The sequence below is a fragment of the Dipteris shenzhenensis genome, chromosome 28 (assembly GCF_047967505.1).
Source record: "Dipteris shenzhenensis isolate YYH24624 ecotype China chromosome 28, Dip_SZ_1.0, whole genome shotgun sequence".
NCBI classification, from domain to species: domain Eukaryota; kingdom Viridiplantae; phylum Streptophyta; class Polypodiopsida; order Gleicheniales; family Dipteridaceae; genus Dipteris; species Dipteris shenzhenensis.
Window position 1 is genome coordinate 5,271,839 of NC_141623.1, and position 288,358 is coordinate 5,560,196.

The following is a 288,358-nucleotide window of genomic DNA, read 5'->3' on the forward strand; positions in this document are numbered from 1 at the left end:
CCTTAACCCCAACTTGAGACCAATAGAAAAAGCCTCACACATTGGCACAAAGACCAGACTTAATCATAACTGTGATAACAGACGTAACACATAACTTAAGCCAATAAAACTGCTAACCCTTATGCATAAACATGGCCCACACATGTCAGATCCCCCCACCCCAACATACACACACATTGCAAGAGGCAAACATCGCATAGGTGGTGGGAAGGAACCCAACAAAGGCAAAGAAAAAACAAATGAGAAAGGGGGCTTTGCAGAGGATCAACTGCACTTACTGACCAGCCTCCACTCAAAAACGGTATAGGCAACAAAAGACACTAGAGGTTCAATAGGGGGAGCCAAAACATGAGGCACAAGGAGTGGAAGAAAGGGGCCATCCCAACAATAACAAGGGCAAGCAGAGAAGAAGGGGAGCATAGCAGCAGAGAGGAGGAAGAGGAGGTTGAGACATGAGAACTAAGTGGGGAGAGGGAAGGGGGTTTGGGGGGCCCCGGGGGGAAGCAAAAGAAGAAGAGAGGTGGTAGTTGAGCAAGGAAGACGTGAAGGGAGAGGAAGAGAAGGGGGTGGGAGCCAAAGAGAGAGGTTGGAGAACGAGGAAGAGGGGGTTGGAGAACTAGGAAGAGGGGGTTGCAAGAAGTCTCTCTAAGAGGAGAAGATGAGAGAGAGGAGGGGGACTTTAAAGAGGAAGGGGGAGGGTTTTTTCCCTCTCCTCTCCTCAAATCCTATGCATTCTTTCCACCAACTTCCTCTCTCTATTAATTTTTGCCATCCCTCACTCTCTCACATTTATTAATACCAATGGAATCTCCTCTCTTTAAGAATTTCGATTCTTGAAGAGACTTTCTAGTATGTCCCCATACCATTGAGAGACTTTCTAGTATGTGTTGAGAGTATGTCCCCATAATTTCTAGAAAGAGAAGCGAGTTGTCTAAAATTAAAAACGAAAACCTCGCCGTTACGATTACACCACTTAATCAAAGTCATTTACTAAAATGAGTTTTGATTTTTCCAAACAATGCAAGAAGTTAGAACAACCGTCAAGTTGGAACAACAACTCCAAACTCTAACTTTGCGACAACACAAAAGGCATGCTGCCATCATCCATATGTCTTGTTAATGCCATCGCCATCTAATTCTTGGAGGCTTATCATCAGCATCTGATTCTTGTGCTCACACCTCTCTCGTGAAACATTACGTTGGTGATTGGAGTATTCATGCACACTTCCATTGGAGTAACCTTCTCTTTCCCCTCGACTCCCGCCCTCAAACTACTATATAATCCTCAAGCTTTGTAGTTGTTTTCCCAGCAGCCTTGATCTTTGCCTTCTTCAGTTTCCTCTCCTTGGGAGTCCTTGCCTTTCCCAGTACACCCTTTCGCTTTTCATGTAAAAGACGTCTATTCGTAAGCTATCATATGATTGCAGCTCCCCTGGCGTTCCTACTTCCCCCGCCGGATAATACCTTGATCTTGTCGTTGACACATTTCTACTTTTGGATGCATGATACTTGCACCTCTTTTCTCACGTTGTTTGTATCAGTATCTTCATGTTTATCATATGACGCATTTCTGCATAGCTCTGAACTGGAGGCCTTGTTTGAAGTAGCAGATCCAACACCGCCGCCGAGGTACGTCTCCGCCTACAAGTATGACTTCGACAGTATGCTACCCAATGCCCCCCGAAGATTCTCTTCCCGTTGACGAGGACGAGAAAAGACTAAATGAGCTTGGCTACCGCCAAGAGTACCACAGAGTTATGAGCCCATTCGAGCAGTGGGCTTACACTTTCGACTATACTGCACCGCTGGGATTCATCACAGGCTACTATGGCTACATGTACACGTACGGAGGACCTGTGATGATCTTCTGGGGCATGCTAGCCACCAGTGTCGGAACTCTATGTATGGCTTTCGCCATGGGTGAGGTGGCCTCTGCTTTCCCAACGCTGGGGAGCGTGTACTACTGGGTCGCTCAGCTGGTTCCAAAGAAGCACGTACCCTGGTCGTCCTGGTTCATAGGGTGGATCTATCTTATTGGGTCATTCGCCGGAACAGCACTGAATGAATATCTTCTGGCGCAGCTAATTGCTACAATGATCCTGATCGGCACTGGTGGTGCTCAAAACGGAGGGACTGCTCTCAAAACGTATCAGGCGAGAACGTGCCTCATTTGCTACTACTTTGCGGGCTCCATCTTTCCTTCGCTGTTCGAAATAGTTTGTTTAATACAGTTTTAATTCTTACTTACTGTCTGATGATCCTATCGCTCGGCAGGTGGTGCTGCTTACTGGCGCTGTGTTCGTGCTGCATTTCTTCGTTTCTATCGTTAACACCAATTGGCTGGGGCGCCTCAGCTCGATTGGTGCCTACCTTCAAATCGGTTCCATTGTAGTCGTGGTCATCTCATTAATAGCTGTTTCGCCAAAGTATCAGTCAGCCGAGTTTGTTTTCACTCGGTTTGTGAAGGCCCCCGATCAAGGTGTCTCTAGCGCAGCAATGGTTATTCTTCTAGGGCTACCTTATGCCCAGTCCATCCTCACAGGCTTCGAGGTGGGTTCTCACGTCGTTGAGGAAGTGAAAACAGCAGCGACGTCAGCACCACGCGCTATGGTTCGTAGTGTGTACACCACTGGGACCCTGGAGATCATCCTTTTGACTGTGGTTGCATTTTGCATTCAAAATCCAGAAAATGTGCTCTCGTCGAACACAGCAACAGGTAAACCTCAAAGTATATCTTTAAGGCAACCTCTGCAGGTCTTCAATATGGCTCATCCCATGGCGCCGTTTCTAGACCCATGCTAAGTGCATATGTTTCAGGAGGAGGAAATGCATCTGCAGCAACCCAAATCTTTTACGACGCCTTCTACGCAAAGTACAAAAGTAACTCTGCAGCAGCAGCAGGGTCAATCGTGCTTACAAGCTTAGCCGTGCTGTCGCTTTTCTCTGGAAATATAACCAATGTGACGCTAACAGCAAGAATGGTAAAGTCACTTTGACAGGCTGCCTTTTCTAATGTATTGACTAGCTAAGTCCTTGCTATGAATCTTGTGACCTTCGAGCGTTTAAATAAAATTTTTTTTTTTCAAAGAAGTTTAAATAATTCTTAAGCACGTCGAACTGCAATTTGTTCAGTCCGCCCAAAATGGGAAATTCAAGGCGAAGACAGCACAACAATAAAAGTTTCAAAAGTTCCGGTAGTTTTACAAGGTATATCTGACGCAGCTATGCATGTTCGACTTCAGGCTTATGCAATGGCACGAGACCACGGGTTTCCCTTTCACGAATTCCTTATGAAGCTTTCACCAAAGGAGCGTATCCCCGTGAACGCTACAATCGTGACGGTGATCGGCTCTTTTGTTTGCGTCCTCCCGTCACTCGGTAGTACCGTGGCATTCACGGCTATCACCGCAGTGTCCACTATCACCGCTTATGTGCCTTACACTGTGGTTCTGATGTGCCGCTATGCATTCAAAAACAATTTTGTTCCTGGTCCATTCTCACTAGGACGTGCAGGCGCACTCGTAGCAGCTTGGGGATCCTTCTGGGGAGCTTCAATGAGTTTACTCTTCTGCTTTCCTCCCAACTATCCGATAAACGGATCGAACTTTAACTACGCAGGTCCTTCATTAGTGGTATGCATTGCCGGAGGCTACATATACTGGATCCTGCGAGGAAAAACGAGCTTTCACGGACCCAAACGGACCATCGATGATATCATATAAGGATTACACATTCCAACAATCAGATAACCTTGTAAATTCATTCTCTCGTGCAAGCTTGCCATCTAGATTAAACCCAGTCTTGTCTATCTGATCTGTTGTTCCAATAAATAAAAAGTGAACTTTGAAGGATTTACAGCCCTCATTCCTATGTACAAGAAGTCATTGTACTCGTGAGGTTATTGTTTTTGTATTTGCAAGAGATTAATATCGTTTTCATGCTGACCGTGCGAGTCTTCCCATGTATTATACTTTGAACCTGTTCTGATTTTTTGTATTCAGGTACTGAGTGTGAGAAAGAAGGGGAGAGAGAAAGCGACTGTCCCCTAAAAAACAATGCCAAAATGTTTACAATAAGAACATCAACAAACGTATTGTGACTTTTGGAAGTCACAATGAGGTCTCCTCAGTCGATGAAATGCTAAAAGAGAAAATTCATTGTTACTACTCTCAAATATAGTCTAAGCTTACGCATCTGACATGATAGAAAAGTAAAGAAATGAAGTTGCTTGTTGGTCTCACACATGCCAAAATACTCTCATCATGTAGTAAAGACCAAGATTAGTGTACTATTTAACAATGGTTCATAATGGCGTGAATGCTTCCAACATTATATATAGTTTATCACCCATGTGTCAAAAATAGATATGTACTTCATCATGATTAAAAAGTGACACTCAAACCAATATAATCAAAAGGGAGATCAAATTTAATAGACAAAAACCTTTGGTCAACTTCAATATTGCATCTCTTTTATAATACCATGATGTCATTTCGTGTTGTCTTTTCATCGGGCAAGGCTCTTGAGCAATTTATTGCTTGCTTGTTTTTTAATAAAGTTGCCTAAAATGGTCATTAAAATATATAAAAGTAACATCAACATGGAACTTTTGAGCTTGAGGAAGGGGGAAGACGGGCGAAATTGAAGATAATGCGAACCTAGAACATGCATTCCATAAGAGGGGTTTAATCTAATGCCATTTTTTACAAAAATTATACGTACGAAAGGGCTTTGTTTGTTCATTTTGGAAAGAGATTCAACCCTTTCAATGTGAAAATATTTCAAAAACCAAATGTAAGTAGTTGGACTTTTCACAATACTTTGCACAAATGGTATGTAATTCCTTAACAAGTTAAAGGGAACCTAGAAACATACTAAACCCATGCAAAACTTTAGAAATTCCTTATGCAATATTGATGTCATCATAAAAGGCACCTCTAAACACCTACATGGGACATCAGATATACCATTTTAGAATTAAAATTATATTTCACCCAGGACTTCAAATATCTTGTAAAACTTTAGAAATTTCTTGTAGGGCATTTATCGAGTCCCACAAGGGACCCCAAACACCTATGTTGGACTTCCAATATTCCATTTTAAAATTCAAATATTACATGAGGGATGTTGATTCAAATTCAATTTGGACTCCCAAAGCTATACCTAACCTTGCAAATGTCATGTTTAGGAGTTCTCATATTCAATATGCGATATGGTTTCAATATCATAGGTAGACTATTGACAGAATATTTGATTTAGTTAAGCAAGTATTCCCCACTTCAATATAGGAATTTATGCAAAAGCAAAAAATCCCATGAGGGATCTTTAAAATTCCATATGGAAGGAGAATTCTTTATGGGGCAAATATTGAAAAGTTAAAATTTTAAAACTCTTTTGTTTTGATTGATCTTATATATATATATATATATATATATGTATATATATCTTTATCTATATCTATATCTATGTATGTACATATGTATGTAGTATGTATCACTACAAGGTATAGTCCGTTTTCTGACACAAATACCAATCTTTGTTACACTTTTTTTTCATTAAAGTGTAAAAAGGTCGGTAATTACATCAGGATTAGTGTCAAAAAATGTGTCGGTATATACTGACGCTGGTAGTGTCGATAAAGGTCGGTATATAACAACTTTGTATCAAATAACCATTGGTATATTCCGACCTTTAATAGAACACAACATTAATGCACAATAATATCCATGACTTGTGTAAGGATCTGGGCATCAAAGTGGCAGAAGTAGGTTAGCCAGATCAAGAGGTGTCGCACCAATTTTGAGACACTGGGTCTATTTGAAGACCCAATAGCCGAAGCCTGGATGTTAGACTAGCTAATTGATCCCAAGCAACTCCCTATTGATATCAATAATACATATCCTTGGCCACCAAGGGGGCATCATTTTGATGTAGATCCACCATGATATCCTCCTGGCCCTTCAATTATAGATGAAGTTAGACCATCATGACAGTCCATTCATCCTCGACCTCCCATCCATCAAAGGCATCGACGACCACGAGGCTTCAACCCTTGAGCCTCTGCATTTGAATAGTGGTTAGTCCCTACTAGTCCCGAGTTAGGCTAACAATTATGCATGGTCACCCAACGTCGGCCTTGGTTAGGAGCAAGAAGTTATGGAGGCGATCAAGCACCCATTTTGTGGCAGAGGTGTAGTTGATCACAGTGATACAGCCAAATATAGGTGAATGGAGGTTGGTGCACCAAGCGCACACCCTTTTAGAAGATGGTTCTTTTAGGGAGTTATTTGATTGTAATAGGTAGAGAAGAGAACAAGAGAGGAATGTGCCAAGTTCTCTTCCTCTTACTTGAATTTCTTGAAGGAACATAGTGGTAGGGAGAGAAGCAAGATAACACTAGGAATGAATAGGAAAGATAGCAAACATAACGAAATGGAAATAAATGGAAAGGAAATGAAAGCAATGAATAAGTACTCACATGTAGACCAAAGTAGCTTGTACTTGAATGAGTTGAGTGATTTGGCAAGTGACAAGTACAATGCCTTTATAGGATAAGCACACACATACTAAGTACCAAATGTGTATGGGATAGCTCCCAATATAACACATGGCACTCCTAGACACCTAGGCCTATAAAACTCACACTAGGACTCACTAGAACACACTAAAACTGACTTAACTTGGCTCAATTTCCTAAGTACACCCCCCATGGAGGAAAGGTGAGGAACTATTGGAATGGAACCCATAACAAGATCTATGATGCTCATCGAGCTGTGCAATGTCAGAACTAGCCGTGGCTCCCATGCAATCTCAGAGGCTAAAGTTTGAGCATGGTTCAAAGGTTGGATTGAGCACTCTCATGGCTTTATGTCCCCTACATGACTTAGAGGCTCATGTCTTAGCATGGATACATAACCAACTCAGAGGTTTAGGAAACTAGAGCACCAACATCCTAGAACTCAAATGCTAGGCCTGATAGATAGACCCATCTAAGATCAATACAGAGTAGGTTCCCTCAATACATCCCCCCTTGGCTCCAAGGACTAATGAGGGACATGGAGCCACACACAAGAAAATAAACAAATGAATACATCATTTTAGGAGGACTATCCAAGTCAGAGAACCTTTATTGACTCAAGAAAACCACGAGAAAACCACAATGGCATTCATTTTGGGGAACTACCCAAGGCAGAATACCCTTGACTCAAACATATAAAAATTTGGAAATGTCATTCATTTTATGCATAGCAAGGGCAGAGAACCCATAAAACATCTCCAAGTAGTTGCCTGCACTAATGTGCACATCTCGAGTTGATGAAGTATGTTGATGAAGATCATGGTGAGAGTGCCCCAAATGATATGTCGATGTTGGCCATGGGAGCAACTACAAGGAGCAATCACATGCTGACTCTCAAAATGTCGTGATGTGAGTCACCAAGATCAGAGTAGAGCCTCAAATTTGAGCAATTATGCCCAAAGGAGGAAAAATGCCCAAATGAATGTACAAAATAGAAAAGACCTAATTCTAGAAATTAGGGTTTTTGCAAAAATTAAGGTTTCTATCACAAGTTAGGGTTTGGCAAAAAACTAGTTGAAATGTGTAAAGTGTAACCCCAAGTGCAGCAAAGGCCAAAAATCCCAAAATCCCTAGAAAAATTCTAAGAAATTGGAAATATATTGGAAAATGCAAAATTAGGATAATTTGGGTAGGCAGATCTTCAAATACCCATATCATTCCGTAGAGATGTCGAATTGACAAGCTATAAAAAGGGAAAATATAGCTCTCAATGAGATGTACATTTTACTCTTCAAAATTGACTTAAAATTTGATGTCGTTTGGCCTGTAAAGACATAGAAAATGTTGCAACCCTTCTTTTTTTTTATGGATGTTGGCGCACACAGCTTCAATAGTGATGAGGAGACTAATGGCGGAAATGGTGGGTTGGAAAACCACTCTCTTCTAGCCACTACAGCAAGAAACAACTCACAAGTAGCTCACAAGCAAGACTAAGGAGTAGAAGTAGTGGAGCTCAAGAGAGAAGAGGGCCTTCCAACGAGGAAGAGGCTCGGGTAGCTTCATTGGCATCCCTCACTTCAACCTCTTAGAAAGGGAAGGAGAGACAAGGCTAGGAACGTGGCTCTGATACCACATGAAGGAACATAGTGGTAGGAAGAGAAGCAAGCTAACACTAGGAACACAAAGGAAAGATAGCAAATGAAATGAAATGGAAATGAAATGAAAGCAATGAACCAGTACTCACATGTAGACCAAAGTAACTTGTACTTGAATGAGTTGAGTAATTTGACAAGTGATAAGTACAATGCCTTTATAGGATAGGCACACACACACTAAGTAACAAATGTATATGGGATAACTCCCAATATGACATGTGGCACTCACATTAGCTAAAACACACTAATATTGACTCAACTTGACTCTATTGCTAGGTTAGGGAGTGTTCATTGTAAGCCGAGGTGGCTTGGTTGTATCAAGTTAGTTTGATTCAATGAAAATGAACAAGAAATTGATTGTCTATTTTGAGCAATTCTGATGTATTGCCTCCATTGTCTAAATGTTAAGTGTGTTCATAACTCAGTGTTCTCCCATCATCATATGGTTCTCCCTCGTTAGCTAACCCCGACCTCTAAGTGTTTTATATGTTGGCACATGTTCTACACCCGAGCACACTTTTCTTCTTAGGATTGCAAAAGCGAGCATCTTCATCGAGCACAACACAATGGCTTGTGTAGCAAACCAAACATTTCTGAGTTAGCCGGGTGAGGCATAAGAACCGTCATTAGGGGTTGCTAGCCAAGTGAATATGCACTAAGATTTCTTGCAATTGGTCAGCTATTGTGCCTTACTGTGCATTCCAATTTACAAGTTGTCAGTTGAGGGGCACTGTAACAAGCAAGAACTAAGAGTTGTCCTTGTGTGCCAAAGGATTGATGCCATAATAACATCTTGGTGAGGTTGAGATTGTTGGATGATTTCTACTGTGGGAGCTAGGGCAGCTCGCCAGATGGGTTATGCCTTGGGATTGGATGCCTGTGAAGCCATGATTGGCTTGGATTACTGAGAGAAGAGGTTATGGTGTAAACTAGATGCCCACTGGAAGGGACGGCTTGTCACTTCCATTACAAACTTCACTGTTTTGGACTTGTGGGATGGAAACTGAGGTGTGTTGCCTTCATCGTCAAAATTTGATTGAAGATCTCTCATGACACTTTTAACCACCTCCTGATACCTTAAGGCATAGGACAAGAGGGTCCCCCAAAAAGCTATGTACAATCATCTTGGTAGTGGTCGTACTGTCCACATCTTTGCACCTCCACATTCACCTCAAAAACCACCCCGTCAACCATGTTGATATGAGGGTCCTAACATAGGTGGTTGGTACGATGCATAGTAAGGCTGAGGATAGAAATATGGGACACCAACTGGATTGGGTGTAGGAGCTTAGAGCAAAGGGGGAGTCAGAAGTAATGGGGTGGAATGATAGGAGGAGAAGGTGGCTCAGATGCTTTTCCAAGAGGAGGTATTGATGCTAGGCTAGAAGTTATCGGTGTGGCTCTGTTGACTGCAGCAACAACTAGAGTTTCCCCCTCGAAGAATACTCTAGAAGAAGCTTCCTTAATTCTTTGAGGTACCTACACTCAGAGGCATCATGTCCATGGATCTCACAAAATGTGCAAAATTAGGTAGAAGTAGGTACCTTATGCTTGGAGGGACACTCCCACAGTGACCATGGCTAAAACCCTTGCATTCTGTGCATCAAAGACCACTTCTAATCTGGGCCTCAAAGGACATATGACCATCCACCTTTGTTCTGTCCTTTAGACCTTCTTTGGTTTCTTCTAACTCCTTATTGAGTTGCTACCATGCGAATGAGTCCTCCTCTCTAAGGAGCTAGGTGGTCGTAGTTAATGATGAGGCAAAACTTAACTGTGATCATTCCATCTTGACTGCTTCCTTTAGGAAGTCTTGGAGTGAGGCATGTTCAGGGAGTTTTTCAAATGGCCTTATAGCAATGGTAGGTGGTAATGCTTTCAAAAACCACCCCTTCATGATAGCATCATTAGGTGACACAGACATCTTCACCGCCAAGACCCTCATCCTTGTGTACATCTCAAAAATGCTTTTCCCAGGCTTCATGGTGTCAATGGACACAATCCTATATTCAAACGTTTCCAATTTGAAAGTCCGTAAAAACTCCTCCCTTAGAGCTGTCCAAGTTTGAAAATGCTCAAGGGGAAATTGGCTATACCATACATGCGTCCTCCAATGAGGGAAAGATGTCTAGAAAGACATGCTTATTCTCCACACCTTTGGCTTTGTATGCCATAAGAAATATCCTCACATGATCTTCTGCATCCTCATGTAGGTGACCTTTGAACTTCTGAGTCTTCACATGGACCTTGTCCAGTAACTCAAGAAGTCTGGCTTTTTTTCTAGGACTGAGAACCTCCATACCCACCCTAGAAGCTGAAGCGGTTGGAAGAGTTGAAGGGCCTCTGGAAGGAGAAGTACTCAATGTGGGTGCCATGGAGACATATGGTGGAGCAACTAATAATACAACACCCCATGCAGGAGACCATATTGGTGAAGGTACTACCGATGTAGCCATAGTGGAGATAGATGGTACTACCGATGTAGCCATAGTGGAGATAGATGGTACTACATATGCTGCAGTAGGCACTATCGTTGTGAAAGTAGATGGTGAGGACATAGGGAACATGGGGGTCAAATAGGATGTAGAGGTAGTTGGGAAGGAGAAGGAAGGGGTCCGAAGCCATTTATGATGGATAGCTAGTAGTAGGAAAGGCTAGAGATAATGGAAAGGGTAGCATAGAGGGTAGGGATAACTAGCAGTAGGAAAGGGTAGAGATAATGGAAATGGTAGCACAAAGGGTAGGGAGATGACCGGAGTGAAAGGTGAACCCATGGGTGTCACGGATGTAGAAACTAGACTCAAAGGACTGGGGTTATGCATAGCATACAAAATAGTTGCTTGACCACTAGAGGTCAAGTCTGGCGCTGAAGTAGGCACTACTTCCATTGAAGTGCTTAAAGTGGTTGTTGATGAAGACATCATTGCAACATGAGAAGAGGGGCTATCTTTACCTTGATGCACTTCTAAGGAGCCCTTGTCCTTAGTACTTTCCTATTTCACCCATTCTCTGCTTTATACTTCTTCTTCTCCAGAGTCTTGATCGGACCACCAAGGATCCTATTGGTCCAGATTGATGAGAGTTTTGATGAAGTTACTTGCTCTAGCTACTACTCCAATAGGTTCACTTTATGCTCACCCTGAAGACCTCACGAACTTTCATCTTCTGTGATGCCTTTTGTATCGAGTTTGGTTGGACAGAAGTCTCCTTTCCACTCTCTCTGCCAAAATAAGAAGGTCACAGCTATCTTGGATGGGAGAGCGGGTGTCAATGTTAACATCCACAGAGTACAATCACCAAATGTAGGGTAATCAATGAGTAAAGGTGACCAAGCCAGATGATCTACTTCAACAGGACAAGCTCAAGGGAGTTTGATACCCAAATACACCAAGGTCAATGATTACAAGCAATGTGCACACGGAAGAAGTATAGCTCAAATTTAGAGAGTTTGATCCCCAAATACCCTAAGCCTACCCAAAAGTCCAAAGTTTCCAGGCAACGTGCACAGGCTGTATGCTCCAGTTGCCCCCGCCTGAAACAAGGAGATGCAGGAACAAGGAGATGCAAACTTCTAGACCATCAAGAGTGCACAGCTCCACATCCACAAGAAATAGTGACACTAATGAAAATAGCCCTGGAAGAAATACAACTCAAACTCAGGGAGTTTGTTCCCCAAATATTCCGAAGAAAAGGCTTCCTAGGCTCTAGCAATATTCTGGATTACCTTTGAGTGTCTCACGAAAGCCTAGCCTCATCACTCCAGGTTTTGAGCCGCATTCATGAGTTTTGAACACCAAACAGGTGAAGGTGTGAGGGCCGTTAGGGAGTTTGAGCCCCAAATCACCCGAGCCTAACACAAGCACTACTTGGGAACTGGTTAGGACCACCTCCTAATACTAGGTTTGTCCCAAGCGCTTTAATATGGTTAATACAAGCGCTATTTCTGCTAGTAGGGAGAGCCGATAAGAATAGCAATATGCCTTGGTGCCCTACGAGCCCAAGAGCCCATGGTTATAAACTTGTGAGGGAGAGTGCTAAAAAGGAAAAGGGTTGGCCCTCCCTTCAAAAGGTGACTTGTATAAAAGGACAAAAGTTTCACTTTGGTCTCAATTGTTGTTTGCACAAGTTTGAATACAATCTATCCCCCTTCACTCCCTTCTCCTTCTTCCCTTCCTCCTCCTCCCTTCTCCCTCCTCTTCCTCTCCCCTCCCCTCTTCCCCTTCCCTCTTTCTCGCATGAAACCACATTGCAACAATCCGGGGGCCGCTTGAGTGACACTTGCGAATGGCTCATGCTATGCATTGCTCCCACAAGGAGTAGCTGGGAGTGGAAGCTCCATCGGCATATCTTCAACTACCCCATGACATGTGAGTCACCACTAAGACCCACCACATTTTTGGCACCGCTGTCGAGGAGAAAAGGTATGCTTTTGCATTTGCACTTGTCTCCCTTCGTTATATTCCCATTGCACAAGTTTTCAAGCTTAACTTGAGCTTGTTAGTGGAGTTGTAGGAGAGAAGAGAGGTGGAAAGAGAGAGAGAGAGGACGGAAATCTATTTTTTCATGTAGGAATGCCATTTGTGAGTAGCCTTGGGAAGCTTGTTTTGGTTGCTTTTTGGTGTTTCAACTTGATATGAACTTAGTAGGCTTGATTGCTAAGGTGTGTGTAGAGTCTAATCACCTCAAAAAATAACAAAACTAAGATTTTTGTCAAGTTTTGAAGTAGTTTCATGTTCTAGAACTTCCCTTTTCTGAGTTTTTGCATTTTGACTTTCAAAAAGTGTTTGTTTTCAAGTTTTTTTTCATTGAGAAGGTAGATTAGGTAGTGTAGCACCCCCCCATCACCAAAAATCATGAATAGAAACTGTAAAGTCCTCAGAAATCACCCAATCTCAGTCGGCACAACTGTGTCTAACTATCCTATTGAGTTGGCACTGTAGCGTATCGCATCGACCAGATTCCCCCCGATCGACGCGTCACTCAAATCCCGTCAATCAAATGTCATTGACCCGCTGCTGTAACACTTTTTTGTTGACCTAACCCTTGACCATGGTTCACCCCGCCACCTGGAGTTAATGCTTGCTAGAGTTACTTCCGCACCAATCTGACAAGTCATTGATCGGTGCTGTAGTGGTGCCCCACCGACCGTTGCTATTTACTATCCTGCCACCGACGCAGTGAAAATACCCCTCCGTCCATAGTCGTACTCGTTCCCCCTTGCCGTTGCGATACTCCATTGCACCGCCCATCGGTGTGAAATCCTACCATTCGGTGTTGTTTGTGTACTATGCCATCGTCGCTATACTATCTTGCTGAGTCATTATTCTGCCGACCAGTGTCATACTGTATCCCTATGCCCAAGGGGATACCCCGTCCTTTCGATCGTGCCAACCACATGGAAACTGTTTTCCCACCAATCGTCGCCATATATCCATCACATCAACCAATGGTATATACCTATTCCACCAATTGTCGCTGAAAGGTTACACCGCTACCTGTCACCAAAACCATACTACACCACCCATTGCTATACCCATAGCCCACCGACTGGTGCGGTAGTGTTACCCCACCGATCGGTGCTATACCTCTGGGGTAGCTAAAGAATTAGTAGAAAATTCTAGAACCTCAGTTCAGCTTGGGTGTCCCCAACCAGAGGCACCCCACATGCACCTGAGGTCCAGAAGGATTTTGCCAAAGGGTCCAGTGTCAGAGGAAAGCGCTTCGAGCTATGCTCAACCCACCCTCCATCCTAGTTGGGAGTACAAAAGCTCAATTCTGAGCCTCCACTCATTCGTAGGACCCCATCCAAAAACTCCATTTAGTCCAGATGACACATAGAGTCTTGAAGGAGTGATGCAAGACCCACAGGTCCAAGGGCATCAGAAGCCCCCTTCACGAGTGTAGCCTCTCCCAACTCTCCTGCACCTTCGGTTGTGTCCAAGGCTTAGAGGTACGTTCTCTAATATGTTTGGCTGCTTAGGATGAACAGAGTCAGCAGACATGGGGAACCCCTTTGCCAGCATGTCCCCAGGAAGAGATGGCTAGCAACATACAGTTCTTGAGCCACAGACCGAGATAGAAACTACTTTTGCCAATCCAGGTTCCTCCGCCTACGCCAGAAACCCCCGTGGGAGAACATGGATGATGAAGATCCATAGACGAGGGAACTCTGTAGACAAGACCCGAGTTGAGGGGATACTAGGAACTTCCAAGGTGGAGCGGTCCCACCAACCTTCATCAACTTTGGGGCATCGGAGTTCCCACCCTACCGCTTGTAGCATCGGACCAATGCTACCATGCCCCGAGACCCACCACCTCCGGAAGTCTGTTCCTTTCCATCTATACTAGTTGCGCCAATGAACACAGGCATGGGTACTTCTGTCCCAATGCCGACACCAACAACTACATGGACACCACCACACTTGGGCAAGGCCTAAGGCCAGCCCTATGACCCGTTAAGCCCACAGCAACACCACCTCCACTAGTTGCTCAAAAGATTGTGACTAACGAGGCTATGCATATTTTGGTGAATGCCCTAGGAAGGGGGGCAACACCACTGCCACCCGCCCCAGTGTTCCTTGCAGGGATGGCAAATCCCTCGAGGAGCCGTCCCATAGCGATTTCCAAGTTGATGACCAAGTTCCTTGGAGAAGGAGACCCGACCTCACGTGGAAAGGTTCGAGTAGATTTGTGAAGCCTTTTGTGCACTAGGCGACCTTGAAATGGCCAATGCATTCGGCCTTAGCCTGGACGGCAAGGCAGGTCAATGATATAGAGCTCTCACCCCAGAGGAAAAGATCAACTAGGAGACATTGAGAAAGGCTTTTATTGTGGGATTCGCTCCCAACGGCCATAAATGGAGCCCAATCAACTAGTTGTATGGGGTGAAACAAAACGACAAAGAATCCCTTAGGGATTACATTGCAAGGATTAAGCACCTCAATGCCTACCGTTTGTGCACCAAGCGACCTTGAAATGGCCAATGCATTCGGCCTTAGCCTAGATGGCAAGGCAGGTCAATGGTATAGAGCTCTCACCCCAGAGGAAAAGATCAACTAGGAGACATTGAGAAAGGCTTTTATTGTGGGATTCACTCCCATACAAGGATTAAGCACCTCAATGCTTGCCATTGTGAACCTTATGAGTGGATGAGTGACAAACGACTGTTGCCATGCTTCCTCATCGGGTTAGCAGACCTAAAGGTGCACGACCATCTCATGGTGATGAATCCCACCTCCTTTGATCTATGCAGTAAAGTGGCCATCCGTATGTGACAATATGACGGACAAAGTGGATTCGGACAAGGCGTTGGCCCCCTCCGAAGTAGCCCCATTAGCTAGGTCCTCGAGTGTAGAGTCAAGTAAAAAGGAGGCTAACGATCCTAAAAGCTTGGATGTGAGTGAGCTAGCCTCCAATTTGTTAGAGCAGCTAGGTCAGCAATGGAGAGCAAGAACCTCGAAAGAAGTGCAGAGCAACCCCACGTTTGCTCCTCATGCCGTAAGTAAATATTATCATTACGCTAGTCATGCATGAGTTCCTCATGAGTTTGGACATTCGTAAGAAGGGTATGCCTAGGATAGCTTCATATCCAGGATGTTGTGTGAAGTCCATGACCATGAACCTAACAGGGTACGTGAATCCAAACACCTTAATGTTTGTGCCAGTTAGTACTCCCAGAGGTTTAGTGGTTCCTCCATTGGCTAGCTTTACTACCAGATGGGTCTACTCGAGTGTGGGTTTTCCCCATTTTTCCCAGCATTCCTTGGTGCAGACACTTAGTCCTGCTCCCCCATCTAGTATGGCATTTACCTTCTAGTTCTAGTAGACTATGGGGATTGACCCATTGTGTCATCACCCTCAAAATACTAGCCTAGCTTGTTGATGGGAATCTTAGGTAGGTTCGGCCCCTTATCTAGCGTTGATTGGTTGGCAGGGGCTAGAGGTAGGAATGGTCTATTCATCCAATTGGACAGATTATGCCATAGGATGGGATTTCCTCTTAGTAGAGACATGATGGGCATTTTCACTTCTATAGATAGGAAGGTAGCCAACCCGGCACTGTCATCACAGGGTTCTAGTGAAGCTTCTTCCTCCATGGACAACATGTCATCGAAGCCATACAGGTCTCCTTCATCTTGGAGGTTCTGTAGCACTGGGTCTTCTTGGAACATCTTCTGCATCAAATCTAGGGCTTTCGACTGCTCCAAGCTAAGGTGCTCTTCTTCCTCCACTCTTTCAGGACCTTGAGAGATTTTGCTCGTCGATGCCCCATCAGGTGGGTTGGATGGATAGTATCTGATCCCCTACTAGCCTTTAGTTGATGCTCGAACTTATCCTGGCACTCATGCACCAAGTCCTGGGTATCCTTTACGTATTGCTTTTCTAAGACTGAGTCAGGGTAGGTATCTTTATAGGTGGGAGCTGGTGCCAGGTCCTGAGCCTGCATTGGTGTGTTTACTTCTAGAGTCGGAGGTACCTCAAGGTCACCCTGGATGGAAGACTATTCGAATGCAAAGCAGGTGGCAAGGGTAGGTGTCTCCTCGTCTTGGATGAACACTGATACCTCACCCTTCTTGGTGAGATTCTTCAGGGCCTTGCCTAGTGCCGTGGCTTGCATCCTTGTAATGACTTGTAGTGGCACTGTGGCCAAGAGTGGACCTGCATTCCTACAAGGCCCACCCATTCTCAAGACACCTCTTTGCTATGGAGTCCGATACCACCACCCAAACCACCTCCATGAAGCTATTCCAACCTTGTGACAAGGGAGAGGATGAGAGTTTGACGAATTCTGGTACGCACTTCTCCCCAAGCCAGAATTCTCGCAGAACTGGATGCACATCTTAGCCAACATAGATGTCCCAAAAAGAGTAGGGTTTCAGATCATCACCCCAGATCTCGAGGGTCTAACCTCGGTGGTTCCCTAAGGATGTTCAATATGCTCAAACCACGAGAGGTAAGCAAGTGAACAATAAGGGTAAAATCATATCTTCAATGGCTGACCTACGTAGGTGCCACGACTGCCCACCATGAGTTCTCATCTAATTGGGGAAATAGGGTAAGTAAGGTAACCACCCTTGTCGGCTCTATAAGTACAAGGGAAGAGTCCCCTTTAAGTCCCAAATCATCTGCATCCAAAGGCAAGGCAAAGGCCAAAAATTCCACTGCCCTAGTAGAAAATGAGAAGGAGATTGAGGATAAAGAAGACCTGCAGTAGGTGCGAGCCCACTACAAGGCCTATACTATTCAGGATCGCAAGATCTTATACCAACAGGAAATGGATGGCTACCTAAACGGAAGTAAATTGAAAAGATACTACAGACCACTCACTATCCCTACGCTTCAAGCCATGCACAGAGAAAAAGAACTCAAGGTAGAGGTGGCCAGGATGAAGCGCCAGGCCATCGAGGAAGCTAGAATCCGTAATGCTAAGATCCAATAGTGTAGACAAATGACCCTTTTTAAGGCAACGACTGAACAGATTCAACTAATGGATGAGCTAACAATAGAGCCAGCCAGGTTGCTTATTCAGCTACAAGTACCACATATGCGTATCAAAGCACTTGTGGACGCAGGAGTGAGCCACAATTTCATCTCTCGAGAGGCATGGGAAAAGCTACAGGTATCCTAACCCTCACTATTGCCTCAATAAGAGCTATAGACGGCCAACTTCTGCAAACCTTGGGTTATGTAAATCTAAGTCTAATGGTTGTTCGCCAAGCTATGGATACCCGCTTTTATGTTCTCCCTACAGAATCCACCAAAGAATAAATTAATCTAGGAAGAACCTGGTGCTACACCATCAAGTGCCAAGTTGACTGGCGTGCCTGAACTGCTTCGCTTACCAATGGTGGTCAAATAGCGATAGTCCTGCTGAAGCCCCCCTCTTTGGCCCTTACCTCGCTAATTCATGAGACAATGAAGCGATGCAACAAAGACGACCAGGCGACCCAACTTGCACTAGCACACCGCCCCAAGGCCCAACTCGAAAGGAGCACAAAGCTTGCCGCAGTGATAAACTAATGCCATTGCGTGCTCAACCCACACCACTATCCTCTGCTCAAGAAATTTGGGAGCTGCAAATACAAGATGCTATCCTCACCACCCAACATCACTTCAATCGAAACCGATGCTCAGAGAATGGCAACGCAGCAATAGCAACTCTAGCCACCTCGAGATCACTTCCCCCACACACATGCACTACCCGAAGGAAGCCACATTTAATGCTCATGCCTCATCCACCGCCACGCATCACCAACAGCTCGAGCAACACCGCTCGCTCAGGCGGCAAGGTAACAAAGTCGCCTGGATCCAGAAGAACACATTGTAAACCCCGAAGGCAATGAAGGTAGCACCACAAGAACATGTGTCCTCCCAAGATACAGCACCACAAGAACCTACCAATGATCCGGACACAACAAGCCAGCCTCAAGGTACCAAATATGCAATGGTGCCACAGGCGGGGTCTAACTCAACACAAGCATCACCACCACTAGTCGAGAGACCCCATAGGAACCAAATCCCACCCCACAAAGAGTTACACAAGAACCTCACCTTGGGGACAAACAACCGTCGTCGAAGCATTTGAGAGTGCTCTCAACGGAAGCAAGAACGGAAGAGGGAGAGAGAGAAACAGAGAGCCACGTAAGTTTTGGTGGGTGCAGAACACCCTAATCTTCTTTTTCATTCATTTATATATGTGTTTGAGTATTGTACCTAGCCGGGGTAAAGGCACAGTGACTTTAACCCCCACAACCTCCCACTTAAAGGACAATGTGCCTTTAAGGGAGAACAACCAGTGAGAATCCCCAAATCTCCCACTAGCCGATCAAGCCATATAGCCTCCTTGCAACCCTCTATGGCTATGACATACTCGGCCTCTGTGGTAGACAAAGCAATGCACTTCTGTGCGTGAGACATCCACGACACTGCACCATGTGTAAAGGTGAACACATAACCAGAAGTGGATCTCCTACTATCCACATGCCCTGCATAGTCTGAATCTATGTAGCCAAGTATATGCATGTCTCCTCTACCAAAGCAGATGCACATCTCCTTGATACCCTTCATGTACCTCATGATGCACTTAACTACCTCCCAATGCCTCTTTCTTGGATTAGCCATATACCGGCTAACAACTCCCACTATAAATGCAATGTCTGGTCTAGTAGCTATCATAGCATATACAAGACTCCCAACTGCTGATGCATAAGGAACCTTGGCCATCATTGCCCTTTCCTCATCTGATTTGAGACTATCTGGATGACTCAGTTTCACATATGGAGGCAATGGAGTACTCATTGCCTTCCCCCTCTCCATATTGAAACGCTGCAATACTTTTGTAACATACTCTTTTTGTGAAAGCCAAAGGAGTTTCCTACTCCGATCATGCATGATGCGCATACCAAGAATATGACCTGCAAGTCCCAAATCCTTCATATCAAAGGCCTCATGCAACTTGGCCTTTAATGCATCTAGCTCATAAGTATTCTTGCTAGCCAATAGCATATCATCCACATATAGTGCCAAGATTATCAGGCTATTATCCTTAGCCCTTTTAGTGTAGAGGCAGTGATCAATTTCACTCCTTCTAAAACCCTGGGACCGAATGAAAGCATCCAACTTGTGATACCATTCTCTAGGCGCTTGCTTAAGACCATAGAGACTCTTCTTCAGCTTGCAAAATAAATGCTCTTTGCCCTTTTCTTCAAAGCCTTCCGACTGCACCATGTAAATTTCCTCATGCAAATCCCCATGCAAGAAAGCTGTCTTAACATCCATCTGCATAAGCTCCATATCCTCTGATGCCACTAGTCCAAGCATGCATCTAAGTGTGGTCATCCTCACAACCGGAGAGAATATCTCATCAAAGTCCACACCCTTCTCTTGCTTGAATCCTTTAGCGACCAAACGGGCCTTGTACTTAGGCACATCATCACCTGTGACCTTCATTTTGTAAACCCATTTACATGGCAATGCTTTCTTTCCATGTGGCAAAGAAACCAAGTCCCAAGTCTTATTCTTCATAAGTGAACTCATCTCTGATTGCATAGCATACTCCCACTTGCATTGATCCTCGCGCATCATAGCCTCTCTGTAGCAAGAAGGCTCCCTGCAATCAGTAAGCATCACATAGTCTACCCCTGGAACAAACCTATCAGATGGTCTAGACACTCTAGATGATCTTCTCAAGGGCATTTCAGCTTGCTGTCCCACCTGCATAATCAGCCATATTTGGCTCATCATTTCCACCAATAGATGATCCATCATCTACCCTTGATTGTATACCTGTGGGAGTACTTGGTGGTACCATTTCTTGCACATTTGGTGCATGGACAGCTTGCTGTCTATCAACATATGCAGGTGGATTCACATCCTGGAAAGTGATTCTCCTCATTTCCACATCCCTCATGGGTGCCTTATGCATCTTCTTCTCATTGAAGACTACATCATGGCTGCATATGATCTTCTTTGCTTCTGGATCCCAGAGATGATAGCCCATCATTCCACTTTCACCATAACCCAGAAAGATGCATTTCCTAGACTTAGGATCTAGCTTCGAAGCTCTTTTGGCACATGTGCATATGCCTCACACCCAAATATATGCAAATGAGAGTAAGAGGGCTTCTTGCCACTCCATGCCTCTTCAGGAATACCACCATCCAAACTCTTACTAGGTGATCTATTGATCACATGCACTGCAGTCTTCATTGCCTCAGCCCAAAAACCACCAGAAAGACTTGCATTGGAAAGCATGCATTGCAACATTTCTTGAATGGTACGGTTCATCTTTTCTGCAACTGGATTTTGCTCTGGAGTACGAGGGGATGTGAGCTCCCTCTTAATCCCACGTGTATCATAGAAATGTTGAAAGTCGTGAGAGAGATACTCTCCACCATTGTCAGTCCGTAGGCATTTAAGTGTTCTACCTGACTGATTCTCAACCAAGGCCAGCCATTTCTGAAATACTTGGAACACATCACTCTTCCGAGCTATAGCATAAGCCCACACTTTCCTAGTTGCATCATCAATGAATGTCACATAGTATTCAGCCCCGCCTAATGACCGTGTAGGCATGGGACCACATATGTCTGAATGCACCAAATCAAGCTTTTCAAGCTCTTTCTTTCCCTTCTTTTATGGGCTGATTTAGTGTGCTTCCCATAGAGACAGTGCTCACAAAATTCAAAATCAGAGAAACTCAAATGCGGTACATAACCCAAACGGCATAAGAGTTTCATTCCATTCTGGCTCATGTGTCCCAACCTGCAATGCCACAAAGAAGTGCTTGGCTGCTCGGTTATTGCAACAACATGATCAAATACCCCTGATACATGTAAGCAATACAAAGTCCCACACATGGTACCCCTGGCCAAAAGCATTGAGCCCTTCTGAATTTTTCTGAAAGCCAAAAGTGGTGTGAAAACGAGCATCATCTAGCTGACCCACTAAAATAAGACTCTTGGTCAACTTAGGCACATGTCTCACATGTTTCAAAATAAATGCAGACCCATTTGCAAAAGAAAACTTTATGTCACCTACTCCCACTATGTCACATGCATAGTCATTTCCAATATGCACACAATCTGTCTTTCCACTGTTATAAATGGAGAACCATTCATCCAATCCTGGGAATATGCATCGTCTCAAGTGGTAACAACTCTACAAATAAACTAGACATGAAGAGAACGTCATTGTCACTATCATGTGTGACTACATTGATCTCTTCGATCTTCACTTTTCCTTTGTCCTCCCTTGGACTCTCTTCCTTTTGATTTGCACCCCAATATGCATTCTTTTTCTTATCCTTTTGCTCTCTTTTCATCTTGTAGCAATCCTTTTTCATATGGCCCTTCTTGCCACAGTGGTAACACTCAATGTTTTGTGCCCTGGATTTGCTACGAGACTTCTCTCTTTCTTGGGACTTCCCCCTGAACTGTGATCTGCCCCTTTGCACATTTAAGGCTGCATCCTGCTTGTTGCCGTCCATAGACTTCCGTCTAATTTCCTCGGCCAACAAGCTACCCACAACATCATCAAATTCCAGTACTCCACCAGGTGCAGAGTTACTGACAGCTATATGGAAGGTATCCCATGAGGATGGCAATGATCATAAGAGAAATATTGCCTTAGTCTCCGCATCAAAATTCATCTTCTGAGCCTGAAGCTGGCTGAAAATAATATTGAATTCATTCAAGTGAGAAGCAATGGAGACCCCTTCCTTCATCTGCAGCTCAAACAACCTCTTCATGAGATAAACTTTATTAGAGGCAGTTTCCTTTTCATAAGTGGCACATAGTTTCTTCCACAAATCTTTCGTAGTCTGCTCATTTACTACTGTGAAATAAACTAACTCTGCAAGATGAAGTCTAATAGTAGATTTTGCTAATGCATTCAACTCATTCCAATATCCTCAGACATATTTGCAGGCTTAGCTTCAATCCCTGCCAAGGGATTAATCTGCTTCTTTTGAATAGGCACATCCCTTATTTATTCTTTTCACAAAGAAAAGTTTGTCCCATCAAACTTTTTAATGCTAAAAAACTCCTTTTCAGACATGGAAGAGGATGCCATGATGGAAATGAAGCAAAAATCCCAAATGCTAGTGCCTACAAGAGAGAATCACGCCAAATACCAAGTGCACCCAAATGTGTATGCCACAATAGAGTGAAATATCACCAAAACTCATGTCTCAAAGCATCTGACTCATGTGCATATACTATGCATCCATATGAGCAAATCTGGCCCAAAAGAAAATGCCAACTGCAATGGCAATCCAAAATGCCAATAAGTGCCAAATGACTCAAGCATAAACGTCATCCATTGGCATATGCATTAATAATATCTCATCCAAGAGAGCATAGCACTATCAGTGCATCACCTGTAATGTGTCAAAGCTATCCCTGAGCATAAAATAGCATCCATGTTCAAAGCGTCCATAAAAAAGAGCATCCCACAAGGCAATTTGGGCCTATCATCGCATCCAATAAGGACCGCAATGCATCCAAATGGCCTATAAATCATCCACTACAACCCAATGCATACCACGAATGAGCGCACACTGCTCAAACTACAACCAGAGTGATCTGCATAAGGTATGCTCAAGAAATCATAGTCCCACGGTAATGACCGCTACTGAAAATAGAACTTGAGATGCCTCAAAACATGGGCGCCATTGCATAATCGAACTCAACAAGAAAATCTGCAAATATCTCTCTTCTGCCGGAACTCCAAAATCCCAACCGATGAGTGAGAAATGGGAGTCAACACTTATCCACTACCATGTGGCATAAATCTAAGGTTTCAAAACCTTAGAATGAAAAATGCATAACAGAGAGACGAAATCGAATACAAGAGATCTATAACTCTAAAAATCCTCCACCGAATCACGTAAGAACTGACAGGTAGGGATTTTTGGGCGTCCGGAATACAATGAGACAGACGGTTTTGGAAACCGTGGTCTCAATCACTAGGTCCAACACACGGACTGAAAAACGTTTTTGGAAACAGAGCTGTTTATAAACTCCATCGGAGTGCAAATCATGAGCAACATAGAAGTTTTAGGACCTTTTGAGTCAGACTAACAGATCTGCAAATGGTTGCTCCAAACTTGAGTCCCAACACCCGGGCAAAAAAACGCAGAAACTGACACAGTGAGTCAAAAATCCAATGAAATGATCCCAGATTTAAGAATGAAGGTGTTTCCAAGCTCCTGAAGTGAAGTGGATACTAAAAGCAAGCAATAGTTGCCTCTACAAGTTAATACGGAGTCTCTGTCATCGAACGAAATAGGAAAAAGCTCAAAAAATGACTTTTTCTTTGAAAACACTTAACAGGCTCTCAAAATCACTTCGTAAAACCAAAGTGACTTTTCCAAAGGTTCCTCCAAGGTCTCTACACACTCGGATGCAAGTAAAGTCACCCCAAAGCTTCCCATAGAGCTGCTGAGCTTCAAGCATTCACACATGCTCAGCTAGATCACCCGGGCTTTGATACCAGTTGAGAGTGCTCTCAACGGAAGCAAGAACACAAGAGGGAGAGAGAGAAACAGAGAGCCACACAAGTTTTGGTAGGTGCAGAACACCCTAATCTTCTTTTTCATTCATTTATATATGTGTTTGAGTATTGTACATAACCGGGGTAAAGGCACAGTGACCTTTAACCCCACAGCATTCACCACTGATTGTTGCTAAAGCATTCACCACCGACTGTTATCGAAAGGTTCGTTGTCGATCGTCGTGATCACGATTCTCACCGGGTCATCGCCATCCAACATAGCATTGCCCTGTCGCCATTTGGGTACCACATCGGCCGCGGCCTAAGATACTTCACACCAACCGTCGCCATCAAAGTTCGCCACTGATCGTCGCCATTGAAGTTTACCACCGACCATCGCCATACCAGTATCCCACCGATCGGGGGGATAGAAATCTATCAAAGCAGGCCTACCCTGTCGAGTCATCGCCATAGCTATTGTAGCCAAACTCTGTCAAAATTTATCCATAAATCTGACAGTTTCCTGCTCACTTCTTCTCCATCCCCACTAGAAAATTGATGTCCTCCCATTCCTCCTCATCCACCGATTCCCTCGTCATGCAACTTCTACTTCCGTTTGCCATGGGGCCTGAACACGACTCTTAAAATTTTGAGACTCACCTAGATCTCCACCCTTACCCTATTTCAGAGGCCATTGACCCATTAGATTCTCAGAGCATTCCTTCGGCCACAATTCGAATGTCGAACCAAATACCCTCGGAGGACTTACAACACGAAGAAACCTCCACCAGACAGGCTACTCAAGAAGAGCCAGCCATAGCAGGCACAACCCCCACAAAAACACAAAAGTGCACCCCAACGCCAACCACTGGCGAATACAAGATCATGCATTCATAAGTGCACTCGCCATTGGGAGAAGCATGGATCCAAGAGCTAGATGCTTGCATGATCCTTCGCCTTCGAGGGTTGGGACTACACCCTCCACTACCACACCGCAGCAGCATATGCCGCTCTCTAGGACCCGACAGTTGTGGAAGCCCTTAACTTTTCAGGCTTGGGATGAGTAGCAACCCGTTTCCCATGCCACCTAGACATGAAGCTACTGGCGGAGTTCCTCATGATATATGATAGCAATACTAACATTGGTGTCTTGCATGATGTAGCCGGCAACCCCCACCACAACTAGATCAATCAGAACATGGTGCGGGTAGTATTCAACCTGCTAGTGGTGGCAGAGAAATATTCCAAGCAAAAGAAGAACCTCAACTCCCTAAAGACAGTTTATCCCTATGACTGCCACAAGTGTAGAGGCCACATCCAGTTCACCACCATCTACAAGCCCGAGGTAGAGCGCCCAACAAGAGCCCCGCAATGGCTCACTCAACTGAAGCACACGGATCATCATCAATCCATTGTGTGCAATATCTTGCTGAGGATGGTGAACCTTCAGGTGACAAATTGGGCTGACTACTACTGCAGCCAGATGAGAGATGATCTCAGCACCCATGGGGATGTCATCGCAATCCCATGTTGTACATGTCGGTCCTCTATTACCTAAAAAGTCAGCATCCGCACATCAGCTTCGGACTCGTCAAGAAATCCGCCATCGTTTTCATACAAACCAAGTAGGAGAGATAGAAACCAGGCCCAAGAGAGCGAGGACAATGCCAACTACCACTCCAGTCACCCAGGTGCATCGGAACCAAGTCAACCACTCAACCAATATGAGGAAAGCGCCTATTCTCATTGAAGACCTCCAGGGTGATGACACCATCGAAATCGGCCTCCATATAAGAGCCGAAACTATGCCGACAACCCCCACTGCACCCTTTGTCCTAGTCTCCACCACCCCTCAAGAGACAACATCCTTCGCCATAGGCACCTCTTCCACGCCATGGGTAGGCCTAGCAGAGGCCATACAATTTTGCAACATGCCCCAATACAAGGCAACGAGGGGTTATAGTCATATGACAGTAGAGTTGTCACGTGTCGATGTCATGGAGATGAACCTCTTTGAAGTCATGGCACAACTGCTGAAAGTCACTTGCACAATCTTACAAAAGATGCAGGAGCAAGCCTCACAACTCTCCTCCAACCTCATCCAAGCCCAGCTCTCGACACAGGAAAGCCAGTCGACAAGGTCGCAATGCAAGCAATGGGCCATGCTGCACTACATCGAGCTGAAGAATATTGGGCTAAGGTGGAAGAGCTTAAGCTCACTCTGACAAAAGTCAAAGATGACCTCGCCACCAACGAATCCCTAGTCCAAACATTTATGGAACAAGCAAAAAAGGCAAAATCAGCCCTGCACATGACGCTGGAGCAGCAAGCATAGGCAGAGCAGTGGTACGCCCGCACCCAAGAGATGCATGACCAACAGATCCACTCCCTACAGGATCTCCTGGCACAAGAGAGAAGCCTCACGGTCTCCCTCCAAGAAGAGATAGAAAGACAGCGTGCCATAGGCCACACAAAGGAGTCAGGGTTGGAAGACCACGAGCAAGAAGAGTTCACGATGTACCGAGAGGTGTCTACACAATTAGCCATGTATACACTTGCACCACGCACCATCACTCAAACCCTCCAAATGCACTTCGATGCACTCTGCGCACAAAACCTTACCTTCCACCTAGACCTCACTACTCCACTACCACCCAACACCCTTCAAACTATTTTCCATCATAATCTAGACCACTGCCATCCCATCTTAGCCATGTCTTATTTTTCTCTTGACCTTCATCCTACCTCCCCTCTTCTTTGCCCCTCCAATCTCCAAACCCTATATGCCCATCCCATTCTTCTCAACTTTCAAGGCTGGTACCGCATCATCACTGAGTCCCTTAATTATCCTACGGACGATGAGGATTTGCAACTCGCAAAGCCCCGAGAACTCACGCCATGGATTTGCACTCCTGCAAGTCCATGCAAACATAACTTGGATGCAGACCTACAGCCGAGTCTCAACAGTCCAAGCTCAAGGACACCTTGCGGCCTACTAGACCACACCTACCAACCCCTCGGAATAATAATACTCTTTAATCGGGTGCTACAAGCCTCCAAGACACTTGAGTCCTTGGTGAGCAATTTTGAAACAATTCACGTAGCATACCCTGAAGAAATAACCGAGGACGAAGAACAAAATGTAATCACCCTCTTTCATACCACCACCCCCTGCAGATATTCCATTACCGCCTCCACTAGATCCTGCCCAACCCAACCAACAAGCTACTCAACCTCCTCTCCCTCGGATAACACTGCCCGAGTACTTATCCAAATGCCTCCAACACCACCACCGATTCCCTCATCATGCAACTTGCACTTCCATTTGCCATGGTGCCTGAACACGACTCTTAAAATTTTGAGACTCACCTAGATCTCCACCCTTGCCCTATTTCAGAGGCCATTGACCCATCAGATTCTCAGAGCATTCCTTCGGCCACAATTTGAATGTCGGACCAAATACCCTTGGAGGACTTACAACACGAAGAAACCTCCACCAGACAGGCTACTCACGAAGAGCCAGCCACAGCAGGCACAATCCCCACGAAAACACAAAAGTGCACCCCAACGCCAACCACTGGTGAATACAAGATCGTGCATTCACAAGCGCACTCGCCATTGGGAGAAGCATGGATCCAAGAGCTAGATGCTTGCATAATCCACTCGCACTTCGCCTTCGAGGGTTGGGACTACACCCTCCACTACCACACCGCAGCAGCATATGCCGCTCTCCAGGACCCGACAGTTGTGGAAGCCCTTAACTTTTCAGGCTTGGGATGAGTAGCAACCCGTTTCCCATGCCACCTGGACATGAAGCTACTAGCGGAGTTCCTCATGATATATGATAGCAATACTAACATTGGTGTCTTGCATGATGTAGCCAGCAACCCCCACCACAACTAGATCAATCAGAACATGGTGCGGGTAGTATTCAACCTGCTAGTGGTGGCAGAGAAATATTCCAAGCAAAAGAACCTCAACTCCCTAAAGACAGTCTATCCCTATGACTGCCACAAGTGTAGAGGCCACATCCAGTTCACCACCATCTACAAGCCCGAGGTAGAGCACCCAACAAGAGCCCCGCAATGGCTCACTCAACTGAAGCACACGGATCATCATCAATCCATTGTGTGCAATATCTTGTTGAGGATGGTGAACCTTCAGGTGACAAATTGGGCTGACTACTACTGCAGCCAGATGAGAGATGATCTCAGCACCCATGGGGATGTCATCGCAATCCCATGTTGTACATGTCAGTCCTCTATTACCTAAAAAGTCAGCATCCGCCCATCAGCTTTAAACTCGTCAAGAAATCCGCCATCGTTTTCGTACAAACCAAGTAGGAGAGATAGAAACCAGGCCCAAGAGAGCGAGGACAATGCCAACTACCACTCCAGTCACCCAGGTGCATCGGAACCAAGTCAGCCACTCAACCAATATGAGGAAAGCGCCTATTCTCATTGAAGACCTCCAGGGCGATGACACCATTGAAATCGGCCTCCATATAAGAGCCGAAACTATGCCGACAACCCCCACTGCACCCTTTGTCCTAGTCTCCACCACCCCTCAAGAGATAACATCCTTCGCCACATGCACCTCTTCCACGCCATGGGCAGGCCTAGCAGAGGCCATACAATTTTGCAACGTGCCCCAATACAAGGCAACGAGGGGTTATAGTCATATGACAGTAGAACAGTTGTCACGTGTCGATGTCATGGAGATGAACCTCTTTATAGCCATGGCACAACTGCTGAAAGTCGCTCGCACAATCTTACAAAAGATGCAGGAGCAAGCCTCACAACTCTCCTCCAACCTCGTCCAGCTCTCGACATAGGAAAGCCAGTCGACAAGGTCGCAACGCAAGCAATGGGCCATGCCGCACTACATCGAGCTGAAGAATATTGGGCTAAGGTGGAAGAGCTCAAGCTCACTCTGACAAAAGTCAAAGATGACCTCGCCACCAACGAATCCCTGGTCCAAACATTTATGGAACAGGCAAAAAAGGCAAAATCAGCCCTGCACATGACGCTGGAGCAGCAAGCATAGGCAGAGCAGTGGTACGCCCGCACCCAAGAGATGCATTACCAACAGATCCGCTCCCTACAGGATCTCCTGGCACAAGAGAGAAGCCTCACGGTCTCCCTCCAAGAAGAGATAGAAAGACAGCGCACCATAGGCCACACAAAGGAGTCAGGGTTAGAAGACCACGAGCAACAAGAGTTCACGATGTACCGAGAGGTGTCTGCACAATTAGCCATGTCTACACTTGCACCACGCACCATCACTCAAACCCTCCAAATGCACTTCGATGCACTCTGCGCACAAAACCTTACCTTCCACCTAGACCTCACTACTCCACTACCACCCAACACCCTTCAAACTATTCTCCATCATAATCTAGACCACTGCCATCCCATCTTAGCCATGTCTTATTTTTCTCTTGAACTTCATCCTACCTCCCCTCTTCTTTGCCCCTCCAATCTCCAAACCCTATATGCCCATCCCATTCTTCTCAACTTTCAAGGCTGGTACCGCATCATCACTGAGTCCCTTAATTATCCTATGGACGATGAGGATTTGCAACTCGCAAAGCCCCAAGAACTCACGCCATGAAGGTGTGAGGGCACTTAGGGAGTTTGAGCCCCAAATCACCCGAGCCTAGGAGTGGCGAGGCTAACACAAGAACTATTTGGGAACTAGTTAGGACCACCTCCTAATACTAGGTTTGTCCCAAGTGCTTTAATATGGTTAACACAAGTTCTTAGCTTCTCTGTATATGTGGCCTATTGGCCAGTTTTCCTTTATTCTGCCTAACATTCTGCTTACCATTTGCTTCTCTGATCTACTAAGATTAAATTGCTCAGCCACCTGTTGTGGTGTCATCCATTTGGCTCCTCCTGGTGGGTCCCAGACGTGCCTGAAGGTTCTCATTCCTTTTGTCTATAGTTGAGCTGCCATTCTTGGGTGAGTCCTTATTATCTCAAGTCCCTACTCAAAGGCCCACTTTGTTATCCACAGTGATCTACCGAGGGAAGCATCACCATATAAATTTCTTAGTCCAGCCCATTTACTTCCTTGTATCCGCTCCTTCCAACTGCTTACCAATTTGTTGAGTATTTCTGATTGGGGTATTCTAATCTGGTCCTCCATTATTAGTACGTCTTGCCAAGGGTCTGCAATTCCTTTTGGGGCATTCCTACTTATGAGCTCATGGGCTATGATAGCCCAAGGCTGATTGCTTCCGAGTTGGAGCAAGCTTTTGAAGCATAGAGTTTGATTCTTGGCTTTTATTGTGGTCAGTCCTATTCCCCCATCGTCTTTAGGGGTGAATAGCAAATCTGCTGTGAAGGAGTGCCATTTTCCTTCCCACACAAAGTCCGTAATTACTTTGTTCACTTTCTTGAGGAAAGCGTTTGAGAAAGGAAGTAAATATAGCACGTATACTAGTAGAGACTCTACTACATGTTTTGTTATCATGATCTTCTCCATTAGAGGTAGAGGCTTTCCACTCCACTTGTCTACACCGAGATCACTATAAAACTTATGTATTGAAATGTACCTTCCACTGCTAGGAATTCTCCTAGCGGGTCCTTTGTGATGACTCCTAATGTGAAGGATGAGCTCACTAAGAGGGTTGTTCCCCCTTTACTGTTAGTCGGGTAATTGCTTATAAGGGCATAGTTGGTAGCTCTAAGGCTATCCACTCTTCGAGAGCTAGCTTTAGCTCTTATAAGGCTAGTACATCCGGTCTCCTTATCTTTGTCAGCTTCCTGATCGCATCTTCTTTCCATTGTGTGCATGCACCTCTAACATTCCACGACATGAAGGCTAGTGGGGGCCTCTGTCTGCTTTTCTCATGCGCTCTCATTATCTCAATCCTGGTCCATGCCTTCTGCCAAAGGTGCATAGAGATTGACAAATGACAGACCTTTTCGAGCCTTACCTTTAGTTGCTCGATCGTAGCGAATCTGCTTTTCTCGATGTTGCGGTGAATTCTGAGTCCGTGGTGTCGTTGCTTTCGGCTTGCCTCTCTTGTCCATACTTGGACTCTCCTTGTTCTTAGCAGGAGGTGTTCCGAGGCCATCCTCATTCTTGTTCTCTACTTGCTCTTCTCGCTCGAAGGTCATGGCCTCCACAAGCATCGATTGCTCTACATGCCTCTGTGTGTCTTCCTTCCATGGCAAGGGGAGGAAGACGTCTGCCTTTTTCCCCTCGTGCATGGTGTTTCTTCATTTTGATGCTTTCTCCAAGTCCTCTTCTCTTGCTGTGTTGGGTTCTATCATGTCGGTACCATTTTTGTCTGGGCACTCCCTTGCAAGGCCGCTACGTTTGCAAAAGTAGCATGCATCCGGGGAATATCCCAAATCAGACTTCCGCGAAAACCATCCACCCATTTGGCAGCACTAGTTCCAGTGCTTCTGGTGTGTCTTTCCTTTTGTCCCATAGAATACATACTTTCGGTGAGGTGCATTTTGGCTGGATGGGCGGAAGGTAGAGTACCTTGCCGAGAACTAAGGCGATGGTGTTGAGTTTTGGTAGCAAGATCTCATTGAGGCCGGGAAAGTGAATCCAAATGGGGCACTCGTGATGTAGGACTTCTTCCATAGTGAATGTTGCACTCCACGGGAGACCGTACACCAAGTTTCCTCTATATCCCAGCATACTCGACACGAGCCACTCTTTTTCTCCTGCATTAAGCACCATTTCCTAGTAGAACCCTTTCCCCAGGAAGCGGAAGTCGACGAGCATCGCTTTGCCCTGGTATGCTGTATGGAACCACTTGGGGAACTCCTCTTCTGTTGGCACCCTTCCCAAGAAGAGCATGAAGATTTTGCAATCGAGGAGGCAACTGTATTCCCTGCAAAGCATCTCTGGTTGGATGTCAACTTGAAGGCGTAACACTTTGCGCGAGGACCCCTCTCCTCCTTGAAACAGTTCCTTCTTCCTAAGGTCAATCCTCTATAGATCGGCATGCAAGCTCCACTGCTTGCATGTCATCAAAGCCATTCTTTAGTGTTTGTGCAAAGGATATATGTCCTCCTATCAGAGACTCATTGTCATCGTCAATTCTCTACACCTTCCGGGCCGAGATTTTCGTCGAGGATTGTGTGTTCTTGTCATCCTACTAGTGGCACTTGTCCGTGGGCATCTCTGGTTGGAGCTCGGTCTCCAACCCTAACCCTCAGCTGGCGGTGCTCATTGCTCCTATTGCATGGTTAGATATAGCACAAAAAATCCATTTTTTCTTTTTATAGCTCCTCAATCAGAGCTATGATTTGAGAGTTATGACCATTTTTTCACCATCGTCACGTCTCCATGGACACTTTTGCTGGTGAAAGGGTCTTAGAAGGATGAAAAATATTACTTTTAATTGCATGGTTAGATGGAGCACAAAAATTACATCACTTTTTCTTTTTACAGCTCAGCAATCCGAGCTACGGTTTGAGAGTTATGACCCATTTTTTACATTCATCACATCTCTATCGACACTTTCAGCAGCAAAAGGGTCCTAGAAGGATGCAAAAACTTACTTTTGATTGCACGGATAGATAGATAAAAAAATCTAAATCACTTTTCCTTTTTATATCTCATTTTTCCGAGCTATGGTTTCAAAGTTATGACCATTTTCTCATCGCCATCACGTCTCCATGGACCCTTTTGTTGGTGGTCTCAAAGAAATATTATATTTGGTTGCATTGTAAGATGGATCACAAAAATTACATCACTTTTTATTTTTATATATCATCAAATCTGAGCTATAATTTGAGGCTCGTCACATATCCATGGACCCTTTCATTGGCAAAAGGGTCCTAGAAGGATGCAGAATACTTCTTTTGACTACACCTTGGCTAAGGAAAAATATCTCCTCGGATCCTTTCAACAAAATTTGTTGCCCAAAGAGTGAATAAACCAAAATTTCATAAGTCTTTTAGGCTCTTTATTAAAAAATAAGCTCATGGGACTCTTTTGCTAGCAAAAGGATAATTTGAGCTTTTTTTTTTATGCATTCAAATTGAAAATAAGTAAATGAAGTTCGGTCTTTAAAAAGCCCATGAGATTGGATGAAAGGGTCCTATGAGCATTTTTTTGTTGCCTTCAAATTAAAAATAAGTCAATAAATTTAGTTCTTAAAATGGTCCAAGTGAACCTTTAGCCAGTGGAAGGGTCCTATGAGCAATAATTTGAGGCATAATGCAACAAAAAAGGAGAAAAAAAGGACAAAGGATCCTTTTGCCGACCAAATGGTCCTATGGTATTTTTTCAAACCAAACTTGATTTGATTTCTTGAGGTTCAATACAAAGAAGAAAAAGTCTAGGAGACCCTTTGGCCAACAAAAGGGTCCTATGGGTATTTTTAAGATCTTAATTTAAGATCAACTCTCTATGTATTACTAGCCCTTCTCCATTGCAACTTGCATCGCTTCTCTTTTGGAGCATCCACTTTTCACCCCCTTTTGACCTTCACCTCATCATCTCCCCTCCATTAAGGGGAGGTATGATAAATGGAGGTTATCTTTCAAAAACCATGGAAAGTTATCATGATGATGGTTAACAAAAGTGCTCTCTAACCATAGCTTGGATTGATGAGATGTAAAAATAAAATCTCATGTACCTTTTGTGTTGTATTTTACTGTGTACTTAAAAATAAAATTTGGCATCTTTGTAGGACCCTTTCACTAGCAAAAATGTTCATGGAGATGTGATGATGGTCATAACTCTCAAACTATAGATCAGATTGATGAACTATAAAATGACAAATGATGTATTTATAAAACTCTATCCGTCAAATGATCAATATAATTTTATACAAAATTTGGTCCTCCCAACATTATGAGAGAGAGAGAGAGAGAGAGAGAGAGAGAGAACTACCATGCCAAACATGAGTATATACATGATGGAGTGCACCAAAAGAGACTCTTCCTCTAGAGGAATAGGAATAGGAAGAGGAAATACTATATTTTGTAATAAGAGTGGAGGCAAGAGGACTTCAACTAGCCAAGATGTTGGAGTCGAGAGATTTAGTGGGACACATGAAGAGCTTCTCCATGATATTGAGGGAGAAGACCAACATCATGATGAGAAGGAGAGAGCAAGCCTCAAGTATGTAGATGATAGTGAGAGAGGTAGGGATCACAAAGGTTTGGACACCAATGATACCAACTTTGAATTGGCAAGTGGGGGAGATATCATTAGCAAATGGAGGGTTTTCAGTTCAAATTAATATCCTTGAATACCCTTACGCACACCAATCATTGTCCTTAAGGTGGTATGTAGTAGTGCTTAAGGTGTGTGGGGACTCCATACCCTAGGGTACATCTCTAATGTTATCATTTTATGCTATTTTCAATTTACCAATGTAGTGGTTAGATTGCATGTTGTCGGAAACACTTTGAATATGATATGTTTGCTTGTTTTTGAAGCATGGATATGATTGTTTAAAAATGCAACAAATAAACTATCCCAAAATTCAATCCCAAAGAACCACCGGGCTAGTTTAGGCAGCCATTGACCTACATTATATAAGCATATGTATGATGTGCTCGTCAAATATCTTCCATCTTGTCCTCTTTCTACAAATGTCCTTATTATTTGGAGAAACTCTCATATTTTCATGCCAAAACATTATCACTCTAGCAATGACTTCCACACTTAGGCTATCTCTCCTTTTCTTGTATTCTATTGAAGCCCACAGACTTCTCAGATTGGGATGATCATTCATTGCTTCAGCTCTGAATTCAACCACTGGAGCCACCCTAGTCCTTCTGATTGTCAACATCTTTGACATTGTGTGCCCACCAAGCCATTTCTCCTTTGTTTTAGCAGACACCAACATAGCTAATGTCACCCTCTTTGCAACTAGTTGATCTAAGTCATTCACCCCTTTCACTTTCTGTAGGCCATTTCTCAGGTTAGAGAGCATCGCCTCTTGGGCATGCATCTCCCAAGGTGTTGGTAGGGTTGTCACTCTACAAACTTTAGGGTGCAAGCTAAAGCTTGTGAAGACTCGAGATTGGTATTCACTTGAATGGCCTGAAGTTGATGCCTGGAATGTTCCCGCCAATTATGACACCATAGATCATGTTCTTTGCTCCAATGGCAATGATTAAATGCATGCATCTGCAATTGCTTCCCGGATCATGTTATTTGCTCCAATGACAATGATCAAATGCATGCATCTGCAACTGCTTTCCACCGGTGCTCTGCAAGGAGTCTTCTTTCTTCTCATTGTTTCTCCCTTCGCAAATGTTGCAAAAGTGTCTTCCATTTCTGTTTTGATACTGTGTCATTGCTTTCCTTGACCCGCAATCTATTCCTTGTGCCTTAACCAAGGTTTTTAGCTTTCTTGTCTCACAACCTTTGTCTACTTCTCTTGCAAGCCATGGTGAGCTGCATGTTGTCATTGATGCCATGGTGACAATTAGTGAACCGCTAGAATAAACCCTCTAGAATAGATAGAAGCTAGCTTGTGAAGTTAGCAAAGAATACAAGACAACTTATCTGAAAGACAAAAATGCCAACCAAAAGTCTATGCAAGGTCATGTTGAGGTGCATGCGGGGGCAGGTTGTAGGTACTTAATATTCCAAGATTTAACGGGTGGGAGGTGTGAAAATTCAAAATTCATGGGGGTAGCAAAATTTTCAGCTATCTGGTTTCCCCCCTCTAACAATACACGTCAACAAAATTGGATATCCTAAACAAGTGCAATGTGGTCTAAAATGCTTCAAAACACAAATAGGCCAAAGTGCACACTATCGGATTTGATGCTGTGTATTATGAAATACAATGACCTTTGGCATACTTATGAGCTATATAGCAAGCACATGCATGGAAAAAGAAACAATTCAAAATTGTAAATAGTATTGGCTTTATTAAAAGATCTTTGCACATGCACAAATTGCACATTTTTAAATTCTTCCATTTTAGGGTGAATCTAGATACCAATATCAACAACTATCAATGTTTTAAGACCCATGCAGTAGTCTCACTAGTTTGGATTCCAAATTTTCAATCCGTTTTGGTTTTGAACAAACCAAAAAAAGGTTATGAGCATGCCCTCAAATGGGTATGCATAATTTTAGCATAACATTGGAGGCTCATTAGCCCATAGCTAATGTTCTTTAGATGTGTCCTTGGGTTGAGGAGAAGCTCACATAGTGCACTTTTGAACGATTACTTGGTTACATGTATGTACATAATAAAATTTAAGTTTGATGTTTTTGAATAAAGTGCTATATCCTATACTCTTTAGGATGCATGCTTCACATGCAACATAGCGCTTGTAATGCTTTAATAGTCTTGTTCTAGATAGTTATTCCATAATTTTTTGGTCTCATGTTCAAGTTTGGAATGTGTACTACAAATTGAAGACAAAGTTTGCTGAATTCCATTGAGCAATGCATAAGTTTTGGGTAATGCAAGATACCTATACACATAAAATTCCCTGAACCTCACCAAAAATGGCTACACCCAAGCAAACAATGACCCTTTATGTAAAACTAAGGCTCTGGGAGATGTTGATCAATATATTCCTACAACAAAATAAATGGTCCATGTAGGAAACTGATATTGGCACATTGCATGTTCCCATTGTGCAGATACATGGAAGGAGGACATAGAAGTAAACGATGGGCAGGTAATAGCTTATCAATCTTTGTGCCTGAGCTTGTAACTTTATGACTTTTTTGTATATTCTCATGCAAGCATTCTAAGAGACGTTGTAAAATGAAAGAGATCAAGAACTTGGAAGACGAAATTTGGGTGCCCTAGTAAGTTTTGGTTGGAGACTATTGGGAAGTTTTCTTAAGGTTAGAATGCCCATGTGTTCACATAAAAATTGTTCTTAGTCAAAAGTTATGGGATCCATAATTTTTGGTGACCAAGATAAGCCCCTCCTTGAGCTGGCAGCTGATACACCTTGTGAAGAATCTTTATGAAAGGATATACTTTTCAAATTTTGGAAATGACCTCTCATATAGACCGATGGTATAGATCCCAACCTGCCCTTGTGATCCATTCTCCCTTAGTATATGTGTTGGTATTGTGATATACCTTAGAGGTTCTTTGGATCATAGGCCTATTTATGGGATTTCATATGATTCCACTTTTATGGGATTTCTTATGGGATTTCATATGATTCCCTTTCTTGATTTGGGAGTGTTATGGCATTACTTTAGGATTAACATGATGTCAAGTAATATGCCCTTGAAATTTTATTTTATAGATGGCATTTACTATTAGAGAAAAAGTGTCTACTCTACGGCTATTTGTAAATTGTAAGCAGTGTTATTTAATGCATTGGAGGTGCCTATTATGGAACTCCCATGCTTATCAGGGATTCTTAATAGGGATGTTTCATGTTTATTATGTTAACTTGAAATTTTTATCATAATGTTTTGAAAGAAGAGTCTACATTACTCTCTTGGGAAGAAGTTGAAGAAGACTATAAGGATCTTATTTATGGTTCCTTGATAGCATATAATGGTTAGATAAGGAACAAGTATGCCCACCTAGGGGTTGACACAAATAATGATTGAGACACATGGTTAGGAATTGTCATGGATATGAGCTAAGTCAAGACCAATTTTACCCATTGATCTATATGCAAATTTTTATGCATCAAAGTTTTTGGTTCTTGCTTGCAAGCCTAACATGAGGCAACATCATGACTAGCTGATTGATGATAAAAGGATAATAAGGCCTTTGATTAGTCTATATTCTCCATTGGCAATCGCTCTAATATTTTATAAGCATTTTAATAAACTATCTAAATGCCAACCTCTAATTATTTTTTAATATTGGAATGCCAAGATTTGATTATGCTAGTCTATATAAAGTGACATGGATAACAACTGTATGCCGGTATTGAAGCCTGGCTACCATTTGGTTGTTCTAACTTTCATTTGGTTGTGATGTGCCAGGTGAGTTGGCATACCTCTCCATTGGCTTTGCATTGAAAAATATTAGGCATGACTTCAAAGAAGGAGGATATGGTGGCAACTTTGAGGAGTATTCTATGGTAGATTATCTCCAACAATAAAAAATAAGGCTGAAATATTTTTCATGAGGATTGTTGTACTTTTTACGAGATATGAATGTAAGCATGTATATTGATTCCCACTTTGAAACTTTGTCAAAGGAAGCAAAATAAGAATGGATTACTTTCACTTGTGCAATGTTAAGGGCAATGGTATATGGTTGTATTTGGTTTCCTTATGCATTGATAATTGATCTTGTAGTGTAGCAAGGTAGATTGTTTGACCTGACACCCACACCCACACCCACACCCACCCATACCCACACACACACACACATTTTTCTCAAAAAAAAATTTACATGCACATGCACATATCTCCCTGGCTCTTACCCCAAAACCACACTTTGTTGTAAGTTGGATAGATTCTGGAAATCACCATAAAGGGATTTGATTCATACACACACACACACACACACACACACACACACACACACATTTCTCTTACATGCACTCATGATGTGTGCACACACTTCCTCACCTTTACTTAAAACCCCCCCCTCTTTTATGTCTTTACCTTAGGCCTTCAATCTTCTTTAATTGAGCAATGTTGTACCTTTTTCTCTAATTTAATTGATATGACTAAATACCCACACTTTAAGCTTATTTTTTAATTGTATTTTATGAGCCTACCCCCTTCTCCCCTTAGGTAATTTTGTCCCCCTTGGACTATTTTATATCTTAATAAAAGGTCCTATTGTTTGGAAAAAATTATTGGCTTTCCCCTCCTTTTTTCTTGCACACACCAACCTTTAATTTTTTCTTGTACACTGATGTAATGCCCCTTGATGAAGTAAATTACTAATACTCTCTTTATACTCTATGGTAAGATAGAAAAATAATTTAACCTTTTTTACCCTTGAGCTTGTAAGTATTTACCTTTTTACCCCACAATCTTATTTCCTTCCATTTTAAATAATAATAATTACTTACACTATCCTTCCCCCCAGATCCTCGTCTTTAAAACTCATATATATATATATATATTTGCTCGTGCATTCCGCATTTTTTGCCACTAAGATTAGTCAAATTTCTCACTCTGGGTAAGGGGAGAGTTTGTGCTAGTCCTTCTTCTATGAGCTTGTATATACACAACCAAGATTTCTCTCTCTCTCTCTCTCTCTCTCTCTCTCTCTCTCTCTCTCTCTCTCTCTCTCTCTCTCTCTCTCTCTCTCTCTCTCTCTCTCTCTCTCTCTCTCTGTGTCTATCTATCTATTTATATATATATATATATAGCCCCCCAACCATTTTTTGGTGTGTATTGAAACTATACACTACACCCATATATGTATGTTGATATTATATTTTTATGGTCCCCTACTCACATTAATTTTACAATATCATTGGTGGTTACTATGTTATAGTATAGTTGTTTATATATATATATATATAAAGCTATATATTTGTAGATAGAGTTGTAGTTATATCATATTCCTTTATGCTCTATAATCTACACTTTAGGCCAATAAACCCCCAAATAAACACCGATTACTTTGATTGGGCCATATTAGGGTTTAGAAAATTAACACTTTGATTAACCTAAACAATTAAACCCTCTAAAAAATCCACTAACCTACGATATTTTCTTCAATCCTTGCATAGTATGGTGCATTCTTGTAACGCCTTGTTCTTTACCGTTTTCTCCTTGAGATTGTAATAGTGGCTCTGGTCATATATCTCGCTTTGGCTCTTCATTCCGATGCCTCTCCTCTACGGGTTGCCTTCTCAACTTTAGCCTTCTCCATTATGCAACGGCTTGGTACGACTCCCTTCTTAAGCGCACAGTTCCTCCTTTTGGTCACCTTTTGACTCTCGATCAATCGTAGCTCATGGTTTTTTTGCTCAAGTCTTCCGAGGTACTCGTTGTGCCACAGACATAGTATGTTGTGAATTACCTACATACTCTACTTTACACATGAAGCTATTGCGGTGGTTGCTGGTTTGATATTGATCACTTGGCAATTTTTGTGATTTCAAACTCTAGAGCTGGCAACTACTTTTCTGTATCGCATTGCTTGGTTCACTTGTATGGCTTATGTTCACTTTGGGTTGGTCGTCGCCACTGCTTGTGTCAAAGGGGGCAGAATAAGAATGGATTAGTTTCACTTGTGCGATGTTAAGGGCAATGGTATATGGTTGCATTTGGTTTACTTATCCATTGATAATTGAGCTTGTAGTGTAGCAAGGTAGATTGTTTGATTTGACAAACACACCCGCACGCACACGCACACCCACACACACACACACACCCACACCCACACCCACACACACACACACACACACACCCGCACACACATAGCTCCATCAAGTCAGCTCACCATTGGCTTTCTCCCTCCTGCACTTAGCTACCGGGCGGCATGATGCTCTCACAAATACCTTGATGCTTAGTCCTCGACGATTTTTACCGCCTCATGCTGGGGCCTTGTAGTGACCATCTATATGCTTCCATGCCATCGTTTTCTCTAATCTATGAGTTATCGCCCTCTCATTCCAACTCCCTATGTATACCCATTGGCCTTTTTCTTGGTCAAACCTCTATACAGCTCTACCCGTACTCCTAGATTACAGGTGACTTGCTAGCCTAAGCTGGTGTTACGATGCTGCTATCTCCCTTCTTGCTCAATTGCACTCGTGGTTGAGTCCATTATACTATTAATCGGAATCCATTGCGCGTCGTCAGAATTCAAGGTGGCATTTTTTAAATGCCTTATATTGCATGCAACTTTCATTGTACAAGGTTATTATATTGGCTAGTTACAATCTCTATAATTCCCAATAGTCGAGGTCCCTACAGGTTGCATCTAGCACCTTGCTAGCCAATGGCCTCTCTACCTTCCTACTCAACACAACTATATGCTCACTCAACATCTAGCCTGCCCGTGAGCTTGTTGCAGAACCTTCATCTCCCATCTCTACCTTCACACATCGATAGCTACTTTGTAGCTTCTCCCCTGCTCACTACTTATATAGACTTATAATTATTCAATCTTTTATACATATAAGTGTTTTGGGATCCACAAGTATTTTGGATCTTATTAGTATGTTTGACTTACAGGTATTTTAGCTTCTTCTAGCCATCCTTATAAATTCTTTTGGATCTTTATATATATATATAGTACGCTTCTCAAGCCATTAATACTTTACTCTATGACTTTCTTGTGATAATGTTTTGTCTTATAACTTAGTTTCCTATAGTTGGATATAGATTATCTTCTTTTAAATTATTATTCTTGTAACCTTGGTTTTATATGGTTATTGACAGACAAAGTTGGGACCAAACATCCCTACATATAAAAGGACCATAAGAATGTCGATTATCCTGGACCCTATCAAAATATCCCTCATCAACCCAAAGATGGAGAATGCCTGAAAAGAATATGAGAAAATTAGAGAAACTATTAGGACTAGACCTTACCTCCCTAGAAATGCCAAGACACATTTGAAATAATGGTGGATGTGCAATTATAAACTCTTCTCTATGGAATTTTTTTCACAATTGTATACTGGTTTATAGTGACATCAATAAGAAGTAGTGGGCAATGCTTGGATACCTGTCACCCATTCAATGAAGTTCTAACTTTGATTATTGTCTTGTTTCATACACACACACACACACACAATTTAATCGAAGTTTTTCCAAAAAATTGCGTATTTTTCTTTTATTAACTTGCCTGCAGACAATATCACACATACACATTATATTTTACATATATATTAATCTACTAACCCCCTTTTTTTTTTTTTTCCTTTTTTGACCCCCTCCCTTAACCTCACTTGATATGACACACTGATATGAGAAACCTCCTATTTAATATTCCCTAACTATATATACCCCTTTATCTTATTAACATCTAATGCTACTTCATTTAAGTGTTAATTCTTTTTGCCCCCGATACAAAAGATTAGTTATCTATTTTTGTAACTTTCAAAATTTTATCGTGCCTCCTTAATGGAAGGGTAGTAAATTCATTTCTCTAACTTTTTTTCTAACAATTATTGTGCTTCCTCTATGGAAGGCTTGATAATTGCATTATTTCTCTAAAACTTCAATGCCTCCATGGTAGACTAGGAAATTATTTCACTAACCTATATTTTATTGTGCCTCCTATATGGTAGGCTTTTTTTTTTTTTTTCTTGCTTTTAGCATGCCTCCTTTATGGAATGTTAGGAAATTAATTTACTTCTCTAAATAATTCGATTCCTTTTTGTACCTAATAGGTTTTAACTCTTTCTAACTTGTATATGACATTTATTAGCCTGGGTACTTGTATGCTTGATGTGTATTATTCGTGACAGCAATGACAAGCGAGGAAATAATGCTTGGATACCTGTCACCCATTCAATAATCAGTAAAGTTCTAACTTTGGTTATTGTCTGGTTGGTTGGCAGGTATAGTTCCTTCCTCCTCGAATAATTGACATCAAGGACACAATTACTGTTGCTACAACATGACTATGCATATGTTACTCCATGTGTTATTTTTTTCATCAAATAAATAATTGAAACTATATCTTTTAAATATAATTACTATCCCTTTTTCCTTTTGACCATACTAATTATTTCTCTCTTCTCTCCCACTCTTTTCACATGGTATCAGAGCTCAGTTTGTGGCAAGGAGATCAAGAAAGCAAACCAAGTTCGCGGTGTCCTAGTAAGAGGATCAGTGTTGCTTTCCTTTTTTTTTCGAGTTTGGGAGCAAATCTCTGCAGGTAGCACAGCCGAAAAGTGCAACAGTGCACTGTCTCAAATTGGGACGCCCTTCGCGGTGTGGCGAGAGGGCAGTATCTTTGATTCGAGGCCATTTTGGGACCCATTTTGGTGGCAGAAGTTTTTCGCAGGCACTTAGGAAAGTGCCCTGTTTTTGCTATGCGACCACTGTTCTGCAGGTCGGTGAAAAGTTATCGTAAAAATTACATCATATGCCTGTGCACAGAGATATTGGGAGTGATAAAATCATTCTAATTGCCTGATGATGCATAATCGTCACTAGGAAGTGACTGTGTGGTCAAATACCACTCTCGTCAATTTTGCAGATTTGCCCTTGTGAGGCAGAAGTTTTGTTTTTTTATAGTGACAGAATATTTTGTAGTGTTCTGTAATGGCGTCTGATGCTCTTTCACAAATTGTCACTAAAAATCTTGATAAGAACAACTTCCAAGCATGGAAGATTAGAATGACGAATTTCCTTAAGGGAAAAGGCTATTGGAAGTTCATTACTAGAGCTGAACAAGAACCAGTTATTCCCAATGTTCCCAATCAATAGGAGTTGCAGGCATTTAAAGGCTGGCATGAGAGAGTCAGAAAAGTTATGTACTAGCTGTCTATTAGTATTTCAGATTCTATGATTGTGCATATTCAAGATGCAAGCACGCCGAAGGAGGCGTGGGATACTTTAACAAAAATGTATAGCACAAATACGCAAGCTAGGACAATGCAGCTCAAGCAGGAGTTGCATAATGTGTAGAGAGAAAATATGAGCATCAATGACTACCACATGAAAGTGAAATGCACAATTCTGAACATCCATTGCCGTCCGTGAGAATTTTTTGATTTTGAGGAGTTGATTGCTCTTCTAATTTCTAAAGAGTAGAGAAATGGTGGTGCATCTTCTTCAGGAGGAACTTCAAAAGAAGCTGTCTTCTACTCAAATGCTGGAAGAGGTAGAGCAGGCCGATTTGGAGGCCATGGTAGAAATCAGAATATGCAGCAAATTCAATAAAACCAGTCCTATGGAGGAGGACGTGGTAACTTTAGAGGCAAGGGGAGCCAAAGAGGTCGTGGTGAATGGTAGAGAGGCCAAAATGCAAATAGCAATGTTGAATGCTACTACCATGGTAAAATGGGTCATATGGTTAAAAACTACTATAAAAAGCAGAATGACATCATGACTAGAAAATTGCAGTAAGGCAATTATGCATCCTCTAGTAGACACGGTGATGACAAAAATGAGCATCTGTTTATGGTGTAACACATGACCAATTCTATGACAAGTGCAAAAGAAAGCAATGATGTGTGGTATGTTGACTCAGGTGCATCAAACCACATGACAGGTCATGTAGAATGGATGCAGGATGCAAGGAAAATGGAAAGACCAGGATTTGTGGAGACTGGTAATGATACTACACATCCTATTGTGCAGATAGGTAAAATTCATTTGTCTATGTAGGATGGAAAAAAGAAATACGTGTTTGATGTATTTCATGTCCCGAATATCACCAAGAACCTGGCTTCTATTGGTCAAATGGTTGAGCAGGGCTTGCAGTTCAGATTTAATCCTCATGGATGCTTTGTTGAGGATATGAAAAATAAAAGGTCGCTTGATAGCAAAAGGGAAGAAGAAGGGCAGGATGTTTACATTGGATGCGGACATGCCTGAATTGAGTGTAGCAATGTTTGCACATGGGACCAGCGTAGTTGCAGATATTGATATCTAGCATAAACGCATTGGTCATGTTAATGTACAGTGACTTAAATTAATGCAAGCCCAAAATATTGTTGTTGGATTGCCTAAGTTCAAGGTTGCAGAAATGCATAAGGTATGTGCCTGTCAATTTGGAAAACAGGCAAGGAAACCATTTCCTAGACATGTTCAAGAGAGTAAGAGGCCATTGGAATTAATCCACTCTGATGTGTGGACTACTAAAGCTGCATCTATTGGAGGCTGTCATTATTTGTCACTTTTATTGATGACTACAGTAGAAAAGTTTGGGTGTATTTTATGAAAAAGAAAAGTGAAGTGTTTAGGCATTTCAAAGCTTTTAAAGCTATGGTTGAAAAAGAAATAGCTTGCAAATAAAATGCTTAAGGTCAAATGGAGGGGGAGAGTACCTCTCAAATGAGTTTGCAAGTTTCCTACAGGAGCATGGCATAAAGCAGCAATATTCATGCAGTCATACCCCACAGCAAAATGGACTTGCAGAAAGGAAAAATAGGCATATACTGGAGAGGTATCGCGTGCCATGCTCAACAAAAAAGACCTGCCAGATTATTATTGGACTGAAGCAGTTGCTACAGCAGTCTACATAATGAACAGGACTCCCACTACAGCAAAGATTGAGATCAGGAGGATCTCCTCAAAGTAATGCAGATAGCGATATGCAAGTATCACGAAAAGGAAAAGAGAAAGTAGATCAGCCCATGGTTGATGTGAATGCAGGTCACTCTTATGTGGATGGTGAATCCAGTGGCTTAGAACAGAGCCTTGATGATGAGTTGGGTATTCCTTCCATTGTTACACCTAGAGTAAGGAAGACGAGGGATCTTTTGAGAGCACCTGGTAGTGAACCTATTTTGCACAAGTCTACAGAGCTAGGTATCCTTTGGATAGGATGAAATATGATAGATTTACAGCCATTCACTATGCCTATATGGTCAAAGTGATACATGAACTAGAACCCACTTCTTTTGAGCAAGCCATGGAAAAAGAAAAATGGGAGAAAGCCATGGATGAAGAAATGGATGCCTTGGAAGCAAATGCTACATGGGAATAGGTGCCTTTGCCTAAAGACAAGAATGCAATTGGCTACAAGTGGGTTTATAAGGTGAAGCACAATGCAGATGGTTCTGTGAACAGATACAAGGCAAGATTAGTTGTCAAGGGGTATGCACAAACATATGGCATTGATTATGAAGAAACATTCAGTCCGGTTGCAAGGATGGCAACCGTAAGAGCAGTCATTGCTATGGCTACATCAAAGGGATGGTCTTTACATCAGATGGATGTAAAGAATGCTTTCTTGCATGGTGATTTGCAAGACGAGGTCTATATGGAGTAGCCACCAGGTTATGTTCATGTTGTTCATCCTGAGTTTGTCTGCAGGTTGAAGAAAGCCTTGTATGGTTTGAAGAAAGCACCCAAAGCATGGTCTGACAAGCTAGGACTGTATCTTGTCACTATTGGCTTTCAGATTTCCAAGGCAGATTTCTCACTTTATTTGAGAAAAACAAAGAAAGGCATTATGCTGCTTGTCATTTATGTTGATGATTTGATCATCACAGGTGATAGTGATGAAGATATCCTTCATGTGAAAATGCTATTGAAGCAGAAAATTGAGATGAAGGATTTGGGAGAGCTGTGTTACTTCTTGGGCATTGAGGTGATTAGATCCGCAAGTGGGATATGGCTCTTGCAGAGGTAGTATGGATTGTGCAAGAAAATAATACAACGTCTATGCTCAACAAATAACAGGATCTCGTACGCAAGAGAGAAAACAAGATAGTATGGAGAATCAAAAATTTGATTACTATAGAACTGATAGAATAGATGGTGCTGCCTCCCAACCATGTGCTCCTGTGAAAGAAGCTTCGATGGTGTGCTGGAAATAGTAGAAGACGGAGGCTGGATGCTAAGGAATCAGGGTTGCTATAGCCAGTGATGAAATGGGCTTCACGGGCTTGCTCTTATATAGCCACCAATCGTAGTCGGTTGGGCTCAATTGGGTGATCGACCCAGTCCGCCCAAAACAGTCGACTGGGGGTCGGCGGCGGTCCCGAAATAGGCCACCGACCACACGATAGAACCGGTGCGCAAAAAAATAGAGCAACTGACCTACGATCATCGTTCGGCCCACAGCCATGCGGGATCATCTGGGACTCCAAACGGGCCCTGCAACCCGAGAGTGGGCTGCCCTGGGAAATGCTCCGTCTACCCTCAATGCGATCACTCATGGGATGCCTTCCCGCACTTGCATGTAGCCTAGTTGGCAGTGTGCCAACTCCGTCCAGCCATCAGGCCACACATGGCTCCCATTTGGTGTCCAAACCAGGACCTACCGGATAACCGAGCTACTCAAATGCCTTCTCCTCATATGGGGGGCTTACAAGTAGAGTTAGCTGGTTCCCGCATAGTTACATGAGAGTGGAGCATTGATATCTAGCAGATTGGACATGCTGTCCAAATATGGGATGACAGGCTATAAGCCTATTTCAGTTCCTTTGGAGTAGAATGTGAAGTTGAGCGCAGATGCAGGTGAGCTTCTGGAAGACCCTACTATGTACAAACGCATAGTAGGAAGTTCGATTTATATGACTATTACCAGGCTAGATTTGAGCTATGCTGTTGGGTTGGTAAGTCAGTTTATGCAGGCTCCAAGGAAACCGCATTTGGATGCAGCTGGACGCATACTGAGGTATGTGAAGTCCACATTACAGTATGGACTATTTTATGAGACTGGGGTTCAAATAAAGTTTTATGGATACACTGATGCTGATTGGGCTGATAGTATTTCTGATAGACGATCTACCAGTGGATATGTGTTCTCTTTTGGGAGTGCTGCAGTCACTTGGAGTAGCAAGAAACAACCTACAGTTGCCTTGTTGAGCACAAAGGCTGAGTATAGGGGTGCAGCAATGGCTGCATGTGAGGCATCTTGGTTGCATAAGCTACTTTATGATATGCATCAGGGCCAATTGTCGTTTATTGTGACAACATGAGCAGTATACACTTGGCAAATAACCCAGTCTATCATGCTAGAACAAAGCACATTGAGGTGCACTATCACTATCTGCGGGAGAAGATTCTAGTAGGTTTTATTGATCTATTTTATGTCAGCACAGAGGATCAGGTAGCTGACATATTCATGAAGGCATCGGGTGTAGAGAAGCGCTACGCAACTTCAGAGACCTACTTGGTGTGCAGGAATTGGGATTGAGCTCGAGGGGGAGTGTTGAAATATCGGGCTCCACTCGTGATATGCCAGGGTGACCATTGTGCATTTATGTCACCGACTTGTTAGCTGCAAATGCGGTTGGTACACCACCCATGAATAATAGCTGGATGACAGCTATCTTTATGTACTCTAGTTAGTGGCTCAGTTAGTATGCCACCTTAGTTAGCTGAGTTTGGTTTGAGATCCACGTATAGGGTTCACCTATTCTTTTGTACTTAGAGTTCTTTTGGCTTTCACAACTAAGAAGAGGAAAACTGTTTTCAGCCTCCACCTTTGTGTATATTCCCCCATTGTGTATGTGAGAAAGCTGCAAGTGAGACTCACTCCTTCTCTCCCACTCTCTTCACACAAGAGGCCATGGAGTCCACAAGAATAGAGGATGTCTATGACGATGAAGGAGAGGGACAATGGAAGCCATAGTCGACATGAGGGTCTAAGGAGGCAGGCAACATGAGAAGTGACAAAGAAGAAGTTGTACAAGGGCCATAAGGATCAATGAAAAACTGAGATGCCTCAAGCAACGAATGAGCTATAGAGGTCTGGGTAACCAAAGGAGCTATACAGAGGGGCTGAGCACTCGAACAAACAGTTGGAGATGATGAAGCAACATCATCCTCCATCACAAATCCTCCACACACACACCCCCCCCCCACACACACACACACACACATGTGCGTGTGCATATGCATGTGTACGCATGTACAAAATACACATAGCTCTTGTGTTGCTTGCATTATCTTAATGGAAAAGTAATTCTATGTACTACAAGCATCATGTGAAGGAAAAATAGTAAATATTAACAAATCACTTTCGTTGTTTGATTGAAAAGCCACAATATAAGACTTATTTATAATGGGGAAAATTTTAACAACTATTGGTAAAAGATTGAAGAGTTTTTCCTTTAACTCTTCAGATCATCATCAAACATTTCAATGTAGCATCCCAATGTGATAATTTCAAGAGCATTTCAATGTAGCATTTTAATGTATCATTCCAATGTGATTAAGGGGGACCATAAAAACCCTTGAATAAGTTATTACGTATGGGATCAAGATTGGATGGAACAAAAAAAGTGTAAAATTTGTCTTTAAATGAACAATGACCAAGAAAGGCAAAAAAGATATTTTGTGGTACATGCCTTGCATGTAGCTACCATGTGTTTAGCATACACCAATGACTTTTTATTAGAGGTTTTCAATTATAAATAGGACATAGATGTACTTAACTCTTATATGATTGGCCTCAAGTATTTGTTTATTCCATAGGAATGGTGATGTGGTGTTTGCAAATGATAAAAAATAATCAATGGATGGCTTAATATTTGGCCAAAGTAAAGGTCTCAATTCTCTATTTGATTCGTTCCTCATAAAAGAAGCTACAATTCCTAACTTTTTCTATGCTTCTTGGAAATAATATCATGTCTCATGGACTACCCCTTTACTCATTTCCTATTGGATATTGTCATCTGCGTGTATTCCATCCTTTGACAATTTCAAATACATTGAGAGATGATTAGGATTTTCAAGAAGATTACATATTTTATGTGGCATAACTATTTTGATACCATTGTGGTGCAATTTGAATTGATCATCTACAAGAAAGTGTATTACTATCAAGAAACATTTACTGTTAAATAATTCAATAAATGCAAAATATCAATATTGTCACAAGCCATTATATCACTTGAAAGCCCTTCAAAGCCACATTATAAATAGATAATCGTACACAATTCAAGAGAGAATTTTTGTTTGACATACTACATCCATACGTCGATGATAATATTGTTGCAAAATATTAGTTATTGAAGCACCACAATTGGTTGTCATGGATCTACCTAGACTACCTGCTAGAAAATAAGGTCATTAAAAATACTTTAAATTATATTTAAAAACAATGCACATGAGATTGGGGGGGAAAGTTGGAGCATCACTCAACATCAAGACCCTCACTTTGTTTTACTGAGTTTTGTCCAAAAACTTCTCAGACTATGACTTATTATTATTTTCAAAATCAATACAGATGGAATAGCATTGTAACTACCCATGAGTACATTTAGTTTGAATTCATTAAATGTAGTTACTCCCCAAAATTCTAACTAAGATATATTACATGCAGCTTTGTTTTAATTAGATTACATCACCCTTCACATTAAACAAATTGAGTTAAAAATAGTTAAGCAAATTATAGGCTAAGCTAGCCTAATGTATACCGTGCTGATTTTATATTCTTTCTAATTGAAAAAGGTATAATTTTCTTTATAATTAAGATACAATTATTGATACTAAAATAAAAATAAACACACTTTCAACATTTTCATAGGGTAAACTAGCCTAGTATGTAGAATGTAGAAAATAATTTCTTTCTAATTAATAAAAGATATAATTTGAAAACTAAAATAATTTTCTTTCTATCTGACAAAAGGTACAATTTTCTTTATAATTAAGATACAATTATGGATACTAAATTAGAAACAAGCACATATGCTTATACTCTCCATGTTGAAAGAATAGTTAGCCTATGGTGGTTTGTATTGGACCTTGGAGTCATCTTGAACTGTTCAAACTCTTTACATAGGATAACCATTTTGTATGTTCAAGATACTACCTCATGTGAGAGTATTTATAAAATGGTTGAAAATGTTCTTTTGCTCAAGAGCCTAATACTAGCTTGCCTTGAAGGTTCTCATGGTGATGAAAATTATTGTGTAAAACTTCAATTTATAATAAAGTGATTGTAACTACATTTCTTTACTTGTGGTTTAGAGGCTAGAATGATATGTTTATTCATTTTAGAAGAAACATCAAGACTAGACCATGTGAAACATCTAAGATGACACAAAATCTCAGGCCTAGAATGATATTTCTTCACTTTGGAAGCAACATCAAGACTAGTCCATGTAATCTAAAGGCTAGAATGATATGTTTATTAATTTTGGAAGAAACATCAAGACTAGACCATGTTTAAACATCTAAGACAACGCAAAATCCCAGACATGAATGATATTTCTTCACTTTGGAAGCAACATTAAGACTAGCCATGTGTAAACATGCATGCAAACCAATATAATGATTAAATATAAGATTTAAAACATGATATTTATGAGTTCTAAGACATAAAATTGTATACCAATTCTCACCTATATGAGTGGTGAATATGATGTCCTAAATATCTATCTAGTCATCAAATATTGTTGCATCTAGAAAGGAGCTAGTAGTAAAAACCAAATCATTTTTTTCTTATTTGCATATCAAGAAATACTTCGAAAGCTTTCCCACTGAAGGGGCATTAAAGATGTTTCTTATGATTTAAAAATGTTTAAAAAAATATCCAAAGGCTTACATAAATGGCCAACACTAAAGGTACCTTACAACTAATGTGTGATGTGATGTTAATATGAGACAAAAGTAGATCAATCGAGTGTGATATATTAGCAGACAAAAGAAAGAGGTCATGAAATATATTATTAAGGACGATGGGAAGTTTCAACAAGATACATAGATAAAATAAAATTTAAGGAATTAAGCCATTGTTATATGCCCATTTTCTTGATGTGGAAAGGAGATTCATGAGCATGTTCCATGGTTATCATTCATGATTCAAATAAGTAACTAACAAAAGTGGTTTCCTCATGGTACTTGCATCTTTCATCAAACATATTATGTTAGTGGCTCTTTCTAATTCATGTTTTTCTTACCTTACCTATTTATTAGTCATGAGACTCTACTCATGAACCCAGAAAATCTTATTTAGCTAGTCTTTTAGTTTATAATATGAGCAAAATGTACTTCTATTTGTTTCCATTGATACTTAGGTAAAAAATATGAAATCTTAGTGAAAACCTAAAGTTTTTAGAATTAAGTTTTGAATTTGATGAAAGTTTTACTTTTATTGGGGCATGTACCTTCTATTTAAGTTTTCCTTCTAATGAAACAAATATTAATGACTTATCCATGGCCTCATAAAACTAGCGTGAGGTTGAATTGTTCCCCTTATTTTTAAGAAAAATGTGAAAATTAGCAACATGCACAAAGGCAAGCTCAGGGATTGAAATCCCCTAACGTCCATGTGTATCCACTATCTGTACATCCATAGGTTACCAAGCTAGATCACTTTTAGGGGTCATCACCTTCCCTTTATTGGATCCACTGATTAACATGCTGTGAACTTGAAATTTTGTGTAACTTTGACATTGAAAATCACAATGATTTCAAATAGGTACACAGAAAGGAAAAAACTTATAAAAATCAAGTGAAAATGTGCATTGCAAAATTGTTCAATGTCTCATACATAGGGGATCTTGTAAGGTTTTTGAAAATTTTATTGGTAGCTAAAAATGATTATTGTCAAAAATCTATTATTGAATAGTAAAATATTGACTTTTGTAAGAAGAAGAAAGAGCTCAAGCATAGACTTAATATGAAGGAGAACACATTTAAATGCTTGGTTTGACTTTTATTTTAAAATGTGAAGTAAATTTATATAAAAAGGAAGAAATGATTGGTTTAAAAGTATGGAAATTAAACTACTAGAAAATCAACCCATTGGGCCCTTTTATCTTGGAATCCCTATAAATTCACCTCTTATTAGTGAATTGTTGTTTTTTTTGTAACATTTGCCAGCCATATTAGTGTCTTCACAATGCAACAGGGTATGTGGCACGGCCTCATTGGAGGAGCAAGCCTCTTGTGCATGTTGTTGTTGTGTACATTATAAGGATGTCAAATACATGAGTAATGCTAGAAAACCCCAATTAGAAGCAACAAATTTACATTGTGTAGAGTGTATTAGGAAAGCAAGTAAAAGGCGATGTCCGTTACCAAGAGACTTTTATTGGAAATCGAGACGAAAGGTCTTTTACTGCTGTCATTGTCTAGCATTTTGGTTGATGTTACATATTTTTTGAATTTTGTATACAACCCGTTTAGGATGTGGCATGCAATGATAAAAATTGACTAAGATATAATGAGGATATAATTGTCATTGGGTGTTTTCTTTTTCATTTACTAACGCTCCCGAAAAAAATTTGTGAAATGAAAAAAGGAAATGGGGAAATTTTTTGTCATTACACATGAATTTTGGGGCAATGACAAGCCTAGGATACCAAACCCTTATTTGTTCTTTTCACAAAGAAAAGTTTGTCCCATCAAACTTTTAAATGCTGAAAAACTCCTTTTCAGACATGGAAGAGGATGCCATGATACAAATGAAACAAAATCCCAAATGCTACAATACTGATTTTCTTTAGAAAAGGGAGGGCGGTGCTGAATTTTTGTCCGTGGCTCAGCCTCTGGGTTACTCTTTTAGTTCAACCAATGTTCACCCCGTTCAAAACCTCATCCGGTCAATATCTAAATGAACATTATGAAACGAGAACACCATACATTGCAAAAGGACAAAGTGGAGATCGTAACTCGAATCCGCTTTCATACAACATGCGCAAATTGGCAAGCAGCTCGTGGCACGTCGAAGAAAAGTTTGTGAGGGTGACTGCAGATTCGTTTTGTGTATAGGCTAATAGATAATCAGTCGTAAAAGAGAAAAAGCAGAGGAGCATCGACTTCTGACTGGAGCAACGAAGTGAGGAATCCCTAAACGTACCAAGGAATCCCTAGAAAGTATTGTAATGGAAGTGGGGCAAAAGATTCCTCAGTCCGTGTGCTGCGACATACAGGTCGTAAGAAACATTGATAGGAGAATCAAAACATCTCCATCGCCGGCTAGTCGCTGATGTAATTGTTACGACCGCTGATTCTTTAGTTCTGTGTTGCAGTCACGTCGAAAATAATGCATCCACTCAACAACTTTCATATTTTAGCAGTGCTCTCATAATACAAAATTGTAGTTTGACGTGTAGAAAAATGCCTTATTTAATCCTCTCATTACAATTTGTCTTCACAAAACGATCGAGTCAACGGTGTGAGAAAACAGACTTTTATATAGACAATGCACGCGTGGGGAATTAGTTTTTCCATAAATTCATTTTCTCACCATGTCATTATGGATTTGGAGATGCATTTTCTCTTTTACCATTGATTATTACTCTTAAATGGTTCTTCTTTTTTCCCCTTCCCCAAATGGGTAGGCCTTAGTAATCGTTTGCCTTTAAAGAGAAAAATCACTTATTTACTTACTTCTATGTCCACTTTTTTTTGGCATCTATTAATTGAGTAGCATGTGAGTATTCTAATTCTATCCCATGAAATTCTCTCTCTCTCTCTCATTCCATAAGAGCAAGCATTTCAAGTCCTAGCGAGGTGCAACACAATGACCTTGTATGAGAAAGCAGACAAGATTGGGATCACATTGTATTCAAGGGGGGTAGTAGTGTTGGCATGGTGAAAAGAGTGGGTGACAAAGGAGCGGATGAGCATGGGAGCTGATGAGAGCTGGAGGAGGGAGCGTGGAGCAAGGTAGCCGAGAAAAGGTGGATGAGAGTTGGATGAGGGAGCGTGGAGAAAAGTAGCAGAGCAGGGGATCCGAGACATACAAAGTAGCCAAATGATGTTTGGTGACACAGTTAACTACACTCTAATATTAATGAGCTGCCGTACATTAATCAAAATTTGAGTCACCGTCAATGATTGGAGGCCCAATGGTGCCATCTAAATAATAATGATCCATCTTAATACGCTACCTTAAATTAATCAAAATTCGATCCAATGCGATGATTGGAAGCCTGATGGCACCATCCAAATAATCTTGAGTCATCTTCAATTAATCAAAATTTGAGCTGCCAATTAATTGCATGCCGGGCTGCCCAGGCAGTGCTGTGTTTTGTAGAAATTATTTGCCATGCAAAGAAGGCCTTAAAAAATAGTAAAATTTAGCCTTCTCATGAAAGGTGAGGTCACCATGGTGACTTAAACTAGATTGCTTATTTTGCTCCAAAAATAATCGCTGACATGCAAGCCTTTCCAATTATAGAATCTTGAGCCGCTATTTTATATGATGCCACTGTGGTGACTGCACCAAAAATAATCAAGAATTGTTTTGCTCCAAAAATAATCACATGCAAGCTCAAAAATCACATGCATGCAATCGCATGACAGGTAATTAACTACACTAAATGTAATCAAGACGTCCAGATAATTATGAAGGAGCCATCATATTGGTGACTGGTAATTAAGTGGTAATTCAATCACATGCAAGCCCATTCAAAATTTGAGCCACCAATTATTCTCCTACCGCCCGTCTAAATTCTTGAAATTGTGACATACGAGAGCTGCTCACATAGTCTTCAAAAGCCCAATTTGGATTCTCTCTGCAAATTCATCAAGTTGATAGATGACATGAACATGAAGGATGGATACCTCTTCTATCAAAGTTAGAAGATTAACATCAGTAAAAGCATGATTGAAAAGGAACTAGGAATTCCTAGAGGCGATTTGAAAGCACAATTCATGGAGAAGTTGTGGAAGAGATAAGATATTTTAGATTTATGCCCAAATGCTCAGACTAGTACAAATAGTGGAGTCAAGATTTTGACGTTTCCAATCGATGTTTAGGATCTATTGAAACAGACAAGGCAATACTTTCCTAATACGAGAGGAATCATGAAGTTTTGGTCTGTTCAAGTAGCAGTAGAGCAATTGAATGGACGTGCGGTCTCTTTCTCAAAGGCAAATTCTAAGAGCATGATGCCTAACTTGAAGAATTGCAAGGATGGAAAATGCAACTTGTCATCTTAGTCAATTGGAGTTGCTATGCACCTGATGGAACCTTCCCTCAAATCAGTGTTTGAGCAATATGATAGGAACATGAATTTCTACATATGAAATCCACTGATGCAGTAAAGACAATGCAATGTGAGAGAATGCTCAAGAAGGGTGTAGAAGCCAAGGTAGAGGAGGCACAAGTATTATGACTAGAAGTAATAAAATAAGTTTGATAGTGAAAACAATAATTAGGAAAGGGTTTAATGAGTTAATGAGCATATTTGTAGAGGAAGAATTTGGTTAGATAAGGGGAGAAAAAATAAAGAGAGAGAAAGAAGGGGATATAGTTATATATGGAGAAGGATACGGGGAAAAGGAAGGTTTTTAAAAGAGCAAGAATAAGGGAAGCAAGTATTTTTTTTTAAGTAAAGGAAAAAAAAAAAAGGGGACGAAAATAACCTCTATGCGAGCGTGAAAATCAAGCATTTAGAAGGAGTAATGAAAGGCAAAGTAATACTAAGTGCAAGATTACGTTAAAAACAAATTAAAAAGTAAATAGAAGTTAGAGTTATAGTAAAATTAACAGGTGGGAGGGGTACATTAATAAAGGAAATACCGTAAGGGGACTAAGCAGGAGGGGAGGGGATTTAGAATATAAGTAAGGGAGTTTAAAAAGGGAAAAAGGGAAAAGGGGGACCGGGGGGGGGGTTGTATATAAAAATTAAGGCAAGGGGGTTGTATATAGTAATAAAGGCAAGGCACTATACATCCAATGTGCACAGTGGAGAAGGAGAAGACATGGCAAGAGGCGATCAAACAAAAAAAACCGAGAAGAGTGTGTGGCGGGTCGCAGAGAGTGGAGGAGGAGAGGAGTGAAGATGCATGGACGTGAGAGCAAAGTCAAGGGGACGTGTTGGGACACGTAGAAATTAAGGTAAGGTGAAAGACACACGTGCGAGTCCATGATGGAGAGTGTGACAATTGGAGAGCAGGCATCCGAAAAAGGTTGTTGGAGGGTGCAGGGTATGAGGTTAGGCGTAGGCAGGCGATGCAGCACTGCAACAACAGCTTCAAAACCTCCGAGGGGTAAGGAGCGCATGGGTGGGGGAGTAAAGGCTGCATGGGTCAAGGGCAGTGAGGACTGTGTAGCGGGAGAGCTTGGAGTAAGTGAGGGGTGGTACTTGGTAGAGGGGGTTTAAATAGGGAGAGGTGAGAGAAGTCGGGAGAGTCGGGTAGGAAAGGAGGTCAAGACCCAAGAAATTCGGGGCGACAGACAGCTACAATGATGGAGGGCATGCAAAAATCCAGAAGTCAGGCATGGGGGGCAGGGGGGGTTGGGTGGGTTGCAATAGTGAATTAATTCAGTAGGGAAATAGCACTATTTAGTAAGGAAAGTTTAGAAAAAGTAGAAAAAATAAGGAAAAGTTTAGGAAATCAAGGATAGATTTTGAAAAACATAGGAGTGAAAGAGTAAATACGGAAATTAATATAGGAAAGAATAGGGGAATAAACATTTAAAAGAAAATTGTAAAATATAATAGGTTTTGAAGATAGAAAAAACAAGAAAATTAAAAGAGATAAAATATAAGAAAGGGGGAGTTTGGAAAAAAGACAGTAGGAAAAAGGGGAAAATAAAAATAAATAAAAAGGGAGAATTTGGGAAAAAGGTTTTTAATAGGAAGGTAAAATTATTTTAAAATGGAATAGTAATAAGAAGGAAAAAATAAGGGATAAGGAAAAAAATTAATTGCTAAAAAAGGAAAATAAGGGGGTTTAAAGGATAGCAAGAATAAAAAATTAAATTGACTAGGAAGTAAAAATTAAATTGACTTATAAAAGACTAGGAAGTAAAAATGAAGTTAAAAGGTTAAATTAGGAGAGCTAAATAAGGAATGGGGGGGGTAATTTAGAGGGGGGGGTTGTAAGGTGGGAAGACAAGTGAGCCAGGGTTTAAACAAAGGGGAGGAAGGGGTAGGAAGTGTGTGTGTGTGTGTGTACGTGTCTGTATATGTGTGTGTGTGTGTGTGTACACACACACACACACACACACACACACACACATCCATCCATCCATACATACATACATACATACATACATACATGCATGCATGCATACATCCATACATACATACATAAATACATACATACATACATACACACATACATACATAAATACGTACACACATACACACACACATATACATACATACATACATACATACATATATATACATATATATATATATATATATATATATATATATATGTACACATACATTTAGTGGTGATGGCTATTGCGGGTTAAAGTACCATTGGGAGCTAAGGATGATTCCACTATGTGTGGATGCATGAACTGTGTGTGGCATGCAAGTTGATCCCACTATGTGGGGATGCATGAACTTATCAAATGATCCCACCTTTTGGAGCCTGTATGAATGTTTTATTTGCATTGGGTCTTAGAATGGTGCACACCCGGGCTTTGCACATCTCCGAGATGTAATGCCATCGATCTTTTATCCTTACACAGATGCCACCCTCACGGGCAGCTATGTCCACTTATTTCTTCTTCTCGATCAATACTAAGACATCACAAAGTCACCAGTTCATGCGCGGCTGAGTCACTTTTGCATTCACTGATGGGAAGCTTTGCCCAGAGTCATTAGAAGATATTACTATGGGGTTGGGTGTGCCACCCAAGGACGGAAGGGGACGAGAAGGAGTGCCACCCAAAGCCACTGATAGACATACAGGTTGAGGAATAGGTGTCATGCCAAAGGCTTATGAGGGACCAGCATGAGGGTGAGAAGAGGATCCAAGGGAGGGAGGCAAGTGTGATGGAGAAGGGGAGAGCAAAGGAGCTGCGAGAGGAGTGGAAGGGAAGAGAGGGGGGGCTATTGTCTGCATCCTAGTTCATAGCAGAAAGAGGAGGAGGCAAAGGAGGTCGGGAAAAGGAGGGGGAGGCTGCAAGGACTTCCATAGATGGAATGCCACTAACACCTCCATGGAGGGAGCTTGCTACATTGACATGAACAGGTTGAGAGGATTCCTCTGGGGAAGACATTTCAATGTTAGTGTCACCCTTTGTGCTTGGGAAAAACCCCATCTTTCCCCTCACAAGACCCATACTCTTCGTTAAGGTCTTGGAAGGATGGGTAGGAAGAGGTGGTCCAAGAGCTCCTCATAGCCTTGTATGCAAAAGAGCGTTCATGGTATGTCAAGCCAGACTCAAGAGCCACGTGCACATGCAAAACTTGCAAAACACTCTGAAATAGCAACCACATGCTAAAACAAGCTCCCTTGAGAAGCCTTTAACGTGAGAAAAGCATGGCGAGAAGGAGAAATCAAGGATTTAGCATGTCCTTTGTCCAAATGTGAGGGAGAGCCCCTTTTAACATTGAGAGGAAGCTGCACGTTGGACTTCCTATTCATGTTGGAGTTGTTGTTCACATTGTGGAGAGTTGCAGAGCAATTGATTTGGATAGCTTCCCACCATGTTTGTGCAGCTTTCAAGATGACAAACAATGGGAAGACCTCACCTTCAAAACTTTCACAACGTCTTGGGATAGGGGGTAACCCGCTGTGGAGGGGAAGGCAACTAGAAGAAGGCGTTGAGAGAAAGGCATGGGGAAGAGCTTCACCAAGCATAACACAGACTGGTAGGACATCGTTTGTGAAGGTAGAGAAGGGTGACAGGAGATTGATGGATGAGCCAAGAGCAAGGGTGGAAGAAGGGAATGAGTTTGCAGAGCCATAGAGGGTTTGTGGCTAGGGCGTTGCGTGCAACTACAGGCACATGGCGGCCGCTGTCATTCTCTGGAGTCAAGCTAGAGAAACCTCCACATGGCGGTAGCTAGATAGGCATGTCAGTTATTATCTTTGGTTGGAGGTGTGGGGGCTACCCCTCCCAGACCCTCCTCTCTAGCAAGCGCTATGGGAAAGGAAAGGGAATCATTGTAGAGTGCAACCAAGCATGTTCACAAAAACTCTCCAATGATAGTGTAGATAATGGAAGAAGACATAGATGAGTTAATACATTGCCACGATGAGCTGAAAACTTAGAGGAAGAACATCATCAATGCTAGAAGATCTAGAGCATGCAAGGGAGAAGGAGCATAGATGCTATCAAGTCTATGTGGAGAGGGTTTCAATTGAGATCACATGCACAAGCATTAGAGGAGAATGACAGCTGGCCTATTAACCCCTTCCCCAACAAGATCACCAAACTATCCTAGGCCCTAGGGTAAAGTTACCCTCATAAAAGACAAAGTCATGTACATCCTTATGGTCTTCTCCTTTAAATTTAGGGACTATACTTTTAGTTTGTTTGCTTTTATGATGCTGTGTTGGCTATGCATGCAAATACGTATTTTGCATTTTTCCCTTGTAAAATCTTGTTTGGTGGTTTCTTCAAACCATATTTTGATGGAGATTCTCTTTTGTTGTTTGTTTTTTATTGTTATGAAGTTTCTTGATGCATGCTACAATATTATCCCATCCCATCATCCTGCATGAAAGTTTTTTATTGCATGTATTTTCTTAAAGAATGCCATGGAACATGAATCCGTTTAGTGTCTTTTTATAAACAAATATTTTGTCTTTTATTTTTAGTCATTGGATTGTACCTTTCTTAATTTTTAATCTATGTGGTTGTTTTTAAACTTCTTTGGCATCATTAAATTGAATCAAATTGACGCACACATCCTTTTGCCCCTTTTAATGCTATTTTTGAAGCCTTTCAAATTAGCATTAGAAGGAAAAATTGCGAGCTTAAATGTTTTTCTAGCAATCTCGGGTCATTGGATTGTACCTTTGCTAATTTTTAATCTATGTGGTTGTTTTTAAACTTCTTTGGCATCATTAAATTGAATCAAATTGACGCACATCCTTTTGCTCCTTCTAATGCTATTTTTGAAGCCTTTCAAAAATAGCATTAGAAGGAAAATATGTGAGCTTAAATGTTTTTCTAGCAATCTCGAATGTATGCATGAGAGTTTAATAGTATGTGAGGATTTGCTTTGCTTTTGGTGCCATTGTGAGGCCCAATGATCTAAGACTAGAGTGAGCAATAGTCTTTTACAGAGAGAGAGAGAGAGAGAGAGAGAGCATTCTTCACCAAAAACTGAGGTTTAATGTCAGGCGAATTGTTGAATCAAGAAAAGCCCTTGAAATTTTGGGAGAGAAGGTATTTTAGTTTGAAATTTTAAGGCCATTTTAGTGGAAAAGCCTACAAATCTTGAAAAAAATGTTGTAAATTATGAAGTTGAATCTTTTTTGTCTTGGCACCAATGGTGAAAAGTGGAGAGAGAGAGAATTCAGTCAAGGGTTTTGACTTAGTTTCGGGTTTGATTTGTGCATGGAAGACTGTCATAAGTGTTGTGCGTGGAAAGGGGCTGGAGGCGTGAGGGGAGATGCCAGTTTAGGGAAATCAATTTGGAGTAATGCTATTAATGTACATGGACAATCTGTAACTCTTTCCAACCTTTCATTGGCTAGGATTATCTACACAAAAGGTATTGAAATACTGCTTTCAAATTAGGGATGCTAATAAGAGTGCTTGGTGGCCCATTAGCGATATTTGCTGCTCTTTCTCTTTAAGAGTGCAAGAGGTGGCCTTTCTTCACTAGATTCTATGTGGCTTATCAGTAAATTGACCAATAACACATGTGTTGCTACAAGGATGTGATTGAAGCAATGGTTTATAGGCAAAACACCACCATCTAAGATTTCGACAAGATGCATATATAGAAGTCTGCATTTGAGAAGGGTGAGCTCCCTGGAGTTGAATAAAAGATGGGGACTCTACCGTTCTGCTGGTTTATGGAGATGCAAATTCAAGGAAATTTATTATGAGTGTAAGGTGGGGAAAATCACTTCCTTCTCTAGAACATAGCCTAGCAATGGTTGCCTTTAGGGCTAAGTTAGCAAAGCATCTTCAAGTTAATCCTAGTTTTGTATGTTCTCTGAAAATCCAAGGAAAATATGCTGCATCTATTATGGCGTTGTCCTGCCACCTGAGGGATCTGGTTCGAAATAGAGAAAGCTATGCACAAGTTAGGCTTGATGGCACGTTTTACAATTGGTGGGAATTGGAAGTTACTCTTGCTGGGTGATACGTTTGGTCTCCCTTCTACTACATCAAAGGAGCACTTTGCTTATCAATTTGGAATGTCAGAACCAAATAGTATTTAGAGATCATGGGCGACTGGTTCCATATAGTGAGTCACTAATTCCGAGTTCCGAAAAGGGTTCCTTAGCGAATTTGTGGGTGGAATCTCGATGTCTTGAGGAGGTGCCTCCATGCTGGTATGAGTACTTGTGACCAAGTGTTTCTCTTCTACCAAGGCCTTGGGTTTTTTTCCTCACGTTTTTTTGTGGTAATAAAATTCGGCGCGTTAAAAAAAGGAAAAAAGAAAATTGCACGTATAGAAATGCCCATGCATGCAAGGAAAGGAGCGGGATGGAGTGAAGCTGAGGCACCAGCCAGCTTCTTCTCTACTCAAGGTGTCTCTACTCGATCTAAAATGCCTCCTTCAATCTGCTTGAACCGCATGCGACGCTCTCAAGGACCGTTTCCTCACAACTCGCGCCTCGCCGTTCCGCCGTCGCTTGAGCTATGGATCCTGCATCACATGCATCGCAGCCTGGAGCTCTCAGTGGAGCACCGCAACCACCTCAGGTATCTGTCCATGCACTTCTTTTCTGTTTTTTGCAAATGCTTTGAGAGTACGTGTCAAGAGAGTTACGAACGAAATGGGTCTCTGGTCGCCTGGAACGAGCTGGCCATCTGGTTAGGCACAGAAGTGCAGTCATCTTTTGCTGGTCCGTCCACACTCCGTGCTTCGACCTCGTAGTTTTCCAAGTACATCTGGGCGAACAACACAATGTAAAGCTCATAATTTCTGCCCGCCAAGCAGGCTTCATATGATAATCCATCGAAATCTAAATTGAAATTAAAGAGCATCGTCTAAAATAACTTTTTCGAAGATAACTTGTAAAGGCATTCATAAAGAATACCTGCGCTCGACGTAACGCATTCCTTCCCTGTTTCCAAGGACAGCGTAATTTACAAGGAAGGAAAACTCTGCGCTCATTCGTGCTGGTCTAATCTTTGATGTACTGTTTCTCTAGTGCGAGAAAGCACTTTATATCATGTTCATTTTGGGTGCCAGTATTTCCTTAATCTTAAAAAAAACGATCCATCTGTGCTTGGTTTGATATGCTGTTTCTAATATAGCGCTGAAATTTGTGTTGTAAAATGTTCGTTAAGGCTGCCCATATTTTTGCAAAAAATGCTATGGATCCTTCTTAGTTTGCCTTCGTTCAGAAACCTTCTCGGTGACTTCATGTATCACGAGAATTGTAAATTCGCTCAAGCTCATTCCCACAGATTACTGTAGGTCGCCCCTTGGGTGCAAGTGTCGAGGGTGAATCAGTTTGATGCTGCTAAAATGGACGAGAGCACAACGTCTATGCTGAAGGATCAGCTCAAGAAGGTTTTTACCATGAAGGTATGTGTAAGGGTTTGGATTGCAGCATTACAAACATCATTTCCTTATTTCACTGTCATGACGGTTACCTTATCATTATGCTCCCTTTTATTGATGCTCAAAATCTTTGTGCAGCCAGAATTTATTTCTCAGTATGAACCTGAGTTGACTGCATTCCTTCAACTTTGTATTTGGAGGTTCTCCATATGGGTGGACAAGCCAACACCTGGAAATGCTAGTATGAATCTGAGATACAGAGATGAAAGGGCATTTGAAGCACTGGTGTCTTCTGGAGAAGGTTCAGTTTCAAACCCAAAATTGGCTTTTGAAAGTATGAGACAGCTAGCTAATGAGTAGTTATACTTTAATACAAGTCCGTTTAATATGTTTAATATGCCTACACAGACAAACAATTGTGACTAGGAGAAATGGAAGAAAAATTGATCCTATATGATCCGACATTTGAGCTGACTCCTTACCTAGTTTTAGTTTATGAATTTACACCGAGCATGTCATCACTTTCTGCCTGTATGCATTTCATCATTTGATGGATGTCAGGAAAATGTCACGATAGTAGAATTCATTTTTACTTACCAGAAGCATTAATATTTATGGCTTTCAGTCAGGACAGGGCTTGAGGGGCCTGGGCTAACACGGTTTCAAAAGATTGGCTACCTTATCACCATGGTTGGTGTCCCATATGGATGGGCTCGTTTGCAAAATGTTCCTGCGTTTCAACATTCTGGTGACATTCAACAGGTTTATTTTCATGCAAAGCAGCCTATCTTCTGATCGTGTTGCATTGAAGGCTCCATTTGTGTTTAAAAGCAAAGGTTGTTGTGTGCATACTATGACTAGAGTTGAGCTTAACATGAATCCCATAGGAAAAGGAGGGAATGGCTTGACGGCAGATACACGTATATGAATCATAGATGTTTGTTCCCTGTATTTTAGAGGGGCTCATTGTAACAGGTTTTGCAACAAGTCTCAACATTGTACTTTTTCTTCTGCAACAGTCCACATTTGCAATACTCCCATAAAGCCGCAATCTCCATGCACCCAGGGTGATAAGACACGGGTGAGGGTCTATGTACCACTCTGAATCTGAACCATGACCACAAGACCAACAACCCTAACAGGCTGAAATGCAATCTCTAATAAAACAACGGCCTTTTTAGTTGCCATCTAGCAGGATATTATCTACACTCTAAGAGCTATTCGGAAGCGCGGGACTCCGGGTTCTAGAGCAACCGTTGAAAGGTGCGAGTGGTTTTGCAAGGCGAGGCCTGCAGGCACCTTTTATGTTCTCACAGAGAGAGGTATTCACTTGTTGTATAGCCTGCCAATGTGTTATTAGCCCCTATTTAGAGACGCCCTAGGTAGTATGCTGGGATCTCAGGAAACAGGTTGGCCCTTTCAAGCGGCAATCAGTTTTCTTTTCTATTTCCCATGATCAGCCCTTTTTTTTGTTTTTGCTGAATTGTATCGTGGTTTATTTCAAGCATTAATAGAAGTTCCTTTTCTCTATTAAAAAAAGACTCGAGAAATTGGGACATCCAAGCCATGAGCTAAGCTACTGGCACATCTCTCAACTAGATCCCAACCAGCTTGGCGTCCCATACCACCAATTGGTGCCCCCAAGGGCAGCTACAGGGTGTTGGGCTATGCTAGGAAGCAGGTGTGGGTCCGCAATGCGATCTAGGATCCAGACCAACAAGGAGGAACTAAACATGCTCTAACTTGCACATTGAAAAGTGAACCCCTGGCCTCCTTATATAGGCTTGAGCCTAGTGTGCTTATAGGAACAAGAATGGAGAAGAGTTGTGAACACAAGAGAACAAGAAGTGAACACAAGTGGACTTCAACTGAAATGTTCAACTAAAATGAAGTACAAGTACTTGGTATATATAGTCCAAGTACTAGAACACACTAAAACTCCAAAATAGACTAAGTCCTAGTTAATCCTATACCACCATATCATTGTATATATCTCTACAAATCCCCCCTCAATGATATGGCTGAAGTACTCTAGAATGATCTCAAAAGTACTTGAAGTACCTAAAGTACCATGGTTGCACAAATTCAGCACATGTAGATATAGCAACCTATGGGAGTACAAAAGAGAACAATGTCATTTTGACATTGTTTGAATGTCTCATATCCCCAAGCCATGTTGATGTCGTGTGAATAGAGGTGTTGACAGGCTTTTGGTGAAGATATCGGCCACATTGTCCTCAGCAGAACAATAGATAAGGTCACTGAAGCCATCTATGATACAATCCCATACATAATGATAGTGATTTTTGATGTGCTTCATGCGAGCATTAAAGACATGATTGTTTCCAATCGCAATGCAACTCTGGCTGTCACAAAAGATTGGACCATACTGAGTATAATGCAAATCATGCATGAGCTTCCTCAACCACATACATTCCATGGTGGCTGTGTTTGTTGCTTTGTATTCAGCTTCACTTGAGGAGAGTGAGACCCTGGCTTGCTTCTTACTGAGCCGTGAAATGCATGCGCTGCCCAATGAGAAGCAATAGTTGGAATTGGACTTGTAGTCATCAATGTCTCCTGACCAATCTGAGTCTGCGAAGCCACTCAGACTGATGTCACCATTTGATGCATAATGCGGCCCATAAGTGTGCCATGCACATAACGGAGGACCCTTTTGGCCGTGTGCCAATGCCTAACAGTGGGACAGTGCATGAACTGAGAAAGTAACCCTGTGGCATAGGCAACGTCTAGCCTAGTGGAGCATAAATAAATGAAGCTGCCCACAAGCTGTCTGTACAGTGTACCATCAAATGGCTCAGCCTTGTCATGCTTTGAAAGCTTGACTTCCTTTTCCAATGGACTGGCCACTAGCTTACAATTCTCCATGTGAAATTTCTGCAAGATACCCTTGGCATACTTTGTCTGTGACATGCATATACCCTCCTGTGGATCTGCCAAAACTCAATGCCCATACAATAATGCAACAAACCCAGATTTGTCATATCAAATGACTGACACAACATGGACTGCACTGCTGCAATTTTGCTGTGTATTACTCCTAGTGAGTATTATGTCATCCACATAAGAACAAGAATGATCAAATCTGAGTTCTCTTGAAAAACATATAGATTAGGCTCTGTATGAGTGTTCATAGAGCCTTGGGACAACAAAAACTTATGTATCTTGTGATACCATGCACAAGGTGTTTGTTTCAGCCCATATAAAGCTTTCCTCAGCTTGCACACCTTGTGCTCTTGTCATTTTGGCTACGGGAGCAAAGGTCTCCTTATAGTCTATCCCCTCCTCCTAAGCGTACCCCTTGGCAACCAAATGAGCTTTGTACTTCTCAATAGTGCCATCTGCGTGGTACTTGACTTTGTAGATCCATTTCCAATTGGAGGATCAACCAAATCCTATGTGTGGTTCTTCTCAATGGATCTAATTTCTGACTCCATGACTTTCTACCATGCAGGATGTCCTTGAGCTGTTAGGAAATGTAGTCAAGTTGAGTAAGTTTTGGTGTGTTCTAGTGAGTCCTAGTGTGAGTTTTATAGTACTAGGTGTCTAGGAGTGCCACGTGTCATATTGGGAGTTATCTCATATACATTTGGTACTTAGTGTGTGTGTGCCTATCCTATGAAGGCATTGTACTTGTCACTTGTCAAATCACTCAACTCATTCAAGTACAAGCTACTTTGGTCTACAGGTAAGTACTTGTTCATTGCTTTCATTTCCTTTCCATTTTATTTCCATTTAATTATGTGTGCTATCTTTCCTTTTCATTCCTAGTGTTAGCTTGCTTCTCTCCCTACCACTATGTTCCTTCATGAGCATCCTCAAACCTCTAAGCTTCTGTAAAGGCAACATCCTTGCTAATAATGATCTTCCTGGTGGCAAAGTCGTAGAGTCTGAATCCTATGCTCTCAGAAAATATGCATTTGACACTCTCGTCATCTAGCTTTGATAGATTTGGGGCTAGAATCGAAGCATATGCAACCGACCCAAAAACTCTGAAGTGATGTACCCATAGATTGCCTCAAATGGAGTCTTTTTGACCAATGCATCTGTTCTGAATGTAAGTGGTTGTAACAATGGCTTCACCCCAAAATGCTTTGGAGATCCTCTTAAATTTCAGCATACAAATCATCATTTCCATGAAGGTTCTATTCTTCCTCTCTGCAATGGGATTATGCTGAGGTGTGTATGGCACTATCAAGTGATGAATTATCCCATTTTCCTTCAAGTAACCTTCAAATGCATGAGATTTATACTCTCCCCCATTATCTGAACAAAGTGTCTATATTCTGCAATTGGTTTGGTTCTCAGCCAAAGCCTTGAACTCTTTAAACCAATAAAATACTTCTGATTTGTTTTTCATAAGAAAGAGCCAAGTAAACCTGGAATAATCATCAATGAAGGTCGCAAAGTATTTGGCCCCCCTGTGAGTTCTGAGGACCACAGACATCTGAATGCACTATCTGCAACACTCGGGTAGATTTCACAGAAGCCAAAGTCCAAGAGTAGAATGGCCAATCTCTGGCGGCTCTGCATGGCCCATTCTGAGGCCTCCCAAAATGAGAAAATATTATCAAAAATACTTCTGCCATGCACAAACCCTGTCTGCGTGTTATGAATCAAATCTGGAAGAAAAACCTGTAGCCGCAGACTGATGGCTTTCGCCATAATCTTGTAAAAAGTGCCCAAAAGAGTGATGGGTCTCCATTGAGACACAAGATTCCTATTACCCCCCTTTGGGATGAGATGAATGAGACCATCTGTGAGTGAGTCCGGCATCTCACCAGAGTCCCACACGCCCTGCAGGGCTGATGTAATGTGATCACTAATCTGCTCCCAAAAAGTAGTAAAAAAGGAGGGGGTAAGTCCATCTGAACCTGGGCACTTGCCCTTGTGAAGGGCAAGTAATGCAGTCTTGAATTCTGCATTGGTGAAAGGTGCATCCAGAGAAACATACATCTCATCCTTCACCACAGTTGACATGCAAGTCAGGATCCATCCAGTGTCCCGAGCTCACACATGGCTTCTCCTCATATGGGGGCCTTACAACTTGAGCACCTTGCATCAGTGGTGGTTACCAGGAGGATGGGGCATTGAGCATATCTAACAATAAATGTCCCACATTTGTTTCCATCTCTCAGCATGGCACTACTGTCAATGTGATAGAGAATGGCACCAATGCCCTTCTGATAGAAAGTGCCATCCTGATAGAGAGTGCCAATGTCTCAAAAATGTTATGCATAAATGTTCCCACATCTCTTTCCATCTTCCGCGTTAGCATGGCACTGCTGCCAATCTACTTGACACTAACATAGACAGAATGAGAGTGGCACCAGTGCCATTCTGATAGAGAATGACACCAGTACCATTCTGATAGAGAGTACCATCCTGATAGAGAGTGCCAATGTCTCAAAAATGTTATGCATAAATGTTCCCACATCTATTTCCATCCTCCCGGTTAGCATGGCACTGCTGCCAATCTACTTGACACTGACATAGACATAGAATGATAGTGGCAAACTAATTGAGATTATAGAGATTGGCACCAGTTCCATTCTCCACAAACTCTCATGGATTAGGGTGGCTCCTAGGGTCCAAGATAAACTAATTCCCATGCATCACATTACCAAAGCTCAAGGTCTAGTAGTCATGTCCTAAAACAAAGGACTGGACTAGTGACAAAATAAGAAGGAGGTACATGAATTGTAAGAGAATGGCACAAATGCCATTCTGTACAAACTCACATGGATAATTCTCTACAATCTAACTTTCCTGGGCACTGATCTGATTCTCTGTGTGACTAACACAAATGAGATTGGCCAGATCCCAAGCCAGAGACTGGATGCTTGCGGCTCTCCCCCCAGACCTCACTCAACGATTGTTAGATGTTCGTCTTCTGGGACGAGGTTTTTTCCAGGTTGTTTTTGACACTCCAGAGGCTGCGAGCACTGTGCTCAAGGCTGAGTTTTTACACCTGGGACACAGGAAGATCTTCTTTGAAGCCTTTTATATTGGTTTCGACCCAATGGAGGCAGATAAGGAAATCTTTTCGCTCTTCATCAGATTCCCCGGGCTTCCCCAGGTTTACCATCGACTTCTTTCTGTTATTGGGGAGCATTTTGGCGCAGTTGCTGAGATCCCACCCCTCCCTGGGTTGCCATTGACTGCAGCAGAGGCAACCAAGGCTGATGGGGTACCTAGAGTTAGGGTCCTTTGTAAGGATCCTAACCTCAAGATGGATCATGTTATGATCCAGCGCCCGGATGGTTCCTTTTTTCGCCAAAGAGTAGAGATTTCAGGAAGACAGGACCAGTGCAGGATATGCAGGACCATTGGACACTTTGCCAGGGATTGCCCCAGGAAGAAGAAAAGGCCCAAGAAGCCCTTTGGTATAGCTACCGCCCCATGGCCTCGAAAGGGGGGACAGGGGGGTGGTATAGGTCCAGCACTTGCTCCTCGGCCCTGACAGAGGGGTGGTACAGGTCCAGCACCTGCTCCTCGACCTTCGCATGGCGGTCCTCCTCAGGATGGTGGTGGTGCAGGTCCAGCACCTGCTCCTCGGCCTCGACAGGGGGGTGGTATAGGTCCATCACCTGCTCCTCGACCCCCACCTACCTCAGGGGCACGCGACGCTCTCCAGTGGGTTCCGGCACGTGTGCAGATCCCTCCTTCAGTTCACGAGGGTACATTAGTGGACTCTGCTTCACCTCGAGCTGTCCCTCCAGTCTCACCTTGCACAGTCCGAGACACTGAAGCTTCGACCTCCTCCCCAGTTGCAGCTTCTTCCCTAGATCCAGCAGTGCCAGATGCTCTTCTTGAGGCAGTAGAGGTCTCCGCAGCTGGGCAGAGACAGGATAGAGAGCAGTCCTCACTTCCTCCCTTGGATAGGGGGAAGGGGATGGTTTACACTATTGATCCTCTTCCCTCAGAAGGGATCCTTCGCACTCCACCAGTGTCTGGCTTGCTTCACAGGAACTCGTTTTCAGCCCTGGCAGATGGTTCAAATTTCCCAGAGGAGTTTGTGCCTGCTACTTTTGGGGAGCCAGTGATTGGGTTTCCTATTGACAGGGCTTCTTCTTCATGTGGCAGGGTTCTTTCCCCTGTTGATTTTTCGCAACTTGGTTCCATCCCTCCCTCCTCGAGCAGGAGGTCTTCCCTTGTTGAGGGGTTTGTTTCCGCCACTAGGTCGGGTAAGGTGTTCCACTCTACATCCTCCCATCGATGAGGATTATAAGTTAGAACATACAGGGCCTAGGTGGCGTCGCACATCGCCGCCGTAGACAGTTGATCCGGGATCAGCTTCATCCAGGTGTTACTGGGGGTTCCATTGATATCTTATTTATTCAAGAGCACAAGCTGGATTCTACAGATTGTGCCAAGTCAAGCAAGTTGCTTTCTGGCCATACTTTTTGGTCGCCTGTCTTGGGCACCAGGGGGGGCACTTCTATTTCAATTTTGCAGTCGGTTCTCCCCTTAGTTGTTGGACACGGAGTCATTATTCCCTCTAGAGCTCAGTGGATTATTCTTTTGATTGGAGGGCGTAAGGTTGGTTTCCTTAACCTGTATGCCTCCAACATTAGAGGGGAACGTGTTCTTATGTGGAAGACTTTGCTCTCCTGGGCCCCCATTGTGGATTCATGGGTGATTGGAGGTGACTTTAACATGGTCGAGTTACCGTCAGACAAAAAAGGGGTAGAGAAGGCGGACTTCACCCTTTGGAGAGAGCAGCTTGGGATGCCTTCCTTTTTCATTTCTGTGGCAGAGATACTTGGTGTGATGATGCCTTTCTTATTCAGCCACAGTCCCTCCTGTTCTCTTGGTCGAACAGGAGGCAGCAGATGCCTATTCATGCACGCATTGACAGATTCTATGTAGATGACTGGGCACTAGACAGAGATGGATTGGTATGCATTGCTACTAGGGTTTCCACTTCAGACCACTTTCTTGTTGTGCTGGCTATCTCAGAGCCTCACTTGAGAGGCCGGTCTGCCAGCATCAGGATTCCAAATGCCTTTTACACAGAGGAGGACCTTACAGAGGCAGCCCTGCAGATATGGGTTTCTCATGTCCAGGGTGGGCAGCCATATCCATCACATGTAGCCGCTGCCCTTTCTGGTATTAGCAACTTCTACCGCTCAGTTGCTTGTACCAGGAGACGAGATATTCTCAGATGTGAGATTGGTGTTCGCCAGCAGTTGGCAGCTTTGCAGAGGGAAGAGCAGAAACGGCCTTCAGATGCTTGGATTCAGGAGCGCCTTGCTGTAGCAAGGGCTCATCAGCAGTTATTGCTTGATCAGAGAGCAGAGTATGCCTTTCATGCACGGGAGTCCTTCTGGATTCAGATGGGTGGTAGAGTCAATAAACACTTTTTCTCTACTCTTGGCCCTAGACATAGTAGAGAGAGTGTATCCCAGCTTATTGACTCACATGGGGTTTTACAGACAGAGCCTGATGATGTCTTACGCATAGCTTCAGATTTCTATGCCACCCTTCTTACTGCTGATCCTGAGACATATGATAGAGAGGATGCTAGGCAGGCTATTTGGCAGAGCATCCGTGTGTTGGTGAATCCAGGTATGCATGTTCTACTCGATGCACCTTTCACCAACATAGAGTTCAGGACTGCACTTTCAGCCCTTCACAAGGGCAAGTGCCCAGGTTCGGATGGCCTCACCCCGTCTTTTTTCATTGCATTTTGGGATATGATTGGAGACTATAGTACTTCAGCCCTGCAGGACATTTGGGACTCTGGTGAGATGCCTGGGTCGCTTACAGAGGGTCTAATCCACGTTATCCCAAAAGGAGGTTGCAGAAATTTAGTGTCCCAGTGGAGGCCTATCACACTTCTGGGGACTTGTTACAAGATTCTGGCCAAGGCTATCAGCCTCCGATTGCAGCCACTTCTCCCTGATCTTATTCATGACACTCAGACGGGATTTGTGCATGGCAGAAGCATTTTTTATAGCATTTTTTCTTTTTGGGAAGCTTCAGAGTGGGCCATGCAGAGTGGCCAGAATCTTGCCATTCTACTTTTGGATTTCGAGAAAGCTTATGACAGAGTAGATTGGGGCTTTTTGGAGGGCACCCTTCTACGCTTTGGCTTTACTGATGCTTGGATCAGAGGTGTTTCCTCTTTGTACAGATCAGCCCACAGCCAGGTACTTATTGGTGGGGTAAGGGGTGAGAGATTTCAGATTTCGAGATCAGTCCGTCGGGGATGCCCCCTTGCTCCTTTCCTTTTTTTGTTCGTGGCCGAAGCTATGAGTATCTATGTTAGATCTCAAGCTGACATCTTTGGGCTGAGACTTCCCATCAGAAGGGAAGAGGAGCTACTTGACAGTGAGTTGGCAGATGACACAGCAGTTTACTTGGATGCCACTCCACAGACGCTCACTTCTTTTAGGACAGCATTGGATTTATTTTGCTTGGCGGCAGGGGCGCAGATAAATTGGCATAAATCCAATGGCTTTTGGATCAGTGATGAGGACACTCCAGTTTGGGGGTTTGACATAGGATTCACTTGGGTTCAGAGAGGTGAGCCTATCAGGTATTTGGGCTGCCAGGTCGGCTTGGATATTTCTACCACGCAGCAGTTTGCTCCCGTTTTGGAGAGCATCAGAAGGAAGCTTCTTTTTTGGATCTCAGCCAAGCTGGATCTTGCCTCTAGAGTTGTGGTGGTCAACCAGGTCCTCTTGGCCACGGCCTGGTTTGTTTGTTCATGCTGGTGCCATTCTAGGGACTGCATCATTCAGTTCAGAAGACCAATCAGAAACTTTCTCTGGAGTGGGCTTGATGGCACAACAGATGCCTTAGCCAGGGTGGCTTGGGAGACCCTCATCCTCCCTACACAGGAAGGGGGTCTCAATATTATTGATCCACATTTACAGTGCAGAGCTTTACTTTGCAAGATGGTGGTGCGGGGACTTATGCCAGGGCAGGAACCGTGGAAGGACTTTCTTATCAGCAGCATACAAAGGTGCACACCTTCTTCAGGAGGAGACTGGATGAGCAGTGTTAGGTGGATCTTCACCACAGCACACCTGAGATCACCTTCGTCCCCTCTCATGGTTGCCATTCTGAAAGCTTGGGCCAGTTTCAGAAGCACTCTTCGGAGGATTCCTCCTTCCTCTCGGGAAGAGATTGATAGGCAACCCATCATGTGGAATGACAGTATTTTAGATGATCATGGCAGACCACTGGGTGCCTCACTCTACATGCAGTGGTCCAGGTGGGAGAGGGGACCTGCATCTTCTATGGGGCCTTGGAAAGCTTTCCGTAGGCTTCCAGAGGAGACCAAATCAAGGTTGACAGGACATCTCAGAGGGAGTGCAGGGAGGATCTTGCAGATTGAGGCAGCCCTTCCAGAGGTTTGGGTAGACACAGATGATATGCCACTCACTTCCTCCACTTGGGCAGGTACTTTTTCAAGAGGCAGTGTTCGGCTTCAGGTTTTGGCCTTTCGAGATGCATAGGAGGATGCTTTGGTTTTTAGTGTCCAGGATGGTGGCAGATTGCTCAGGTCCACCTTGGACATCTTGCTTGAGTCTGCTTTTCAGCCTATCAGGGTTGTAGGTCTTTTGGTACAGGGATCAGATTCAGAGTGGTTCCTAGACCCAGACCCCCGGCTACTCCACCGGGTCTTGGAGGCTCTGGCTCTAGGGGGGAGTTCCCATCAGGTATTTGCAGTGGGACCCCGGAGAGTGGGAGTGGATTGACACAGGGCATCGAGAGAAGAGCATCCCCTTCTTTCGTTACACGGTCAGTAATGCCAGGAGATATTAGCTCAGTAGTAGAGATTGGAGACCTTTCAGAGTTCCTCATTGGGAGACTTTTGATATCACTGCGGATTTGCAGAGATGCTTCTAGAGGAGACTCGGGAAATCCCACAGGAATAGAAAGATCACTATCTTCTTTTGGCTTTCTATCCATGGTGGGATTGCAGTGAACCTTTGGAGGTCTAGGTTCAGAGCCGACCCTACTTGCCCTCGATGCCTTTCTGCTTCGGAGACTATTCAGCATTGCTTATGGGATTGCAGACAGGCGAGGATGATTTGGATGGGGGTAGCCAGGATTTTCAGTCACTTTGCCCACTCCCCATTTTTTATGACATGAGGCTCAGTGGCTTGGCTTTCTCTTACAGGACCTCAGGTTTTCTATGAGAGAGCTGACTCCTCTCGGGCCATTTCGGTTCGACGTCATTGGACTGAGTCCTGTTCGTTGGATGTGGTACCAAACCTTCCTTTTGCAGCTGTACATGCCTCTGTGGATACTTCTTGGGAGATTCTAGCGAGCATAGCATCCTGGCATATCCGGAGAGCCAGATGCACAGAGGCTTTGGAGGGTACTCAGGTTCATCCCTCGCACACATTGGCTAGTATTTGGATAGACACCGTACATACTTTGATGGCCGTATGGACGGGTATGCAGGGAGACTCCCGTGCAGCCTCAGCTAGGAGGGCTTCTTTCTTCAGGGAATGGAAGGATTCTCCTTTCTTCTCTGAGACTACTACAGGGTTGAGATGGCACTTTCAGCCTCAGCCTTGGTTGTTTTCCACCTCACTCTGAGGGGGTTTTTTATTTATCCTTATGATTTCATGATGTATTCCGCTTTGAGCTTGCTCTCGCGGGTTTTTTCTCTTACTTAATAGAAGTCTTTTTCTTGGAAAAAAAAAAAAGCTCAAGGTCTAAAAAGAACAGCAACTGAGCTACTGCTCCTCCCCGTGAGCTACTGCCCTCCCCTCTCCCTCTCCCTCTCCCTCTCTCAGCCAGCCCCCTCTCCCTCTCCCTCTCCCTCGCCGCCCCCCCCTCTCCCCCCCTCGCTGCTCCTCCTCTCCCTCCCCTCTCGCCAGCCCCCTCTCCCTCCTCCTCTCCCTCCCCTCTCGCCAGCCCCCTCTCCCTGTCCCCTTCCTCCTCTCCGCCCTCCCTCTCCCCTCCCCCGCTACCCCCTACCTCTCCCTCCCTGCCCAACCTCTCCCCCACCCGTCAGCCCACCCGCCCCCCTTCTCCTCCCCTGTCCCCTCCCCCGTCATCCCTCTCCCTCGCCAGCCCCCCCCCCACTGCCCCCCTCCCCGCTGCCCCGTTCTCCTCTCCCCTCCCCCGCTGCCCCCCTCCCTCCTGCCCCCTTCTTCTCTGCCCTCCCTCTCCCCCGCCAGCCCCCCCGTCCCCTTCTCCTCCCCCCCCCCTCGCCCTCCCTCTCCCCCCCTGCTGCTCTCCCCCTCCCCGCTGCCCCCTTCTCTCCGCCCTCCCTCTCCCTCGCCAACCCCCCTGCCCCCTTCTCCTCCCCCGCCCCCCTCCCTCCCCCACACTCTCCCCCCCCCCCCCCCGCTGCTCTCCCCCCCAAGGTGACCCCCGCCCCCCCCCCCCCGAAGGGGGGGGAAAGAAAAAAAAAAAAAAAGAGTTTTAAAATTTAAAAAAAAACCCTCCTCCCTCTCCCTCCCTGCCCCCTTCCTCCCTTTCTTAGCTCCCCACGCCTCCCCCTCAGCCTACCTCCATCTCCCCTCTCTTTCTCCTTCTTCCTACCCCTCTTTCCCTTCCCTTCCCCTCTCTCCTACCCTCTCTTTCTCCTTCTTCCTACCCCTCTTTCCCTTCCCTTCCCCTCTCTCCTACCCTCTCTTTCTCCTTCTTCCTGCGCCCGCGTTCAGGGCGTCCTGGGCAGTAGTTTCACGAACGGAGCTTTTTCAGTGTTGGAATCGGCCTTTTCACATTGATTGGCGAATGGATCCCCATTCAGCCAATCTCCGTCCACCTCCACCGGCCGCGAGAACCGTCATTTTTTCAGAAGACGAGCTGCAGCAGCTCAAGAAAGATGTGGAATTAGAGGGCTCCACATCACTTTTCGCCCACATCTTTGGGTCACACCCTTCCAGATCACAGGCTAGAGACTGGATGTTGGCGGCGTTACCAGGAGACCTCGCCCCTCACCTCAAGGATATTCGAACTTTGGGACGTGGATTCTTCCAAGTGGTTTTCGACTCCCACGAGTCCACAGCCCTTGTTCTCAAAGCTAATCCCCTGGCTTTGGGTTCGAGGAGGATCTTTCTTTTGCCCTACACCTTGGGCTTCGATTCGGTCGAGGAGGACAGGCGGGTCACATCACTGTTTCTAGCTCAGCTCTAGGGGTTGGAAGCCTACCAGAGCTCCTCATTGGGAGAACTTTCAGATTTCTGCTGACTTGCAGAGAATTTTTTGGCAGAGGCTCTGGAAATCCCACCGGAATAGAAAAATCACTCACTTCATTTGGCTTTTTATTCATGGTGGGATAGTAGAGAACCATTGGAGATCCAAGTTCGGAGCTGACCCTTCTTGCCCTCGCTGCCTTTCTGCTTTGGAGACATTACAACACTGCCTATGGGATCGCAGACAGGCGAGAAACATATGGAAGGGGATTGTAAGACTTTTCAGCACTTTTGTTCGCCTACCTTTCTATATGACCTAGGGATCAGTGGCTTGGCTTACTCTTTCAGGGCCCCAGGTGTTTTTGAGAGACTTGAATCCTCTTGGGCTCTTCACATCCGACGACACCTTGTGGAGTCACGCTCTCTAGAGGATGTTCCGGCCACTTTTTTCAGGGCTGCTCACTCCTCGGTCGACTCTCCATGGGAGATCCTAGCTAGCATTGCAGCATGGCACATTTGGAGAGCCAGATGCACTGAGGCTTTGGAGGGTTCTCAGGTTCACCCTTCTCAGATCTTGGCCAGTACTTGGACAGATACGATACACACTCTGATGGCCATTTGGGCGACCATGCAAGGATCATCTCGAGCAGCCTCCTCCAAGAGAGTTACTTTTCTCAGAGATTGGAGAGACTCTCCCTTCTTTGCTGAGACTTCTACAGGGTTGAGATTGCATTTTCAGCCTCAGCCTTGGTTTCTTTCTACCTCATTCCTCTGAGGTGTTTTTATAACATGCTTAGCATGGTGTATTTCTGCACAGAGCTTGCTCTAGCGGGTTTCTTTCTTACTTAATAGAAGTCTCTTTTTTGGGAAAAAAAATGTCCCATCACACAACACCTACTCTGGTGGGTAGGATTTCTGTATTAGAAGATGCTTTACAACAGATCATGAACCAGCAGCTTCAAGTGAACGCTGATCAAAATGAAATTAGGAAAATGGTGCAAGCCTTGTCGGCTAGACCATCTAGAAATGAAAAGGGCAAAGCTCCAGTAGAGCCAGAGCCCAGTATACACTCATCAGAACATGCGAACGTCAAGGTACCTACTATTGCCAACTATAGACCGGAGAAGTATGTTGGTCGGATGATCGAGCGTAGTTCTGATGTGATCGAGGTTTGGTTACACAAATGGGAAGAAGCCTTCGCCATTTGTGAAATCAGATCTGATCTAAAGAAAATCCGCAAGACCACTCACCTGTTTATTGAGGCAGCGGATAGATGGTGAATAAAGCAACAGAAGGATCAAGTTGCCCCTACCACGTGGGAAGGGTTTAAGGCTGAATTTAAGAAACACTTTCTTCCACCTGACGAAGAGTCCCGAGCTTGGGATGCTTACAGAAACCTTCGCCAGAGGAATTTGTCGGTGGCAGAGTACACTGACAAGTTCAGGAAATGTGTTATGAAAATAAGAGATGCTCTCCCTATGTCGGTTCAGTTGAAACACTATATCTATGGACTGAACGACAAGATTAAAATGGAAGTTAGGGCTAAATATGTGACTACATTAGATGAATCTATTGCAGTAGCCCTGAACTATGAGGATGCCAAAGGCAGGCCTAGTGGGTTTGTGCAGGCAGGGACTCAGCATGAGTACCCGAGAAAAGGGGGATTTCAGAGGAAATGGACTTCAAAGACAAGTGTCTCGCAGCCAAGTGGCCAAACCAAGCAGGTGAAGCCAGTTGAGGGACCAACAAAGACAAGTACCACCGTTGGGGTGAAAAGGAAAGTAACTCCAATGGCAGCCCAGGCTTGGTCAAAGTCCTCGTTGACCCCTGAGCAAAAAGAGAAAGCTAGAAAAGAAGGATTGTGCTTCGGCTGCCTTCAGCGACATCAGTGGAAAGATTGTCCACTAAATAAAGACCGTTGCACGGCCAACATGATAATATCTGAATGCAACGCAAAAATGCAGGAGAGTCCCAATGCGGAACATATGCAGATGCAATTGGCGGGACCTTCTCAGAGGTTAGTACCTGTGTTGTTAAGTGTGTCTGTTACTAAGTTAGTAAGCGGTGCACCTGATAACATCCTTTCAAAGCCCACAGCAACGGGGTATACGGTTTTCGATGAGCCCGAGTTGATTAAAATGAAAGGGCAAGTAGCCAATCATGATGTGATTTTGTTGTTCGACTCAGCGTCAACACACAATGTAATTAACTCAAAGCTTATTAAGAGGCTCAAGTTGAAAACTAGTCCGTCTGACTATGCTTATATGGTCAGGAAGGCGGACGGAAGTTCAACTGAAGTATGGGACAAAAGGGTTACCCAGTTGGAACTTCGAATACATGACTATGTTGAGAAGCTGGACTTTGAGTTGACCAGGCTTGCTCACGCATATATAGCCCTAGGCATGGCTTGGCATTTTTGGAAAAATCCAGCCATTGATTGGAAAAAGCATATTTACCAGTTCAAGATGAACGGGGTAGAATATGTTTTGCGAGGTGAAAAGGATTTACCTCGAGGACCGTTGATTTCAGCCCTGGAAATTCGGAAGACTCCGAAAGAGTTTCTGTGTCTGTATATAGCATCGGTAGAGTCGATTGATAATGCATCGGCTAGCACTGAGGCTACCCAAGATGGGGAAATGGCCGAGTTGGCTAAAGAGATATCGGAGAAGTTCTCTGATTGTTTTAGGGATGAGTTACCTTATGGGTTACCTCCAGAGCGGAATGTTCAACATAAAATAGAGCTTATCCCGGGGGCAGAACCTGTAAATAGACCTCTCTATAGATTAAGCTTTACAGAAGAAGCTGAGGTGCGAAGACAACTGGAAGAATACCTCAAGCTGGGGCAGATTCAACCCAGTTTTTCACCTTTTGCTTCCCCAGTGATATTAAAGAGAAAGAAAGATGATACTTTTCGCCTCTATATAGATTACACAGCATTGAATAATATCACTATTAAGCACAGGTATCCGATGGCTCAGATCGATGATTTGCTAGATGCATTACATGGAGCCGTAATTTTCAGTAAGATAGATCTTAAGTGTGGCTACCATCAGATCCGTATTAGAGCCGAGGATGTGCATAAAACCGCTTTTAGAAGCAGGTTTGGTCATTATGAGTTTTTGGTAATGCCCTTTGGACTTACCAATGCTCCAGCTACATTCGTCATGCTTATGAATGGTTTACTACGTCCGTATATCGGAAAGTTTGTAGTACATTTTATTGACGATATTCTGGTATTCAGTAAAAGTATTACTGAGCATCGCGAACACTTAAGAATAGTGTTCAGTACTTTGAGAAAAGCCAGTCTTTATGTAAATAAGAAGAAAACTATATTGTGTATGGTTAAACTTGAATACTTAGGATTCATAATTACTCCAGAGGGGGTAGAAATGGATCCAAAGAAAGTGGCTGCGATACTGACTTGGCCAATCCCTCAGAGTTTGACCGCTTTGCGATCATTCTTGGGATTTGTCCAATTTTATCGAATGCATATCAAAGGATATTCTAAAATAGTATCGCCATTGACTGATCTGACCTCAGATAAAGTACCTTTTATATGGGGACAGAATCAACAAGAAAGTTTTAACACCATAAAACAGGCTGTGGTCACAGGACCGGTGTTAAAAATAGTTGATCCCCAGAAACCGTTGTTCCTGGAAACCGATGCAAGTGCCATTGCGGTAGGAGCAGTTCTCCTCCAAGAGGGAAGGCCAGTAGCCTTTGAAAGCAAGAAGCTTTCTCCCTCTCAAAGAAATTGGCCAACTCATGAATTAGAGTTGTATGTTGTTGTCCATGCTTTGAAAACATGGCAACATTATTTGTATGGATCAGAGTTTTATGTGGATGTTGATCATGATAATTTGACGATTCGGTACCGAAGAGGAAAAGATAATAAAGTTGCTGATGCGTTGTCACGCATTACGCATAACATGAGTTTCACAGTGTTAGAGAGTGCTCTAATGGCTGAGATTAGAGAAACTCAAAAGGTGGACGAGTTTGTCCAGAGTCTATGGCCTAAGGCTCATATGTTAAAACCTGGGGAAAACGAAAAGGATGACTTGGTATCCAGAAAAGGCCAAACTTATGCAAGATATACCATAAGGGATGGTATGCTAAAAAGAAATGGCAAGGTAGTAGTACCTAATCAGAATGATCTCAGGCAGAGAGTCATTCGACAGTGCCATGATAGCCCATGTGCGGGACATCCAGGAGTCGAGAAGACATATGATCTCGTGAAGCGAGATTTCTTTTGGCCAAAGATGAAAAAGCATATTCATGAATATGTGACACGTTGTTTTTCGTGTCAGGTAAGGAAGGCAGAACGGGTGAAGCCACCTGGCCTTTTACAGCCCTTGGAGATACCACTAAGTGGGAGAGCATTTCCATGGACTTTATAGTAGGGCTGCCTACAACACAAGGTGGATATGATTCTATCCTTGTGGTGGTTGATCGTCTTACCAAGATGGCTCACTTCACTCCAACTAGAGAGTCTGTTAGTGCCCCGCAAGTAGCGGATTTGTTTATTAGACATATATTTCGTTTGCATGGATTACCCAGATCCATAGTGTTAGACAGAGATGTCAAATTTACTGGTCATTTTTGGACTGCGGTATTTGAGACACTAAGGACTGAGTTGGGAATGAGTAGTGGGGATCATCCAGAGACGGATGGTCAGACAGAAAGAATCAACCAGATTTTAGAGGATATGCTTAGAGCATATGTGTCATTGAGGCAACATACATGGGACAAGTGATTGCCATTGTTGGAGTTTGCCTACAATGATAGAAAACATTCCTCTACAGGGTTCAGTCCGTTTGAGCTGAACTATGGTTATAGGCCTGCGAATCCAACTATAGTTGGAATACCTCAGAAAGTGCCTAGTGCCGCGAACTTTGTGGTTCAGATGCGGGAGATGCTAGCGCTTGCGAGAGCTAACATCCGCCGAGCTATGGATAGAGCTAAGGTGTATGCGGATGAGAACCAATCCACTAGAGAATTTAAGGAAGGAGAAAAAGTTTTTCTCAGAGTTCCTTTGCACTCTTAAGTCTTTGCCTGCAGGAGAGTGTGCTAAGCTATCACCTCGATATTGTGGGCCATGGTCAATTCTCAAAAGAATAGGCAAGGTAGCCTATAAATTAGAATTACCACCGGGGTCTAAGGTGCACCCATTGTTTCATGTTTCTCGTTTAAAGAAATTTTTGCATACTGGTGACTCACTAATCGAAGGTGTGGTTTTGTTTCAGGAGATAGAGGATAATGCAAGACGCAAACCAACAAGAATCCTGGACCGAGGAACAATGCAAGTGTGTAGTCGAAAGATACCCACGGTGTTGGTTGCATGGCATGGTCTACCTCTATCGAAAGCTACCTGGGAATCCATATACCAGTTACGGAGAGTGTTCCCAGATTTCATCATCGAGGACGCTGATGCTTGAAGAGGGAAGGAATGTTATACTCTAGCCGAGATAGCATGACCTCGGAAAGATCGGTGGGCATTTTCTATTAGATGACCGACTTTTGTAATATTTTATGTGCGTAAATAAAATGGTCAAGGGAAGTAACTGCCAAGGTCCTAGGTGAGGGTGTATTGGCATCGACTAGGTGGTTCTGAGTGCTAAGGCCTAGGTACACCTAAATGTGTAAAAATGCCAAGGGGCAAATGTTTTAATTGTGCCCCAAGAGAGGGGTAAATGGTGTACCGAGCTAAAGGTCTAGAATGATGACATGTGGCAGAAGGAACCATCTAGGGAACTGAGGGCTTGTGGATATGCATGAAAAGAAATTGAATTACGTATCTTTTGTACATGGGATCCACGAGATAGGCTGGGAGGATATTCGGGATGCCAATGCCTATGATTTGTCTTACCCTCGATTGACGAAACGAAAAGAGAGACATGTGACTTTGTATTGTCCCGTAATTCGACGTAACAATGAAAGAAAAAAAAAGGAGTTTAACATTTGGTATCAATTTGCCTTGCCTGTGATTCGACAAGAAACAAGATAGATTAGAAAAAGGTCATTTCAGAATGGGCTTTAGAGACGGAAGCGCTCTAATACCAAATGTAGGAACAAAGTGGAGACAGGTTGTGAACACAAGTGAGCAAGAGTACACACACAAGAAAGCTCCAATAGAAATGTTCAAATGAAAGAATACAAGTACTTGGTATATATAGTACCCAAGTACTACTGGTCAACCATAGGGTTGACTTTATGCCTACAACATCATATCTTTGTAATCTCTTACACTCTGCTGGTGCAACAAAATTGCTACTGGACTGATTTGCCTTTTCCTTTTATTTGCAATGCGGCAATGAAATTTCCTGGCTGCTTGCAATCATTGCATCGCCCCTTTTTCTTACCGGCACCTAAAGATAAGCCTATGCTTGCATTCACCTCTTGCTTGGGCTGATAGGCATGTTGCTTTTTCTGAAAATTCCCCCCTTTGGGCTGAAACTTGCCTTTCCCATGAGTGGCAAGTGCTTGCTCACTCTTCCGAGATGATTTGGAAAAGTTGGAGGTCCTCTCCTCTTCCTGCAACAAAAGCCCAACCAGCTCATCAAAAGAAAGAGGGGCTGCCCTTAGCATGATACTCAATGAAGTGACAAATGCACCCCATGATGGTGCCATGCTATTGAGATTGATTGAGACTAACTTCTTGGCCTCAATCTCCTCACCAATACTTGCGAGTTGATCACGTAAATCTGTAATTTTTGCGATGTGATCTGTGATGGTTTGCCCTTCCTACATCTCTAATTCTTTGAGCTGTTTGTTAAAGCAATCACCCTTGCCTCATTTTTGACATGATACATATTGGCCAGCTTATCCCATGCATCCTTTGCTATCTTGCATGACTTAATGGTCGTCGCGATGTGTCTCTTCACTGAGAGGCAATGTAAAACATAGCCTAGGCATGCCTTCTATCAAAGCTCCTTTGCTCCTCCCAAATTGTTTGCGATGGAGTGGCATTAGGAGTTGAAGTCTGAGTGGTGGTCAAAGATGAGCTAGTAGTGGCAGGACAACCTGGCCTAGTCTCATCGCCACTCACAATATCCCATAGGCCCTTATCGACCAAAATATTTTTCAGTATAAAGGACCATAAAGCATAGTTGGGTCCATCCAACTTATCCCCTTCTGTCATCATGCCAAAATTGTCTGACTGAGACATCTTTGCTGCAAGCTCAAGAAAAAATACAAATTCACCTACACAAAGAAAATGGCAAAATCAGTTGGAAAGGTCACCTCCCCATCTGTAAGCCCCCATATGAGGAGAGCATGGGGGAGGGAGACCTAGGGAAAGATGTGCCCAAGAGAAAAGAAAGAGAGGGGGCTGCCACATGGGCAGCACCTCACATCAAAGAAGAGAAAGCCATGGAACCCAGGAGGCAAGGACTGTGGGCAGATGTGTGCATACAGTAGGTGGCAGGGCAGCACAAGAGCCTGGCAGAGGTGCAAAACATGGCGGCTGTCTACAGGAAGGGGCATAGGCAATACAACAACATGGCGGATCCATGGGCAGGGATACGACCTACAAGAAGGTCGTGAAGGTGGCCTGGCAGCAGCATAGGAGTTGCAGGGAAGGGAGGGGCTGCAGTGGGCAGCACTCTGCCCTTATATAGGGCTAGGAAACTGGTGGGCCACATAGGCCAGCCCACAACCCCATGCATAGAGGGGAGTGGGAGGGGGCTGGCACACAAAGCAAGGGGGGCTGGGTCCCCATTTCAAGGCAGGGAGCACACAGCCCTAGAGATGTACTAACGGCCTAATAAATAGGGCCTGTGGGGTTGGTTTTATGGCAGACTGGTCGGCCATATTAGGGTAGGGTAGTCAGTCACTTCAAGGGGGCCTTTGGGCCTATAAAAGGAGGCATCAAGTCTCATTCTTCACATCCAACAGATCAACCATCATAGGAGCAGCACAAACAGCTATACTTCCCATAATCCCTCGCATCCAACATATGTTCAAGTGCAAATCCATTGCAGAGCTCATGTCATGGCATTCCTCCTATCGATCAACTGATGGCAAGTGGAGAACTCCTGCAAACACTCCTGCATGGAAGCATATTGAAGACACATGGCCAAGCTTCAAGGAAAAACCTAGGAGCTTGAGACTTGGATTGGGTATGGACGGTGTGAACCCATTTGGTCTCAAAAGCACCTCTTACAATGTATTGCCGGTGATATTGGTGAATTATAATCTTCCACCCTTTATGGCGATTAAGAAAGGACATATTATGTTATCCCTTCTAGATTCAGGCAAACATGAAGTCAAAAATCTTGATGTAAAAACATTCCTTGCCTAAGCTCGAGCTGCTGCTCCTCCCCGCTCCCTTGTTGCACCCTCTCCCTCAGCCCGTCCCTCCCTCTCTCCCTTGCCCTCAGCCCCTCCCTCTCCCTCAGCCCCTCCCTCCCTTCTCCTCCTCCCCTTCAGCCCGCCTTCCAGCCCCGCCGCTCCCTCTCCTCCCCCTTTCAGCCTGCTCCTCCTCCCCCTCCCTGCCTGCTCCTCCGCCCCCTCCCTGCCTCTCAGCCTGCCCCCTCCTCTCCCTCTCCTCCCCCATCCCTTCAGCCCCCACTCCCTCTCCTCCCCCTCTCAGCCTGCTCCTCCGCCCCCTCCCTGCCTCTCAGCCCGCCCCTTCCTCTCCCTCTCCTCTCCCTCTCAGCCTGCACCACCCCCTCCCTGCCCCTCCCTCTCCTCTCCCTCTCAGCCTGCCGCAGCCCCCTTCCTCCTTCTCCTCTCCCTCCTTTCCTCTCCTCTCAGCCCGCCCCCTCCCTGCCCCTCAGCCCGCCCCCTTCCTGCCTCTCCTTCCTCTCCCTCTCCTCTCCCTAGCCTGCCCCCTCCCTCCCTCTCAGCCTGCCCCCTCCCCTTCAGCCTCCCCCTTCCCCCGCTCCCTCCTCACCTCCTTTCCCTGTTTTCTACCCCCTATCTCCCGCAGCTTTTTTTTTTTTTTTTTCCATGAAAAAGACTTCTATTAAGTAAGAACAAAAACCCGCGAGAGCAAGCTCAAAGCGGAATACATCATGAAATCATGAGGATAATAAAAAACCCCCTCAGAGTGAGGTGCAAAGAAACCAAGGCTGAGGCTGAAAGTGCCATCTCAACCCTGTAGTAGATTCAGAGAAGAAAGGAGAATCCTTCCATTCCCTGAAGAAAGAAACCCTCCTAGCTGAGGCTGCACGGGAGTCCCCCTGCATACCCGTCCATACGGCCATCAGAGTGTGTACAATGTCTGTCCAGATACTAGCCAATGTGTGCGAGGGATGAACCTGAGTACCCTCCATAGCCTTTGTGCATCTGGATCTCCATATATGCCAGGCTGCTATGCTCGCTATAATCTCCCAAGAAGTATCCACAGAGGCATGTACAGCTGTAAAAGGACGGTGTGGAACCACATCCAACGAGCAGAGCTCAACCCGATGACGTCGAACCGAAATGGCCCGGGAGGAGTGAAGTCCCTCATAGAAAACCTGAGGTCCTGTAAGAGAAAGCCAAGCCACCGAGCCCCAAGTCATAAAGAGTGGGGAATGGGCAAAGTGACTGAAGATCCTGGCTATCCCCATCCAAATCAATCTCGCCTGTCTGCAATCCCATAAGCAATGCTGAATAGACTCCGAAGCAGAAAGGCAACGAGGGCAAGTAGGGTCGGCTCCGAATCTGGACCTCCAAAGGTTCACTGCAATCCCTCCATGAATAGAAAGCCAAAAGAAGATAGTGATCTTTCTATTCCTGTGGGATTTCCATAGCCTCCTCCAAAAGTACCTCTGCTGATCCGCAGTAATACCAAAAGTCTCCCAATGAGGAACTCTGGAGGGTCTCCAGCCTCTACTACTGAGCTGAAATCTCCTGGCATTACTGACCGTGTAACGAAAGAAGGGGATGGTCTTCTCTCGATGCCCCGCGTCAATCCACTCCCACTCTCCGGGGTCCCACTGTAAATACCTGATGGGAACTCCTCCATAGAGCCAAAGTCTCCAAGACCCGGTGGAGAGTAACTGGGGGTCAGGGTCTAAGAACCACTCTGAATCTGATCCCTACATCAAAAGGCCTACGACCCTGATAGGCTGAAAAGCAGACTCAAGCAATATATCATCTGTAGATCTGAGCAATCTGCCACCATCCTGGACACTGAAAACCAAAGCATCCTCCTGTGCATCTCGGAAGGCTAAGACCTGAAGTGGAACCCCGCCTCTCGAGAAAGTACCTGCCCAAGTGGAGGTAGTGAGAGGCAAATCATCTGTGTCTATCCAAGCCTCTGGAAGGGCTGTCTCAATCTGCAAGATCCTCCCTGCACTCCCTCTGAGATGTCCTGTCAACCTTGACTTGGTTTCCTCTGGAAGCCTACGGAAGGCTTTCCAAGATCCTAAAGAAGAAGCAGGTCCCCTCTCCCACTTGGCCCACTGCATGTAGGGTGAGGCACCCAGTGGTCTGCCACGATCATCTAAAATACTGTCGTTCCACATGATGGGCTGCCTATCAATCTCTTCCCGGGAGGAAGGAGGAATCCTCCGAAGAGAGCTTCTGAAACTAGCCCAAGCTTTCAGAATGGCAACCATGAGAGGGGATGAAGGTGATCTGAGGTGTGCTGAGGTGAAGATCCATCTAACACTGCTCATCCAGTCTCCTCCTGAGGAAGGTGTGCACCTCCGTATGCTGCTGATAAGAAAGTCCTTCCACGGTTCCTGTCCTGGCATAAGTCCTCGCACCACTATCTTGCAAAGTAAGGCTCTGCACTGTAAATCTGGATCAATAATGTTGAGACCCCCATCCTGTGTAGGGAGGATGAGGGTCTCCCAAGCCACTCTGGCTAAGGCATCTGCTGTGCCATCAAGCCCACTCCAGAGAAAGTTCCTGATCGGTCTTATGAGCTGAATGATGCAGTCCCTAGAACGGCACCAATATGAACAAATAAACCAGGCCGTGGCCAAGAGGACCTGGTTGACCACCACAACTCTAGAGGCAAGATCCAGCTTGGCTGAGCTCCAAAAGAGAAGCTTCCTTCTGATGCTCTCCAACACGGGAGCAAACTGCTGCGTGGTAGAAATACCCAAGCCGACCTGGCAGCCCAAATACCTAATAGGCACACCCCTCTGAACCCAAGTGAACCCTATGTCAAGTCCCCAAACTGGAGTGTCCTCATCACTGATCCAAAAGCCATTGGATTTATGCCAATTTATCTGCGCCCCTGCCGCCAAGCAAAATAAATCCAATGCTGTCCTGAAAGAAATCAATGTCTGTGGAGAGGCATTCAAATAAATCGCTGTGTCATCAGCCAACTCACTGTCAAGCAGCTCCTCTTCTCTTCTGATAGGAAGTCTCAGCCCAAAGATGTCAGCTTGAGATCTAACATAGATGCTCATAGCTTCAGCCACGAATAAAAAAAGGAAAGGAGCAAGGGGGCATCCCTGACGGACTGATCTCGAAATCTGAAATCTCTCACCCCTTACCCCACCAATAAGTACCTGGCTATGGGCTGATCTGTACAAAGAGGAAACACCTCTGATCCAAACATCAGTGAATCCAAAGCGTAGAAGGGTGCCCTCCAAAAAACTCCAATCTACTCTGTCATAAGCTTTTTCAAAATCCAACAGTAGAATGGCAAGATTCTGGCCACTCTGCATGGCCCACTCTGAAGCTTCCCAGAAAGAAAAAATGTTATCAAAGATACTTCTGCCATGCACAAATCCCGTCTGAGTGTCGTGGATAAGATCAGGGAGAAGTGGCTGCAATCGGAGGCTGATAGCCTTGGCCAGAATCTTGTAACAAGTCCCCAGAAGTGTGATAGGCCTCCACTGGGACAATAAATTTCTGCTACCTCCTTTTGGGATAAGGTGGATGAGGCCCTCTGTAAGCGATTCAGGCATCTCGCCAGAGTCCCAAATGGCCTGCATGGCTGAAGTAATATAGTCTCCAATCATATCCCAAAATGCAATGAAAAAAGACGGGGTGAGGCCATCTAAACCTGGGCACTTGCCCTTGTGAAGGGCTGAAAGTGCAGTCCTGAACTCTGTGTTGGTGAAAGGTGCGTCAAGTAGAACCTGCATATCTGGATTCACCAACACTGGGATACTCTGCCAAATAGCCTGTCTAGCATCCTCTATATCGTGTGTCTCAGGATCAGCAGTAAGGAGGGTGGCATAGAAATCTGAAGCTATGCGTAAGACGTCATCTGGCTCTGTCTGTAAAACCCCATGTGAGTCAATAAGCTGAGATACACTCTCTCTACTATGTCTAGGGCCAAGAGTAGAGAAAAAGTGTTTATTGACTCTACCACCCATCTGAATCCAGAAGGACTCCCGTGCATGAAAGGCATACTCTGCTCTCTGATCAAGCAATAACTGCAGATGAGCCCTCGCTGCAGCAAGGCGCTCCTGAATCCAAGCATCTGAAGGCCGTTTCTGCTCTTCCCTCTGCAAAGCTGCTAACTGCTGGCGAACACCAATCTCACGTCTGAGAATATCTCGTCTTCTGGTAGAAGCAACTGAGCAGTAAAAGTCGCTAATACCAGAGAGGGCAGCGGCTAAATGTGAAGGATGTGGCTGCCCTCCCTGGACATGAGCAAACCATATCCGTAGGGCTGCCTCTGTAAGGTCCTCCTCTGTGTAAAAGGCATCTGGAATCCTGATGCTGGCAGATCGGCCTCTCAAGTGAGGCTCTGAGATAGCCAGAACAACAGGGAAATGGTCTGAGGTGGAAACCCCCGCAGCAATGCATACCGATCCACCTCTGTCTAGTGCCCAGTCATCTACATAAAATCTGTCAATGCGTGCATGAATAGGCATCAGTTGCCTCCTGTTCGACCAAGAGAACAGGAGGGATTGTGGCTGAATAAGAAAGGCATCATCACACCAAGTATCTCTGCCACAGAAATGGAAAAGGAAGGCATCCCAAGCTGCTCTCTCCAAAGAGTGAAGTCCGCCTTCTCTACCCCCTTTTTTGTCTGAAGGTAACTCGACCATGTTAAAGTCACCTCCAATCACCCAAGAATCCACAATGGGGGCCCAGGAGAGCAAAGTCTTCCACATAAGGACACGTTCCCCTCTAATGTTGGAGGCATATAGGTTGAGGAAGCCAACCTTACGCCCTCCAATCAAAAGAATAATCCACTGAGCTCTAGAGGGGATAATGACTCCGTGCCCAACAACTAAGGGGAGAACCGAATGCGAAACTGAAATAGAAGTGCCACCCCTAGTGCCCAATGCAGGCGACCAAAAAGTATGTCCTGAAAGCAACTTGCCTGACTTGGCACAATCTCTATAATCCAGCTTGTGCTCTTGAATAAATAATATATCAATGGGACCCCCAGTAACACCTGGATGTAGCTGATCCCGGATCAGCTGTCTACGGCGGCGATGTGGGACGCCACCTAGGCCCTGTATGTTCCAACTGATAATCCTCATCGACGGGAGGATGTAGAGTGGAACACCTTACCCGACCTAGTGGCGGAAACAAACCCCTCAACAGGGGAAGACCTCCTGCTCGAGGAAGGAGGGAAGGAACCCAGTGGAGGAAAGTCAATAGGGGAAAGAATCCTGGCACCTGAAGAAGAAGCCCTGTCAATAGGAAATCCAACCACTGGTTCCCCAAAAGTAGCGGGCACAAACTCCTCCTCTGGGAAATCTGAACTCTCTGCCAAGGCTGAAAACGAGTTCCTGTGGAGCAATCCAGACACCGGAGTACGAAGGATCCCTTGTGAGGGAAGAGGATCAACAGTGTAAGCTATCCCCTTCCCCCTGTCCAAGGGAGGGAGTGAGGAAGGCTCTCTACCCGGAGTCTGCCCAGTCGCGGAAATCTCTCCGTCCTCAAGAGGAACATCTGGCAGTGCTGGATCTAAGGAAGAAGCTGCAACTGGGGAGGAGGTCGAAGCTTCAGCGTCTCGGACTGTGCAAGGTGAGACAGGAAGGACAGCTCGAGGTGAAGCAGAGTCTACTAAGGTACCCTCGTGAACTGAAGGAGGGACCTGCACACGTACTGGAACCCACTGTAAAGCGTCGCGTGTGCCTGAGGGAGGTGGGGGTCGAAGAGCAGGTGAAGGACCTGTACCACCCCCCTGACGAGGCCGAGGAATAGGTATTGGACCTGTACCACCACCTGACTGAGCAGGACCGCCACGTGAAGAACGAGGAGCAGGAGCTGGACCTGTACCACCCCTCTGTCGAGGTCGAGGGGCAAGTGCCTGGTCTAATCCCCCCCCCTGTCCCCCCTGTCGATGCCCTGAGGCGGTAGCTGTACCAGAGGGCTTCTTAGGCCTTTTCTTCTTCCTGGGACAATCCCTGGCAAAGTGTCCCGAGGTCCTGCAAATCCTGCACTGGTCCTGCCTGCCTGAAATCTCCACTCTCTGGCAAAAAAAGGAGCCATCCGGGCACTGTATCATGACGTGGTCCATCTCGAGGTTAGGATCCTTGCAAAGGACCCTAACTCTAGGAACCCCATCAGCCTTGGTTGCCTCTGCTGCAGTCAAAGGCAACCCAGGGAGGGGTGGGATCTCAGCAACTGCGCCAAAATGCTCCCCAATAACAGAAAGAAGTCGATGGTAAACCTGGGGAAGCCCGGGGAACCTGATGAAGAGCGAGAAGAACTTCTTATCTGCCTCTACTGGGTCGAAACCAAGGTGAAAGGCTTCAAAGAAGATCTTTCTGTGTCCCAGGTGTAAAAACTCGGCCTTGAGCACAGTGCTCGCAGCCTCTGGAGTGTCAAAAACAACCTGGAAAAAACCTCGTCCCAGAAGGCGAACATCTACCAATCGAGGAGCGAGGTCTGGGGGGAGAGCCACAAGCATCCAGTCTCTGGCTTGGGATCTGGAAGGGTGAGACCCGAAGATGCGTGCTAGCAAAGTGGTAGAGCACTCAATCTCTACATCCTTCTTGAGCTGCTGCAACTCGTCTTTCGAGAAAGTGATAGTTTTCGCGGCCGGTGGAGATGGAGTAGGATTGGCTGACGGGGAATCCATTGCCAATCAAGGTGAGGAGGCCGACTCGAACAGAAAAAAAAAAAAAACTCCTTCCGTTCCAAAAAAGCTGCGAGGGGCAAGGGAGGGGAAAGGAGGCTAAGAGGAAGCAGGGGGGAAGGGGAGGGAAGGAGGAGAGGGGCTGGGGCTGAGAGGGGAGAGGGGCAAGCTGAGAGGGAGGGAGGGGAAAGGAGAGGAGAAGAAAGGGAGGAGTGAGAGGAAGAGAGGGGGCGGGAGAGCAACCAGGGAGGGGGCGGGACAGCAGGGGAGGGGGCGGGACAGCAAGGGGGAGGGGGCGGAGGCAGGGAGAGGGAGCGGAGCAGCAGGGGGGAAGGGGCGGAGGCAGGGGGGAGAGGGGGAGCAGCAGGGGGGAGGGGGCGGAGGCAGGGAGAGGGGGCGGAGCAGCAGGGGGGAGGGGGCGGAGGCAGGGAGAGGGGGCGGGACAGCAGGGGGCAGGGTGGAGCAGCAGGGGGGAGGGGGCGGAGGCAGGAAGAGGGGGCGGAGCAGCAGGGGGGAGGGGACGGAGGCAGGGAGAGGGGGCGGGACAGCAGGGAGAGGGGGCGGGACAGCAGAGGGAGGGAGCGAGGGACAGGCAGGGGGGGAGGGGGCGGAGCAGCAGGGGGGGAGGGGGGGGAGCAGCAGGGAGGGGCTAGGGACAGGCTGAGGGGGGAGAGAGACGGGCTGAGGGAGGGGGAGCAGCAGGGGAACGGGGAGGAGCAGCAGCTCAGTCTGCAATTTCGTCAAGTGCGATGTTCGAGACTCGGCTTTTCAGAGTGCAGCAGCTTTTTTTGGAGCGGAAGGAGCCTCCAAATTGTCAGAGTCGGCCTCCTCACCTCGATTGTCGATGGATACTCCGTCAGCCAATCCTACTCCACCTCCACCGGCCGCGAAAACTATTACCTTTTCTAAAGACGAGTTGCAGCAGCTCAAGAAGGATGTAGAGATTGAATGCTCTACCACGTTGCTAGCACGCATCTTCGGGTCTCACCCCTCCAGATCCCAATGCTTGTGGCTCTCCCCCCATACCTCACTCCACGATTGTTAGATGTTTGTCTTCTTGGACGAGGTTTTTTCCAAGTTGTTTTTGACACTCCAGAGGCTGCGACCACTGTGCTCAAAGCTGAGTTTTTACACTTGGGACACAGGAAGATCTTCTTTGAAGCCTTTCATATTGGTTTCGACCCACTGGAGGCATATAAGGAAATCTTTTCGCTCTTCATCAGATTTCCCGGGCTTCCCCAGGTTTACCATCGACTTCTTTCTGTTATTGGGGAGCATTTTGGCACAGTTGCTGAGATCCCACCCCTCCCTAGGTTGCCATTGACTGCAACAGAGGCAACCAAGGCTGATGGGGTACCTAGAGTTAGGGTCCTCTGTAAGGATCCTAATCTCAAGATGGATCATGTTATGATCCAGCGCCCAGATGGTTCCTTTTTTCGCCAGAGAGTAGAGATTTTAGGCAGACAGGACCAGTGCAGGATATGCAGGACCATGGGACACTTTGCCAGGGATTGCCCCAGGAAGAAGAAAAGGCCCAAGAAGCCCTCTGGTACAGCTACCGCCCCATGGCCTCGACAGGGGGGACAGGGGGGTGGTACGGGTCCAGCACTTGCTCCTCGGCCTCGACAAAGGGGTGATACAGGTCCAGCACCTACTCCTCGACCTTCGCATGGCGGTCCTCCTCAGGATGGTGGTGGTACAGGTCCAGCACCTGCTCCTCGGCCTCGACAGGGGGGTGGTACAGGTCCATCATCTACTCCTCGACCCCCACCTACCTTAGGGGCACACGACGCTCTCCAGTGGGTTCCGGCACGTGTGCAGATCCCTCCTTCAGTTCGCGAGGGTACATTAGTGGACTCTGCTTCACCTCGAGCTGTCCCTCCAGTCTCACCTCGCACAGAGTCCGAGACACTGAAGCTTTGACGTCCTCCCCGGTTGCAGCTTCTTCCCTAGATCCAGCGGTGCTCAACGCTCTTCTTGAGGCAGTAGAGGTCTCCACAGCTAGGCAGACATAGGATAGAGAGCAGTCCTCACTTCCTCCCTTGGATAAGGGGGAAGGGGATGGTTTACACTATTGATCCTCTTCCCTCAGAAGGGATCCTTCGCACTCCGATGTCTGGCTTGCTTCACAGGAACTCGTTTTCAGCCCTCGCAGATGGTTCAAATTTCCCAGAGGAGGAGTTTGTGCCCGCTACTTCTGGGGAGCCAGTGATTGGGTTTCCTGTTGACACGGCTTCTTCTTCAGGTGGCAGGGTTCTTTCCCCTGTTGATTTTCTACCACTTGGTTCCATTCCTTCCTCCTCAAGCAGGAGGTCTTCCCCTGTTGGGGGGTTTGTTTCCGCCAATAGGTCGGGCAAGGTGTTCCACTCTACATCCTCCCATCGATGAGGATTATAAGTTGGAACGCACAGGGCCTAGGTGGCATCCCACATCGCCATCGTAGACAGCTGATCTGGGATCAGCTTCATCCAGGTGTTACTGGGGGTTCCATTGATATCTTATTTATTCAAGGGCACAAATTGGATTCTAGAGATTGTGCCAAGTCAGGCAAGTTGCTTTCTGGCCATACTTTTTGGTCGCCTGCCTTGGGCACCAGGGGGGCACTTTTATTTCAGTTTCACAGTCGGTTCTCCCCTTAGTTGTTGGACATGGAGTCATTATTCCCTCTAGAGCTCAGTGGATTACTCTTTTGATTGGAGGGCGTAAGGTTGGTTTCCTTAACCTGTATGCCTCCAACATTAGAGGGGAATGTGTCCTTATGTGGAAGAATTTGCTCTCCTAGGCCCCCCTTACAGAGGCAGCCCTGCAGATATGGGTTTCTCATGTCCAGGGTGGGCAGCCATATCCATCACATGTAGCCGCTACCCTTTCTGGTATTAGCGACTTCTACCGCTCAGTTGCTTGTACCAAGAGACGAGATATTCTCAGACGTGAGATTGGTGTTCGCCAGCAGTTGGCAGCTTTGCAGAGGGAAGAGCAGAAACGGCCTTCAGATGCTTGGATTCAGGAGCGCCTTGCTGCAGCAAGGGCTCATCAGCAGTTATTGCTTGATCAGAATCAGAGAGCAGAGTATGCCTTTCATGCACGGGAGTCCTTCTCGATTCAGATGGGTGGTAGAGTCAAAAAACACTTTTTCTCTGCTCTTGGCCCTAGACAGTGAGTTGGCAGATGACACAGCAATTTAGTTGGATGCCACTCCACAGACGCTCACTTCTTTCAGGACAGCATTGGATTTATTTTGCTTGGCGGCAGGCGCGTAGATAAATTGGCATAAATCCAATGGCTTTTGGATCAGTGATGAGGACACTCCAGTTTATGGGCTTGACATAGGATTCACTTGGGTTCAGAGGGGTGAGCCTATCAGGTATTTGGGCTGCCAGGTCGGCTTGGATATTTCTACCACGCAGCAGTTTGCTCCCGTTTTGGAGAGCATCAGAAGGAAGCTTCTTTTTTGGAGCTCAGCCAAGCTAGATTTTGTCTCTAGAGTTGTGGTGGTTAACCAGGTCCTCTTGGCCACGGCCTGGTTTGTTTGTTCATGCTAGTGCCGTTCTAGGGACTACATCATTCAGCTCAGAAGACCGATCAGAAACTTTCTTTGGATTGGGCTTGATGGCGCAGCAGATGCCTTAGCCAGGGTGGCTTGGGAGACCCTCATCCTCCCTACACAGGAAGGGGGTCTCAATATTATTGATCCACATTTACAGTGCAGAGCTTTACTTTGCAAATGGTGGTGCGGGGACTTATGCCAGGGTAGGAACCGTGGAAGGACTTTCTTATTAGCAGCATACAGAGGTGCACACCTTCTTCAGGAGGAGACTAGATGAGTAGTGTTAGGTGGATCTTCACCACAGCACACCTCAGATCACCTTCGTCCCCTCTCATGGTTGCCATTCTGAAAGCTTGGGCCAGTTTCAGAAGCACTCTTCGGAGGATTCCTCCTTCCTCTCAGGAAGAGATTGATAGGCAACCCATCGTGTGGAATGATAGTATTTTAGATGATCATGGCAGACCACTGGGTGCCTCACTCTACATGCAGTGGTCCAGGTGGGAGAGGGGACCTGCATCATCTATGGGGTCTTGGAAAGCTTTCCGCAGGCTTCCAGAGGAGACCAAATCAAGGTTGACAGGACATCTCAGAGGGAGTGCAGGGAGGATCTTGCAGATTGAGGCAGCGCTTCCAGAGGTTTGGGTAGACACAGATGATATGCCACTCACTTCCTCCACTTGGGAAGGTACTTTTACGAGAGGTGGTGTTCCGCTTCAAGTTTTGGCCTTTCGAGATGCACAGGAGGATGCTTTAGTTTTTAGTGTCCAGGATGGTGGCAGATTGCTCAGGTCCACAGAGGACATCTTGCTTGAGTCTGCTTTTCAGCCTATCAGGGTTGTAGGTCTTTTGGTGCAGGGATCAGATTCAGAGTGGTTCCTAGACCCAGACCCCCGGCTACTCTCCACCGGGTCTTGGAGGCTCTGGCTCTAGGGGGGAGTTCCCATCAGGTATTTGCAGTGGGACCCCGGAGAGTGGGAGTGGATTGACGCAGGGCATCAAGAGAAGAGCATCCCCCTCTTTCGTTACAGGGTCAATAATGCCAGGAGATTGCAGTAGTAGAGGTTGGAGACCTTCCAGAGTTCCTCATTGGGAGACGTTTGATATCACTGCGGATCTGCAGAGGTGCTTCTGGAGGAGACTCTGGAAATCCCACAGGAATAGAAAGATCACTATCTTCTTTTGGCTTTCTATCCATGGTGGGATTGCAGTGAACCTTTGGAGGTCCAGGTTCGTAGTTGATCCTACTTGCCCTCGATGCCTCTCTGCTTCGGAGACTATTTAGCATTGCTTATGGGATTGCACACAGGCGAGGATGATTTGGATGGGGGTAGCCAGGATTTTCAGTCACTTTGCCCACTCCCCATTTTTTATGACATGGGGCTCCATGGCTTGGCTTTCTCTTATAGGGCCTCAGGTATTCTATGAGAGATTTGACTCCTCTCGAGCCATTTCGGTTCGACGTCATCGGACTGAGTCTTGTTCGTTGGATGTGGTACCACACCTTCCTTTTACAGCTGTACATGCCTTTGTGGATACTTCTTGGGAGATTCTAGCGAGCATAGCATCCTGGCATATCTGGAAAGCCAAATGCACAGAGGCTTTTAAGGATACTCAGGTTCATCCCTGGCGCACATTGGCTAGTATCTGGACAGACACGGTACATACTTTGATGGCCGTATCGACGGGTATGCAGGGAGACTCCCGTGCAGCCTCAGCTAGGAGGGCTTCTTTCTTCAGGGAATGGAAGGATTCTCCTTTCTTCTCTGAGACTACTACAGGGTTAAGGTGGCACTTTCAGCCTCAGCCTTGGTTGTTTTCTACCTCACTCTGAGGGGGTTTTTTATTTATTCTCATGATTTCATGATGTATTCCGCTTTGAGCTTGCTCTCACGGGTTTTTTCTCTTACTTAATAGAAGTCTCTTTCTTGAGAAATAAATAATAAAAAATCTTGATGTTTATTTGGAGCCTTTTTGCGGAAATACACCATGCTAAGCATGTAATAAAAAACACTTCAGAGGAATGAGGTAGAAAGAAACCAAGGCTGAGGCTGAAAATGCCATCTCAACCCTGTAGAAGTCTCAGCAAAGAAGGGAGAGTCTCTCCAATCTCTGGGAAAAGTAACTCTCCTGGGGGAGGCTGCTCGAGATGATCCCTGCATTGTCGCCCAAATGGCCATCAGAGTGTGTATCGTATCTGTCCAAGTACTGGCCAAGATCTGAGAAGGGTGAACCTGAGAACCCTCCAAAGCCTCAATGCATCTGGCTCTCCAAATGTGCCATGCTGCAATGCTAGCTAGGATCTCCCATGGAGAGTTGACCGAGGAGTGAGCAGCCCTGAAAAGAGTGGCTGGAACATCCTCTAGAGAGCACGACTCCACAAGGTGTTGTCGGATGTGAAGAGCCCAAGAGGAATCAAGTCTCTCAAAAAATACCTGGGGCCCTGAAAGAGTAAGCCAAGCCACTGATCCCCAGGTCATATAGAAAGGTAGGCAAATAAAAGTGCTGAAAAGTCTTGCAATCCCCTTCCATATGATTCTCGCATGTCTGCAATCCCATAGGTAGTGCTGTATTGTCTCCAAAGCAGAAAGGCAGCGAGGGCAAGAAGGGTCAGCTCCGAACTTGGACCTCCAATGGTTTACTGCTATCCCACCATGAATAGAAAGCCAAAAGAAGAGAGTGATTTTTCTATTCCGGTGGGATTTCCAAAGTCTTTGCCAAAAAAATTTCTGCAAGTCAGCAGGAATCTGAAAGTTCTCCCAATGATGAGCTCTGGTGGGCCTCCAACCCCTACAGCTGAGCTGGAATTTCCTGGCATTACTGACCATGTAACGAAAGAAGGGGATGCCCTTCTCTCGGTGCCCTTCATCTATCCAAATTTGGAGCCTTTGATTGATGAGCTAGAGATACTTTGGAGAGGTATCGAGATGCATGATATGAGCCCCTCAGGCCTACATCTAGGAGGCAGAGGAGACTAGGAGTTGTTGCTACAGACAGAGTTCAACCTTGGCTGTCTTCTAGGGCAACAAGGTGTTTGGAATAGAAAGTCTACAGAAGCTCGAGGTGGTGCACGCAGGCTCGAGTCTAGAGATAGCAGGTAGATAGGAGAAGTACCTTGTGGTAAGATCACACCATTGGTTGGACTCTGGATCTATCTCTTTTGTATTGTGTCCATAGCTTTGGACGGAAATATATTATTTTGGTGGTTTCTATATCTGGCTGGTTCATTGTCTATTGATGAGTCTGCACATCTATGTGATGCACATTAAGTTAAGAAGTCTGTGATTCCACATCCCACTGTAAGAGATTATAGAGATATGGTGTTGTAGGCATAAAGTCAACCCTAAGGTTGACCAGTAGTACTTGGGTACTATATATACCAAGTACTCGTATTGTTTCATTTGAACATTTCTATTGGAGCTTTCTTGTGTGTGCACTCTTGCTCACTTGTGTTCACAACCTGTCTCCACTTTGTTCCTACATTTGGTATCAGAGCGCTTCTGTCTCTAGATTCCATTCCTGCGCTTGCTTCTAGACTCCCACAAGCTTGGTGCTCCAGTGCGCGTTCCTGGTTCTCATATTCAGCTTTCTAGCTTTTGTTTGAGGTAGCTCCAACAGTCAAGTGGCAGTTTTTTGACCTTTTGAGGTCTGATTTCGACGTTTTTCAAAATTTTTGAGCTGCCCACATACAAACAAGCCTGTCTTGTACCATTTCAGGTGGGAAAAAAAAATTTGTCCATACAGATCAGTCCGTACAGTTGCGGGACAGTGCCACGAGTCTGTACGACTTGTCGGAACCTAATTTTGAGTCCGTATGACTTGTTAGAAGGTGATTCAAGAAGTTTTCGGCTGTTTTTTGGCGTTTTTACTCAAATTTGAACTCTTTTCAGCTCCATCCTTGCCAGGGTGTGTTCCAACAGCTCCAGGCATCTCCATACTTCTCCAAGCTCTTCTCTACACGTGTAATGTGTTCAGAAGTACTCTCGACAGCTTCATTCAGCTCCAAACAGCTCACTTCAGCTCCTTTGTCATCTCCAGCTTGCCCACACAGTCAGTGGACTGTTTTGCAGGTGTTTCGGGCCAAGGTGCACTTTCAGTAAGTGTTTTGAGCTGTGTATTTCACTTCGGGACTGTTTTTGCAGCCCATACTCTTGCACTCTCAAGTGCATTTCCAGATACTCTGCATTGTTGGGTGCATTTGCAATTACTTTACAGTTGTGGATTCGTTTGAGCTCCATTGGATGCATTTGAGCACTCGTGGGTGCGCTATTTCAGATTGGGGTTGTGCATTTTCAGTTTGGGATTGCACTTCAGATTGCAGCAGAGTGCAGTGATTGGTTGATGCCATTTTTGGAGTGATTGCATTGTGCAGTAAGCGGCATTTCAGAGTAGCCAGTTGTACTTTGCATTTGCAGCAAGTATTAGTTTGGGATTTGCAGGCACATTTGCAGCCAGTTGCACTTTTCGGACTTGCAGTTCTTTTTGCAGGTACATTTGCAGCTTGTGGGTATCCCATTTTGCATCATGTCGACTCTTTCATATAGTTTTGGCAATTTGTCCGAGGGTGACAAGTTGGATGGACCAAACTATGCCTTGTGGTCATTCATGCTTAAGAACATCTTGGTTGGTAAGGGCTTGTGGGATATTGTTAGTGGGGATGAGGTGAGGCTAGCAGGCTCATCTACATCCAGCACAGCTTCTTCGGGTCCGACTACAGCCCCTCTTGCTAGTCCCATAGCATCGACGGAGGAGCAGAAGAAGTTTGACTGCCGCAGTGCCCAAGCAATGCTTCTGATTGTCACAAATGTGAAGAGGCACATTATGACGACTATCAAGTCATGCAATGATGCAAAGGCAGCATGGGAAAGATTGGCAAACATGTATCATGTTAAGAATGAGACAAGGGCCATTGCCTTGACAAATCAGCTCAAGGATCTCGAGATGAAGGAAGGCCAGGCCATCACTGATCATATTGCCAGGATCACTGATCTACGTGATCGGTATTGATGAGCAAATAGAAGACAAGAATCTCGTCTCTATTACTCTGAATAGCTTAGCGCCCTCATATGGCACATTCTCACTTCATTGACCATTGTTCTGACGGCAGTCCCACTCTCATTCGATGAGTTAGTTGGGCTTTTGTTGCAAGAAGAGGAGAGGTGCTCAAATTTTGCCAAATCCTCTTGTTAGGATGAGCAAGCGCTTGCCATGGGTGGAAAGGGTAAATTTTGAGCCAAAACACAACCATACAACTCAGCCCAAGGAGGGGAATGCAAGTAGTTCAGGCAAAAATCAGAAAAAGGGCAAATGCAATTATTGCAAGAAGCCAGGGCATTACATCACAGAGTGTCAGAAAAGGATTGCCAATGAAAAGAAGAGGCAAAGGGACAGCTCTAGCAGTAATTTTGTTGCCCCCAATGAAACTCATTGGGCAAGGTTGACCATTCAAGATGCTAAGGATCAGCCTACTTTGGGGAAAACCAGGGCCAGCACTTAGTATAATCAGAAAAAGGTCAATTTTGCTTTGATGACCTCAGTGATGGAAGCTGAAAATGAGCCTCAAAGCTTCAAGGATGCTCAGCATAATCCGGCATGGCAGAAAGCTATGGAAGCTGAGATTTAAATCCATTGAGAAGAATGCCACATGGGACTTGGTTGATGCGCCCATTGGGGAAAATGTGGTTGGAACGAAATGGATTTATAAGGTGAAATACCATTCAGATGGCACATTTAAAAAATACAAAGCTCATTTGCTTGCCAAGGGGTATGCACAAGAGGAGGGGATGGATTATGAGGAGACTTTTGCGACTTTTGCTCCACTAGCCAAGATGACCACCATTCATTCTGTCATCTCTCTTGCTGCGTTTTATGGTTGGTAAGTGTACCAAATGGATGTCAAGATCGCATTCCTCAATGGAGATCTTAAAGAAGAGATCTATGTACATCAGCCCCAAGGTTTTGAGGTGAAGGGACAAGAGCACAAGGTATACAAGCTCAGGAAGGCTCTATATGGGCTGAAGCAAGCACCTCGTGCGTGGTATTAGAAGATACATCAGTTTTTGCTGTCCCAGGGCTTCTTAAACACTCATACAGAGCCAAATCTGTATGTTATGCAGAAAAAATCAGAATTGGTCATGTTGGTACTATATGTGGATGACATCATACTCACTGGCAGTGATTTGCAACAAATTACAGTAATGCAGTCCACTTTATGTCATGACAGATTTGGGCCTATTGCATTATTGTCTTGGCATTGAGTTTTGGCAGAACCATGATGGGATTTCTATGTCACAGACAAAGTATTCGAAGGGGTTGTTGCAGAAATTGAAAATGGAGAACTGTAAGCCTGTGGCTACTCCATTGGAAAAGGGACTCAAGCTGAGTAAGCATGGTACTGCTGAAAGGTTTGATGGCACTTTGTACAGGCAGTTGATTGGCAATTTGATATATCTATGCTCCATATGGCCTGATATTTCCTACACCACAGGGCTTTTGAGCCAGTTCATGCATTGTCGCACGATCACACATTGGAATGCAGCAAAGAGGGTTCTCAGATATGTCCATGGCACTCTCTCTCTTGGCTTGCATTATGCTTCAGATTGTGATCTAAAGCTTAGTGGTTTCACCGACTCAGATTGGTCAGGGGATATTGACGACAGACGGTCCACTACTAGCTATTGCTTCTCATTGGGTTCAGCCTGTATCTCATGGCTTAGTAAGAAGCAAGTGCGAGTCTCTCTTTCCTCCAGTGAAGCAGAGTACAAAGCTGCAAATTCAGCCACTACGCAGTTAATGTGGTCAAGGAAGCTTTTGCATGACTTGCATCATGCACAGGATGGCGAAGCAAACTCTATCTTCTGTGACAGCCAGATTTGCATTGCCATAGCCAAAATCTTGTCTTTCATGCTTGCATGAAACACATTGAAAATCATTATCATTATGTACGGGATTGTATTTCTGATGGCTTCATTGATCTCATCTATTGTCCATCTGAGGACAATGTGGCGGATATCTTCACCAAAGCCCTGTCAACAGATCTTTTCTTACGACATCGACATGGCTTGGGGATCAGAGATGTTCTCACAATGTCAAGGGGGGTTGTGAAGTGATTCACAATGACATGGTTTTCATGTACTTCCATAGGTTGCATATCCATCTGGATGAATTTGTGCAACCATGGTACTTTAGGTACTGCAGGATACATTTGACACGTTTTCAGGGTACTTTCAGCCATATCTTTGAGGGGGGATTTATAAGAGATTACAAAGATATGGTGTTGTAGGCATAAAGTCAACCCTAAGGTTGACCAGTAGTACTTGGGTACTATATATACCAAGGACTTGTATTGTTTCATTTGAACATTTCTATTGGAGCTTTCTTGTGTGTGCACTCTTGCTCACTTGTGTTCACAACATGTCGCCACTTTGTTCCTACACCCACACCACACTGTGTGAGCTCTTGGGCTATTCTATCAGTCTTCCGCTGTGCGTACCCTCTGTTTGGTCGATTTCTAACTTGGTATCAGAGCCCAAGTAGGAGGCTCACAAGTGTGGGAGCCTGAAGTCATGGACCTTGCTAAAGGACGACCCTGATTCAGAAGCTCTTGGGAATCGACTTCCACGACTGGAGGACATTGCCCTTGTAAGAAAAAGGGTGACTCAAGTTCAGTCAGGTGCGTTCAGAGTTGTAGTCTATTGAAGGTTGAGTTTGTTCGACTTTCCTATGTGGTTTAGCAATAGAGATGTCGATCTCTTCATCCTCTTCAGCCCCTGCTCTCCCTTCCTCCTCCCCTAGATTTCTTTCTTTCACCATCCCTAACTTTGAAGAGTCTGGGAAACTGGATGGGTCAAATTACCCGACCTGGAAGGTGAAGATCTGGAGTCATTTAGTGGCTCGGAAGCTGTGAAAATTGACAATGGGAGTGGAGGTGAAGCCGGAGAATATGATGAACAAGGAGGGGTAGATACTTATGGCAATACATGGAGAGAAGCTCGAAGCTTGGGAAGACAAAGATGCCCATGCCCTGGCATTGATCATAGGGACTACAGCGGACTCTGCGCTTCCTCACACCCAGATGGTCGAGACGTCAGTAGAGGTGTGGGTCATTGCGAAGGATCTGTACGAGATAGACAACACATCCCGGATCTTGCTTCTTCAGCATCAGCTCTACAACCTTGATATGGATGAGGGAGATTCGGTACATGACCACTTGACGAAGGTCAAGGTGGTGAGGGATCAACTGGCATCAGTTGGTCAGAAGGTGGACTCGTGCCATTTGGCCTTTTTTGTACTAAGGAGACTACCTTGAAAGCTTTGTTACGACTGTGACAGCAGGATAGAGGACCAAACCTCTAACTTTTGAGGAGTTGGGTCCATTACTGCTACAGGAGGAAGCTAGGAAAAAGCTCTACAAGACAAAGACAACAAGGCATTGCTAGCAAAGGATTATGCTGGCAAAGGGAAGGGCCAGCCTAAAGGTGGCAAGTCCAAGAAGGATGACTCTGATGACGAGGACACTTCCAAGAGGAAGCAAAAGAAGAAGTGCTTCTATTGTAACACACCAGCTCATTTTGCGAAGGACTGCAGAAAGAAGAAGGCGGATGGCTGTTGCTCCTCCCCGACTCCCTAGTTGCTGCGTCTCCTCCCCTCCCTGCCTCCCCTCTCCATCCTCCCTCAACCTCTCCTTGCCTCCCTCCCTCAATCCCCTTCCCCCGCTCCCTCAGGCCTCTCTCCCACCCTCTACACCCGCCCCTTCTCCCTCAGCTCAGCCCCCCTCCCCCACCTTCTACACCCGCCTCTCTCCCCCACTCTCTCAGCCCTCTCCCCCGCGCTTTCCCCCCACTAGTGCCCTTAGCCCTCTCCCCAGCCTTCTTCCCCCGCCCTTTCCCCCCCACCACCCCAACCCCTACCCTTACTCCTTCTCTCCACCACCCCACCCCCTACCTCCTTCTCCTAACTCCGCCCCTACAGCCCCTACCTCCTCCCCCCTCCCCTGCCCCCCCCCCTCCCTCCCTCCTCTCCTCTCCCACACCTTCAGCCCCTTTGCCTCTGGCCTCCCCTCCTCCTGCATTCCCTCTCCTCCATTCCTTCTCCCTCCCCCCCCTAAACCTCTTCTTTTCAACCTTCCCCACCCCCCCACCCCCTGCCTTCTTTCTCTTTGCCGTCTTGCCCTCATCCTCTTCTTTATCCTAAGCATTTTTTTCAGTCTCATTAGTGTTCGAGTCAGTCTTTCCACCCCGATTGACGATGGCTCTGCCTCCAACCAATCCCCGCCCGCTTCCACCGGCCGCAAAAACCATCACCTTTTCAAAAAACGAGTTGCAGTAGCTCAAAAAAGATACAGAGCAGGAGAGCTCGACATCGCTCTTTGCTTGCATCCATGGGTCCCACCCTTCCAGGTTTGGATGCTCACCGCTCTACCTGGAGACCTCGCAGGGCACCTCACAAATGTTCGTCTGCTTGGGCGAGGTTTCTTCTAGATTGTTTTTGACTCCTCAGAGGTAGCAGGTATAGTGCTTCAGGCTAGCCCATTAGCATTGAGCTCTAGGAGGATTTTTTTTACCCCTTTTTCATTGGGGTTTGATTCTGTCGAGAAGGACAGTCAGACAACGTCACTCTTCATCAAATTTCCCGGCCTTCCTCAGGTGTACCATCGACTTCTACATTCCATTGGAGCCGCCTTTGGGGTGGTTACTAAGATCCCCCCTCTTCCTGAGATGCCTTCTTCAACAGCAGAGGCAGTCAAGTCCAATGGGGTACCGCGTGTTAGGGTCATTGTCTCTGACCCTAACATCTTGGATGACCACATTATGCTTCAGCGTCCAGATGGATCCTTCTTCAGACAGAGAGTCGAGATGGTAGGGAAACATGACCAGTGTAGGATTTGCAGGACTCTTGGGCACTTTGCCAGATTACGCACTGGTAGACCTTCGACCTCACAGCTAGGACCATCAGCCTCTGGTCCTGGTACTTCTATAGCATGGACATGACAATCAGCACGTCCTGTTTCGGTCGTCCCCTGTTGGGTGCCTGTCAGAGTTGGGGAGCCAGTTCCACCTCAGGTTAACACTGATGGGGCCGCGGAGCAGTAGACATTCATGTCCTGGTTCCATGTGCATATGAGACTGCTCCTGCTCCTTCACGTGTTCATGTGCAAAAGCGTTCATCTAGGGAGAACCTTTCGCTAGAGTCCCGTGCCTTACTTGAGAAAATGCCAAAGTCGTGGTGGTTGAGGTCATGCATATTCATGCCGAGGTCATGCAGCGCCATGCCGAGTTATTGCAGCAACCCCCTCCTTCTCTTGCACGGCTGTCTACACCTGACAGAGGTAAGGGGGTTATTGGTTCCACCCCTCCTTTCACAGGGCTCCTTTGCACTCCTCCGCCAGAGCTACTTCGCGGGAATTCATTTTCAGTTCTGGCAGACTTGGCGGAGTTTGAGGCAGAGGAGGAGTTTGTACCCTCTACACTCTAGATAGAGTTTCCCTTTCAATAAGTGTGGGTGTGCTATCCCCAGTCGACTTCCCTCCTCTTGATAGGAGGAAATTTTCACAGGAGAGGGATTTCTCCACTACTAAGTCAGGTAGGATCTTCCATCCAACCTCCTCCTCTCGTAGTAGATGAGGATTGCCAATTGGAACGTTCAGGGCCTTGGGGGTGTACCTCACTGCCGCCGTAGGTAGCTGATTCGTAACCAACTTCATCCAGGTGGGTCCCATGGATATTGGAATCAGATTGGGGATTACATCACCTCAGCCCTGCAAGGCGTTTGGACTCAAGTGAGATGGCGGACTCACTCTCAGAGGGTATCATTCATCTTATCCCAAAAGGAGGTTGTAGAAATTTAGTGTCTCAGTGGAGACCGATCACCAAACTAGGCACTTTGTATAAGATCTTGGCAAAAGCCATCAACCTGCGATTGCAGCCCATCCTACCAGATCTTATACATGACATACATATAGGCTTTGTCCATAGCAAAAGCATTTTTGATAACATATTCTCATTTTGGGAGGCTTCTGAGTGGGCTATGCATGAGGGCCACAGACTGGCAATTCTACTCCTAGATTTCGAAAAAGCATATGACAGGGTAGATTGGGGTTTTTTAGAGGGAACCCTTCTTCACTTTGGATTTTCAGATTTGTGGATTCGAGGGGTTTCTGCTCTTTACAGGTCAGCCCGTACTCATTGGTGGAGTCAGGGGAGACAGGTTTCAGATATCCAGATCAGTCCGACAGGGATGCCCTCTAGCCCCCTTTCTATTCTTATTTGTGGCTGAAGCTATGAGCCTCTATATTAGAGCTCAAGCTGATATTTTTGGGCTGAGACTTTTGTTGACAGGAAGAGGAGTTGCTGGACAGTGAGCTGGCAGATGACATGGCTATTTTTTGGGATGCCACTCCACAGACACTCAACTCTTTCAGGACAGCCTTGGATTTATTTTGCATTGCAGCAGGGGCTCACATTAATTGGAACAAATCCAATGGTTTCTGGATTAGTGATGAGGACACTCCAGATTGGGGTGCTGATATTGGCTCATTGGGAGACATTTGATATCACTGCGGATTTGCAGAGGTGCTTCTGGAAGAGACTCTGGAAATCCTATAGGAATAGAAACATCACTCTTTTCTTTTGGCTTTCTATCCATGGTGGGATTGCAGTGAACCTTTGGAGATCCAGCGACCCTACTTGCCCTCGTTGCCTCTCTGCTTTGCAGACAATTCAACATTGCTTATGGGATTGCAGACACGCGAGGATGATTTGGATGGGGGTAGCCAGGATTTTCAGTCACTTTGCCCACTCCCCATTCTTTATGACATGGGGCTTAGTGGCTTGGCTTTCTCTTACAGGGCCTCAGGTATTCTATGAGAGACTTGACTCCTCTGGGGCCATTTCGATTCGACATCATTAGGTTGAGTCCTGTTCTTTGGATGTGATACCACACCTTCCTTGCTGTACATGCCTCTGTGGATACCTCTTGGGAGATTCTAGCGAGCATAGCAGCTTGGCATATCTGGAGAGCCAAATGCACAGAGGCATTGTAGGGAACTCAGGTTCATCCCTCGCACACATTGGCTAGTATCTGGACAGACACCATACATACCTTGATGGCCGTATGGACGAGTATGCAGGGAGACTCCCGTGCAGCCTCAACTAGGAGGGCTTCTTTCTTCAGGGAATGGAAGGATTCTCCTTTCTTCTCTGAGACTCCTACAGGGTTGAGGTGGCACTTTCAACCTCAGCCTTGGTTGTGTTCCCCCTCATTTTGTGGGGGTTTATTTATCCTCATGATTTCATGATGTATTCCGCTTTGAGCTTGCTCTCGCAGGTTTTTCCTCTTACTTAATAGAAGTTTCTTTCTTGAAAAAAAAAAAAAAACTGCTATATGAGTTGTTGCTGCTCCCCGCCTTTGGTACTGCCCTCTGCCTCCCTTCCCCGCCCCTCTCTCCTCCCTGCCCTCATCCCCCTCCCTACCCTCGCTTCCCTGCCCTCTTTCCCCGCGTCCTCCCCTACCTTTCCCCACCCCTATCCCCACCCCTTCTCTCGCCCCCCCGCCCCTTCCTCTGCCCCTACCCCCGCCTCTGCTCCACCCTCCCAGCCCCCCCTACCCCTTCCCCTTCCCCTACCCCTTCCCCTACCCCGCCCCTTACCCCCGCCTATACCCTCAGCCCCTACCCCCGCCCTTACCCCGCCTCCGTCCTCTACAACCCCCTCAACCCACCTCTACTCCGCCCTCTACAGCCCCCTCTCTCAGCCCTTACCCTCTCTTGTACCCTCAGCCCCTTCTCCTCTCCTCTACCCCTGCCCCCTTCAGCCCCTCTTCCACCTCCTTTCCCCTGCCCCTATCCTCCCCCCCCCTACCCTCTTTCAGCCCTTCTCCTCCCCTCAGCTTCTCCCTGCCTACCTCAGCTCTCTCCCCTTCCTGTCTCCTCCCTGCAGCCTCTTCCTTCTCCTTCCTTGCAGCATTTTAGTCTTATGGAGTTCAACTATGTTCGCATCGGCCTTTCCACCCCGATTGACGATGGCTCAGCCTTCAGCCAATTCTCACCCGCTTCCACCGACCACAAAAACCATCATTTTCTCAAAAGACGAGTTGGAGCAGCTCAGAAAAGATATAGAGTAGGAGAGCTCGACTTTGCTCTTTGCACGCATCCATGGGTCCCACCCTTCCAGGTTACAGGCCAGGGACTGGATGCTCACCTTTCTACCTCGAGACCTCACAGGACACTTCTCAGATGTTCATCTGCTTGGGCGAGGTTTCTTTAAGATTGTTTTTACTCCTTGGAAGTAGCACATACAGTGCTTCAAGCTAGTCCGTTAGCACTAGACTCTGTAAGAGATTACAAAGATATGGTGTTGTAGGCATAAATTCAACCCTATGGTTGACCAATAGTACTTGGGTACTATATATACCAAGTACTTGTATTGTTTCATTTGAACATTTCTATTGGAGCTTTCTTGTGTGTGCACTCTTGCTCACTTGTGTTCACAACCGGTCTCCACTTTGCTCCTACATTTGGAAGCAGAGCGCTTCCGTCTCTAGAGCCCATTCTTGTGCTTGCTTCTAGACTCCTGCAAGCTTGGTGCACCAATGCGCATTCCTGGTTCTCACATTCAGCTCTCTAGCTTTTGTTTGAGGAGCTCAAACAGTCCAGCTGCTGTTTTTTGACCTTTTGAAGTCCAATTTCGACGTTTTTTGAAATTTCTTAGCTGCCTACATACAAACAAGCCTATCCTTCAGTCACTTTGCCCATTCCCCACTCTTTATGACTTGGGGCTCGGTGGCTTGGCTTTCTCTTACAGGACCTCAGGTTTTCTATGAGGGACTTGACTCCTCCCGGGCCATTTCAGTTCGACATCATCGGGTTGAGCTCTGCTCGTTGGATGTGGTTACACACCGTCCTTTTACAGCTGTACATGCCTCTGTGGATACTTCTTGGGAGATTATAGCGAGCATAGCAGCCTGGCATATCTGGAGATCCAGATGCACAGAGGCTATGGAGGGTACTCAGGTTCATCCCTCGCACACATTGGCTAGTATCTGGACAGACATCGTACACACTCTGATGGCCGTATGGACGGGTATGCAGGGGGACTCCCGTGCAGCCTCAGCTAGGAGGGCTTCTTTCTTCAGGGAATGGAAGGATTCTCCTTTCTTCTCTGAATCTACTACAGGGTTGAGATGGCACTTTCAGCCTCAGCCTTGGTTTCTTTCCACCTCACTCTGAGGGGGTTTTTTATTATCCTCATGATTTCATGATGTATTCCGCTTTGAGCTTGCTCTCGCGGGTTTTTGTTCTTACTTAATAGAAGTCTTTTTCATGGAAAAAAAAAAAAAAACAAGCCTATCCTGCACCATTTCAGGTAGGGAAAAAAAATCCCATATTTTTTGTCTGTATAGTTGTACAGACGTACGTACAGTCCGTACGGATAGGTTGCGCGACATTGCCAGGAGTCCGTATGACTTGTCGGAACCTGATTTTGAGTCCGTACGACTTGTTAGAAGGTGATTCGAGCAGTTTTTGGCTGTTTTTTGGCGTTTTTGCTTTCTCTCTCTACATGGGTCCTCCTCTTTGCGCTTTCTCTCTCTACATGGGTCATCTTTTCATTGGGGTGAAAAGATGACCCATGTAGAGAGAGAAAGTGGCACCGGGGTGAAAAGAGGAGGACCCAAGTAGAGAGAGAAAGTGGTAATCAGAAAGAGAAGGTGTCACCAGGAAAGGAGAAGGCAAGAGTGTATATACAAGGACTGGGAGGGGTGTTTCCTCATTGAACATGGTACCTCTTGATGCGTGACCCATTCACTGGTGCAGGTAGGAGTCTGCCTTCCAAAGTGGCCAAGTAGACTCCTCCACTTGGGATAAGCTTGGCAATGAAAAATGGGTTACTCTGCGTTGATCAGCCATGAGTACTTGAAAGTGCACATGACTTGTCAACTTCAACCCCAGTTTTTGGAGTGTACCTTTCGGCATAATGTTCACGGCCGCCCCACCATCAAGGAAGACATCCTTCAGTTCTACTCCATGAATCTCCACGGTGAGCTCAAGACTTTGTTCACAAGTGAGGGCAGCGTAGGTGGAGGCGGTTGAGAAATGTAATGGTCCAATTCTTGATTTGGGGGGACAACAGACAAAGTTGTCGTAGAGTGATGTTGGGTTTGAAACTCATAAGATCTTCAAACAAGGAGTAGTGCTAGACACTAGTATTAGCCTTGTGCGACTCCTAGCCTTTGGCCGAGGGTTGAAGCTTACGCGAGGATGCGGATGTACGTTTGAACTATGAGTCATTGTCTCCTATGGTGTCTCTTCCATCACCCCTTTCCCCTTTGCCTGGGCAGGACTAGGTCTTACCCCCATCGCCCTTTCTTTTTTGAGTGCGGTTGGGAAAATATGGAAGGACCTACTTGTGCCTCATTCTCCCTGTGATGCCCGAGGGTTGTCACTTCTGTTGCAAACCTCACAGTTCTAGACTTGCGGGACGGAAACTGGGGTATGCTACCTTCATCTTCAGAACTTATTTGAAGATCTCTCGTGACACTCTTTACCACTTCCTGATACCTCAAAGGCATAGAGTGATCACCCGAGGACGAGGCACTTCTGGAGTTAGTCGTTGACCTTAATGGCTGTGTGCCGTTCGAGTTTGTTTCTAAATCACTATCAAGAGCAAGCAAGGGTGGTCTATTCCTGGGCGTACTGTGTACCTTGGAGGGGAGAATGATCTTGGTGGGGGAACACTTGTCGAACTAATTGGTGCTGAGGTCTCCGGTCCTAGCTCTGAGTCGTCCTTACATATGTCACCTTTTGTTTGTGACCGTGTCATAGCACCCAACACTGCGCCAGTCAAATGGGGGTTGTTGCCCTCCTCTGCCACTACTACATGAACCATATTCACTTGGGATGCGAGTTCCACTCTTCCATTGGGACAATCTCTGGTGTAGTGGTCGTTTGTGTTGCACTATGTACAAGAGGGTCCCTCGAACGGCTATGTACAATCATCTTGGTAGTGGCCATACTCGCCACATCTGTAACACATGATGGGTCTTCTAAAGTTGTACCTCTTCCTGCACCTCCACCTCCACCTCAGAAATTGACGCAGGGCATCGGGAGGAGAGAACTTCTGGAGGAGACTCTAGAAATCCCACAGGAATAGAAAGATCACTCTCTTCTTTTGGCTTTCTATCCATGGTGGGATTGCAGTGAACCTTTGGAGATCCAAGTTCGGAGCCGACCCTACTTGCCCTCGTTGCCTCTTTGCTTTTGAGACTATTCAGCATTGTTTATGGGATTGCAGACAGGCGAGGATGATTTTTTTTTTTCCCATGAAAAAGACTTCTATTAAGTAAGAACAAAAACCCGCGAGAGCAAGCTCAAAGCGGAATACATCATGAAATCATGAGATAATAAAAAACCCCCTCAGAGTGAGGTGGAAAGAAACCAAGGCTGAGGCTGAAAGTGCCATCTCAACCCTGTAGTAGATTCAGAGAAGAAAGGAGAATCCTTCCATTCCCTGAAGAAAGAAGCCCTCCTAGCTGAGGCTGCACGGGAGTCCCCCTGCATACCCGTCCATACGGCCATCAGAGTGTGTACGATGTCTGTCCAGATTGTCTGTCCAGATACTAGCCAATGTGTGCGAGGGATGAACCTGAGTACCCTCCATAGCCTCTGTGCATCTGGATCTCCAGATATGCCAGGCTGCTATGCTCGCTATAATCTCCCAAGAAGTATCCACAGAGGCATGTACAGCTGTAAAAGGATGGTGTGTAACCACATCCAACGAGCAGAGCTCAACCCGATGATGTCGAACTGAAATGGCCCGGGAGGAGTCAAGTCCCTCATAGAAAACCTGAGGTCCTGTAAGAGAAAGCCAAGCCACCGAGCCCCAAGTCATAAAGAGTGGGGAATGGGCAAAGTGACTGAAGATCCTGGCTATCCCCATCCAAATCAATCTCGCCTGTCTGCAATCCCATAAGCAATGCTGAATAGACTCCGAAGCAGAAAGGCAACGAGGGCAAGTAGGGTCGGCTCTGAATCTGGACCTCCAAAGGTTCACTGCAATCCCTCCATGAATAGAAAGCCAAAAGAAGATAGTGATCTTTCTATTCCTGTGGGATTTCCAGAGCCTCCTCCAGAAGTACCTCTGCTGATCCGCAGTAATACCAAAAGTCTCCCAATGAGGAACTCTGGAGGGTCTCCAACCTCTACTACTGAGCTGAAATCTCCTGGCATTACTGACCGTGTAACGAAAGAAGGGGATGGTCTTCTCTCGATGCCCCGCGTCAATCCACTCCCACTCTCCGGGGTCCCACTGTAAATACCTGATGGGAACTCCTCCATAGAGCCAAAGTCTCCAAGACCCGGTGGAGAGTAACTGGGGATCAGGGTCTAAGAACCACTCTGAATCTGATCCCTGCATCAAAAGGCCTACGACCCTGATAGGCTGAAAAGCAGACTCAAGCAATATATCATCTGTAGATCTGAGCAATCTGCCACCATCCTGGACACTGAAAACCAAAGCATCCTCCTGTGCACCTCGGAAGGCTAAGACCTGAAGTGGAACCCCGCCTCTCGAGAAAGTACCTGCCCAAGTGGAGGTAGTGAGAGGCATATCATCTGTGTCTATCCAAGCCTCTGGAAGGGCTGACTCAATCTGCAAGATCCTCCCTGCACTCCCTCTGAGATGTCCTATCAACCCTGACTTGGTTTCCTCTGGAAGCCTACGGAAGGCTTTCCAAGATCCCAAAGAAGAAGCAGGTCCCCTCTCCCACCTGGCCCACTGCATGTAGAGTGAGGCACCCAGTGGTCTGCCACGATCATCTAAAATACTGTCGTTCCACATGATGGGCTGCCTATCAATCTCTTCCCGGGAGGAAGGAGGAATCCTCCGAAGAGAGCTTCTGAAACTAGCCCAAGCTTTCAGAATGGCAACCATGAGAGGGGATGAAGGTGATCTGAGGTGTGCTGAGGTGAAAATCCATCTAACACTGCTCATCCAGTCTCCTCCTGAGGAAGGTGTGCACCTCTGTATGCTGCTGATAAGAAAGTCCTTCCACGGTTCCTGTCCTGGCATAAGTCCTCGCACCACTATCTTGCAAAGTAAGGCTCTGCACTGTAAATCTGGATCAATAATATTGAGACCCCCATCCTGTGTAGGGAGGATGAGGGTCTCCCAAGCCACCCTGGCTAAGGCATCTGCTGTGCCATCAAGCCCACTCCAGAGAAAGTTCCTGATCGGTCTTCTGAGCTGAATGATGCAGTCCCTAGAACGGCACCAACATGAACAAATAAACCAGGCCGTGGCCAAAAGGACCTGATTGACCACCACAACTCTAGAGGCAAGATCCAGCTTGGCTGAGCTCCAAAAGAGAAGCTTCCTTCTGATGCTCTCCAACACGGGAGCAAACTGCTGCGTGGTAGAAATACCCAAGCCGACCTGGCAGCCCAAATACCTGATAGGCACACCCCTCTGAACCCAAGTGAACCCTATGTCAAGTCCCCAAATTGGAGTGTCCTCATCACTGATCCAAAAGCCATTGGATTTATGCCAATTTATCTACGCCCCTGCCGCCAAGCAAAATAAATCCAATGCTGTCCTGAAAGAAGTCAATGTCTGTGTAGAGGCATCCAAATAAATCGCTGTGTCATCAGCCAACTCACTGTCAAGTAGCTCCTCTTCTCTTCTGATAGGAAGTCTCAGCCCAAAGATGTCAGCTTGAGATCTAACATAGATGCTCATAGCTTCGGCCACGAATAAAAAAAGGAAAGGAGCAAGGGGGCATCCCTGACGGACTGATCTCGAAATCTGAAATCTCTCACCCCTTACCCCACCAATAAGTACCTGGCTATGGGCTGATCTGTACAAAGAGGAAACACCTCTGATCCAAACATCAGTGAATCCAAAGCGTAGTAGGGTGCCCTCCAAAAAACTCCAATCTACTCTGTCATAAGCTTTTTCAAAATCCAACAGTAGAATGGCAAGATTCTGGCCACTCTACACGGCCCACTTTGAAGCTTCCCAGAAAGAAAAAATGTTATCAAAAATACTTCTGCCATGCACAAATCCCGTCTGAGTGTCGTGGATAAGATCAGGGAGAAGTGGCTGCAATCGGAGGCTGATAGCCTTGGCCAGAATCTTGTAACAAGTCCCCAGAAGTGTGATAGGCCTCCACTGGGACAATAAATTTCTGCTACCTCCTTTTGGGATAAGGTGGATGAGGCCCTCTGTAAGCGATTCAGGCATCTCGCCAGAGTCCCAAATGGCCTGCATGGCTGAAGTAATATAGTCTCCAATCATATCCCAAAATGCAATGAAAAAAGACGGAGTGAGGCCATCTAAACCTGGGCACTTGCCCTTGTGAAGGGCTGAAAGTGCAGTCCTGAACTCTGTGTTGGTGAAAGGTGCGTCAAGTAGAACATGCAAATCCGGATTCACCAACACTGGGATACTCTGCCAAATAGCCTGTCTAGCATCCTCTATATCGTGTGTCTCAGGATCAGCAGTAAGGAGGGTGGCATAGAAATCTGAAGCTATGCGTAAGACGTCATCTGGCTCTGTCTGTAAAACCCCATGTGAGTCAATAAGCTGAGATACACTCTCTCTACTATGTCTAGGGCCAAGAGTAGAGAAGAAGTGTTTATTGACTCTACCACCCATCTGAATCCAGAAGGACTCCCGTGCATGAAAGGCATACTCTGCTCTCTGATCAAGCAATAACTGGAAGTGAGCCCTCGCTGCAGCAAGGCGCTCCTGAATCCAAGCATCTGAAGGCCGTTTCTGCTCTTCCCTCTGCAAAGCTGCTAACTGCTGGCGAACACCAATCTCACGTCTGAGAATATCTCGTCTCCTGGTAGAAGCAACTGAGCAGTAAAAGTCACTAATACCAGAGAGGGCAGCGGCTAAATGTGAAGGATGTGGCTGCCCTCCCTGGACATGAGCAAACCATACCCGTAGGGCTGCCTCTGTAAGGTCCTCCTCTGTGTAAAAGGCATCTGGGATCCTGATGCTGGCTGATTGGCCTCTCAAGTGAGGCTCTGAGATAGCCAAAACAACACGGAAATGGTCTGAGGTGGAAACCCCTGCAGCAATGCATACCGATCCCCCTCTGTCAAGTGCCCAGTCATCTACATAAAATCTGTCAATGCGTGCATGAATAGGCATCTGTTGCCTCCTGTTCGACCAAGAGAACAGGAGGGACTGTGGCTGAATAAGAAAGGCATCATCACACCAAGTATCTCTGCCACAGAAATGGAAAAGGAAGGCATCCCAAGCTGCTCTCTCCAAAGAGTGAAGTCCGCCTTCTCTACCCCCTTTTTTGTCTGAAGGTAACTCGACCATGTTAAAGTCACCTCCAATCACCCAAGAATCCACAATGGGGGCCCAGGAGAGCAAAGTCTTCCACATAAGGACACGTTCCCCTCTAATGTTGGAGGCATATAGGTTGAGGAAGCCAACCTTACGCCCTCCAATCAAGAGAATAATCCACTGAGCTCTAGAGGGGATAATGACTCCGTGCCCAACAACTAAGGGGAGAACCGACTGCGAAACTGAAATAGAAGTGCCTCCCCTAGTGCCCAAAGTATGTCCTGAGAGCAACTTGCCTGACTTGGCACAATCTCTATAATCCAGCTTGTGCTCTTGAATAAATAATATATCAATGGGACCACCAGTAACACCTGGATGAAGCTGATCCCGGATCAGCTGTCTGCGGCGGCGATGTGGGACGCCACCTAGGCCCTGTATGTTCCAACTGATAATCCTCATCGACGGGAGGATGTAGAGTGGAACACCTTACCCGACCTAGTGGCGGAAACAAACCCCTCAACAGGGGAAGACCTCCTGGATGGAGGGAAGGAACCCAGTGGAGGAAAGTCAATAGGGGAAAGAATCCTGGCACCTGAAGAAGAAGCCCTGTCAATAGGAAATCCAACCACTGGCTCCCCAAAAGTAGCGGGAACAAACTCCTCCTCTGGGAAATCTGAACTCTCTGCCAAGGCTGAAAATGAGTTCCTGTGGAGCAATCCAGACACCGGAGTACGAAGGATCCCTTGTGAGGGAAGAGGATCAACAGTGTAAGCTATCCCCTTCCCCCTGTCCAAGGGAGGGAGTGAGGAAGGCTCTCTACCCGGTGTCTGCCCAGCCGCGGAAATCTCTCCGTCCTCAAGAGGAACATCTGGCAGTGCTGGATCTAAGGAAGAAGCTGCAACTGGGGAGGAGGTCGAAGCTTCAGCGTCTCGGACTGTGCAAGGTGAGACAGGAAGGACAGCTCGAGGTGAAGCAGAATCTACTAAGGTACCCTCGTGAACTGAAGGAGGGACCTGCACACGTACTGGAACCCACTGTAAAGCGTCACGTGTGCCTGAGGGAGGTGGGGGTCGAGGAGCAGGACCTGTACCACCCCCCTGGTGAGGCCGAGGAATAGGTACTGGACCTGTACCACCACCTGACTGAGCAGGACCGCCACGTGAAGAATGAGGAGCAGGAGCTGGACCTGTACCACCCCTCTGTCGAGGTCGAGGGGCAAGTGCCGGGTCTAATCTCCCCCCCTGTCCCCCCTGTCGATGCCCTGAGGCGGTAGCTGTACCAAAGGTCTTCTTAGGCCTTTTCTTCTTTCTGGGACAATCCCTGGCAAAGTGTCCCGAGGTCCTGCAAATCCTGCACTGGTCCTGCCTGCCTGAAATCTCCACTCTCTGGCGAAAAAAGGAACCATCCGGGCGCTGTATCATGACGTGGTCCATCTCGAGGTTAGGATCCTTGCAAAGGACCCTAACTCTAGGAACCCCATCAGCCTTGGTTGCCTCTGCTGCAGTCAATGGCAACCCAGGGAGGGGTGGGATCTCAGCAACTACGCCAAAATGCTCCCCAATAACAGAAAGAAGTCGATAGTAGACCTGGGGAAGCCCGGGGAACCTGATGAAGAGCGAAAAGAATTTCTTATCTGCCTCAACTGGGTCGAAACCAAGGTGAAAGGCTTCAAAGAAGATCTTCCTGTGTCCCAGGTGTAAAAGCTCGGCCTTGAGCACAGTGCTCGCAGCCTCTGGAGTGTCAAAAAGGCGAGGATGATTTGGATCGGGGTAGCCAAGATTTTCAGTCACTTTGCCCACTCCCCATTCTTTATGACATGGGGCTCAGTGGCTTGGCTTTCTCTTATAGGGCCTCAGGTATTCTATGAGAGACTTGACTCCTCTCGGGCCATTTTGGTTCAACGTCATCAAATTGAGTCCTGTTTGTTGGATGTGGTACCACACCTTCCTTTTACAGATGTACATGCCTCTGTGGATACTTCTTGGGAGATTTTAGCCAGCATAACATCATGGCATATTTGGAGAGTTAGATGCACAGAGGCTATGGAGGGTACTCAGGTTCATCCCTCGCACACTTTGGCTAGTATCTGGACAGACACCGTACATACTTTAATGGCCGTATGGATGAGTATACAGGGAGACTCCCGTGCAGCCTCAGCTAGGAGGGCTTCTTTCTTCACGGAATGGAAGGATTCTCCTTTCTTCTTTGAGACTCCTACAGGGTTGAGGTGGCACTTTCAGCCTCAGCCTTGGTTGTTTTCCACCTCACTTTGAGGGGGTTTTATTTATCCTCATGATTTCATGATGTTGTATTTCCGCTCTGAGCTTGCTCTAGCGAGTTTCTTTCTTAGTCTCTTTTTTGCAAAGAAATTGTTGGAATATGAAGTCAAAGTGAGTCAAAAATGAGTGTTCTAAGTGTCTAAGGTGTGTTTAATAGTCTAGTGAGTCCTAGACATGCCACGTGTCATATTGGGAGTTATCCCATATACACTATGGCTTTCTAGAGTCTAGTGTCACACTATATAGTGTTGTACTTGTCTTGATTCTTTTCATATCAGTCAACATCAAGCTCTTTGGTATCATGTGAGTACTTGTCCATTGCCTTCATTTTCTTTCCATTTCATTTCCATTATGTTTGTTATCTTTCTTCCATTCCTAGTGTTAGCTTGCTTCTCTCCCTACCACTATGATCTTTCATGTGGTATCAGAGCCATGTTCCTAGCCCTGCTCTCTCTTTCCCTTTCCTTCCAAGAGGTTGAGGTGAGGGAGGCCAATGAAGCTACTCTACCTCATCCTCCTCGGAAGGCTGCCCTCTTCTCTCCTTCCTTGAGCTCTCTTCTCCTCATACCCAAGCAATGGGAGCTGACTTGGAGCTGATTTACCTCGCCATCAACTAGCCTTTTTTCAGCCCGAAATGCCTCGCCAACAGCGGCTTCTTTTGCCTCGCCATCAGCCGCCTTGGTAGCCTCGCCTCCAACTGCTCCAGCCTGCTACAAACAGGCCATACGGAACAGTACGGACTGATCCGTGAAGCACCAAGGCCGTACAAAGCCTGTACCAGCCCTCGGGACTGCCATCAACTGCTGCTGCTTCTGCCATTGCGCACAACAGATCCGTACCAGCCCTCCGTACTAATGTGACATGCCCGCCATTTGCTCCTTTTGCCTGACATTCTCTAAGTTGGTGCCCGTATTCTACCTGTCATTCTCTTGGACCTGCTGTCCTTCTACTTCTGTCTGCCATGAAGAAGTCCCAAACCTGTTCCAGCTCATGAAGAACTTACCAAGGTGATCTTTCCATAGTTACAGTTGCATTTCTACTCTTTTTTTTTTTTTTTTTCCATGAAAAAGACTTCTATTAAGTAAGAACAAAAACCCGCGAGAGCAAGCTCAAAGCGGAATACATCATGAAATCATGAGGATAATAAAAAACCCTCTCAGAGTGAGGTGGAAAGAAACCAAGGCTGAGGCTGAAAGTGCCATCTCAACCCTGTAGTAGATTCAGAGAAGAAAGGAGAATCCTTCCATTCCCTGAAGAAAGAAACCCTCCTAGCTGAGGCTGCACGGGAGTCCCCCTGCATACCCATCCATACGGCCATCAGAGTGTGTACGATGTCTGTCCAGATACTAGCCAATGTGTGCGAGGGATGAACCTGAGTACCCTCCATAGCCTCTGTGCATCTGGATCTCCAGATATGCCAGGCTGCTATGCTCGCTATAATCTCCCAAGAAGTATCCACAGAGGCATGTACAGCTGTAAAAGGACGGTGTGGAACCACATCCAACGAGCAGAGCTCAACCCGATGACGTCGAACAGAAATGGCCCCGGAGGAGTCAAGTCCCTCATAGAAAACCTGAGGTCCTGTAAGAGAAAGCCAAGCCACCGAGCCCCAAGTCATAAAGAGTGGGGAATGGGCAAAGTGACTAAAGATCCTGGCTATCCCCATCCAAATCAATCTCGCCTGTCTGCAATCCCATAAGCAATGCTGAATAGACTCAGAAGCAGAAAGGCATCGAGGGCAAGTAGGGTCGGCTCCGAATCTGGACCTCCAAAGGTTCACTGCAATCCCTCCATGAATAGAAAGCCAAAAGAAGATAGTGATCTTTCTATTCCTGTGGGATTTCGAGAGCCTCCTCCAGAAGTACCTCTGCTGATCCGCAGTAATACCAAAAGTCTCCCAATGAGGAACTCTGGAGGGTCTCCAGCCTCTACTACTGAGCTGAAATCTCCTGGCATTACTGACCGTGTAACGAAAGAAGGGGATGGTCTTCTCTTGATGCCCCACGTCAATCCACTCCCACTCTCCGAGGTCCCACTGTAAATACCTGATGGGAACTCCTCCATAGAGCCAAAGTCTCCAAGACCCGGTGGAGAGTAACTGGGGGTCAGGGTCTAAGAACCACTCTGAATCTGATCCCTGCATCAAAAGGCCTACGACCCTGATAGGCTGAAAAGCAGACTCAAGCAATATATCATCTGTAGATCTGAGCAATCTGCCACCATCCTGGACACTGAAAACCAAAGCATCCTCCTGTGCATCTCGGAAGGCTAAGACCTGAAGTGGAACCCCGCCTCTCAAGAAAGTACCTGCCCAAGTGGAGGTAGTGAGAGGCATATCATCTGTGTCTATCCAAGCCTCTGGAAGGGCTGTCTCAATCTGCAAGATCCTCCCTGCACTCCCTCTGAGATGTCCTGTCAACCTTGACTTGGTTTCCTCTGGAAGCCTACGGAAGGCTTTCCAAGATCCTAAAGAAGAAGCAGGTCCCCTCTCCCACCTGGCCCACTGCATGTAGGGTGAGGCACCTAGTGGTCTGCCACGATCATCTAAAATACTGTCGTTCCACATGATGGGCTGCCTATCAATCTCTTCCCGGGAGGAAGGAGGAATCCTCCGAAGAGAGCTTCTGAAACTAGCCCAAGCTTTCAGAATGGCAACCATGAGAGGGGATGAAGGTGATCTGACGTGTGCTGAGGTAAAGATCCATCTAACACTGCTCATCCAGTCTCCTCCTGAGGAAGGTGTGCACCTCTGTATGCTGCTGATAAGAAAGTCCTTCCACGGTTCCTGTCCTGGCATAAGTCCTCGCACCACTATCTTGCAAAGTAAGGCTCTGCACTGTAAATCTGGATCAATAATATTGAGACCCCCATCCTGTGTAGGGAGGATGAGGGTCTCCCAACCCACTCTGGCTAAGGCATCTGCTGTGCCATCAAGCCCACTCCAGAGAAAGTTCCTGATCGGTCTTCTGAGCTGAATGATGCAGTCCCTAGAACGGCACCAACATGAACAAATAAACCAGGCCGTGGCCAAGAGGACCTGATTGACCACCACAACTCTAGAGGCAAGATCCAGCTTGGCTGAGCTCGAAAAGAGAAGCTTCCTTCTGATGCTCTCCAACACGGGAGCAAACTGCTGCGTGGTAGAAATACCCAAGCCGACCTGGCAGCCCAAATACCTGATAGGCACACCCCTCTGAACCCAAGTGAACCCTATGTCAAGTCCCCAAACTGGAGTGTCCTCATCACTGATCCAAAAGCCATTGGATTTATGCCAATTTATCTGCGCCCCTGCCGCCAAGCAAAATAAATCCAATGCTGTCCTGAAAGAAGTCAATGTCTGTGGAGAGGCATCCAAATAAATCGCTGTGTCATCAGCCAACTCACTGTCAAGCAGCTCCTCTTCTCTTCTGATAGGAAGTCTCAGCCCAAAGATGTCAGCTTGAGATCTAACATAGATGCTCATAGCTTTGGCCACGAATAAAAAAAGGAAAGGAGCAAGGGGGCATCCCTGACGGACTGATCTCGAAATCTGAAATCTCTCACCCCTTACCCCACCAATAAGTACCTGGCTATGGGCAGTCTGTACCAAGAGGAAACACCTCTGATCCAAACATCAGTGAATCCAAAGCGTAGAAGGGTGCCCTCCAAAAAACTCCAATCTACTCTGTCATAAGCTTTTTCAAAATCCAACAGTAGAATGGCAAGATTCTGGCCACTCTGCATGGCCCACTCTGAAGCTTCCCAGAAAGAAAAAATGTTATCAAAAATACTTCTGCCATGCACAAATCCCGTCTGAGTGTCGTGGATAATATCAGGGAGAAGTGGCTGCAATCGGAGGCTGATAGCCTTGGCCAGAATCTTGTAACAAGTCCCCAGAAGTGTGATAGGCCTCCACTGGGACAATAAATTTCTGCTACCTCCTTTTGGGATAAGGTGGATGAGGCCCTCTGTAAGCGATTCAGGCATCTCGCCAGAGTCCCAAATGGCCTGCATGGCTGAAGTAATATAGTCTCCAATCATATCCCAAAATGCAATGAAAAAAGACGGGGTGAGGCCATCTAAACTTGGGCACTTGCCCTTGTAAAGGGCTGAAAGTGCAGTCCTGAACTCTGTGTTGGTGAAAGGTGCGTCAAGTAGAACCTGCATATCTGGATTCACCAACACTGGGATACTCTGCCAAATAGCCTGTCTAGCATCCTCTATATCGTGTGTCTCACGATCAGCAGTAAGGAGGGTGGCATAGAAATCTGAAGCTATGCGTAAGACGTCATCTGGCTCTGTCTGTAAAACCCCATGTGAGTCAATAAGCTGAGATACACTCTCTCTACTATGTCTAGGGCCAAGAGTAGAGAAAAAGTGTTTATTGACTCTACCACCCATCTGAATCCAGAAGGACTCCCGTGCATGAAAGGCATACTCTGCTCTCTGATCAAGCAATAACTGCAGATGAGCCCTCGCTGCAGCAAGGCGCTCCTGAATCCAAGCATCTGAAGGCCGTTTCTGCTCTTCCCTCTGCAAAGCTGCTAACTGCTGGCGAACACCAATCTCACGTCTGAGAATATCTCGTCTTCTGGTAGAAGCAACTGAGCAGTAAAAGTCGCTAATACCAGAGAGGGCAGCGGCTAAATGTGAAGGATGTGGCTGCCCTCCCTGGACATGAGCAAACCATATCCGTAGGGCTGCCTCTGTAAGGTCCTCCTCTGTGTAAAAGGCATCTGGAATCCTGATGCTGGCAGATCGGCCTCTCAAGTGAGGCTCTGAGATAGCCAGAACAACAGGGAAATGGTCTGAGGTGGAAACCCCCGCAGCAATGCATACCGATCCCCCTCTGTCTAGTGCCCAGTCATCTACATAAAATCTGTCAATGCGTGCATGAATAGGCATCTGTTGCCTCCTGTTCGACCAAGAGAACAGGAGGGACTGTGGCTGAATAAGAAAGGCATCATCACACCAAGTATCTCTGCCACAGAAATGGAAAAGGAAGGCATCCCAAGCTGCTCTCTCCAAAGAGTGAAGTCCGCCTTCTCTACCCCCTTTTTTGTCTGAAGGTAACTCGACCATGTTAAAGTCACCTCCAATCACCCAAGAATCCACAATGGGGGCCCAGGAGAGCAAAGTCTTCCACATAAGGACACGTTCCCCTCTAATGTTGGAGGCATATAGGTTGAGGAAGCCAACCTTACGCCCTCCAATCAAAAGAATAATCCACTGAGCTCTAGAGGGGATAATGACTCCGTGCCCAACAACTAAGGGGAGAACCGAATGCGAAACTGAAATAGAAGTGCCACCCCTAGTGCCCAATGCAGGCGACCAAAAAGTATGTCCTGAAAGCAACTTGCCTGACTTGGCACAATCTCTATAATCCAGCTTGTGCTCTTGAATAAACAATATATCAATGGGACCCCCAGTAACACCTGGATGAAGCTGATCCCGGATCAGCTGTCTACGGCGGCGATGTGGGACGCCACCTAGGCCCTGTATGTTCCAACTGATAATCCTCATCGACGGGAGGATGTAGAGTGGAACACCTTACCCGACCTAGTGGCGGAAACAAACCCCTCAACAGGGGAAGACCTCCTGCTCAAGGAAGGAGGGAAGGAACCCAGTGGAGGAAAGTCAATAGGGGAAAGAATCCTGGCACCTGAAGAAGAAGCCCTGTCAATAGGAAATCCAACCACTAGTTCCCCAAAAGTAGCGGGCACAAACTCCTCCTCTGGGAAATCTGAACTCTCTGCCAAGGCTGAAAACGAGTTCCTGTGGAGCAATCCAGACACCGGAGTACGAAGGATCCCTTGTGAGGGAAGAGGATCAGCAGTGTAAGCTATCCCCTTCCCCCTGTCCAAGGGAGGGAGTGAAGAAGGCTCTCTACCCGGTGTCTGCCCAGTCGCGGAAATCTCTCCGTCCTCAAGAGGAACATCTGGCAGTGCTGGATCTACGGAAGAAGCTGCAACTGGGGAGGAGGTCGAAGCTTCAGCGTCTCGGACTGTGCAAGGTGAGACAGGAAGGAGAGCTCGAGGTGAAGCAGAGTCTACTAAGGTACCCTCGTGAACTGAAGGAGGGACCTGCACACGTACTGGAACCCACTGTAAAGCGTCGCGTGTGCCTGAGGGAGGTGGGGGTCGAGGAGCAGGTGAAGGACCTGTACCACCCCCCTGACGAGGCCGAGGAATAGGTACTGGACCTGTACCACCACCTGACTAAGCACCTGACTGAGCAGGACCGCCACGTGAAGAACGAGGAGCAGGAGCTGGACCTGTACCACCCCTCTGTCGAGGTCGAGGGGCAAGTGCCGGGTCTAATCCCCCCCCCTGTCCCCCCTGTCGATGCCCCGAGGCGGTAGCTGTACCAGAGGGCTTCTTAGGCCTTTTCTTCTTCCTGGGACAATCCCTGGCAAAGTGTCCCGAGGTCCTGCAAATCCTGCACTGGTCCTGCCTGCCTGAAATCTCCACTCTCTGGCGAAAAAAGGAACCATCCGGGCGCTGTATCATGACGTGGTCCATCTCGAGGTTAGGATCCTTGCAAAGGACCCTAACTCTAGGAACCCCATCAGCCTTGGTTGTCTCTGCTGCAGTCAATGGCAACCCAGGGAGGGGTGGGATCTCAGCAACTGCGCCAAAATGCTCCCCAATAACAGAAAGAAGTCGATGGTAAACCTGGGGAAGCCCGGGGAACCTGATGAAGAGCGAGAAGAACTTCTTATCTGCCTCTACTGGGTCGAAACCAAGGTGAAAGGCTTCAAAGAAGATCTTTCTGTGTCCCAGGTGTAAAAACTCGGCCTTGAGCACAGTGCTCGCAGCCTCTGGAGTGTCAAAAACAACCTGGAAAAAACCTCGTCCCAGAAGGCGAACATCTACCAATCGAGGAGCGAGGTCTGGGGGGAGAGCCGCAAGCATCCAGTCTCTGGCTTGGGATCTGGAAGGGTGAGACCCAAAGATGCGTGCTAACAAAGTGGTAGAGCACTCAATCTCTACATCCTTCTTGAGCTGCTGCAACTCGTCTTTCGAGAAAGTGATAGTTTTCGCGGCCGGTGGAGATGGAGTAGGATTGGCTGACGGGGAATCCATCGCCAATCAAGGTGAGGAGGCCGACTCGAACAGAAAAAAAAAAGCTCCTTCCGTTCCAAAAAAGCTGCGAGGGGCAAGGGAGGGGAAAGGAGGCTAAGAGGAAGCACGGGGGAAGGGGAGGGAAGGAGAAGAGGGGCTGGGGTTGAGAGGGGAGAGGGGCAAGCTGAGAGGGAGGGAGGGGAAAGGAGAGGAGAAGAAAGGGAGGAGTGAGAGGAAGAGAGGGGGCGGGAGAGCAAGCAGGGAGGGGGCGGGACAGCAGGGGAGGGGGCGGGACAGCAAGGGGGAGGGGGCGGAGGCAGGGAGAGGGAGCGGAGCAGCAGGGGGGAAGGGGCGGAGGCAGGGGGGAGAGGGGGAGCAGTAGGGGGGAGGGGGCGGAGGCAGGGAGAGGGGGCGGGATAGCAGGGGGCAGGGGGGAGCAGCAGGGGGGAGGGGGCAAAGGCAGGGAGAGGGGGCAGAGCAGCAGGGGGGAGGGGACGGAGGCAGGGAGAGGGGGCGGGACAGCAGGGAGAGGGAGCGGGACAGCAGAGGGAGGGAGCGAGGGACAGGCAGGGGGAGGGGGCGGAGCAGCAGGGGGGGAGGGGGGGGAGCAGCAGGGAGGGGCTAGGGACAGGCTGAGGGGGGAGAGAGACGGGCTGAGGGAGGGGGAGCAGCAGGGGAACGAGGAGGAGCAGCAGCTCGATCAATGTGCCTTGACCTCCTCTTTGAGATCCCCACTCCATTTCTACTCTTTTCCAGCCATGGAGTCTTCCAAATCAACTACCAGAAGACATCCAAAAGATGTACTTCAGTACAACCAAACTCTTTCAAGACACAACGAGCTGCTGCTCCTCCCCGTTCCCCTGCTGCTCCCCCTCCCTCAGCCCGTCTCTCTCCCCCCTCAGCTTGTCCCTAGCCCCTCCCTGCTGCTCCCCCCCTCCCCCTTGCTGCTCCGCCCCCTCCCCCTGCCTGTCCCTCGCTCCCTCCCTCTGCTCCCTGCTTCCGCCCCCTCCCCCCTGCTGTCCCGCCCCCTCTCCCTGCCTCCGTCCCCTCCCCCCTGCTGCTCCGCCCCCTCTCCCTGCCTCCGCCCCCTCCCCCCTGCTGCTCCCCCCTGCCCCCTGCTGTCCCGCCCCCTCTCCCTGCCTCCGTCTCCTCCCCCCTACTGCTCCGCCCCCTCCCCCTGCCTCCGCCCCCCCCCCTGCTGCTCCCCCTCTCCCCCCTGCCTCCGCCCCTTCCCCCCTGCTGCTCCGCTCCCTCTCCCTGCCTCCGCCCCCTCCCCCTTGCTGTCCCGCCCCCTCCCCTGCTGTCCCGCCCCCTCCCTGCTTGCTCTCCCGCCCCCTCTCTTCCTCTCCCTCCTCCCTTTCTTCTCCTCTCCTTTCCCCTCCCTCCCTTTCAGCTTGCCCCTCTCCCCTCTCAGCCCCAGCCCCTCTCCTCCTTCCCTCCCCTTCCCCCCTACTTCCTCTTAGCCTCCTTTCCCCTCCCTTGCCCCTCGCAGCTTTTTTGGAACGGAAGGAGCTTTTTTTTCTGTTCGAGTCGGCCTCCTCACCTTGATTGGCGATGGATTCCCCGTCAGCCAATCCTACTCCATCTCCACCGGCCGCGAAAACTATCACTTTCTCTAAAGACGAGTTGTAGCAGCTCAAGAAGGATGTAGAGATTGAGTGCTCTACCACTTTGCTAGCACGCATCTTCGGGTCTCACCCTTCCAGATCCCAAGCCAGAGACTGGATGCTTGCGGCTCTCCCCCCAGACCTCGCTCCTCGATTGGTAGATGTTCGCCTTCTGGGACGAGGTTTTTTCCAGGTTGTTTTTGACACTCCAGAGGCTGCGAGCACTGTGCTCAAGGCCGATTTTTTACATCTGGGACACAGGAAGATTTTCTTTGAAGCCTTTCACCTTGGTTTCGACCCAGTGGAGGCAGATAAGAAATTCTTCTCGCTCTTCATCAGGTTCCCCGGGCTTCCCCAGGTTTACCATTGACTTCTTTCTGTTATTGGGGAGCATTTTGGCGCAGTTGCTGAGATCCCACCCCTCCCTGGGTTGCCATTGACTGCAGCAGAGGCAACCAAGGCTGATGGGGTTCCTAGAGTTAGGGTCCTTTGCAAGGATCCTAACCTCGAGATGGACCACGTCATGATACAGTGCCCGGATGGTTCCTTTTTTCACCAGAGAGTGGAGATTTCAGGCAGGCAGGACCAGTGCAGGATTTGCAGGACCTCGGGACACTTTGCCAGGGATTGTCCCAGGAAGAAGAAAAGGCCTAAGAAGCCCTTTGGTACAGCTACCGCCTCCGGGCATCGACAGGGGGGACAGGGGGGGGGATTAGACCCGGCACTTGCCCCTCGACCTCGACAGAGGGGTGGTACAGGTCCAGCTCCTGCTCCTCGCTCTTCACGTGGCGGTCCTGCTCAGTCCGGTGGTGGTACAGGTCCAGTACCTATTCCTCGGCCTCGTCAGGGGGGTGGTACAGGTCCTTCACCTGCTCCTCGACCCCCACCTCCCTCAGGCACACGCGACGCTTTACAGTGGGTTCCAGTACGTGTGCAGGTCCCTCCTTCAGTTCACGAGGGTACCTTAGTAGACTCTGCTTCACCTCGAGCTGTCCTTCCTGTCTCACCTTGCACAGTCCGAGACGCTGAAGCTTCGACCTCCTCCCCAGTTGCAGCTTCTTCCTTAGATCCAGCACTGCCAGATGTTCCTCTTGAGGACGGAGAGATTTCCGCGGCTGGGCAGACACCGGGTAGAGAGCCTTCCTCACTCCCTCCCTTGGACAGGGGGAAGGGGATAGCTTACACTGTTGATCCTCTTCCCTCACAAGGGATCCTTCGTACTCCGGTGTCTGGATTGCTCCACAGGAACTCGTTTTCAGCCTTGGCAGAGAGTTCAGATTTCCCAGAGGAGGAGTTTGTGCCCGCTACTTTTGGGGAGCCAGTGGTTGGATTTCCTATTGACAGGGCTTCTTCTTCAGGTGCCAGGATTCTTTCCCCTATTGACTTTCCTCCACTAGGTTCCTTCCCTCCTTCCTCGAGCAGGAGGTCTTCCCCTGTTGAGGGGTTTGTTTCCGCCACTAGGTCGGGTAAGGTGTTCCACTCTACATCCTCCCGTCGATGAGGATTATCAGTTGGAACATACAGGGCCTAGGTGGCGTCCCACATCGCCGCCGTAGACAGCTGATCCGGGATCAGCTTCATCCAGGTGTTACTGGGGGTCCCATTGATATATTATTTATTCAAGAGCACAAGCTGGATTATAGAGATTGTGCCAAGTCAGGCAAGTTGCTTTCAGGACATACTTTTTGGTCGCCTGCATTGGGCACTAGGGGTGGCACTTCTATTTCAGTTTCGCAGTCGGTTCTCCCCTTAGTTGTTGGGCACGGAGTCATTATCCCCTCTAGAGCTCAGTGGATTATTCTTTTGATTGGAGGGCGTAAGGTTGGCTTCCTCAACCTATATGCCTCCAACATTAGAGGGGAACGTGTCCTTATGTGGAAGACTTTGCTCTCCTGGGCCCCCATTGTGGATTCTTGGGTGATTGGAGGTGACTTTAACATGGTCGAGTTACCTTCATACAAAAAAGGGGGTAGAGAAGGCGGACTGCACTCTTTGGAGAGAGCAGCTTGGGATGCCTTCCTTTTCCATTTCTGTGGCAGAGATACTTGGTGTGATGATGCCTTTCTTATTCAGCCACAGTCCCTCCTGTTCTCTTGGTCGAACAGGAGGCAACAGATGCCTATTCATGCACGCATTGACAGATTTTATGTAGATGACTGGGCACTAGACAGAGGGGGATCGGTATGCATTGCTGCGGGGGTTTCCACCTCAGACCATTTCCCTGTTGTTCTGGCTATCTCAGAGCCTCACTTGAGAGGCCGATCTGCCAGCATCAGGATTCCAGATGCCTTTTACACAGAGGAGGACCTTACAGAGGCAGCCCTACGGATATGGTTTGCTCATGTCCAGGGAGGGCAGCCACATCCTTCACATTTAGCCGCTGCCCTCTCTGGTATTAGCGACTTTTACTGCTCAGTTGCTTCTACCAGGAGACGAGATATTCTCAGACGTGAGATTGGTGTTTGCCAGCAGTTAGCAGCTTTGCAGAGGGAAGAGCAGAAACGGCCTTCAGATGCTTGGATTTAGGAGCGCCTTGCTGCAGCGAGGGCTCATTTGCAGTTATTGCTTGATCAGAGAGCAGAGTATGCCTTTCATGCACGGGAGTCCTTCTGGATTCAGATGGGTGGTAGAGTCAATAAACACTTTTTCTCTACTCTTGGCCCTAGACATAGTAGAGAGAGTGTATCTCAGCTTATTGACTCTCAGGGGGTTTTACAGACAGAGCCAGATGACATCTTACGCATAGCTTCAGATTTCTATGCCACCCTCCTTACTGCTGATCCTGAGACACACGATATAGAGGATGCTAGACAGGCTATTTGGCAGAGTATCCCAGTGTTGGTGAATCCGGATATGCATGTTCTACTTGACGCACCTTTCACCAACACAGAGCTCAGGACTGCACTTTCAGCCCTTCACAAGGGCAAGTGCCCAGGTTTAGATGGCCTCACCCCGTCTTTTTTCATTGCATTTTGGGATATGATTGGAGACTATATTACTTCAGCCATGCAGGCCATTTGGGACTCTGGCGAGATGCCTGAATCGCTTACAGAGGGCCTCATCCACCTTATCCCAAAAGGAGGTAGCAGAAATTTATTGTCCCAGTGGAGGCCTATCACACTTCTGGGGACCTGTTACAAGATTCTGGCCAAGGCTATCAGCCTCCGATTGCAGCCACTTCTCCCTGATCTTATCCACAACAACTCAGACGGGATTTGTGCATGGCAGAAGTATTTTTGATAACATTTTTTCTTTCTGGGAAGCTTCAGAGTGGGCCATGCAGAGTAGCCAGAATCTTGCCATTCTACTGTTGGATTTTGAAAAAGCTTATGACAGAGTAGATTGGAGTTTTTTGGAGGGCACCCTTCTACGCTTTGGATTCACTGATGTTTGGATCAGAGGTGTTTCCTCTTTGTACAGATCAGCCCATAGCCAGGTACTTATTGGTGGGGTAAGGGGTGAGAGATTTCAGATTTCGAGATCAGTCCGTCAGGGATGCCCCCTTGCTCCTTCCCTTTTTTTATTCGTGGCCGAAGCTATGAGCATCTATGTTAGATCTCAAGCTGACATCTTTGGGTTGAGACTTCCTATCAGAAGAGAAGAGGAGCTGCTTGACAGTGAGTTGGCTGATGACACAGCAATTTATTTGGATGCCTCTCCACAGACACTGACTTCTTTCAGGACAGCATTGGATTTATTTTGCTTGGCGGCAGGGGCACAGATAAATTGGCATAAATCCAATGGCTTTTGGATCAGTGATGAGGACACTCCAGTTTGGGGACTTGACATAGGGTTCACTTGGGTCCAGAGGGGTGTGCCTATCAGGTATTTGGGCTGCCAGGTCGGCTTGGGTATTTCTACCACGCAGCAGTTTGCTCCCGTGTTGGAGAGCATCAGAAGGAAGCTTCTCTTTTGGAGCTCAGCCAAGCTGGATCTTGCCTCTAGAGTTGTGGTGGTCAACCAGGTCCTCTTGGCCACGGCCTGGTTTATTTGTTCATGTTGGTGCCGTTCTAGGGACTGCATCATTCAGCTCAAAAGACCGATCAGGAACTTTCTCTGGAGTGGGCTTGATGGCACAGCAGATGCCTTAGCCAGAGTGGCTTGGGAGACCCTCATCCTCCCTACACAGGATGGGGGTCTCAATATTATTGATCCAGATTTACAGTGCAGAGCCTTACTTTGCAAGATAGTGGTGCGAGGACTTATGCCAGGATAGGAACCGTGGAAGGACTTTATTATCAGCAGCATACAGAGGTGCACACCTTCCTCAGGAGGAGACTGGATGAGCAGTGTTAGATGGACCTTCACCTCAGCACACCTCAGATCACCTTCTTCCCCTCTCATGGTTGCCATTCTGAAAGCTTGGGCTAGTTTCAGAAGCTCTCTTCGGAGGATTCCTCCTTCCTCCCGGGAAGAGATTGATAGGCAGCCCATCATGTGGAACGACAGTATTTTAGATGATCGTGGCAGACCACTGGGTGCCTCACTCTACATGCAGTGGGCCAGGTGGGAGAGGGGACCTGCTTCTTCTTTAGGATCTTGGAAAGCCTTCCGTAGGCTTCCAGAGGAAACCAAGTCAAGGTTGACAGGACATCTCAGAGGGAGTGCAGGGAGGATCTTGCAGATTGAGACAGCCCTTCCAGAGGCTTGGATAGACACAGATGATATGCCTCTCACTACCTCCACTTGGGCAGGTACTTTCTCGAGAGGCGGGGTTCCACTTCAGGTCTTAGCCTTCCGAGATGCACAGGAGGATGCTTTGGTTTTCAGTGTCCAGGATGGTGGCAGATTGCTCAGATCTTCAGATGATATATTGCTTGAGTCTGCTTTTCAGCCTATCAGGGTCGTAGGCCTTTTGATGCAGGGATCAGATTCAGAGTGGTTCTTAGACCCTGACCCCCAGTTACTCTCCACCGGGTCTTGGAGACTTTGGCTCTATGGAGGAGTTCAGGTATTTACAGTGGGACCCCGGAGAGTGGGAGTGGATTGACGCGGGGCATCAAGAGAAGACCATCCCCTTCTTTCGTTACACGGTTAGTAATGCCAGGAGATTTCAGCTCAGTAGTAGAGGCTGGAGACCCTCCAGAGTTCCTCATTGGGAGACTTTTGGTATTACTGCGGATCAGCAGAGGTACTTCTGGAGGAGGCTCTGGAAATCCCACAGGAATAGAAAGATCACTATCTTCTTTTGGCTTTCTATTCATGGAGGGATTGCAGTGAACCTTTGGAGGTCCAGCAGATTCGGAGCCGACCCTACTTGCCCTCGTTGCCTTTCTGCTTCGGAGTCTATTCAGCATTGCTTATGGGATTGCAGACAGGCGAGATTGATTTGGATGGGGATAGCCAGGATCTTCAGTCACTTTGCCCATTCCCCACTCTTTATGACTTGGGGCTCGGTGGCTTGGCTTTCTCTTACAGGACCTCAGGTTTTCTATGAGGGACTTGACTCCTCCCGGGCCATTTCGGTTCGACGTCATCGGGTTGAGCTCTGCTCGTTGGATGTGGTTCCACACCGTCCTTTTACAGCTGTACATGCTTCTATGGATACTTCTTGGGAGATTATAGCGAGCATAGCAGCCTGGCATATCTGGAGATCCAGATGCACAGAGGCTATGGAGGGTACTCAGGTTCATCCCTCGCACACATTGGCTAGTATCTGGACAGACATTGTACACACTCTGATGGCCGTATGGACGGGTATGCAGGGGGACTCCCGTGCAGCCTCAGCTAGGAGGGCTTCTTTCTTCAGGGAATGGAAGGATTCTCCTTTCTTCTCTGAATCTACTACAGGGTTGAGATGGCACTTTCAGCCTCAGCCTTGGTTTCTTTCCACCTCACTCTGAGGGGGTTTTTTATTATCCTCATGATTTCATGATGTATTCCGCTTTGAGCTTGCTCTCGCGGATTTTTGTTCTTACTTAATAGAAGTCTTTTTCATGGAAAAAAAAAAAAATCAACTACCATTTCATTCGAGAAGTTTACTAATAAGAACTTCCCTACATGGCAAACAAAGATGCATCTTGTTCTTATGAAAGATGGAGTGTGGAATGTTGTGCATGGCAAGGAGAAAAATTCCACAATCAGATGAAAATAAAATTGCACACTAGGAGAATCTGAATGGCAAAGCTCTTTCTCTCATTGATTTGGGGTTGGGTGATGACGTTATTCATCATTTTGATTTTGACTCTACTGCTCACGACTTATGGGCTAAGTTTGAAGAATTGTTCGGCAACGAATTCTTCAAGCTACAAATGAAGCATGAAGACTCTATTCTTGCTCACTTGAATCATATGGAATCCCTTTGTCACTCAGCTTGCTAGTCTGAAGGCCCCTACAGGGGAAGATGATCAAGTTGTTGTGCTCCTCTCAAGCATTGAGAAAAATTCTAAGTACCGCGAGATCATACCAGCATTGTGTGTGACACAAATGGGTTATCATGATATGGTTTCTATGCTCATTGATCATGAAAGACAGTATGCAGACACTCTGGACTCCACTGTACTGTACTCCAAGGGCAAAGGCAAAGGCAAATTCAAGCCTTTCAAATGCAATCACTGTGGGAAGCTTGGTCACACCGAGGATCGTTGCTTCTAGAAGCTTGCCAAGCAACAACACAAGGATCATGTCAACTTGGTTGGGGCTGCAACAAGTGAAGACGAAGAAGAAGATGATGCTTCGACACCGACTCATGCTCTTACCGCTGACATCAGAGATCTCTCTCTCTATTCATAGGTCTATGTATCTGATAATCAAGACTTTTGTTTTTTATCTATTTTATGTGTGCTTGGGTACTCTGCCCTGGGTAGTCCCCCAAAAATGCTTGTAATATTCAGTCTTGTGTCCTTCAGTCAATAAAGGTTCTCAGCCTTGGATAGTCCTCCTCAAATGATGTGTTATTTCCTTTATGAGTGTGTGGCTTCCTACCAGGTCCTGTTATGAAGCCAGGAGGGGATGTATTGTGGGAGCCTTTCTATTGGCTTTGATGGGTCTCTCTATCAGGCCTGGGCCGAGTTCCAGGATGTTGGTGCATTTCCCAAGACTGATTTGTTGGGTCAAGTAGCCATGCTTCATTTGAGCCTCTAACCTACTTGGGGTGCACAGAGCAATAGACTCCATCATTGTCATGTTCTATTCTTGGTTCCATTCCAGTAGTCTCTCACCTTGCCTTCATGGGAGGGTGTTGGAATATGAAGCCAAAGTGAGTCAAAAATGAGTGTTCTAGGTGTCTAGGGAGTGTTTTATAGTCTAGTGAGTCCTAGACATGCCAGTGTCATATTGGGAGTTATTCCATATACACTATGGCTTTCTAGAGTCTAGTGTCACACTATATAGTGTTGTACTTATCGAGACTTTTCATATCAATCAACATCAAGCTCTTTGGTACCATGTGAGTACTTGTCCATTGCTTTCATTTTCTTTCCATTTCTTTTCTTTTTTTGGTGCAAAAAAGAGACTTCTATTAAGTAAGAAAGAAACTCGCTAGAGCAAGCTCTGTGTGGAAATACAACATGCTAAGCATGTAATAAAAAACACCTCAGAAGAATGAGGTAGAAAGAAACCAAGGCTGAGGCTGAAAATGCCAACTCAACCCTGTAGAAGTCTCAGCAAGGAAGGGAGAGTCTCTCCAATCCCTGAGAAAAGTAACTCTCCTGGAGGAGGCTGCTCGAGAGGATCCCTGCATGGTCGCCCATATGGCCATCAGAGCGTGTACCGTATCTGTCCAAGTACTGGCCAAGGTCTGAGAAGGGTGAACCTGAGAACCCTCCATAGCCTCAGTGCATCTGGCTCTCCAAATGTGCCATGCTGCAATGCTAGCTAAAACCTCCCATGGAGAGTCAACCGAGGAATGAGCAGCCTTGAAGAGAGTGGTCGGAACATCGTCTAAAGAGCACGACAAGGTGTCGTCGGATGTGAAGAGCCCAAGACGAGTCATGTCTCTCAAAGAAAACCTGGGGCCCTGAAAGAGTGAGCCAAGCCACTGATCCCCAGGTCATATAGAAGGGGAGGCGAACAAAAGTGCTGAAAAGTCTTGCAATCCTCTTCCATATGATTCTCTGCAATCCCAAAGGCAGTGCTGTACTGTCTCCGAAGCAGAAAGGCAACGAGGGCAAGTAGGGTCAGCCCCGAACCTAGATCTCCAATGGTTCACTGCTATCCCACCATGAATAGAAAGCCCAAAGAAGAGAGTGATTTTTCTATTCCGGTGGGATTTCCAAAGCCTCTGCCAAAAAATTTTCTGCAAGTCTGCAGAAATCTGAAAATTCTCCCAATGAGGAGCTTTGGTGGGCCTCCGACCCCTACAGCTGAGCTGGAATTTCTTGGCATTATTGGGGATGCCCTTCCCTCGGTGCCCTTCATCTATCCACTCCCATTCCCAAGGGTCCCACTGCAAAAATTTAATTGGGACGCCTCCATAGAGCCACAGCCTCCATGAGCCCATGGCAATGAGTAGCGGGTCAGGATCCAAGTACCACTATGACAGAGAGCCATGCTCCATGAAGCCCACTATACTGACTGGCTGAAACGGTACCTCCAACAAAATATCGTCTGTGGACCTGGACAGCCTGCCTCCCGAAGAAACATCAAAGACTAGGGCATCCTCGTGTGTGTTACGTAAAGCAATCACCTACAAAGGAATGCCCAATCTGGAAAATGCCCCCATCCAGGTGGAACAAGTAATAGGCATGTCATCTGTGTCCACCCAATCCAAGGGAAGGGCTGCATCAATCTGTTGAACTCTCCTTGCACTCCCTCTGAGATTATGAACCACCTGGGCCTGTCGGTCTGCAGGAACGGTCTACAGGAAGCCTCCTAAAGGCTTTCCATGCTCCCATCTGGGCCACTCTATGTAAAGAGAAACTCCAAGCGGTCTGCCATGCTCATCCAAAATACTATCAATCCACATGATAGGCTGCCTTTCAATCTCTTCACGGGTGGACAGGGGAATCCTGCGAAGAGTACTCCTGAAGCTGGCCCATGCTTTCAGGATAGCAACCATAAGAGGGGAAGAAGTGGGCTGTGGTGAAAACCCATCTGGTACTGTGTATCCAATCATCTCCTGAAGTGGGCGTGCGAGACTGTATGCATTTGATTAAAAAATCCTTCCAAGGCTCTTGCCCTGGCATAAGTCCTCTCACAACGACCTTGCAGAGTAAGGCTCTGCACTGTAGATCCGGGTCGATGATATTCAAACCCCCTTCTGTAGGAAGAATCAAGGTCTTTGAGCATTTCTAACTGTGTAGCGAAAGAAGGGAAAGCTCTTCTCTTGATGCCCCTCATCAATCCATTCCCACTCCCCTGGGTCCCACTGCAAGAACCTAATAGGGGAACCACCATATAGCCAAAGTCTCCAAGACCCCAGCGCTAGGAGAATAGGATCAGGGTCAAGATACCACTGTGAATCCCTACCCCACTCCATGAATCCTGCAATCTTGACAGGCTGAAATGCAACCTCCAAAAGAATATCATCAGAAGATCTGATAAGTTAGCCTCTCAAGTGAACATCAAAGACAAGGGTATCCTCATGTGCGTCCTGCAATGCAATGATCTGTAACGGAATGCCCGTCCTTGAGAATGCTCCCCACCAAGTGGACTCTGTAAGCGGCATGTCATCTGTGTCAACAATCCACTCTGGCGGAATGGCTGCTTATATCTGCTGTATCCTAAGTGCACTCCCTCTGAGGTGGCTAGCTGCTAAAAGTCTCTGAGCTGTCCAAGTTTGAAAATGATCATCTGAAAATTGGCTATACCATACATCGTATTCATCCTCCAATGACGAAGGAAAGATGTGTAGAAAGGCATGCTCATTCTCCACACCCTTGGCTTTACATGCTGTGACAAACTTCCTCACATGAGCTTCCACATCCTCATGTAGGTGACCTTTGAACTTTTGAGTCTTCACATGAACTTTGTTGAGTAACTCAAGAAGTCTTGCTTTTTCTCCAGGATTGAGAACCACCGCACTCACCTCGGAAGCTGAGGCGGAAGGAAGAGAAGAAGGGCCTCCCGATGGATCAGTACTCAATGTGGGTACTAAGGAGACATATGGTGGAGTAAATGATGAGACAACACCCCGTGCAGAAGACTACATTGGTACAGTTACTACTTATGTAGCCATAGTGGAGATAGACGGTACTGCAAATGCTACGGGCACTACCGTTACGGAAGTAGATGGTGCAGACATGGGGAACGTGGGGGTCAATAGGGATGCAGAGGTAGTTGGGAAGGAGTGTCTGGGGAACGTGGGGGTCAATAGGGATGCGGAGGTAGTTGGGAAGGAGAAGGAAGGGGTCGAAGCCATGTAGGATGGATAAGGAGGAGGGAGGGGTAGAGATAATGGCAACAATAGGGACATGACCGGAGCAAAAGGTGAACCCACGGGTGTCCCGAATGTAGAAATTAGACTCGAAGGACCAAGGTTATGCATGGCAGACAAAATGGCAGTTGGATGTCAAGTCCGGCGCTGAAGTGGGTACTACTCCCGTCATTGAAGTGGCTACAGTGTGGCTGCTACTGATGAAGACATCGTTGCAACCGGAGCTGCGGGCTGTCTTGACCTTGATGTGTGTGTGAGGAGCCCTCATCCTTAATACTTTCCTCTTTCACCCGTTCCCCGCTTTGTACTTCTTCTTCGGAGTCAGGATCTGACCACCACCGATCTTGTTGGTCAAAATCGATGAGAGTCTCGATGAAGTCACTTGCTCTGGCTACAGCTCCAATAGGTTCACTTTGTGCTCTTCCTGAGGACTTTGTGAACTTCCGTCTCACGTAATGCTTTTTGTATCGAGTTTGGTCAGCTGGAAGTCTCCTCTCCACTCTCCTTAAGTACCTCCTAGTTCTCTCACTTGCTCTTCAAGGGTATCATAACTACTCGACATAAGAACTCTCTCCTCTAGGACCCTAAAACTTCGCTTCCCTCTTGCTACTCAACACCAGCAGTGTCCCACCGTGATCACCATAAACTGTCTGAGGGGAGGGGTTCCTATCCTTCCGGAGGTGTTACCGGAGGCCAAAGGCCATTGGCATGAGAAGCATGAGTGTTGCAATACTCTAATGCAATGGATCGCACAGAGTGCACCATGCAGTGGTGTGCAGATATCGTTGATTGTACTGCAATGAAAGCTGTTGGGGAGTGGGAGAGAAGATGGACATCATGGCAAAATGTCCCATTGTGTTGAGAGGAAGTCTTCTCTTTTATAGAATGGGAGAGAGGGTGGCCTAAATCAATGGCACCTCTCCTACATCAAAGGAGGTAACTCCTAAATCATTCCATAATCATAGGCACCACCCCATGTGGGGGCCTTTGCATTACATCATCACCTGTATCATGGCCTATGGCACTAAGTGTGCCTCTCCTACACACACACACAACCATATGACTGCTAGTGGATGCACACATGCACCTAGTAAGCCCTTGATCACACATATCCCAATATAACCCCCCTAAAGGGTTTGCCTCTTGCTATGTCAAGGATACGTCTAGTCACATAGTTTCACAAGCCATCTCATGGTGGTCAAGGATAAATCTATGGCTAGGATCTCATGCTAGCAAAGGTGCCTAAGGGTCAAGGTTTTAAAAAATGGGATAGATCCCCCTGAATGGTTATCTCCCTTGCATGTACAAGGATTAATCTTAGGCCTTTGTGTGGACCTAGTTTCTCATGTCTGCAAGAGGTACCATGGGAGCAAACACATATCACATGGCCACATCATATGGTGATCGGAGGTGATTTACAAAAGACAAAACACATAACATTTTTTTGGAGTACTATTCCAGGCAGAGAACCTCAAAATTTGACCAAGTGATGATAAATAAAATTCAATACGAACGCTAAATTCTCAATGCTGAATCTCCCCTCTCCACCTTCTCCTTCATCCTCATCTCCTTGCCTTGGAGGGTCCCTTCTTCGCTAAGAATCTCGCCCCTTTCTCCCGATTGGTCTATCTCCTTAGCTGTTCAGGATAGCCGTTGCGCCGCTGGCTCTCTTGATGGATCCGGTGACTTCCTGACTCCCTGACTCGCCAGCCTCTTCTAGTTAGGGTGGTGTAAATACTCCATGTGCAGGTGAGTTGGATCACCGTCTCACTGAACCGCTGTGCAAGTGTAAATACTCATGATTGCTCCATGTGCACAACTCTCGATGAGATCGCCTTGTGCATGGTACTCCTAGTTGACCTATGGTTGACATCTGTCAACATGTGGTTGACATGGGTCGACGCATGGTCGCCTCGGATAGTACTCCTGGATGAACCCATGTGGTCAACCCCTCATGTCGTGTGGCTGACCTGTGTTGACACTATGTGGTCAATGCATGTCGACATGTGATCAATGCCTGAAGATAGCAACTGTGTGGGGTGTATCTATTGTAACATGAGGCTCCATCGGGGCTCCGATGCCAATAAAGATGGAGTTGTTGTAGCCAACAATCCTGCAATGGAAGCATATGCCCAAGAATCACACAACGTGTAAACCAAATCTCAGTCCATCTTGAACAGACAAGTATTAGTAAAGTCGACACGTGCATCTAGGTGAATAGACTGCCCCGTAGATGACCGATAGAATATTTATTATGCTTTCAAAGAGAGCTCAAAGCATACCACATGGACAGCTTGCTGCTATGGCTTCACCTGCTGTCCTACTGCTGTTCACTTTCCTTCGGATGCATGGCTCAACAATGGCCTTCAGTGTCCTCCAAAAGGATCTTCATTGCATTCTATTTGTGTGTGCACTCGTTCTTGCTCTTCTCCAAGCTGTTCTTGACATTCCTGCCATAAACACATATGTTATAGGCCTCATGCTAAAATATCCTGCGTGCTTCATGTTACCATGTCTCTACTAGGAACATTATATCACACTTTCCTGACGACGGGTGCTAGCCCGGCATCTAGTATTGATTCATTCTATGTAAGTTAAGCACCCTATATTTATTGATACCCTGGTGTAACATTATGAGTTATCGTGGTTAATCTGAGATGAATAATCACCACATAAAAAAAGGAAAGGCTCAGCTATATGTCCTCTGGTGACTAGGAGAACTTGCATTTATGCTTTCTCTTGACTTCTATCTCTAAAAAGGCTTTTTACTCAAGGACTAAAATGTTTTTGTCGAACCATGCACCTGTTGACATGTCAGAACTCTTGGGCGTGGTGGCTGTTGAACAAATCTGAAGTATTGTACAAAACTGCACGTCTCATCAATTTTCTCGGCTTCATTAATACAGGACGGTAAGATATGTGGCTGTTTTGTGGTATGCTAAGTATATCTGGGTTGTTTAGGAGATGTAAACTTTTCTAGACAATTTATAAATTTTCAGCTATAAAAAATTTATCATATCAATGTATGATAAAATGCATTTGTATCCATTATCCTTTCTATGTAGATATTGGAGCATTGCTGATCGGATGTTAAGGGCAAGAGTTGTCCATCAGAGCCCAAATATCGTTCGAACAGTGACCTCTGAGTTAATGAATCGGCAGCTAGTATGGAATGAGTTATCGGTATCTGTGCTTCCCACATCTCTTTCTTTCTAATGAAACACTTGCATTGGACATGAATAAAAAACTATCTGTGTGCACAGTGTGAGGTGGGTAAGGAGAGAGAGGGAGTGGAGTATGTGTTGAAATATGAAACCAAAGTGAGTCTGAAATGAGTGTTGTAGGAACAAAGTGGAGACAGGTTGTGAACACAAGTGAGCAAGAGTGCACACACAAGAAAGCTCCAATAGAAATGTTCAAATGAAACAATACAAGTACTTGGTATATATAGTACCCAAGTACTACTGGTCAACCATAGGGTTGACTTTATGCCTACAACACCATATCTTTGTAATCTCTTACAAATCCCCCCTCAAAGATATGGCTGAAAGTACCCTGGAAACATCTCAGGTGTACCCTGCAGTACCTAAAGTACCATGGTTGCACAAATTCATCCAGATGGATATGCAACCTATGGGAGTACATGAAAACAATGTCATTGTCAATCACTTCACAACCCCCCTTGACATTGTGAGAATGTCTCTGATCCCCAAGCCATGTCGATGTCGTAAGAAAAGATCTATGAAGCCATCGTAAGAAAAGATCAATGAAGCCATCATAAATACAATCCCGTACATAATGATAATGATTTTCAATGTGTTTCATGCGAGCATGAAAGACAGGAATGTTGGCTATGGCAATGCAACTCTGGCTGTCACAAAAGATAGAGTTTGCTTCGCCATCCTGTGTGATGCAAGTCATGCAAAAGCTTCCTTAACCACATTAACTCCTTAGTGGCTGAATTTGCAAGTTTGTACTCTGCTTCATTGGAGGAAAGAGAGACTCGCTCTTGCTTCTTACTAAGCCATGAGATACAAGCTCCTCTCCAAACTCTTAAAAAAGTATCTCTCCTAGCTGTAGCTGCTCTAGAGGATCCTTGCATGCTCGCCCAGATGGCCATCAGTGTGTGTATAGTATCATTCCATATACTGGCCATAGACTGAAAAGGGTAAACTTGGGAACCCTCCATCGCCTCCGTATATCTGGCCCTACAAATATGCCAAGTTACCATGCTAGCTAGAATCTCCCATGATGTGTCTACCAAGGCATGAGCAGCTCTGAAAGGAGTGAAGGGAACATCCTGAGAGAATAGGACTCCACAGAGTGTCATCGTATACTGAGTTTGAGTCATGTCTCTCGAAAAACACCTGAGGGCCAGTAAGAGATAACCATGCCACGGATCCCCAAATCATGAAGAAGGGTGCTCTGTGAAATAATGAGAATGAAAGAAAATGGAAATGAGCTATAGACCAAAATAAAAAGACTCACATTTTTCATCCTTCCTCCTTCCTTTCTTTCTTCCTCCATCCTTCCTTCTACTAGTCCTTTCCCTCTTGCTCCTTGCTCTTTCATAGGATTGAGGTGAGGAGGCTAAGAAAGAGGAGCACTCTCCCTCTTTTCCCTCGGAAGGCAGAAATTTTTCCTTCCTCTTAGCCTCTCCATGAGCTGCAGATTTTGCTGGACATTAGAGCTGATTCGTGGAGTTGGAGCTGCTGCGAACTTTGCTTCGCCATCAGCTTGAGTTTGCTGCGGATTTGTGCTTATATTTGTAGAAACTTGGTCATCATTCTTGTGGGCATTAGTGGGCGTCTCCTAGAGGAAAAGACACCTTATTTTTTGCTCAAAAGCAGCCCGTTTTTTGCTCAAAGACAGCTCGTTTTTGTTTTTTTAGGGGTGTTTTTATGAAGGAAATAGTTTCTTACTGTTGTGGAGACGTTTCAACTTTCTACCAATGGTTGCCTTAAAAACAACCTCATTTGGAGCCCATCTTTGAAAAACCGACCTACTTGAAGAGTGCTGCTGTTGCTGCTATTCACGCCTCAAGAATGCCGCCATCTGCCCCGACTGCAACATGAGCTATTGCCTATGCTATTCCAGCTGGTCCGATGCCTTTTCTTGGCCGTTTTCTACCCCAACAACAAGCTCTTTTGTTCTTGGCTCCATTCCAGTAGTCTCTCACCTTGCCTTCATGGGGGGGTGTTGGAATATGAAGGCAAAGTGAATCTAAAATGAGTGTTCTAGGTGGTCTAGGTGTGGTTTTATAGTCTAGTGAGTCCTAGACGGGCCACATGTCATATTGAAAGATATCCCATAGACATTGTGACTTTCTAGAGTCTAGTGGCACACTATATATTGTTGTACTTGTCTTTTGTCTAATATATCACTCAACATCAAGCTTTATACTATGTGAGTATTTTGGTTATCATTGTCTAGCACTTGTTCTTTCATTTTCCTTTCCATTTTGCCTTTCATTATGCTTTCCCTATTGTTTGAGGGGAGGGATTCCTATCCTTCCGGAGGTGTTATCGGAGGCCAAAGGCCACTGGCGTGAGAAGCATGAGTTTTGCAATGCTCTAATGCAATGGATCGCGCAGAGCGCACCGTGCAATAGTGTGCGAGTGCCGTATGCTATACTGTAGTGAACGATGACGTACGAGTGCACTATGCTAAATGACAATCACCGGCAAACTCCACAACATAAGCAGAATAAGAAAATCCTACACTGGTGAACAATCCCCATATCGGGAAGAGACAAGAGAGATGAGAAAGTGACCAAGTTGGCCAAAGTACATATCACTGGACTAGTGTCCCCAGGTCACAAGTCGCAAGTCACAAGAATACACAGGTCTATCCCCATAGTAGACAGAGGGTACACACAAGCCTCTCCACACTCTCTCCTTGGCGAGCTCGTAGATCTAGCCTCTATCTCTCCTCACTCTCCTCTCTTTTGCTCCAGTGCCGAATGCTGAATGAATTTTCCTCTCTCCCCCTTCTCCTTCATCCTCATCCCCGCCTTGGAGGGTCCCTTCTTCACTGAGAATCCCCCTCTTTCTTCCCATTGGTCATCCTCTTATCTCCTTAGCTGTTGAGGATAGCCGTTGCGCCGCTGGCTCTCTTGATGGCTACGGCGACTTCCTGACTTCCTGACTCGCCAGCCTGACGGTGTAAATTCTCCATGTGCAGATGAGCTGGATCACCGCACCACTGCACCACTGTATCACTGAACCACTGTGTAAATGTAAATACTCCTGACTACTCCATGTGCTAAGCTCACTCTCCATGTGTGCAGCTCTTGATGAGATCACTTTGGACATGATACTCCTGGTTGACCTGTGGTTGACATGTGTCGACCTGTGGTTGACATGTGTCGTTACATGATTGCCTTGGATAGTACTCCTGGATGATGAACCCGTGTGACCGCGTGGCTAACTTGTGTTAACACATGGTCAACATGTGGTCAACAGATGTCGTCATGTGGTCAACGCCTATCGACAGGTGGTCGTCGTGTGATAAGGTAACAGTTTCCCCTGCCACGATCATTCACCGTCCCGGTGAATAGAAATGGAGGACGAATCCGTCAAAGAAAAAAATAAAAATGAACTTACAAACCATTGATATGGTGATGGAGTAGGAAAAGGAAATGGTACAGACCATGTGGTTGGCCGTGGGAGTAATCCAAGATTTGTATTAAGTTGAAACATGAAAAATAAACTGCTGCGTGATAAGGGACAGCATGGAAAATTGCAAAAAAAACTGAGTACATCTTGAGGTAAAGCACTGATATTTACAGTGAGGGCCAAGTAGCTTGGCAAAATCTAACAGTGCAAAAAAAAAAAAAAACCCAAACACCCATGTATCAACCCTTGTATGAGATTACTGAGGGCTGTAATCAGCAGCCTGTTCCTCTGCCTTCTCCTCTTCCGCCTTCGTATTGGGCTCTGTGGCCTTTTGCTCATCCCTTTGCTCTGGCTCAGTCATATGTATCTGTGGATGGGGTGCTTCCTCCTCACACTCAAGCATGTCCATCACATTTCTCAGATTTTCATACTTGGCTTTATATCGGTGGTATCGCCGGTAGTAATGATCCTTTTGCCCTTGCAAGGTGGACTGGGAAGTCTGGAGGGTGGCCAACTACGTCCAAAGATCTGTGAATTCTTCCTCCATGGATGAACGCTTCTTTTCCAATTCAGCCACTCTGGATTCTGATTTTTCCTTGGCAATCTCGGAGGAAGACAAAGACTCTTTTAACTGTGTAATCTCCTGGTGAAATTTGGTCACCTCTGTGACATGCTGGCTTTGCAAAGTTGTCAGAGCTGCTGCATGTTGGCTGCCTAGTGTTGTCATTTCTGCTTCCCATTCCTGCCTGTGATTATGGAGGCGATCCTCAAGGGCAGCCTGCTGAATATTCCAAGTGATGTCACGCTCATGTATTGCTGAGTCCTTCTCTTTCTGCCACCTTTCCTCCTGTTGTCGAAGTGTCATGTCTGTGGCACGCTGCTGGGCTGCCTGTGCTCTCTCAAATTCTAACTTCAAATGTTGCTGTTGAGAGAGGAGCTTATGAGCATAACCTGTGGAATTGAAGACCGCTGTCCCAACCTGCATAAAGGTGTCATCCATGATACGCTGAGCAAGATGCAGGGACCTTTTCATCCACGCATACCTGTCGCTGTAATTCATCCTGTCTGCCAAATTAATCACGTCCCCCAATTCCTCAAACATGTCAGGGAGAGATCCCTCTTCCTCGGTTGACAGGTTTCCTGTAGGTGCCAATTTGTCCAAGTGCACAAAACATGTCGGGGCCCTAGAGATCTTTTTGTTTTGTGCGAGGCAGTCCTGCAAGGGAATGGTGAAGATTTGATTGAGATCCTCCTCTTCCCCACATAATGGTGAGCGTTTTTTGTGAAGGACAGATAGTAGTTGGTTGTAATCTTCATTCTGTTTTTCCACCAGGGAAATATTTGAAAGAGGTGGGCCCGATGAAGCAGCTATGTAAGCTGTGAACATATCATTCTCATGAAGGGGTGGGCAATTTACAGATTGGGGCAAAATCCCTCCCTCAAATACCTCCTCTGATGCTGAAGTGGCCGATGGAGGATCTCCTCGAGAGGGGCTCCCACTCCGGTCTCTACTCCTGTCTCTGCCCTGTGGTGGTCATGGTGGGGAGGCCGAAATGTGAAGTACTCCCTGGGATGACATCCCCTGAGAAAGCCCGTGGGAGTCAGGTCCCAAGCTAAGATTCAGGTCCAACACCTGGTCCAAAACATGGTCAGAGGTCGCCTGAATTGTGGTGATGACTGCATCGGTGAAAGTGGTAGGGAGTGAAGATGAAACAGCTGCAGTCCTTCGTAACAATACACCTTTCGAGGAAGTCCCTGGTACAACAGTCGTCGTCACTGGTACAACAGTCGTCGTCACTGGTACAACAGGGGTGTACCTGGTGCAATCCCTCCCATTGAAAGTCTAGAGATCCCTGGAGAAGCCTGGACAAGTGTGACTGATGGAGAGGCAAGTCCTGGCACGGGCACGACTGATGGAGATACAAGACATGTCACTGATGGGAAACCTGTGGCAGAGGTAACAGAATATACTGAAGAAGCTCCGGTGCAGACTTACTATGGCGCAGGTGTCCTCCTGATCGAAAGAGGAGAGGAGGCAGTTCCAGGGGAAGGAACACTGGAAGTGACAGTGAAAGAGATGGAAGAGGGGGTGACAGGAGGGGAGAGAGATGATGAAGGGAGGCGACCTGTGACAATGGAAGGAGGGTTGGCCTTCCACTGATGAAGTAAGAAGGTGAGGTGGGGCCCACAAGTACAGGTATATGTGCCCCGACGCTTGCGAACTGTGTTACGGAAGGCAGAGTAGAAGAGTGAGGCGAAATCGTAGGGAGTGACCAAGAGAATGGAGTCTAAGGCAGAATGGATCGCCTTGGTGATGAAGAAGTGGCCTGGGGCAGAGTAGAAGTGCGTGAACAAATACCTCGCTAGAAGCACCTCTCAGCTGTTTCCCTTGAGAACCTTCTTGCACTCATGTCCTCTGCGATGAGTTTTACAGGAAGACAAGAAGGACATGAATGTGGGTGAGTCGGTGTGAGCTGGCAAAAAGGGAAGTGTGGGAAGACGGAGATATGTGGATACGAGACTAGGAGTGAACATGTGACGGGAATTCAAGAATCCGAATGTGTCTGTTGAAAAGTCATAAGACTGAATGAACGCAGTACACATTTGGACGTCCACCTGGGGAAGTGTGACATCATCAAACTCCATGAGAGACATGCGGGCTATCTCATCAGGTTACAAGATGCTAGACAGCTTGAGTGTGGGATCGAGGAAAGGTTTGAAAACCACCTGAATGATCGACACCGTTACTGTGACCACTGTGTCCACTGGATGCCTTGGATGGTGTTTTGATTGTACCTGTGGGGGGCAGATAGTCAGAGCCTCCATGATCTGAATCAGAGGAAATCGAAAAGGGGGATGGCTCCTCATCTGATATGATAGTGATCCTGTTGGAGGGAGGTGAATCTGCAGGGTGTAGATCCGGCACCCAGGTCATCAGTGGTGCGTTTGCCAAGTGATGCCATGGAAGATGGTCCTAATCCTGTTTTGTGGCCTCGATGGAAGTCAACGAATAAAGTATCACGGGGTAATCTGGGTTTGTACTTGTGGCGAGGGGCACGGGTAGGCATGAACGATGGCGTCGTATGGAGAGGAAAAGAGTGTGGAGGGGGTGTCGATGTCGAGGTGTGGAGAGGCAAGGAGGGAGGAGGAGGTGTGGATGTCGAGGTTAATAAAAGGGAAAGAGTGCGGAGGGGTGTCGATGTCGAGGTCTGGAGAGGCAAGGAGGGAGGAGGAGGTGTTGATGTCGAGGTTAATAAGAGAGGAGCCCGGAATCTGCTACGAGAGAATTCCTTAGCAGAGCCACCAATGCAAGCCCATGCTTCGTATGGAGAGGAAAAGAGTGAGGAAGGGGTGTCGGTGGAGAGGGAAAGCAAGAGGACGGATGTAGACTGATAGGGAAGGAGGGGTGACGAGGGGGGAGGAGGGAGGGGCTGGAACAAGGAGGGGAGAGGGGGTGATGCAGAGGGTGTAGGGAGGAGAAGGGGGGAGAGTTGCGCAGGAGAGGGGGACGTAGGCAGGTAGAGGGAGAGGGGGAGAGGGGCTGCGCAGGAGAGAGGGGGAGGGGCAGGGTGGTGGGTCAAGGGAGAGAGGGGAGGGGGCTGTTGCGCAAGAGAGGGGGGAGGCAGGTAGAGGGAGAGGGGGGAAGAGGCTGCGCAGGTGAGAGGGGGAGGGGCAGGGTGGCGGGTAGAGGGAGAAAGGGGGGGCCTGTTGCGCAGGAGAGGGGGAGAGGGGCAGGGTGGTGGGTAAAGGGAGAGAGGGGGGGGGGGGGGCTGTTGCGCAGGAGAGTGGGGAGGGCCGGTAGGGGGAGAGAGGGGGGCTGTTGCGCAGGAGAGGGGGAGAGGGGCAGGGTGGGGGGTAGAGGGAGAGAGGGGGGGGGCTGTTGCGCAGGAGAGTGGGGAGGGCAGGTAGAGGGAGAGAGGGGGGCTGTTGCGCAGGAGGAAGAGGAGGGAGGGGCTGTGCAGGAGAGAGGGGAAGAGCAGGTAGAGGGAGAGGAGGGAAGGGTTGCACAGGAGAGAGGGGGAGAAGCAGGGTGGCAAGTAGAGGAAGAGAGGGGGGGGCTGTTGCGCAGGAGGGAGAGGAGGGAGGGGCTGCACAGGAGAGAGGGGGAGAAGCAGGGTGGCGAGTAGAGGAAGAGAGGGGGGGGCTGTTGCGCAGGAGGGAGAGGAGGGAGGGGCTGCGCAGGAGAGAGGGGGAGAAGCAGGGTGGCGAGTAGAGGAAGAGAGGGGGGGCTGTTGCGCAGGAGGGAGAGGAGGGAGGGGCTGCGCAGGAGAGGGGGGGAGAAGCAGGGTGGCGAGTAGAGGAAGAGAGGGGGGGGCTGTTGCGCAGGAGGGGGGGGGAGGGCAGGTAGAGGGAGAGGAGGGAGGGGCAGGGTGGTGGGTAGTAGAGGGAGAGAAGGGGAGGAGAGGGAGCTGCGTGGAGAGGGAGAGAGCTGGTTGCCAAGGAGAGGAGAGCTGAGAGGAGGAGCTGGTTGCCAAGGAAGAGGGAGAGAGCTGGTTGCCAAGGAGAGGAGAGCTAAGAGGAGGAGCTGGTTGCCAAGGAGGAGGGAGAGAGCTGGTTGCCAAGGAGAGGAGAGTTGGGAGGAGGATAGTTGGCCGCCAAACTAGCGCGCTTTTGAGTGTGGTGTGTAAAGGGTGGAGAAAAGCGATGGAGGGGAGAGAGAGCCAAAAAGCAAATCCACCAAAGTTAACCTTATCCACCAAAAATAGCATATCCACTAAATTTAGCATATTCGTCAAATTTAGCTTATTTGCCAAATTTAGCATATTTGCCACATTTAGCTAAGTGCCAAAAATAGGTTGGACGTGCATCGCCAGGATGATGGAAGATGGAAGAAAAAGAGATGAGTGTGACAAAGGGTGGAGAGAGAAATTATTGGTAGGAGAGAGGTGGGGGAATGACATAGGGTCGAGAGAGAAGGTGTTTGTAAGAGGGAGGCAGAGGTGGAAAGGGTGGAGAGGGAATGAGTTTGTAAGAGAGAGGTGGGGGTTGGAGAGAGGGTGGAAAGAGAAGGGATTTGTAAGAGAGAGGTACGGGGGTTGGACATAGGGTGGAAAGAGAAGGTGTTTGTAAGAGAGAGGTAGGGAGTTGGACAGAGGGTAGAAAGAGAAGGTTTTTGTAAGAGGGAGGTGGAGAGTTGGACATAGGGTGGAAAGAGAAGGGTTTTGTAAGAGAGAGGTAGGGGATTGGACATAGGGTGGAAAGAGAAGGTGTTTGTAAGAGAGAGGGAGGGAGTTGGACAGAGGGTGGAAAGAGAAGGTTTTGGTAAGAGGGAGGTGGAGAGTTAGACATAGGGTGGAAAGAGAAGGGTTTTGTAAGAGAGAGGTAGGGGGTTGGACATAGGGTGGAAAGAGAAGGTGTTTGTAAGAGAGAGGTAGAGAGTTGGACAGAGGGTGTTAAGAGAAGGGTTTTGTAAGAGAGAGGTAGAAGTTGGACAGAGGGTGGAAAGAGAAGGGTTTTGTAAGAGAGAGGTAGAAGTTGGACAGAGGGTGGAAAGAGAAGGGTTTTGTAAGAGAGACGTGGGGAGTTGGACAGAGGGTGGAAAGAGAAGGGTTTTGTAAGAGAGAGGTAGAAGTTGGACAGAGGGTGGAAAGAGAAGGGTTTTGTAAGAGAGAGGCGGGGAGTTGGACAGAGGGTGGAAAGAGAAGGGTTTTGTAAGAGAGAGGTAGCAGTTGGACAGAGGGTGGAAAGAGAAGGGTTTTGTAAGAGAGAGGTAGCAGTTGGACAGAGGGTGGAAAGAGAAGGGTTTTGTAAGAGAGAGGTAGAACTTGGACAGAGGGTGGACAGAGAAGGGTTTTGTAAGAGAGAGGTGGGGAGTTGGACAGAGGGTGGAAAGAGAAGAGTTTTGTAAGAGAGAGGTAGCAGTTGGACAGAGGGTGGAAAGAGAAGGGTTTTGTAAGAGAGAGGTAGAACTTGGACAGAGGGTGGAAAGAGAAGGGTTTTGTAAGAGAGAGGTAGAAGTTGGACAGAGGGTGGAAAGAGAAGGGTTTTGTAAGAGAGAGGTAGAAGTTGGACAGAGGGTGGAAAGAGAAGGGTTTTGTAAGAGAGAGGTGGGGAGTTGGACAGAGGGTGGAAAGAGAAGGGTTTTGTAAGAGAGAGGTAGAACTTGGACAGAGGGTGGAAAGAGAAGGGTTTTGTAAGAGAGAGGTAGAAGTTGGACAGAGGGTGGAAAGAGAAGGGTTTTGTAAGAGAGAGGTAGAACTTGGACAGAGGATGGAAAGAGAAGGGTTTTGTAAAACAGGATGAAAAGGGGAGGCCGTAGTTAGAGAGAGAAAATGACACAGAGTGAAAAAGGGAGGTCGCATTTAAAGGGTGGTCATTTAGAGAGAGAAAGTGGCACGGGATGAGAAAAAGGTCACACTTAGAGAGAGAAAGTGGCTCGGGGTGAAAAGTGGAGGGCGCACTTAGAGAGAGAAAGTGACACTTGGGTGGAAAGAGAAGGACCCATGTAGAGAGAGAAAGTGGTATCAACAAGGGGAGAGAGGAGGAGCCAATGAGAGAGAGAAAGTGGAACCAGGGGTAGAGAGGAGGACCCTTGTAGAAAGAGAAAGTGGCCCTCACTTAGAGGGAGAAGATGTCACCAGGAAGGAGAAGGACTAGGTGGGTGTTTTCTCATTGATCATGGTACCTCTTGATGCGTGACCTATTCACTGGTGCAGGTAGGAGTCTGCCTTCCAAAGTGGCCAAGTAGACTCCGCCACTTGGGATAAGCTTGGCAATGAAAAATGGACCTGTCCAACCACTCACAAACTTAGGTTTGTGTTTGAGAAACTTACTGGAATACAAGAGTACTAAATCTCCGACTTTGAAATTTCTTTTTCTGAGGTTCCGGTCATGCCAAGCTTTTTGTCGCTTCTGCCACACTTCTTGAGCGAAAACTGCTTCAGGTCGATGCTCTGCCAGTGCTTCCAAATCCCACAAGCGTTCCATTGTGTAGGCTTCAAAGTTGTCATTTTTGTCTGGAAGAATCCTATGAATGTCAAGATGAAATTCATAAGGCATAACGGCCTCCAGTCCATAGACCAGCTCGAAGGGTGAATACCCAGTACTCGCCTTGTAAGCAGTTCGATAGGCGAATAAAGCAGCTGGAAGTATGTCTTCCCAATCGGCTAAAGAATTTAGGCAAAGTCGATGCACGATCCCGCACATTGTGCGATTTGAGCTCTCAGCTAGACCATTGGCACGTGGGTAATAGGGAGATGAAAATTTGTGAACTATTTGTAGCAGGTGAACTAGTGCAACAATGGTGTCCTTTAGGAAGTGAGACCCTCTATCACTCATCAACTCAACATGACAACCAAACCGAGAGATGATCTGGTCATATAGAAATGTGGCTACTACCTGGGCTGTACAGTTCTTGACTGCCTTGGCTTCAACCCATTTGGTTCCATAGTCGGTGGCAAGCAGAGCATACTTGTTCCCTCGGCGTGTGGCAGGAGAGATGGGTCCAATGAAATCCAATCCCCAGCGATAGAAGGGAGGCACCGGAGTGAATGGTTTGAGAGGGAGGTACTCACGCCTTGTAGGCTTGGGGCCCGCTCGTTGACATGAATCACATCTGGTCACATGAGCATGGCAGTCGCGGAAGAGCTTGGGCCACCAGAACCCTGCTCGCATGATCTTCCGAGCAGTAGCATCTGAGGCCATATGCCCTCCACCTATGCCAGCATGTGCCTCTTTAAGAATGGATTGTGTCTCGTGCAGAAGCACACACCGTCTCAAGATCTGGTCCTTCCCGAGCTTGTACAATTGACCTGCAATCAACTTAAAAGAAGCAGCTTGAAGGATCCACTTGCGTTTCTTTGTTGGAGTTAATCCTGGAGGAAAGCCACCTGTAGACAAGAGGTGTACTATGTTGGCATACCATGGTGGGAAGCAGTCCACCGCAAATAGGGATTCATCAGGTAGTGCCATCATTCCGAACAAGCCCGCATCAGGTAATTCATCGGTGATACCACTGGCTGGTTCCCCGGAATGTAACCTGGACAAGTGGTCTGCAGGTTGATATAGTCTCCCAGCCCTCACCACAATGTCGAATTCAAATTCTTGAAAAAGAAGAATCCATCTGCTTATCCGGCCACCAAGAGTAGGCTTATTCAATAAATACTTAAGAGCTTGATGATCAGTGATGATCACAAACTTGTTGCCCAAGAGGTAGTGACGATACTTGGTCATGGCATAAACCATGCCGAGGCCCTCCCTTTCTGTGGTACTGTAATTGCATTTTGCTCCATTGAGTTGTCGACTCGCGAAGTAGATCGGCAAATCAATCTTGGTATCCTGGTTAGGTTGAGCCAATATAGCACCTACTGCCCACCCACTAGCATCCACATGGACATGAAAAACCACATCCCAATCGGGCTGCCTGAGGATGGGGGCCTTCACGAGGCGATGCTTCAGATCATCAAAGGCTAGTTGTTGTGGGGTGGCCCAAACAAAAGGTCGGTCTTGATGTAGGAGTTCTGTCAGTGCAATAGCAATGTCGGCATAGAAACGTATGAACCTTCGGTAATATCCTACATGCCCTAAGAAGGACTTCACCTCTTTGGGTGTACGAGGGATGGGCAATGAGATGATCACCTCTACCTTTGCGGGATCCGTGGTCATTCCCTCAGCAGAAACAATATGACCAAGGAGAACACCTCGGAGTGCGAGAAAGAAACATTTGTCAGGGTTCAAACACAAGCGCACTTCTTTGCACTTATCAAAGACCCATCTTTAGGGCGCCCAGTAGTAGGAACGACCCGAAAGCAGTAGGCACTTGTTTTTCTTCAAAGAACGTCTCCAAAAAAAAAATTTCATGCAATAGCATAGTCAAACGGCCACCCCCTCCCCGTGAGCTACTGCCCCCCCCTCTCCCTCTCTCAGCCAGCCCCCTCTCCCTCCTCCCCGTGAGCTACTACCCCCCCCTCTCCCTCTCTCAGCCAGCCCCCTCTCCCTCTCCCTCTCCCTCGCTGCCCCCCCTGTCCCCCCCTCGCTGCTCCTCCTCTCCCTCCCCTCTCGCCAGCCCCCTCTCCCTCCTCCCTCACCCTCCCTCTCCCCTTCCTCCTCCCCGCCCTCCCTCTCCCCCGCCCACTGCCCCCTACCTCTCCCTCCCTGCTGCCCCTACCTCCCGCCCTCCCTCTCCCCCGCCCACTGCCCCCTACCTCTCCCTCCCTGCTGCCCCTACCTCTCCCTCCATGCCCTACCTCTCCCCCACCCGTCAGCCCCCCCGCCCCCCTTCTCCTCCCCCGTCCCCTCCCCCGTCATCCCTCTCCCCCCCCCTGCTGCCCCCTTCTCCTCTGCCCTCCCTCTACCCTGCCCCCTTCTCCTCCCCCGCCCCCCTCCCTCGCCCTCCCTCTCCCCCCCCCGCTGCTCCCCCCCTCCCCCCTCCCTGCTGCCCCCTTTTCCTCCGCCCTCCCTCTCCCCCGCAAGCCCCCCCGCCCCCTTCTCCTCCCCCGCCCCCTCCCTCTCCCCCCCCCCCGCTGCTCTCCCCCCCAAGGAGACCCCCAAAAAAAAAAACAAAACAAAACAAAAGGAGTTTATAAGAAAAAAAAAAAAAACCTCCTCCCTCTCCCTCCCCGCCCCCTTCCTTCCTAACTCAGCTCCCCTTGCCTCCCCCTCAGCCTACCTCCGTCTCCCCCTTCAGTCTATCCTCTCCTTCCCTTCCCCTCTCTCCTACCCTCTCTTTCTCCTCCTTCCTGCGCCCGCTTCAGGGCGTCTTGGGAAGTAGTTTCACCGACGGAGCTTTTTCAGTGTTGGAATCGGCCTTTTCACATCGATTGGCGAATGGATCCCCATTCAGCCAATCTCCGTCCACCTCCACCGGCCACGAGAACCGTCATTTTTTCAGAAGACGAGTTGCAGCAGCTCAAGAAAGATGTGGAATTAGAGGGCTCCACATCACTTTTCGCCCACATCTTTGGGTCACACCCTTCCAGATCACAGGCTAGAGACTGGATGCTGGCGGCGTTACCAGGAGACCTCGCCCCACACCTCAGGGATATTCGACTTTTGGAACGTGGATTCTTCCAAGTGGTTTTCGACTCCCACGAGTTCACAGCCCTTGTTCTCAAAGCTAATCCCTTGGATTTGGGTTCGAGGAGGATCTTTCTTTTACCCTACACCTTGGGTTTCAATCTGGTCGAGGAGAACAGGCAGGTCACATCACTGTTCATTAGATTTCCTAGTCTTCCTCAGGTCTACCATCGACTGCTTGCCACTATCGGAGCCACATTCGGAGTGGTCACTGAGATCCCCTTTCTTCCTGGCATGCCTTCTTCCTCGACAGAGGCAGTCAGTGCAGACGGGGTGACTCGTGTTAGGGTCATTGTCTCTGACCCTAACATCTCAGATGACCACATCATGCTTCAGCGTCCAGATGGCTCTCTCTTTCGGCAGAGAGTCGAGATTTCAGGTAGACAGGACCAGTGCAGGATTTGCAGGACCCTTGGGCACTTTGCTAGAGATTGCCCAAGGAAGAGAAAAAGACCCAAGAGGTCTTCTGGTGTGGCTCCTTCACGTACTACCACGATTGCACCTCCCCAGCACCCTGTACCACGCACTCCAGGACCACCAAAAGCAATAGGGCGCCCTGCTTCATGCACCCCAGGACCACCAGGGACAGCAGGGCGCCCAATGCCTGCAGCACACCCAGTACCACGATGGAGAGCTATCAGAGCGGATCCCTTACCTCAGGAGGAGACTTTTGATCATGTTCACACATACGCCTTCCAGACTTCAGAGGTGGATGTTGCTGCAGCCCCAGACACTACAGTTCCACATCAGGAGGGGCCTTTAGATCCACCAGCCCCAGTCACTTTGGTTTCTGACCCCTTGGTTTTTGACCACGATGGGGGCTACAGGTACTTCTTTCCCACAAACTGTTCCTGCCACAGTCAGGACAACCGAGAAAGTACAGGCGCAAATGAGGGCTCCTGATTCCTCTTCACCCCAGCCACAGGCCTCCTCAACCCCCAGCTCCAGTTCTGCTGATAGAGGCCTGGCAGGTCCTTCTCCTCCATATTCCACAAGTGCAGGTCTTCTTCGCACTCCTTGGCCAGACTTGCTTATCACGAATTCTTTTTCAGCACTGGCAGATTCAGTGACTTTCATGAATGATGAGGAGTTTGTGCCCTCCACCTTAGGGGTCCCATTCATTGGGATTCCTTCTGACAGGACCTCCCTTTCAGTAGGTGTGGGGATCCTTTCACCTGTTGAGTTTCCTAGCAGGAGTGTTTCGGCCCAGGGCAAGCTGGTCTCCTCTACTAGGTCGGGTAAGCCTTTCCATCCAGCATCCTCCTGTCGATGAGGATACTCAACTGGAACATACAAGGCCTAGGTGGAGTTCCACACCGTCGCCGTAGGCGGCTGATCCGGAATCAGCTTCATCCAGGCGTCATTGGAGGTGCTATTGATATCCTTTTTATCCAGGAACACAAGTTGGATGCCAGTGATTGCTCTAAGTCTGGCAAACTGCTTTTAGGACATACCTTCTGGTCGCCTACTATGGGCACAAGGGGAGATACTTGCATTTCGGTCTCTCTTTCTATTCTCCCCTTGGTTGCTGGTCACGGTATTATCTCCCCTTCTAGAGCTCAATGGATCATTATTTTGATTGAAGGGCGTAAGATTGGTCTTCTCAATCTTTATGCTCCCAACAACAGAGGGGAGCGGATCTCCTTTTGGAAGGAGTTACTCTCTTGGGCCCCCATTGCAGATTCTTGAATCATTGGTGGCGACTTCAACATGGTTGAGTTGCCTTCAGACAAAAAGGGCGGTAGATAGGGTGGAATTCATTCTTTGGAGAGGGCATCCTGGGATGCCTTCCTCTTTCAGTTCAGTGGCAGGGACACTTGGTTGGATGATGCCTTTCATATTATGCCATAGTCACTCCTGTACTCTTGGTCGAACAGGAGAATACACATGCCCATTCATGCACGGATTGACAGATTTTATGTAGACGATTGGGCACTTGACAGAGGAGGATCTGTATGCATTTCTACTGGGGTTTCCACCTCAGATCATTTTCCAGTGGTGTTGCAGATTCTTCAGCCTCATCGGAGAGGACGCTCTGCTAGTGTTAGGATTCCAGATGCTTTTTATGTAGAGGAGAGCCTCACGGAGGATATTTTACAGATTTGGGTTTCTCACATACAGGGTGGAGCTGTCCACCCATCTCACATAGCTACAGCCTTATCTGGAATTAGTGACTATTATCATACAGTCGCTGATTCTAGGAGACGTGAGATTCTCAGATGTGAGATTGGTATACGCCAACAGTTAGCGTTCCTTCAGAGGGAAGAGCAGAAGAGGCCCACATATGCTTGGATTTAGGAGCGCCTTGCTGCAGCAAGGGCTCATTTGCAGACATTGTTGGATCAGAGTGTTGGATCAGAGAGCAGAATATGCCTTTCATGCACGGGAATCCTTTTGGATTCAGATGGGTGGCAGGGTCAACAAACACTTCTTCTCTACTCATGGGCCCAGACAGAGTAGAGATAGTGTTTCGCAGCTTGTTGACTCAGACGGGATGTTACAGTCAGATCCTGATGCTATCATGCGTGTAGCTTCAGATTTTTTTGCATCCCTTCTTACTGCAGATCCAGGCACACAGGCTATTGATGATGCCAGAGAGGTTATTTGGCATTGTATCCTTGTATTGGTGAAGGATGAGATGTATGTGTTTCTCTGGATGTACCTTTCACCAATGCAGAATTCAAGACTGCATTACTTGCCCTTCACAAGGGCAAGTGCCCAGGTTCAGATGGACTTACCCCATCCTTTTTTATTACTTTTTGGAAGCAGATTGGTGATCACATTACATTAGCTCTGCAAGGCGTGTGGGACTCTGGTGAGATGCCAGACTCACTTACAGATGGTCTCATTCATCTCATCCCAAAGGGGGGTAATAGGAATCTTGTGTCTCAATGGAGACCCATCACTCTATTGGGCACTTTTCACAAGATTTTGGCGAAAGCCATTAGTCTACGGCTACAGGTTTTTCTTTCAGATTTGATTCATGACACGCAGATAGGGTTTGTGCATGGCAGAAGTATTTTTGATAATATTTTCTCATTTTGGGAGGCCTCAGAATGGGCCATGCAGAGCCGCCAGAGATTGGCCATTCTACTCTTGGACTTTGTGAAAGCTTACGACAGAGTAGACTGGGATTTTTTAGAGGGTACTCTATCTCGCTTTGGTTTTTCAGATGCATGGATTAGAGGAGTATCCTCTCTATACAGATCAGCCCATAGCTAGTTGCTCATTGGGGGGGTAAGAGGGGACAGGTTTCAGATTTCTAGATCCGTCCGCCAGAGATGTCCTCTTGCCCCGTTTCTTTTTCTGTTTGTGGCAAAAGCTATGAGTATCTACATTAGATCTCAAGCTGATATTTATGGGCTGAGGCTTCCTATCCTCTTGGGCTCTTCACATCCGACGACACCTTGTGGAGTCGTGCTCTCTAGAGGATGTTCCGGCCACTCTTTTCAGGGCTGCTCACTCCTCGGTCGACTCTCCATGGGAGATCCTAGCTAGCATTGTAGCATGGCACATTTGGAGAGCCAGATGCATTGAGGCTTTGGAGGGTTCTCAGGTTCACCCTTCTCAGATCTTGGCCAGTACTTGGACAGATACGATACACACTCTGATGGCCATTTGGGCGACCATGCAGGGATCATCTCGTCTCCTCCAGGAAAGTTACTTTTCTCAGAGATTGGAGAGACTCTCCCTTCTTTGCTGAGACTTCTACAGGGTTGAGATGGCATTTTCAGCCTCTCAGCCTTGGTTTCTTTCTACCTCATTCCTTTGAGGTGTTTTTTATTACATGCTTAGCATGGTGTATTTCCGCACAGAGCTTGCTCTAGCGGGTTTCTTTCTTACTTAATAGAAGTCTCTTTTTTGGAAAAAAAAAAAACAGCCAAAAATGGGCTAGATTTGACAAAAACGGGCAAGAAAACATGTTGTTTTTCTCTCCACAAAGGTTCCCACAAATGCCCAGCTGAAAATTTGATCCAGGAGTAGGTGCCCAGCTCTAAAACACTTCCAGAAAGTGGCTGCAATAAAAACGAGCTGGTTGGACTGAAAACTTTGCGATATAAATTGCAGACTTGGTAGTAGAAGTCCGTACAGCTGCTGCTGCTCCCCGCTCCTCCTGCTCCCCTCCTCACTGCTCTCCTCGCTCCCTGCTGCTGCTGCTCCCCCGCTCCCTGCTGCTCCTTCTGCTCCCCTCCTCGCTGCCCCCTTCCTTCCCTCCTGCTGCTGCTCCTCTCCCCGCGCCCTGCTGCTTGCCCCCTCCCTTCCCTCCTCGCTGCCCCTCCTACCTGCCCTCTCCCCCACACTGCCCCTTCCCCCGCGCTGCAGCCTCCCCCCCTGCACTGCAGCCTCCTCCCCCCCCCCCCCCCGCGCCCGCTGCTGCCCTGCGTTGTAGCCCGCTGCAGCCTGCTGCTCCCCCCCCGCACCCGCTGCTGCTCTCCCCCCGCTGCAGCCTGCTGCTCCCCCCCTGCTCCTGCTGCTGCTTTCCCCCCGCTGCAGCCTGCTGCTGCTTCTCCTCCCCTCTCCTTCCCCTCTCCTCTACTCCTCTTCTCCCCCTCTCCTCCACTCCTCCTCTCCCCTATCTTCCCCTCCTCTTCCCTCCTCCCTTCTTCATCACCTTCTCCTTCTTCTGGATTACCCCTATTCTCCTATAGGGGTCTCCTGGGATTCAGGAAAGCGGACGGAGTTTTTATTTTTGTGTTTGAATCGGCCAACACACCTCGATTGACGAATGGGTTCCCATTTAATCAATCCGTCTCCGCTCACACCGGCCGCGAGAGCTGTCACTTTTTCAAAAGACGAGCTACAGCAGTTGCAAAAGGATTTCGAACATGAGTGTTCCACGACTCTCTTCACATGCATTCATGGCTCACACCCCTCCAGGTTACAAGCTAGAGATTGGATGTTGTCGGCACTTCCTCAGGACCTCGCCCCCCACCTCAAGGATGTTCGTTTGTTGGGACGGGGTTTCTTTCAGGTGTGCCTAGATTCCCCGGACGTCACGAGAGACCTGCTACAGGCCGGGTTTCTACTTCTAGGCGAGGATCCTTTTGTTTCCTTTCCAACTGGGATTTGACCCAGTTGAAGAGGACAAGCAAGGAGTTTCTGTTTTCATTAGGTTCCCTGGTCTTCCCTCAGTTTATCACCGGCTTCTTTCAGTTATTGGCGAGAGGTTTGGTGTGGTGGCAAAGATCGCCCCTCTTCCTGGCGAGCCCTCTTTGGCTGCTGAGGTGGTCAGGATGGACGGGGTTCCCAGGGTTAGGGTCATTGTCCAGGACCCCAATATTTCAGATGACCACATCATGCTACAGCGACCCGATGGGTCTTTCTTTCGCCAAAGATTTGAGGTTGCAGGTCAGCAGGACCAGTGCATGATTTGCAGATCCTCGGGGCACTTCGCCAGAGATTGCCCAAAGAAGAAAAAGAGGCCCACAAAGCAACCAGCTCGTACTAGCTTACGACAGAGAGTTGGAGCAGGACATACCGCTCCACAGACACGGCCTCAGACACGGGCTCCCCCCTCTCCTAGGGCTACTCGAGTCCCTTCGGCACCCCGCGCCACCTCTGGCCCATGGTGGGCTGCCGTCGCGGCTAGGCCCTCTACTCTAGTTCACTCCTCCACCTCTTTGGAGGCTACCCCCTTGGAGCCTCAGGAGGAGACTATTGTTCAGGAGCCTTGTTCGACTCCTCCCTTGGATCAGGCTGTACCTTCCTCAGCAGCGCAGGTTGTTGGCACCTCGTCTGCACCACTTTTTGATCAGGATCCAGTACAGGTGCCTCTCTCTTTGGACAGAGGGAAGGTGGTCTTACATTCTCTTCCTGCTTCGGTAGGAATCCTTCATACCCCCTCCCCAGGACTGGCTCAGCGGAACTCTTTTTCCGCTTTGGAGGACCTCTCTAGCCTCCCAGATGATGATTTTGTACCCTCTACTTTTGGAGAGCTAGTTATCGGCTTCCCTGTTGAGAGATCCTTCTCTCTCTCACCTGTGGACTTTCCTCCCCTCGGACCTTGTGTGTATGGCAGGAGGTCTGCTCCGGTAGAGGCTTCTGTTTCCGCCACCAGGTCGGATTCCAACCCTCTTCCTCCCGCCGATGAGGATAGCCAATTGGAATATACAGGGATTGGGCGGCATCCCTCATCGCCGTCGCAGACAGCTGATCAAGAATTAGCTCCATCCAGGTGTTTCAGGTGGTTTCCTAGACATTCATTTTCTTCAGGAACACAAACTGGATATCAGAGATTGCTCCAAGTCAGGTAAGCTGCTCTCAGGCCGGACTTTTTGGCTTCCTGCCTTGGGAACCAGAGGAGGTACATGCATTTCAGTTTCAGACTCTGCTCTCCCTCTGGTCATTGGACACGGTACCATAACCCCCTCCAGGGCCCAGTGGGTTTTACTTCTGATTGACGGACGTAAGGTTGGTTTCCTCAACCTTTATGCTCCGAACAACAGAGGGGACCGTGTTTTGTTTTGGAAAGAGTTGCTCTCGTGGGCTGACATTGCGGATTCATGGATTATTGGAGGTGACTTCAACATGGTTGAGGCATCTTTGGATAAGAAAGGGGGCAGAGAAGGTGGTATCCACTCCCTTGAGAGAGCAGCCTGGGATGCCTTCTTGTTCAGGTTCAGTGGCAGAGATGTTTGGTCAAATGATGCATTTCTTGTTCAGTCTCAGTCACTTTTGTTTTCATGGTCGAGCCATAGGGTGCAGATGCCTATCCATGCTCGGATTGACAGATTCTATGTGGGTGACTGGGCTCTTGATAGAGGGGGGACAGTTTGCATTGCACCCGGTGTTTCCCCTTCAGACCATTTTCCGGTAATTTTGTCCATTTCAGAGCCTCATCTGAGAGGACGGTCTCACAGTATCAGGATCCCAGACGACTTATACACGGATGAGACTCTCAGAGAGGCAGTGTTGGAGATCTGGGTTTCTCATATGCAGGGGGGGTGGCCGGTCCTTCACATGTGGCCACAGCACTTGACAGTATCAGCGACTTCTATCACTGGCAGAGTTTACCTGTGTTGGTCACCCCAGAGATGTTATGCTCACTTGATGCACGCTTTACCAACACAGAATTCAAGACTGCTCTTTCTACCCTTCATAAGGGCAAGTGCCCTGGTTCCGATGGTCTTACTCTCTCTTTTTTTATAGCCTTTTGGGATATGATAGGTGATCATATTACTTCAGCCTTGCAGGGCATTTGGGACTCGGGCGAGATGCCTGATTCACTGACCGAGGGACTCATTCACCTTATCCCGAAAGGTGGCAACAGGAATTTTGTATCCCATTGGAGACCCATCACTCTTTTGGGCACTCTTTACAAAATCCTTGCCAAGGCGATCAGCATCCGACTACAGCCCCTTCTTCCAGATCTCATCCATGATACTCAGACAGGCTTTGTGCATGGCAGGAGCATTTTTGATAATATCTTTTCCTTTTGGGAGGCCATAGAGTGGGCTATGCAGAGTGGACAGAGGCTAGCAGTTTTACTCTTGGACTTCGAGAAAGCCTATGACATAGTATATTGGGGTTTTCTTGAGGGCACTCTTCTATGGTTTGGATTTTCAGACGCTTGGATCAAAGGGGTGGCCTCCCTTTACAGATCAGCCCACAGCCAGGTTTTGATTGGAGGGGTAAGGGGTGACAGGTTTCAGATTTCCAGATCAATTCGTCAGGGATGCCCTTTAGCCCCCTTCCTCTTTCTTTTTGTGGCAGAAGCTATGAGTATCTTCCTTAGATCTCAGGCTGAGCTTTTTGGGCTGACACTGCCCTTGAGGCAGGAGCAGGAGCTTTTTGACTGTGAGTTGGCTGATGACACTGCTATTTTTATTCAGGACTCCTTGCAGTCACTTGATTCTTTCCGGACAGCCTTGGATATTTTTTGCTCAGCTGCAGGGGCACACATTAACTGGCATCAATCCTTTGGCTTTTGGATCAGTGATGAGGACACTCCAGGCTGGGGAGTTGACATTGGTTTTTCCTGGATTCAGAGGGGTGTTCCTATCAGATATTTGGGATGCCAAGTAGGATTGGACATCTCTCCAGCATAGCAGTTTGCCCCAGTACTAGAAAGTATAAGGAAAAAGCTCCTTTTCTGGAGCTCTGCCAAACTCGACCTTGCATCTAGAGTTGTGGTAGTGAACCACGTTCTATTGGCCACCTCCTGGTTTGTGTGTTCTTGCTGGTGCCAGTCTAGGGATTGCAACACTCAGCTCATCAGACCAGTCAGGAATTTTTTATGGAGTGGGCTTGATGGCATAGCAGATGTTGCAGCAAGGGTGGCCTGGGAGACTATTATTCTCCCTACATGTGAAGGGGGCCTTAATGTCATTGACCCAGACTTGCAGTGTAGGGCTTTGCTTTGTAAGGTGGTGGTGAGGGGACTCATGCCTGGGCAGGAACCTTGGAAGGATTTCTTTTTTGGACGCATTCAGGCTTGCACACCAACCTTGGGAGATGATTGGGTGGACAGCCCTCGATGGATTTTCACATCAGCCCCTCTCAGATCTCCTGCCTCTCCTCTCATGACTGTCATCCTGAAAGCTTGGGGGAGCTTCAGGAACACTCTTCAAAGGATTCCACCTTCTACCGTCGAAGAGATTGATAGGCAGCCGATCATTTGGAATGATAGTATTCTTGACGAGCATGCCAGACCACTGGGCACTTCCCATTACATGCAGTGGTCTAAATGGGAGAGAGGCCCTGCCTACACAGTAGGCACGGAAATCTTTTATCAGGCTACCTGTGGATCAGAGACTACAGTCCGTGAGTCACCTCAGAGGGGTAGCACGCAGGATTCAGCAGATAGATGCAGGCATCCCGGTGGAATGGACAGTTGAGCTGCCTATTACTTCCACCACTTGGATGGGGGCTTTTTCGAGGACATCAGTTCCTTTATAGGTGATCGCTCTCCGAGGTCTAGGGGAAGACGCATTGGTCTTTGATGTTGGGGATGGAGGTTTACTTTCTACATCCAAGAATGGCATTCTTCTTGAGGTTGCCTTTCAGCCTGTCAGGATTGCTGGTTTTATGGACCTTGGAGCGGGCTTGTAGTGGTACTTAGACCCCGACCCTCTGCTCTTGGCCATGGGATCCTGGAGGTTGTGGTTATATGGAGGTGCACCTATCAGGTGCTTGCAGTGGGACCCAAGAGAGTGGGAATGGATGGATCATGGGCATCGAGAGAGGGGGATTCCCTTCTTTTGTTTCACGGTTGGTAATGCCAGGAGGTTTCAGCTGAACAGTAGGGGTTGGATTCCCTCCAGAGCCCCCCATTGGGAAAGCTTCTTCATCACCGCAGACTTGCGTAGAAATTTCTGGAGGAGGCTCTGGAAATCCCTCAGAAATAGAAAGATCACTCTTTTCTTTTGGCTTTCTATTCATGGAGGGATTGCAGTGAACCTGTAAAGATCACGATTTGGGGCTGATCCCACTTGTCCTCGATGCCATTCTGCAGAGGAGTCAGTGCGACATTGCCTTTGGGACTGCAGTCAGGCGAGGACTGTTTGGAAAGGGGTTGCTTGGATACTCATCATCTTTCACACTTCCCCTTTCTTCATGACTTGGGGCTCGGTCGCATGACTATCTCTTACCGGGCCCCAGGTGTTTTATGAGGGTGAGCCTTCTTCTTGGGCACTCTCGGTCTGCCGGCAAGTGATAGAGCCCTGCTCTCTACAGGATGTACCACTTACTCCCTTCATAGCTTCTCATGTTTCAGTGGACACCTCTTGGGAGATTTTGGCTAGCATTTCCTCTTGGCACATTTGGAGAGCCAGATGTACTGAGGCCTTGGATGGCACTCAGATACACCCATTACAGGTGTTCACGGGTATTTGGTCTGACACGGTTCACACTTTGATAGCCATATGGGCTAGCATGCAGGGCCCTTCACGGGCAGCCTCTTCTAGAAGGACTATATTTCTTCGAGTTTGGAGAGGTTCTCCCTTTTTCTCGAAGGTTTCTACCAGATTGAGATGGCACTATCAGCCTCAATCCTTTCTTTTTGGCTCTTGAGCTTTTCGTGCATTGCATGATGTATCCCGTATGGAGCTTGCTCTAACGGTTTTTCTTTAATACTTAATAGAAGTCTCTTTTTGCAAAAAAAAAACTTTGCGATATTCAGATCTCCTTGCTAGATAGTCATGTACCTGTGTGCTGCTGCTCCTCCCCGCACGACTGCCCTCCCTCCTCCTCTCAGCCTAACCTCTCCTCTCTCAGCCCCCTCCTCTCTCTCAGCCCCCTCCTCTCTTTCAGCCTCTCCTCTCTCTCAGCCCCCTCATCCTCCCTAGCAGCCTCTCCCTTTCAGCCCCTCCCTCTCTACCCTCTCAGCCCGCCTACCTCTCCTCCCTCTCCCCCAGCTGCCTCCCTCTCAGCCGCTCCCTACACCGCCTCCTCTACCCTCCGCCTCAGCCCTCTCCCCGGCCTCCTCCCTCTCAGCCGCTCCCTACCCCGCCTCCTCTATCCTTTCTCCCCTCGCCTCAGCCCTCTCCCCCGTCTCCCTCCCTCTCTGCCCCGCTCCCTACCACCCGCCTCAGCCCTCTCCCCCGTCTCCCTCCCTCTCTGCCCCGCTCCCTACCACCCGCCTCAGCCCTCTCCCCCACCTCCCCTACCCCCGCCTCTTCCCTCCCTCCCCCCCCCCTCAGCCCTATCCTCCGCCTCCTCTACCGTACCCCCCCCCCCCCGCCTCCTCCTCCCTCCCCCCTGCCTCCTCTACCCTTCCCCTTCTCCGCCTTCTCCCTCCTCCTCATCCCTTTCCTCATCCTCCCCCTCCTCCGTTTCCTCGTCAGCCCGTCCTCCTCCTCCTCCTCTTCAGCTCACCTTCCTCCTCCTTCTCTTCTAGGTAGTTTAGTGCGGAAGGAGCTTTTACAAGTGTTCGAGTTGGCCTTACCCACCTCAATTGGCAATGGCTTTGCCTTCAGTCAATCTCCGTCCGCTCCCACTGGCCGCAAAAATAGCGATTTTTTTAAAAGACGAGTTGCAACGGCTTAAAAAAGACGCAGAGTAAGAGAGTTCGATATCACTCTTTGCTCGGATCCATGGGTCCCACCCTTCCAGATTACAGGCCAGGGATTGGATGCTCTCCGCTCTACTTGGAGACCTCTCAGGGCACCTCACAGATGTTTGTCCACTTGGGCGAGGATTCTTCCAAGTTGTTTTTGATTCCTCGAAGGTAGCAGGTACAGTGCTTCAGGCTAGTCCGCTAGCACTGAGCTCCAGGGGGTTTTTTTTTGCCCCTTTCTCCTTGGGGTTTGATCTTGTCAAGGAGGATAGCCGGACGATGTCACTCTTCATCAGATTTCCCAGCTTTCCTCAAGTGTACCATCGACTTTTGCATTCCATTGGAGCCGCCTTTGGGATGATTACCGAGATCCCCCCTCTCCCTGAGATGCCTTCTTCAGTAGCAGAGGCAGTCAGATCCGACGGAGTACCGCATGTTAGGGTCATTGTCTCTGACCCTAACATCTCGGATGACCACATTATGCTTCAACGTCCAGATGGCTCCTTCAAACAGAGGGTCGAGACTGCAGGGAGATAGGATCAGTGTAGGATTTGCAGAACCCTTGGGCACTTCACTAGAGATTGCCCAAGGAAAAGAAAGAAGAAAAGACCTAAAAGATCCACGAGTGCACCTCATAGTTCCACCCAACCAAGACCTTCCTCATGACCAACTCCTACCGCTTCACGCACTGCTAGACCTCCGACTTCATAGCCAGGACCGTTAGCCTCTCGTCTTGGTACTTCTTCAGCGCAGCCAAGACCATCAACCTCTCGTCCTGGTACTTCTTTAGCATGGATAGGACAGTCAGCACGTCATGTTGAATGCCTGTTAGAGTTTGGGGAGCCAATTCCAGCTTAGGTACCACTGATGGCACCACAGACCCATCTCTTCAGGCAGGAGACATTCATATCCTGGTTCCATGTGCAGATGAGACTACTCCTGCCCCTTCAGGTGTTCATGTGCAGGAGCGCTCACCTAGGGAGAAACTTTCGATAGAGACCCGTGCCTTACTTGAGAATTATTACCTTACCACACGACCACCTGTCGACAGGCGTTGACCACATGACGACATCTGTTGACCACATGTTGACCATGTGTCAACACAAGTTAGCCACGCGATCACACGGGTTCATCCAGGAGTACTGTCCGAGGCTGTCAACCATAGGTCGACACATGTTAACCACAGGTCGACACAGGTCAACCATAGGTCGACACAGGTCAACCAGGAGTACCGTGTCCAAAGTGATCTCATCAAGAGCTACGCACATGGAGAGTGAGCTTAGCACATGGAGCAGTCAGGAGTATTTATATTACACAGTGGTTCAGTCATACAGTGGTGCAGTGGTGCGGTGAACCAGCTCACCTGCACATGGAGAATTTACACCATCGGGCTGGCGAGTCAGGGAGTCAGAAAGTCGCCGAAGCCATCAAGAGGTGCGGTGAACTAGCTCACCTGCACATGGAGAATTTATACCATCAGGCTGGCGAGTCAGGGAGTCAGGAAGTCGCCAAAGCCATCAAGAGAGCCAGCGGCGCAACGGCTATCCTCAACAACTAAGGAGATAAGAGGATGACCAATGGGAAGAAAGAGGGGAGATTCTCAGCGAAGAAGGGACCCTCCAAGGCGGGGGATGAGGATGAAGGAGAAGGGAGAGAGAAAAGGAGGCATTCGGCATTCGGCAGGGGAGCGAAAGAGAGGAGAGGGAGGAGAGATAGAGGCTAGAGCTACGAGCTCGCCAAGGAGCGAATGTGAGAGACTTGTGTGTACCCTTTGTCTACTATGGGGATAGACCTGTGTATTCTGGTGATTTGCGACTTGTGTATTCTTGTGACTTGCGACTTGTGACCTGGGGACACGTCCAGTGATATGTACATTGGCCAACTCGGTCACTTTCTAATCTCTCTTGTCTCTTCCGGATATGGGGATTGTTCACCAGTGTAGGATTTTCTTATTTTGCTTATGTTGTGGAGTTCACCGGTGATTGTCACTTAGCATAGTGCACTCGTACGTCGTCGTTCACTGTAGTATAGCATACGACACTCGCACACTACTGCACGGTGCGCTCTGCACGATCCATTGCATTAGAGCATTGCACAACTCATGCTTCTCACGCCAGTGGCCTTTGGCCTCCGGTAACACCTCCGGAAGGATAGGAACCCCTCCCCTCAAACAGTTTATGGCGATCACGGTGGGACACTGCTGGTATTGAGTAGCACGAGAGAAGTCGTGATCTAGGGTCTTAGAGAGAGGTCTTATGCCGAGAAGCAGTACGTGCGACGTAAGTTTGCGAAGCCCTCAACTCGAGCACAAAGTGAGCCCACTGGAGCAGTAGCCAGAGCAAGTAACTTCATCGACACTCTCATTGACTTGGATCAACAGGGACCCTGGTGGTCAGATCCGCCGGACTCCGGAGAAGAAGAAGTGCAAAGCGGAGAACAGGTGAAAGAAGAGGGTACTAAGGACGAGGGCTCCTCAGGGACTCATCAAGGTCAAGGAAGCCCCTCTTCTCTTCCTGCAACGATGTCTTCATCAACCACCTCTTCTACCGGAGTGGTGACTCCATCTGCTCCTGCCTCAAACTCTTGTGGACAAGCTGCGACCTCATCTGTTATGCATAGCTCCGGGCTCCTAGCTAATCCTTCTTCTACATCTATTCCATTGGGGGGTACTTTTGCTCTGGCCATGCCTTTACCTGCCACGATGGTTTCATCTCCCTTTCCATCCACACCGGTGTTGCCTTTTCCACCACCTCCTTCCTTCCCTTCTACCTACTCATCCATGACTTCAGCTCCGTCCCTCTCTTTCCCAAATGCTCTCCCATCCTCTTTCAACCCCACATCTTCCATGTTCTCACCCTTTCCCTCTGCAAAACCGAGACCAAGTTGGAAAAATTCAAACACATGATTGTCCAAGAGTTGTCCACTGACACCATGAAGCCTGGAGAAAGCATCTCTGAGATGCACACAAGGATGAGGGTCTTGGCGGCAAAGATGTCTGTGCCACCTAATGATGCTGTTATGAAGGGATGGTTTTTGAAAGCATTACCCCCTTCCATTGCTATAAGGTTGGTGGATAAAGTCCCTGATTATGCCTCACTTCAAGACTTCCTAAAAGAAGCTATCAAGATGGAACGGTCACAGTTAAGCTTTGCCTCATCAACGAATACGACCACCCAACTCCCAAGAAAGGAGGGATCATCCGCATGGCAGCAACTCAAGAAGGAGTTAGATGAAATCAAAGAAGGCCTGAAAGATAGAATAAAGGTGGATGGCCAATTGTCCTTTGAGGCCCAAATTCGAAGTGGCCTTTGGTGCACCGAATGCAAGGGTTCTAACCATGGTTACTGGGAGTGCCCCTCCAAGTGAAAGGTACCTACTTCTACCTCATTTTGTACATTTTGTGAGATCCATGGACATGATGCCTCTGAGTGTAGGTACCTCAAAGGATTAAGGAAACTTCTTCCAGAGTATACCTCGGGGGAACCTCTGGTTGCTGCAGTCAACAGAACGGTACCCATAACTTCTGGTCCAACAGAAGTATCTCCTGCTTCCCCTCTTGCACGAGCATCTGAGCCACCTCCTCCTCCTGTCATGCCACCTCCATTGCTTCCGACTCCCCCTTTGCTCCAAGCTCCTGCCCCCAATTCAATTGGTTCCCCTTATTTCTATCCTCAGCCATACTATGCCCCGTACCAACCACCTATGTCAGGAGGTGGCTATGGACCCTCTTATCAACGCGGTCGAAGGGGTGGTTTCAGAGGTGGACGCGGAGGTGCAGGCAGGGGTACAAACTTTAGAAGACCCATCATGTGTTACAGATGTGGCGAGTACGGCCACTACCAAGATGATTATACACAGCCGTTCGGGGGACCCTCTTGTACACAGTGCTACACAAATGACCACTACACCAGAGATTGTCCCAATAGAAGAGTGGAACCCGCATCCCAAGTGAATATGGTTGATGTAGTAGTGGCGGGGGAGGGCAACAATCCCCATTTGATTGGCGCAGTGTTGGGCGCTGTGACACGGTCACATACAAAAGGTGACAAATGTAAGGGTGACTCAGAGTCAGCACCAGAGACCTTAGCACCAATGAGTTCGACAAGTGTTCTCCCACCGAGGTCATTCTCCTCCTCCAAGGTACACAGTACGCCCAGGAATAGACCACCCATGCTGGCTTCTGATAGTGATTCAGAAACAAACTCGAAGGGCCCACAACCATTAAGGTCAACCACTAACTCTGGGAGTACCTCATCCTCGGGGGATCACTCTATGCCTTTGAGGTATCAGGAGGTAGTAAAGGGTGTCACGAGAGATCTTCAAACAAGTTCTGAAGATGAAGGTAGCACACCTCAGCTTCCATCCCGCAAGTCCAGAACTGTGAGGTTTGCAACAGAAGTGGCAACCCTCGGACAGTACCGGGATAAGGAGGCACGAGTAGGTCCTCCCACTTTGTCCTCAACAGCACTCAACAGAGAAGAGGCTATGGGGACAAGATCTAGTTCTGCCCAGGAAAAAGGGAAAGGAGTAATGGAAGAGAAACCACTGGAGACAATGACTCACAGTTCAGACCTACATCCACATCCTCGTGTAAGCTTCGACCCTCGGCCAGAGGCTAGGAGGATGAAGTTACAAAAGGCTAATGCTAGTGTCCACCACTACTCCTTGTTTGAAGATCTTATGAGTTTCAAACCCAACCTCACTCTACAACAACTTTGCCTATTGTCCCCCCAAATCAAGCATCAGACTATTACATTTCTGAATCGCCTCCCAGGAGGTCGACACAAGGCATCTACTCCGAGTGGGCCACCACCAAAGACATTACCGGCTCAGCATGGGTCTACACCGGACCACTTCTCTGCCTACGCTGCCCTCACTTGTGAACAAAGTCCCAAGCTCACCGTGGAGATCCATGGAGTGGAGCTGAAGGACGTCTTCCTCGATGGTGGGGCGGCTGTGAACATTATGCCAAAAGGTGATGTTCACTTTCAGGTACGCATGGCTGATCAACGCAGAGTAAAACCAATGGGTGCAGTCAAAGGTGTTCACATGAAGATTGGCGGAGTAACTTTTCTCTCCAATTTTGTTGTCCTTGATATGACCGAAAATGAACAAACTTACCCTCTACTTCTTGGTCGGCCATGGTTGCGGTTTTCAAAAGCCATTCAGGATTGGTCAACTGATGAAGTTCGATTGCCCCTGGGATCGACATCCCTCGAAATAGATATGGTCACAGGGCAGGCAAGGCACATACCAATAGAACTAGGAGAGGAGGATTTTGAAGAACAAGGGGTGGTGACCAAGGTATCAATGAGGAGACAACCCTAGAAGGATTTGAAAGTTTGACCTACTTGTTGGATCGGGCTGATCAAGAAGACGAGGAGGCTGTCATTTTGGATTCGATGGGAGCCCTGGGCTCATTAGCGGTCAACATGGTGGAACTATGCCAACAAGAAGATCAAGAAGAACAGCTACTTGCAGTATCAGAAATCTACCTAGAACGACAGGGTCTGGCTGAACTAGTTTACGAAAGGATGCCCTTTGGACTTTGCAATAGTCCACACATGTATAAGAGAATGGTCACTAGGGTTACTACAGTGGACACCACAGATCAAACTGAGGACAATGATGGTACTGTAGTAAACATTGAGGATCATCGTCCAGTGGCCGACATGGAGGACATTGGTCAAAATGATGCTGACAATACTATAGGATACAATGAAGGATCTACTAGGGACGAGGCTAGTAGGGCACAACCCACCAATGGTACTTCAGAGTACAATCATGATATTACGGTGCACAACCATGGTACTACAGTGTACAACCATGGTGCTGCTAAGTGCAATGATGGTGATAGAGAAAACAGGAACACTAATGAAGACGAGATTGATGATGATAGTGATTTAGACGAAAGTGACATAGACATTGCTGAACTTGAGGAGAATCACCACCAATAGCTTGAGGTCTTGGGCGGACCCAGGGTGCATACCGGATATAGAGATGAGGACATGGCCGATCTCACTTTGCTTGACCTTTTCTTATCAGAAGCCGACCACCCCTCAATTCAAGACCTTCCGAAAACCACTTATGAGGTGGAAGGCTTACCATACCAGGGCATGCTGAAACAGTCACCGAGGCATCGAAGGCACACAACATCTGCAACATCTACTGATTCTACATCTCGGTCAATGCCTGAGAACCCCCCAGTTACTTACCCCTCGTCTTGGTTGAGAGAAGTGGAGGGGGACTTTCCCCTTGAAGATACTCTAGCACATACAGGACTGAGAATGGGTGAACCAAGTACCTCAACATCCCAATGCATTGCCCCTATTGATGAGGCACGGAACTGGCGGTATCTCAACATTGGAAGTGAGGACCAACCCAGGCATTTGAAGTTAGCCACTTGGGTCTGGGAACATGACTATCTTCTAGCTGCAGTCACCGAGCTTTTTAAAGAATTTGTGGATGTCTTTGCTTGGTCCTACAAGGATCTGAAGGGGGTGCTCGCTGATTTCATGGAGCATAGCGTCGACTTATATCCCGATGCAGATCCTGTGATTAAAGGTCCATACCGCATGAATCCCAACTACGGCAAGGCAGTCCAAACAGATATACAGAAAATGGAGCAAGCAGGATTAATCTACCCAGTGGATTACTCCGATTGGGTCAGTGGAATTGTCATTGTACCCAAAAGAGAGACCGGCAAACTTAGAATATGTGTTGACTATCGGAGTTTGAATGCTGCAACACGACGTGATAGGTTCCCTCTTCCCTTCACAGATAGAGTGTTGGAGACAGTGGCAGGACATGCTTTATACTCATTCATGGATGGATATAGCGGGTACAACCAAGTTCGAGTGAAAGAACAGGATCAGCCCAAGACTACCTTTGTCACTCAATGGGGAACATACGCCTACCGAATGATGCCCTTTGGACTATGTAATGCCCCGGCAACCTTTCAACGACTTGTAACCAAACTCTTTCAAGAGAATATCGGCAAGTTTCTTGAGGTATTTCTAGATGACTTCTCTGTTTTTAATGGTAAATCGGCCTCCCATCTTGATCCGGCCATACAAAATGATCATCTACATAAGTTGAGATGGGTCTTTGATAAGTGCAGAGAAGTGCGCTTGTGTTTGAACCCTGACAAATGTTTCTTTCTTGCACTCCGAGGTGTTCTCCTTGGTCATATTGTTTCTGCTGAGGGCATGACCACGGATCCCGCAAAGGTAGAGGTGATCATCTCATTGCCCATCCCTCGTACACCCAAAGAGGTGAAGTCCTTCTTAGGGCATGTAGGATATTACCGAAGGTTCATACGTTTCTATGCCAACATTGCTATTGCACTGACAGAACTCCTACATCAAGACCGATCGTTTGTCTGGGCCACCCCACAACATCTAGCCTTTGATGATCTGAAGCATCGCCTCGTGAAGGCCCCCATCCTCAGGCAGCCTGATTGGGATGTAATTTTTCATGTCCATGTGGATGCTAGTGGGTGGGCAGTAGGTGCTATACTAGCTCAACCTAACCAGGATACTAAGATTGATTTGCCCATCTACTTCGCGAGTCGACAACTCAAAGGAGCAGAACGCAATTACAGTACCACAGAAAGGGAGGGCCTCGGCATGGTTTATGCCATGACCAAGTATCGTCACTACCTCTTGGGCAACAAGTTTGTGATCATCACTGATCATCAAGCTCTTAAGTATTTATTGAATAAGCCTACTCTTGGTGGCCGGATAAGCAGATGGATTCTTCTCTTTCAAGAATTTGAATTCGACATTGTGGTGAGGGCTGGGAGACTGCATCAACCTGCAGACCACTTGTCTAGGTTACATTCCGGGGAACCAGCCAGTGGTATCACCGATGACTTACCCGATGCGGGCTTGTTCGGAATAACAGAACTACCTGATGAATGCCTATTTGCGGTGGACTGCTTCCCACCATGGTATGCCAACATCGTACACCTCTTGTCTACAGGTGGCTTTCCTCCAGGATTAACTCCAACAGAGAAACGCAAACGGATCCTTCAAGCTGCTCCTTTTAAGTTGATTGCAGGTCAATTGTACAAGCTTGGGAAGGATCAGATCTTGAGACGGTGTGTGCTTCCACATGAGACACAATCCATTCTTAACGAGGCACATGCTGGCATAGGTGGAGGGCATATGGCCTCAGATGCTACTGCTCGTAAGATCATGCGAGCAGGGTTCTGGTGGCCCAAGCTCTTCCGTGACTGCCATGTTCATGTGACCAGATGTGATTCATGTCAACGAGCGGGCCCCAAGCCTACGAGGCGTGAGTACCTCCCTCTCAAACCATTCACTCCGGTGCCTCCCTTCTATCGCTGGGGATTGGATTTCATTGGACCCATCTCTCCTGCCACACGCCGAGGGAACAAGTATGCTCTGCTTGCCACCGACTATGGAACCAAATGGGTCGAAGCCAAGGCAGTCAAGAACTGTACAACCCAGGTAGTAGCCACATTTCTATATGACCAGATCATCTCTCGATTTGGTTGTCCTGTTGAGTTGATAAGTGATAGAGGGTCTCACTTCCTAAATGACACCATTGCTGCACTAGTTCACCTGCTTCAAATAGTTCACAAATTTTCATCTCCCTATTACCCACGTGCCAATGGTCTAGCTGAGAGCTCAAATCGCACAATGTGCGGGATCGTGCATCGACTTTGCCTAAATTCTCTAGCCGATTGGGACGACGTACTTCCAACTGCTTTATTCGCCTATCGAACGGCTTACAAGGCGAGTACTGGGTATTCACCCTTCGAGCTGGTCTATGGACTGGAGGCCGTTATGCCTTATGAATTTCATCTTGACACTCACAGGATTCTTCCAGACAAAAATGACAACCTTGAAGCCTGCACAATGGAACGCTTGTGGGATTTGGAAGCACTGGCAGAGCATCGACGTGAAGCAGTTTTCGCTCAAGAAGTTTGGCAGAAGCGACAAAAAGCTTGGCATGACCGGAACCTCAGAAAAAGGAATTTCAAAGTCGGAGATTTAGTACTCTTGTATTCCAGTAAGTTTCTCAAACACAAACCTAAGTTTGTGAGTGGTTGGACAGGTCCATTTCTCATTGCCAAGCTTATCCCAAGTGGCGGAGTCTACTTGGCCACTTTAGAAGGCAGACTTCTACCTGCCCTGGTGAATGGGTCATGCATCAAGAGGTACCATGATCAATGAGAAAACAACCTCCTAATCCTTCTCCTTCCTGGTGACATCTTCTCCCTCTGAGTGAGGGCCACTTTCTCTTTCTACAAGGGTCCTCCTCTCTGCCCCTAGTGCCACTTTCTCTCTCTACATGGCTCCTCCTCTCTCCCCTTGGTGCCAATTTTTCTCTCTAAATGGGTCCTTCTCTTTCCACCCGAGTGTCACTTTCTCTCTCTAAGTGAGCCCTCCATTTTTCACCCCGAGCCACTTTCTCTCTCTAAGTGTGACCACCTTTTTTCATCCCGTGCCACTATCTCTCTCTAAATGACCACCCTTAAAATGCGGCCTCCCTTTTTCACTCTGTGTTACTTTCTCTCTCTAACTACGGCCTCCCCTTTTCATCCTGTTTTACAAACTCCTTCTCCTTCTACCTTCTCTCCAACTCCTACCTCTCTCTTACAAAAACCTTCTCTTTCCACCCTATGTCCAACTCCTACCTCTCTCTTACAAAAACCTTCTCTTTCCACCCTCTGTCCAACTCCCTACCTCTCTCTTACAAACACCTTCTCTTTCCACCCTCTGTCCAACTCCTACCTCTCTCTTACAAACACTTTCTCTTTCCACCCTTTGAACAGCCCCCCCCTCTCCCCCTTTACCACCACCCTTCCCCCCCTCCTCCTCTCCTGCACACCAGCCCTCCCCCTCTCCCCCTTTACCCACCACTCTCCCCCCCCCCTCCTCCTCTCCTGCACAACAGCCCCCCCCTCTTCCCCCTTTACCACCACTCTCCCCCCCCTCCTCCTCTCCTGCACAACAGCCCCCCCTCTTCCCCCTTTACCACCACCCTTCCCCCCCTCCTCCTCTCCTGCACACCAGCCCCCCTCTCCCCCTTTACCCACCACTCTCCCCCCCCTCCTCCTCTCCTGCACAACAGCCCCCCCCTCTTCCCCCTTTACCACCACCTCTCCTGCACACCAGCCCCCCTCTCCCCCTTTACCCACCACTCTCTCCCCCCCCTCCTCCTCTCCTGCACAACAGCCCCCCCCTCTCCCCCCTTTACCACCACCCTCCCCCCCCCTCCTCCTCTCCTGCACACCAGCCCCCCCCCCTCTCCCCCTTTACCCCCCCCTCCCTTCCCCTCTCCTCTCTCCTACGCCACAGCCCCCCCTCTCCCCCTTTACCCACCACCTGTCCCCCCCTCTCCTCTTCTACGCCACAGCCCCTTTACCCCCCTCCCTTCCCCTCTCCTCTCTCCTACGCCACAACCCCCCCCTCTCCCCCTTTACCCACCACCTGTCCCCCCCTCTCCTCTTCTACACCACAGCCCCCCCCCTCTCCCCCTTTATCCCCCTCCCTTCCCCTCTCCTCTCTCCTACGCCACAGCCCCCCCCTCTCCCCCTTTACCCACCACCGGTTCCCCCCCTCTCCTCTTCTGCGCCATAGCCTCCCTCTCCCCCTTTAACCCCCCTCCCTGCCCCTCTCCTCTCTCCTACGCCATAGCCTTCCCCCCTCTCCTGTGCTACACCCCTCTCCCCCTTTACCCCCCCCTCCCTTCCCCTTTAACCACCCTCCCTGCCCCTCTCCTCTCTCCTACGCCATAGCCTCCCTCTCCCCCTTTAACCCCCCTCCCTGCCCCTCTCCTCTCTCCTACGCCATATCCCCCTCCCCCTCTCCTGCGCTACAGCCCTCTCCCCCTCTCCTGCCCTACAGCCCCCTCCCCCTCTCCTGCACTACAGTCCCCTCTCCTCTCTCCTACGCCATATCCCCCTCCCTCTCTCCTACGCCATATCCCCCTCCCCCTCTCCTGCGCTACAGCCCTCTCCCCCTCTCCTGCCCTACAGCCCCCTCCCCCTCTCCTGCACTACAGTCCCCTCTCCTCTCTCCTACGCCATATCCCCCTCCCTCTCTCCTACGCCATATCCCCCTCCCCCTCTCCTGCGCTACAGCCCTTCCCCCCTCTCCTGCCCTACAGCCCCCTCCCCCTCTCCTGCACTACAGCCCCCTCTCCTCTCTCCTACGCCATATCCCCTTCCCCCTCTCCTGCACTACAGTCCCCTCTCCTCTCTCCTACGCCATATCCCCGTCCCTCTCTCCTACGCCATATCCCCCTCCCCCTCTCCTGCGCTACAGCCCTTCCCCCCTCTCCTGCCCTACAGCCCCCTCCCCCTCTCCTGCACTACAGCCCCCTCTCCTCTCTCCTACGCCATATCCCCCTCCCCCTCTCCTGCGCTACAGCCCTTCCCCCCTCTCCTGCACTACAGCCCCCTCTCCCTCTCCTGCGCTACAGCCCCCTTTCCCCCCTCTCCTGCGCTACAGGCCCCTCCTCCCCCTCGGCCAGAGAGCACCGATGGTTCCACCCCGAGGATGTACATATGACATGATCCGGCAGCACCGCAGGATGATCTTACACAGAGGCCGTACCCATCGCTTTATTTTTAGACGACGGAGGATGATGGCAGATTTTCGGAGGAGATTGCTCCATGGAGACTTGGCACCGCCAGCAGCCCATTTGACACTTGCCCAGATCTTCACACTCATGGCAGGAGGCATGGTCGATGGCCATGACTTCCATCATTTCTTTGGATCACAGACCCCTTAGGGAAGACGATGTTCCTCATATTTCATATTTTACATTTTGTATCTAGGCAATTTTGGTACTCTATTTCATCTCATTTTGTATCTAGGATTTTTGTAGCCATTTTTGGCATCTTAGCGGTATTACGATGAGGCCACCTAGTTGGCGCATCGTTGATGATGTATTTTCCTTTCGGATGATTTTGTGTCCCATAGGCCATGTATGGCCTTCCGTGGACCTTTAATAAAATTTCTTTCTTTCTTTCTCCTGCGCTACAGCCCCCTCCCCCTCTCCTGTGCTACAGCCCCCTTTCCCCCCTCTCCTGCGCTACAGGCCCCTCCTCCCCCTCTCGTGCGCAACAGTCCCCTCCCCCTCTCCTGCGCAACAGGCTTTCCCTCCTCTTCCCCTTTACCCCCCACCTTTCCCCTCTCCCCCTCTCCTGCGCAACAGTCCCCTCCCCCTCTCTTGCGCAACAGCCCCTCCCCGCTCTCCCTTTACCCACCACCCTGCCCCTCCCCCTCTCTCCTGCGCAGCCCCCTCTCTCTGCCTACGTCCCCCTCTCTGGAGCAACTCTCCCCCCTTCTCCTCCCTACACCCTCTGCATCACCTCCCCTCCTAGCTCCAGCCCCCTCCTCCCCCCTAATCTACCGTCCTTTTACTCTCCCTCTCCACTGACACCCCTTCCTCACTCTTTTCCTCTCCATCGAAGCATGGGCCTGCACTGGTGGCTCTGCTAAGGAATCCTTTCGTAGCAGATTCCAAGCTTAACCTCGACATCAACACCTCCTCCTCCCTCCTTGCCTCTCCAGACCTCGACATCGCCACCCCCTCCGTACTCTTTTCCTCTCCATACGACGCCATCGTTCATGCCTACCCGTGCCTCTCGTCACAAGTACAAACCCAGATTACCCCGTGATACTTTATTCGTTGACTTCCATCGGGCTCGAGCAGGCCACACAACAGGATCGGGACCATCTTCCATGGCATCACTTGGCAAACGCACCACTGATGACCTGGGTGCCGGGTCTACACCACAAAGCACTTCGAAACGACCTCGAGCAGTTGCAGATTCACCTCCCTCCGCCAGGATCACTATCATATCGGATGAGGAGCTATCCCCCTTTTCGAGTTCCTCTGATTCAGATCATGGAGGCTCTGACTATCTGCCCCCCACAGGTACAATCAAAACACCATCAAAGGCATCCAGTGGGCACAGTGGTCACAGTAACGGTGGCGATGATTTGGCCCCACAAAGTACGGCTTGTGATCTTCCACCCCCAGCTTCATCCTCCTCGATCATTCGGGTGGTTTTCAAACCTTTCCTCGATCCCACACTCAAGCTGTCTAGCATCTTGTCACCTGATGAGATAGCCCGCATGTCTCTCGTGGAGTTTGATGATGTCACACTTCCCCAGGTGCACGTCCAAATGTGTACTGCGTTTATGACTTTGCAACAGACACATTCGGATTCTTGAATTCCCGTCACATGTTCGAACACTCCTAGTCTCGTATCCACATATCTCCGTCTTCCTACACTTCCCTTTTTGCCACCTCACACTGGCTCACCCACATTCCTGTCCTTCTTGTCTACCTGTAAAACTCATTGCAGAGGACATGAGTGCAAGAAAGTTCTCGAGGGAAACAGCCGAGAGGCGCTTCTAGCGAGGTATTTGTTCACACACTTCTACTCTGCCCCAGGCCACTTCTTCATCACCAAGGCGATCCATTCTGCCTTAGACTCCATCCTCTCGGTCACTCCCTATGATTTCGCCTCACTCTTCTACTCTGCCTTTCGTAACACAGTTCGCAAGCGTCGGGGCACATATACCTCTACTTGTGGGCCCCACCTCACCTTCTTACTTCATCAGTGGAAGGCCAACCCTCCGCCCATTGTCACAGGTCGCCTCCCTTCCACATCTCTCTCCCCTCCTGTCACCCCCTCTTCCACATCGTTCACTGTCACTTCCAGTGTTCCTTCCCCCGGGACTGCCTCTTCTCCTCTTTCGCTCAGGAGGACACCTCGGCGAGTGCCACCTCATGAAGTCTGCACCGGAGCTTCTTCAGCATATTCTATTACCGGTGCCACAGGGTTACCATCAGTGACATGTCTTGTATCTCCATCAGTCGTGCCCGTGCCAGGACTTGCCTCTCCATCAGTCACACTTGTCCAGGCTTCTCCAGCGATCTCCAGACTTTCCATGGGAGGGATTGCACCAGGTACACCTCCTGTTGTACCAGTGACGACGACTGTTGTACCCGGGACTTCCTCGACAGGTGTATTGTTACGCAGGACTGCAGCTGTTTCGTCTTCACCCCCTACCACTTTCACCGATGCAGTCATCACCACAGTTCAGGCGACCTCTGACCATGTTTTGGACCAGGTATTGGACCTGAATCTTAGCCTGGGACCCGACTCCCACTCCCATGGGCTTTCTCAGGAGATGTCATCCTAGGGTGTACTTCACATTTCGGCCTCCCCAGGCAGAGACAGGACTAGAGACGGGAGTGGGAGCCCCTCTCACGGAGATGCTCCATCGGCCACTTCAGCATCAGAGGAGGTATTTGAGGGAGGGATTCTGCCCAAATCTGTGGATTGCCCACCCCTTCATGAAAATGATATGTTCACAGCTTACATAGCTGCTTCATCGGGCCCACCTCTTTCAAATATTTCCCTGGTGGAAAAACAGAATGAAGATTACAGCCAACTACTATCTGTCCTTCACAAAAACCGCTCACCAGTATGTGGGGAAGAGGAGGATCTCACTCAAATCTTCACCATTCCCTTGCAGGACTGCCTCGCACAGAACAAAAAGATCTCCAGGGCCCCGACATGTTTTGTGCACTTGGACAAATTGGCACCTACAGGAAACCTGTCCACCGAGGAAGAGGGAGCTCTTCCTGACATGTTTGAGGAATTGGGGGAAGTCATTAATTTGGCGGACAGGATGAATTACAGCGACAGGTATGCGTGGATGAAAAGGTCCCTGCATCTTGCTCAGCATATCATGGATGACACCTTCACGCAGCTTGGGACAGCGGTCTTCAATTCCATAGGTTATGCTCATAAGCTCCTCTCTCAACAGCAACATTTAAAGTTAGAGTTCGAGAGAGCTCAGGCAGCCCAGCAGCGCGCCACTAGCGTGACACTTCGACAACAGGAGGAAAGGTGGCAGAAAGAGAAGGACTCAGCAATACATGAGCGTGACATCACTTGGAATATTCAGAAGGCTGCCCTTGAGGATCGCCTCCATAATCACAGGTAGGAATGGGAAGCAGCAATGACATCTTTACGCAGCCAACATGCTGCAGCTCTGGCAACTTTGCACAGCCAGCATGTCACGGAGGTGACCAGATTTCACCAGGAGATTACCAAGTTAAAAGAGTCTTTGTCTTCCTCCGAGATTGCCAAAGAAAAATCAGAATCCAAAGTGGCTGAATTGGAAAAGAAACGTTCATCCATGGAGGAAGAATTCACAGCTCTTCGGATGCAGTTGGCCACCCTCCAGACTTCCCAGTCCACCTTGCAAGAGCAAAAGGATCATTACTACCGGCGATACCACCGATATAAAGACAAGTATGAAAATCTGAGAAATGTGATGGACACGCTTGAGTGTGAGGAGGAAGCACCCCATCCATAGATACCTATGACTGAGCCAGAGCAAAGGGATGCGCAAAAAGCCATAGAGCCAAATACGAAGGCGGAAGAGGAGAAGGCAGAGGAACAGGCTGCAGCTTTACTACCCTCTGTAATCTCATAGAAGAGTTGATACATGGCTGTTGGTGTTTGGGTTTTTTTTTGCACTGTTCGATTTTGCCAAGCTGTTTGGCCCTCACTGTAAATATCAGTGTTTTACCTCAAGATGTACTCAGTTTTTTCTGCAATTTTCCATGCTGTCCCTTGTAATACAGCAGTTTATTTTTCACATCTCCACTTAATACAAATCTTGGATTACTCCCACGGCCAACCACATGGTCTGTACTCTTTCCTTTTCCCACTCCATCACCATATCCATGGTTTGTAAGTTCATCTTTATTTTTCTTTGACGGATTCGTCCAACCTTTCTATTCACCGGGACGGTGAATGATAGTGGCGGGGGAAACTGTTACCTTATCACATGACCACCTGTCGATAGGCGTTGACCACATGACGACATCTGTTGACCACATGTTGACCATGTGTCAACACAAGTTAGCCACGCGATCACACGGGTTCATCCAGGAGTACTGTCCGAGGCTGTCAACCACACGTCGACACATGTTAACCACAGGTCGACACATGTTCACCACAGGTCGACACAGGTCAACCAGGAGTACCGTGTCCAAAGTGATCTCATCAAGAGCTGCGCACATGGAGAGTGAGCTTAGCACATGGAGCAGTCAGGAGTATTTATATTACACAGTGGTTCAGTGATATAATGGTGCAGTGGTGCGGTGAACCAGCTCACCTGCACATGGAGAATTTACACCATCGGGCTGGCGAGTCAGGGAGTCAGAAAGTCGCTGAAGCCATCAAGAGGTGCGGTGAACCAGCTCATCTGCACATGGAGAATTTATACCATCAGGCTGGCGAGTCAGGGAGTCAGGAAGTCGCCGAAGCCATCAAGAGAGCCAGCAGCGCAACGGCTATCCTCAACAGCTAAGGAGATAAGAGGATGACCAATGGGAAGAAAGAGGGGAGATTCTCAGCGAAGAAGGGACCCTCCAAGGCGGGGGATGAGGATGAAGGAGAAGGGAGAGAGAAAAGGAGGCATTCGGCATTCGGCAGGGGAGCGAAAGAGAGGAGAGGGAGGAGAGATAGAGGCTAGAGCTACGAGCTCGCCAAGGAGCGAATGTGAGAGACTTGTGTGTACCCCCTTTGTCTACTATGGGGATAGACCTGTGTATTCTGGTGATTTGCGACTTGTGTATTCTTGTGACTTGCGACTTGTGACCTGGGGACACGTCCAGTGATATGTACATTGGCCAACTCGGTCACTTTCTCATCTCTCTTGTCTCTTCCGGATATGGGGATTGTTCACCAGTGTAGGATTTTCTTATTTTGCTTATGTTGTGGAGTTCACCGGTGATTGTCACTTAGCATAGTTCACTCGTACGTCGTCGTTCACTGCAGTATAGCATACGACACTCGCACACTACTGCACGGTGCGCTCTGCACGATCCATTGCATTAGAGCATTGCACAACTCATGCTTCTCACGCCAGTGGCCTTTGGCCTCCGGTAACACCTCCAGAAGGATAGGAACCCCTCCGCTCAAACAAGAACAATGCCGAAGTCGTGGCTGAGGTCATGCAGCACCATGCCAAGTTCTTGCAGCACCCCCCTCCTTCTCTTGCACATCTGTATGAATAGAACTCCCACTACAACAATACATGGCATGACGCTAGAGGAGAGGTATACTGGTAGGAAACCAGATATTTCTCATTTGAAAGTTTTTGGTTGCATTACCTATGTTCAGGTGCCAGATGAGTTGAGATCCAAGTTGGATCCAAAAGCTGAGAAGTGCATCTTTAGTGGTTATTCTCTGCAGCAGAGGAGGAGTTTGTACCCTCTACGCTCGGATAGCACATCTTTCAAACATCCGTGGACAGAGTTTCCCCCTCAACACGTGTGGGTGTGTTATCCCCAGTTGACTTTCCTCCTCTTGATAGGAGGAACTTTTCGCAGGAGAGGGCTTTCTCGACTACTAGGTCAGGTAGGATCTTCCATCCGACCTCCTCCTCTCGCAGATTAGGATTGTCAATTGGAATGTTCAGGGCCTCACGGGTGTACCTCACCGCTGCCGTTGGCAGCTGATTTGTAACCAACTTCATCCAGGTGTTACTGGGGGACCCATTGATATTCTTATGATCCAGGAACACAAATTGGATGTTAGGGATTGTGTCAAGTCGGGTAAGCTTCTCTCAGGCCATACTTTTTGGTCACCCGCCTTGAGCACCAGGGGAGTTCTTCTTCTATACTCTCCTTGTTGATTGGACACGGGATCATAGTCGCTTTCAGAGCTCAGTGGATTATACTTTTGATTGGTGGGCATAAGGTTGGTCTTTTACACCTTTATGCACCCAATTCTAGAGGGGATCGTGTCCTTCTTTGGAAGGAACTGCTCTCTTGGTCACATATTGCACATGCTTGGATTATAGGGGCGATTTCAACATGGTTGAAATGCCCTCAGACAAAAGGGGTGGTAGGGAAGGTGGTATTCACTCCCTAGAGAGAGGAGCTTGGGATGCCTTCCTTTTTTAGTACAGTGGCAAGGATGCTTGGCACGAAGATGCTTTTCACACTCAGCCACATTCTCTCCTATTTCTTGGTCGCGAAGAGGAGATTGCAGATACCTATCCATGCACGGATTGACACATATTATGTGGATGATTGGTCTCTTGACAGAGGTGGTACTGTTAGCATTGCAGTGGGGGTGTCCACTTCGGATCATTTTCCAGTGATTTTGATGGTTTCAGGTCCTCATGTGAGGGGCCACTTTGCCAGTGTTAGGATTCTAGATGCCTTTTATGCAGAGGAGGGCCTTACAGAGACAATGTTGAGGAGCTGGGTATCTCATATGCAAGATGGACAGATTTCTCTGTTAGACTTAGGTGCATCCCTCTCTGGTATTAGCGACTTTTATCTTTCAGTTGCTCATATCAGGAGGGGTGAGATCCTCGGGCGTGAGATCAGCAGTTGGCTACCCTCCAGAGGGAGGAGAAGAAGAGGCCTACAAATGCTTGGATTCAAGAGCGCCTTGCTGCAGAAAGGGACCAGTAGTAATCACTTTTAGATCAGAGAGCAGAGTATGCATTTCATGCCAGAGAGTCATTTTGGACTCAAACGAGAGGTAGGGTCAACAAGCAGTTCTTCTCTACTCTTGGCCCCAGACATAGTAGGGAGAGAGTCTCATAGCTTGTTGACTCTGACGGAGTTCTTCAGACACATCCGAATGCCGTATTGCAAGTTGCCACCAATTTCTATGCCTCCCTTCTTATAGTAGATCCTGACACTCAGGCCACAGATGATGCTAGAGTGGTTATTTGGCGACACTTACCTAGGTTGGTGACTGGGGATATGATTGTCTCACTTGATGCACCCTTCACCAATGTGTAGAGTTCAAGACTGCTCTCTTTGCCCGTCATAAGGGCAAGTGTCCTAGTTCAGATGGACTTACCCCTTTATTTTTTATTACTTTTTGGGATCATATTGGGGATCACATTACTTCAGCCCTGCAGGGTAGTGTTTGAGTGGAGACCGATTACCTTGCTGGGTACTTTGTATAAAATCTTAGCTAAAGCTATCAGCCTTCGTCTATAGCCTTTTCTACCAGATCTTATCCATGATACGCAGACGGGCTTTGTGCATGGCAGGAGCATCTTCGACAACATCTTCTCATTTTGGGAGGATCCTGATTGGGCCATGCATAATGGCCATAGGCTAGCCATTCTACTCTTGGACTTTGAGAAAGATTATGATAGGGTAGATTGGGGCTTTCTTGAGGGCACACTTACTCGGTTTGGTTTTTCAGATGCATGGATCAGAGGGGTGTCCACTTCGGATCATTTTCCAGTGATTTTGATGGTCTCAGATCCCCATGTGAGGCACCGCTCTGCCAATATCAGGATTCCAGATTCTTTTTGTGCAGAGGAGGGCCTTACAGAGACAGTGTTGAGGACCTGGGTATCTCATTTGCAAGATGGGCAGCTTTCTCCTTCAGACTTAGCCGTAGCCCTCTCTGATATCAGTGACTTTTATCTTTCAATTGCTCGTTTCAGAAGAGGTGAGATCCTCATGCGTGAGATAGGTATCCGCCAACAGTTGGCCTCCAGAGGGAGGAGCAGAAGAGGCTACAGATGCTTGGATTCAGGAGCACCTTGCTGCAGCAAGGGCTCAGCAGCAGTCACTTTTAGATCAGAGAGCAGAGTATGCCTTTCATGCTAGAGAGTCAAATTGGACACAGAAGGGCGGTAGGGTCAACAAGCAGTTCTTCTCTACTCTTGGCCCCAAACATAGTAGGGAGAGCGTCTCACAGCTTGTTGACTCAGGCGGAGTTCTTCAAACACATCTAGAGGCCCGTCTTGCAGATTGCCACCAGTTTCTATGCCTCCCTTCTTACAGCAGAGGCCACAGATGATGCTAGAGTGGTTATTTGGCAACACTTACCTGGGTTGGTGACAGGGGATATGACTCTTTTACTTGATGCACCCTTCACCAATGTAGAGTTCAGGACTGCTCTCTCTGCCCTTCACAAGGGCAAGTGTCCTGGTTCAGATGGACTTACCCCCTTATTTTTTATTACTTTTTGGGATCAGATTGGGGATCATATTACCTCAGCCCTGCAGGGTGTATGGGACTCGGGTGAGATGCCAGACCCACTTACAGAGGGCCTCATTCATTTGATTCCGAAAGGGGGTTGCAGGAATTTAGTGTCTCAGTGGAGACTGATTACCTTACTGGGTACCTTGTATAAAATCCTAGCTAAAGCTATCAGCCTTCGTATGCATAATGGCCACAGGCTGGCCATTCTACTCTTGGACTTTGAGAAAGCTTATGACAGGGTAGACTTGGGCTTTCTAGAGGGCACAATTACTCTCTTTGGCTTCTCAGAGGGGTGTCAGCCCTCTACAGATCAGCCCACAGCCAGGTTCTTATTGGTGGAGTCAGGGGGGACAGGTTTGAGATTACCATATCAATCCGCCAAGGATGCCCTTTAGCCCCCTTTCTGTTCTTATTTGTGGCTGAAGCTATGAGCTATTACATTAGAGCTCAAGCTGATATTGTAGGCAGCGAACTGTTGTGCTGGAGAGATGCCCACCCCAACCTGGCATCCCAGATACCTGACGGAGACTCCCCTCTGAATCCAAGTGAACCCTATGTCAATCCTCGAGACTGCAGTGTCCTCATCACTGATCCAAAAACCATTGGATTTGTTCCAATTAATGTGTGCACCTGCCGCAATGCAAAACAAATCCAATGCCGTCCTGAGTGAATTCAGTGTCTGTGGAGTGGCATCCAAAAAAATCAGCCGTGTCATCTACCAACTCTTTGTCTGAGAGCTCATCCTCTATAAGGCAGCTTTAGCTTCACAGCTCCATCACTACTTGGAGGGCAAGGTTTGTTTCTCGGGAGAACACCTTGACAGCGACCCTTGGTCTGGCAAGAAGGGCTCACATGGCAGCACCTTTGACCCCCACTGTGGTTAAGATTATGCTCTCTCCGGAAGACAAGCAGCAGGTCAAGTGTGAAGTAGAGGCTTTGCAAGACAGGGCCCTAGTGGGTCGCATTGTTGGGCTCACCCCGTCAAGGAAACACGTCAGGGATTCTCTTCAGGGGAGCTTAGCCCTAGGGGCTGACCACATCTAGGAGGTCACGATCTATGGGAGAGGAGTCTTCCTCATGCAACTGAACTCCCCCAACACCACAACCTCCCTTGTCAAGTAGAGCCCTATCCTACTAGGCCCTCATGTCGTCTACCTCCTTCCTTGGTACCATGGCTTCACAATCGAGGACATGGATTCGGCTCATCATGTGCCACGATTCCTAGTGATGCTCTGCTTCCCGGGGCTTCCGAAGGAGTACAGATTTATTCTTCCTTCCATAAGGAATTGTTTTGGCACAGTTCTAGCATCTCCGCCATAGACATCAGCTTCAGTAGTGGCAGACAACAGGGTCCCCCGCCTCTGGATTATCACAGAGCATCCAGAGTCTCTCCCAGAGTAGATCCTCCTAGAGACCTTAGATGGAGGTGAGTTCAGACAGCGTATGGAGATCTCTGGCTTGCCTGGGCAGTGTCTTCGGTGTAGATAGATGGGTCACCTGGCATGGGACTATTTGGTGGGAAGGGCCCCTCACTAGAGACAGGAGCATAGGAAGGCTTAGAGCCCGTCCGTTGGCCAAGCCCCAGCAGCAGGCAAGGCAACAACAGACTCAAACACCTTGGGTCGAGCCCTCCCAAGGGACTTGGACCAAGGTGGAGAAAAAGAAGCCCTAAAAGAAGCCCTCCAAATCAGCTCAGAAAAATAAAAGAAGGAGAGTCAGACTTAAAGAGCGCAAGAAGGTGCAAACTTCTTCTTCCCAGGACATAGGGAAGGGAAAGGGGAAGGTGCCAGCGGAGTCCCCGGACCGAACATAGATGGAGGAGGAGGAGACCTTTTTTTATCTCTCCTCGGACCCGCAGGTGACAGCAAAGCAGAGTACCCAAGTTCTCGTTTAGCGAGAGTCTGGAGCCCCAGCAGAGTCAACTCTGGATGTCCCTCCACCTCCCCCGCCCCCTCCTTCCGAGGTGGCCCCCCCCGCTCTCCTTCTACCCCTCCCCCCCCCGGTCCCCTTACACAGTAGCCTCCCTCCCCCCCGCCTGCCTCCCGCCCTTCCTCGTCTCGGCCTATGGGCAAGGGGCCTGAGCACTCTTCGATGCGGCCCCAGCCCTGGCTTTGCCTCCTCATAGTTAGGGTCATCGGGGCCCTTTTCTTAGCTTCTAGGTCCTAAGCCCCGCCCTGGTCATCCTTTGCCCAGAGAGTTTTGGAGGCTAGGACCGTGGAACTACCTAGAGATTTTGGACAAATACCCGCTTGCTATGGAGGTGTCAATCCTGATTTTACAGCTCCGAAAAGGGGGTTCCATAGGAGTGTATGGCTCTCATACTCGTTCCTTTTAGGGATTTCACTTCTCAGCTTGTGGGGAGGAGCAGTGGACCCCCACGCTGTTTAATCTGATGATGGGGCAGCAGATGTTCAACATGATGGAGGAGTGGCTAGGCCCGCAAGGGAGGGAACTATGGATCTCCCATGGGAAGACCGCCACATTTCAGTTGGATTTTTCAGCAGATAGACAGGACTTGGGAGCAGCTATTTGTGTGCTTCTCCTAGGTCCTCAGGTTTAGCTTAAGCAGGCATCATACTGGACGCTATAGCAGTGCGCGGAGAGGCTTAGTCAAGGCCTCCTTCTTAATGCAGTGGGCCATCAAGGTAGGCATCGAGAGAGTTACGCCACTAGTTCGGCACCGAGTGGATTTGGACTACTCCCCCTCCAAACCACCGGCAAAGTCACAGAAGTCAAAGGTTGTAGTGCAGGCTCCTTTGCACGTGCACGGACTCCACGATCAGGCACGTCAGCAACCCCACCACTTGTTACTTTGCCAAGAGTTACAGTAAGCAGTGGTTGGTAGGGTAGTGGATTTCCTTTTGGTACAGGAGTATGTTTTATGCCTTGGACATCAGATGTAGATGCCACCTCCTTCCTGGGAGAGGCCCGGAGATCGGGTCTCCCACAGTGGGAAGGAGTGGAGGGGTTTGTATTTCAATCTCGCATGCGGTTGCATCAGAGGTGTGACCAGGGGGAGCTCATTACAGGTAGATCAATTTGGATGGGATTATGGATGGGAGATTCCAGGATTGGGATCCTGAACGTGTATGCCCCAGCTTGTAGGTAGCAACATCCGGCCTTCTGGATGCGCTTGACAGATTGTCTCCTGGATTTAGACTCGTGGATTGTTGGAGGGGACTTCAACAATCTTGAGTTCGGAGAAGACAAACAAGGGGGTGCTTCTTTCTCCGAGATGCCCGCAGCGGAGAAGAGTACTTGGGAGCAGTTTATCTTTCCGGTCTGCGGTAGGGACCTTTGGAGGGAGGCTGAGTTCTCCAAGACCTCTAGCAGTCTTAGTTTCTCCTTTGGCCAACGCCGGCATGATGGATTGCTTGAGAGGTTGGATAGGTTCTACGTTGGAGATTGGGCCATGCATAGAGGTGGTTCCACGGGCATTCTTGCAAGGACTACCCTCTCAGACCACTCGCCGATTGTGCTTCATTTGGAGCAGCCCCATCGAGGGCTCCCACAGAGGGGGGTTCGCATCCCAGATGTGTTGATGTAGGAGGAGGAGGTGCAGCAGGTCATATCGGAGATTTGGCAGCAGCCAGAGGACACTCCAGAGGGTGGTTGGGCATCATGGATAGCCGAGGTGATTCAGAGAGCTCCGCAACCAGGCTCTCCACCGTCATTTTTCTTTAGGAGAGAGAGAGAGCTTTGAGGCGTGACTTAGCCTCCATTGAGCATCTCGAGGAGCAGGACACGGAGTCCCAATGGCTTGCTGACAAATATGAGTGTGCACATCTGGAGCTTCAGGACACGGAGTTGAGGAGCGCTGAGTATTCTTATCATTCAACTCGTGCTCGTTGGGTACAACAAGGGGGATAGGATGAGCCGCTAGCTCTTTCAGACCACGGAGCCTAGGTCGGCATGTGCCCAGTTGCAGAGATTGCGAGATGCTAGCGGCAGGGTGGTTTCGGACCTTCATGAGATTTTGGAGTTGGCTTCGGATTTCTATCAACACCTTTTTCAGCCTGACGAGGAGTTCCCCCAAGTGCAGGAGGCCCGCGAGGCGGTATGGGAGCATGTCCTAGCTATGGTCTCTCAAGGCATGAGCAGCCAGTTGGATTCTCCCTTCACAGATGATGAGCTTCAGGAAGCTCTCAAGGCACTTTCGACTCAGAAGTGCCTAGGGGAGGATGGGCTGTCCCCGGTCTTCTTCAGGAGCTTTTGGCCCTTTTTGTACACCCCCCTTTGGCTGGCCGTTTTGTAGCACTCCCACCGTCCCTAAGCAGAGGCATTGCTGTTGCTACTGGCCATCTCCATTGATAGACTTGCGGTCTTGCATAGAGCTAGTTGCCGCCTCTATGAGGCAAAATGCACAAATCCCAAAAAAATCCACTGAGCCAAGTGACTGCACTAACACCGAGAGCAAATGTCTGATTCTGACAACCCAATTCCAACTACCTACACCTGAAAAACAACCTTAAGGCACAAGGGCCTAATGTGAGTAAAAATGGAGCAAAGGCCCCCTCTCCCTGCCTCCACCCCCTCCCCCCTGCTGCTCCCCCTCTCCCCCTGCCTCCGCCCCTTCCCCCCTGCTGCTCCGCTCCCTCTCCCTGCTGTCCCGTCCCCTCCCTGCTTGCTCTCCCGCCCCCTCTCTTCCTCTCACTCCTCCCTTTCTTCTCCTCTCCCTTCCCCTCCCTCCTTGCCCCTCTCCCCTCTCAGCCTTAGCCCCTCTCCTCCTTCCCTCCCCTTCCCCCCTGCTTCCTCCTAGCCTCCTTTCCCCTCCCTTGCCCCTCGCAGTTTTTTTGGAACGGAAGGAGCCTTTTTTCCTGTTCGAGTCGGCCTCCTCACCTTGATTGGCGATGGATTCCCCGTCAGCCAATCCTACTCCATCTCCACCGGCCGCGAAAACTATCACTTTCTCTAAAGACGAGTTGCAGCAGCTCAGGAAGGATGTAGAGATTGAGTGCTCTACCACTTTGTTAGCACGCATCTTCGGGTCTCACCCTTCCAGATCCCAAGCCAGAGACTGGATGCTTGCGGCTCTCCCCCCAGACCTCGCTCCTCGATTGGTAGATGTTCGCCTTCTGGGACGAGGTTTCTTCCAGGTTGTTTTTGACACTCCAGAGGCTGCGAGCACTGTGCTCAAGGCCGAGCTTTTACACCTGGGACACAGGAAGATCTTCTTTGAAGCCTTTCACCTTGGTTACGACCCAGTTGAGGCAGATAAGAAATTCTTCTCGCTCTTCATCAGGTTCCCCGGGCTTCCCCAAGTTTACTATCGACTTCTTTCTGTTATTGGGGAGCATTTTGGCGTAGTTGCTGAGATCCCACCCCTCCCTGGGTTGCCATTGACTGCAGCAGAGGCAACCAAGGCTGATGGGGTTCCTAGAGTTAGGGTCCTTTGCAAGGATCCTAACCTCGAGATGGACCACGTCATGATACAGCGCCCGGATGGTTCCTTTTTTCGCCAGAGAGTGGAGATTTCAGGCAGGCAGGACCAGTGCACGATTTGCAGGACCTCGGGACACTTTGCCAGGGATTGTCCCAGAAAGAAGAAAAGGCCTAAGAAGACCTCTGGTACAGCCGCCTCACGGCATCGACAGGGGGGACAGGGGGGGAGATTAGACCCGGCACTTGCCCCTCGACCTCGACAGAGGGGTGGTACAGGTCCAGCTCCTGCTCCTCATTCTTCACGTGGCGGTCCTGCTCAGTCAGGTGGTGGTACAGGTCCAGTACCTATTCCTCGGCCTCATCAGGGGGGTGGTACAGGTCCTGCTCCTCGACCCCCACCTCCCTCAGGCACACGCGACGCTTTACAGTGGGTTCCAGTACGTGTGCAGGTCCCTCCTTCAGTTCACGAGGGTACCTTAGTAGACTCTGCTTCACCTCGAGCTGTCCTTCCTATCTCACCTTGCATAGTCTGAGACGCTACAGCTTCGACCTCCTCCCCAGTTGCAGCTTCTTCCTTAGATCCAGCACTGCCAGATGTTCCTCTTGAGGACGGAGAGATTTCCGCGGCTGGGCAGACACCGGGTAGAGAGCCTTCCTCACTCCCTCCCTTGGACAGGGGGAAGGGGATAGCTTACACTGTTGATCCTCTTCCCTCACAAGGGATCCTTCGTACTCCGGTGTCTGGATTGCTCCACAGGAACTCGTTTTCAGCCTTGGCAGAGAGTTCAGATTTCCCAGAGGAGGAGTTTGTGCCCGCTACTTTTGGGGAGCCAGTGGTTGGATTTCCTATTGACAGGGCTTCTTCTTCAGGTGCCAGGATTCTTTCCCCTATTGACTTTCCTCCACTGGGTTCCTTCCCTCCATCCAGGAGGTCTTCCCCTGTTGAGGGGTTTGTTTCCGCCACTAGGTCGGGTAAGGTGTTCCACTCTACATCCTCCCGTCGATGAGGATTATCAGTTGGAACATACAGGGCCTAGGTGGCGTCCCACATCGCCGCCGCAGATAGCTGATCCGGGATCAGCTTCATCCAGTTGTTACTGGGGGTCCCATTGATATATTATTTATTCAAGAGCACAAGCTGGATTATAGAGATTGTGCCAAGTCAGGCAAGTTGCTTTCAGGACATACTTTTTGGTCGCCTGCATTGGGCACTAGGGGAGGCACTTCTATTTCAGTTTCGCAGTCGGTTCTCCCCTTAGTTGTTGGGCACGGAGTCATTATCCCCTCTAGAGCTCAGTTGATTATTCTCTTAATTGGAGGGCGTAAGGTTGGCTTCCTCAACCTATATGCCTCCAACATTAGAGGGGAACGTGTCCTTATGTGGAAGACTTTGCTCTCCTGGGCCCCCATTGTGGATTCTTGATTGGAGGTGATTTTAACATGGTCGAGTTACCTTCAGACAAAAAAGGGGGTAGAGAAGGCGGACTTCACTCTTTGGAGAGAGCAGCTTGGGATGCCTTCCTTTTCCATTTCTGTGGCAGAGATACTTGGTGTGATGATGCCTTTCTTATTCAGCCACAGTCCCTCCTGTTCTCTTGGTCGAACAGGAGGCAACAGATGCCTATTCATGCACGCATTGACAGATTTTATGTAGATGACTGGGCACTTGACAGAGGGGGATCGGTATGCATTGCTGCGGGGGTTTCCACCTCAGACCATTTCCCTGTTGTTCTGGCTATCTCAGAGCCTCACTTGAGAGGCCGATCTGCCAGCATCAGGATCCCAGATGCCTTTTACACAGAGGAGGACCTTACAGAGGCAGCCCTACGGGTATGGTTTGCTCATGTCCAGGGAGGGCAGCCACATCCTTCACATTTAGCCGCTGCCCTCTCTGGTATTAGCGACTTTTACTGCTCAGTTGCTTCTACCAGGAGACGAGATATTCTCAGACGTGAGATTGGTGTTCGCCAGCAGTTAGCAGCTTTGCAGAGGGAAGAGCAGAAACGGCCTTCAGATGCTTGGATTCAGGAGCGCCTTGCTGCAGCGAGGGCTCACTTGCAGTTATTGCTTGATCAGAGAGCAGAGTATGCCTTTCATGCGCGGGAGTCCTTCTGGATTCAGATGGGTGGTAGAGTCAATAAACACTTCTTCTCTACTCTTGGCCCTAGACATAGTAGAGAGAGTGTATCTCAGCTTATTGACTCACATGGGGTTTTACAGACAGAGCCAGATGACGTCTTACGCATAGCTTCAGATTTCTATGCCACCCTCCTTACTGCTGATCCTGAGACACACGATATAGAGGATGCTAGACAGGCTATTTGGCAGAGTATCCCAGTGTTGGTGAATCCGGATATGCATGTTCTACTTGACGCACCTTTCACCAACACAGAGTTCAGGACTGCACTTTCAGCCCTTCACAAGGGCAAGTGCCCAGGTTTAGATGGCCTCACTCCGTCTTTTTTCATTGCATTTTGGGATATGATTGGAGACTATATTACTTCAGCCATGCAGGCCATTTGGGACTCTGGCGAGATGCCTGAATCGCTTACAGAGGGCCTCATCCACCTTATCCCAAAAGGAGGTAGCAGAAATTTATTGTCCCAGTGGAGGCCTATCACACTTCTGGGGACTTGTTACAAGATTCTGGCCAAGGCTATCAGCCTCCGATTGCAGCCACTTCTCCCTGATCTTATCCACGACACTCAGACGGGATTTGTGCATGGCAGAAGTATTTTTGATAACATTTTTTCTTTCTGGGAAGCTTCAGAGTGGGCCGTGCAGAGTGGCCAGAATCTTGCCATTCTACTGTTGGATTTTGAAAAAGCTTATGACAGAGTAGATTGGAGTTTTTTGGAGGGCACCCTACTACGCTTTGGATTCACTGATGTTTGGATCAGAGGTGTTTCCTCTTTGTACAGATCAGCCCATAGCCAGGTACTTATTGGTGGGGTAAGGGGTGAGAGATTTCAGATTTCGAGATCAGTCCGTCAGGGATGCCCCCTTGCTCCTTTCCTTTTTTTATTCGTGGCCGAAGCTATGAGCATCTATGTTAGATCTCAAGCTGACATCTTTGGGCTGAGACTTCCTATCAGAAGAGAAGAGGAGCTGCTTGACAGTGAGTTGGCTGATGACACAGCGATTTATTTGGATGCCTCTCCACAGACATTGACTTCTTTCAGGACAGCATTGGATTTATTTTGCTTGGCGGCAGGGGCGCAGATAAATTGGCATAAATCCAATGGCTTTTGGATCAGTGATGAGGACACTCCAGTTTGGGGACTTGACATAGGGTTCACTTGGGTTCAGAGGGGTGTGCCTATCAGGTATTTGGGCTGCCAGGTCGGCTTGGGTATTTCTACCACGCAGCAGTTTGCTCCCGTGTTGGAGAGCATCAGAAGGAAGCTTCTCTTTTGGAGCTCAGCCAAGCTGGATCTTGCCTCTAGAGTTGTGGTGGTCAACCAGGTCCTCTTGGCCACGGCCTGGTTTATTTGTTCATGTTGGTGCCGTTCTAGGGACTGCATCATTCAGCTCAAAAGACCGATCAGGAACTTTCTCTGGAGTGGGCTTGATGGCACAGCAGATGCCTTAGCCAGAGTGGCTTGGGAGACCCTCATCCTCCCTACACAGGATGGGGGTCTCAATATTATTGATCCAGATTTACAGTGCAGAGCCTTACTTTGCAAGATAGTGGTGCGAGGACTTATGCCAGGACAGGAACCGTGGAAGGACTTTCTTATCAGCAGCATACAGAGGTGCACACCTTCCTCAGGAGGAGACTGGAGGAGCAGTGTTAGATGGATTTTCACCTCAGCACACCTCAGATCACCTTCATCCCCTCTCATGGTTGCCATTCTGAAAGCTTGGGCTAGTTTCAGAAGCTCTCTTCGGAGGATTCCTCCTTCCTCCCGGGAAGAGATTGATAGGCAGCCCATCATGTGGAACGACAGTATTTTAGATGATCGTGGCAGACCACTGGGTGCCTCACTCTACATGCAGTGGGCCAGGTGGGAGAGGGGACCTGCTTCTTCTTTGGGATCTTGGAAAGCCTTCCGTAGGCTTCCAGAGGAAACCAAGTCAGGGTTGACAGGACATCTCAGAGGGAGTGCAGGGAGGATCTTGCAGATTGAGTCAGCCCTTCCAGAGGCTTGGATAGACACAGATGATATGCCTCTCACTACCTCCACTTGGGCAGGTACTTTCTCGAGAGGCGGGGTTCCACTTCAGGTCTTAGCCTTCCGAGGTGCACAGGAGGATGCTTTGGTTTTCAGTGTCCAGGATGGTGGCAGATTGCTCAGATCTACAGATGATATATTGCTTGAGTCTGCTTTTCAGCCTATCAGGGTCGTAGGCCTTTTGATGCAGGGATCAGATTCAGAGTGGTTCTTAGACCCTGACCCCCAGTTACTCTCCACCGGGTCTTGGAGACTTTGGCTCTATGGAGGAGTTCCCATCAGGTATTTACAGTGGGACCCCGGAGAGTGGGAGTGGATTGACGCGGGGCATCGAGAGAAGACCATCCCCTTCTTTCGTTACACGGTCAGTAATGCCAGGAGATTTCAGCTCAGTAGTAGAGGTTGGAGACCCTCCAGAGTTCCTCATTGGGAGACTTTTGGTATTACTGCGGATCAGCAGAGGTACTTCTGGAGGAGGCTCTGGAAATCCCACAGGAATAGAAAGATCACTATCTTCTTTTGGCTTTCTATTCATGGAGGGATTGCAGTGAACCTTTGGAGGTCCAGATTCGGAGCCGACCCTACTTGCCCTCGTTGCCTTTCTGCTTCGGAGTCTATTCAGCATTGCTTATGGGATTGCAGACAGGCGAGATTGATTTGGATGGGGATAGCCAGGATCTTCAGTCACTTTGCCCATTCCCCACTCTTTATGACTTGGGGCTCGGTGGCTTGGCTTTCTCTTACAGGACCTCAGGTTTTCTATGAGGGACTTGACTCCTCCCGGGCCATTTCAGTTCGACATCATCGGGTTGAGCTCTGCTCGTTGGATGTGGTTACACACCGTCCTTTTACAGCTGTACATGCCTCTGTGGATACTTCTTGGGAGATTATAGCGAGCATAGCAGCCTGGCATATCTGGAGATCCAGATGCACAGAGGCTATGGAGGGTACTCAGGTTCATCCCTCGCACACATTGGCTAGTATCTGGACAGACATCGTACACACTCTGATGGCCGTATGGACGGGTATGCAGGGGGACTCCCGTGCAGCCTCAGCTAGGAGGGCTTCTTTCTTCAGGGAATGGAAGGATTCTCCTTTCTTCTCTGAATCTACTACAGGGTTGAGATGGCACTTTCAGCCTCAGCCTTGGTTTCTTTCCACCTCACTCTGAGGGGGTTTTTTATTATCCTCATGATTTCATGATGTATTCCGCTTTGAGCTTGCTCTCGCGGGTTTTTGTTCTTACTTAATAGAAGTCTTTTTCATGAAAAAAAAACAAGGTAGAACAGGCTCAATACTTAGCAAGAAAGCCTACACAACAGTGTGCAGTAAATGCCATCAAAAGAGAAGCTCAGATTCCATACAACCTATACAGAATGACTTGTCTAAGCAACGGTGAATTGACACCTGAATCTGATGCCTCAATTAAGTCGAGAGCACTATAACCAGCTGTTGTAGCTGAGCAGCCTGCACCGCACAGAATGGGCGGCCTGTACAGAATGACTTGTCTAAGCGACGGCGAAGTGACACCTGAATCTGATGCCTCTCAACATAATCCGGCATGGTAGAAAGCTATGGAAGCTGAGATTTTAATCCATTGAGAAGAATGCCACATGGGACTTGGTTGATGCACCCATTGGGAAAAATGTGATTGGCACGAAATGGATTTATAAGGTGAAATACCATTCAGATGGCACAGTTGAGAAATACAAAGCCCGTTTGGTTGCCAAGGGCTATGCACAACAGGAGGCGATAGATTATGAGGAGACTTTTGCTCCAGTGGCCAAGATGACCACCATTTGTTTTGTCATCTCTCTTGCTACATTTTATGGTTGGTCAGTGTACTCCCTCCCTCTCTCCCTTGCCCTCAGCCCCTCCTTCTCCCTCAGCCGCCCCCTCCCCCTGCCTGCTCCCTCGCCCCCTCCCTGCTGCTCCGCCCCCTCCGTGCCTGCTCCCCCACCCCCTCTCTGCCTCTCCGCCCTCTCCCTGCCTCTCAGCCTGCCCCCCTGCTCCCCCGCCCCCTCCCTGCCTGCTGCTCCCCCGCCCTCTCCCTGCCTCTCCGCCCCCTCCCTGCTTGCTCCCCCGCCCCCTCCCTGCCTCTCCGCCCCCTCCTTGCTTGCTCCCCCGCCCCCTCCCTGCCTCTCCGCCCCCTCTCTGCCCCTCAGCCCGCACCCTCCTCTCCCTCTCCTCCCCCTTCCCTTCACTCCCCGCTCCCTCTCCTCCCCCTCTCAGCCTGCCTCGCCCCCTCCCTGCCCCTCCCTCTCCTTCCTCTCCCTCTCCTTCCTCTACCTCTCCCTCTCCTTCCTCTCCTCTCCCTCTCAGCCCTCCCCCTCCCTGCCCACCCCCTTCCAGCTCCTCCTTCCTCTCCCTTTCCTATTCCTAGCCTGCCCCCTCCCTCCCTCTCAGCCTGCCCCTTTCCCTTTCAGTCTCCCGTAGCTTTTTTTGGAGCGGAAGGAGCCCTTAATTTGTTAGAGTCGGCCTCCTCACCTCGATTGGCGATGGATACTCCGTCAGCCAATCCTACTCCACCTCCACCAGCCGCGAAAACTATTACCTTTTCTAAAGACGAGTTGCAGCAGCTCAAGAAGGTTGTAGAGATTGAATGCTCTACCACGTTGCTAGCATGCATCTTCGGGTCTCATCCCTCCAGATCCCAAGCCAGAGACTGGATGCTTGCGGCTCTCCCCCCAGACCTCACTCCACGATTGTTAGATGTCCATCTTCTGGGACGAGGTTTTTTCCAGGTTGTTTTTGACACTCCAGAGGCCGCGAGCACTGTGCTCAAGGCTGAGTTTTTACACCTGGGACACAGGAAGATTTTCTTTGAAGCCTTTCATATTGGTTTCGACCCAGTGGAGGCAGATAAGAAAATCTTCTCGCTCTTCATTAGATTCCCGGGCTTCCCCAGGTTTACCATCGACTTCTTTCTATTATTGGGGAGCATTTTGGCGCAGTTGCTGAGATCCCACCCCTCCCTGGGTTGCCATTGACTGCAGCAGAGGCAAACAAGGCTGATGGGGTTCCTAGAGTTAGGGTCCTTTGCAAGGATCCTAACCTCAAGATGGATCATGTTATGATCCAACACCCGGATGGTTCCTTTTTTTGCCAGAGAGTAGAGATTTCACGTAGACAAGACTAGTGCAGGATTTGCAGGACCTCTGGACACTTTGCCAGGGATTGCCCCAGGAAGAAGAAAAGGCCCAAGAAGCCCTCTGGTACAACTACCGCCCCATGGCCTCGACAGGGGGGACAGGGGGTTGATATAGGTCCAGCACCTGCTCCTCGGCCTCGACAGAGGGGTGGTACAGGTCCAGCACCTGTTCCTCGACCTTCGCATGGCGGTCCTCCTCAGTTTGGTGATGGTACAGGTCCAGCACATGCTCCTCGGCCTCGACAAGGGGGTGTTATAGGTCCTTCACCTTCTCCTCGACCCCCTCCTACCTCAGGAACACGCGACGCTCTCCAGTGGGTTCCGATACGTGTGTAGATCCCTCCTTCAGTTCACGAGGGTACTTTAGTGGACTCTGCTTCACCTCGAGCTGTCCCTCCAGTCTCACCATGCACAGTCCGAGACGCTGAAGCTTTGACCTCCTCCCCGGTTGCAGCTTCTTCCCTAGATCCAGCGGTGCCAGATGCTCTTCTTGAGGCAGGAGAGGTCTCCGTGGCTGGGCAGACACAGGATAGAGAGCATTCCTCACTTCCTCCCTTGGATAGGGGGAAGGGGATAGCTTACACTATTGATCCTCTTTCCTCACAAGGGATCCTTCGCACTCCGGTGTCTGGCTTGCTCCACAGGAACTCGTTTTCAGCCTTGGCAGAGGGTTCAGATTTCCCAGAGGAGGAGTTTGTGCCCGCTACTTTTGGGGAGCCAGTGATTGGGTTTCCTGTTGACAGGGCTTCTTCTTCAGGTGCTAGGATTCTTTCCCCTGTTGATTTTCCACCACTTGGTTCCATCCCTCCCTCCTCGAGCAGGTGGTCTTTCCCTATTGAGGGGTTTGTTTCCGCCACTAGGTCGGGTAAGGTGTTCCACTCTACATCCTCCCGTCGATGAGGATTATTAGTTGGAACATACACGGCCTAGGTGGCGTCCCACATCGCCGCCGTAGACAGCTGACAGCTTCATCCAGGTGTTACTGGGGGTTCCATTGATATATTATTTATTCAAGAGCACAAGCTGGATTCTAGAGATTATGCTAAGTTAGGCAAGTTGCTTTCTGGACATACTTTTTGGTCGCCTGCCTTGGGCACCAGGGGGGGCACTTCTATTTCAGTTTCGCAGTCGGTTCTCCCCTTAGTTGTTGGGCACGGAGTCATTATTCCCTCTAGAGCTCAGTGGATTATTCTTTTGATTGGAGGGCATAAGGTTGGTTTCCTTAACCTGTATGCCTCCAAAATTAGAGGGGAACGTGTCCTTATGTGGAAGACTTTGCTCTCCTGGGCCCCCATTGTGGATTCATGGGTGATTGGAGGTGACTTTAACATGGTCGAGTTACCGTCAAACAAAAAAGGGGGTAGAGAAGGCGGACTTCACTCTTTGGAGAGAGCAGCTTGGGATGCCTTCCTTTTTCACTTCTGTGGCAGAGATACTTGGTGTGATGATGCCTTTCTTATTCAGCCACAGTCCCTCCTGTTCTCTTGGTCCAACAGGAGGCACCAGATGCCTATTCATGCACGCATTGACAGATTCTATGTAGATGACTGGGCACTAGACAGAGGTGGATCGATATGCATTGCTGCTGGGGTTTCCATTTCAGACCACTTCCCTGTTGTGCTGGCTATCTCAGAGCCTCACTTGAGAGGCTGGTCTGCCAGCATCAGGCTTCTAGACGCCTTTTACACAGAGGAGGACCTTACAGAGGCAGCCCTGTAGATATGGTTTGCTCATGTCCAGGGTGGGCAGCCATATCCATCACATGTAGCCGCTGCCCTTTCTGGTATTAGCGACTTCTACCGCTCAGTTGCTTGTACCAGGAGATGAGATATTCTCAGACGTGAGATTGGTGTTCGCCAGCAGTTGGCAGCTTTGCAGAGGGAAGAGTAGAAACGGCCTTCAGATGCTTGAATTCAGGAGCGCCTTGCTGTAGCAAGGGCTCATCTGCAGTTATTGCTTGATCAGAGAGCAGAGTATGCCTTTCATGCACGGGAGTCCTTCTGGATTCAGATGGGTGGTAGAGTCAATAAACACTTTTTCTCTACTCTTGGCCCTAGACATAGTAGAGAGAGTGTATCCCAGCTTATTGAGTCACATGAAGTTTTACAGACAGAGCCTGACGATGTCTTACGCATAGCTTTAGATTTCTATGCCACCCTTCTTACTGCTGATCCTGAGACACACGATAGAGAGGATGCTAGACAGGCTATTTGGCAGAGCATCCCTGTGTTGGTGAATCCGGGTATGCATGTTCTACTCGACGCACCTTTCACCAACACAGAGTTCAGGACTGCACTTTCAGCCCTTCACAAGGGCAAGTGCCCAGGTTCAGATGGCCTCACCCCGTCTTTTTTCATTGCATTTTGGGATATGATTGTAGACTATATTACTTCAGCCCTTTAGGCCAATTGGGACTCTGGCGAGATGCCTGGGTCGCTACTCTCCACCGGGTCTTGGAGGCTCTGGCTCTATGGGGGAGTTCCCATCAGGTATTTGCAGTGGGACCCCGGAGAGTGGGAGTGGATTGACGCAGGGCATCGAGAGAAGAGCATCCCCTTCTTTCGTTACACGGTCAGTAATGCCAGGAGATATCAGCTCAGTAGTAGAGGTTGGAGACCCTCCACAGTTCTTCATTGGGAGACTTTTGGTATTACTGCGGATCAGCAGAGGTGCTTCTGGAGGAGACTCTGGAAATCCCACAGGAATAGAAAGATCACTATCCTCTTTTGGCTTTCTATCCATGGAGGGATTGCAGTGAACCTTTGGAGGTCCAGGTTCGGAGCCGACCCTACATGCCCTCGATGCCTTTCTGCTTCGGAGTCCTTTCAGCATTGCTTATGGTATTGCAGACAGGCGAGGATGATTTGGATGGGGTAGCCAGGATTTTCAGTCACTTTGCCCATTCACCATTTTTTATGACATGGGGCTCGGTGGCTTGGCTCTCTCTTACAGGACCTTAGGTTTTCTATGAGGGAGTTGACTCCTCTTGGGCCATTTCGGTTCGACGTCATCGGATTGAGTCCTGTTCATTGGATGTGGTACCACACCTTCCTTTTACAGCTGTACATGCCTCTGTGAATACTTCTTGGGAGATTCTAGCGAGCATAGCATCCTGGCATATCTGGAGAGCCAGATGCACAGAGGCTTTGGAGGGTACTCAGGTTCATCCCTCGCACACATTGGCTAGTATTTGGTCAGACTATCTGGTCAGACATCGTACATACTTTGATGGCCATATGGATGGGTATGCAGGGGGACTCCCATGCAACCTCAGCTAGGAGGGCTTCTTTCTTCAGGGAATGGAAGGATTCTCCTTTCTTCTCTGAAACTACTACAGGGTTGAGGTGGCACTTTCAGCCTCAGCCTTGGTTGTTTTCCACCTCACTCTGAGGGGGTTTTTTATTTATCCTCATGATTTCATGATGTATTCCGCTTTGAGCTTGCTCTCGCGGGTTTTTTCTCTTACTTAATAGAAGTCTTTTTCTTGGGAAAAAAAAAAAAAAAAGATGGATGTCAAGACCGCTTTCCTCAATGGAGATCTTAAAGAGGAGGTCCATGTACATCAGCCCCAAGGTTTTGAGGTGAAGGGACAAGAGCACAAGGTATGCAAGCTCAGGAAGGCTCTATATGGGCTGAAGCAAGCACCTTGTTTATGGTATCAGAAGATAACATCAGTTTTTACTGTCCCAGGGCTTCATAAACACTCATACAGAGCCAAATCGGTATGTTTTGCAGCAAAAATCAGAATTGGTCATGTTGGTACTATATGTGGATGACATCATACTCACTGGCAGTGATTTGCAGCAAATTACAGCAGTGCAGTCCGCTTTATGTCACAACTTTGACATGACAGATTTGGGCCTCTTGCATTATTGACTTGGCATTGAGTTTTGGCAGACCCATGATGGGATTTCTTTTTTTTTTTCAAAAAACAGACTTCTATTAAGTAAGAAAGAAACCCGCTAGAGCAAGCTCTGTGTGGAAATACACCATGCTAAGCATGTAATAAAAAACACCTCAGAAGAATGAGGTAGAAAGAAACCAAGGTTGAGGCTGAAAATGCCATCTCAACCCTGTAGAAGTCTCAGCAAAGAAGGGAAAGTCTCTCCAATCTCTGAGAAAAGTAACTCTCCTGGAGGAGGCTGCTCGAGATGATCCCTGCATGGTCGCCCAAATGGCCATCAGAGTGTGTATCGTATCTATCCAAGTACTGGCCAAGATCTGAGAAGGGTGAACCTGAGAACCCTCCAAAGCCTCAGTGCATCTGGCTCTCCAAATGTGCCATGCTGCAATGCTAGCTAGGATCTCCCATGGAGAGTCGACCGAGGAGTGAGCAGCCCTGAAAAGAGTGGCTAGAACATCCTCTAGAGAGCACGACTCCCCAAGGTGTCGTCGGACACGAAGAGCCCAAGAGGAATCAAGTCTCTCAAAAAATACCTGGGGCCCTGAAAGAGTAAGCCAAGCCACTGATCCCCAGGTCATATAGAAAGGTAGGCGAACAAAAGTGCTGAAAAGTCTTGCAATCCCCTTCCTATGATTCTCGCCTATCTGCAATCCCAAAGGCAGTGCTATATTGTCTCCAAAGTAGAAAGGCAGCGAGGGCAAGAAGGGTCACTGGATCTCCAATGGTTTATTGCTATCCCACCATGAATAGAAAGCCAAAAGAAGAGAGTGATTTTTCTATTCCGGTGGGATTTCCAGAGTCTCTGCCAAAATTTTTTTTGCAAGTCAGCAGGAATCTGAAAGTTCTCCCAATGATGAGATCTGGTGGGCCTCCAACCCCTACAGCTGAGCTGGAATTTCCTGGCATTACTGACCGTGTAACGAAAGAAGGGGATGCCCTTCTCTCGGTGCCCTTCACTATCCATTCCCATTCCCTAGGGTCCCACTGCAAAAACTTAATTGGGACACCTCCATAGAGCCACAGCCTCCATGAGCCAAGGGCGAGGAGAAGCGGGTCAGGATCCAAGTACCACTGTGAAAGAGAGCCATGCTCCATGAAGCCCACTATCCTGACTGGCTGAAACGGTATCTCCAACAAGATATCGTCTGTGCATCTCGACAGCCTGCCCCCCAAAGAAACATCAAAAACTAAGGCATCCTCATGCGTGTCAAGAAAAGCAATCACCTGTAAAGGAACTCCCAATCTGGAAAATGCCCCCATCCAGGTGGAGCAAGTAATAGGCATGTCATCTGTGTCCACCCAATCCAAGGGCAAGGCTGCATCAATCTGTTGGACTTTCTTCTCACTCCCTCTCAGATTAAGAACCATGTGGGCCTGTCGGTCTGCAGGAAGCTTCCTGAAGGCTTTCCATGCTCCCACTGTAGATGCAGGGCCCCTCTCCCATCTTGGCCACTGCATGTAAGGAGAAGCTCCAAGTGGTCTGCCAAGCTCATCCAAAATCCTGTCATTCCACATGATAGGCTCCCTTTCAATCTCTTCATGGGTGGATGGGGGAATCCTGCAAAGAGTACTCCTGAAGCTGGCCCATGCTTTCAGGATAGCAACCATAAGAGGGGAAGAGGGAGACCTGAGGTGGGTTGTGGTGGAAACCCATCTAGTACTGTGTGTCCAATCCTCTCCTGAAGTGGGCGTGCGAGACTGTATGCATCTGATTAAAAAATCCTTCCAAGGCTCTTGCCCTGGCATAAGCCCTCTCACAACAAACTTGCAGAGTAAAGCTCTGCACTGTAGATCTAGTTCAAGGTCTCCCAAACCACCCTGGTGGCTGTAACATCAGTTGTGCCATCTAGACCACTCCATAAAAAGTTTCGTGCAGGCCTCTTAAGCTGAGTGATATAATGCCTAGAGTGGCACCAACAAGAGCTGGCTAGAAGAACTTGGTTAACCACACCACCACCCTAGAGGCCAAGTCAAGTTTGGCTGACCTCCAGAAAAGGAGCTTTCTTCTTATGCTTTCCAACACCGGAGCAAACTGTTGTGAAGGAGAGATGCCCACCCCAACTTGGCAGCCCAAATATCTGACGGAGACGCCCCTCTGTACCCAAGTGAAGCCAATATCTCATTACCTCAATCCGGGGTGTCATCCTCGCAAATCCAAAACCACTGGATTTATGCCAATTAATGTGTGCACCTGCAGCCGTGCAAAACAAAGGCCGTCCGGAAGGAAGTGAGTGTCTTGGGGCCTCGAGGCATCCAAAAAAACAGCCGTGTCATCTGCCAACTCACTATCCAGGAGCTCTTCTTCCCGGTAGATAGGAAGCCTCAGCCCATAAATATCAGCTTGAGATCTAATGGGGAGGGAAAGGGAGGGCGTGGGAGAGGAAGGAGGGGGAGGGGGAGAGGAAAGGAGGGCGGGTTAGGAGGGAGGGAAAGGGAGGGCGGGGGAGAGGAAAGGATGGGGGAGGGGGAGAGCAGGGGGGGGGGGGAGAGGGAGGGCGAGGGAGGGGGGCGGAGGGGGCGGGGGGGCTGGCGGGGGAGAGGGAGGGTGGACGAGAAGGGGGCAGCGGGGAGGGGGGCAGCGGGGGGGAGAGGGATGACGGGGGAGGGGGCGGGGGCAGGGGAGGAGAAGGGGGGCGGGGGGGCTGACGGGTGGGGGAGAGGTAGGGGCAGCAGGGAGGGAGAGGTAGGGGGCAGCGGGGGGGGGAGAGGGAGGGCGGGGAGGAGGAAGGGGAGAGGGAGGGTGAGGGAGGAGGGAGAGGGGGCTGGCGAGAAGGGAGGGAGAGGAGGAGCAGCGAAGGGGGGGAGAGGGGGCGAAGGGGGGAGAGGGGGGGCAGCAAGGGAGAGGGAGAGGGAGAGGGAGAGGGGGCTGGCTGAGAGAGGGAGAGGGGGGGGAAGTAGCTCACGGGGAGGAGCAGCAGCTCATGATCTTCCTCTATTCTGTGACATGATGATGGGATTTCTATGTCACAGACAAAGTATTCAAAGGGGTTGTTGCAAAAATTTTAAATGGATAACTGTAAGCCTGTGGCTACTCCATTGGAAAAGGGACTCAGGCTGAGTAAGCATGATACTACTGAAAAGTTTGATGGCACTTTGTATAGGCAGTTGGTTGGCAGTTTGATATATCTATGCTCCACACGGCCTGATATTGCCTACGCCACAGGGCTTTTAAGCCAGTTCATGCATTGTCGCACAATCACACATTGGAATGCAGCAAAGAGGGTTCTCAGATATGTCCATGGCACTCTCTCTCTTGGCTTGCATTATGCTTCAGATTGTGATCTAGAGCTGAGTGGTTTCACCGACTCAGATTGGTCAGGGGACATTGACGACAGACGGTCCACTACTGGCTATTGCTTCTCATTTGGTTCAGCCTATATCTCATGGCTCAGTAAGAAGCAAGAGCAAGTCTCTCTTTCCTCCAATGAAGCAGAGTACAAAGCTGCAAATTCAGCCACTACGGAATTAATGTGGTTAAGGAAGCTTTTGCATGACTTGCATCATGCACAGCATGGCGAAGCAAACTCTATCTTCTATGACAGCCACAGTTGCATTGCCATAGCCAACAATCCTATCTTTCATGCTCGCATGAAACACATTGAAAATCATTATCATTATGTACGGGATTGTATTTCTGATAGCTTCATTGATCTCATCTATTGTCCATCTGAGGACAGTGTGGCGGATATCTTCACCAAAGCTCTGTCAACAGATCTTTTCTTACGACATCGACATGGCTTGGGGATCAGAGACATTCTCACAATGTCAAGGGGGGTTGTGAAGCAATTCACAATGACATTGTTTTCATGTACTCCCATAGATTGCATATCCATCTAGATGAATTTGTGCAACCATGGTACTTTAGGTACTGCAGGGTACACCTGAGATTTTTCCAGGGTACTTTCAGCCATATCTTTGAGGGGGGATTTGTAAGAGATTACAAAGATATGGTGTTGTAGGCATAAAGTCAACCCTATGGTTGACCAGTAGTACTTGGGTACTATATATACCAAGTATTGTTTCATGTAAACTTTTCTATTGGAGCTTTCTTGTGTGCACTCTTGCTCACTTGTGTTCACAACCTGTCTCCACTGTTGGAACTGTAGGAGACACGAAGTGGATAACGAACACGAGAGTGTAGTCCACACACAAAGCTCCACTGAATAGTTCAACAATAGAAGTACAAGACTTGGGATATATATGAAACCCAAGTATAAAGTGAAAAGCCTAGACTAGAATAACTTAGACCAAGTCTAGCCTACAATACCATACCATTGTATGTTCTATCAAATCCCCCCTCAATGGTATGGCTGAAGTACTCTGGAAACTCCTCAGAAGTACCTAGGGTACCTAAAGTACCATGGTTGCACAAATTCATCCAACAAGATATAGCAACCTATGGGAGTATTACAAGAAAAACAATGTCATTTTACAACCCCCCTTGACATTGTTGTAATGTCTCTGATTCCCAAGCCTATTCGATGACGTACAAACACTTCTACTGACAAGCTCTTAGTGAAGATATCTGCTACATTGTCCTCAGATGGACAATAGATGAGGCTAATGATGCCATCTGCTATACAATCCCATATAAAGTGATAGTGATTTTCCACATGTTTCATGCGAGCATGAAAAACAAGATTGTTACCAATCTTTATGCAACTCTGACTGTCACACAAGATAGAGGTGGCCTGATCGTCTTGTGAATGATGAAGTCATAAAGTAGCTTCCTTAACCATATGCATTCTATAGTAGCTACATTTGCTGCCTTATACTCCGCTTCACTAGAAGAAAGAGAGACCTTGGCCTGCTTCTTACTTAACCAAGATATGCATGCGGAACCCAAAGAGAAACAGTAGTCAGAAATGGATTTTCTATCATCAATGTCCCCTGACCAATCAGAATCTGTGAAGCCACATAGATCAAGATCACAAGCATTGGTATAATGCATCCCAAGAGTAATAGTGCCATGCACATATCTGAGAACACGCTTGGCGGCATTCCAATGAGTGATAGTGGGACAATGCATAAACTGACTCAATAATCCTGCAGCATAAGCAATATCAGGCCTTGTGGAACACAAATAAACTGACTCCCCACCAACTGTCTGTACAAAGTGCCATCAAACTTTTTAGCCTTATCATACTTAGACAGTTTGAGACCCTTCTCAAGAGGTGTAGCTATAGGCTTACTATTCTCCATGTGAAATCTCTGTAATATACTCTTGGCATACTTAGTTTGGGACATGAAAATACCATCTTGAGTTTGCCAAAACTCAATGCCCAAACAATAGTGCAGTAAACCCAAGTCTGTCATATCAAATGACCGAGACAAAGCTGATTTTACTGATGCAATATTTCCCTCATCACTGCCAGTAAGCATGATATCATCCACATAAAGAATAAGAATGATGATTCTTGAAGCACATAAAGATTTGGCTCAGTATGAGTGCTAACAAAGCCCTGTGATAACAAGAACTGATGGATTTTATGGTACCATGCCCGAGGTGCTTGTTTCAGCCCATATAAAGCTTTGCGAAGCTTGCATACCTTTTGTTCCTGTCCCTTAACCACAAAACCTTGGGGCTGCTGCACATAGACCTTTTGTTCCTATCCCTTAACCACAAAACCTTGGGGCCTTCTTCCTTTAGGTCTCCATTCAAGAAGGCTGTCTTCACATCCATCTGATAAATAGGCCGACCGTAACTTGCAGCAAGAGAAAGGACAGTTCGAATGGTTGTCATCTTTGCTACAGGAGCAAAAGTCTCCTCATAGTCAATTCCTTCCTCCTGACTATACCCCTTGGCAAAACTAAACGGGCTTTATGTTTCTCAACTGTGCCATCAGAATGATATTTCAACTTATAAATCCACTTGGTGCCAACTACATTCTTCCCAACAGGGAGATCGACCAATTCCCAAGTGGCATTCTTTTCAATGGACTGAATTTCAGATTTCATAGCATCTTCCCATAATGGGTGTCCCTGAGCATCCTCAAAACACTGAGGTTCAATTTCAGCTTCCATAACTGTGCTCATCAAGGCATAATTGACCTGATTTTGTGCTTGCCTTGTACTAGACCTTGTTCTCCCCAACACAGGCTGATTTTGTGCATCCTGAATGGTAGCCCGAGCCCATCTAGGAAGGGGCTGACTAGCTGCAGCAGGCTGAGACTGATCTGCAAATTTTACCCTCCTCCTTTCATAGACAATAGGTTGATTTTTATTGACTGATTTCTGAACTGAAATTTCAGAAGTGCTACCTTCATCAATATGGGGAATTTCTCTAGATGTAGTGCAGGAAGAACTTGGTGTGTTAGACACATGTGATGGCATATCTTCTGACTCAAAATGAACAATATCCAAAGGTGTAGTGTCCTCAATGGGCATATGTAAATCATTAGGCATAAAGCAATCATTTTCATTGAAAGCAACATCTTTGCTTATGATATGCATATGCCACTGATCCAAAAATTCTGAAGTGGCTAACCTTTGGCTTATATCCATAGAATGCCTCAAACGGAGTCCGATTCACCAATGCTTTAGTTGGACATCTATTTTGGATGTATGTGGCTGTAACTACAGCCTCACCCCAAAATACTTTAGGCATCTTTTTGTAGCTCAGCATGCATCTGGTCATCTCCATGAGAGTCCTATTCTTTCTTTCAGCAACATTATTTTGAGCTGGTGTGTAAGGGCATGTCTTCTGATGATGAATCCCATGATGAGCGAGATAATTCTTATAGGCATGAGACATGTACTCCCCTCCTCTATCTATCTTGAGTATTTTGATCTTGGCATTAGTTTGGTTCTCAACAAGTGCTTTGAACTCCTGAAACCAATGGAACACCTCATATTTCTCTTTCATGAGAAAGATCCATGTAAATCTGGAGTAATCATCAATAAAAGACACATAATACTTGGCACCACGATGTGACCGCACATTCACCTCACATACATCACTATGCACAAGCTACAGTATATGTGTGGCTCTGACGGATCCATCCTTTTTGAAAGGCAAATGGTGCAACTTTCCCATAATACACCCTTCACAAAAAGAACTAGATGGTTGCTGCAATTTTGGCATCCCTTTAACCATTTGATTATTCTGCAAGTATGCCAATGCTCTATGATGTGCATGACCAAATCTAGCATGCCATAAATCACATGAAGATGCATTAGATGCAGCCAAGGCATGCTACACATGGGGCTTAGCATCCAACTTATAAAGACCCTTATCATAAGTACAAGTGGCAACCACTGCATATCCCTTCTAGGATCTTTAATTCGGCATTGATCATCCTGAAACTCCACAAGCATGTGCTGATCATGAGCTATGGATGGAATTGAAATAAGATTCTTCCGCAACTCTGGAACATACCAAACATCACGAATATACTTGACTTTGCCATTATCAAGCTTAATGGGAATATGTCCCACTCCTGTAATGTCTTGAGAAGCATCATTGGCACAAGTAACCTGCCGCCCATACACAGGTTTGATGCTCTCAAACCACTCCTTATGAGGAGTCATATGCTGTGAAGCACCGCTATCCAAATACCAATTCTCATTCACATTAAGTGAATAGGCATCATCATTATTGCTATGAGCAATAGCATGATCACAATCACAATCCCCCTTGGAAGATATCTTAGAGAGTGTGGCTGCAAATACAAAATCCTGATCATCCTGAGCAAAGTGTGCATGTGAGCCAGATGCATTGTTCTCAGTATGAGCCACAAAATTACTGTTTGAGTTGCCTTGCCTCTTCTTCTCATTTGCAATTCGTTTCTGGCATTCTACAATGTAATGGCCTGTCTTCTTGCAGTAATTGCATCTGCCCTTTTTCGTCTTAGCATCTTTGCTTGATTCGACATTATTGGTACTATTATTTGCCCCTTGTGGCTGGTTTTTAGGCTTATATTTCTGAAATTTTCCCCTCTCCCCAGTGGCTAGAGCTTGCTCACTGCCATGAGAGCCACGAGAAAATTATGAGCTCTTTCTTCTTCCTGCAATAACAAACCAACCAATTCTTCAAAAGAAATAGATGCAGCTCTGAGAGTGATGCTCAATGATGTAGCAAATGTACTATATGAAGGAGCAAGACTATTAAGAGTGATAGAGACCAATCTCTTCTCTTCAATTTCCTCATCAACATTTGCAAGCTGATCTCGCAAATCTGTAATTTTTCCTACATGCTCTGTGATGGTTTGGCCATCAGTCATTTTTAGATCCTTAAGTTGATTGTTAAGTGCAATCACCCTGGCCATATTCTTAACATTATGCATACGGGACAACTTGTCCCAAGCATCTTTAGAAGAAGTACAAGACTTAATAGTCTTCATGATGTGCCTCTTCACTGACAAGGAAATCAAAGAAAGTGCTTGAGCATTGCGACGGTCAAACTTCTTTTGCTCCTTACAAAGAGGATGAGATGAGCTAGCAATAGAATCTTTACTGCTAGGAGTACTAGGAGCAGTCACAGACCTAATTTCATCTCCACTAACAATATCCCAAAGGCCTTTTCCAACCAAAATATTCCTCAGCATAAAAGACCACAAGGCATAGTTTGATCCATCCAACTTATCCGCTTCAGTCAGGGTGCCAAAATTCTCAGAAAGAGACATGATTGCACTTCACAAGTAACCTGAAAATAAAATGCAAATATAGATAGCAAATCTGCCCCAAAGGTGTTGTCACAAAGCACAATTCCCTTCCGGAATCACAAGGCAAAATGGGCAATAGTATTTGATTTGTAAGTATTCTCAACTTTCAGCCCAACAAAGGCTCGATAAGCATCAACCAAAGGTATAAAATCTGAAGCAAATGTTTGCTTAAAAGGCATCCAATGATAACATTCATTATTAGCCAACCTTTGGCTCAATATGCATCCAATAGCTTGCCCCCAATTCTGATTTTTGTCTGCTGCATGTAAAATATCACAAGAAAAGTGATCTCCCAGTCCAAAATAGCTTCAAGATGACTCCAGAAAGAAGTCGACCAGATTTTGGGTGCTGAAACAGTCCAAAATCAGCAAAAAAACTAGCAGGAATGAGGTCGCCCAGTCCAGATGGTCCTCCTGGAGAAATGCGAACTGAAAATAGGCTGGAAACTGATGAAAGAAAGCAAGGAAATGCCAGATCTGAAGTTGTCCAGGCATAGGATGCTCCAAGAAGCAGTTTGATGTAGGGGCTGGAAACTGACAAAATCAGCAGCAAAAGTGCCCAGAATGAGGTCACCCAGCCCAGATGGAGCTCCTTAAGATAGGCGACTGGAAAAAAACACTGTAAATCAGCAAGTGGAGCTGATTTTGAGGATGTTTGGCTGCGAAATATCCCAAAAACAGCAAGTTTGTAGTCGCCTAGGTCCAGTAGTGACCCTGGTCAAGGCGCCCAGCTACAGGAGACCTCCAGAAAGCTGCTACAGGCAAAAACGAGCTGGCTGGACTGATTTCTTCGCAACAGAAGTGACTCTTCGCGAGAGAACTGAAACCCGGGAGTGGTAGAAGCATGGGAAGCAATGCGGGAGCCAAGCTCTGATACCAATTGTTGGAATTGTGAGGAGACACGAAGTGGATAACGAACACGAGAGTGTAGTTCACACACAAAGCTCCACTGAATAGTGCAACAATAGAAGAACAAGACTTGGGATATATATGAAACCCAAGTATAAAGTGAAAAGCCTAGACTAGAATAACTTAGACCAAGTCTAGCCTACAATACCATACCATTGTATGTTCTATCATCCACTTTGTTCCTACAACCCTCGTACTTGAATTTATATCGGCGGCGGTACCCAGACCTGTAATCATCCTATTTAGATTTGAGTGCAAAATTTTCAGTTTGCAGCCCATGGAAGTCGTCTTTGCGACTTGGAAGTTGAAACTTCGAGACGGTCCTTCTCCTCGAGAATCTGCTTCATCTGACTCTGTAACACCTCCACCTATTGATCAACAATATGCTTGTCCTCTGCCAGTGAGGTGTATTTGTCCTGTAGGGCTGCAAGCTCCCTCTGGATCTCAGCCTGCTGGGCTGAATGACTGTCCTGCAAAACCTTCTTGTTGGTTGCCCACTCTGCCTCTTTCGCTCCAAGCACTGTTGAAACTCGTCCTGTTGAGCTTTCCACGCAGCCTCCCTTGCCTGAAGAGTTGTTTCCCAGTCCGCTTCTTTCACCTGTAATGTTGTATCCCATTCTTTATCCATGTTGGCTACCTTCTTTTCATGTTCCAAGCTGAGGTGTTGCTTCTGTGACAGAAGCTTGCAAACCTGACCCGTAGTATTGAAGAGGGAGGCACCCATCTGAATGAAGCTGTCATCTATGATGCGCTGAGCCATATGAAGTGACCTTTTAGCCCATGCATACATGTCCTGATAGGTCATTTGGTCAGCCATGTTGATGAGTTCGGCATATTCCTCGAAAGCTACTTTCATTCCTTCCTCCTCTGGGTCCTCATGAGCTACCACCGGAGCGAGTGTGTCGATGTCTAGGTAACAACTCAGAGCTCGGGATCTTTTCTTGTTGGAAACGAGCGTCTCTTGCAAGGGAAGTGTGAAAATTTGATCCAGATCCTCCTCCTCCATGCAAACAGGAGACCGCTTCTGCTTTAGTGCATACAAAAGCCATTTGTGATCATGGCTCCGTTCCTCTATCGGGGCCTCATGGGTGAATAGATCTCCCGAGGAGGATGCAAAGTATATATCTAACATATCATTCTGAGGTAGTGGAGGACAATCATCTTGAAATGGTACCTTACCTCCAGCAAAAATAACTTCGCCAGGTCGAGTCTCCAGTGGGTCCTGTTCAGTAGCCTCCACACTTTGATTAGGGATCAGTCATCGAGACACCCGGGGTGGTGTCTTCGCCAATGGTTCCCAAAGCAAGATTTAAGTTCAATAACCTGTGTCGCTCCGATGCCTCTCCACCATTAGATCCAAAAGCAGAGGTCCCTACTGCCATGAATATTGAAGATTGACCATCCTGAGCTGTGGGGGCAATGTGCATATCTGTGTACCCTATTGACAGTGTTGTGATGATTGTTGGTCATGACTGCAAGGGAGGTAAGTGGTAATGACATGCCATGGGTGCGACCTAAGGAGGGCAGAGGAGTGACCGGAAGAACATCATTAGGGAAATCACATTCTGCCTCGAAGGGAACGAATGGAAAGGCAACTCCTGCATGAGAAATGGATGACAAAGCTCCAGAGGCTGGCTCAAGAGGGGATGGCTCAGAAACATGTCCTGCAGATGTAGGTATAGCAAGAGTGGGAGTGGAGACGGGAGAGGGAGAGGCGATAGAGACTTATGTAATAGAGACTGAAGATGTTGGGGCTGAAGTAAGAGCGAGTGAAGCTGGTCGCAAGTGGGGAACCATAGGAGTGGAAGGTGGACGGTGAGGAGAAGACGAAGTATGGGAAGGTGGAGGAAAAAGTCCAGGTGTTGCAGCCCGTCACTGGTGCAAGAGGTAGGTGAGGTGAGGTCCAAAAGTACATGTGTGTGTGCCTCTGCGTGTGTGATTTCGTACAGTGGCCCAGAATGTTGAATAAAATAGGCATGCAAAATCATACTGAGTGATAGTGAAGAGAGCATTTAGAGTGGGACGGATACCTTTCATGATGTAGTAGTGCCCTGGTGCTAAATAGAAGTGAGTGAAGAAGTAGCGAGTGATCACTTCTTCTCTACTTCCACCTTCCAAAACCTTTTTTCAATCATAGCCCCTTCGATTGGGTTTGCACAGTGAAAGGAATGAAAGGAGATGTGGTGAATGTCGGAAGGAGGCTGAATAGGGAGAGCAAGGAGCCCCATGTACTGTGAGACCAAATTGGGTGTGAGAAGTTGCCCGGATCCCATGAACTCAAAAAGGTGAACATGGATGAACAAGGGGTGACATGGGAATGAACATGGGTGGACTAGGAGTGATCATGAGGTGAACATGGGGATGAGCATAGGGGTGGACAAGGGGTGTCACAGGGGTGACAAAGAGGTGAACAGGGGTGACAAAGAGGTGAACATGGGAGGGTGACATAGGAGTGAACATAGGTGAACTAGGGGTGACCTAGAGGTGAACATGGGTGACAGAGAGGTGAACATAGAAAGGTGACATAGGAGTGAACATATGTGAACTAGGGGTGAACAGGGGTGAACACGCGTGACAGAGAGGTGAACATGGGAAGGTAACATAGGAGTGAACATAGGTGAACTAGGGGTGAACAGGGGTGACCTAGAGGTGAACATGGGTGACAGAGAGGTGAACATGGGAAGGTGACATAGGAGTGAACATAGGTGAACTAGGAGTGAACAGGGCTGACCTAGAGGTGAACATGGGTGATAGAGAGGTGAACATGGGAAGGTGACATAGGAGTGAACATAGGTGAACTAGGGGTGAACAGGGGTGACCTAGAGGTGAACATGGGTGACAGAGAGGTGAACATGGGAAGGTGACATAGGAGTGAACATAGGTGAACTAGGGGTGAACAGGGGTGAGCTAGATGTGAACATGGGTGACAAAGAGGTGAACATGGGAAGGTGACATAGGAGTGAACATAGGACAGGGGTGACCTAGAGGTGAATACATGGGTGAAGTGGAGGTGAACATGGGAAGGTGACATAGGAGTGAACATAGGTGAACTAGGGGTGAAGAGGGGTGGCCTAGAGGTGAATATGGGTGAAGTGGAGGTGAACATGGTGAACATAGGTGAACTTGGGTGAACATGGGGTGAACATGTGTGATAGAGGGGTGAAGAGGGTTTAATTCAAATTTTTTAAAGAAAATCACTTCATTAAGTATGAATGAAAACCGCTAGAGCAAGCTCAAATGCAGGAGTACATCATGCAATGCATGAGGAAAAAACAGCTCAAAGTCAGCTAATAAAGAACCAAGGCGGAGGCTGAAAATGCCATCTCAACCCTGAAGGAAACTCAGAGAAGAAAGGAGATCCCCTTCGAACTTTGAAAAAAGTAACTCTCCTGGAAGTGGCTGCTCTGGAGGATCCCTGTATGCTCGCCTAAAGGGCCATCAGAGTGTGTATAGTGTCAGTCCAAATACTCGCCATAGTCTGGGAAGGGTGAACCTAGATACCCTCCATCGCCTCTGTACACTTGGCTCTCCAAATATGCCAAGCTGCAATGCTAGCCAAAATCTCCCAATACATATCTATTGAGGCATGAGTAGCTCTGAAAGGAGTGTGGGGAACATCCTGGAGGGAACAAGACTCCACTGAATGTCGCCGTACAATGAAAGCTGGATTTGGATCATGTCCCTCGAAAAGCACCTATGGGCCAATAAGAGATAACCAAGCCACTGAACCCCATGTCATATAGAAAGGTACTATATGAAAGATGCTGAAAATCCACCTTTCCAAATCATCCTCGCTTGTCTGCACTCCCAAAGGCAATGCTGTACTGACTCAACTGCCATGTGACAACGAGGACAAGTAGGGTCAACCTCGAACCTCAATCTCCACAGATTCACTGCAATCCCTCCATGAATAGAAAGCCAAAAGAAAAGAGTGACCTTTCTATTCCCGAGGGATTTCTAGAGCTTACGCCAAAAGTTCTTCCGCACAGCTGCAAAAATCCGTCATGGATGAATCTGTGCAACCATGGTACTTTAGGGACCCTAAGTACTTCTAAGACATTTCCAAAGTATCACATCCATACCATTGAGGGGGGGTATGTAGGACATTTTATGTCACTGGTATGGACATGTAGGTTATGTCACACTGTGGAACCGTTTACTTTCCCCATTCTCGCCCTCCCTCTCCCTCTCTATACTGAAGAGACCTACTAGCTACCTAGGAACGGAATGGAAATAGGTGTTACCTTATCACACGACGACCACCTGTTAACAGGCGTTGACCACATGACGACATGTGTTGACCACATGTTGACCATGTGTCAACACAAGTTAGCCACGCGATCACACGGGTTCATCATCCAGGAGTACTATCCGAGGCAATCATGTAACGACACATGTCCACCATAGGTCGACACATGTCAACCACAGGTCAACCAGGAGTATCATGTCCAAAGTGATCTCATCAAGAGCTGCGCACATGGAGAGTGAGCTTAGCACATGGAGCAGTCAGGAGTATTTACATTTACACAGTGGTTCAGTGATACAGTGGTGCAGTGGTGCGGTGATCCAGCTCATCTGCACATGGAGAATTTACACCATCAGGCTGGCGAGTCAGGGAGTCAGGAAGTCACCGTAGCCATCAAGAGAGCCAGCGGCGCAACAGCTATCCTCAACAGCTAAGGAGATAAGAGGATGACCAATGGGAAGAAAGAGGGAGATTCTCAGCGAAGAAGGGACCCTCCAAGGCGGGGGATGAGGATGAAGGAGAAGGGGGAGAGAGGAAAATTCATTTAGCATTCGGCACTGGAGCGAAAGAGAGGAGAGTGAGGAGAGATAGAGGCTAGAGCTACGAGCTCGCCAAGGAGAGAGTGTGGAGAGACTTGTGTGTACCCTCTGTCTACTATGGGGATAGACCTGTGTATTCTTGTGACTTGCGACTTGTGACCTGGGGACACCAGTGATATGTACTTTGGCCAACTTGGTCACTTTCTCATCTCTCTTGTCTCTTCCCGATATGGGGATTGTTCACCAGTGTAGGATTTTCTTATTCTGCTTATGTTGTGGAGTTCGCCGGTGATTGTCATTTAGCATAGTGCACTCGTACGTCATCGTTCACTGTAGTATAGCATACGGCACTCGCACACTACTGCACGGTGCGCTCTGCGCGATCCATTGCATTAGAACATTGCGAAACTCATGCTTCTCATGCCAGTGGCCTTTGGCCTCCGGTAACACCTCCGGAAGGATAGGAACCCCTCCCCTCAAACAGTTTATGGCGATCACGGTGGGACGCTGCTGGTGTTGAGTAGCACGAGTGAAGTGGTGATCTAGGGTCCTAGAGAGAGGTCTTATGCCGAGTAGTTCTGAAACATTTGAAGGAGCTAGTGAGAGAACTAGGAGGTACTTGGGAAGAGTGGAGAAAAAAGACTTCCGGCATACCAAACTAGGTACAAGAAGCATTACGTGCGACGTAAGTTTGCAAAGTCCTCAACTCGAGCACAAAGTGAGCCCATTGGAGCAGTAGCCAAAGCAAGTAACTTCATCGACACTCTCATTGACTTGGATCAACAGGAACCCTGGTGGTCAGATCCGGACTCCGGAGAAGAAGAAGTGCAAAGCGGAGAACAGGTGAAAGAAGAGGGTACTAAGGACGAGGGCTCCTCAGGGACTCATCAAGGTCAAGGCAGCCCCTCTCCTCCTCCTGCAATGATGTCTTCATCAACCACCTCTTCTACCGGAGTGGTGACTCCATCTGCTCCCGCCTCAACCTCTTGTGGACAAGCTGCTACCTCATCTGTTATGCATAGCTCCGGGCTCCTAGCTAATCCTTCTTCTACATCTATTCCATTGGGGGGTACTTTTGCTCCGGCCATACCTTTACCTGCCATGATGGTTTCATCTCCCTTTCCATCCACACTGGTCTTGGCTTTTCCACCACCTCCTTCCTTCCCTTTTGCCTACTCATCCATGACTTCAACTCCGTCCCTCTCTTTCCCAAATGCTCTCCCATCCTCTTTCACCCCCACATCTTCCATGTTCTCACCCTTTCCTTCTGCAACACCGAGACCCCCCACTTACGCCCTACCATCTGCTGGCTACACTTCCTCTATGACTACATCAGTAGTGACTTCTCCATTGTGGTCCTCCACAGGAGGAGTTGTCGGGGTGGTCTCCTCCTTGGGAGCACCAACACTCATTACAACCCCATCGGGACTCCCTCCAACTCTTGCATCCTCTCCAACCTCTCGGGTGGGGATGGCCGTTCTCAGTCCTCCAAACAATAGACTTCTCGAACTACTCACAACAAGGTTCACGTGAAGACTCAAAAGTTCAAAGGCCACCTCCATGAGGATGTGGAAGCTCATGTGAGGAAGTTCCTCACAGCATGTAGAGCTAAAGGTACGGAGAATGAGCATGCGTTCCTTCACATCTTTCCCTCGTCATTGGAGGATGCCCCGGATGTATGGTACAGTCAATTTCCTCCGGACCACTTCCAGACGTGGACAGACCTAAGGGAGGAATTCTTACGCACTTTCAAGTTGGAAAAATTCGAACACATGATTGTCCAAGAGTTATCCACTGACACCATGAAGCCTGGAGAGAGCATCTCTGAGATGTATACAAGGATGAGGGTCTTGGCGGCAAAGATGTCGGTGCCACCCAATGACACCGTCATGAAGGGGTGGTTTTTGAAGGCTTTACCCTCCACCATTGCTATAAGGCTGGTTGACAAACTCCCTGAGCATGCCTCACTACAAGAATTTCTGAGGGAAGCGGTGAAGATGGAACGGTCCCAGTTAAGTTTCGCCTCAACACCCGCCAGACCGCCCAACTTTAGAGAGAAGAGGGCTCACAGGCATGGCAGCAACTCAAGAAGGAATTAGAAGAAATCAAAGAAGGTCTGAAAGACAGAACAAAAGTGGATGGACCATCACCCTTTGAGGCCCAAATTCGAAGTGGCCTTTGGTGCACAGAATGCAAGGGTTCTAACCATGGTTACTGGGATGCCCCTCCAAGCAAAAGGTACCTACTTCTACCTCATTTTGTACATTTTGTGAGATCCATGGACATGATGCCTCTGAGTGTAGGTACCTCAAAGGATTAAGGAAGCTTCTTCCAGAGTATACCTCAGGGGAACCTCTAGTTGCTGCAGTCAACAGAACAGTACCCATAACTTCTGGCCCAGCAGAAGTATCTCCTGCTCCCCCTCTTGCACGAGCATTTGAGTCACCTCCTCCTCTTGTCATGCCACCTCCATTGCTTCCGACTCCCCCTTTGCTCCAAGCTCCTGTCCTCAATTCAATTGGTTCCCCCTATTTCTATCCTCAGCCATACTATGCCCCGTACCAACCACCTATGTCAGGAGGTGGCTATGGACCCTCTTATCAACACGGTCGAAGGGTTGGTTTCCGAGGTGGACGTGGAGGTACAGGCAGAGGTACAAACTTTAGAAGACCCATCATGTGTTACAGATGTGGCGAGTACGGCCACTACCAAGATGATTGTACACAGCCGTTCGAGGGACCCTCTTGTACACAGTGCAACACAAACGACCACTACACTAGAGACTGTCCCAATAGAAGAGTGGAACCCGCATCCCAAGTGAATATGGTTGATGTAGTAGTGGCGGGGGAGGGCAACAGTCCCCATTTGATTGGCGCAGTGTTGGGCGCTGTGACACGGCCACATACAAAAGGTGACAAATGTAAGGGTGATTCAGAGTCAGCACCGGAGACCTCAACACCAATGAGTTCGACAAGTGTTCCCCCACCGAGGTCATTCTCCTCCTCCAAGGTACACAGTATGCCCAGGAATAGACCACCCATGCTGGCTTCTAATAGTGATTCAGAAACAAACTCGAAGGGCACTCAGCCATTAAGGTCAACCACTAACTCTAGAAGTGCCTCATCCTCGGGTGATCACTCTATACCTTTGAGGTATGAGGAGGTGGTAAAGGGTGTCACGAGAGATCTTCAAACAAGTTCTGAAGATGAAGGTAGCACACCTCAGCTTCCATCCCGCAAGTCCAGAACTGTGAGGTTTGCAACAGAAGTGACAACCCTTGGACAGCACCGGGATAAGGACGCACGAGTAGGTCCTCCCACTTTGTCCCCAAAAGCACTCAACAGAGAAGGGGCTATGGGGACAAGACCTAGTCCTGCCCAGGAAAAAGGGAAAGGAGTGATGGAAGAGAAACCACTGGAGACAATGACTCACACTTCAGACCTACATCCACATCCTCGTGTAAGCTTCGACCCTCCGCCAGAGGCTAGGAGGATGAGGTTGCAGAAGGCTAATGCTAGTGTCCACCACTACTCCCTATTGAAGATCTTATGAGTTTCAAACCCAACCTCACTCTACGACAACTTTGTCTATTGTCCCCCCAAATCAAGCATCAGACTATTACATTTCTGAATCGCCTCCCAGGAGGTCGACACAAGGGATCTACTCCGAGTGAGCCAACACCAGAGACATTACCGGCTCAGCATGGGTCTACACCGGACCACTTCTTTGCCTACGCTGCCCTCACTTGTGAACAAAGTCCCAAGCTCACCGTGGAGATCCATGGAGTGGAGCTGAAGGACGTCTTCCTCGATGGTGGGGCGGCTATGAACATTATGCCGAAGGTACACTCCAAAAACTAGGGTTGAAGTTGACAAGTGATGTTCACTTTCAGGTACGCATGGTTGATCAACGCAGAGTAAAACCAATGGGTGCAGTCAAAGGTGTTCACATGAAGATTGGCGGAGTAACTTTTCTTTCCAATTTTGTTGTCCTTGATATGACCGAAAATGAACAAACTTACCCTCTACTTCTTGGTAGGCCATGGTTGCGGTCTTCAAAAGCCATTCAGGATTGGTCAACTGATGAAGTTTGATTGCCCCTGGGATCGACATCCCTCAAAATAGATATGGTCACAGGGCAGGCAAGGCACATCCCAATAGAACTAGGAGAGGAGGATTTTGAAGAACAAGCCGGAGTCGAAGAGGAGCATTGGGCCTGTGGGGACTGGCCCAGGGGTGGTGACCAAGATATCAATGAGGAGACAACCCTAGAAGGATTTGAAAGTTTGACCTACTTGTTGGATCGGGCTGATCAAGAAGATGAGGAAGCTGTTATTTTGGATTGGATGGGAGCCCTGGGCTCCTTAGCGGTCAACATGGTGGAACTATGCCAACAAGAAGATCAAGAAGAACACCTACTTGCAGTATCAGAAATCCACCCAGAACGACAGGGTCTGGCTGAACTAGTTTACGAAAGGATGCCCTTTGGACTTTGCAATAGTCCACACATGTATAAGAGAATGGTCATTAGGGGTACTACAGTGGACACCACTGATCGTATTGAGGACAATGATGGTACTGCAGTAAACATTGAGGATCGTCCAGTGGCCGACATGGAGGACATTGGTCAAAATGATGCTGACAATACTATAGGATACAATGAAGGATCTACTGTAGACGAGGCTAGTACTGCACAACCCACCAATGGTACTCCAGAGTACAATCATGGTATTACGGTGCACAACCATGGTACTACGGTGTACAACCATGGTACTGCTGAGTGCAATGATGGTCATACAGAAGACAGAAACACTAATGAAGATGAGACTGATGGTGATAGTGATTTAGAAGAAAGTGACATAGACATTGCTGAACTTGAGGAGAATCACCACCAACAGCTTGAGGTCTTGGGCGGACCCAGGGTGTATACCGGATACAGAGGTGAGGACATGGCCGATCTCACTTTGCTTGACCTTTTCTTATCAAAAGCCGACCACCCCTCAATTCAAGACCTTTCGGAAACCACTTATGAGGTGGAAGGATTACCTTACCGGGGCATGCTGAAACAGTCACCGAGGCATCGAAGGCATACAACATCTGCAACATCTAATGATTCTACATCTCAGTCAATGCGTGAGAACCCCCCAGTTACTTACCCCCCATCTTGGTTGAGAGAAGTGGAGGGGGACTTTCCCCTTGAAGATACTCCAGCACATACAGGAGTGAGAATGGGTGAACCAAGTACCTCAACATCCCAATGCATTGCCCCTGTCGATGAGGCACGGAACTGGCGATATCTCAACATTGGAAGTGAGGACCAACCCAGGCATTTGAAGTTAGGCACTTGGGTCTCGGAACATGACTATCTTCTAGCTGCAGTCACCGACCTTTTTAAAGAATTTGTGGATGTCTTTGCTTGTCCTACAAGGATCTGAAGGGGGTGCCCACTGATTTCATGGAGCATAGCATCGACTTATATCCAGATGCAGACCCTGTGATTAAAGGTCCATACCGCATGAATCCCAACTACAGCAAGGTAGTCCAAACAGATATATTGAAAATGGAGCAAGCAGGATTAATCTACCCAGTGGATTACTCCGATTGGGTCAGCGGAATTGTCATTGTACCCAAAAGAGAGACCGGCAAACTTAGAATATGTGTTGACTATTGGAGTTTGAATGCTGCCACACGACGTGATAGGTTCCCCCTTCCCTTCACAGATAGAGTGTTGGAGACAATGGCAGGACATGCTTTATACTCTTTCATGGATGGATATAGCAGGTACAACCAAGTCCGAGTGAAAGAACAGGATCAGCCCAAGACTACCTTTGTCACTCAATGGGGAACATACGCCTACCGAATGATGCCCTTTGGACTATGTAATGCCCCGGCAACCTTTCAACGACTTGTAACCAAACTCTTTCAAGAGAATATCGGCAAGTTTCTTGAGGTATTTCTAGATGACTTCTCTGTTTTTAATGGTAAATCGGCCTCCCATCTTGATCCAGCCATACAAAATGATCATCTACAAAATATGTTTTCTGATGTGGGTTCATGAACAGATGCAGAAACCTTGGGGTTGAGTGGTCAAGAAAATGCCCCAATTGAACATGGAAAAAGATATTCACCAAAGGAAAGCTGAATAAATACAATGCAACTAAAATTAAATATTAATTAAGTGTCATGCGTTTCAAGTTTCTGTTGATTGTCACAATCATAGAGCTTTGACATGTGGGTGGGCAGGTTGCAGGTTCGACTCTTTGCAACAGGTTGGGACCCCTTTTTTCCCCTTTTTTTTTTTCGTTCCATGATTTTCCCACATGGCACCTTCTCAGTAGATACAATCCACCTACTGCAGCGAAAAACAAATTACGTTGATGGCAGAAATTGGGCGATGTCCCAGATGACACTGACCATGGGCGATGCCTCTCGAGAACCAGCAAAGCAGTTTGTTCTCTTTTATCAGTCTAATCTTGCGTGTACAGTGCTCGAAGATAAAGAAATTGATGGCAAACACGATTGATCCTCATTGCCTCGAGGACCCACGATTTCCTATTCTCATCGCCTCACCCATGATTGCCTATTCTCACTCCAAATTGAGTTTCCGATCAAAGGATACCGATCAACTGAGGAGACTGCTTGTGCTTGCGGTTTCTTGAATCCCCCTGGATGCTGCCATTAGTTTCAAAGGCTGCTACATCACTCGTTTCTTCAAACTACTGCATGGGATCAGTAATGTTGACCGAGATTACGACTGTATCAGAACATGGGGCAGGAGCTATGAAATGAAATTCCTTCTGACGATAGAGCGGTGACGACGAACATAAGTGAAAGAAGCAGTAGCAGAAGTGTCCTTCAAGAGGGGATTACTGAGGCATCAAGTTTTTTCCTTCGTTCAATCCAGCTCCTTCAGGAGATTACGAGCAAGAGGAACAGATATGTGAGATGGCAGCGGTTATAGCAGAGCGGTAGATGAATTTCAAGATAGCAACACAGATGGCAGGGCTTATAGTAGCAATAAGTAGGTGCAGCAGAGTGTGGGTAGCTAGAGAAGAGAAGTCTCTGATACCAATTCATGGCAAAAGAGGCAGCGAGAGAGCTGAGCTAGGGAGTGTAGAAATGAAGCATGGCTGTATGAAAGCGAGAGCTTGAAGACACGCAAAAATACGCTCTATATTTCATGAACAAAGAAAGCCTTATATAGGCCTTATATATGCAAGTTCAATAGCTCTTGACCTCATGGATGAGATCATCTCAATTGACTTAGCCAACCCTCCAATCACTCCACCATACATGACTTGGTCATACCAAATCTAGATAGACACACACGTGTCCACATATATACTCATGTGTCCCATAGCCTCTATCCTAATTACATCAATTTGCCCAACAGGCATTATAGTTTTCCAATATCTTGTCCTATAATTTTCTTATTGTCATTGTTCCTGATTTTTGCATTAGTAAATGAGTAGGCTTGTTCTTGATTTTTGTGTAAGATTCAACACACTAACAAAATTATGCTTGCAGGAGCTGTTGTTGGTGCTTTTACCACTATTGCATATAACAAACTTAAAGAAGGTACTCACCTGGCCATTTTGCAATGGGCGATCAGCTGATGTTACTATTACAAGGGATAGCTGTCCGATTTGTGAGGCGAGCCCTATCACTATTCCCTATATTGCCTTGCCATGTAGACATATTTTCTGCTACTACTGTTTAAGAACTAGGTGTACAACACATCGATCATTCCGGTGCACAGTCTGTGGTGAAAAGGTCTTGCAGATACAACAACATTCATTAACGTCACTGTCATGAAAAAAATACGCATCAATACAAATGTGTACTTTCTAAGAGAAAGGGGAATACTTCCATTGATAGGAAGGATTAAGGGAAAAGACTCTATATTCAAGCATTGAGAGCTCTGTAGCCTGAGGTATTTACTATTATAATATGGCTGCTTGTGATTAGGTTTTTATTAAGTATGGGCTATTTTCTCCATGAGGAAATCATTCAGCCAAGATCATGACTAAAATGAGTGTTTTTAACTCATTATATGTAAAAGCTAGTACTATCATTCTTTTGGCAGTGCAAATCTACTTGCTTTCATTGAAACGATCACTGAGTTGTTAGATGCACATAAATTTCAGTTTTGTAATCTTATCTTCTGCACATTGCAGGACATCCTTCGTTGGTATATGGGTTAAGCTTGAAAGTTCAATAGTACATTGGATGCTTTCAGTTTCTGTGTGAAATAGCCTCGTATGGATGGAATAAAATTTATAGAAGTGAGGTGTTTTCTTTGGCTTGTGTGGAAAGAGCTCTGGACCCCCATGGATCATGCAGATTCAGTTTCTTTTGGTTCTTTTTAATTGACTTATTACTTTTCTTCTTTTTAGACATTTGTTTGTGTTTTGTTTCCTGTCGTATGTATCTGAATTTGCATTTAGAACCCACATTTTAACGCTGATAACCACCCCAATGTGCTTTTCAGAATGAGAAAAGGATATATACCAGCTAATTGATGTGATTAAGCTAAGCATTTCCTCTATGGTAATTATAATGTCATAACTGGTGAACTTCTATATAAGATTGGGATTATTGCTGCTTGACAAGATTTGGACAAAAGAGATGGCATAGAGGCTACCGTTTGCACAGACTTGCCTCTGCTACAAGTTGATTTTCCTTAAAATCTCACAAGGGCCCACTTCAATGGGAGACATTATTATTTATGGCACCGTCTTGCACACCCCCCAGAATCTCCTGTACGCCATTTAAAGATTTTAAACAAGAGCAGTTTGTGACGTCTAAGAATTAAATCTCCCTCTATGTTCACAATGATTATTTGAGCTAACTTATATATTACATATGCATTGCAGTTATCTTTTTAAGGAGGTATTATGTAGCGTCTTATGAGTTTAAACACCCTAGCCACCTTAGATACTCTGATGATTTAACTTTTTCATCACATATGAAAAGCATGAATGCACACATGCACATGTGATACTGTAAATACATGCCGCTGCCTACAATGCATCCAATATCTACCAAGATGCTTTGATGCTTCCATGGTGGCAGAAGTAGCAGCCTCTTGAATAAGGTGAGATCTTGCATTCCTCCTGTATGACTCCTGAAAAAGTATATTTGGGAGGAGCAGATCCATCTTAATCAGTACTCGTGACTCCACTTAATCGGGCAAGGACATGGACATTGGACTATGTATGAATGTTTGTATCACACTCGCACACACTTTTGTGTGTGTAAAAGAACCTTTCATTAAGAAGAATGTACATTCAAGTGGGACAGCTATTACTCATAAAGCCCCAACCAAACAGCACCATAGGAAGACTCTTTGCATGCACACGTGCGTATGCACGCGTGCACACACACACACACACAAAAACACACTTTTTTTTGGGTGAAATCCAATTGGCATTATATTACAAAAAACAGCCCCAAGAAAGGGGAGAGCAAGCTACAAAACATAAGAAAATCTCGTTATATGACAAGAAGGTAGGGTAGCTCCAAATCCCGCACACATAGACAATCATTAAATGATTGTCTTAAAGATGCCCGGAAGAATTAATATATATAATGTACAAGGGTTATGTGACCTGCGAAAATGGAAGATGGTTTGGATGTATGTCAACAGATTACAACCAGATAGCATTGAAAGAGCATTATAAGCATGGATTTGCAGTCGCCCGCCCCCCCCCAACACACTTTTTTTTTTTTTTTTTTGTAAAACCAAGATACTTATATTATAAAACATTCATTTACATCCAGGCCGTGCTCAAAATAGAGCTACAGCCCTATCCATCAGAAACAGTAAAAGAAAAGTTGAATACAAGAAACATCCAAATCTTCCTCATGTAAGGCATCATATAAAGACTGCCTTAATGAGGCTCTGAAAAACTCATAAGGATGCTGAAGAGGAGAATTCAGATATGCTTGGATGCGCTGCAGCCAGAGGGTCCATAAGGCCTAGTATCTGATCCAGTGGAAGAAGAGAGAATACTGTGACAAAGAAGCTGATAGTTTGCCATACATCCAGAAAAACCTGTAGAACCTGTGTGCTGGAAATCTGAGAGATAAAAAATAGGAGATTCTATCTAGAAGGTCTCTGGAATATGAACAAAACCACAATAAATGCGGAATACTCTCCGATGCAAGGTGACATCTTGGACAGAGAGGTGAAGCTATTCGTCGTTTAGCCAATTTCACTCCCACTGGGAGAATACCAACAATACATCTCCATAGGAATAGTCTTTGCTTCAATGGCATTTTCAACTTCCATATCATTTGCAATCTTCCTTTCCACCAGGCTAATGATTTGTTCAGATGCCATAAAGAATTAGCATGATGGGCAATCCAAGGAGGAGGTAATATTAATCTATAAGCCTGTATAGATGTCAATGACTGCAAAGGCTTAGAAGAAATGCTTGGACTTGAAGACTGAAGGTGCCAATCTTGAAGCCTGTCACTGCCATTCAATGTCGGAATCGGAACCAGAGGAAGTAGGAGATCAGCAATAGCTTTCCAAATAGGTCTATGATGCATTGCCAGGTTGTATTGTCTACATGCTGCTGGAAAAAGGAGAATATTTCCTTGCATATCTACAACGTCATCAATGAACCGGATACCCATTTTCATAAGATTGTAAGCTCTGATGGGTTGTTGAACAGCAAGGGGAGAGGAAAACACAGCACTCCAATGACTACTCTCCAATCTGAGTGATGATGCTAGAGAAGCAGGATGAGGAGACCATTTGATGTGAGAGAGTACTTGCTTCCAATCCTGAATCAAGGAATTAGAAAATGGACAACCAGGGATTTTACCTTGAAATTTTCCAAGTACTACTTCCGATGGATCTACTATCCAATGTCCATAAGCATGTGTGCGCATCTGACCACACAAAATTGCTAGCATAATAGACCAAGGCTGCTCTTGTTGAAAGAATGTTTTGAGCATAGTGATCTTTCTTGCCAACACATGATATTTGATGTTTATTATATTCAAACCACCATGCATTCTGGGTGAGCAAAGCAAGTCCATTTTGAGCAACCGTAAAGCTTTTTTATGAAGCTTGGTTTTCCAAAAAATGTCCATGGCTGGAGACATAAAAGATGAGAGATCTCGAGATGACCAATGTAATAGAGGAAGGTAGAACTGGACATAAGCTAGAACAATAGATTGGACAATTCGAAGCCGTACATGCAGAGGCCATTTGGAAATCTTCCAATATTGTAATTTGTCCTGAATTTTGTTGAACACCCACAACATTTGTTGCTTATTACTGATTTTCCAGCCAATAGGATAACCCAAATGTCTTACTATATTTTTCGGTTGAATAATCTGGCCTAGCCACAGAATAGCATGCCAATCACAAAGCTTGAGAGGCAAGAGTTTTGATTTCTGAAAATTAATTTTAAGACCAGCTGCCAACCCAAAATCTGAAAGGGTATCCATCAAGAGGCGAATCTCCAATGGACTGTTCTTTAGCATGAAGAATGAATCATCTGCATAGGCCTGCGCTATGAAGGGTCGTGAACCAGAAATCTGAAGCCCCTCTAGCTGTCCAGTATCAACCATGTGATCCATATAAAGAAGCAAAGGATGTGAAGCGATGGCATAAAGCAAGGCACTGAGAGGACATCCTTGTCGAACCGAACGTTCGAGAGTCCAAGACTCAGACAAATGTTTCCCTATAAAGCATTGTGCAGTAGAATTTGTATATGACATTAGATAGCTTTGGCCCAAAACCAAGTTTTTGCATGATTTGAGAGACATAATCCCACTGTACTGTATCAAACGCCTTCGCCACATCCACCTGCATGACCAACACATCTTGATCTGAATATTTAGCATATTCCATTGCGATAAGAGTGTTAGTGATATTGTCATGTATGTGCCGTCAAAACCATATTGCCTGGGATGAAGTCCATCACGAAGGATATCCTTTATCCGATGTACCAACATTTTGGCAATCAGTTTGTATATCACCGGCATCAAAGTAATTGGTCTCCAGTCATCCATAGTCTCACAAAGAATCTTTTTGGGCACAAGCCTAACCAGACCATGCTTCCAAGCTGAGGGAAGATGTTGGTGCTGCCATGCTGCATTAATAAACTGCAGAATTGGACCCTTCATTTCTGGCCAAAAGGCTTCGAAAAATTCAACCGTCAGACCATCCCAGCCAGGGGATTTATGTTTACCCAAATGCTTAAGGGCTTCATCCAATTCATCATCTGAAAAAGACATTTCCAGCATTGAGGCTTTTTGCGGGGAGACAATGGGAGAAACAAGCTCAATAAATCTGTTACGAGCCAATGCGACCTGAGGTGCAGAAGAAGATGGCTGAGAATAAAGGAGCTGAAAATGATCCAGACATTGTTTTTCAAGCTGAGAGAGAGACTGGGTCCAGAGACCATCTGATTTCCTTACCCTCATGATAGATTGGCTTTGTCTGTGTGCATGTAAGTTCCGGAAAAAAGATTTAGAGGAACAGCCCTTATCTAGCATAGGTTTAACTCTGGCCCTAATCTGCCATTTAGACAGCTTGCGTTTGTCATTGGCATCAATTATAGAGGAAGCACAAGATAATAAATGCTGCTCAGAATCAGATAGAGATCTTTGATGACTAATCTGTACAAGATACTGCTTGTATGATTTTGCCCACTGGATATGCTGTCTGGTTTCTGCCAAGTACCATCTTCCATATTCCTTGATGACATTTTGAATACGATGTATGAAAGAGATCCAAGCAAATTCCAGATCCTCCTGAGCATGGGATAGCAATGGCCTGCAAGCCAGTCTGATCATATGCTGAAATTTTTTGTGAGAAAGATAGAATCGATTAACCTGTAAATTCCTGACTGAAGAGAGCTGCAAGTCATCCAGAGGCATACCAAAAGAAAGGGTGAGCCAAAGTGGAGTGTGATCAGATAATTGTTGTGAATAATCAGTCCACATCTGACATGTATATTCATCATATTGCTGAGCATGAATGAGATAAAATCTATCAAGCCTGGCCCGATAATCTGTGAAAGCATTATGATGATATGTAAATCCCATCACTGAAGGATGAGTTGCTGTCCATAAATCTGCAAATCGAAGTGATGATGTCATGTGTTCCCATTGCTGGATTTCAGAGGGCAGCATATGTGATTTATGCGTGGTATTGTCCTTCCAGTGAGGAGAATTGTTGAAATCACCACAAAGTAGAGCATTAGAGGACCAAGGATATTGCTTTATGGAGTTCCACATTTGAGCTCTGGAAGCTGAATTTTGAGAGGCATACAAAGATCCTATTTCAAAAATCTCTCCATTGATCATACATTGGATAATCATCCATCATCCACCTAGATCATTATATGCTATCAAGGGTTGCAGATCATGTCTGGCTAAGTTGCACAGCCGAGAGAATTGTTCCGATCCTGAATAGAATATATCATATCCTGAAAAAAACCCATGCTGTCCAGCAAAAAAATGCTGATTATGCTCTTGGAGACATACAACATCCGGATGAGTTGTATTTATATAATGCCAGAGAAGCCTCCATTTATTCTGGTTGCAGAGGCCCTGTATATTATAGGAAAAACATTTAAGAGAAGCACGCATGAAAATATATACAAGAGAATGATCGGTCCTCCAAAAGAGCGGGAGGCCTCAAGCCTCTGCCATTGCCACAGGGTCTTGCTGACCCTCAGCTTCCAATTCCCTGATAATATCATCTTCTTTACAAAGGGGAAGACCCTTCTTGACTGCATTGACCCAAGCCTTTGAGATGGGGCTGCTTGAAGAGGTAGAAGATTGTCCTGGAGAAGGAGCAGAGGCATCCCACTTACGAGATTGGAGAGGTCTTTGTTTGAGAGGCACCGTCTTCTTTGCAGTCTGCCATCCCTCATGAGATGATGAAATATTTTCTCCTAACTTGCTTTTGCCTTTATCCTTATTTTGAGCTGAATTGGCCTGGCTCCCTGTATGAACTGAAGGCTTTGCTCCTTTAGCTTCAATCTTTTCCACATATGTCTTCTGACCTCCTTTATTAGATGGCAGAGGAACAGCAGCTGGAGGAGGTGGATGAAGGATAGAAGGACACTCCGAAGCAAGATGCCCAAATTTGTGACAAGAAAAACAAGCTCCAGCAAAAATGCCCCATTTTAAGGTGAAATATTTCTTGCCCAAATTAACACCCTCAATCTCAACTGCAATAGAAGAAGGGGTCGGTCTATCAGTATCCCATAATATGCAAAAACGATTTTTATTACCTGTTGGACGAGGGGGACAGATCACTTGTCCCAATGTCATAGCTAAACCTGGAAGCTCTGTTCTCATATAATCTGGAAAATCAACCACTTCAACCCATACAGGGCAATGATGCTTGATGAGGTTCTGATAGTCCTTATTGGTGGACCAGGGCATGATATGCACCATCTCGCGACCAAAAAATAAAGGGGACATTTCCAGCATCTTTTGTTTTGTCAAAGCATCCAAAAGATGAACTTCATAAAATCCTCGGGAGGCAAAATAGACTCCTTCTACAAAGCATCCACCTAGGAGAGAATTCACCCATTGTCCCACATCATTAGCAGAGGGAATTTTGCCTGGGAAAAAGATGATAACTGCAGTTTGAGAGAGCTTCTTCAAAGGTTGCACAAGAGATGGCAACTTCATTTTGTAAGTGAGTTCCGGAGCAGGTTGAATCCATTCCCTTCTGCTTTGTTGAAAATCATCATTCAGCATATCAAACACATAGGAAGCATCTTCAGAAGAAGGAGCTATGGGGGAAGAGGCTTCCCTTAATTGTCTTTTGGGTTCAGGAGAGAGGGCTCTCTTGACATAGTACTTGTTTGCTTCTGCCATGGAGGCTAAGGGATTGAATAGATATCAAACAGGGAGAATCGGACAAGGTACAAAGAAAGGCTGGCAGGCTGTACGGACGCTGGGATGAAACACTGTACGGACGCAACGAAGAAACTGACAGAAACTGTACGGACAGATTGAGAGATTGCAAGAAAGGACTGACAAGCTGTACGGGATCACTGATAGGCTGTACGGGACAACAGACAGTCTGTATGAAAGAGTTAACGACTGTACGGAATGATTAAACGGGAAAAGTACGGACGGACTGTATGGACTTTGGGAAGGAAGACTGCAGGTAAGAACTGTCGTCGTGCAGGGTTGAATGGAGCCGCGATGGTAAGGTAACCTGACGCAAAAGCCGTACGATGGTACGGACAAAAAGACGGGCGCCAAACAATGACGGACGACGCTGATCAGCAAGCACTCAGACCCTCACGATCCTTCCACACCTCCTTCTCTCACACACACACCACACTCTCTCTCTCCACCCCCCCAACACACACACACACACACACACACACACACACACTCTTTTGGATGAAATCCATTTGTCATTAGATTACAAAGAACGGTCCCAAAGCAAGGGACACACTTTTTTTAAGTGAAATCTTTATAATTCTGTGTGGGAAACCTCAAAAGAGGTAAAAACCCACCAATAAGTACAAGAAAATTTTTTACAAGTAAAACCTCAGAGCAAAAGTCATGAGGTAGCCAAGTAAAAGTGACATATTAAGCTGGAGGAGGATCAAACACAGCATCCTCTAGCTTCAAGTTGTTGTTCTGTAAAAACTGATGTAGTGATGAAACCACACCATCAATAAAAACAAGCTGTTTTTTGCCCTTGTGATTCTTCTTGATGTAGGCTGGTACGCGAAACTTTTGAATCAAAGCATCAAAAACCTGTTGTAACATGAGATGAAAGGATTCCAATAAAAAAGGTACTTCTGCATCCCTGACAGAAGAGGACTCTTGTACAGGCTGAGATGCTAAATCAACATCCTGTCTTCCGATGAAGAGGCTGCTGCTGATAAAACAGGGATCAACATTTGATCTTCATTTGGAGGATCAATCTGAATAAGAGCAGAAGCAACATCCTGAGAGAGAGCCTGTAAATCATCCTGTAAAATGCCCTCTGCAAGGGGTACCTCCATATCCTGAGTGGAAAGAAACTGATGGTGCCCAACAAGGGTGCAATCCTGAGGTTCTTCAGCAAGAGGAGGATTTGACTGTGATTTATCAACCTTCCTCCAGTAGTGCTTCAGTGTAGTAAAGGGCTTTAACAAAGAAGCCTTAGTAGAAATCGGAGGAGAAGGGAGAGTAACCTTGACAGCTGAAGAAGGAGTAGGAGGACTGGGCCTGGATGTAGAAGGGCAAGCACGCACAAAATGGCCAACCTGTCAGCACCGATAACATGCAGTGGGAAAAGATGCAAAGTGTAGTCTAATGCGCAGCGGATGGGCAAATCCCAAATCAAGATTCAAAGTAGATGGTACAGGCTACGTCATGTCCCACAAAATGCAAAGACGAACGTCACGAGAGGCTTGCAAGAACTCGTGTCTCGGAACATGAAGAGGTCTTTCCAAAAAAGCTGGAAGAGTTGGAAGATGCTGAAAGAGATGCACATGCAACGCTTTGAGAGTAATCCAAACTGGACAATGAGTCAGAAGGGTTGCAGAAGGAACGAAAAGTGGATCCCAGGGCATAACATAGGCGAAAAAACCAGCCCCGGGAACACCAGCATGACTGACAAGGCGCTCTACCACCTCAGTCGATGAGCAGTGGGCATAATAAAATCCTTTTCCCAGAAAGACAAAGGAAGAAATAGAATCCGGACCCACTGCAACATCAGCCCAATGACGAAGCTGAACTGAAGATAAAACCCTGCCCATGAAGTAGAGGCAAACGCCAAGTTGCTGAGCCTGTCGAAGACCAGAGACCAAAAGAGCAGAATCCAAAGAACAAACAAGTGGAGAAGTCGATGAAGGAACTTCTGCGACCGAGGTAGAGCACAATTGGCGAAGAAGATCCAGCTGGAGGGAGGAAGAAGGGCCATCAGAAATATCCAGCTTTGCCGATTTGATCAAAGGTGAGGCAGACAAACCACCATGCTTCCGCCGAAGAAAGACACGAGTAGGAGAGGCAGAGGCAGAAGGAGGCACAGAGGCAGAGAAGCGAAAAGAGGAAGAAGGATGCTGTACAATTGGCCGTACAGGGGGTACGGAAGGCCATATGGGGGACTGCAAGGGGTAGAGAGGCTGCACAGGATAAGTGTCGGTGGACTGTACGGTGGACCGTACATCCTGTACGGACGACCGTACAGCAGGTACGGAAGTCTGTACGGGATGCTGCAGAGGGTACGGAGGTTGGGCAAAAGACTGTACGGGCGTCTGGCCAAGGGGCAACGAGCTGCACACGATTGGTACGGAATTCTGTACAGCTGACGGCAGCTGTACAGAAGGCAGAATGAATGACGAAACAGGCTGCACGGACAGGAGCGGAGAGGGAGACGAAGCAGGTAAGGTAGGGGAGGAGGGCTCCATCGCTCCACCACCCTCCTATTCACACATTATACCATGTACACACACACACACACACCCCCCCCCCCCAAAACAGGGACACACACACACACACACACACACCCCTACCTTACACTTTTTTGGTGTTTGGAAAGTATGATTTCATTATAGAAGTAATGTACATTCATAGCTGCCCCCGCAAGGGACAAACTACTACTTAAGAACTAGAAACAATGATAAAACACTTTTAGTGCCAAGGAAAGATCTCCAAATACTAGGCATCTTGGAGAGATTGGAAATGAAAGAAAGCATAACATCCATCGAGGAATTCCTGTGTAGCCAAATGTTACGGGCATGATATAACGACCATAGAGCCCAATAATGACACCAGTAAAAGAACTAGTTGTAATCTAGCGTAGATACATGTCTACCAAACAACCAAAAATGAAAAACGGTCATGAAGAAATGCTCCCAATCTGGGAATAAAATCACAAGCAGTAGGACAAGTCCAAAGAAGATGCAGCACAGTCTCCCTCGCGTGTGAACATGTAGGGCAATGCAAGAAAGCAATGCGCCTGGCAATGAATAGAGGACCAATTGGTACACCCACCAAACAGCACCACAAAAACACCACCCCTACTTGAGAGGAAATTTACTGTTCCATATGAGTTTGAGACAAATCTTCTACCAAGCAAGAGACTTGTCCAGCCGCTATTGGAAGCAATAGACAATAATCTTTTTGGTTAAAAGATTTGCAAAGGAGAATGAGGAGTAACCGACCAAACTTCCAATCCAACAGAGGAATTGTAGAAAATAGCGTGGTATAGGCTGAAAAGATTGCATCATAGTGGAACGATGTAGAACACTCGGCTCCAATGGATGCTTTGCTGACGGAGTGTGTTCCCAGGATCAAAAGGATGACGTGACAAAGTAGATGAGCCAAGAGCTACTATATTAGTCATGAATCAAACGTGTGGAGAAGGGACACCCAAGAATCCGACCATGTAATGAATGCCCAAAAATAACAGCTATAGAATAGTAGGAATCCAATGGCTAAAGGCCTCTGTATGAAGAGAACCCATCTGACAAGAAAGCATAATTGTCTAGGGTGGACTTTGCTCCAAAAAGGTGAGCAACAGCGTGGCCTTGCGAGCTAACATGTGAGTGTGAATATGTAGAATGTTCAAGACCCCATGCATCTTCGTTGTACAAACAAAACTATATTTGAGGAGGCAAAGTGCCTTACAATCAGTTTTGGGGCACCAAAGACACTCCATAACCTTGGACATAAATTTGTTAATGTTCGATGAATTCCAAGGAATAAGCGGCAAATGGAACTCCATATATGCCTTGATAATGGATTGCACAATCTGAAGATGACCATGAGGTGGGCATGTAGACAATTTCCAATAATCAATCTTATGAAAGAGATTTTGATGCACCCGTTGGCTCTCTTGCAGCAATGAAATATGCCATCCAATAGGATATCCCTAAAGACTCACTACATGATCAGAGGGCAACAAAACGCCAAGCCACAAAAGGTGATGTTAGTCACACTCATGCAAAGGTAGGATCTTGGATGTGGTAAAATTAACCTTCAGGCCCCACTGCAAGGCCATGCAAATCAAGTGCTTGCATAAGTTGCCGAACATTTAACTAAGAATACCTTGAAAAGAGTCATCTGCATAAGACTGGGTAATAAAAAGGTACACGTCCAGGAAAATCAATGCCATGCAAATGTTGCTGCAAGACCAAGACATCCATGTGCATCAGCAGTAGATGAGTAGAAATGGCAAATAGCAAGGACTGAGAGGACATCGTTGATTAACAGAATGACCCAAGGTCCAAAAAGAGAGGGCATCAGACAAGAAGCAATGTGTTGTGCTGTCTTCATAAAGCCAATAAACCATATTCTACATTTTGGGTCCAAAGCCCATCCGAGCCATAACATCCACAATTAAATCCCATTGAATGGTGTCAAATTCTTTCTCGATATCCACTTGCATGATCAAGAAAATCTATCGTGTCTATTTGGCATATTCAATTCCAATATAAGTATTAGCAATATTCTATCTTGTGTATTTGGCATATTTAATTCCAATGCAAGCATTAGCAATATTATCCATAATCTGTCTTGATATGTATAATAAGAGCATTTTATAAATCAACTTATACACCACAAGCATAAGTATAATTGGCCGCCAATCTGACAAATGTTCACATAATGGCTTTTTGGGAATCAAATGCAGCAATCCATGTTTCCACAACTGAGGCATAGTGCTAGAAAGCAAAGCATTGTCGATCATGTGCAGCAGAACAGGGCTCAATTGATCCCAAAATTCAGCAAATAACTCAACAGTGAGGCCATGGGGCATCCCAACCAAGACAAAGCTTATTTCAGCTCTTTGGCGATTCCAACGCATGTGCCTCATCTAGGGAGAGAATCGGTTGAACATTTCGAAAAAACACCTCCCGGACATAGACCTCTACAGGTAAAGGAGGAGGAGCTGCAAACAAATCAGTGTAGTGATGCTGTACTTTCATCAAGCTACCGCTTATTCTCTGTCCATGGACCATTCGGGTGTAGCTCTTGATGCAAGGAACGTAGAAGAGCAGCCTTTATCCTCCATGGCATTTTGACGAGAAAGCAATTTCCATTTTCTTAACTTTCGTTGATTGTTTGTAGCCAAACAATGGAGGGCAGTCCAAAAGTAGGAATTTTGTCAGGGCCAATGGATGGTGCAGCATAACAATAGCAGAGTGCTGAATTTGGCTCTTTGCATTTGCCACTTTTTCATGTAGATCACCTACGCATTTTCCATAGTCTCGAATTAATCCGAAGAGAAATGGTCCCATTCCCAATCTACATTTACAGAGGTATGCAATCTAAGTCTATCAATGAGAGATGTGACCATAGTTTGGAACTGTTAACTAATAAGAGCCTTTGCAGAGCAACGGCTCATCATGCATTGGAATGTCAAAATCCAAAGTCATAGATATTGAAAAATGACCCGAAGTCTTGTACCCCATCTCATGGGGGAGATTGGTTTGACAGCACAGCAGATGGATCTTTACTTCGGCATATCTCAAATCTCCCCCTTCATCTGGGCTGCTCCATGAGCTGCTGCTCCTCCCTGTGAGCTAATGTGTGTGTTCAACAATACATGATAGGCCTCTTATATACAGAGTGCCCTTGGAATAGTCAACACTTGTGGATCCTCTGGTCCACATCTCTCCTTGTGGATATCCTCAATCCACATCTCCACATCATGTAGTCCACATCCTAGGGTGGCTACTTTAATACATTACTTATCACATACCTTTGCCTCTAATTCATGTGCACATGGCACCATATCTCAACACCTCCCCTTGGTGCCATGATCCTTTGGCTACTGCAAGGTGGTCAGATGTGAGTTACAAATCCATCATCTCCCCTTAGTGCATGCATGCATTGCTACTTAAGGTGGTCAAGTGTGGGTATTACAAGATCAAATCCTCCCTTGGGTGCTTACATGGCTACCCCTCTCCCTCTCTCAGCCAACCCCCTCTCCCTCTCCCTCTCCCTTGCTGCCCCCCCTCTCCCCCCTTCGCTTCTCCTCCTCTCCCTCCCCTCTCGCCAGCCCCCTCTCCCTCCTCCCTCACCCTCCCTCTCCCCTTCCTCCTCCCTGCCCTCCTTCTCCCCCCCGGCTGCCCCCTAGCTCTCCCTCCCTGCTGCCCCTACCTCTCCCTCCTCGCCCTATCTCTCCCCCACCCGTCAGCCCCCCCGTCCTCCTCCTCCTCCCCCGCCCCCTCCCCCGTCTTCCCTCTCCCCTCCGCCCTCCCTCTCCCCCGCCAGCCTCCCCGCCCCCTTCTCCTCCCCTGCCCCCCTCCCTTGCCCTCCCTCTCCCGCTGCTCTCCCCCTCCCCCATCCTTTCCTCTCCCCCACCCTCCCTTTCCCTCCCTCCTAACCCGCCCTCCTTTCCTCTCCCCCTCCCCCTCCTTCCTCTCCCCTGCCCTCCCTTTACCTCCCTCCTATTCCCCCCCCAAGGAGACCCAAAAAAGAAAAGAAAAAAAGAGAGTTATTTATTTAAAAAAAAAAAAAAACCTCCTCCCTCTCCCTCCCTGCCCCCTTCCTTCCTAACTCAGCTCCCCACGCCTCCCCCTCAACCTACCTCCGTCTCCCCCTTCAGTATATCCTCTCCTTCCCTTCCCCTCTCTCCTACCCTCTCTTTCTCCTTCTTCCTGCGCCTGCGTTCAGGGCGTCCTGGGTAGTAGTTTCACGGACAGAGCTTTTTCAGTGTTGGAATCAGCCTTTTCACATCGATTGGCGAATGGATCCCCATTCAACCAATCTCCGTCCACTTCCACCGGCCGCGAGAACCGTCATTTTTTCAGAAGATGAGTTGCAGCAGCTCAAGAAAGATGTAGAACTAGAGGGCTCCACATCACTTTTCGCCCGCATCTTTGGGTCACACCCTTCCAGATCATAGGCTAGAGACCGGATGTTGGTGGCATTACCAGGAGACCTCGTCCCACACCTCAGGGATATTTGACTTTTGGGACGTGGATTCTTCCAAGTGGTTTTCGACTCCCACGAGTCCACAGTCCTTGTTCTCAAAGCTAATCCCCTGGCTTTGGGTTCGAGGAGGATCTTTCTTTTACCCTACACCTTGGGCTTTGATCCCCAGTCGAGGAGGACAGGCAGGTCACATCACTGTTCATTAGATTTCCTGGTCTTCCTCAGGTCTACCATCGGCTGCTTGCCACACTATCGGAGCCACATTTGGCGTGGTCACTGAGATCCCCTCCCTTCCTGGCATGCCTTCTTCCTCGACAGAGGCAGTCAGTGTAGATGGGGTGCCTCGTGTTAGGGTCATTGTATCTAACCCTAACATCTCAGATGACCACATTATGCTTCAGCATCCAGACGGCTCTCTCTTTCGACAAAGAGTCGAGATTTCAGGTAGACAGGACCAGTGCAAGATTTGCAGGACCCTTGGGCACTTTGCTAGAGACTGCCCAAGGAAGAGAAAAAGACCCAAGAGGTCTTCTGGTGTGGCTCCTTCATGTACTACCACGACTGCACCTCCCCAGCACCTTGTACCACGCACTCCCGGACCACCAAGAGCAACAGGGCCCCCTGCTTCGTGCACCCCAGGACCACCAGGGGCAGCAGGGCACCCAATGCCCGCAGCACACCGAGTACCACGATGGAGAGCTATCAGAGCCGCTTCCTTACCTCAGGAGGAAACTTTTGATCCTGTTCAGACAGACGCCTTCCAGACTCTAGAGGTGGATGTTGCTGTAGCCCCAAACACTACAGTTCCACATCAGGAGGGGCCTTTAGATCCATCAGCCCCAGTTGTGGGGTTAAAGTTCACTGTGCCTTAACCCCAGTTATGTACAATACTCAAACACATATATAAATGAATGAAAAAAGAAGATTAGGGTGGTTCTGCACCCACCAAACTTATGTGGCTCTCTGTCTCTCTCTCTCCTTCTTCCATTCTTGCTTCCGTTGAGAGCACTCTCAACTGGTATCAGAGCCCGGGTGATCTAGCTGAGCGTGCGTGAATGCTTGGAAGCTCAGCAGCTCTGTGGGAGGAGGGAGAAGCTCTGTGGGAAGCTTTGTGGGTGACTTTACTTGCATCCGAGTGTGCAAAGACCTTGGAGGAACCTTTGGAAAAGTCATTTTGGCTTTACGAAGTGGTTTTGAGAGCCTGTTAAGAGCTTTCAAAGAAAAAGTCGTTTTTTGAGCTTTTCCCTGTTCCGTTCGATGACAGAGACTCCGTATTGACTTGTGGAGGCAACTATTGCTTGCTTTTGGTGTTCACATTACTTCAGGAGCTTGGAAACACCTTCATTCTTGAATCTGAGATCATTTCAGTGGATTTCTGACTCATTGTGTCAATTCCTGCGTTTTTTGCCCGGGTGTTGGAACTCAAGTTTGGAGCAACCATTTGCAGATCTGTCAGTTCCGGTGGACTCAGGAGGTCCTAAAACTTCTATGTTGCTCATCATTCGCACTCCGGTGGAGTTTACAGATAGCTCTGTTTCCAAAAACGTTTTTCAGTCCGTGTGTTGGACCCAGTGATTGAGGCCACGGTTTCCAAAACCGTCTGTCCCATTGCGTTCCGGATGCCCAAAAAACCCCTACGTATCAGTTCTTGCGTGATTCGGTGGAGGATTTTCAGAGTTATAAATCTCTGTGTATTCGATTTCGTCTCTCTGTTATGCATTTTTCATACTAAGGTTTTGAAACCTTAGATTTATGCCACATGGCAATGGATAAGTGTTGACTCCCATTTCTCACTCATCGGTTGGGATTTTGGAGTTCTGGCAGAAGAGAGATATTTGCAGATTTTCTTGCTGAGTCCGATTATGCAATGGCGCCCATGTTTTGAAGCATCTCAGGTTCTATTTTCAGTAGCGCTCATTACCGTGGGACTATGATTTCTTGAGCATACCTTATGCAGATCACTCTGGTTGCAGTTTGAGCAGTGTGCGCTCATTCGTGGTATGCATTGGGTTGCAGTGGATGATTTATAGGCCATTTCGATGCATTGCGGTCCTTGTTGGATGCGCTGATAGGCCCAAATTGCCTTGTGGGATGCTATTTTTTTTATGGACGCTTTGCACATGGATGCTATTTTAAGCTGAGGGACAGCTTTGACACATTGCAGGTGATGCACTGATAGTGCTATGCTCTCTTGGATGAGACATTATTGATGCATATGCCAGTGGACAGTGTTTATGCTTGAGTCATTTGGCACTTATTGGCATTTTCTTTTGGGCCAGATTTGCTCATATGGATGCATAGTATATGCACATGAGTCAGATGCATCTTTTGATGCTTTGAGCTTCGAATTTTGGTGATATTTCACTCTATTGTGGCATACACATTTGGGTGCACCTGGTATTTGGTGTGATTCTCTCTTGCAGGCACTAGCATTTGGGATTTTGCTTTATTTGCATCATGGCATCCTCTTCCATGCCTGAAAAGGAGTTTTTCAGCATTAAAAAGTTTGATGGGACAAACTTTTCTTTGTGGAAAGAACAGATAAGGGATGTGCTTATTCAAAAGAAGCAGATTAAACCCTTGGCAGGGATTGAAGCTAAGCCTGCAAATATGTCTGAGGATGATTGGAATGAGTTGGATGCATTAGCAAAGTCTACTATTAGACTTCATCTTGCAGAGTCAGTTTATTTCACAGTAGTAAATGAGCAGACTACGGAAGATTTGTGGAAGAAACTGTGTGCCACTTATGAAAAGGAAACTGCCTCTAATAAAGTTTATCTCATGAAGAGGTTGTTTGAGCTGCAGATGAAGGAAGGGGTCTCCATTGCTTCTCACTTGAATGAATTCAATATTATTTTCAGCCAGCTTCAGGCTCAGAAAATGAATTTTGATGCGGAGACTAAGGCAATATTTCTTTTATGTTCATTGCCATCCTCATGGGATACCTTCCGTACAGCTGTCAGTAACTCTGCACCTGGTGGAGTACTGAAATTTGATGATGTTGTGGGTAGCTTGTTGGCCGAGGAGATTAGACGGAAGTCTATGGATGGCAACAAGCAGGATGCAGCCTTAAATGTGCAAAGGGGCAGATCACAGTTCAGGGGGAAGTCCCAAGAAAGAGGGAAGTCTCGTAGCAAATCCAGGGCACGGAACATTGAGTGTTACCATTGTGGCAAGAAGGGCCATATGAAAAAGGATTGCTACAAGCTAAAAAGAGAGCAAAGGGATAAGAAAAAGAATGCAAATTGGGGTGCAAATCAAAAGGAAGAGAGTCCAAGGGAGGACAAAGGAAAAGTGAAGATCGAGGAGATCAATGCAGTCACACGTGATAGTGACAATGATGTTCTCTTCATGTCTAGTTTATCTGCAGAGTTGCTTACCACTTCAGATGATGCATATTCCCAGGATTGGATTTTGGATTCTGGTGCTTCATTCCATGTTACTCCCCATAGGGAATGGTTCTCCACTTATGATAGTGGAAAGACAGGTTGTGTGCATCTTGGAAATGACTATGCATGTGACATAGTGGGAGCAGGTGACATAAAGTTTTCTTTTGCAAATGGGTCTGCATTTGTTTTGAAACATGTGAGACATGTGCCTAAGCTGACCAAGAGTCTTATTTCAGTGGGTCAGCTAGATGATGCTGGTTTTCACACCACTTTTGGCTTTCAGAGTTGGAAAATTCAGAAGGGCTCTATGCTTTTGGCCAGGGGTGCCAAGTGTGGGACTTTGTATCCCTTACATGTATCAGGGGTATTTGATCATGTTGTTGCAATAACCGAGCAGCCAAGCACTTCTTTGTGACATTGCAGGTTGGGGCACATGAGCCAGAATGGAATGAAACTCTTATGCCGTTTGGGTTATGTACCGCATTTGAGTTTCTCTGATTTTGAATTTTGTGAGCACTGTCTCTATGGGAAGCAGACTAAATCAGCCCATAAAAGAAGGGGAAAGAAAGAGTTTGAAATGCTTGATTTGGTGCATTCAGACGTATGTGGTCCCATGCCTACACGGTCATTAGGCGGGGCTGAATACTATGTGACATTCATTGATGATGCAACTAGGAAAGTGTGGGCTTATGCTATAGCTCGGAAGAGTGATGTGTTCCAGGTATTTCAGAAATGGCTGGCCTTGGTTGAGAATCAGTCAGCTAGAACGCTTAAATGCCTACGGACTGACAATGGTGGAGAGTATCTCTCTCATGACATTCAGCATTTCTGTGATACACGTGGGATTAAGAGGGAGCTCACATCCCCTCGTACTCCAGAGCAAAATGCAGTTGCAGAAAAGATGAATCGTACCATTCAAGAAAGGTTGCAATGCATGCTTTCCAATGCAAGTCTTTCTGGTGGTTTTTGGGCTGAGGCAATGAAGACTGCAGTGCATGTGATCAATAGATCACCTAGTAAGAGTTTGGATGGTGGTATTCCTGAAGAGGCATGGAGTGGCAAGAAGCCCTCTTACTCTCATTTGCGTATATTTGGGTGTGAGGCATATGCACATGTGCCAAAAGAGCTTCGAAAGAAGCTAGATCCTAAGTCTAGGAAATGCATCTTTCTAGGTTATGGTGAAAGTGGAGAGATGGGCTATCGTCTCTGGGATCCAGAAGCAAAGAAGATCATACGCAGCCATGATGTGGTCTTCAATGAGAAGAAGATGCATAAAGCACCCATGAGGGATGTGGAAATGAGGAGAATCACTTTCCAGGATGTGAATCCACCTGCATATGTTGATAGACAGCAAGCTGTCCATGCACCAAATGTGCAAGAAATGGTACAACCAAGTACTCCCACAGGTATACAATCAAGGGTAGATGATGGATCATCTATTGGTGGAAATGATGAGCCAAATGTGGCTGATATGCAAGTGGGACAGCAAGCTGAAATGCCCTTGAGAAGATCATCTAGAGTGTCTAGACCGCCTGATAGGTTTGTTCCAGGGGTAGACTATGTAATGCTTACTGATTGCGGGGAGCCTTCTTGCTACAGAGAGGCTATGATGCGTGAGGATCAACGCAAGTGGGAGTATGCTATGCAATCAGAGATGAGTTCACTTATGAAGAATAAGACTTGGGACTTGGTTTCTTTGCCACATGGAAAGAAAGCATTGCCATGTAAATGGGTCTACAAAATGAAGGTCACAGGTGATGATGTGCCTAGGTACAAGGCCCGTTTGGTTGCTAAAGGGTTCAAGCAAGAGAAGGGTGTGGACTTTGATGAGATATTCTCTCCGGTTGTGAAGATGACCACACTTAGATGCATCCTTGGACTAGTAGCAGTAGAGGATATGGAGCTTATGCAAATGGATGTCAAGACAGCTTTCTTGCATGGGGATTTGCATGAGGAAATTTACATGGTACAGCCGGAAGGCTTTGAAGAAAAGGGCAAAGAGCATTTAGTTTGCAAGCTGAAGAAGAGTCTCTATGGTCTTAAGCAAGCACCTAGAGAATGGTATCAGAAGTTTGATGCTTTCATTCGGTCCCAAGGTTTTAGAAGGAGTGAAATTGATCACTGCCTCTACACTAAAAGGGCTAAGGATAGTAGCCTGATAATCCTGGCACTATATGTGGATGATATGCTATTGGCTAGCAAGAATACTTATGAGCTAGATGCTTTAAAGGCCAAGTTGCATGAGGCCTTTGATATGAAGGATTTGGGACTTGCAGGTCATATTCTTGGTATGCGCATCACGCGTGATCGGAGTAGGAAACTCCTTTGGCTTTCACAAAAAGAGTATGTTACAAAAGTATTGCAGCGTTTCAATATGGAGGGGGGGAAGGCAATGAGTACTCCATTGCCTCCATATGTGAAACTGAGTCATACAGATAGTCCCAAATCAGATGAGGAGAGGGCCATGATGGCCAAGGTTCCTTATGCATCAGCAGTTGGGAGTCTTATGTATGCTATGATAGCTACTAGACCAGACATTGCATTTGCAGTGGGAGTTGTTAGCCGGTATATGGCTAATCCAGGAAAGAGGCATTGGGAGGCAGTTAAGTGCATCATGAGGTACATGAAGGGTACCAAGGAGATGTGCATTTGCTTTGGTAAAGGAGACATGCGTGTACTTGGGTACACAGATTCAGACTATGCAGGGCATGTGGATAGTAGGAGATCCACTTCTGGTTATGTGTTCACCTTTGCAGGTGGTGCAGTGTCGTGGATGTCTCGCGCACAGAAGTGCGTTGCTTTGTCTACCACAGAGGCTGAGTATGTTGCAGCCACAGAGGGTTGCAAGGAGGCTATATGGCTTGATCGGCTAGTGGGAGATTTGGGGATTCATACAGGTGTACCGACATTGCATAGTGATTCCATGAGTGCTATTCAGCTAGCACGGAATCCGGTCTTTCATGCAAAGACCAAACACATTGAGGTCAGGTACCATTTCATCAGGGAGGTACTTGAGGACAAGCGCATAGAGCTTGTCAAGGTTCATACAGATGATAACCCTGCAGATATGCTGACGAAGAGTCTACCTAGTCAGCGGTTTGAGTATTGTCGTGTATTGATGGGCATTGGATAGTATGCTCACTGGTTGTTCTCCCTTAAAGGCACATTGTCCTTTAAGTGGGAGGTTGTGGGGTTAAAGTTCACTGTGCCTTAACCCCAGTTATGTACAATACTCAAACACATATATAAATGAATGAAAAAAGAAGATTAGGGTGGTTCTGCACCCACCAAACTTGTGTGGCTCTCTGTCTCTCTCTCTCCTTCTTCCATTCTTGCTTCCGTTGAGAGCACTCTCACCAGTCACTTTGGTTTCTAACCCCTTGGTTTCTGACCACGAGGGGGCTACACGTACTTCTTCCCCGCAGACTGTTCCTGCCACAGTCAGGACAACCGAGAAAGTGCAGGCGTAGATGAGGGCTCCTGATTCCTCTTCACTGTCAGCCACATGCCTCCTCAACCCCCAGCTCTAGTTCGCTGATATAGGCCTGGCAGGTCCTTCTCCTCCATCTTCTACGAGTGCAGGTCTTCTTCGCACTCCTCGGCCAAACTTGCTTATCATGAATTCTTTTTCAGCACTGGCAGATTCAGCGACTTTCATGGATGATGAGGAGTTTGTGCCCTCCATCTTAGGGGTCCCAATCATTGGGATCCCTTCTGACAGGGCCTCCCTTTCAGCAGGTGTGGGAATCCTTTCACCTGTTGAGTTTCCTGTCCTCAACAGGAGTGTTTCGGCCCAGGGGAAGCTGGTCTCCTCTACTAGGTCGGGTAAACCTTTCCATCCAGCATCCTCTTGTCGATGAGGATAGTCAGCTGGAATAATAATAATACTCTTTAATCGGGTGCTACAAGCCTCCAAGACTCACTTGAGTCCTTGGTGAGCAATTTTGAAACAATTCACGTAGCATACCCTGAAGAAATAACTGAGGATGAAGAACAAAATGTAATCACCCTCTTTCATACCATTGCCCCCCTGCAGATATTCCATTACCGCCTCTACTAGATCCTGCCCAACCCAACCAACAAGCTACCCAACCTCCTCTCCCTCGGACAACACTGCCCGAGTACTCATCCAATGCCTCCAACACCACCACTGTACAGCATGGACCCTCCCCGTCCATCACCTCCACCGCTCCGGTCGACCTCCCTGATGAGGCATTCAACACGCTGCTCAAAGCAGCACATTTTGTACAAAGCACCGACGTCACGATGACTCCGACAGGCCCCCCAGAGATAGAGCCAATGCCGCTGTTGATGAAGCTCCACCATCCCCACCAAGGTCTCCTCATGAGGATGTTCATTGGCATCTAGACTTGCAGTCCTTCCAAGAGTTACCGGATAGTGCGCTAATGCACCATTGGAAGTGCCAGCTCAAGGGCTCTAGCGTCCATCTCTATGAAATTCTTGAGGTGCTCCCTCTCACACAATTCATAACACAGTCATTCGACGACTGGCAACAAGCGCATCCCAAGCACACAAGAGGAGGATACAACCTCACCCCCGATGCCCCTGTCCCCATGATCGATGCAGATGCCGGGGTCTACAGCCCAGTTGGCGGCTCCCATTTTTGAAGCTGGAGAAATTTTAGCGCTACTACTGCAGTGCACCCATCGATCATCGAGTCCACCCACTCTACATGCCCATGGAACGACGTTGGACTTGTGCTACCTTTTGAGATCTCTAGCAATAGGACCCTAATGTGTTGTACAATTTTCCTAAGTACAACTTCCCAAAAGAAATGACGCAGGAAGGCTTTTTCTTTCGCCTCCAGTCATTCAACAACACCTATAGCTCCGTCGCAAATCCAACCGTCGTCGCTGCCATCCACTTACTCCTCTGCAAATCTTCTCGCCAATAGATGTCCCATCGACGATCGCATTCATAATCTGACCAACCAGATTGTCTTCAATCCCGATGTTGGTCCAACTTAGTTCTAGGACCTTCGCCTCTACCTACGTGTCTACAACCTCCATGGCATTACCTCCGCACTTGCGAGGATATGCATGCCAACCATTTTTGGAAGTATCGCTCGTACCTCGCTTGCCTCATGTCCAGGCAGCTGGATCGTTACACCATCCTACAGTTAGAGTCCTCTCCACCACCCTCCTCCAGCGCGGCTGACCTAAGGATGGATCAGCAACAGGAAAGGGGGCATGTTAACATCCATAGAGTACAATCGCCAAATGCAGGGTAATCAATGAGTAAAGGTGACCAAGCTAAATGATCTACTTCAACAGGACAAGCTCAAGGGAGTTTGATACCCAAATACACCAAGGTTAATGATTACAAGCAATGTGCACACGGAAGGAGTATAGCTCAAACTCAGGGAGTTTGATCCCCAAATACCCTAAGCCCACCCAAAGATCCAAAGATTCCAGGCAATGTGCACAGTCTATATGTTCCAGCTGCCCCCGCTCGGAACAAGGAGGTGCAGGAATAAGGAGATGCAAACTTCTAAACCACAAAGACGGCATGCGCCTTGCACTGTTCAGCTCCACATCCATAGGAAATAGCGACACCAATGAAAATAGCCCCGAAAGAAATATAGCTCAAACTCAGGGAGTTTGTTCCCCAAATATTTTGAAGAAAAGGCTTCCCAGCACAACAACATTCAAGATTACCTTTGAGTGTCTCACAGAAGCCTAGCCTTGTCACTCCAGGTTTTGAGCGGCATTCATGAGGTTCGAACACCTAACAGGTGAAGGTGTGAGCACTCAGGGAGTTTGAGCCCCAAATCACTCGAGCCTAGGAGTGGTGAGGCTAACACAAGCGCTATTTGGGAACCGGTTAGGACCACCTCCTAATACTAGGTTTGTCCCAAGCGCTTTAATATGGTTAACACAAGCGCTATTTCCGCTAATAAGGAGAGGATACTGAAGAAGGCAAAGATTAAGGCTGCTGGGAAAACAACTATAAAGCTTGAGGATTATATAGTAGTTGGAGGGCAAGACTCAAGGGGAAAGAGAAGATTACTGCAATGGAAGTGTGCATGAATACTCCAATCACCAACGTAATGGGGACCGGTACAATAAGTTTCAAGATAGAGGTGTGAGAACTCAAACCTCCAAGAATCAGATGCTGATGATAAGCCTCCAAGAATTAGATGGCGATGGCATTAACAAGACATATCAATGATGGCAGCATGCCTTTTGTGTTGTCGGCAAAGTCAGAGTTTGGAGTCATGTTCAATGCTGAATCTTCACCGTGTTGTTCCAACTTGAGGGTTGTTCTAACTTCTTGCATTGTTTGGGAAAAATCAAAACTCATTATTTAGTAGATGACCTTGATGTAATCGTAATGGCGAGGTTTTCGTTTTTAATTTTAGACAACTCGCTTCTCTTTCTAGAAATTATGGGGAAATACTCTCCGCATACTAGAAAGTCTCTCAATGGTATGGGGACATACTAGAAAGTCTCTTCAAAAATCGAAATTCTTAAAGAAAGGAGATTCCATTGGTATTAATAAATGTGAGAGAGTGAGGGATGGCAAAAATTAATAGAGAGAGGAAGTTGGTGGAAAGAATGCATAGGATTTGAGGAGAGGAGAGGGAAGAAACCCTCCCCCTTCCTCTTTAAAGTCCCCCTCCTCTCTCTCATCTTCTCCTCTTAGAGAGACTTCTTGCAACCCCCTCTTCCTAGTTCTCCACCAACCCCCTCTTCCTCGTTCTCCAACCTCTCTCTTTGGCTCCCATCCCCTTCTCTTCCTCTCCCTTCACATCTTCCTTGCTCAACTACACCTCTCTTCTTCTTTTGCTTAGGTCTCTCCTCCCCCCGCCCCCCCAATCCCCTTCCCTCTCCCCACTTAGTTCTCGTGTCTCAACCTCCTCCTCCTCCTCTCCGCTGCTATGCTCCCCTTCTTCTCTACTTGCCCTTGTTATTGTTGGGATGGCCCCTTTCTTCCACTCCTTGCACCTCATGTTTTGGCTCCCCCTATTGAAGCTCTAGTGTCTTTTGTTGCCTATACCTTTTTTGAGTGGAGGCTAGTTAGTAAGCGCAGTTGATCCTCTGCAAAGCCCCCTTCCTCGTTTGTTTTTCCTCTGCATTTGTTGGGTTCCTTCCCACCACCTATGTGATGTTTGCCTCTTGCAATGTGTGTGTATGTTAGGGTGGGGGGATCTGACATGTGTGGGGCTTGTTTATGCATAAGGGTTAGCGGTTTTATTGGCTTAAGTTATGTGTTGTGTCTCTTATTAGGGTTATGATTAAGTCAGGTCTTTGTGCCAATGTGTGAGGCTTTTTCTATTGGTCTCAACTTGGGGTTAAGGTTTCCTCTTTGTGTTTGTGGGTGGGTAAGTGGTGTGTGAGGTTTCTTTTATTGGTCTCTAGTTAGGGATAGGGGTTCCTTTTTAGGTGAGGGGTGTGTATTTGTATAGAGAGAGCGATTTATTTTCACACAATAAGTTCAACATTCTTTTTTCTTAAATATTGGGAGGTTTATATTAAGAGGATTCTAAGTTCAAAACGTGCATTCCATTTAGGAGTTTGCAATTGGTGCATCCAAAACAATGATTTTTAAATAAGATGAATTTCATTCATGTGGCCTTCCCAAGATGGTGCGCGAAAAAGGGGGCGAATTGCAAGATGTGTGTGTGTGTAAGAGAGAGAGAGAGTGTGTGTCTTCATAATCTCCATTGATTTCCCCCACATCTCCATGTCACCACCTTGGATGACATGCACACTATTGGCCTCTTTAGGATGTGCTCTATGGATTCCTTGGAGACATTAATGAAGGGCTAAGGATTTTTCGAGTAGAGTTCTCATGCGTTATTAGGGGGTCTAGATTCTGAGTCCTACATTTATACATGGTCTTTGGCCTCTCCATCATCTCCTCCATCCACTCCTCCAAAATTGATGCAACAAGTTATGCAGTTCTCTATGAATGCGATAATATATAGTGTTCTATCAGCAATTGGCAATACTGAGTTGTACAAATATCCTCTTCGCAACTTTTGCTCAATGAGACTCATAACCACTCAGCATGGCTAAGTGGTTATCCTCGCCAGAGGTAATCTTTTGGGCTCTAAGTCTCTAAACAATTGCCGAGTATTTATAAATGTAATCTCATTTGTTCAATTTTTATTCCACGAGGCTCTCAGCAATTGCTGAGTTGTTAGTTTTAATAAGCTGTCTTTGGATGTAGATGGAATCTCTTTTGTTCAATTTTAATTCTATGAGGCTCTTAGCAGTTGCTGAGTTGTTAGTTCTTATAAACTTCCTTTAGATGTAGATGTAATTTTCTTTTGTTCAATTTTGGCTCAGTGATGTAGTCTTTTGGACTCTAAGGCTCCCAGCAATTGCTAAGTTTTTATAAATGCAATCTCTTTGGTTCAATTTGAATTAATGCAAAATGAGGCCCACGCTGGGGCGCGAATGAACGTGTGCTAGGGATGCCGAACTGGTGTGCAATGGGCTAGAAAAATACCCCATAACGTGGTGTTTCCATGTGTGAAATCTGGGTTCAAATGGGGTTCAATTTGGGTCCCAAACGGATGAGTTTCGCGGGGTTAAAGTAGGGGTAATTTTCGGTTGGGGGGTCCTAATTGTGGTGGGAAGGGACTTTAGGTCCAACTGAGGGGTTGAAACCAAGTGACTCTAGTTAAGGAAACTAACCTAGATCCTCCTAGTTACTGTAACTGGGAGGTTTAACTAACTGTAGTTAGTTACTAACTGAAGAGTTAGTCTAACCTAACTGAGGGTAATCCTAATCGAACCTAGTCTAACTAACTGAGGGTTAACTAAACTAACCTAACTTCAGTTACTACTAACCTAACCTACGTAAACTAATCTAATCGATGTTAACTAACTAATCTAGTTATCCTAACCTAACTAACCTAGCCTAACTGTAGTTAAGACTAACCGAGCTAAGGTTAAAGCTAACAAGAGGTGCGTGAAGTTTATTACCCCCAACTTCATCTCATAATACCCAAGGTGCTTTAATGTTGATTGCCCTTATCTTCAACGTATGGGAGTTTTGAATGATACACAGTGGAGGGGAAAGCTTAGGAGACCTCCTCTGCCTGGTCCAATTGATCTTGCATTGGGGTCTATTCTGTGCAAGCATTGTTTAGCAATCCCAGATGACCTAGCCTTCCACCCACTGTCCATTGTTCCGCAACAATCCCGTTACATCGAGAAAGACTTGGAGAGCGTTCAGGTGACCACTTCTCCCTCCTTTTTGATTTCAGGCTCTCATCAATTTCTTAGTAGTTGTTAGCTTTTATAAATTTTCTTTGGATTATATGTAATCTCTTTTGTTCAATTTTTGCTCGAAGAGGCTCTTATCAATTGTTGAGTTGTTAAAACCGTCTTTGGATGTAATCTCTTTGTTCAACTTTGGATGTAATCTCTTTGTTTAGTTGCTATAAATTGTCTTTGGATGTAATCTCTTTGATCAACCTTTACTCTCAGTAATAGCTAAGGTATTATACTCGTCGGGTGATCTCTTTTAAGTTTTAACTTTAATATAAATAATACTATTATCACAATTGTTGCAAGTAGCGATCGTAGCTGGTTGGAGTCGTGTTCCACAAGCAATTGGTGCACAAGGAAACACATTTTCCTTGGTTTTAGAATTAACTGCAAGCAACATTAAAATAGTTCCAATAACCAGCCTGGTGGTTGCAAGGAGATACATTTTCCTTAGTTTAGGATTAGCTGCAACTCGCACTAAAATAGAACCAACACAGCGGTTGCACAAGGAAACATATTTTTCTTCGTTTAGGGTTAAGGTTAAAATGAAGAAAAATGTATTTCCTTTGTTTAGGGTTAACTTTTAAATGAAAGAAAATGTTTAACTTTGTGCAACCACTGCACTAAAATAGAACCAATGTGGTTGTTGCAAGTAAATGCATTTTCCTTGGTTTAGGATTGACTCCAAATAGAACTAGCATGGTGGTTGCTCAAGGAAATACATTTTCCTTCATTTAGGATTAACTTTAAACCACTTAGTTTAAACTTGATCTGAAATATATGAACAATTGTGGACTCCAATGCAAGTCTCATGTGATCCCAACCAATTAACGTATTTGGTTTAATTAGGAGTAGCTATAGCCACCTCCAAGAACCAGTGCAGTGGTCGCAATAAGCCTAAGTCAGCGTGGTGGTCACAAATTTAGAACAACATGGGAGAGCTGCACATAGATGGTAGGTGGTGAGCTGTAGGTAGATGATAAGTGGCAAGCTACGGGTAGATGACAAGTGGCGAGCTGCACATAGATGATAGGATAGATTGTGGACAACCTGATGTACAAAGATGCAGCACATAGAATACACAAAGGAGGGTAGAGTAGCTCTTATTATAACTTGTGTAGTGACATGTATTGAGTTTAGTGGTGTTTAGAACAAAAAGTTTTGACAGATTTCACCTCATTCAATATGCCAATAAGACAATCATTATGCCAATAAAAATTTTAGCGAGAGTGCGACTCCACCTGAAATTCAAAATATCGCCCACCAATGTGTTGTGTTGTGGGTCCAAAACTACCCCTAAAATAGTTTCGAGATTGGCTACACCCGATCGTGCATTGACCCAAAAAGTATCGCTAAACTGACAAATTATTAAGATGATTCTTCTTAAGATTTTAAAAAAGTTTCTTAAAGAGTCTTTTTTCAAGTTTACATTTATATAATAGCCTAGCTCGATAGAGGAACACCCTAAATTGTTATGTTCCCTTGAAATCTAATCGTATACTCAAGCGAGTCAATGGGGCTAGGGGTGGATGACAGGCATCCAGGGGGATCCAAGGGTGGATGTGGGGTGGAGGGAATCCGAGAATCAATTTGTGCCCTTGAAGTTTAATCATGTACTCCAACAACTCAATGGCATCCTCTAGAATGTGTATATTACTAACTCTACACACAATGAAGATCAAACCTATTGGCTATATAAAATGGCATCTCTTCCTACAAAACAAAAGAACATAATGCAATATACATTATATTCTAATGTGGGTTGCCTGAAGTCCATAAGCACTATTCACACACTGAATTAGGTCGCTTCTAGAGTTCTTTACAACCTACCATCTACCCATGTATACATCCATTTACACCACTCAAGTTACACCACATGTACATCGCATGAGAACTCTAATGGACAATACTTTAACATGTGTCAATATCTTGGTATATGAGATGTTGACAAAAATAAATTAATGCTTCCATACAATATTGATCACATTTAGCACAAATTTAAGATAAATTAACCCTCTCATATCAATCATCTGGTTTAGATGTTAGAGATGAGGAGACACTTGAGTGTTGAATATGAAGTAGACCATCAGCTTGAGGACTTTTATAATGCCTCACCTAAATAGCTTTTATTTGTAATTATGTCTATCTTGCATCCAGATGTAGAATTTTGAATTTGTATTAGAATTAGCAATATCTATTTGTCATACTTTTTCCTTTGCATGAAATCTCAAAGCTTTAAAATTTTCCCCAATGATATATTTTTAAGTCATAATTCTCATGTTTTGTTCCCACAAATTTTTGACAATATATATCATCAAGGAAATGTCGATCTTCATTTTTCACTTAGATGTACATGCTTTTTTAATGTTGATTTTGATGTCTTCCCCTCTCTTTTTAAGAGTATTGAGAAAAATCTTAAAGAATGCGTTAAATGGTTTTAGTGCTCCATCATTGGTATATAAGAGACCATGTAGACAAAACTTGTATGAATAAAGTGTTAGCAATATGCCAAATTTGTGGGAGATTTTTGGCAAATATACACTATCAAGAAACGTATTGGTCTTCATTTTTCACTTAGATCTACATGCTTTTTAAATGCTCATTTTGATCTCTTTCCCTCTTTTCTTAAGAGAAAAACCTTAAAGAATACGTTAAATGGTTTTACTGCACCAACATTAATATATAAGAGACCATGTAAGCAAAACTTGTATAAATAAAGTGTTAGCAATATGCCAAATTTGTGGGAAACGATAAAAGCACCCTTTTGAACCATAACATGGAACCCCAGTTCAACTTATTTCCAACACATGTCCCTAGAATTTAAGTATGATTTTTATTTGGATATTGGACAATGATGCATAGAAGGTGTCTTAATTCACAAAAATGTAAACTTGGCACATATATTCAATAAGATCTTTCATAGGTAACTCTTTTGAAGAGCTTTAAAGAATACAAAATTGTTTTAAAACATCGATTTTTGAGGGTGTTTCTTTTAAAGAGTGGTTTTTTTTTTTCAAGAAGCTCTAAGCGGAATACATCATGAAATCATGAGGATAAATAAATCCCCTCAAAGTGAGGTGGAAAACAATCAAGGCTGAGGTTGCAAGTGCCACCTCAACCCTGTAGGAGTCTCCAAGAAGAAAGGAGAATCCTTCCATTCCCTGATGAAAGAAGCCCTCCTAGTTGAGGCTGCACAGGAGTCTCCCTGCATACTCGTCCATACAGCCATCAAGGTATGTATAGTGTCTGTCCGGATTCTGTCCGGATACTAGCCAATGTGTGCGAGGGATGAATCGGAGTACCCTCTAATGCCTCTATGCATCTGGCTCTCCAGATATGCCAGGATGCTATGCTCACTAGAATCTCCCAAGAGGTATCCCCAGAGGCATGTACAGCTGCAAAAGGAAGGTGTGGTATCACATCCAACTCAACCTGAAGACGTCGAATCGAGATGGACCGAGAGGAGTCAAGTCTCTCATAGAATACCTAAGGCCTTGTAAGAGAAAGCCAAGCCATTGAGCCCCATGTCATAAAGAATGGGGAGTGGGTAAAGTGACTGAAAATCCTAACTACCCCCATCCAAATCATCCTCGCCTGTTTGCAATCTCATAAGCAATACTGAATAGACTCCAAAGTAGAGATGCAATGAGGGCAAGTAGGATCGGCTCCGCACCTAGATCTCCAAAGGTTCACACAATCCCACCATGGATAGAAAGCCAAAAGAAGAGAGTGATTTTTCTATTCCTGTGGGATTTCTAGAGTCTCTTCTGGAAGCACCTCTGCAAATCCGCAATGATATCAAATGTCTCCCAATGAGGAAAATCTAGAAGGTCTCCAACCTCTACTACTGAGCTGGAATCTCCTGGCATTATTGACCGTGTAACAAAAGAATGGGATGCTCTTCTCTTGATGCCTTGCGTCAATCCACTCCCACTCTCCAGGGTCCCACTGCAAACACCTAATGGGAACTCCCTTGTAGAGCCAAAGCCTCCAAGATCCGGTGGAGAGTAGCCGAGGGTCTGGGTCGAGGAACCACTCTGAATCTGATCCCTGCACCAAAAGACCTACAACCCTGATAGGGTGAAAAGCAGACTCAAGCAAGATGTCCTCTGTGGACCTGAGCAATCTGCCACCATCATGCACACTAAAGACTAAGGCATCCTCATGTGCATCTCGAAAGGCCAAAACTTAAAGGGGAACACCGCCTCTCGTAAAAGTACTTGCCCAAGTGGAGCAAGTGAGTGGCATATCATCTGTGTCTACCCAATACGCTGGAAGGGCTGCCTCAATCTACAAGATCCTCCCTACATTCCATCTGAGATGTCCTGTCAACTGAGATTTGGTCTCCTCTAGAAGCCTGCAGAAAGCTTTCCATGACCCCAAAGATGCTGCGGGTCCCCTCTCCCACCTGAATCACTACATGTAGAGTGAGGCACCAAGTGGTCTGCCATGATCATCCAATATACTATCATTCCACATGATCGGTTGCCTATCAATCTCTTCATGAGAGGAAGTAGGAATCCTCCGAAGAGTGCTCCTAAAACTGGCCCATGCTTTCAGTATGGCAACCATGAGAGGGGACGAAGGTGATTTGAGGTGTGCTGTGGTGAAAATCCACCTAATACTGCTCATCCAGTCTCCTCCTAAAGAAGGTGTGCATGTTTGTATGCTGCTAAAAAGAAATGCCTTCCATGGCTCCTGGCATAAGTCCTCGCACCACCATCTTGTACATTAAAGCTCTGCACTGTAAATTTGGATCAATGATATTGAGACCCCCTTCCTGTGTAGAGAGGATGAGGGTCTCCCAAGCCACCCTGGCTAATGCATCTGATGTGCCATCAAGCCCACTCCAAAGAAAATTTCTGATCGGTTTCCTGAGCTAAGTGATGCAGTCCCTAGAATAGCACCAGCATGAACAAACAAACCAGGCCGTGGCCAAGAGGACCTGGTTGACCACCACAACTCTAGAGGCAAGATCCAGCTTGGCTAAGCTCTAAAAAAGGAGCTTCCTCCTGATGCTCTCCAACATGGGAGCAAACTACTACATGGAAGAAATATCAAAGCCATCCTGGCAGCCCAAATACCTGACAGGCACACCCCTCTGAACCCAAGTGAATCCTAAGTCAAGCCCCCAAACTAGAGTGTCCTCATCACTGATCCAAAAGCCATTGGATTTATGCGAATTTATCTGCATCCCCGTCGCCAAGAAAAATAAACCCAATGCTGCCCTGAAAGAAGTGAATGTCTATGGTGTGGCATCCAAGTAAATTGTTGTGTCGTCTGCTAACTCATTGTCAAGTAGCTCCTCTTCCCTTCTGATGGGAAGTCTCATCCCAAAGATGTTAGCTTGAGATATAACAGAGATACTCATATCTTCAACCACGAACAAAAAAAGAAAAGGAGCAAGGGGGCACCCCTGATGGACTGATTTGGAAATCTGAAATCTCTCACCCCTTACCCCACCAATAAGTACCTGGTTGTGGGCGATTTGTACAAAGAGGAAACACCTCTGATCCAAGCATCAGTAAAGCCAAAACGTAGAAGGGTGCCCTCTGAAAAACCCTAATCTACTCTGTCATAAGCTTTCTCAAAATCCAAGAGTAGAATGGCTAGATTCTAGCCGCTCTGCATGGCCCACTCTTAAGCTTCCCAAAAAGAGAAAATGTTATAAAAAATGCTTCTGCCATGCACAAATCCCGTCTAAGTGTCATGAATAAGATCTGGGAGAAGGAGCTGCAATCGAAGGCTGATTGCCTTGGCCAGAATCTTGTAACATGTCCCCAAAAGTGTGATAGGCCTCCACTGGGACACTAAATTTATGCAACCTCCTTTCAAGATAAGGTGGATGAGATCCTCTGTGAGCATCCCGGGCATCTCGCCAGAGTCCCAAATGCCCTGCAAGGCTGATGTAATGTAGTCTCCAATCATATCCCAAAATTCAATGAAAAAAGAAGGTGTGAGGCCATCCGAACCTGGGCACTTGCCCTTGTGAAGGGCTAAAAGTGCAGTCCTGAACTCTATGTTGGTGAAAGGTGCATCAAGCAAAACATGCACATTTGGTTTCACCAACAAGGGGATGCTTTGCCACATAACCTGTTTAGCATCCTCTCTATCCCGTGTGTCAGGATCTATAGTAAGAAGGGCGGCATAAAAATCTGAAGCTATGCGCATGACATCATCTGGATCTTCCTGTAAAACCCCATGTGAGTCAATAAGCTGGGATACACTCTCTCTACTATTTGTAGGGCCAACAGTAGAGAAAAAGTGTTTATTGACTCTACCACCCATCTGAATCTAGAAGGACTCCCGTGCATGAAAGGCATACTCTGCTCTTTGATCAAGCAATATCTGCTGATGAGCCCTTGTTGAAGCAAGGTGCTCCTAAATCCAAGCATTTGAAGGTCGTTTCTGCTCTTTCCTCTACAAAGCTGCCAACTGTTGGCAAACACCAATCTCACATCTAAGAATATCTCCTCTCCTGGTACAAGCAACTGAGTAGTAGAAGTCACTAATACCAGAAAGGGCAGCAGTTACATGTGATGGATATGGCTGCCCACCTTGGACATGAGAAACCCATATTTGCAGGGCTACCTCTGTAAGGTCCTCCTCTATGTACAAGGCATCTGGAATCCTGATGCTGGCAAACCGGCCTCTCAAGTGAGGCTCTGAGATAGCTAGCACAACAGGAAAGTGGTCTGAAGTGGAAACCCCAGCAGCAATGCAAACCGATCCACCTCTGTCTAGTGCCCAATCATCTACATAGAATCTATCAATGCGTGCATGAATAGGCATCTGCTGCCTCCTGTTCGACTAAGAGAACAGAAGGGACTGTGGCTGAATAAGAAAGGCATCGTCCAACCAAGTATCTCTACCATAGTAGTGAAAAAGGAAGGCATCCCAAGCTGCTGTCTCCAAAGAGTGAAGTCCTCCTTCTCTACCCCCTTTTTTGTCTGACGGTAACTCAACCATGTTAAAGTCACCTCCAATCACCCATGAATCTACAATGGGGCCTAGGAGAGCAAATCCTTCCACATAATGACATTTTCCCCTCTAATGTTAGAGGCATACAAGTTAAGGAAACCGACCTTATGCCCTCTAATCAAGAGAATAATCCACTGAGCCCTAGAGGGAATAATGACTCCATGTCCAACAACTAAGGGGAGAATCGACTGCGAAACTGAAAAAGAAGTGCCCCCCCTAGTGCCCAAGGTAGGTGACCAAAAAGTATGGCCAGAAAGCAACTTGCCTGACTTGGCACAATCTCTAGAATCCAATTTGTGCTCATAAATAAATAAGATATCAATGGAACCCCCAGTAACACTTGGATAAAGTTGATCCTGGATCAGTTGTCTACAGCGACGATGTGGGATGCCACCTAGGCCCTATATGTTCCAGCTAATAATCCTCATCGATGGGAGGATGTAGAGTGGAACACCTTACCCGACCTAGTGGCAGAAACAAACCCCTCAATAGGGGAAAACCTCCTGCTCGAGGAGCGAGGAATGGAACCAAGTGATGGAAAATCAACAGGGGAAAGGACCCTATCACCTGATGAAGAAGCCCTGTCAACAAGAAACCCAATCACTGGCTCACCAAAAGTAGAGGGCACAAACTCCTCCTCTGGGAAATCTGAAGCATTTGCCAGAGCTGAAAATGAGTTCGTGTGAATCAAGCCAGACACCGGAGTGGGAAGGATCCCTTTTGAGGGAAGAGATTAATAGTGTAAACCATCCCCTTCCCCCTATCCAAGGGAGGAAGTGAGGATTGCTCTCGATCCGCCTCGAGGAGAGTGTTGGCACCATTGGTTCTAGGGGAGAAGCTGTAATTGGGGAGGAGGTTGTAGCTAAAGTGTCTCGGATTGTGTGAGGTGAGACTAGAGGGATAGCCCGCCGAGGTGAAGCAGAGTCCACTAGTGTATCCTTGTGAATTGAAGGAGGAATTTGCACACGAACCAGAACCCACTGGTATGCATCGGGTGTCCCTGAGGTAGAACATCGAGAGGCACCTGAGGTAGAAGGTGGCGGTATCAAAGGAGCATTTAGTGGAGGAGCACTCTAGTGAGTAGGAGCTATACCACCATCTTGAGGAGGACCGCCATGTGGAGATTGAAGAGCAGGTGCTCGACCTGTACCACCCCCTATCGAGACTGAGGAGCAGGTGCTGGACTTGTACCACCCCCTATCGAGGCTATGGGGCGGTAGCTGTACCAGAGGGCTTCTTGGGCCTTTTCTTCTTCCTAGGGCAATCCTTGGCAAAGTGTTCAATGGTCTTGCATATCCTGAACTAGTCCTGCCTGCCTGTAATCTCTACTCTTTGGTGAAAAAAGGAACCATTCGAGCGCTGGATCATAACATGGTCCATTGTGAGTTAGGATCCTTATAGAGGACCCTAACTCTAGGTACCCCATTAGCCTTGGTTGCCTCTACTGCAGTCAATGGCAACCCAAGGAGGGGTGGGATCTCAGCAACCGTGTCGAAATGCTCCCCAATAACAGAAAGAAGTCGATGGTTAACCTGGGGAAGCCCAGGAAATTTGATGAAGGACGAAAAGATTTCCTTATGTGCCTCCACTGGGTCAAAACCAATATCAAAGGTGTCAAAGAAGATCTTCCTATGTCCCAGGTATAAAAACTCAGCTTTGAGCACTGCGCTCGCAACCTCTGGAGTGTCAAAAACAACTTGGAAAAAACCTCATCCCAAAAGACGAACATCTAACAATCGTGGAGTGAGGTCTGGGGGGAGAGCCGCAAGCATCCATTCTCTGGCTTGGGATCTAGAAGGGTGAGACCCAAAGATGCGTGCGAGCAATGTGGTAGAGCCATTCAATCTCTACATCCTTCTTGAGCTGCTGCAGCTTGTCTTTAGAAAAAGTAATAGTTTTCGCGGCCAGTGGAGGTGGAGTAGGATTGGCTGATGGAATTTCCATCGCCAGTCGAGGTGAGGAGGCCGACTCGGACACTTTTGAGGCTTCGTCCACTCCAAAAAACGTTGCGAGGGAAGGAAGAGAAGGGAGACAGGAAGAAGGAAAAAGAATGCGGGGGGTAGGGAACGGGGAAGAGGGAGGGCTGAGGCAGGAGCGGGGGAGCAAGGAAGGGGGGGTGGGCTTAGAGGGGAGGGGGCAACTGAACGGGAGAGGATAGAAGGGGATACAAGAGAGGGAGGTAGAGGCGGGGGGGAGAGGCGGGGGTTGGGAGCGGGTAGAGGAGAGGGGTGTAGAGGCGGGGGAAGGGTAGGGGGAGAGGGGTGTAGAGGCAAGGGGAAGGGTAGAGGCAGGGGAAGGGTAGAGGAGAGGGGTGTAGAGGGCAGGGGGAAGGGTAGAGGCAAGGGAAGGGTAGGGGGAGGGTAGAGGCGGGGGGAAGGGTAGAGGCAGGGGAAGGGTAGGGCAAGGGTAGAGGCAGGGGGAAGGGTAGAGGTGGGAGTGAGGGGAGTGGGGTAGAGGGAGCGGGGGAGCAGGGAAGGGGGAGCAGGCTAAGAGGGGAGGGGGCGGGCTAAGAGGGAGAGGAGGGGGGAAGCAGGTTGAGAGGGGAGGAAGCGGGTTGAGAGTGGAGGGGGCGAGCTGAGAGGGAGAGGAGGGGGAGGAAGGGAGAGCTGAGGGAGGGGGAGGGGGAGGGCTGAGGGAGGGGGAGGGGGAGGGCTGAGGGCGAGGGAGGGGCTGAAGGAGAGGGGGCAACAAGGGAGTGCGAAGGAGCAGCAGCTCCTGTGTAGGAGGTTTCTCACACAAAATTTTAGAATGCCATCTTGCTCATCTTGAACTCACGCTAACCTTTAAAGAGTGTTTCAATAGAATACATGGAAAAGTGTGAAAATATGTATGTAAAGAAAAGACAAATGATTTATAAAAGTATGAACCTCACAACTCCACACATTTGAATGCTATGGGAATTAAGGTAGGTTGAAAGGAATTGCAAGGGCAAGATGTAAACTTAGCACGAAGAGCTCATACAAATGTTGTTCTGCTAACATATTGAATAAAATTTCACATGTAACCTTTCCCATGGTGATTTTCACAATAAATGGCTTTCTTTTTTTTATTTGGTTGAAAAATCTGCATTGATAGCAAAAAAGGACCAAACTTTGATACCCTATATCTTTTGCTTGGCAGATCCAAATAGGGTCATCTAGCATACCAAATCAAATGGCAAGAAATGATTTAAATATTTATCATGATCATGAGCATGCATTATGCATGCAATCATTATACACAACACTATACATAATACCGTGTAGTATTAATGGCCCTTTCCCATGCTTGAATGTCTTTTGGGGCCTTTCATGGCCATTCTTAAACGTCTTTTGAACCATAAGTGACAACTTATTAGGACCAGAAGATGGTGTGAATGAGAATGTTATGATCTTTTAACTCAAAGATCTTTGCATCCACTTGGTGTAGCTTGCACGGTACTCTTTAAACACTCTAGAGTGCCATGTCCTACATGCCATGATGGTTGTTAAGCACAAATCCCATTTGTATGGGAGTTGCTTCATTGGTGGTGTATTTAACAGTTCATGATAAGTTTTCAAAGGGAATTTCGGAGTGGAGAATTAGTGGACTAAGAAAGAGGAGTGTGAAAGTCATGGAGATTGATGAAAAGTTGAACATGAAGCAAGGCAAAGGTTGCATTTGGATCTACAATGTGCATTTGAAAGGGATGGGGGAAGATGTGGCGAAGTGTGGAAAAGGGTGGAGTTTAAGAATTGCACGATGACTGGGTGCTTGAGTTGAGGCATTAGGAGAGGGTGGGTAAAACCTTGTGGGGAAAGAAAAAAGGAGCATTTTGGTTTGAGTGCTTGAGTTGAGGCATTAGGAGAGGGTGGGTAAAACCTTGTGGGGAAAGAAAAAAGGAGCATTATGGTCTCTCTACACCATGTTACTTCAAGGCAAAGTAGCTTAGACTTGTGAAAAACACTTGAAATGTCTCTTAAGACTTTTGATAGGGAGAAAATATCCTTGGAAGAGAGCACACAAATAGAATAGCATTTACAAACGCGTTGTGGGGTTGTGTAAAGTCTAGATGTGGCTAGATGTTGGCATATGAGAGGTTAGTGGAGCAAGGAATGAAACGAAGCCATGTGCAAACCAATAAGAAGCATGTGTGGAGGAGTAAAATAAGACGGCGTAGAGAATAAACAAAGGGGGCAAGTCCAAAAGCGACCGTTAAGAGGGAAGGGATGGTATCTATGTGGGAGGTGGGGGGGGGAGGGGATAGCTGGATGCAAAAAAAAGAAAAAAGAATAGGAAGGTGCGGCGAAAATTATTGGGAGTGAAGAAAATATAGTAACGTCTCTCTCGCCATAGCTGGCTCTCTACCGGCCAACTCCAAACTCTTTAAGAAGCTTTCTTCTCACCTCTCTCCCTTCACCATTGCCATCTTCTACAAGTTCCATCTCCTCTACATCTTCTAGCTTCCAAGTTCCATCTCCTCTTCATCTGCTATCTGTTCTTGTTCCAACTGCCCATCTCATTGTAAGTCTTTGATCTCTCCACCTCTCCTTTCCTTTGTTGCCAACTTCACTTTGCTGCTTCCTCAGCTCTTTCTTTCCAGATCTGTGGGTAGATTCCTTGGCCGATTTTGGGCTTCCTTGAGCTTGATTCCTGACCATGTATGTAGTTGCTTGTTTTGGTTTTTCCTCTGTATATTCTTCGGTTTTCTTGTCCCTCCTCTACCTGCATTGCGTTGTTTATGGCCCCTCTACCTGCATTGCGTTGTTTATGGAGACGTTCAATGGCGCATTTCTTGTTGGATCGATCGTTTTGCAAGGGGATCGGGCTTACATTTGTTTGTTGTTTGTTTCTCAGTTTGCCGATTTGGAGTTTACACGCTTCTTCTAGCGGCGGAGGAACGTTCGCGCAGCTGCTCCGAGCCTTCTGTCTTCCAGCAGGAGAACCAAGAGCAGCAGCAGCAGCAGCTATGGCGGGGGGAAAGAGCAGCAACAATGGAGTGTGGGTGGTGATAGTGAGCTTGATGATGATGGGAGGAGCGATGAGCCAGCCAATGCCTGCACCCACTTCTGGAGGAGCGGCGCCTGCTACTCCACCTTCCACCACCCTCTCTCCTGCATCTCCTCCTACTACAACGATGACACCACCAGTGTCCGCTCCTCCTACAGCGACGCCACCTCCAGTGTCTGCTCCTACTGTTGCCCCAGTAACCGCTCCTCCTACCGCTACGCCTGTCTCTTCTCCTCCTCCTTCCTCGCCTCCTTCATCTCCTCCAGCCTCTCCCCCTACCGCCCCCACCCCTTCCCCCCCATCGACCTCAACCCCTTCCCCCTCCCCATCCACCGTTCCTCCCTCTTCCTCCCCTTCTCCTTCTGCTTCTCCCATCTCCAGCCCCCCTTCGCCACCATCCATCACTCCCGCGCCTTCCGGCCCTTCCCAGGTACACCTTCCAAAATCTCTCCTCTTGGTTTTCTTTATTTTTTTTCTCTTTGCCTTTTCTTGTTTCTGATCCATTCGCTGTGATTGCTTGCAGAGCGCCGGAGTGCGTTTTCTTCCTCAGATTTGGAGCGGCATAGTGTTTGCAGCCAGTATGTATGTTCTCCTTCCTTATTCTCGACTCTGATGGGAGACACAAATGGCCATTTCTTGGCACGTTTTAAGCGGATCGGCAACTTCGGCGACGTCTCCTTCCTTATTCTCGACTCTGATGGGAGACACAAATGGCCATTTCTTGGCACGTTCGACGGATTCTTTTTACCTGATATTCTTTAGTTGGAGAGCCTATTATTCATTTTCACGACTTTCGTTTCATAAAAGATCGACGTTTCTTGATTGTATATTGGGTATGGATGATTTTACCCAAGGGGCACTCAACTCTCTGTAATAAATAAATAGATTGTTTCATTTAGTGGCCTCACGCCTCCGGGTTTAATGTTGTAGTGTTTTAATTGGAATTAAAAATAGCTTGTGGCAAATGGTCACCATATTATGGATTAATTGAAACGACTTTTTCTAGTAAACAAAGTGAGTTACAAAATCACTAAAATGTTAAAAGTATTCTACTTCTCCTAGTAAATAAAGAAACTTGCAAAAATAGAAAAATGGCAAAAGTACAAAAAGTGCATGTAGTTAAGGAAATAAAGTAATGCAACTTCGAAATTTGTATTCGTGTCTCTTCACCCTCCATAAATGTGAATGAAATAAAGCAAAAATTCTCTACGGGGTGAAACCCTCATTCTCCATAGACATGGCCATGGGGAAGCTTTTGGAATCCTAGTAAACAAAGGAACTTGCAAAAATAGAAAAATGGCAAAAGTACAAAGAGTGCATGTAGTAGAAAAAAAGTTTACGAAATGAAGTAATGTAACTTCTAAATTTGTATTTGTCTCTTTACCCTCCATAAACATGTGAATGAAATAAAGCAAAAGTTCTCTACGGGGTGAAACGTTTCCCTCATTCTCTATAGACATGGCCATGGGGAACCTTTTGGAAAACTCTAGCACCATTACATGGGACTTCTATAGCAACATTTCATGAAACTCACCCCCCTTTACCCTCGCCTCTTTGTGTTATCCTACCCTTTTCTCCCTATCTTGCTCCTAGCTCTCTCCTTATCCTCATTGCTTGTAAAAAACATATGTGCATGGTTCATGTGCATTTGTGTATTTTGTGTGTCTCTCACCTTTCATAAACATGTGCATGAAATGCATTAATCAAAAGTTCTCTAGGGTGTGAAACCCTCAATCTTCAGACATGGCATGGGGAAGTTTTTGGAAAACTCTAGCACCATTTCATGGAACTTCTTTAGCAACATTCCATGATACTCGTCACCCTTCCTTCACTCCCGCCTCTTTGTCAATTTATCCTACCCCTTTCACCCTATCTTGCTCCTAGTCCTCTCCTTATCCTCATTGCTTGCAAATACATATGTGCATGTTATGTTCAAAAATGAAACCCTAGATATGTGCATTGGGCACTCTATGGAAAGTGTTGCTTTAGCACCATTTCATGAAAATAGCCCCCCTTTCTTCCTTAAACTATAAACCAAACATTGCCTCTCTCTAATACTTTTTTGTCCTATCCTCTTCTTGCTTGCAAATAAGCATGCAGACATATTGTGTACATGGCATGGGGCAGTTTTTGGAAAACTCTAGCACCATTTCATGGAACCTCTTTAGCAACATTCCATGATACTCGTATAATTTATCCTACCCCTTTCTCCCTATCTTGCTCCTAGTCCTTGAGGTCCTTATCCTCATTGCTTGCAAATACGTATGTGCATGTTATGTTCAAAGATGAAACCCTAGACATGTGCATGGGGCACTCTATGGAAAGCTCTTAGTGTTGCTTTAGCACCATTTCATGATAGCTGCCCCCCTTTCTTCCTTAAACTATAAACCAAACATTGCCTCTCTCCAATACTTTTTTCTCCTATCCTCTTCTTGCTTGCAAATAAGCATGCAGACATATTGTGTAACTCTAAACCAAACATTGCTCCACCCAATTGCACCCTTGCAATGATATCGATATGCTTTGCCCTTTCTCCCTATCCTCCTCCACTCCTTTCCACCTCCTTCGTTTTACCTTTCTTCTCTTAATGTCTCTTAATCTTTTTCATTTTGTCAGTAAACTAACGAAATGGCCATCAGCTTCAAACGGGGTCGACCATTTTCCTTTGGAGTGTCCTAGTGAAGGAAAAGAAAAAAGCTTCCAATTATGTAAAAATATGGCAAAAATGGATCGGAAGAAAACATAGATTTACTTAGAAATATGCAAAGGATTATAGGAATGCCTATTTTATACACAATCTATACATGAATCTTTGGGGGATGGTGAGTAACATATTGGGATGGCTTTTGAAGAAACCCACATGTAGGGTAGATTTCCCTTTGGAAATTTCCTTATGATCCTTCTTACAACTTGTACATAATAGGGGGTGACATTGAAAACCCTCTCTCAACCCCTATGTTCATGAAAGGGTTTCTCCAAAGAAATCTCATTGAAGCAAGCCATCCAAGGTAACATCGCTGGCGAAACCCCTTTGAAGTAGGCTGAAACCACCAAGCAGCAACACTTTTAAAAGTGACAACTTTCACATGCAATGTCCAAATGTAGTCATTCAACCACTCAAATTGACCAAGAAATGCCGCTTAAGCACATCTATGGGGTTATATTTTGAAAATCTTGCATATACAATATTAAATCTTACATGTATTTTATGAGAGTAGATATATAAGACCAAGTTAATATTATTTATAGTAATTCAAACTTCTTTAGAAACATATCCAATAAATGTCTTGTTATTTATGATATAAAAATACTAGAAAGCTCTTGTCATATTGATATAAATGTGTCTAATAAGTGATTATATATGTAGAATACTATTACATTCAAAGTGATTGTGAAGGATGTTTGTGAAAGAACTTATTTTTCAACACTCTTTTTGGGTAATAATAGGGGTACAAAGGATGTCTATGAATAAGAAGATTTATATTATGTGAAAGTGAATAAGTGACTATTCTGAATATTTTTATGATAAAGAGATCTAGTTCTAGTGAAAAAAAAAGTATAAAAGCCATGTTTCATTAAAAAAGACCATTTTTTCAATCTCTTAAAAAACACGCTCAGATAAACCTGCTCATAGGGTTTTGCTTGTACAAATGACGCATCTGCTTCAAACTTTTTTGTTCTACTCTTTGTACTCGTACAATTTTGTGCAACAAAGATAACACAATGGTTTTGCTCCTGCACACCTTGTGTGCTACCTCCCACCCACCCCTTTGACACATGCTTATCTTGTCCCCTCTCCATACCTCCCTACCTCCTTTGTTTCTCCTTTTCTTCTTCCTTTTCAGTTGCATTTGTCTAGAGACCTTATGGCCATTATGGCCATTGCTATTTCAAACTAGCTTTGGTTTGCTCTAGTCGAATTTCTCTCTTTTTTGTATTCCTCTTGAAAATCTTTTGTGGTTGATATATAATTTCATTTCCTAAACATGTTTTCTCTAAAGATGTTTAAGGGAGATGTTGTCGCCATTTGAATTTATGTAATTCTATGAATTGATGTGCTTATCTTTGCTAACATGATATCAAAGCCAACCTATGAAGAGGAAAAATAGAGCAAGAGATACCCCAAGGCTGCACATAAATAAATGTAGCCTTATAGTGTGGGTTCAATTGATGTAAGGGGCTTTTTAATTGAATGATTTCACATAATCCACAAAATCACAAATTGAACTTTTAATAAAGAGCAAAAAATGCACATGTATCATTGATGTTATGCTCCACAATAAAACCCCCTTCCTTTCTTTTATTGCCTTCCTTTCATACCATTTAATACTATTTTCTCCTATCCTCTTTTTGCCTGTAGATAAACGTGCCTAGGCCCTACATATAATGTAACCCTAAATTAAACTCCACCCAATTGTCCCTTTCTTGAAATGGTACTAATAGATTTGCCTCTATTTCTTTGTGTCCTCCTTCCCTCCCCCATCTCCTTCATTTTTCCACGCTTCTCTTGATTCTTCCTCTTGTGATGCTTCTTAATCCTTTTCCTTTTGTCAATAGACACCATCACCTTCAAACTAATTTTGGTCCACTCTCTCTGCTCATACAATTTTATGCAAGAAAGGTAACACAATGGTCTCGCCCCCCTCCCCCCCGCCCTGCTCCCTTTCTTCCATTTCTACTGCCTCACGTCACTACCTATGTCTCTATTGTCTTTTTCTCCCTTCTCCATTGTTATCACTAGCTATACCCTTCTTGCATGCAAATGAACTCAATGCTACGTAATGGGTACCAATTCATAAAAGATAATAACTTTTGTAATACAATTGGCATGAACATGATTCCAATATAAATAGCTTTTATTTTAAGCATACAAAGTTCACTTAGTGTGGGTGGACCTTTATTAAGCTAAGGTGGCAACTCTAATTAGCTTAAGCTACCATAATTATACCTAATGCTAACTAACCAGTTAACCTAAACTAACCTAACTTATGGAGAGATGAGAGGGAAGCAAGGGAAGACAGCAAGGAGATGGGAAGGTGAGGGTAGGCTTAAGGGGAGGGAGAGGCTTTCAAACATGGACAATCCTTGAATATGCAAGTAAGGACAAATGGAATATGATTGTAGGAAGTTCATGGGAGTACTTGCTCATAGGTGGCTACTTCTATAGGAAAGGGGTGACAATGATCCTACAACAATCCATGTTTCAACACAAAAGAGAAACCTTTATGGAAGAGTGGCATCAAGGGTTGTCGATGGTCACATCTCCACCAAAATCATGGTCTAAAAGATCCTAAATGTAGAACTATAGTAGAAAAATTTTTACATTGATGTGGCAAAGCAAGGAACAATGTGGTGGGATGATCAACTATGTCACCAAATAGGCCGACACAAAAGCCCTCAAGGACAAGACACCCCACAACACAACATGGTCCTTGTAGTGTAATGTCGTCTATCGATTTATGCATCTCATCAACATTGTGTTGAACCACTTCATCAATTTGATCATTGATGTGATGATGAAGGATTTCCTCAATCAAAAATAAAGAAGGAAGGATAGTCAACAAATCATGCGAAGATAGAAAAGCCGAAGGGCCTTGACCTGAAACCATCGAATGTTACTAATGGATGATAGTATCATTGAAATCAGTGGCACCTCACAACCCTATAAAAATAAGGAAAGGAGGGATTTAGTTGAAATAGAAGGCTGAAGAAGAGGGTTGATGAGTAGTAAAGGAAGCAAGTAAGACTGAGGACCATCAAGTAGCTAAGCACAAAGAGACCTAGATGTTAACCACATTGGTTAGCATCACCACATTTTTACTTTCTTATGTATTTGAGTACTTTAGATAGCATTAGGATTTTTCTTGGAGCCAAGTAGGCCCAAGAAGATTGAGAAACTAGAAGTAGGAGTGTAGAAACTAGGAAGAGAGCTTAGAGTTGTCCCTCCCTTCAAAAGGTGGCATGTATAGAGCATGTATAAAAGGAAAGCCCATTGACTTTGGTCTTTAGTTGTTGTATGCAAGGTTTGAGGAATACAAGATATCTTCTTCTTCCATGAGTTGTATCCTTGTTTCCTTCTATTGCCTCTTGTGAATGCCACATTTCCCTTCCCCTTCCCTTGCTCACTATCTCCCTCTCCCTCTTACTCTCATCTCCCCTCCCCTCTCCCCCTTCTTCTAATTGCAGTACTTCTCTGCTCGATCTAGGGCCATTTGCCTTGTGGCTTGCGCCGTGACCATTAGGGTGTGGTTGTCACCGTGCATGGAGAGCTATGCCTGGAGGAGAGTCGTAGAGAGTTGTGAGACCTATTCTTGCCGCCTCCTCTGGAGAATTATTTGTGCCAATTGTGGGGGCTGTGCTATTGCCTTGAATAAATTCTGCTCTGCACGGGAGAGTTGCTCTGCTATCATGTGGCTATAATGGGTGCCCACGATAATGGGGTACGCTACAAAATTGTATGGCCTTTGTGAGGCTTGCCCATGGAGAGGAGAAGGAGTCGGTGACAAAGGAGGTTGCCTCTTTGATGATGGGCCATGGCTAAGGTGGAGACCCAGGGTGCAGCGGGGGTTGTCGTGATAGCTTGAGCTCCTAGGTCTCCGGAGGCCAATGGTGACTGTCTCATCACTCGGGAGGTCGCCCACCATAATGGGCTCCCTCTATACAGTTTTTCCCTTGTCTTAACAAGGATCTGATTACTCAAGGCATAACTAATGGCATAGGAATGCCTGCAATAGCAGTTGGCAATCCTCATTTGTGCGAGCAACTGAATTGGGTCACGTTGCATGGGACGGCTGGCCGGAGTGGCACTGGGCTCATGTTGTCTCTGTTTTACCCAAGTGCAGGTTTTGAGGGTGTTGGTCACCTACAGTCGTGTCATTGCTTATTGTAGCATAGGTGTTCACAAGTGTAGCATAGGTCCTCGGGTCGTGTTCTAGTGAGAGGTGCAAGCTAAAGCATGGAAAGCAAATCTCATGCATGCATGAATGAGAAAGAGGGCTTGATTATAACGATTGATGGAGGCTCTCGCCTCCATGGGAGTTTAACGATTTAGAAGGGGATTTCAGGGTTCGAAAGGGGGATAGGGTTGAGAGAGCTAACTAGGAGTTCCATGGTTTAGAGGGGGTTGCGGGATTTAGGAGTCTAAGGTTGAGGAGTGGAGAGCTAGTCTCCTTCACGGATTCGAGGGGTAGGGGTTGAGGAGAAGGGAGGGAGGAGGAGGAGAAGGGAGGAGGAGGAGGAGGGAGGAGAAGGAGGGAGGAAGGAGGAGGAGGAGGGAGGAGGAGGAGAAGGGAGGAGAAGGAGGAGGAGGGAGGAAGGAGGAGGAAGGAGGAGGAAGGAGAAGGAGATGGGAGGAGGAGGAGGAAGGAGGAGGAGGAGGAGGGGGGAGGAGGAGATGGAGGAGAAGGATGAGGGAGGAGGAGGAAGAGGAGGAAGGAAGAGGGAGGAAGGAGGAGGAGGGAGTACAAGGGTAGAGTAAGGGTAAGGGCATGTTAGAACACGATAGTATAAGACAGCATGGATGCAATGGACATCAATCGCATAAACACAATAGTGAGCTTGAACACTGAACCCCAAAGAGTGGGAGCTTCATTCCATTGAGAGATATTTATACATGTTGGTCTCTACACAATCCGTAGGTACCTCCGTGGTGGGACCTCTTTTATAGGAGACCTTTTGGATAGGAGTCCCTCCACTTTTGGGGGGGACCTTTTGGGTCTCTACACAAAGTGGGGAGACCTTTTGGGTCTCTACACAAAGTGGAGGGATCTTTTGGGTCTCTACACAAAGTGGAGGTACCTCAGAAAGTGTAGGCTTTTAGTCTTTCTCTCTCAAGATTTATTATTATCTCTCTAGATCCTAATTTTCCAAGTATGATTGGATCTTTTCTAGAGAGAAATTTGGCTATCCTCATTCTTTCAGATTTATCATACCATCTTTCAGGATCAAGATACTACAAGCGGAGCTTTACTGACTACTCTACACACACAATGCTCTCATAGTTGTTGTCCTAGATTGCTCTTCTGGCCCTTTTTGCCACAGGGTTAACAACTCCCTTGGACCGATTTGATTACCTGTCCTCGGGTTATGGTTGAGTCTGTAGACGATGTTGTGCTAGGTTGTCTTTACCCAATGAGTATGGTAAAGATGGTAGTGATGATAGACGAAGCGAGCTTGTTGTCGATCTTTTCCTTGTAATCCATGAACACCGTAGATTGCTTGCTCAGTTTTTAAGAAGCCAGTGTCGACCATTTCCTCAAACAAACACACATAATTCCCTTTAAGAGATATGGCTCTTTGAAAGAGGCGACTTGGTTTGAGCATCTATCTGTTGATTTGGATTGAAGGTGAGGTTGGGCAAATGGTTATCAATGGTGAGGGCCAGCTCTAGGATGACTGCTAGTGCTTCACTGTATTTTGCACTTTCCTTGAGTGTTTTGTCATAATTGCCTTGCATAATTGATGCATGTTTGTCCAAGGCTCTGATGAGTGTTTCCTGGCTTGTCCATTTGATTTTAGAGTTTTGATTGATTAACAGCCAATTGCGAGAAGCATCTGCATTATCTCGATCATGATGATTTGCATCCCACCGGTAGCGATGGGGTATTGCACCAAATGTGGGATGCATATGAAAGGAGGATGGAGCCTATATGTAGTCAAGGAGGTACTTTTCATTGAGCAGCTTTGGTCTATGCCAAGTAGGTTGTGGATCCAATTTCATGCTGATGTCTGGAGTGATTTGTGCTTGGCAGATAGTCATTGAAATTCCAGAGAGGTCCCATCCTCCTCTTGACTGCATGTTTGTGTATTGCCTCCAAAAATCACCAATGGGATTACCAGGCATGGGAATCCTATCTGTATCTTGTTGCAACTCCCTTGTGGGTGTGCGAATTAGATTATCCAATTCTTGAAGCTCATTGATGGAATCATTAATGGTGTCTTCCCTTGAAAACTCAAGGGAGATTGGAGGAACATGTGGTCTTGGGGGAGAGGAAGAGGTTATAGGGGAAAAGCTTGAGGTTGAAGCAAGTAGTGAATTTGAGAAGATAGAAGTAGGGATGTTGGTGGAAAGTGGAGGGAGAGCAGGGCAAATTGATTTAGCAACTTAATCCTCAAGGGATGGATTGTCAAGTCTTGGAAAAAAGTTAGGTGTAACTGGATGATAGGACATAGATTCTTGGATTAGGCGATAGTGTTGAGAGGCATGGGCAAAGAGGCATGGCAAGGAATATGGATTAGCGTGGATTTCTAGAAAGGTATGGAGATAGTACTAGAGTTAGGTAGGGATGTGAGTAGATCAAAATAGAGAGTGGCAAGATAAGGGAGATTATAGATTAAAGATAGGCCACATATTCCTCTGGTAGATCCCTGTCGCTTTTGGTAGGCATTGACAGCTTTAATTTTGGATTTTTCTGGGAGTTATATTCCATGGAAGTAGCTAGTGATTGTTGCAGTAAAGGTAGGAGTCCATCTACTACCCAAAGAGAGGGGCTTCCCATCAAGCATTCATATAGTAGTATTGCATCAGCTTTAACCATACGAGATTTGCATGCACTGAGAGACATAACACATTCTCCTTGTCTTCGTCCATATGCTGGCATAGATCTCAGAGAGTCTTGGTGTTTACTGGCCTAGTCCAATCAAGACCAGATATTGCATGTAACATTTTGATTTGCAAGTGTTTCCAGAGAAGGCATATTCTTCCTTCAAGGTGATCCTCTTGCTGGAGGATTGTGACAAGTTCTTGGTATAATGTAGTGATGCCTTGTAGCAAAAGATCTTGTGCTGACCCCTCCGCATCATCATCATTAGCTTGACCTAGTAGTTGAATTTTCAACTTGGAAATTATTGCCTTTTGATTTTACCACTCCATGCATTTGTCTTTATACTTACCCAATGCGGAGGTGTATGCAAGCTTTAGACTATTGAATTGTTGAGCTGCTTTTGTATGCCCTAGAAATTGATCATTAAGTTCACGGAGTTGGAGTATCTCTTGCTCTTGTGCTCCCTCCACCCTCACCTTCGGCGCAACCAATCGTGTGGAATGACATTATATTGGATGATCATGGCAAACCACTCGGTGCCTCACTCTACATGCAGTGGTCCAAGTGGGAGAGGGGACCCGCATCATCTTTGGGGTCATGGAAAGCTTTTCACAGGCTTCCAGAGGAGACAAAATCTTAGTTGTTGACAAAACATCTCAGAGGGAGTGCAGGAAGGATCTTGCAGATTGAGACAGGCCTTCCAGTAGATTGGGTAGACACAAATGATATGCCACTCACTTGTTCCACTTGGGCAGGTACTTTTACGAGAGGTAGTGTTCCCCTTCAGGTTTTGGCCTTTCGAGATGCACATGAGGATGCTTTAGTCTTTAGTGTGCATGATGGTGGTAGATTGCCCAGGTCCACAGAGGACATCTTGCTTGAGTCTGTTTTTCAGCCTATCAGGGAAGGGTTGTAGGTATTTTGGTGTGCACAAGTATCTCTCTTGATGCCATGCATTCCTTCTCTAGTGCTTGAATTTGACATTTACCTTCTTTGAGGCTGTTCTGCAACTCATTGTTGGTGTCTAATGTGGCTGGAGCTGATCCTTTTTAAGTAGTAATCTTTAATTTGAGTGCACCAATTCCTTCTTGATATTATCACAAGTGGCTTGCATATGGGAGGGACAACTCGACCTTTTCCTTTTGGTTCAAGGCATCAGATAGTTGTACGTGTTTTTCTTGGAGAGAAACCGTGGCTTGTAGGGCATCCTTTCTACTTTTTGCTAGAGCATTTTGTGCAAGGAGTTGTTGCTACATTTGTTCTGCCATGCTTTCCTTGAGCTTCATAATTTCAATCTCAGCACTTTGCAACTTGGATTGGAGTGATGGGAGCATCTGTCTTTCCATTTCTCTTTCCTACTCATCTAACGACATGGTAGCAAAGAATTGAGACCATTGTTGTAACTATTGGCTATGATGTTGTATGATCTCGAATGTGCTATGGCCTTGCTTGTATTGGACATACAGTTGACTCCCATGTGCCCATGTGGAATTTGGATCCATTTCTTGAATAGCAGTCTATTGTATGGTGCCACTAGAGACATTTGGGGGTTGTGAATCTAGAGTCGTGGAGTCATCAATGTTGGTGAATTGTGATTCTTGGAGAGGCATGCTATTTGGCTCTCTTGCAAGGTCATTATGTGGCATGGTATCCTCTTGGATTTCCATGCTCGAGTCCTTCTATTGCGGGAGCAAGAATGAACTGAGTTGCAGTATTCTTTGGCAGAGTTCCACATTGTCATTCTCTAGAATCTGTTCGCATTATTGTTGCCCTTCCATGCTATCTACATTGAGAGTAGGTGGAGGGTCTAATTCCCATTCTGGTGATAATATCAATGTCCTCTATATCTTGTGTTGAGAGGGGTGTAGAGTCATCCTCTTGCTCTATTTGCAAACCCAATTATTATGGCCAATAGATGGGCAATGTAGAATTTGCCATTATGTGTAGTGGATACATAATTGGTTAGGAGCAAGGATATGTGTTGAGCCCAGTCTTGTAGTTTTGCTCTACCAAGGAGTGTAAGAGTTTTTACTGACATATAGTTTTTTCCTCCCTCCTGTATGATTGAAAATGTCAGCCAAAAACTTAGTTGCCTCTTTGCATATGGGATCCAAAATCATATCATGGCGTATTCCCCTGCTTTGTGACTTTTTGTTAGGTGGGAATAAATCCTGAATTTCAGAGAATCTTGCGTCCAAATGTTTCTTTGGATATTCTTCTTGTGCCTTTAGAAATGAGAAAGCCTCCTGCATAGTGGATCTACTGAGGTAGATCTGTAAGGGCTTTTCTTTATATGTTACTGTGCCATACTTATTTTTCTCCAACTCTTTGCTTTTATATGATGTTATGAATTAACAAATGTATTATGTCATAGTAGGTGTTGGTAAGAAGGATTTTAGCTTCTCAAAAAGACTACCTAGTCCTTTTGATTGCAAGAAGTTGTAAACATCAGGTGACATGGCGAACGTTGAGACTCGTGGCCATCCATGCAAGCTGTATTGTTCCATCTATTGCTAGCTCTTTATTAGTCTCATCATCAAGGTGTTTTGTGCCTGCATCCTGCATAGTCAATTGCTTTGCCTCAATTTCTCATGCCTCTAGGATCCTTTAATTCTGTGGCATTTCTTCTTGGCATGTTGCATTTATTTGCTCATCAGTATCACTGTCCAAGACCACTAGCCTTTTCGTTTTGGTGCCAACCTCTGGGTCGGTGATTCTAGACCGTGTCCTTCTTTAGGTTGGTGATTTGAGGAGGGCTATTAAGGTTGAGGCTTGGGCCATTTGGCATGGTGTCACTTTGTCGATGGCATTGTAGGCCTTTTTCCCATCTTATTGGACTGTCTTCACCCTGGCATTGCACACATGAATCAGGTCCCAATTTGCCAGTTGCCAATATAGTGCCATGTGCTAAGAGTGCTTGTTTCTTTTGTGAGTCACTAATGCATTTTACTCTTTTTGTGATGAGGGTGTCGTGTGTGTGGATCAAAACAAGTATCTCTTGGGATTTGTGCAATTTATTTGTGGTGCTCAAAATGTGTGGGTGTACTATGCATGACTAGTGAGGTAGGCATTCCTCCTATATCTTAATTTGCTAAGGGAATCATAGGGCAGCTAGGACTAAGTCATTACCTTTGAGCCCTAGGTTGAAATCGATTGAAACTACCTATATGTGCGAAGGCGTACATATGCTAGTGAGTGCTTGTGAAACAATCTAGTCCTAACTATGGAAGACTTGGGGACCCCAAATCTTCATTATTGTTGGGGATGGCTTGCATGTTGATGTAGTAGCACTTCAGTCGGCTCCTGTTTATTGTTGTTGTGAACTTGACTCCATCTAGTGTTTCTAGTAGCACAGCTCCGATGGGGTTCATTTTTTTGACTCTATAAGGTCCTTGACCTAGAAATTTGAGCTTGCCCTTATGGACTTTGGTATTGTACAATAAAACCAGGTCACAATCCTTGATGTCTTTGTCTTTGAGGTTTCTCTCAAACCATGCCTTCTTCTTGATTTTTCTATTGTCATGGCATGGTAGGCAACTAATCTGGTCTTTGTATGCTTCTCTAATTGGTAGAGTCTTTCTTTTAGCGATTCATGATCTCCCATATGTTCTTGTACTGCTATGCATAGACTGAGTACTACAAATTCCAATGGGACCATAGCTTCAAGGCTGTACACCAATTGAAAAGGTGTATTTCTTGTACTGACCTTGAGTGTGGTTCGGTATGCCCATAAGGCTGCATTTAGTTTCTCTGCCCAATCAAAATGCTTTGGTTCTACTACCTTGGTGACCACAATACATAAAATTTTGTTGGTGAATTCGGCTTGTCCATTCCCTTGGGGGTAGAAAGGTGTGCTCTTTCTATGGATCACCATAAAGCTAGACAAGAGTTCTTGGATGACCTCATTGACAAAATGTGTGCCTCTATCTGACACAATTTCAATGGGACATACAAATTGGGTGATTACATTCTCGTACAAGGACCTTGTTGTGCTTTTGGCATCTGCCTTTTTGACTGCTTTAGCTTCAGCCCATTTGGTAAAGTAATAAGTGGCCACAATGATGTAGCGTGCCTGTCTTCCTTTTGCTACTGGATGGATGGGACCCACAAAATCAATCCCCCATTTTTCAAAGGGTTTTTGTGCAATGACTATTGTTAGGGGATTGAAGTCTTTGTGTTGTGGTTTAATAGTTCATTGGCATACATCATAGCTTTTGACATATTCGTAGGCATCTGACCAAAGTGTTGGCCACCAATATCGTGCGAGAAGGAATTTTCTTGCTGTTGCTTCCCCTTGGAAATGTCCACTTGCAATGCCTTCATGTGCTTCATTGAGGATTGGTATGATCTCATGTGGCATCACACATCTCCTTAAAACCTGGTCCTTGCCCATCTTGTATAGTTGTCCTACAGAGTTGATAGGGTGCAGCTTTTAGAATTAGCTGGTGGTCTTCCTGCCATTAAGTACCCAATGATGTCTACACACCAACCACACACAGTGTCTATTTGAAATAATGCGACATCTAGTAGGTCATCTTCTTATCCTTCTGGCTCTTCTCCTATCCTCAATTGTGACATGTGATCGACAATGAAATGTTGAGCTCCTTTTCTCACCATGATTTTGAAATTGAATTCTTGTAGCAATAGAAGCCATCGAGTGATCCGACCTGTGGTACATGGCCGATTGACAAGATATAATAAGGCTTGATGATTTGTGTAGAAGATAAAGTCAGTAGCCAATAGATAGTGTTTAAATTTCTTCACGTTGTAGATCATTGCCAAGGCTTCTCTTTCTGTAATGGTGTAATTCACCTCTGCTTCATTTAGTTGTCTGCTTGCAATGTATACTGGGTAGTCTTTGTTGTGCTTACCAGGTTGACATAACACACTCCCTACTGCATAATTGGAACCGTCAGTATGTACATGAAATTCTATGCCCCAATTTGGTGCCATTAGAACATGGGCTGTGATCAATCTCCACTTGAGGGTTTCGAATGCTTGTTCGCATTAATCTGTCCAAATGAAGTTGACTAGGAGCTTATATAGGGGCCTTGCAATCATGGCATACCTCAGTATGAATCTTCTATATAATATCCGGCATGTCCCATGAAGACTTGGATTCCCTTGGCATTTAGTGGGGGGGGGAGTTCCATAATGATCTTTATTTTGTCCATGTCAGTTGCAATCCCATGTCGAGAGACTATATGTCCCATCGCTACTCCATGTGTGACCAAGAATTGGCATTTTAGAGGATTCAAAGAGATTCCATTCTCCCTGCATTTTTTAAGGACTGCTTCAAGGCATTTCAATTGATCCGTTTTTCCTAAGTGTATGCACAAGTCATCAAGGAAGACTTGTAGGAACTTATTGAGAAATTCCTTGAAGGTGGTGTACATTACCCTTTGAAAAGTAGATGGGGCATTGCATAAGCCGAATGGCATGACTCTGTATGCACTGAACCCATCCAAGAAGCTATACACTTCAAATCCCACTACCGTTTCTAAAGTTGTTTTAGTCAATGATAGGGAGTAATGATATCTGATTGTTGCTGCATTGATGTTCTTGAGATTCACACATATTCTGAGCTTCTTGTTTTTCTTAGGAACAATCACAATTGGTGACACCCAATTGATATGCTCGATCTCATAAATGAAACCAGCATCCAGTAATTTTTCTAATTCTTCATAGACATGAGTGCCATACTTGGGATTTGTTCTATAAGGTCCACATACCTTTGCTTTGGATCCTTCCCTTATTGGTATGGTATGTACTACAACTTCTGGGGAAATTCCTTTCATTTCTTTGTAGGACCAAGCCATGCAATCTCTATATTCCATTAACAATGCTTTCAATTCTTTTTCTTCTTCTAAAGTGAGTTGTTCACTGATGTATATAGGCATTTCTTCTTCTCCATCCAAGGCAAGATTCAGTTTCCTTGTCTTGGCTCGTCCTTTATAAACTGGGATATCCTCGATATTCTCTGTTTCTTTGAGCTCTAATTCCTTGACTGGCCTAGGCATTGCTATTGTTGCTTCTCCTCTAGTGTAGTTTTTGAAGTAATCGGGAACTTCCCTTAGGCCTTCATGGCACTTTAAGGTGCTTGCTTGGCTGCTAGCTCCACTAGAAGATATTTGGTCCAATTCACCTGTGTTCCCTTGTTCTTCTTTTTTGTTGCTATTCACCATTTCACTCTTCATTCTCACATTGGGTTTGAACTTTCTAAGCTTTTTGCTTTGTGAGACCAGTGATGGATTTTTAATAGGAGTTGCACTCACAAGGAGTGGTTCTTTGGCCATATAAAAACCTTCAAGCCCTTTAGTATCCCATTTAAAATTTGGGGACTCAGGTGCTTTTGTGGGCTTAGTTAAGTACAATTCAACCACTCTGGTTTGCATTCTTTCGAATTGGTTGAAGTGCTCTATCTTGGCCTTTTGGCATTGGACACCCTCAATTTTTTTTCCTAGACCGATTGCTATTGGATTGTGCTAGAGGGTCAATCTTGGGGTATTCAATGGCCATGAGTGCCTGTAGGATTGCCAAGTTATGCATAGTCAAATACTTGGCCTTCCAAGGTTGCATTATCAGCTTCTATTTCCATATCCCACTTTATGTCGGCACCATAGCCTTCTATTATGGACTCTTCAAGGTCACTTCGACACCTGTCATGAAGATTGGAATTTCCACTACTTTTGATTCATCATCCCAGATTGGTGCTTCTAGTTGTATCATTTGGGCATCCACATCTGGCAACATTAGATGTGTTGTTTTACAATTATCTATTGTAGCCAATGTCTGTATCCAATTATTGATGTCACTTTGTGTATCCCCTTCTATGGGCTTTAGTGCATTGGTAGGTACAGGGGATGCTGATTGGTGGCTATAGTGGAAGAAGTGTCTTCAACATTTCTAGGAATATTGGGTTTGATTTCCCCTGTTCCTAGATTTATCTTGATAGCGTTTCTCTATTTTGGATAGTGATCCTATCGGTGCCCCAATCATGGAATACTGATGCTTCCCAAAGCCATGGTCTTTCCAACAATATCTGGTATGTTGTGGCACCCTTGGGAAGATCCAAGATAGTAAAGTGGAGCATGAATCTCACTCCAACAATTTTTGTTGACACATTGTCAACGATACCCAATGGCTTCATTTTCGTGTGGTCACCTAGGCAGATGTTAAATGTGGCCTTTTGAATTAGAGGTAGGCCCCATTCTTCATATAGCTCTCTTTCAAGAATGTTTACTCCAGCTTCACCGTCTACTATTGTCGGGTATTGACCAAAGGCTTTATGCTCTAGCGGAATAATTACATTTTTTATGTCATCTCGAGCATCGAATTTTACTGAAGTTACCTTTTCCTCTTCTTCAAGTGGGGGGAAGTATTATGAAGATTCGATCCATCCCTTGAAACTCTTCCACATTGTAGGGCAATTTCTTAGTAAGGTCCCAATTGGCATTGTGACGGGGCAGCTTATCAAGCTTGCTAGTGCGGTACCATCAAGGTACCATCCAATTGGGGATGTTTTGCATGTTGCTCTATTACCTATTGGAAGTTGTTGGGATCAATCACCGTGTCAATGCTGGGTGCTGATGGTGCTCTGACCTCTACTACTGCCATCTTGTCTACCTTAAATTTTTCCTATTCTTGTTAAACCTATTGCTTCAAGGCTTGGTAACGCATCTTTTCAGTTTTAGCATTGGGGTATGCTTCCTTGGCTCCTTGATGGGTGTTCGATATGTGGTGGGCCTTACTTGATTAGCATACACCGAGATGAGTCCTTCGGCACCATCCATGTTACTAGTACATAGGGTATTCTGTTTCATCCTCATAGTGAGGTTCTAGCTCTTCAGGTTGGAGCTGTTGCACCGAAACTACTGGAGCAAGATTGGGAGCCCGTGGGTATTGCGGAGGTTCTAGCTCTTCAGGTTGGAGCTGTTGCACCGAAACTACTGGAGCAAGATTGGGAGCCCGTGGGTATTCTGTTTCATCCTCATAGTGAGGTTCTAGCTCTTCAGGTTGGAGCTGTTGCACCGAAACTACTGGAGCAAGATTGGGAGCCCGTGGGTATTGCGGAGGATTGGGATTCCTCATTAGTCGAGGCACTAGTGTTCTCACCGGGAGTGGGTTGAGACATGGCATTTGTGCATTAGGTGCCAGTGCCGGTTGTGTATACACTGGGATTGGCAGCAGTTGGTATTGTTGGGGCCGGGGTTGTGCTACCCTCATATTGTAGAAACAAATATTTACATCATGCCCTGCAACATTGCAAATGGGACACCATAACTGTGGGGGTTGAGCCACTTCTAGTGGGTTTAGTCTGTTCCTCAAGATTGGGCATTCATTGGCTGTATGGTTGGCCATGCAGTGTGGGCACCAAACATTTTCTCTATGTGGGTATTGTGGTGGCTGAGAGACACGCAACTTTTGCTCGATGGCCTGCATCATTTCATCTTTTACTCTTAGGGCCATGGCTTCCACTTTGTCCTCGGTGGTGGTGCGATCTTTGTGGGAAGTGCTTCCCTTCTTTGAAGATTTCTTGTCGCATCGACTTGATTTATAGCCATCACTGTCGCTGTCAGAATCGGTCATGCCATCCTTAATGTCAATTGCAGCTTCATGAACGTCGCTAAAATGTGCATAGTTCCTGACTTTTTTCATGTCCTTGCGGATGGATTTTTCCAAGCGAGAGATGAGAACCATGCTATGAGGTACTTGTCATCCAGACAGGGTTCACACTTTGCTATTGATCTTTTCATTCTTCCCAAGTATGTTATGAACTTTTCTTTCTTGTGCATATCTATATTGCCTAGCTGTAAATGCGGGGTCATCTTGCAACCTTTCTGTTTGGACTCTTCTTTTGAACTAGTCCGATAGTAGTGCCCATGTGGCTCCTTCCTCTACGAGAAGGTCGAGGTACCATTCCGAAGCCTCATCGGTTAGGGCCATCGGGAACCCGACGGTTTTGGTTTCATTTGACTGGTCACCTCCAACACAACATGCTGCGTCGAGGAGTTGAAGGAACCTGGCGGGGTTCCCTTGTCCATTGTACTTTGGCATTTCCAATTTACCAAAGTGTCATCTGCCATTGTTGTTGTTGTTGTTGTTGTGGTTGGATTGTTCTTTAAGGTGTTCTGAAGAATTTTGATCGTCACTACTTATTTCTTCTTCAATTCTTATGTCCTCCATGCTGCTTGTCGATGGTGAGAGGTTGAATTCTTAAAGAGCATCGAGGGTCGAAGAAAGCTTGTGAAAGTATGTAGGGGCTACTCTTCATCCAAATCTAAGGTGTATACACAATGCTTAATTGTATCCTTTAAGTGAGTGCCTTTGACTTTGAAATTCGCAATTGATTTCAACCTTCATAGCCCAATAATGGCAAAAAATATGCAATCGACGAGTCAAAATCAATGTCTATGTAATGGCGACTACTAAGATTGAAAACGATGGTGAAAAGACTTGAAAATTATCTTTTTGAGATTGTATGTTGCGTGAGTGGAGCTTGGCATCAGCTAGGTGCGATTTGGTCTTCAAACAGCAATGAGATGGGCTCCCAAAGGAGTAAAAATTGTTAGGTGTGTTAGATATGCATGAGTGTAGTAGGGACCGTCATTTTAAAAATGTGTCTAGAATTGTTCCGCGTGAGTGGGAAAATTTGCCGGTGAAAATGGATTGTCAATCGGAGGTCACGATGGAATCTTATTAGCAAAATAGTGCAAAAAAGGGGCCCACATGGGGATGCAAATGGACGTGTGTTATGGATGCCTAAATGGTGTGGGATTGGATGGAAAAAGTTTGCGTAGCTCAATAGCTCCATGTGTGAATTTGTGGTTCAATCTAGGTCCAATTTGGGTCCCAAACGGGCAAGATATGGGCCCTCAAAGTTAGGGGATTTTAGGGGCACTTTTGTCTTTAGGTCCGAGTGTGAATGGTTCTAGACCTTTGACCTAACTATGGTTGTGAGCTAATTGCTAGTTAGTTTGGACTCAGTTACTATAACTGGTCCTTAACCTAACCTAATTTATCTAACTATATCAGTTAGTGTGACTGTAGTTAGTCCAACTAACCTAACCTATGGTCAACTAACCTAGCCGATTGTCAGCTAGCCTAACCTAAGTTTACTAACCTAACTACATTTAGTTTTTTAGGATTAGTTTACCCCCTTTTTTTTCCTTTTTTTCTTTTTTTTTTGAGGGCGGGGAGGGGGGGGTCGACAGCTGAGCTGGGGGAGGGAAGTGGTGGCGATGCAGGAGGGGGGGGAGAGGTGCAAAATTAAAGGAGGGGGTGGAGGGTAGGAAGTTTTGGAGGGAGGGGGAGAGGGCTATCGAGGGAAGGCCTTAGAGACTTGGTGGCAGCAAAGGGTGGCTGGGCTGGCAGGCAAGGTGGCATGAAGGTCGCGGAGGGTGGCGTGGTGCAGGCGTGTGTGAGGCGGCACTGGCGAGGCGGGATTGGTGTGCCGCAGCATTGGCAGGTGGGGCATTGCATGCGCCACCGCCAGGTCGGCCTTGCCTTGCCTTAAGCCTTAAGGCAAGGGCTTAATAGGCCCTTAATACTTATATGGAGAGGAGCAGTCGGCAAGGGGGGAGAGAGAGAGAGAGAGAGAGAGAGAGAGAGAGAGAGAGAGAGAGAGAGAGAGAGAGAGAGAGAGAGAGAGAGAAAAAGGGGGTGGAGGAAAGAATACCTCGATCGAGGTTTATGACCACAATGTGCATGAGGCATAGAATACCTCGATCGAGGTTTATGACCACGATCGAGGTATTTGGAGGTATTTGGAAATGGCAAAATAATCAAATGACAAATCAAATTATCATGGTTTATGACCACGATCGAGGTATTTGGAGTAGACCACAAAAATTAGTTTCAAAACAAAATCCAACGTAATTTAGTAGCCAATTATTTTCAATCTTAGCACCTTCTCCACCAATAATAATCAAGAGCAATCTAGTGGATGAGTAAGAGCAATCTAGTGGATGAGTTGAGGCTCTCTATAAGACACCACATTTTGGTTCATTTCACCCATTCTTAGCCATTCTTGCCTCCCCATCACTTTGTCACACCTTCCATCCTACTTTCATTGAGAATGGGTTCTCAAAGCCATAGAGCTAGTAGACATGAAAGATGTAGGAACCCCCCCCAAATCTCATTGACGAGGAGCGCAAGCAGAAAGCTCATGAGCGCAAGAGAGCCTCTAGAGCTAGAGCTCGCGCTGCCACCACCGATCCACCTCCACCTCTACATCCCACCTCCACCTCCACCCCCACCCCCACCCCCACCCCCACCTCCATTGTCCCCACTTCCACATCCTCATCTGCTCCCCTACCTCCAGCCTCCGCCCTTCCCCTAGCCACCTACATTTTGCCCTCCACATCTACCTCTTCCCCCTCCACCCTCCCCCCTCCCCCTCCCCCTCCCCCCCTTCCCCTTGGCGCCTCCCTTCCCCCCTCCACCCTACCATCTCCCATTGATCCCCTTGCCCCACCTTGCAGCAGCAGTGTTGCTTCATAACGTGACTTGCCGAAGTCCACTATTCGTCGTTGTACTAGCGACATTGTGCAGTCTTTTTTAGTGACCTCACACCAGCTTTGCAGTCTGCTCTTCTCACATCCCTGATTGATCACCCTGACTTGGTAGAGTGTAGGAGGCTTGCTGGTCTTGGTGCACGTAGACATAGGGTTGTATGTAGCGAGGTCCTTAGCAGTGTTCGACGTTCCTATGCTTCTATTAAGCATAGGAACTCCAATGATGCCTTGGCAGCATGTCATGCTATTGTGGCTGCCATTAGTAGACCTCATATGATAGGCCATATGTGTACTACTTCACGTCTTCTTCAGATTGCACCGCGCACATTGCGAGCAGGCATGATTTGGAGGCAGAGTCTAGAGGATAGTGAGACTGATGCTCTTTGGGCTTCGAGTGGTCATGCACCTCGCAGCGATCAATTGTTGGATGATTCCACTAGGTCCTTCATACAACAGTTTTGGGAGGAGCATTGCAGAGCATCCCCGGTGTTCGAGAAGGCATTGTGGAAGAGGGTCTCACGCGGTATGTACATTGAGCATGGTGCATGTTTTTTGGAGTGTACCCAGACTGAGTTGTATACTCAGTTTGTAGAGGCACACCCGGAGTTTAGGATTGGGCAGAGGTCATTTGAGCGATGTAGGCCATGGTTTGTGCGGTGCTCTCAAGAGCGTGACACATGTTGTTGTTGCTACCATGTGGATTTTGGATTGATGTATGACGTATTTCGTTCCCTTGACGGTCATAGGGGAGTGGTTCCTACTAGCCCTTGCGACTTCATTCATTCTATATTGTGTACACGATATGGCGATGCTTTATTCTTGAAGGCACATTGTCCTTTAAGTGGGAGGTTGTGGGGGTTAAAGGTCACTGTGCCTTTACCCCGGTTATGTACAATACTTAAACACATATATAAATGAATGAAAAAGAAGATTAGGGTGTTCTGCACCCACCAAAAACTTGTGTGGCTCTCTGTTTCTCTCTCTCCCTCTTCCGTTCCACTTCCGTTGAGAGCACTCTCAGTATATATACTTTTAGTTATAAACATGCTCATGTGCAAGCTTCACAAGATACTCATGCATCGTATGCATCCTCTGTAAGAAAACAATACAACGTCTGTGCTCAACAGATAACAGGATCTCATATGCAAGAGAGAAAAATAGATAGTATGGAGAACCAAAAATTTGATTACTGTAGAACTGATACAATAGATGGCGCTACCTCCCAGCCGTGTGCTCTTGTGTGAGAAGCTTCGATGGTGTGCTGGAAACAGTAGAGGACGAAGGCTGGATGCTAAGGAATCAGGGTTGCTGTAGCCAATGATGATAATGGGCTTCACGGGCTTGCTCTTATATAGCCACCACTCGTAGTCGGTTAGACCCAATTGGGTGACCGACCCAGTCCGTCCAAAATAGCCGACTGGGGGTTGGTCCCAAAATAGGCCACTGACCACACGATAGAACCGTGGCGCAAAATGGAGCAACTTACCTACGGTCTCCATTCGGACCAGAGCCATCCGAGATCATCTGCGGCTCCAAACAGCGGGCCCCGCAACCCAAGAGTGGGCTGCCCTAGGAAATCCTCCATCTACCCTCAATGCGATCAATCATGGGATGCCTTCCCGCACTTGCACGTAGCCTAGTTGGCAGTGTGCCAACTTTATCTGAAGCCGTCTAGCCATTAGGCCACACATGGCCCCCATTTGGTGTCCAAACCAGGACCTATCAGATAATCGAGCTACTCAAATGCCTTCTCCTCATATGAGGGGCTTACAAGTAGAGTTAGCTGGTTCCTGCGTAGTTACATGAGAGTGGAGCATTGGTATCTAACACCCCCCCTCAATGTCCACCCGCAAGTGAACTTACTTTTTCGGCCCAACAATGCCAAGTCGATGAAGATGTCTCTCCAGCAAGTCTCTTCCAAGAGCCTTCGTGAAGATGTCTGCAGCATTCTCTGTAGTCGGACAGTACACCAAGTCGACCTCTCCATCCATGATGAGCTCGTGTACAAAGTGATATTGAATCTCAATGTGTTTTGTGCGAGCATGGAACACAGGGTTCTTTGCAATTGCCATGCAACTCTGATTATCACATGATAACCGCGTAGGCTTGTTCTGCACTACAGCCATGTCCCCTAAAATCCTCCTCAACCACACTACCTCACAAGAAGCAAAACATGCTGATTTGTACTCAGCCTCGGTAGAAGAAAGAGCAACTGTGGATTGCTTCTTGCTGACCCATGACACAGCTCTAGATCTAAGTGAAAAATAGTAACCTATCACTGATCTCCTGCTGTCCACGTCTCCTGCCCAATCCGAGTCACAGAATCTGATCAAGATGTTGCCCTTGGTAAGGTGATGCCGTAATCTTAATGTATTTCAGCACCCGCATCCCTACCCTCCAATGGTTCTCCCGGGGCTTATTGGAAAACCTGCTCAGTACACCAATCGCAAAATTGATGTCTGGTCGTGTGTTGCACAAGTAAATCAAATTGGCCACAAGCCTTCTGTACTTCGCTTCGTCCACCAGTGGTGATGAATCCTCGTTTGAGAGCTTCACGTCAACCTCCATAGGGGTGCCAACTGTCTTGTACTTAGCCATGCCAAATGCCTTTAGTATCTCACCAGCATACTTCAGCTGTGAGATGAAGATTTGTTTTGGCTCTTGCCAAACTTCAATCCCCAAACAAAAATGCATCAGTCCGAGGTCTGTCATTTCAAACTCTCTTCCTAGCAAATGCTTTGTCTGCGAGATCTTCTCTTCATGGTTCCCTGTTATGACAAGGTCATCCACATAAAGGACCACGATCATACACCCGCCTCCTTCTCTGAAGATATACAAATTTGCATCAGTGCATCAAATGGGCTCCTCCTGAACCCGTTTTGTAGAAAGTAGGCATCAATTCGCTGGTACCACGCTCGTGGGGCCTGTTTCAGCCCGTAAAGTGCCTTCTTCAGTTTTACAGACTTTACCTTCTGAACCGGGGATCACAAAACCTAGTGGTTGTTCCACTTATACCTCCTCCTTGAGATCTCCATTCAGCAAGGTGGATTTTACATCCATCTGAAACACAGGCCAACTTCCCTGGGCAGCTAAAGCCAAAACACTGTGAATTGTGGTTAGTCGAGATGTGTGAGCAAAAGTATCCTGATAATCAAAACCATGTACCTGTGCGAATCCTTTTGCCATGAGCCAAGCCTTGTACTTATCCAACGTGCTGTCGGACTTGTACTTGGTCTTGTACACCCACTTGGTGCTGATTACCTTGCATTTTGGTGGTCGATCCACAAGGTCCCAAGTGTTGTTCTTCAGAGTCATACTCCGATTGCATGGCCTCCATCCACCTATCATCACCCTGTGCCTCTTCAAGACACTTGGGTTCTTCAACATTATTCACCTCTATTATCAAAGCGTAGTTGACCAAGTGTTCCTGCGCCCTTCTTTGCTCCTCTAATCTCTTGGACCAGCGGTGTTCGGATGGTTCCTCCTCAATGGCTGGAGGTTCTCTGCCATCCAAAAGCTACTTTACCCACTTCAGGAATGGCTGTTGCTTTTGTGGTTCCGCAGGCTCTTCTTCCTCTTCTTTATCTTGAATCCTCCCAAGCACCGTTGGGGGAGTTCGGTCTGCTGTTGGTGGTTATACTGGATGGATATCCTAGTCCTGGTTGTCTAGGAAGGAAGCATCCTCCAATTGATGTGGTTGTTTTGAGAAGACCACATCGCGACTTACTATTACCTTCTTGGTAATAGGGTTATAGAGACGGCAACCCTTCATAGCCCAAGAAAATACACTTCCGGCTCTTCGGTTCCCATTTGGTCCTGTTAGCGTCAGGGACATGCACAAAACAGTCACATCCAAAAACTCTGAGATGTGCAGCTGAAGGTTTCTTACTAGAAAAGGCCTGCAGTGGAGTCATCCCATTCACAGCCTTCGTGTAGCTACGATTAAGAATGTAAACTACCGTGTTACATGCTTCAGCCCAGAAAGTCTTTGGCAAATCTTTCCCTTTCATCATACTCCTACCCATTTCATAGATGACGCGCATCTTGCGCTCTGCTACTCCATTTTGCCGTGGTGTATGTGGCGGGGGTTTCTGCCTCTTGATCCCGTGACTTTTGTAGTAACTTTCGAATTCACTTGATGTGAACTCACCACATCTGTCTGATCTTAACTTCTTCACCTTCCTCCCCGTTTCTTTCTCGACCATTACATGCCATTCTTTGAACTTACTAAAAGCCTCATCTTTAGTCTTCAGGAAGTATATCCATATCCTTCTATTGTAGTCGTCGATCAGCGTCATGAAGTAGTAGGAACCACCCAAAGCTTCCGTCTCCATCTTTCTGCAGAGGTCCATGTGAACGAGCTCTAGAGGAGCCTTTGCCCTGTTGGCCTCCTAAGGAAAGGGCTACCGATGCTGCTTGCCCATCATGCAAGCTTCACATACATCGGGCAGATCTGTAATTTCTAGTAGGTCTGCAATCATTCCATTTTTATGCATCTCCTTTAAAGAACTAAGGTTTAGATGACCAAACCTCTCATGCCACAACTTAGTGTTCTTCACATTAGCTTGAGCACTGAAAGCTGAGAGTTCGTAGATGTTGTTGCGCTATGTACCTTTACTAATGACCTTCCCTTGAAGATCCAAAATTTGTGCACCATTCTTATCGAATTGAACTTTGAGGTCCCGATCTGTGATCGCAGAAACGGACAACAAGTCCCTTTTGATATTTGGCACATAAAGAACATCAGACAACTGTTTTACAACTCCATTTGACTTGAGAGCAATCGTACCTTTTCCTTTTATTGGACATTTTGCATCATTGCCGACTGCTACCAGGATGTCATTCCCTATCGGATGTAGAGAGGTATACCAATCCTTCTGACTGGTCATGTTCATCCGCAGGTACATGAACTGCCTCCGTGCAAATCTCCTCAATTACTACGAACAACTCTACTGGTATTGCATGTGCGCTGTTGCTGGACTCTTTCTTTACTCGGTTCTTCTCATCTGCAATCTTCTTCCAGCACTCATTTTGCTTGTGCCCTGCCTTGTTGCAATAGAAGCACTTGATCTTCTTCTTTCTCTTTTTATCATCAGAAGAAGATGGGTTACCAGAGTCCTTACCCTTACCTTTCTTTGATCCAGCATAGAAAGCCGAATCTTCTCCAGTCCTCATCTTTTGACGCATCTCCTCCTCCAGAAGCATTGCACTGAAATCCTCAAAGTTGAGGGGCGGATTTTTGTTCTGCATATTCAGCGCTGTAACAAGACCATCGTACTTTGGTGGGAGAATCCATATGCACCTTCATGCTAGATTCTCGCTGGAGATGGTGATGCCAATCGCAGTCATCTGATTGCGCAGATTCTTCACCCTGGTGATCAATGAACTTCTTTGTCGCTTCAGACTCAGATAGTTTCTCGTTCACGGGTTGAGTCTCTAGATTCTGAATCTGCATCTGATTCGTGGTCTCGTACTGATTTTTCAAGACCGTCCATGCCTCCTCCGCTGTGGTGACATGTTGAATTAATGCCATGACAGAGTCACTTACACTGCAGACAATGGAACACAGCGCATCTGCATTTCTTCTTGTCCACACGAGAATCTCATCCGCAGTTGGTACTATCTATTGTCCTGCATTGGCTGGATCCGGTCTCGCAACCGGCTTCACGTCCATCCCAGTAGCAGTATCCCAAAGCTTGTAAGAACTTAGGATGGTCTTCATCTTGAACTTCTAGAGTGGATAGTTAGTGCCGTCTAACTTTCCACTTTCGCCGAACGGTGCAGTTGGTACTATCTATTGTCCTGCATTGGCTGGATCCGGTCTCGCAACCGGCTTCACGTCCATCCCAGTAGCAGTATCCCAAAGCTTGTATGCACTTAGGATGGTCTTCATCTTGAACTTCTAGAGTGGATAGTTAGTGCCGTCCAACTTTCCACTTGCGCCGAACGGTGGGATTCGTAGTCTTGCGGGCTGGGCCATCTCTCACAATCTGCTCGCAAACAGAAACACACTACCAAATCTTCTTGCTAGAGCCCAAGCTCT

The 288,358-nt window shown here is 46.6% G+C and overlaps 3 protein-coding genes across 3 annotated transcripts; all 3 read left to right on the plus strand.

Annotated features, from left to right (window-relative positions):
* Positions 1–1,347: 1,347 nt before the first annotated feature.
* On the plus strand, positions 1,348–3,801 carry LOC147883081 (amino-acid permease BAT1-like). Its single transcript, XM_087400133.1, has 5 exons — positions 1,348–1,405; positions 1,611–2,153; positions 2,275–2,716; positions 2,818–2,981; positions 3,243–3,801. The coding sequence occupies exons 2-5, from the start codon at positions 1,650–1,652 to the stop codon at positions 3,720–3,722; spliced, it is 1,590 nt and encodes a 529-aa protein (XP_087256259.1). The 5' UTR covers positions 1,348–1,405; positions 1,611–1,649; the 3' UTR covers positions 3,723–3,801.
* Positions 3,802–62,119: 58,318 nt separating this feature from the next.
* LOC147883082 (peroxisome biogenesis protein 2-like) lies at positions 62,120–222,726 on the plus strand. The gene is made up of 7 exons (XM_087399994.1): positions 62,120–62,197; positions 62,919–63,029; positions 63,144–63,306; positions 63,631–63,767; positions 138,977–139,068; positions 139,224–139,341; positions 222,326–222,726. Exons 1-7 carry the CDS (start codon positions 62,135–62,137, stop codon positions 222,611–222,613), a joined length of 972 nt encoding a protein of 323 aa, XP_087256120.1. The 5' UTR covers positions 62,120–62,134; the 3' UTR covers positions 222,614–222,726.
* Positions 222,727–260,656: 37,930 nt separating this feature from the next.
* On the plus strand, positions 260,657–261,870 carry LOC147883083 (uncharacterized). The gene is made up of 3 exons (XM_087399244.1): positions 260,657–260,771; positions 261,105–261,687; positions 261,781–261,870. The coding sequence occupies exons 2-3, from the start codon at positions 261,217–261,219 to the stop codon at positions 261,868–261,870; spliced, it is 561 nt and encodes a 186-aa protein (XP_087255370.1). The 5' UTR covers positions 260,657–260,771; positions 261,105–261,216.
* The last annotated feature ends 26,488 nt before the right edge of the window (positions 261,871–288,358 follow it).

Coding starts and splice junctions, on each gene's coding strand:
- LOC147883081 (XM_087400133.1), top strand. CDS start 1,650: ATGACTTCGACAGTATGCTACCCAATGCCCCCCGAAGATTCTCTTCCC. Junction 2,717..2,817: donor CTCGTCGAACACAGCAACAG/GTAAACCTCAAA, acceptor CATATGTTTCAG/GAGGAGGAAATGCATCTGCA. Junction 2,982..3,242: donor TGACGCTAACAGCAAGAATG/GTAAAGTCACTT, acceptor GTTCGACTTCAG/GCTTATGCAATGGCACGAGA.
- LOC147883083 (XM_087399244.1), top strand. CDS start 261,217: ATGGCGGGGGGAAAGAGCAGCAACAATGGAGTGTGGGTGGTGATAGTG. Junction 261,688..261,780: donor CGCCTTCCGGCCCTTCCCAG/GTACACCTTCCA, acceptor GATTGCTTGCAG/AGCGCCGGAGTGCGTTTTCT.
- LOC147883082 (XM_087399994.1), top strand. CDS start 62,135: ATGGATCCTGCATCACATGCATCGCAGCCTGGAGCTCTCAGTGGAGCA. Junction 62,198..62,918: donor GAGCACCGCAACCACCTCAG/GTATCTGTCCAT, acceptor AGATTACTGTAG/GTCGCCCCTTGGGTGCAAGT. Junction 63,768..138,976: donor ATTCTGGTGACATTCAACAG/GTTTATTTTCAT, acceptor TTGACATGTCAG/AACTCTTGGGCGTGGTGGCT.